This window comes from Hyla sarda, chromosome 2 (assembly GCF_029499605.1).
Source record: "Hyla sarda isolate aHylSar1 chromosome 2, aHylSar1.hap1, whole genome shotgun sequence".
Lineage (NCBI taxonomy): Eukaryota > Metazoa > Chordata > Amphibia > Anura > Hylidae > Hyla > Hyla sarda.
In genome coordinates, this window is record NC_079190.1 from 111,824,049 (window position 1) to 112,112,406 (window position 288,358).

Sequence of the window (288,358 nt, forward strand, 5' to 3'; positions counted from 1 at the left end):
ATATATATATACACAATCCACAATATTTATTTTTATTATTATAATTTTTATTTTCAATATTTTCATTTTTATTTTTATTATAATTTTATTTACTTTCATTTATTTATTTTTATTTGTATTTATTTCCATATTCACATACATTATTATTATTATTCCTATTTTTAACATGTGACCATCTAAATTCGTGACTATCACCACCAACCACAATTTACAACACACAATAAACTACCACTGAATATGCCTCCGTATTTATTATTCACTATTTATTTTATTAATGCGGAGATCACAAAATAAATTGATATCTATACCCCTCCATATTTTTCTACATAACCTTTTTATGCCTTCTATGCTATCCCTAATCCATGCCTTCCTTTCCATGTCTTTCCTCTGCCCTATCTGAGATGAATGTGACATCACCATTTAGAGACTATATAAAATGAAACCGTGACCTATAGACCAGACACTATATAGCTACTGAAGAAAATGTCCGTGACATTGAAACGCGTCTAGCTTGCCACAGCTTAAACGCTATTGCACAAAGACTATTACTATTGTCATCATTTGATTCATTTGACTTATCATCATTTTGAACTGCTGGATGCCCTTTATTTGGAGTCCACTGCAGCCCGCGCGCACATAGTGCCGCGTTCACACACGTGGAACGCTCTCTTTAATCCATCCTCACAGCCCCGGTTTACCTACGTGAGTCCCGGACATCTCATCCATAGGCCGGACGCCTGCCGTGCCAGCCCGGGACCCACGAACCACCGGAGAACCACTCACCCATTACACAGACGGGCTCACACGGGACGGAGTCGTCCCCAGCACAGGACGCAGTAGTGATAGCCGTACCAGCCGTGCCAGCCGAAGCAGTAACCTATCCTGCAGTGGGTGAGTGGTGCTGTGCACCGTAGATTATTATAAGCGATACACAATCAGTACGCTTCCAAGTTACCGTCATAATCGGCACTATATCACCAACGAACTATACCTATGAACTGCATCCACTTAATATAATTCTACGAACTATATCATATGGATCTAATACACCAAATGGACTAAGTGCAATTAGCGAGTGAGAATATTTCTACATATAGCATATCTATCCAAGCGATATTTTATTTATTTCTATTAATTTTATTAATGCTAGTGAATACTTTTTAACTTATACTTTTTAATTATTACTATATACTATACATATTATTGTTATTAAATAGTATTGCCGTTCACCCCACGCAAGGGCCCTGCTAAAGGTGACGACATACATCATTTGCTATAAATAAATTTTGCATCTTTTGCAATCTTTTCTATCTCTTTATTCTTCACTATAATTACTTTATTTCACCCTGTACCTGCAGTACTTTTGAGGACTGGTATCTATAAATAGATTTTATATTTATAACACGTACACTACATAGATTCGTAAATTAATTCTATTAAAAAATATTAATCCTTCCAGTACTTATTAGCTGCTGAATACTACAGAGGAAGTTCTTTTCTTTTTGGAACACAGAGCTCTCTGCTGACATTATAGTAATAATAATAAATCTTTATTGATATAGCACTCAAACCTAATTTAGATGTTGTCCTTAGTGGGATTTGAACCCACGACCCCAGTGCTGCAAGGTAACAGTGCTAACCACTGAGCCACCATGCTGCCCTTAGCATACATCTGCTATGCATCTGCTATGCACGGTTGCTAAAATGGACAGAGATGTCAGCAGAGAGCACTGTGGTCATGATATCATCAGAATTTCTTCTGTAGTATTCAGCAGCTAATAAGTACAGGAAGGATTAAGATTTTTTAATAGAAGTAATTTACAAATCTGTTTAACTTTCTGGCACCAGTTGATTTGAAAGAAAAAATGTTTTCACCGGAGTACCCCTTTAAAATTATGATATAAGATCAGATAGCAGTGTTTTCAAAACAGTGTTTCTCCAGCTGTTGCATAACTACAACTCTCAGCATGCCTGGACAGCTTGACATCTGGAGGCACCCTGGTTGGGAAACACAGGTGTGTAGGTAGGATCGCCACCTTTCTTATAAAAAAAATACCAGCCATGCTATTTAGCATAATTAATAATTTGACATCACAGGGCTGCGTTCCGTGAGTTTTGCTGTTTTCGTGGACTTCTGCACAGCGGTGGCAAATAAATTAGTGAGTGCAGGTGGCCCTCAATTAAAATTGGCCAAGGGCTGTCCGAGCATGCTGGGAGTTGTAGTTTTGCAACAGCTGGAGGCACTCTGGTTGTGAAACACTGACCTGAGCTATCCACTACTCTATAGTCCACTCTACTGGGAGTTGTAGTTTTGCAACAGCTGGAGGCAATCTGGTTGTGAAACACTGACCTGAGCTATCCACTACTATATAGTCCACCCTACTGGGAGTTGTAGTTTTGCAACAGTTGGATGCAATCTGGTTGGGAAACACTGACCTGAACTATATATACTATATAGTCCAACATGCTGGGAGTTTTAGTTGTGCAACAGCTGGAGGCGCCCCTGGTTGGGAAACACTGGCATATACTACTGTATAGTGATGAGCGGCAGTGGCGTCGCTAAGGGGGGGGGGCCAGAGGGGGCCATGCCCCCCCCCCCCCCCCCCCGCAATTTAAAATAAATAGGGATGTCCCGATACTAGTATCGGGGCCAGGGGCGGACTGACTAGCTGGGTAAAGGGCCCGCTGCAGCTGCAGGGATGAAGGTACCTCATGATGGCTCTGCCCCCAGCACTGGAGAGGACGGGGGCCAAGAGCTGACAGGCCTCCAGGGAAGAGCAGCTTCATGTGAGGTGAGTGATGTCCCGTGTCCTCCCTCTCTCCCCCCTGATCATCAGTATATCCTGGGGCTGGGTCACGTGTATAGTAGCAGTGCAGTGGGGTCACTTTCCTTCCTTCAGTGTCCACAGGTCACATTATCAGAACAATTTTTGGGAAAAATCGTGGCAAAATTGCGCATTTTTACCACGAGTTTTTGTAAATCACGGTAAAGCCTCGCAATTTTTGGCGCGATTTTTCCATAAATTGTTCTGGTAATGTGACCTGCTGGAGACCTGTGGACACTGGAGGAGGGAAAGTGACCCCTCTGGAAGGACAACATGTGAACACACTGCTAGTTTATCATTAACCCCTTAAGGGTACATTCACATGTACAGGATCAGCTGCATATTTTTGCTGCATATTTTGTGCAGCTGATTTTGCAACCCATTAGCTTCAATTGGTAGCAAAATCAGCTGCAGAAAATATACAGCAGATCCTGTACGTGTGTACGTACTCTAAGGGCTCATTCAGGGGTGGATCTCCAGCATATTTTACGCTGCGGATCCCCTGACAATGGACCCTACAGTGCTGCCTCTATCTGTGCCTGATCATAACAGCAATCCTCCGCTACGAGCAGACACGCTTTTATGTATATACTCGCACACATCATGGCCGCTCCTTCTGATTTCTGAGCTAGGCCGAGAGCAGCCGCGATGTGTGCGAGTATACACATCAAAGCGTGTCTGCTCGTAGCGGAGGATTGCTGTTTTGAGCAGGCACAGATGGAGGCAGCACTGTAGGGTCCATTGTCGGGGGATCCGCAGCATAAAATATGCTGGGGATCCATCCGTGTAAATGAGCCCTAAGGACACAAGACGTATGTGTACGCACAGTGCCTGCTCCCGCTGTGTTGTATAAATCATTAGCTAGAACACTCGGCTAATGCCAGACATCACCGATCAGGCTGATGTCCGACATTAACACTTTAGACGCTATCAAAGTTGATGGTAGTGTCCAAAAGTTTTAACCCCTTAAGGACTCAGCGTTTTTCCGTTTATGCACTTTTGTTTTTTCCTCCTCACCTTTTAAAAATCAGAACGCTTTCAATTTTGCACCTAAAAATCCATATGACGGCTTATTTTTTGCGCCACCAATTCTACTTTGTAGTGACATCAGTCATTTTACCCAAAAATCTATTGCAAAAACGGAAAAAAAAATCATTGTGCGACAAGAATATATGAAGATTTGAAATTAATTTTTTTTAAATGAAACATGTTCTGCACAGTGTGTCTGTATTTATTTATGATATATATATATATATATATATATATATATATGTGTATATATATATATATATGTACACATACATGTTTTAAAATTGTCCCCCCCACTTTTGTCACTGGCCCCCCCCCCCCTAAATATGAATGCTGTAGACGCCACTGATGAGCGGCATATGCCGTATTCGAATGCATGGTATTTCGTAGTCCAACATGCTGGGAGTTGTAGTTTGGAACAGCTGGAGGCACCTCTGGTTGAGGAACACTGACCTAAACTATATACTACTAAATAGTTCAACATGCTGGGAGTTGTAGTTTTGCAACAGCTGAAGGCACATCTGGTTGAGAAACACTGACCTAAACTATATACTACTATATAGTCCAACATGTTGGGAGTGATCTTGTATAACGATCAGGCGGGCAACTTTCTATTGGTTGCTGGGGAGGTTGCTAACCTCTGACAACTGTGTTTGCAGAACTCTTATTGGCTGACAGGCATCAGAAGGGCGTAGAAAATATTTGCGAATATTCTAATGGCGAATAGTCGCATTGCGAATATTCGCATTGCGAATATTTGCATAAACCAAATAATCACCTCAGGAATCAGGATCTCACCTCAGGGTCTCTAATGAAACAAGTATTGCATGTATCCATCGAAGGAGATCACTTCAATGTGCTCTGTGGTTAAAAAAAATAAAACGAATATTCGTATTCGCGAATTTGCGAATCTTCGCGACGAATATTTGAATTTCGAATATTCGTGAGCAACACTACCTGCTTTAAGTAGGAACCTTGCTTTAAGTAGGAACATGTTACAAGCGGCGGTCCCAGTAAGCCTGTTTCACAGAATCGTTCATGACAGCACCATCCATATTATCTCAAGATTTGTACATGTTAGGAAGATCATTAACCCCTTAAGGCTAAGTTTCCACTTGTTTTTTTTTCTGGCAGTTTTTGAAAAACTGCTACTGCAGTTTTTGAGCCAAAGCCAGAAATGTATTGAAAAGGAATAGGATATATAAAGGAAGGACTTATACTTCTCCTCCCTTATGGATCCACTTCTGACTTTGGCTCAAAAACTGCAGTGGCAGATATCCAAAAACTGCCAGAAAAAAAAACAAGTGGAAACTTAGCCTACGGCCCTTTTTTGCAATTCTGACCACTGTCACTTTATGCATTACTAACTCTTGTCACGATGCCGGCTGGCAGGTAGTGGACCCTCTGTGCCAGAGAGGGATTGGCGTGGACCGTGCTAGTGGACCGGTTCTAAGCCACTACTGGTTTTCACCAGAGCCCGCCGCAAAGCGGGATGGTCTTGCTGCGGCGGTAGTGACCAGGTCGTATCCACTAGCAACGGCTCACCTCTCTGGCTGCTGAAGATAGGCGCGGTACAAGGGAGTAGGCAGAAGCAAGGTCGGACGTAGCAGAAGGTCGGGGCAGGCAGCAAGGATCGTAGTCAGGGGCAACGGCAGAAGGTCTGGAAACACAGGCAAGGAACACACAAGGAACGCTTTCACTGGCACTAAGGCAACAAGATCCGGCAAGGGAGTGCAAGGGAAGTGAGGTAATATAGGGAAGTGCACAGGTGAAAACCCTAATTGGAACCACAGCGCCAATCAGCGGCGCAGTGGCCCTTTAAATCGCAGAGACCCGGCGCGCGCGCGCCCTAGGGAGCGGGGCCGCGCGCGCCGGGACAGAACAGACGGGGAGCGAGTCAGGTAGGGGAGCCGGGGTGCGCATCGCGAGCGGGCGCTACCCGCATCGCGAATCGCATCCGGGCTGGCAGCGGGATCGCAGCGCCCCGGGTCAGAGGACGTGACCGGAGCGCTGCAGCGGAGGGAGTGAAGCGAGCGCTCCGGGGAGGAGCGGGGACCCGGAGCGCTCGGCGTAACAGTACCCCCCCCCTTGGGTCTCCCCCTCTTCTTGGAGCCTGAGAACCTGAGGAGCAGACTTTTGTCAAGGATGTTGTCCTCAGGTTCCCAGGATCTCTCTTCAGGACCACAACCCTCCCAGTCTACTAAAAAAAAATTTTTCCCTCTGACCTTTTTGGCAGCCAAAATTTCCTTGACCGAGAAGACGTCCGAGGAGCCGGAAACAGGAGTGGGAGGAACAGATTTGGGAGAAAAACGGTTGAGGATGAGTGGTTTGAGAAGAGAGACGTGAAAGGCATTAGGGATACGAAGAGAAGGAGGAAGAAGAAGTTTATAAGAGACAGGATTAATTTGACACAAAATTTTGAAAGGACCAAGATAGCGTGGTCCCAACTTGTAGCTAGGGACACGGAAGCGGACATATTTAGCGGAGAGCCATACCTTGTCTCCAGGGGAAAAAACGGGGGGAGCTCTTCTTTTCTTATCCGCGAACCTCTTCATGCGTGAAGAAGCCTGTAAGAGAGAATTTTGGGTCTCTCTCCATATAATGGAAAGGTCACGAGAAATTTCATCCACAGCGGGCAGACCAGAGGGCAAGGGGGTAGGGAGGGGGGGAAGAGGGTGACGGCCGTACACCACGAAAAATGGGGATTTGGAGGAAGATTCAGAGACCCTGAAGTTATACGAGAATTCGGCCCATGGAAGGAGATCTGCCCAGTCATCCTGGCGGGAGGAAACAAAATGTCGCAAATAATCACCCAGGATCTGGTTAATTCTTTCTACTTGTCCATTGGACTGGGGATGATATGCAGAGGAAAAATTTAATTTAATCTTGAGTTGTTTACAGAGAGCCCTCCAGAATTTAGACACGAATTGGACCCCTCTATCCGAGACAATCTGCGTAGGCAACCCGTGAAGACGAAAAATGTGTACAAAAAATTGTTTAGCCAACTGAGGCGCAGAAGGAAGACCAGGAAGAGGGATGAAATGTGCCATTTTGGAGAATCGATCAACGACCACCCAAATAACGGTGTTGCCACGGGAAGGGGGTAAATCAGTAATAAAATCCATACCAATCAGAGACCAAGGCTGTTCGGGGACAGGCAGAGGATGAAGAAAACCAGCGGGCTTCTGGCGAGGAGTCTTATCCCGGGCACAGATAGTGCAGGCTCGCACAAAGTCCCCAACATCCGTCTCCAGAGTCGGCCACCAATAGAAGCGGGAGATGAGTTGCACAGATTTCTTGATGCCCGCATGACCTGCGAGATGGGAGGAGTGACCCCATTTGAGGATTCCGAGGCGTTGGCGTGGAGAAACAAAGGTCTTTCCTGGAGGAGTCTGCCTGATGGAGGCAGGAGAAGTGGAGATCAGGCAGTCAGGTGGAATGATGTGTTGCGGAGGGAGATCAACTTCTGAGGCATCCGAGGAACGAGAGAGAGCATCGGCCCTAATGTTCTTATCGGCAGGACGAAAGTGAATCTCAAAATTAAATCGGGCAAAGAACAGAGACCACCGGGCCTGGCGAGGATTCAGCCGTTGGGCAGACTGGAGGTAGGAGAGGTTCTTGTGGTCGGTGTAGATAATAACAGGAAATCTTGATCCCTCCAGCAGATGCCTCCATTCCTCAAGTGCTAATTTAATGGCTAGAAGCTCTCGATCCCCGATGGAGTAGTTCCTCTCCGCTGGAGAGAAGGTCCTAGAGAAAAAACCACAAGTGACAGCATGCCCGGAAGAATTTTTTTGTAGAAGAACAGCTCCAGCTCCCACTGAGGAGGCATCAACCTCCAATAGGAAGGGTTTGGAAGGGTCAGGTCTGGAGAGCACGGGAGCCGAAGAAAAGGCAGACTTGAGTCGTTTAAAGGAGTCTTCTGCTTGAGGAGGCCAGGACTTGGGATCAGCATTTTTTTTGGTTAAAGCCACGATAGGAGCCACAATGGTAGAAAAATGTGGAATAAATTGCCTGTAATAATTGGCGAACCCCAAAAAGCGTTGGATAGCACGGAGTCCGGAGGGGCGTGGCCAATCTAAGACGGCAGAGAGTTTGTCTGGATCCATCTGTAGTCCCTGGCCAGAGACCAAATATCCTAGAAAAGGAAGAGATTGGCATTCAAACAGACATTTCTCAATTTTGGCATAGAGTTGGTTGTCACGAAGTCTCTGAAGAACCATACGGACATGCTGGCGGTGTTCTTCTAGATTGGCAGAAAAAATTAGGATATCGTCCAGATATACAACAACACAGGAGTATAACAGATCACGAAAAATTTCATTGACAAAGTCTTGGAAGACGGCAGGGGCATTGCACAGTCCAAAGGGCATGACCAGATACTCAAAGTGTCCATCTCTGGTGTTAAATGCCGTTTTCCACTCGTCCCCCTCTCTGATGCGGATGAGGTTATAGGCGCCTCTTAAGTCCAATTTAGTGAAGATGTGGGCACCTTGGAGGCGATCAAAGAGTTCAGAGATGAGGGGTAAGGGGTAGCGGTTCTTAACCGTGATTTTATTAAGACCGCGGTAGTCAATGCAAGGACGTAGGGAGCCATCTTTTTTGGACACAAAGAAAAATCCGGCTCCGGCAGGAGAGGAGGATTTACGGATAAAGCCCTTTTTTAGATTCTCCTGGACGTATTCGGACATGGCAAGAGTCTCTGGGGCAGAGAGAGGATAAATTCTGCCCCGGGGTGGAGTAGTACCCGGGAGGAGGTCGATAGGGCAATCATAAGGCCTGTGAGGAGGTAGAGTCTCAGCTTGTTTTTTGCAGAAAACATCCGCGAAGTCCATATAGGCCTTAGGGAGACCGGTTACTGGAGGAACCACAGAGTTACGGCAAGGGTTACTGGGAACCGGTTTTAGACAGTTCTTGGAACAAGAGGACCCCCAACTCTTGATCTCCCCAGTGGACCAATCCAGGGTTGGGGAATGAAGTTGAAGCCAGGGAAGTCCAAGGAGAATCTCCGAGGTGCAATTGGGGAGGACCAAAAGTTCAATCCTCTCATGATGAGATCCGATGCTCATAAGAAGGGGCTCCGTGCGGAAACGTATGGTACAGTCCAATCTTTCATTATTTACACAATTGATGTAGAGGGGTCTGGCGAGACTGGTCACCGGGATGTTGAACCTGTTGACGAGAGAGGCCAAAATAAAATTTCCTGCAGATCCAGAGTCCAAGAAGGCCACTGTAGAGAAGGAGAAGGCAGAGGCAGACATCCGCACAGGCACAGTAAGACGTGGAGAAGCAGAGTAGACATCAAGGACTGTCTCACCTTTGTGCGGAGTCAGCGTACGTCTTTCCAGGCGGGGAGGACGGATAGGACAATCCCTCAGGAAGTGTTCGGTACTAGCACAGTACAGGCAGAGGTTCTCCATACGGCGTCGTGTCCTCTCTTGAGGTGTCAGGCGAGACCGGTCGACCTGCATAGCCTCCACGGCGGGAGGCACAGGAACAGATTGCAGGGGACCAGAGGAGAGAGGAGCCGAGGAGACGAAACGCCTCGTGCGAACAGAGTCCATATCTTGGCGGAGTTCCTGACGCCTTTCAGAAAAACGCATGTCAATGCGAGTGGCTAGGTGAATAAGTTCATGTAGATTAGCAGGAATTTCTCGTGCGGCCAGAACATCTTTAATGTTGCTGGATAGGCCTTTTTTGAAGGTCGCGCAGAGGGCCTCATTATTCCAGGACAATTCTGAAGCAAGTGTACGGAATTGTACGGCATACTCGCCAACGGAAGAATTACCCTGGACCAGGTTCAACAGGGCAGTCTCAGCAGAAGAGGCTCGGGCAGGTTCCTCAAAGACACTTCGGATTTCCGAGAAGAAGGAGTGTACAGAGGCAGTGACGGGGTCATTGCGGTCCCAGAGCGGTGTGGCCCATGACAGGGCTTTTCCGGACAGAAGACTGACTACGAAAGCCACCTTAGACCTTTCAGTGGGAAACAGGTCCGACATCATCTCCAGATGCAGGGAACATTGGGAAAGAAAGCCACGGCAAAACTTAGAGTCCCCATCAAATTTATCCGGCAAGGATAAGCGTATCCCAGGAGCGGCCACTCGCTGCGGAGGAGGTGCAGGAGCTGGCGGAGGAGATGACTGCTGAAGCTGTGGTAGCAACTGTTGTAGCATAACGGTCAGTTGAGACAGCTGTTGGCCTTGTTGCGCTATCTGTTGTGACTGCTGGGCGACCACCGTGGTGAGGTCAGCGACAACTGGCAGAGGAACTTCAGCGGGATCCATGGCCGGATCTACTGTCACGATGCCGGCTGGCAGGTAGTGGACCCTCTGTGCCAGAGAGGGATTGGCGTGGACCGTGCTAGTGGACCGGTTCTAAGCCACTACTGGTTTTCACCAGAGCCCGCCGCAAAGCGGGATGGTCTTGCTGCGGCGGTAGTGACCAGGTCGTATCCACTAGCAACGGCTCACCTCTCTGGCTGCTGAAGATAGGCGCGGTACAAGGGAGTAGGCAGAAGCAAGGTCGGACGTAGCAGAAGGTCGGGGCAGGCAGCAAGGATCGTAGTCAGGGGCAACGGCAGAAGGTCTGGAAACACAGGCAAGGAACACACAAGGAACGCTTTCACTGGCACTAAGGCAACAAGATCCGGCAAGGGAGTGCAAGGGAAGTGAGGTAATATAGGGAAGTGCACAGGTGAAAACCCTAATTGGAACCACTGCGCCAATCAGCGGCGCAGTGGCCCTTTAAATCGCAGAGACCCGGCGCGCGCGCGCCCTAGGGAGCGGGGCCGCGCGCGCCGGGACAGAACAGACGGGGAGCGAGTCAGGTAGGGGAGCCGGGGTGCGCATCGCGAGCGGGCGCTACCCGCATCGCGAATCGCATCCCGGCTGGCAGCGGGATCGCAGCGCCCCGGGTCAGAGGACGTGACCGGAGCGCTGCAGCGGAGGGAGTGAAGCGAGCGCTCCGGGGAGGAGCGGGGACCCGGAGCGCTCGGCGTAACAACTCTGAGATGCTTTTACCAATTATTCTGATTCTGACACTGTTTTTTCGTGACATATTCTATTTTATGTTAGTGGTAAATTTTTGTCGAAATTTGCATAATTTCTTAGTGAAAAATTCCAAAATTTGATGAAAAAATTGAAAATTTCGCATTTTTCTAACTTTGAAACTCTCTGCTTGTAAGAAAAATGGATATTCCAAATAAATTATATATTGATTCACAAATACAATATGTCTATTTTGTGTTGACATCATAAAGTTGATATGTTTTTACTTTTTGAAGACATTAGAGGGCTTCAAAGTATAGCAGCAATTTTCAAAATTTTCACAAAAATTTTTAAATCTGAATTTTTTAGGGACCAGTTAAGTTTGAAGTGGATTTGAGGTGCCTTTCTGTGAGAAATACCCCCAAAATTACCCCATTATAGAAACTACACCCCTCAAAGGATTCAAAAACGCATTCAGAAAGTTTGTTAACCCTTTAGGTGTTTCACAAGAATAGCAGCAAACTGGAGGAGAAAAATCTAAATCTGCATTTTTTTACACTAACATGTTCTTGTAGCCCCATTTTTTTTATTTTTATTAAAGTGCTATTAGGTGAAAAATCCCCCCAATATGTGTAGCCCAATTTCTCTCGAGTATGGAAATACCTCATATGTTGACATAAAGTGCTCTGTGGGCTCACAACATGACTCAAGAGGGAAAGAGCAACTGTGAAATAAAAAAAATAAAAATTTTTGCTGTCATGGTTTTTGGGGCCATATTGAATTTAGGAAGCCCCCATGGTGCCAGAACAGCAAAAAAAAAAAAAAAAAAAAGCACATGGCATACTATTTTAGAAACTACACCCCTCAAGGAATGTAATAAGGGGTATAATGAGCCTTAACACCTCACAGGTGTTTGACGTCTTTGCGTTGAAGTTGGACGTGAAAATGGAAAATTTGATTTTTAACACTAAAATAATGGTGTTATTCCAAATCTTTCTTTTTCACAAGGGGTAATTGGAGAAAATGGACCCCAACATTTGAAGCCCAATTTCTCCCGATTAAGAAAATGCCCCATATGTGGATGTTAAGTGTTCTACTGGCACACTACAGGTCTCAGAACAGAAGGAGTGTCATTAGTCTTTTTGAGAGAGAATTTTGCTGAAATGGTTTTTGGGGGGTATGTTGCATTTAGAAAGTCCCGAGTCCCCAGGGCTTTTTCCCCTGACTATGGAAATACATCCACATATGGGGTAACGTGTTGGGCGGGCGCACAACAAGGCTCAGAAGTCATAGAGGTCACTTTGTATTTGTGGCCTATGGCAGATCAGTAGCTGACGGTTACATACATTCAGAGGAAAATACAAAAAGGAAACACCCACAAGTGACAACATTACAGAAAGTACCCACCCTGAGGAATGGGTATAGGGGTAAAGAGGACATTTTAAATGCATGTGTGTTTCCTAAATTTATTTTCCAGGAATAGATGAAGGGTAGCTTTTGAAAATTGCAATTTTCAACCTATACTCTGCTTCATCTTTCTGGGAACAACTAACATGTGACTCCGAATTGTCGCCTGGAAATATGACAGAGCTCAGCGAGAACTCTTCACATTTGAGGCCGATGTTTGTTACGGACCTAACAGTGACATACATTCGGAGGAAAATACAAGAAAGGAACACCCACATGTGAGATTATTACAAACAGTACACCCCCTAGGGAAGGTGTATAGGGGTGAAGTGGAAATTTGGAACAGACGGGTGTTCCCTTCATTTATTTTCCAGGAATGGATGAAGTGTACTATGGGGAGGAATGAAAATTGCAATTTTAATACTGATATGCCAATTCCCAGAATGATGACCCAGACTATAGCCGAAAGTAAAAATGATGCTCGCCCCAAACCCTATGCTCTAAATCATCATTCTGGGAAGGGGATGTGTGTGGTCGTCCCTAACCTGTTACCTCAAATGTGCACCCCGCTCATGTGAGGAGAGAGCAGTGCACATTTGAGGCAACTGCAAACCCCCAATGCTGTTGACTCTGTGTCCCATGACCCTTTTTATCAGGGGTATTGGGATATAGGTTTTTTTTTTTTTGAGGGGGGGGTTGGTTTTAAAATTTGGTGGACAATGTACTCTGGACTGGTACATTGGAGTATAATTCAGGGGAATTAAAAACAGGGAAAAGGATAAAAAATGTAGTGCTCCATGGAAGTATGATACTCCCTGAAGCAGTTTTTAATGCAGAGGCCCAGATGATCGGGGCAAGTGTCGCACTGAGTGGTGGTGTCCTTCCGAATCCCCTTCCTGTGACACACTCTGCATTTTTTCTGGGATCGTTCCTTCTTTCCAGTGTGGGGGACCTCACCTGGAAAGTGTTTGCCGGGGATTATCCGGGGCACTGGAGTTCCAGAGGTGCTCTGACCCGCTCCTTGGCGGTCACCAAAGATGATGGCCTTTAGAACTACCTCTTGAAACTGCAGGAATGTCCCTGTGTTGCCAGCGTACTGGGAAAGTACAAAAGAGTTATACATGGCAACCTGTACCATGTAGACCGCAACTTTTTGTACCATACCCGTGTTTTCCACATGGCATCATATGGCTTGAGGACTAGATCAGAAAGATCAACTCCCCCCATATACTGATTGCAGTCCAGAATACAATCGGGCTTGAGGACTTGTCCCGCGGTACCTCGCACAGGGACAGGGGTGCTGCCGTTCCCATGAATTGTGGTAAGCATAAGGACATCCCTCTTGTACTTATACTTGACCAGCAACATGTTTTCATGGAAAAAGGCACGGGACTCACCCCGGGGGATAGGAGCGTGTAGGGGATGGGGAGGAAGGCCTCTTTGATTCTTCCGGACTGTTCCACAAGCGACCATGGATCTGGCGGCGAGGGATGTGAAGAGAGGGATACTAGTATAAAAGTTATCCACGTAAAGGTATTTAGCAATGTGTGCAAAAGGCCCCAAACGATTTTCCCGGTAACACCCAGAATGGGGGGGGGACATTCTGGGGGTTCAAAACGGGAATCTCGTCCCTCATACACTATAAACTTGCAAGTGTACCCTTCACGCCATACCGCGCTTGCTTGGTAGGGATGTATTGCCGGAAGCTGAGTCTCCCCTTAAAGCTGATGAGAAACTCATCAATAGCGACCTCCCGCCCCGGGACATAAGCCTTCCAAAATGAGGGGGACATGCCACATTATCAGCATAATGCAAACATTTCCGAATGGCCTCGAACCGGGGACGTGTCATGGCCATACTGTAAAGCGGGGTCTGGTAAAGGACGTCCCCACTCCAGTATTGCCGGACACTGGGTTTTTTAACTAGACCCATATGCAGCACGAGGCCCCAAAAGGGCCTCATTTCGGCAGCATTGGGTCTAGCTAAAAATGAGCCCAGGTTTGCGGCAACGAACTGTTGAGCGTACAGGTTCGTCTGGTCAACCATCAGATTGACAAAGTCGTCACTAAAAAAAACTGAAATAGTCCATTTCAGTGAACCCGAGAATGTCAATCTTGATTCCAGAGTCGCCAACAAACTTAGGAATCAAGGGCTCGTGGTCCGCTGGCTGAGTCCAGACAAGTTCGCCGGTACGGGGCACCAGTGAACTTGGCTGGGGGGCTTGACTAGTATGAGCGCCAGGGGGACTCATACTAGCATGGGGCACAGGGTCAGGAGAAGAGGAGGCTTGCGGCCTTACTTGGCGGCGTCTCTGCCGCCTTGGTGGCTCATCATCAGAACTAGATGATGAGGAGGACGAGGAAATAAGGAAGGTGGGGTCTTCCTCGTCCTCTGAGACGCTTTCAGAGTCGGAGGCAAGTATGGCATATGCCTCCTCCGCTGAAAGCGCCCTGCGGGCCATTTCCCTACTCTAATGGGGGGGGGGGGGGTGAAATGTATAAATGTGGGGGGGAAGCTTTATAGGTGTGTCTGCTGCATGTGGTGTGGTAATACCTCCCTAACCCTCCCTAACCTGACCTAACTAACCCGCCCTAAGAACAGAAATATAAAAATATAAAATAAAACTAAACTAAAAAAGAAACATAAAAAAAAAGACTTCTAGCGCAAAAAAACCTGCATAAAAAAAAGCGTTTACCTAATGAGTGGTGTGCACACTGATTAGCGCTTGGTGGCAGCAGAAGTCAGTGGGGGGTCCTGCCACTCAGCCCAGAACAGTGGCTGGTGGCAAGTACACATACCCCCCACACAAAATACCAGAAAAAAAATAATAATAAAATGCTTATTCCCCCCCCCCCTAAAAAAAAGCTGATCAGTGATAAATCACTGACAGCGGTGGGGCAGGCCGCACACACAGGTACAGGCCTGCTACTGGTGGCACGGACCACCTATAGGTGCCAAAAATAAAAAAAAAGCTGCTTTAACCTGAAAAAGCACCCGCACCACAAAAAAAAAAACGCTGATCAGTACTACGGGATTGATCAGAGGCGGGTGGGCTTTAGCTAACGTTGGCGGACCGCTCTTTTATAGCTAAGAGGGCTCGGCCTCACGTTTAGCAAAATAAAAAAAAAAAAGGGCAGCGCCCCCAAAAAATAGCTGGGGGCAGACCGCAGCAACCCTGTAGGGCCGGATCATGCAGTTAAAGGTGCTACGGACCCACGGACACGAAAAAATGTTATAACAATTTTTTTAACCCCTAACTGTTCCTACCTAATCTACTGCTTTCCCTAACTGCTTTCTGTGCCAAGGGGGCACTTTTTTGACCCAGATGACCCGGAACTGCAGCAGACCGCCGGTTAGTATTTACTGGCGATCTGCTGCGATTGCCAATGTGGGGGATCCTCAGGATCCCCCTTGGCACACTGCCGGGATGCCTGCTGAATGATTTCAGCAGGCATCCGGCTCCGATCCCCGCCTGGCGAGCGTCGGGGAACGGAATTGCAGCAAATCACCGGTCTGAACGATATCAGCAAGCATCCCGGTCCCTGCCCGGCGAGTGCCAGGGGCCGTAAGAGTGCAGGGCGTATAGGACTAGGAAACGGGGGCGTATGGATACGCCATGCGTCCTTAAGGGGTTAATAAGCAACGATTGCCTGCTGCAAGGAGCCTGTCAGCTGGGGATGCATGATCATTGCAGAGAGGAGCTGCAGGAAGAACATAGTGTGTGCTGGGTCCTCTCTTTGCTACACAGGTTGCTGGAGACAACAGTTACATATATAGCATCTGACATAAGTAAGTGCACCCCTCATATTTTTGTAAATATTTTTTTATCTTTTATGTGACAACAATGAAGAAATGACACTCTGCTACAATGTAAAGTAGTGAGTGCACAGCCTGTATGAGGCCCCTTTCACACTGCAGTTGTGACCCGGCAGGCAGCAGACGTCAAAAAAAGGAGGGGAGAATAGCGGGAGAAAACTTTGTGCTAGCAACATCTTTTTATCCTGCTACAAAAGCAACGGCATCAATGGACCCGTTGTGCCCCGTCACGATATTGGATGTTAAAGGCAAAAAAAAAATAAAGAGACTAACGGCCGTTTTCAGACAGGGAACAACAGTGTGAAAGTAGCCTTACAGTGTTTAATGTTTAAGTGATTTCTATCCCCTCCTTTTTCTTTGTTTTAACATGTGCTGCACTCTTCCCCACCCCCTCAGCCCAACCCTATATAAGCAGTAGTTAGCTGCACATGGGCCATTTCTTTCCTAGCTGCCTCCCAGTCTGACTGGGAGAGTATGGTAAGTGAGCTATTACATCCCTGTTCACACTGGTGTGGTGCCGTGTCTGCGGGGGGGTGCGGCCCATAGACTGGTTTGAGTGGCGTTGGGGCTGCTCTGCCAGTGGGTCGTTCCCCCCTGTGGGCATTGGCGTCGCGGCGGTGGTGGTCGCCGCCCGGTGCTGCACCATTTTATGCTAGGGATGTTAGGGACCCACTCTGGATAGGTGGCCTTGACGTGGCGAGTGGGCTTGTACTTTTTGATGAAAAATGTATACTAACAACCTGTTAGTTTTTGATATTATGCTGAGAAGCAATCAGATCATTATACAAGATTGTAGATGTGCACCATGTCTGTTTTTCTACCCGAATTTACAGTGTTTAATGCCTAAACCTTGGCGACAAGTGACTACACCCCTAAATGGAAATGTCCAAAGAGTCAATACTTTTGTGTGGCCACCATTATTCTCTAACTCTGCCTTAAGCCTCTTTGATATGGTGTTCACCTCTTTGCCGTGTTCTTCACAGGTTCCCTCTCCTTCATCCTGTTCCACTCCTCCATGATGACATCATGACACCTTTTGAATGAGGATGTCCAATAGGGTTCAGGTCTGGAGACCTACAGTGCATAGTGAAAGTATTTGGCCCCCTTGAACTTTGACCTTTTGCCACATTTCAGGCTTTAACCCCTTAAGGACTCAGCCCATTTTGGCCTTAAGGACTCAGACAATTTAATTTTTACGTTTTCATTTTTTCCTCCTCGCCTTCTAAAAATCATAACTCTTTTATATTTTCATCCACAGACTAGTATGAGGGCTTGTTTTTTGCGCGACCAGTTGTCCTTTGTAATGACATCACTCATTATATCATAAAATGTATGGCGCAACCAAAAAACACTATTTTTGTGGGGAAATTAAAACGAAAAACGCAATTTTGCTAATTTTGGAAGGTTTTGTTTTCACGCCGTACAATTTATGGTAAAAATGAAGTGTGTTCTTTATTCTGAGGGTCAATACGATTAAAATGATACCCAATATTATATACTTTTATATTATTGTTGCGCTTAAAAAAAATCACAAACTTTTTAACCAAATTAGTACGTTTATAATCCCTTTATTTTGATGACCTATAACTTTTTTATTTTTCCGTATAAGCGGCGGTATGGGGGCTCATTTTTTGCGCCATGATCTGTACTTTTTTTTGATACCACATTTGCATATAAAAAACTTTTAATACATTTTTATAATTTTTTTTTTAATAAAATGTATTAAAAAAGTAGGAATTTTGGACTTTTTTAATTTTTTTTCGTTCACGCCGTTCACCGTACGGGATCATTAACATTTTATTTTAATAGTTCGGACATTTACGCACGCGGCGATACCAAATATGTCTATAAAAAAAATTTTTTACGCTTTTTGGGGGTAAAATAGGAAAAAACGGATGTTTTACTTTTTTATTGGGGGAGGGGATTTTTCACTTTTTTTTTTTACTTTTACTTTTACATTTTTTTACATTTTTTTTTACACTTGAATAGTCCCCATAGGGGACTATTCATAGCAATACCATGATTGCTAATACTGATCTGTTCTATGTATAGGACATAGAACAGATCAGTATTATCGGTCATCTCCTGCTCTGGTCTGCTCGATCACAGACCAGAGCAGGAGACGCCGGGAGCCGCACGGAGGAAGGTGAGGGGACCTCCGTGCGGCGTTATGAATGATCGGATCTCCGCAGCAGCGCTGCGGGCGATCCGATCGTTCATTTTAATCGCGAACTGCCGCAGATGCCGGGATCTGTATTGATCCCGGCACCTGAGGGGTTAATGGCGGACGCCCGCGAGATCGCGGGTGTCGGCCATTGCCGGCGGGTCCCTGGCTGCGATCAGCAGCCGGGATCAGCAGCGCATGACACGGGCATCGCTCCGATGCCCGCGGTTATGCTTAGGACGTAAATGTACGTCCTGGTGCGTTAAGTACCACCTCACCAGGACGTACATTTACGTCCTGCGTCCTTAAGGGGTTAAACATGAAGATATAAAACTGTCATTTTTTGTGAAGAATCAACAAGTGGGACACAATCATGAAGTGGAACGAAATTTATTGGATATTTCAAACTTTAAAAAAAAATAAAAAACTGAAAAATTGGGTGTGCAAAATTATTCAGCCCCCTTAAGTTAATACTTTGTAGCGCCACCTTTTGCTGCGATTACAGCTGTAAGTCGCTTGGGGTATGGCTCTATCAGTTTTGCACATCGAGAGACTGAAATTTTTGCCCATTTCTCCTTGCAAAACAGCTGGAGCTCAGTGAGGTTGGATGGAGAGCGTTTGTGAACAGCTGGAGCTCAGTGAGGTTGGATGGAGAGCGTTTGTGAACAGCAGTTTTCAGTTCTTTCCACAGATTCTCGATTGGATTCAGGTCTGGACTTTGACTTGGCCATTCTAACACCTGGATATGTTTATTTGTGAACCATTCCATTGTAGATTTTGCTTTATGTTTTGGATCATTGTCTTGTTGGAAGACAAATCTCCGTCCCAGTCGCAGGTCTTTTGCAGACTCCATCAGGTTTTCTTCCAGAATGGTCCTGTATTTGGCTCCATCCATCTTCCCATCAATTTTAACCATCTTCCCTGTCCCTGCTGAAGAAAAGCAGGCCCAAACCATGATGCTGCTACCACCATGTTTGACAGTGGGGATGGTGAGTTCAGGGTGCTGAGCTGTGTTGCTTTTATGCTAAACATAACGTTTTGCATTGTTGCCAAAAAGTTCGATTTTGGTTTCATCTGACCAGAGCACCTTCTTCCACATGTTTGATGTGTCTCCCAGATGGCTTGTGGCAAACTTTAACCCATTAAGGACCAAGGACGTACTCGTACGTCCTTGGTCCTGCTCCCGTGATATAACGCGGGGTTATCACGGCGGGCCCGGCGTCATAGTGAAGCCGGGACCCGCCGCGCCGATCGCACGCTATTAACCCTTTAGCCGCGCGCTCAGAGCTGAGCCGCGCGGCTAAAAGCGAAACCATGCCGGTTAACTCAGTGGGCTGTTCGGGATAGCGGCGGCGAAATCGCAGCATCCCGAACAGCTTACAGGACAGCGGGAGGGCCCCTACCTGCCTCCTCGCTGTCCGATCGCCGAATGACTGCTCAGTGCCTGAGATCCAGGCATGAGCAGTCATGCAGCAGAATCATCGATCACTAGTTTCCTATGAGAAATCAGTGATCAATGATAAAGATCAGTGTGTGCAGTGTTATAGGTCCCTATGGGAGCTATAACACTGCAAAAAAAAAAGTGAATGAATATCATTTAACCCCTCCCCTATTAAAAGTTTGAATCACCCCCCTTTTCCCATAAAAAAAAATAAAAAAAACTGTAAAGAAAAATAAAAACCTATATGGTATCGCCGCGTGCGGAAATGTCCGAATTATAAAAATATATAATTAATTAAACCGCTCGGTCAATGGCGTGCGCACAAAAAAAATTCCAAAGTCCAAAATAGTGCATTTTTGGGCACTTTTAATATCATTTAAAAATGAATAAAAAAAGAGATCAATAAGTCCTATCAAAGCAAAAATGGTACCGTTAAAAACTTCAGATCATGGCGCAAAAAATGAGCCCTCATACCGCCCCATACACGGAAAAATAAAAAAGTTATAGGGGTCAGAAGATGACAATTTTAAACGTATTAATTTTCCTGCATGTAGTTATGACTTTTTCCAGAAGTACGACAAAATCAAACCTATATAAGTAGGGGATCATTTTAATCGTATGGACCTACAGAATAAAGATAAGGTGTCATTTTTACCGAAAAATGTACTACGTAGAAACGGAAGCCCCCAAAAATTACAAAACGCCATTTTTTTCCAAATTTTGTCGCACAATGATTTTTTTTTCCGTTTCACCGTAGATTTTTGGGCAAAATGACTGATGTCATTACAAAGTAGAATTGGTGACGCAAAAAATAAGCCATAATATGGATTTTTAGGTGCAAAATTGAAAGAGATGATTTTTTTAAAGGCAAGGAGCATAAAACGAAAATGCAAAAACGGAAAAAAACCCGGTCCTTAAGGGGTTAAACAACACTTTTTAAGGATATCCTTAAGAAATGGCTTTCTTCTTGCCACTCTTCCATAAAGGCCAGATTTGTGCAGTATATGACTGATTGTTGTCCTATGGACAGAGTCTCCCACCTCAGCTGTACATCTCTGCAGTTCATCCAGAGTGATCATGGGCCTCTTGGCTGCATCTCTGATCAGTCTTCTCCTTGTATGAGCTGAAAGTTTAGAGGGACGTCCAAGTCTTTGTAGATTTGCAGTGGTCTGATACTCCTTCCATTTCAATATTATCGCTTGCACAGTGCTCCTTGGGATGTTTAAAGCTTGGGAAATCTTTTTGTATCCAAATCCGGCTTTAAACTTCTCCACAACAGTATCTTGGATCTGCCTGGTGTGTTCCTTGTTCTTCATGGTGCTCTCTGCGCTTTAAACGGATCTCTAAGACTATCACAGTGCAGGTGCATTTATACGGACACTTGATTACACACACAGGTGGATTCTATCATCATTAGTCATTTAGGTCAACATTGGATCATTCAGAGATCCTCATTGAACTTCTGGAGAGAGTTTGCTGCACTGAAAGTAAAAGGGGCTGAATAAGGCTGGGTCCACACTACGTTTTGTCCCATACGGGAGCGCATACGGCAGGAGGGAGCTAAAACCTCGCGCTCCCGTATGTGACCGTATGCGCTCCCGTATGCCATTCACTTCAATGAGCCGACCGGAGTGAAACGTTCGGTCGGCTCATTTTTGCACCGTATGCGCTTTTACAACCGGACCTAAAACCGTGGTTGACCACGGTTTTAGGTCCGGTTGTAAAAGCGCATACGGCGCAAAAATGAGCCGACCGGACCGAACGTTTCACTCCGGTCGGCTCATTGAAGTGAATGGCATACGGGAGCGCATACGGTCACATACGGGAGCGCGAGGTTTTAGCTCCCTCCTGCCGTATGCGCTCCCGTATGGGACAAAACGTAGTGTGGACCCAGCCTAATTTTGCACACCCAATTTTTCAGTTAATTTGTTAAAGTTTGAAATATCCAATTGATTGTGTCCCACTTGTTGATTCACAAAAAAATTGTTTATCTTTGTTTGAAGCCTGAAATGTGGCAAAAGGTCGAAAAGTTAAAGGGGGCCGAATACTTTCACTATGCACTGTACTTGACCAGTCCATCAGTTTTACCCTCAGCTTATTTAGCAAGTCAGTGGTCGTCTTGGAGGTGTTTGGGGTTGTTATGTTGGAATACTGCCCTGCTGCCCAATCTCCGAAAAGAAGGGATCTTACTCTGCATTAGTTTCTCACAGTACATGTTGACATTCATGATACCCGCAATGAACTGTAGCTCCCCAGTGCCAGCAACACTCATGCAGCCCAGACCATGACACTTCCACCACCATGCTTGACGTTTGGGAAGACACACTTCTCTTTGTACATATCACTTTGTACACTATTTGAACCCAATAATTTTCCCTTGGTCTCATTGGCCCACAGGACATAGTTTCAGTAACCCATGTCCTTAGTCTGCTTGTCTTCAGCAAACTGCAGACTTTCTTGTGCATCATTTTATGATGCTTTCTTCAGAGACAACAGCTATGTAAATGAATTTGATGCAGTGTGCGGTGTATGGTCTGAGCACTGGCAGGTAGACCCCACCACACCTCTTCATGCTCTGCAGGAATGCTTGCAGCATTTATACATATATTTCCCAAAGACTTCCTCTGGATATGATGCTGAGCATGTGCACTCCACCTCTTTGGTTGACCATGGCGAGGCTTGTTCTGAGTGAAGCCTGCCATGTGAAACTGCTGTATGGTGTTGCCCAGCTCAGTTTCAGTATCTTGACAATCTTCTTAGGGAATATATATATATTTATATTAAGAGCAATAACTTTTCTTCTATTCCTGGGAGAGTTCTTTACCATTAGGAGTCATATGTTTAACTTCCAGTGACCACTATTCGAGAACGATAACACCTAATGCAAGACCGCTGCTTCCCATTTACCTGAAACCTTGTAACACTACCAAGTTACATAACACCAGAAAGGGAGAATGGCTAATTGGTGTACTCAATTTTGTTACCAAGGTTAAAACATTAATTGCTGCATGTTGCATTATTTTGAGGAAACAGCAACATTAAAACACTTATTCAGGCTGTACACTCACTAGGGATCGACAGATATCGTTTTTTTTAGGGCCGATAATCGGTGGAGGTTAGGGCCGATAGCCGATCACTTATACCGATATTCCGGTATAAGTTATCGGCTATTTATCCCCCCGCGACACCGCTGCAGATCATTTATTTAATGCACTGCAGTGGCTTTTGAAGTGTCATAGGCCGCCGCAGCCACCCGCTTCTCTCCCCCTACCTGTCAGGGTGGTCCGGGCCATCCATCCTTCCTGTAGTGTCCGGCAGCATTCCGGGTGGAGGGTGAACCGGTCCGGGCTGTCCTTCTCCGGGGGTCCTCTTCTCCGCTTCGGCCTTGTAACGCAGCATAGACGCCGCTTCGCAGCGACGCACCTGACGTTGCTGCATCTATGCAGCGTACTAGTCCGGAGTGGAGGAGATGACACCCGGACCGGTTCACCCTGCACCCAGAATGCCACCGGACACTACAGGAAGGACGGATGGCCCGGACCACCCCCATTACGGGTACGTTTAATTTTTTTATTCACTCGGAGGGTGGGGGAGGGGCCCGACTGGTATAGCGGTATGGGCAAAAATCCATACCGTGGGAGGGGGAAAAAAAAAACGGTATCCGGTTCATACCGGTGTACAGCCTAGCACTACGGTGGGCGGTGCGACGTGGTGCGGTGGGTCGGTGCAGGGCACTATCGGCAAGGTAATTGCCGATACCGATAATGCCCAAAAATCGTGATTATCGGCCGATAATATCGGCCATACCGATAATCGGTCGATCCCTAACACTCACTACTTTACATTGTAGCTGTGCAACATGAAGATCTAATATTTACAAAAAAGGGGTATACTCACTAATGAGATTACCGTATATACATAGTGGTAATCACTTTGGGGGAGATTTATTAAAACATGACTAAAAGAAAAGTTCCTCATAGCAACCAGATTGCTTCTTTAAATTTTTTTTAAATGAATTTTTCAGAAATGAAAGCAGCATTCTATGGTTGCTAAGGGCAACTCAAACTTTTTCTATGGACAGTTTCCTATGTGAACATTGGCTGACCAAATAATCCAGCCAACCCATAAAGAAAATAGAGGACAACTATTTTAATAATTGCAGCATTAACTTCATGCCAAAACGGCTTTGACCTGTGAAGCCATGGACACTTCAGATTAGATGCTTTGGTATTGGCAACCAAGAGGTTAGTAGCAGATTCTCAGTCCTGTAAGTGAGGTTTCCCCAGACTTGGACCCCTTTCTATACTGCTCTCCATAGTCCAGTTCTGATGTTGACAGGGGTCAGCATGGTCACTGACAGGTCTGTAGGTTCACCACAGTATGTTGTGATGCACCTTTGGGGGCATTTAATAAAACCTGTGCAGAGGAAAAGTTGCCCATAGCAACCAGAGGTCTCGTTTTAAACAAGACCTCTACAAAATGAAATCAGCAATCTGATTGGTTGCTATGGGCAACTTTTCTGCTGCACAGGTTTTGATGAATCTTCCCCGTGTTCTGACATTTTGCCAACAGCCATTTTTAGCAATCTATAACCATGGTCACCCATGACCATACCACACATTCACCAGTTTTGTTTCCTTACTCCCTCTTACTACTGGGAACACCCAAGCCCTTCTGTTGTAGAGAGGCTCCGACAGTTATTAGAACAGTTGCTCCCTTGTGAAAATTATACTCTGATCAGCTGTTTTGGCAGTAAATATAATGGTCAACTAGTGGCAACGGATTTCAATTAAACACAATGAAAGATTACTGTAAAGAAAAAACAAACACCAAATCTGATAGAGCTCTTAAGAGACTTTATTAAAAACAGAAACGTAATTAAGTTTACAAATGAGTTATAAACTACAGTAAATTGTCACCTTTATACAAAAGAATGGTTTTAAAATGCTTCCCATATTACACCAGGATAAAAAAAAAAAAGAAAATTATAATCATACATTACATATAGTTCAATTATCTTCTAGCTTTAGTTATTGCCAGTGTTAAAGAGTTTTAGGCACGGTTTATACATTCCCAGAGGTTTTAGAAACGTTAATGGCTTGAAGAATACTGCCCCACAAAATAAATGTAAGCGGAGGAAGAAACTTTGGCCAGGTCAGAAGTGACATTATGTTACGTACTAAAATACAGGAAGCCAACACTATCTACAATCCCAGTCATCAGCTTATCTCATTAATAGATGCCAAGGTTAACCAACGCTTACATATAGAATACTCCTACCATTGCATCCACTCAGACAGGACATAAATTTAAAGGTCGATTCCACCCTCTTCGAATGGTGAGCCCATTCTTTGACACAGAATTCAATACACCAGCACATCATTGTAACGGAAAGTCATGGCTACTCAATAACACCAAAGTAGTAAATCTGACTTAAGTGGAGTCCTGATTTTGTCCATGGAAATCATGCTACATGCAGACATTACTGTCGACACTTTTGTAGACTTGTCTTTCACCATGTAGCTCTTATCTTTTGGACAATTTGACAGATCCAAAATTCTGGACTACAATTACTATATTGATGCTGCCGCAAATTTTCAAGTGTCCAAGCAACTTTAAGCAAGTCGTTCTAGTAATGTCTACAAACAGCATAAAACATAATACATAAGTATCAAAACAGCTATACAGTCACCTACAACTTACTAAACTCATTAGCATATTTAATTTGTTTAACATGTTGCTTCCCAATTCATAATCTTATGGTGTACGAGCTATTTATGACAAATGGCACCTGCCATCTACCTACAGAATTGTCTACGACATGCAAACTTACAATCCACTTACTAGCTTTTCATTTTAGAACATGGCTCCTTTGCCCTATTTTTTTTCCTGTAGAAAAAAAAACTTTGTATTATTACATTTTGGACAAGTGACAGGTTTTTTGTAGCCACGCCTCTTCATAAAATTTACTGATAGGTCTTAAGAAATAGACATTTAGCTAGGCACGACTTAACATTACAAAATTGAAATTACTTCTAAAAATCATTTTACGGGACGAGCAAAGAAAACATTTACGGACGTGGTGCAAGGGCCAAATGAAACTAAAAAAAAGGGGATAGGTGCAAAGATAAACCTGCTCTTGAAAATGTATAACCTGGAGACCAAGGAAAGTTCATTCGTTTTTCCTCAGCTAACTGCATGGTAAAGTTGAAACAAACTTGGAGCCTCTTCAAATAGAAAACAGTTATTTATTTACAACAAATCGTAATATAGAGGTCAAGTCACAGAATTAAAATAAAACTATTAGCAATTACATAGGTTTCACTGCTGAAAGACAGGTACAATGCATAAGACATGACAATAATGTGGGGGGCACTCTTCAAGAAGTTAAAAAAAAAAATCATTGAGTGTGATGTATATATGAGTGACAACGGCTGACAAAAATGCATAGCTTGTAACTAACTGATCGTATTCCTTATAAAGTTATCATTTATGGTCTAGCCACATAATGACACATTAAGGCACAGTCATTGTGAAAAAAAAACAAAAAACACAAAAACATCTTCATCACATGCAACAGGCATTCCTGATGCATCTAACGAACACAAACCTCATCGAACCTTAGATCAAACAACCTCCACTTCTACAGCGAGACGCAATGATTTCTTATCTGCCAAGAATAGTCTTTATACCACGACCTTATGAGATCGGTAAACCTCTAGCTAAATTTTAATTACAAGCAGAATAAGATGACCAGAAATACCCTGTGGAGGTAACTATTGTATAAAAATACATTTTCATTCCATATGTGTAGGCTGTGTATAATTTATATAAAAATATGTAGGTGGAAGCCCCCACCAAATACAATTTTGGAAGAAAAAAAAAAAAAGCCAGGCATATTTACACAAGTCATTTCTTTAAAAAAAAAAAAAAAAAAGCCTCTCCACTAACATTTGCAAAGGTATGAGAACATGAGCAGGGGGACACAAACGTACACTTATGTTCATCATGCCATTCAATGTCCAGAAGCAAAGATCACACTACATATATTCAGAGACACTGAAAGAAAGGATAATCCTGCAGCTGACAAATGGGTAAAGGGGACAAGACAAGTTCATTTACCTTATTGTATGCAACCGATAAAGAGCATGTGCATTAAGAGTGTGGAAATGTGAGTTCACTAGTCTGGGGCACTACTGTTCAGGGGATTTTACTGCTCCACAAGTTGTCTTCCATTCTAAATGGACCATTCAATGCCAGGAAAGCAAATAAAAGATGCAAAACAATCAGCACTTTAGCAGCTCCATTGTGTGTTTAGCCTCCAAATTGTTCATACATCACTACGTACACAAGTTTGGCTTCACTGTTTTGCATTGATTCTGATTTCAAGTTTCCAAGCAAGCAACACAGCCAAAGCACCCGAGTGACATTTACTTAGAGTACTTAGAGTGGTCTTCAACCTGCGGACCTCCAGATGTTTCAAAACTACAACTCCCAGCATGCCCGGACAGCCATCGGCTGTCCGGGCATGCTGGGAATTGTAGTTTTGAAACATCTGGAGGTCCGCAGGTTGAAGACCACTGCACTAGAGTGTAGGCCAGGTACAGACAATCCTGCAGTAACAGTTTGTGACCCACATGGATCGGTATTATTTCTCCTGCTCAATGGGAATGTGACAGCTAGAGACGAAAAGGATGTAAAGAGAAAATGTATACATAATCGCACAAAATGCCTAAAATTCAATAATGTAGAATGCAATCTATCCATATTACAGATTAGCAAAAAACAAAAGGTTCTAACAAGATAAGGCTATGCAGAGTGACCAGAGTAAATTTTGGTCTAAGCACTTGTTATAATTTTTTGGCATTTTATTTAATGTTTTAATATCCTATATATATATATATATGCGTCTTGTTAAAAATGTATTGCTTTGACAATAATTCTAAAGGTCCAATGTTTACACATGTACCTTAGGTTTTCCTCTGTTTTTGAAAATATAAGAAAATAGAAATATTTATTATATATATATATATATATTTATGATAAAAAAGGAAGAATAGATAAGTCCTGGCAAACATCTTCACAACCTTCACCCTAAGTCAGGGGCATTACAGTGGCTAACTGCTGGTACTTACACTCAAGCCTATAGGTGTACCTGGCACTCCTTCACTTACACAGAAGGCGGATATCAGCCTTTATAGCAATTCCACTCCATTTAAACACATATTGTTACCTTCTTTCCAAACAGGAAGCCCTGTAGTTAACTGTAATATAATGTTAATCAATGAGGATGTATGTATGGTGGGGGGGGGGGAAACAAAAACAAAAAATAAAACGAAAATTGCTACAGAGCATGAGTCTCCCCACATTGAGGTTGGGAAGATAAGTTGGCACAAACTTCCATGTCAGAGACATTTGACATATTCCACATATATGCTTTTGGACCCATCATTCTTTTATAGCCCTAACTCCAATACCAAAACAAATTTTTCCCAATTATTTACAGTCCTGTCTGGACAAGGCCCCTCAGTAGCCATTGCCACTGATGTTGATTGACTGCAAGTCTGCCACTTGCATGACATTTATGCCGCTGCTGGCGAGGCGGGCAATGCCTTCAGGCGATATTGCTTCCATGGCTACCATATTGGTGGTGATTAGGGTCTGGGGGGTGGGGGTGGAGGCAGCACTTCCATCTGACCCTGTTTCCATAGAAACAGTCGTCATGGCTACTGGTCCAGTCTGCCCCTTCTTGTTTTGATGTGTCTTTATGTGCTTGGACAGGTGATCACTTCTCATGAAGCGCTTCGGACACTCTGGACACACAAATTTCTTCTCACCTAGAAAGCACACAGAAGTATAAATTACATTACACTGTCAATACATTCTAAGAGATCAAGAGTGAGAAAAGGTTATTGGCCTATACAACAGCATGCTAAGTGTAAAGTTAAATGGGTACTCCAGTGGAAATCATCAACTGCTGCCAAAAAGTTAAACAGATTTGTTACTTTTATTTAAAAAAAAAATCTAATCCTTCCAGTATTTATCAGCTGCTGTATACTACAGAGGAAGTTTTTCTCTTTTGGAATTTTCTTTCTGTCTTACAACAGCGCTCTCTGCCGACACCTCTATCCATTTTAGGAACTGCCCAGAGCAGGAGCAAATCCCCATAGCAAACCTATCCTGCTCTGGACAATTCCTGACATGGACAGAAGTGTCAGCAGAGAGCACTGCGGTCAGACAGAAAGGAAATTCAAAAACAAAAGAACTTCCTGTGGAGCATACAGCAGCTCATAGGTACTGGAAGGATTAAGATTTCTAAATAGAAGTAATTTACAAATATGTTTAACTTTCTGAAGCCAGTTGATTTAAAAAACACACAAGATTTTGGACCCTAGATGAAAATATGGTATAAAAAGTGCCATTAGTTTAAGGGGTACTACAGTGGGGGAAAAAAAGTTCTATATACACACACACATACATATACATACATATACATATATACATATATATATATATATATATATATATATATATATATATATATATATATATATATATATATATTTATTAGGGATCAACCGATCAGTATGGCCGATAATCACGATTTTGGGCATTATCTATAGCCGGGTTAGTGCTTACAGGACACCGGGAGGGACCTTACCTGCCTCCTCGGTGTCTGCTCCGTGCCGGGATCCCCTGTATGGCCGGCGCTCTCCTTCCTCGTCATCACGTCGTCGCGCACGTGCATCGGCGTGCGTAACGACGTGATGGCGGCGACGGAGAGCGAGGATACCCGGCCGGCAGCAGAGACGTTCCGGAGCGACGGGGACACGGCGACAGCGATGGAGCGACAGCCAGGGCAGCGGTGACTGGTTCGGAGCGGCGGGGACACGTGAGTATTACCTCCTATGCAGTGGTCTTCAACCTGCGGACCTACAGATGTTGCAAAACTACAACTCCGGGCATGCTGGGAGTTGTAGTTTTGCAACATCTGGAGGTCCGCAGGTTGAAGACCACTATTGGGTTCAGAATCTTTTTTTAAGATTTTGCACCTATAAATTGGGTACGTCTTATACGCTGGTGCGTCCTAAAGGGCAAAAAATACGGTACTTTATAAAAAAAAAAAAAAAAAAAAAAAAAAAGTGTAAGGTCTGAATTTTTTTCCAACAATACAGCGCCCCACTTTTTACAACACATTACTCACCGGTGTGGGTACGTTTGTGTCTCTGTAGCTCATCACTCCGGGTAAAACGCTTTCCGCAGAACACCCAGGTGCAGACAAAAGGTCTTTCTCCTGTGTGCCAACGTAAATGAGCTCTCAGGTGAGACGTCTTTCCATAAACTTTTCCACAGCCTGGAATATGACAGATATGCTGCTTTTTCTTCCCTGGGTCACTTGAACTCCTGAGAATAATAAGATTGGTTTGAAAATGTTGAAATTTAAAACTAAGCCATTTTGTAGTGTAAAGAACCAGTGTGTTCAACTTCTTCCTTGTATCTTGTACTAATAAAATACTTATCAAGGTTGCAGACTTGAGTCATGGGAAAGGAGTTAATGGCATGTGGAATATATTTAAACTTACCCTCGTGAATTGTCAGGAAATTACCTATTAGAATAAAGTTTTTGGGGGAGATTCATCAAAACCTGCCCATAGCAACCAATCATATCGCTTCTTTTATTTTTAGAGGCCTTTTCAAAGATGAAAGAAGCGATCTGATCAGCAGCTTTTCCTCTGGACAGGTTTTGATAAATCTGCCCCTTTAGGTGTATAATGTTTCCCCCCAATTTATGTAATGTCCTCACAACAATTTGATGCTTCCTGTTTTAAAAAATAATTTTCAGCTTATGTTGTGCACACTGCGGGCAGGGACACCTGTCTTTTAATTATCACATTTACCACCTATTAGGACATGTTCCCACCTTGCTGAAACCAATTTTTATGATCTATTTAGTCTGTAATAAAGCTGAACAGTGATTAACAATTAGAAAAGCTGTGGCAACACTTTGGGGCCAATTCACAAATCTATTTGTGAACACCACCTATTACACACAGGGATAGTTTCAGCCACAATGCGAGTACATAAGCCTTATAATGTTTGACTGCAATAACATCAGATCTATCAGTGACAACAGGAGGATGCAGCTTGGTCCCTAATGCTCAAAAGGAAAAGTTGCCCAGTTGCCCATAGCAACCAATCAGATCGCTTCTTTCACTTTGCAGAGGCCTTGTTAAAAATGAAAGAAGCAAGCTGATTGGTTGCTATGGGCAACTTGTCCTCTGGACAGGTTTTGATAAATCTCCCCCAATATGTTTTCATAGAAGGGAGACAACCAAAAACGTTGCTTTAGGAAATGATGACTAATCTGTTCTTTAACTATTGATTTTATTGGACAAGATGAAAAAAAGGGCTCAAATGTACAACCTCTTTAACCCCTTAATGACTCATGATTTTTAGAAGGTGATGAGGAAAAAATTAGTGCAAAAACTGAAAATACCCTAACGCTTTCAATTTTGCACCTAAAAATCCACATCATGGCTTATTTTTTTGTGCCACCAATTCTACTTGGCTGTGACATTGGTCATTTTACCCAAAAATCCACGGCGAAACAAAATTTAAGAAAAAAAAAATGCAATTTTGTATCTTTTGGGAACTTCCGTTTATACGCAGTGCATTTTTCAGTAAAAGTTACACCTTTATTCTGTAGGTCCATACGGTTAAAATGATACCCTACTTATATAGGTTTGATTTTGTCGCACTTCTGGAAAAAACATAACTACATGCAGGAAAACGTATAAGTTTAAAAATTTTCTCTTCTGACCCCTATAACTTTTATTTTTCCGCATACAGGGCAGTATGAGGGCTAATTTTTTGGCGCCGTGATCTGAAGCTTTTATCGTTATCATTTTTGTTTTGGTTGGACTTTTTTGATCTCTTTTTTATTCCTTTTTTTATGGTATAAAAAGTGACCAAAAATACGCCATTTTGGACTTTGGAATTTTTGGACGTGTACGCCATAGACTGTGCAGTTTAATTAACGATATATTTTTATAGTTCGGACATTTAAGCACGCGGCGATACCACATATGTTTATTTTTATTTACAAAGTTGTTTTTTTTTATTGGGAAAATTCATTGCAGTGGTCCCGAACAGCTCCTAGTTAACCGGCAACTTTTACTTTCACTTTAGACGCAGAGATTAACTTTGATCGCCGTGTCTGAAGGGTTAATACCAGGCATCACCGCGATCGGTGATGTCCGGTATTAGCCACGGGTCTCGGCAGTTGATGGCCGCAGGGACCGACGCGATATGACGCGGGGTCAGTGTGTGACCCCGCATTCTATCGCGGGAGCCCGCTCAGGACGTATGCATACGTCATATAGCGGGAAGGGGTTAAAGGGGTATTCCAGGAATTGTATTTATTTGACTATGCTACAGGGGCTGTAAAGTTAGTGTAGTTCATAATATAGTGTCTGTACCTGTGTGTGATGGTTTTCTCACAATTCTTCTGTGACCTTCACCCCAATATTTATTTTTACCAGCATACTAAATTACTGCTGTCTCAGATTTTTCCCAGGTTGCAATGCGGCCGAGACCTGACTCACTAGTCAGCTGATGACAGGGAGCCTGTCTGCTTCAATGGGTAGAGCGATCGCTTGGTGGGAGAGAGATCAATCTGGAACTACTGCAACAGCTGTAGGCACCCTGATTGAAAACCACAGGTCTTTTTGAATGGATGCAGTTCATTTATGTTTCAATGGGTGGGGTGGCTGATGTGTGGGAGGGAGGAAAATGGAATTGTGGGATTTGTAGCCAAAAAAAGAAAAGTCAAACAGGAAATACCAGTTCACAAAAAGCTAGCCACAGTATTATGGTAATCTCAGAACATAGCCATTTAGCCCCAAGACAAGCGCAGATCCTTCCTAAGCATGTCAACCTGTCAATGGCAGTGTCTGCCAGGTACGTACTAAAATCACTTTATGGTGGATAACCCCATTAATATACTGTGTGTTATGATGGTATTAAAGAGTCTCTTTACAAGTCCTAGCACACTTTCATACCTTCCCTCGCTGTCTTTACAGTAAGGACAAGTACAAGCCTCCCTGCGCATTCTCCGTCCAGGTTGTGGTTGAGGATCTGGGCTTGTTTCACCCTCTTCCATGGCAGAATGATCCTCGTGTAACCCATCAGCTCCAGTAGCATGAATGCTTAGGTGGCCAGTTCCATCTCCTGTTTTGGAACAGACATAAAATCACTTACATTAAACTTAAATCGCTGGTACGTTTAGGTTAAATAAATAGCTGTTATACAGAGTCACACAGAGCCTTATATATCTGTTTGCGCTTCTATAACGAAGAAAATGCTTTTTATTCTCAGGTGAAAAAGTGTCAAAGAGGTGTTCACAATCTCCTGAGGGCTGAAACGCCTCATTCCCCTCCCATCCCTGCTTGATTGAGTTAGCTGAAGGCAGATCCCTGACACACATGAAATTGCCCAAAACTATTAAAATAGGTTTATAATCCTGCACGGTAAACAGCATGGTAAACAGCTCAAATGTATTGTAAGAATTATTTTTTTTTTTTTTAAAGTGATCAAAAAGTCCCATCAAAACAAGTGGTAATGATTAAAACCAAACATCCCAGTGCAAAAAAAGGAGCACTTATGCAGCCCCTCATATGTAAAATAATAAATAAAGAAGAGTTTTAAGCATAGCCACAATCAGTGATTAGATAAGGAGCGGAGCAGGTCAGGGGAGCCACCGCTGGAGGTAGGCAGTTAATAACATTGAAAGAAAATGGTTAAGTCCCGATTAAAATGAAAAAATAAAATAAAGAATGAACGGAAGAAATATTGCATTCACTATTTCTTCCATTACTATCTTCCGTCACAAAATAACATCAGTTATTAATAATGGACTATAACAGATTAAAACGGATAATGTAAAAATCCCATAGACTATAATGGGATTTTCTAACGGACGTTTAATGGCCGATTTTCAAGGTTTTTATAACGGAACATCAAACGGATATTTAAAATGGATGAATTTTATAGTGTGAAAGCAGCCTTAGTTTGGCACTGTCAAATTCAACCCATGAAAATTAAAGACCTTTTATAATGTGGTTATTTTATTTAAAATTTAAAAGGCGTATTCAGACCTTCAACATCTTATCCCCAGTCCAAATTATAGGAAAGAATGCCTGATCGCAGGGGTGGGTCCCACCGCTGGGACCCCCCCCCCACGATCTCTGTGCAGCCCCCAGCATTCTGTGACGGGCGATGCTACCGAGACGTGACCTCATGGCCACCTCCTCTCCATTCATGTCTATGAGAGGGGGTGCGACGGCCCTCATATGGGTCCGTAGATGGAAAAAAAAATAAATAAGGTTATGCCTAGTAAAAGATTGGAGAAAAAATTGAAATGCAAAAATGAAAACTGGATGTGTTTTCAAGACCAGAAATGGGCTGTCCCCTTAAGGGGTTAAGATACCAATAGCTGAGTTGTGATTGGTTCCTATGAGCAAATTACTTCAGTCTTTGACAGATGGAAAAAGATACTGGCCTGGTTTTCCAGCCAAGGGAATGCCGCTGAGCAGCCATTTGCTGTACACATGGAACATCAATGGAAGTAATAAAGAGAACCACAGCGGAAACCCGGTGCTCGAGAAACCGGCAGCAGAGGAGGAGAATGCTGGGTGTATGTATGTATGTATGTATGTATGTATATATGTATATATGTATATATGTATATATGTATATATGTGTATATATATATATATATATATATATATATATCTATATATATATCTATATATCTATATATATATCTATATATATATATCTCTATATATATCTATATATATATATCTATATATCCTTGATGTTTTTAATGCAGCCTGGGCCACATTATAAACTACTCCCCTGGATGAGCAACCGCTTTAATGGTATGTAAACGGAGGGATATGCTTAATATTTTTCGCAGTATCAAATATGTTGCGTTTCCACTTCAAAACCAGCAAAATGCTTTCCAAACCCTGAGGATTTTGCATCCCAATTATGTTAATACTGTAGTAGAAAAAAATCCAAAAAGTGCTACTGTGTCAAAGACATCACCCAGCATGCACCTTGTCTCAGCTTCTGAGGTGAAAAATCATCAATTAAAATATTAAACATACCCTCTTCAACCATGTGTTTATACTTCATGGCTAAAACCTATAGTTAGGCTTTGACATTGAAAGGTGGAGGAGACAAGTTTAACTTTTCAGGGGCCAGCATTTATCTAGCTGCATTAGTTACTTGTGTTCTTAACATTACTGTTTTCATTATACAATTACTACAAGTAAAGCCAAGTACAATGTTTAACACTTACCAGCTGCATTAGTTATTGTCAGAGGAACCCCTTGAAGTTGGTGAACTTGTATTCCAGAGGCTCCTAAGGCACCTAGGTTAATGGTCTGAAGGCCCGGCATTGATGAAAGTTGTGCAGCATTCACAGTCACTGTGCCAGCTTGCATGGAGTTGTTACCTGACTGGCCCAGAGAGACTCCTTGCATGGGTGCAAGAGTGATTGTCTGTTGAGGGTTTTGAACTTGTAGGTTTTGCAATTGTATAGTTTGCCAAGTAACTTGCCCATTGGGACCCACTGTAGGAGTACGGATAATAATTGGACCTGTGTTGGACATAGTTTGAAACTGAAGGTTTTGAAGGGCATCTTGTGAGATGGCTTGTGCACTGAAGGTTTGGCCAGAAAGTTGTGCAGCTTGTAAAGTCTGGATAGTCTGTCCACCTTGAACAATCTGTGGCTGAATGAGAATTTGTTGCTGCTGTTGTTGCTGCTGCGATTGGTCACCTTCTTTTTGCTGGCCCTGTTGCATGGTGCTGCTGGTCTGCTGAATGGAGTCAGTAACCAAGCTGAGCTGACCACTTGATCTCTGAGAACTCTGAACTTGGACATTGGTCCCTTGCGTGCTGCTTCCACTGCTACAATGCAAGAGATTCATACCGCTAGCAGTGGTGCTGGTGGTGAGACTATTAGCATTTGTAAAGTAGGCATTGGCCTGAGAGGTGACCAGCTGTGATGAACTAACACATGAAGTAACAGGCTGAGAGTTATCCTGATTGCTACTGCTCAGTGTGACCGACTGAGATGTGGGTGTCAGCGAAGCTGCATTCACAGGGAGAAGGGTAATGTTGCCATTAAGAGCAACAGGAACATTGGTCAAGTACTGGGTCTGCCCTGAAAGGACATTATTGGCTAGACCCATCCCCTGAATAGGGACAGCTTGCTGAAGAAGGTTGGGCATGGTAAGTATGTTTCCCCCACCAGCCCGATTGGTAGTAATTATTTGCTGATTGGTAGTAGGGATGATCTGCAGCTGTCCAGAGGCATCCTGCTGGACACTGACCTGAGGGGCAGTGGTAAACTGCAGCTGCTGTCCGTCCACAGTCTGGAACTGTGGTATAACTTGATACTGAATATTAGGCATTACGCTCTGAAGACTGGCCAGCACCTGCTGATTTTGCACGTTTGGAGATGCCGCTACCACAAATTGTCCAGGAGCTATTGGACGGTTCTTTGAAGAGTTATCTCCTCCGGCTTGGTCCTTGGATGCAGAAGATGTAGATATTATCTGCCAGCCATTGGCTGTTTGTGCTATTTGGGCAGTGCTCAAATCCAGTTCTGTTGCACCCTGCTGTTGGCCCGCACAATTTCCATTTTCAGGAGGCTCAATTCTACTACATGTAGCAGCCAATAGAGCCAACGGAGACGGCTGGGAGTCCTAATAAAAATGAAATAAGTAATGTAAAACATAGGGTCACCACATTACACAGCAGAAAGCATTTACAATGGATGGGTATAGAGGATAATTACAGCAGAATCGAGGTGGGATTATATGGGTAAATGCCTACTGCAGGCTATACTAACATTTTAGTGACCCAACAACAACATGTCAGACATCAACACAAAGGAACCCAAAACTTATGAACCACTCAAAGGTGTAGCATGATGTAGCAATCATTATAGGTATAAATTGCACATATAGGTAGTAGGGATCGAGCGATTATCGGTTTGGCAGATATTATCGGCCGCTATTCACGATTTTGGAAGTTATCGGTATCTGCAATTACCTTGCCGATAACACGGGCGCTTTAAATCAATGAACTGCAGCGGCTTTTGCGGTGCCAGAGACCGCCGCCATCCCCTTCTCTCCCCGCCTGTCCTGGGGTCCAGCGTCCAACCACCGCCACCCGCTTCTCTTCCCCCTGACAGTCCCGAGTCCAACCACCGCCGCTGTCCCATTGCCTCCCCCATCCCCAGTGTTTTAACCCCTTTACGACAATGGATGTAAATGTACGTCACGATGACGTGGTACTTAACGCACCATGACGAACATTTACTCTCCGACATGACCGCGAGCACCAGACAGGTGCTCGCGTCATGCGCGGCAGGTCCCGGCTGTTATCGCGCGGATGTCCGCCATTAATCCCTCCGATGCTGTAATGAATACAGATCACGGCATCTGCAGCATTGCGGTAGTGTGAGTGGATGATCGGATGGCCCGCAGCGATCCGATCATCCAGCATGGCGGCCAGAGGTCTCCTCACCTTGCTCCGGCCGTCTCCCGGGGTCTTCTGCTCTGGTCTGAGATGGAGCAGACAAGAGCAGAAGATGACCGATCATACTGAGCAGTGCTGTGTCCTATACATAGCACTGCTTAGTATTAGCAATCAAAGGATTGCTATAGATAGTTCCCTATGGGGACTATTAAAGTGTAAAAATGAAAGTAAAATAAGTAAAAATAAAATAAAAAAAATAGTAAAAAATTAAGTTAAAAATCCCCTCCCCCGATAAAAATTTAAAAAGTCCTTTTATCCCATTTTACCCGCATAAAGTGTAAAAAAAAAATAATTAATACACATATTTGGTATCGCCGCGTGCGTAAATGTCCAAGCTATTAAAATAAAATGTTATTTATCCCGTACGGTGAACGGCGTGAATGTAAAAAATAAATAAAAAGTGCAAAATTCCTTTGTCACATTTTATTAAATAAAAAAAAAAATATATAAAAAAAAATTTATAAATAAGTTTCATGAACACAAATCTGGTATCAATAAAAAGTACAGATCATGGCGCAAAAAATGATCCCTCATACCGCCGCTTATACGGAAAAATGAAAAAGTTATAGGTCGTCAAAATAGAAGGATATTAAACATACTAATTTGGTTAAAAAGTTAGCAATTTTTTTTTTTAAGCGCAACAATAATAGAAAAGTATATAATCATTTTAAATCGCATTGAACCACAGAATAAAGAACACATGTAATTTTTACCGTAAATTGTACGGCGTGAAAACCAAAGTTTGCAAAATTGCGGTTTTCTATTTAATTTCCCCACACAAATAGTATTTTTTTGGTTGCGCCATACATTGTATGGTAAAATGAGTGATGTCATCACGCAGGACAACTGGTCACGCAAAAAACAAGCCCTCATACTAGTCTGTGGATGAAAATATAAAAGAGTTATGATTTTTAGAAGACTAGGAAAAAAAAATGCAAAAATAAAATTGGCCTGGTCCTTAAGGTCAAAATGGGCTGTGTCCTTAAGTGGTTAATTACCTGTTCCCTGGGTATGCACTACTTCTGGCTCCTGCAGCGTCCTGAGCTGTTGCTGCGCAATGATGAGTAAAGTCCTCAACGCGACGTCACCATCAGTGCGCACAGTGACAGCTCAGGACCCCCCTGGAGCCAGAAGTAGCGCGGACCCCAGGAACTGGTAATTATAACACCAGGGATGGGGGAGGCAATGGGGCAGTGGTCTTTGGACTCAGGACCGGCAGGGGAGAGAAGGGGTATACATCGGTTACTGGCAGAAAAGTATGCATGCATCCCTGAACCACTCCATTCAATGAACTGAACAGTCCACTGGTGACTAAATTCTGTCCATTTCCAAAATTATACTGTAATTTTGGCGGAATAAAAGGAATGGCCTCTGGCACTACGGAGTCCCATAAAATAACAGTATGATAATATTTGACCTAATATATTAACTAGTTTTACACATTCTATCCACTTAGAACTCCGGCAAAACTAAACTTATCCCCTTATCCACAGGATAAGTAGCTGATCGCGGGGGTCCCAGAGCTTGGACCTGCGTGATCTTCAGGACAGGACCCCAGCTCTTGCAGAGTAGCACATGTGGTCTGCTGGTAGACTGCACGCCCACCGCTGATTTTGACGACCATTCCAGAGCGATGATTATTCCTGAGTGCTGTACTCGGGTCTTTTTGGCACTCCCATAGAAATGTATGGAGCATGTGCTCCTGACCGAGCATCGGGTCCTGTCCCTATGAACGCAGGGGAGGCTCAGACACAACCCCCCCCCCCCCGATCAGCTACTCATCCCCTATCCTGTGGATAAGTTAATTTTTAACAGATATCTCCTTTAACTGAATGGGCACTGCTCGGGTGCAGTGGTAAAAAAACTGCACACCTTTGCCATTAGCTGATGTACACCATAAACAGAGCACTTAAGTGATAAAGCCTAAATAATATGTAAAGCTGTATGGTTTGCCCACAGCAGCCAATCACAGATCACCTTTCATATTTTAACCCTTTAAAAGGACCAAGCCCATTTTGACCATAAGGACCAGGCAAATTTTATTTGTGTTAAAGTAGTTTTTCCTCCTCGCCTTCTAAAATCCATAACTCTTATATTTCCATCTACAGACCCATATAAGGGCTTGTTTTTTTTTGCGTGACCAACTGTACTTTGTAATGACACCTCATTTTACCATAAAATGTACAGCGAACACAAAAATTTTTAATGGAGGAAATTAGGGGTGACAATCGGCAAAAATTTTTAATGGAGGAAATTAGGGGTGTGAATCGCGATACCAGTGTGGCGATTCGATATATCCCGATATATCGCGATACCGTCTAGGTGACGATACATCGCGATATATCCCGATTCTGTTTAAAAAACAATGTCTTTTACGCTTTTATTAAAACTATTTTATTTTATTTATTTTTTTGTACACTTTATTAGTCTTTTAGGAATCATTAGATTCCTCAGACAGATGAATAGAGTTCTATTGAACGCCATTTATCTGCGATCCATTGATAGAGCCTGGTCCAGCCAGGCTCTATCAATGACAGAGCCACGGAGAGCCTACACATCTCCCTTTAGACGCCGCTGTCAGCTTTGACAGCGGCGATCTAAAGGGTTAATAGCCAGCCGCGGCGATCGCCGCATGCTGGCTATTAGCGGCGGCCCCCTGCTACTAAGAACAGCCGGGGGCTGCAGAGTATGGAGCAGGCACGAGTCGAAGCCCGCTCCATACATCCAGAGCGCCGCCGCCGCCGTGTCAGATCCGGCTGACAAAATGTGCAACTTGTATCTCCTGATGCCCGGGACATGCTTTCTGTGCATCAGGAGATACAAATTCCACATCACTAAAGCGATTTTTCACTTGCCGATACTGAATCGATTCAAAATATTTTTGAATCGATTCAGTATCGGCAAGTGAAAAACCGCGATAATCGCGGGAATCGATTTTTTCTTACATCCCTAGAGGAAATGCAAATGCAAACCGCAATTTAGCAAGTTTGAGGGTTTTGTTTTCACACTGTACACTTTACGGTAAAAAGGACATGTTTTCTTTAATGTGTGGGTCAATTCAAATGATACCCATGGCTACATACTTTATTATTCTACTGGTTAAAAAAAGAAAATTCAAACTTTGTACAAGATAAGCAGGTTTAAAATTTTTGCGCCGCGAGCAGTATTTTTTTTATAGCTACCACATTGGCGTATATGAAACTTTTAAATCACTTAATTTTTTTGGAATTAAATGCAACAAAAATAAAAAAAACAATCAATTTGACTTATTTTTAGTCTTACGCCGTTTATCATACGGGATCATAAACATTATATTTTGATATTTCGGACATTTATGCACGCAGTGATACCAATTAGGTTTATAAATTTTTATTTTAAAGCTTTTGAGGGGGTAAAGTGAGAGAAAAGGGACAATTACCTTTTTTATTGAGGGAGGGGATTTTTCCATTTTTTTTCTTAAATACACTTATGTCTATTTATCTATAGCAATCAGTTGATTGCTAATACTGTTCAGTGCTATGCATAGGACACAGCACTGATCACCATTATCGGCGATCTTCTGCTCTGGTCTGCCCGATCTCAGACCAGAGCAGAAGACCCCAGGAGATGGCCAAATGCAGGGTCGCCATTTTAGATCCCCGCGGCAGCCATGATTACGGCATCTGAGGGGTTATTGGCGGACATCAGCGCAATCGTGCAGCGCATTGGAGCAATGCTCGTGGTGACGTAAAGGACGTAAATGTACGTCCTGGTGCACGAAGTGCCTCCGCACCAGGACATACATTTACGTCTGCGGTCGTTAAGGGGTTAAATGAGCTCTGGGAACAAGAAAGCCGAGTTGTAATTGGTTATGAGCAAATCAGTTTTTGTCTACAATAGATTAAAAGATCTAGGCCATGAAAGGAGAACTCCAGAATGGAAAAGTTGTCCTCCATACTGCCGGCAGTAAAAAAAATTAAAAATTTATGGATACATACCTTCCTTCGCTCCCCCGGTAACCCACTCCGGTCTCTGTCGCGATCCTCTTCCTGGTTGCCGGCGAGCACCTGCTACCGGGACCAAAAACATCAGCCTATCACCGGCCGAGTCAGGATTCCACTGCGGCCGGTGATTGACTGATTGCAGTATGACACGTCGACCACCGGCAACGAAGAAGAGGATCGTGGCAGAGACCGGAGTGGGTTACCGAAGGAAGGTATGGATTTTATTTTTTTTTTACTGCCGGCAGTATGGAGGGCAATATTTCTATTCTGGAGTTCTCCTTTAAAAGTAGCAGTGTCAAACAATCATTACAACTAGAGATGAGCGAACTTACAGTAAATTCGATTCGTCACAAACTTCTCGGCTCTACTGTGCTGAATCCTTTCAGGCCATCATGAACAGCAAACAGGTGTATCATCCCTCTTCAGTATTTTTGTGTATTTAAGGCTACATTCACACCTTGTTTTCAGCCTACAGTTGAAGGATCTGGCTGGGGGAGGGGATAACCGGGCCCTCCCTTACCCCAGTGTTGAAATCCATTTACTTTAATGAGTCAATGTAAGTCAAACGATGACTCCGGTCGGCTAATTTTTTACCCATATGTGGTTTCCTGACCGGACCTAAAACCGTAGTATACTACACTTTTAGGTCCAGTTACAAAACCGGATATGGGTCAAATACGATCCGACCGGAGTAACTGTTTGACTACGGTCGGCTCAGAGTAAATTGATTTCAGCACCGGTCTGGATGGGGTACGGGAGCACTCCGTTTTCCCCTCCCTCAGCCGGATCCGGCAACCATAGGCTGAAAACGAGGTGTGAATGCCGCTTTAATTTACAAGTTACAATCTATATTATTAAATCTTGTAGTATTCATTTAGGCCAATGAGTCAGAGGTTTCTGTTGTGTAGAGATCACTTCTCGGCACCCCTATTATCACAGAAAGGATTACAATGAAAGGTAACACTGGATGATTGTCACAGCTCATCTCCTCCCACCTCCCTACAAAAGTGACCTATGCACATGGCACAGGGCATGCCCACAACTCTCATAAGTCAATAAATGTTCTCTAGACTACAAGTTCTTAAATAAATAGGAGACAGCAAGAGTCCTGCCTACCCACACACAGATACCAAGCAGGCTGTCACTGATTGTGGGGGGATAGAAAGGGCTTGTGCACACCAGTACGGAGCCCCATCCTGTTTGGGGTAGTATCTGATATAGTTTGCCTTTTTTTGGCTCTGAACAGACTTTTTTCACAATGCACACCACTGGGTCTCACCGGATCCTATTGATGGAAAGGGCTCTGTCAGGTGTCCAGTACTTCACAGGAGTTGAGCAGAAGGACGAAGCCCAAAAAAGAAAAAAATTATAAAAATGTTTTTATTGTTTCCTCTGCTAAACTCCTGTCCTTTAAAAAGTACCTGTCACCAAATAAACTGTTCTCAACTCAGGCCATGCTCCCTAACTACTCCCAAAACCCCTCCAGCCCTTAGAAAAAATGTCAGAGCTTTAAAAAGCTGTGTATCTTACCTCTCTTCTTGCTCACCATTTCCCAGCAGGAGAAAGTAGGCGTTTCCCAGCAGGCATGACATCACTGAAGCCTGCTGGGGTCAACTTCCGCCCTGGTTGCAGTGCTGTGATGAATCAAAGACACAGGCTCTGCGCATGTTTCAGTCTGTGCAGCATTCAGTGAGGCTCTCCTGCAGATTTCAGTCTGTGCAGCTTTCTGTGAGAATCTGAAGCTTTCACTTTCTGTGCAGCTGTAAATCCAGCTAAGTGTATAGCAGTGTTTCCTCACCAGGGTGCCTCCAGGTGTTGCAAAACTACAAATTCCAGCACAGCCAAGTTCTTCAATATCTGGAGACACCCTGGTTGGGTAACACTGGTGTATAGAGAAGCACTTCCTGAGTTTGGACTCCTGACAGGCCAGGAGGAGACCAAACTCACTATTAATTGTGGCAGGGTACAGAACAGAGCAACCAAGTGGCTGTTTTTTCTATTACATTTTAAACATATTTATGTTAATAATTTTAAAAGCAAGTGAATGGGAAAGTGTATGCTAATTACACAAGGAACTCTATATTAAGGGTTTTATTTGGTGACAGGTACTCCTTAAGTTTTAACTTAGCCTAAGCAAGACTCCTATACTAAATCCCATTTACCTGTATCTATAAAGCCTTTCACATGCACATAATCAAGGCACTTGTGAGCTTCCATTTTACTACATATATACAAATAAGCCTGTTGATTTTTTGTTTTCTCATTTAATATGCTTGTACCAGCTTACTGTATTCTAAATACTTTAGTGGGCAGTCTGATTTTAACTGTTATGAAGTGTTTACAGTTCTATGGTAGTTATTCATTAGTGATCATACACTGCACATGCAGGCTTACTGGAAAGGTAAAAGCAATTGCTAGAAGATGAGTAACATACAGAAATAAAAACATTTGGCCTAGGTGTCATAGGTATGGACCTTTGTTTTTCAAAGCTAATCACAATCATCATTGTAGTGTAAGTGAAGCATTTTTCTACACTTTTTTTGCATATCATGCGTATTTCCAAAATCAGTGGATTGTAACTCAAAATCAGCAGAAATGTGAAAACCAAAAAGGCATAAAAAAGAGGACACTTGGGCCAAAATAGCACCAAATAGAAAAAAAAAATTATATTATATAGACACACGCATTTATTTGAAGACACTGAACTTGGTGACCAAGGTAGACAAAGTATAAAAAGGTTTTCAGGCAAGCCCTTAGCCACTCCCGGTCCAGTACCACTGCCCAGAAGTGCCCCAATTATATGTCCCTCCGCTTGCAGTAGAGTTCCATAGTTTTCAATAGCATTCTGCTGCTCTGGTCATAATGTGGAATCGCCACAGCAGAATTCTACTAGCTGAAAGTGCATCCGCTCAAAGAATGAACATGTTAATTTTTGGGGACAAATTCCACTGGGACTGCATTGCCAGCTATGGAGCTTACAATGTCTGTGCGGTCAGCCAGCTGAATTTTTGTGTAGGAGAGCCCTTAGACAAGCTGATTATTGCCCGAGAACACTTCTAGCAATGTTTGCTCCCAATAATTGCAGCACCATTGACAAAACCAGTCACATAATAAAACCACTGTAAAATGTTCTGCTGCAGTTTGCACAACCTCACCATTTTTTTTTTTGCAGAGATTCTGGAAAGTCATGGTAACGGGAAGAATTGGGGATGACCATAAGAGTAAAGCGTGGCACGAATGATCCAGGGAGCGCTCCAGTCAGGACAGTGACTAATCCAAGCTAAATTAACAAACCGTGATCTACAAGACTGGCGATCATTTTGTGCACTTGTTGGCCTGTCTAAAAGGGTCCTCAGCTCATTGCTCTCCAGTCAATCACTGGCCTCAGTACTCACCAGCAGTAACAAAAGAGCCCACTGACTAGCTGCAGCATCTCATGTGATGCCACTGGGGCACTTCTGCCAGGCAGTTCAGAGTGGCAGTCCTGAATAAGGAAACATACAATAGGCAAAGTATTTTTATTTTTTGCTCCCACTGTGTGCCCTTAATTTTGTCAAAGAACGGGCAGCAGAAAACTCCTTTAGAGTAGGGTCACATGTAGCATATACTCAACATATTTCACACTGCAAAATCTGCTATACAGCAAGAACTACGCTGCATATTCTTCTAAAAGCAGACACACAGGGCTACCCTGGCAGACCTGTGTGAGCAGTGAGGTAAGGTGGCGTAGCCCTGTGTGTGTCTGCCCTTAGAATATGCGGCGTATTCTGCGCAATGTGAAATGCGCCACGTATGACCCCATATAGTCACACATACAGTATACTGTGCATATTTCATAACTAGGATTTGAATATGCAGATTTGAAGCAGTGTTCAGTCAGTTTACATCAAAATCTGCAGCTTCAAATTCAGTGCAAATATGTGCAGGATACTGTATGTGTGAATAGACCCTTAAAGGGGTTATCCCGCAATGTAGTTATCCCCTACAATGTTTAGGAGATAAGCAAATTAATGGGGGTTCAATAGATGGGCTCCCCACCAATCCAGAGAACAGGGAGAAAATTACCCCGCCCCCCCCCACGGAATCTACTAAGTGTGCCTCGCATGACCATTGCTCCATTTCTTCTCTAAGGAACTTCTGAACAATCCAGGGTACAACAATAGTCAGCAGCATGTTTGGTCCAGGAAGACCTGTCAATTTCATCTCCATAGTCGTAAAAAAAAAAAAATATATATATATATATATAAAAAAAAATCTGACCCCCCCCCCCGATGAGCTGAAATCAAGTATAGGGTCACACAACGTATACGCAGTATTTCACTGTGCAGCGGGAAATATATGGTGTTTTCGTCTGTTAGCTGACACATAGGGCTTATGCTAGGTAGCCCTATGTGTTTAGTGAAGTTAGGAGGAGGGGACGTGCAGCCAAGTATTGGCGTATGGCCCCCGTCTCAATACCTCTCTAAACGCACACAGCTGCAGCACATTTCCCGCCACACAGTGGATTTTGAGATGCGTGAAATATGATATATAATATATATATATATATATATATATATATATATATATATATATATATATACACACACACAGTGGTCCCTCAACATTCGATGGTAATTTGTTCCAAACGACCCATCGTCTGTCGAATCCATCGTATGTTGAGGGATCCGTGCAATGTAAAGTATAGGAAGCTGTACTCACCTGTCCCCGCCGCTCCGGACCCGTCACCGCTCCCGATGCTGTCCAACGCTACTGCGCCGGTGCGGCGAGCGTAGTGACATAACGACGCCGGAAAGCGAGGCCCGGACCATGGAGAAGATGCAGAAGACGCCGGAGGATCGCGAAGTGGACCCGGAGCAGCGGGGATAGGTAAGCGAACCTGCCCGGGATGCTTAAACTGCTATCCGACAGGATAGCAGTTAATGCGATGGCCCCGACATATAAAAGCATTGTATGTCGATTTTATCATATGTCGGGGCCATCACATGCTGGGGGGTTACTGTATATAGTAAAATAATGGATAAGCAGCACTACCAAGCTAAACAGCAATGAAGTCGGGTGCAAGCGTCCAGTTGATCCCGGTCACGGATCCCAGGTACACAAAAGGAAAATATGGTCGCAGCACTCCAAAAATGGTGAAAAAAAAAATATATGTGGCTTTATTCCATACAAAAAAAAAAAAAAGACAGCAGCAACGTTTCGGCTGCCTGTGCAGCTTTTTGTATGTAATAAAGCCACATTTTTTTTTCCACCATTTTTGGTGTTGCGACCATATTTTCCATATATAGACCTGACCCTAATTGTGGGATAACCCCCTTAATACTGGGTTTACATGCCTCAATTCCACTGCCATTGAGCAACTGGGATGTGTAATGGCTGCCTCAAGTTTATTCAAAAGCCATTTGACACAAATTAATACCCTTGAAAAAATATAAGCTCCGATGGCCATAAAATATTTAAATCTTAATCTACAGTGACAGCAAGATGTGTGCAGGCATAAGCAGAACAGGACGCAGAGCAAGGGTTAATACAAAAGAAGAGACGAGAACATGCTCTAGAACCTGTTCTAGATAGAACGTTCAGCATTAGAAGCTTCCGTGGTAGGTCACATGACTGCGCACATATAACCGCTCATTCACAACATTCATCAAGGATTAACAGCTCACGTTTCACTGGGTCGGGGCTTATAATGGCCAGGTGAGTCACGGAGCGACGTCACCAGATACATCCTATAGAAACCATTGCCAAACAGCGCTCCTCAACCAGTGCCGCAACGGCCATGCTACATAACATTACTGTCCGCCAAGCAGTGCGCCTCCAGCTGTTGCAAAACTACAACTCCCAGCCTGCCCGGACAGCCGAAGGCTGTCCGGGCAGGCTGGGAGTTGTAGTTTTGCAACAGCTGGAGGCACGCTGCTTGGGCGAGACTAAGTTACAGCATCCCATATTAACCCATTCACTGCCAACATGAGCAAAAACCATCCCCCACCCCAGTGTGCCAGCATGTAAACAATCCAGCATGTCAGGAGGATCACAGAACAGGAGGGACAGGGCAAGGAGGATGGGTTTCTGGAGCCTGCCCCATGTGGGTGGGTTGGCAGCCAAATGGTGGGAGAGCCAGGCAGCAGGGCCGAGACTACTCCCCGCACCCTCCTCCCGGCCGTGTGTGTGAATGAGGGGGGAAGGGCTGCCCGGCGGGCTGGGGTGGGCGCACCTACCTGCCCCTTCTGGACAAATCCGCCTCCTCCTCCTCCTCCCGCCCGGCTCTCGGACTTTCCTGCGTTGATGTCGTCGGTGTTGGGCTCCTGATCTGCAGGGCAGAGATATGGAGTCAGTGCTCATTCTGTAGTGCGCACAGTGACACAACAACATGGCGGGCACGACGGGGAAGCGCCACTTCCGGGACAGGGCAGCGGCGGAGGCCTAGAGGGACACACAGGGGAACTAGGGGGCATAGATGAGGTACAGCGGACAGGTCAGGGAGCGGGGTCACCACAGGGGAGGGGGGGTAACCTCTAGACTCCTACCCCACCCACCTGGGGGGACAGCGAAAAGGGCGGGAGAGGTGGAGAGACAGGAGGGAGGGGATCCTCGCCACCACCTCCGATTGTGGGGCAAGTAAAAAAAGGGGCGAGGTAGCACAGGGACAACGAGTGAGGGCGGATATCACTGCGCATACAACCCCCATGTCTGCCCCGGTAACCCCGGCCTCACCCTTCGCTCTGGACCGGCCTACCTGTCCTAAGCGCTAACCCCTCCGCTCCGCTGACCCCTCCTCTTAAGTATCTTCCCTTAATAACACCCCTCGGCCGGCCCCGGTATAATCCGCCATTTCTTACCGCTCATCTTGTCCGGGGGGCGCAGGCACTTCACACAAACCTCCTCTGACGATAGCAACCTAACCTGCCTGCCGCGCGGCCGAGACGGAGAGCAGGCGTGGCCACGGGCGGAGATGGACAGCCTGCCTGACCACTCCCGCAGAGGGGCGGCTCCACCCGCCCAATGGGGTGGCGCGGTGGGCGGGACAAAGCGCGAGAGTGACAGGAGGAGAGGGCCAATGACAGGACGCGCCGCCCTCCTCCGCCACGGAATGACGGATTTGGAAGGGGGGAGGGTAGAGAAGGAATGTGGCATGGGCGGGAAGGAGGGCGTCGCCTCTCTTCCTCTTCTGCAGAGTTCCCCTCCAAAAATTAACTGACACGTCTGGCGACCAATGAGGAGGCGACATAGGAGCGCGGCCTGGGTGGCGGGAGCCAATAAGAGAAGGAGGGAATAGCGGCGATGTAGTAAACGGGGGCTACAGTAGGTGGGTGGACGTGTACAGGTTTAGGCGCCATTCCAGGGCAATACAAAGTTTTCACTATATGTAAAGTAGAGTATGGTGCTCTCCATGGATTTTGGCTGTCAGGGCATGCTGGAAGTTGACGTTTTGTAACATCTGGAGGGCCACAGTTTGAGACCACTGCAATACAGTCATCTGGTCCCTCTGCCTGGCTTTTGACTATATGGGGACCTTAAGTTAGGCTGGGTTCACACTACGTTTTCTCCCATATGGGAGCGCATACGGCAGGGGGGAGCTAAAAGCTTGCGTGCCCGTATGTCATTCATTTCAATGAGCCGGCCGGAGTGAAACGTTTGGTCGGCTCATTTTTGCGCTGTATGTGCTTTTTCCCTGGACCTAAAACTGGTCAATCACGGTTTTAGGACCGTTTGTAAAAGCGCATACGGTGCAAAAATGAGCCGACCGAACGTTTCACTCCGGCCGGCTCATTGAAATGAATGACGTACGGGAGCGCATACGAAGGCATATGGGAGCGCGAGGTTTTAGCTCTCCCTGCCGTATAGGAGAAAACGTAGTGTGAACCCAGCCTTAGACATAGGTTGATGGTTAAACAGTTGCAGTCACAGCCATACACATTTTAGTCCCTTATTTAAACTGGCCATACGTGAACAACTATACTGGGGCATTATTAATCCTGTATACTCATGTGTGGTGATTGAGTAGTTGGGTTTTCACTTCATTTGGAATACCTTTTTCATAGGTCTTATTTCAGGTAGTCTTGATGTCAGTTGTAGTTGTTGGTCCCTTTAAAGTAGTATCCAGCAAGATGACAATTACTCTGAACCCATCTCTAGCCTGTTTGCAGCTACTGGAGATGGTTGGGAAGATGAAAAGCGCTAAATCAGCTTATGCAATGTGCGTAACTTCTATTGCCATTAACAGGAGATGCACATATAGTAAACTACACTTTACGTAAATCCTGGCGTCCAGTAAACAGTATGGCTCCGGTGCTATGCTATTTGCGCATCTCTCATAGAAGTTATGAGAACCAAAAAACTACCCCAATAGGTAACTGATCGCACGCTACTTACAAGAGCATAACAAAAGGAAAGAAATGTGTTGTAGAGATCAAACAATACTTTATTGAATACACAAAATGCATTAAAAACCCATGGAAGGGATTAGAGAAAATACAATGAACATTATGATAATGGCCGCAATGGACCAGACTGAAAAAATGGTGGCTATCAATAATATAATATACAGGAATGTATGTAAACAAATCCTTATTGTTGGGACTAAGCCCATATACAGGGATATAACATGATAACAAAGGTTACTCTGATGCTAAATAGATTATAGCAAAATGTAAAACAACATATAAAAGACCACAGTGGGACAGAGTATACCTGGGTAACCAACACCTAACCCAACGTTTCACTACTGCTTCATCCGGGACGCCAGTAGTGAAACGTTGGGTTAGGTGTTGGTTACCCAGGTATACTCTGTCCCACTGTGGTCTTTTATATGTTGTTTTGCATTTTGCTATAATCTATTTAGCATCAGAGTAACCTTTTTTTTTATCATGTTATATCCCTGTATACGGGCTTAGTCCTAACAATAAGGATTTGTTTACATACATTCCTGTATTTTATATTTATTGGTAGCCACCATTTTTTCAGTCTGGTCCATTGCGGCCATTATCATAATGTTCATTGTATTTTCTCTAATCCCTTTCATGGGTTTTTAATGCATTTTGTGTATTCAATAAAGTATTGTTTGATCTCTACAACGCATTTCTTTCCTTTTGTTATGCTCTCATAGAAGTTACACAAATTGCTGTCAAATTGCTGTCTTGATTTTTTTTTTTTTCCAGCTTCGGGACCATCTTCAGAAACAGACTGGAGATGGCTGGGGAGCAGTGGACAAACCCCTTTAAAGGGGTACTCCGGTGCTTAGACATCTTATCCCCTATCCAAAGGATAGGGGATAAGATGCCTGATCGCTGGAGTCCCGCCGCTGGGGACCCCCGGGATCATGCACGCGGCACCCCGTTTGTAATCAGTCCCCGGAGCGTGTTCGCGCCGGGACTGATTACTGGCGACTACAGGGCGGGCGGCGTTTGACGTCACGCCTCCGCCCCTTTAAAATTGATCAAGGTAGCTGCAAAGGTAAAAATAAAGGGTATTCAATTGCCTGACCCCCTGTTGCTGCTGTTTCCGCTTCTGGGTCTCTACTCACCATTTCCTGTTGACCTTTTGATACACAGGAAATGCAGTTGCTGAGTGGGCATTTCTTGTGTGTTGAGACATTAATAGAGGTGAGCAGCAGGGAACAGGGCAGGTGAGTATCCCTTATTTTGTCTTTTCAAGCTTCTGAGGTTTCTGAGTAATAACTCTTTTGCTTACCATGAACCCATGAGGGGCTGATAATTCTAACTGAAGTAAAACCTAATTATTAATTGAATAAATACCAACGCTGTTTTGGGTCTTTTTTTCAATAAATGATTTTATTATAACACTTGCTATTATGTTAGTAAAAGACAAGGGGGGAGATTTATCAAAATCTGTCCAGAGGAAAAGTTGCTGAGTTGTCCATAGCAACCAATCAGATCGCTTCTTTCATTTTGCAGAGGCCTTGTTAAAAAATGAAAGAAGCGATCTGATTGGTTGCTATGGGCACCTGGTCGACTTTTCCTCTGGACAGGTTTTCATAACTCCACCCCCCCACCCCAAAATATCGGTCCAATAGGTGAGTGATGATTGAATTGCTTCAAATGAATGTCACTGGCAAAGGTAAAAAAGAGGAAATATAAGACTATTAACACTCAAAGAATGATAGAGAGCACATATCTTATAACAAAGGTTACATACCCATCAGACGGCAGAAAATGTGTGTCTGCTGCTGTCGGGATAATGCTTGTGCAGATGTAGATGAACAAGGGACACACACTCTCATTAACGCCCAGCCTAAACCCTTGGACCTAGAAAGCTGAATTTTTTTACACGTGTTGTTTTTAAGACATAGATGAGGAATAAGAAAGGATTTTTCGAAATTCAACCTTTAACCTCTTCAGGACATAGGGCGTATGGATACGCCCTGCATTTCCAGTCCTTAAGGACCGAGGGCGTATCCATATGCCCGTGGGAATTCCGGTCCCCACCGCTAGCCGGTTGGGGACCGGAGCCGAATGCCTGCTGAAATCGTTCAGCAGGAGTCCCGGCATATCGCCCAGGGGGGTCATTATGCCCCCCCCCCATGTCGGCAATGGCCGCAGATCGCTGGACAATTCAGTCGAGCGATCTGCGGCGATTCCGGGTCAATCGGGTCTCCAGTGACCTGGAATTACTGGCTGATCGGGGCCGTCTCTGACGGCCCCAAACAGCCAGAGCCTGCAGGGGTGAGGTGGCACTGGTGCCACCTCACGATCGCCCTGATTCGTCGGCCGGATTACTGGCCGACCAATCAGGGCGCCTGCTGTGGGTGTCACTCCCGCACCTGCTCCGCCCCTCTTCCGGAGGACGTGAGCGGGTGCGGGACGTGCACCCCGGGTGCTGGGGACCCCGATCCCCGGCGTCAATGTTGCGACGTGGATCGTTGGAGGTGAGTGACAGCCTCCTGCTGTTGCTTAGCAACAGCTCCCAGCATGCAAAAAGGGCATGCTGGGAGCTGTAGTTATGCAACAGCAGGAGGCAGACCACCACAACTTCCAGCATTCCCTCATGGGCATGCTGGGACTTATGGTTTTGCAACAGCTGGAGGCACATTTTTTCTATGGAAAAGTGTACCTTCAGCTGTTGTATAACTACAACTCCCAGCTTGCACAAACAGCTAAAGTGCATGCTGGGAGTTGTAGTGGTGCATCTGCTGGTTGCATAACTACAACTCCCAGCATGCCCGTTGGCTGTTGGTGACTGCTGAGAGTTGTAGTTTTGCAACAGCTGAAGGCGCACTGGTTGTGAAACTTAGAGTTTTTTTTTTTTTACCTAACTCAGTGTTTCACGACCGGTGTGCCTCCAGCTGTTGCAAACTCCAACTCTCAGCAGTCAATGTACACCATGCACCGTACATGCTGGGAGTTGTAGTTTTGCAACAGCTGGAGGCACACTGGTTGTGAAACACTGAGTTAGGTCACAAACTCAGTGATACATAACCAGTGTGCCTACAGCTGTTGCAAAACTAAAACTCTCAGCATGTACAGTCTGTCAGCGCATGCTGGGAGTTGTAGTTTTGCAACAGCTGGATGTCCCCCCCCATGTGAATGTACAGGGTACACTCACATGGGCGGAGGATTACAGTAAGTATCTGGCTGCAAGTTTGAGCTGCGGCAAATTTTCTGCCGCAGCTCATACTGCCAGCGAGAAACTACTGTGAACCCCCTGCCCGTGCGACTGTACCCTAAAAACACTACACTACACTACACTAACAAAAAATAAAAAGTAAAAACCACTACATATACACATACCCCTACACAGCCCCCCTCCCCTCCCCAATAAAAATGAAAGCGTCTGGTACACCACTGTTTCCAAAACGGCTGTACTCGGGAGAAATTGTGTTACAAATTTTGGGGGGTATTTTCTGCTTTTACCCTTTTTAAAAATGTAAAATTTTTGGGAAAACAAGCATTTTAGGTAAAATTTTTTTTATTTTTTTTACATATGCAAAAGTCGTGAAACACCTGTGGGGTATAAAGGTTCACTTAACCCCTTGTTACGTTCCTTGAGGGGTCTAGTTTCCAAAATGGTATGCCATGTGTTTTTTTTTTTTTGCTGTCCTGGCACCATAGGGGCTTTCTAAATACGGCATGCCCCCAGAGCAAAATTTGCTTTCAAAAAGCCAAATGTGACTCCTTCTCTTCCAAGACCTGTAGTGCGCCAGCAGAGCACTTTTCACCCCCATATGGGGTGTTTTCTGAATCGGAAGAAATTGGGCTTCAAATTTTTAGGGGTATTTTCTGCTAATACCCTTTTTAAAAATGTAAAATTTTTGGGAAAACAAGCATTTTAGGTAAAAATTATTATTATTTTTTTACATTTGCAAAAGTCGTGAAACACCTGTGGGGTATTAAGACTCACTTTATCCCATGTTACATTCCCCGTGGGGTCTAGTTTCCAAAATGGTATGCCATGTGTTTTTTTTTTTTGCTGTTCTGGCACCATAGGGGCTTCCTAAATGCAACATGCCCCCCAAAAACCATTTCAGAAAAACGTACTCTCCAAAATCCCCTCGTCGCTCCTTCCATTCTGAGCCCTCTACTGCGCCCGCCGAACACTTTACATAGACATATGAGGTATGTGCTTACTCGAGAGAAATTGGGCTACAAATACAAGTAAACATTTTCTCCTTTTACCCCTTGTAAAAATTAAAAAATTGGGTCTACAAGAACATGTGAGTGTAAAAAATGAAGATTGTGAATTTTCTCCTTCACTTTGCTGCTATTCGTGTGAAACACCTAAAGGGTTAAAACGTTGACTGAATGTCATTTTGAATACTTTGGGGGGTGTAGTTTTTATAATGGGGTCATTTATGGGGTATTTCTAATATGAAGACCATTCAAATCCACTTCAAACCTGAACTGGTCCCTGAAAAATACCGAGTTGGAAAATTTTGTGAAAAATCGGAAAATTGCTGCTGAACTTTGAAGCCCTCTGGTGTCTTCCAAAAGTAAAAACACGTCAATTTTATGATGCAAACATAAAGTAGACATATTGTATATGTGAACCAAAAAAAAATGTATTCGTAATATCCATTTTCCTTACAAGCAGAAAGCTTCAAAGTTAGAAAAATGCTAAATTTTCAAATTTTTCATCAAATTTACGAATTTTTCACCAAGAAATGATGCAAGTATCGACAAAAATTTACCACTATGTTAAAGTAGAATATGTTACGAAAAAACAGTCTCAGAATCAGAATGATAACTATAAACATTAATAACTCTGGAATGCTTTAAGTGACAGCGGTCAGATGTGCAAAAAACGCTCCGGTCCTTAAGGCCAAAATTGGCTCCGTCCTGAAGGGGTTAAGGGGGTTGAAAGTTTGTATGGAAGTCCGTCATTTTTGAAGCTAGAAGCATGAAACTTTGTTTCTAGGCTAACAATTAGAGATAAAGAAACAGGTGTTTTAACGTTTTCTAAAATTCCACCCCTGAAGGGGTGTAACAGGGGTTAAAAGTTTGTATGAATTAACCCCTTGCCGCAGAATGCCGGGTATACCCAGCGCTGCGGCACAGGAGGGTTATGAAGCGAGCTCAAGAGCTGAGCTCGCATCATACCCGCACGGTCCCAGCTGCTATCAGCAGCCAGGACCCGTGGCTAATGCCGGATATCGCTGTTCCGGGGTTGTTTGGATGCCCGTAGACTTTACCCAGAGCAGCCTCATTACTATAGGATCGTAAAAAGTAGATGTATGTTACCCCAGATTGAATGCGAGCGAAGCCACGGGCAAAAGCTAGTCCTACAATAAATAGAGATAAATATACAGTGGTGTCTCAATTGGGTTATAGAGCTATGCAGGTAGGCATTTTGCACACAGCTCAATTCTAAGGTGCGTACCTTTTGCTTTTATTGTAGGATTTAACCCTTGTTCATCTACATCTGCATAAGCATTATCCCGACTAGGGACAGCAGCAGACACACATTTTCTGCCGTCTGATGGGTAGGTAACCACACTATGTTACAACATATGTGCTCTCTATCATTCTTTGTGTTAATAGTCTTATACATACCATATTTCCTCTTTTTTTTAACCTTTGACAGTGACATTCCTTTGAAGCAATTAAATCATCACCCACCTATTGGACTGATATTGTCTTTTACTAACATAATAGCCAGTGTTTTATCAATAAATTAATTTCTTTTCTTTATGGTTTACAGGGATCCATAAAAATACCTGCAGTACTTTTGGGCATTAAATATCCAATACAAACTTAATTATTGTATTGTAAAAAGTTCTGTACTCTTCTTTCATCCCTTTTACATGGGGCTATCAATGCCTGAACAAACATTTTTAAGCCACCCCGACAACTCTTAAAGGGGTACTCTGCCCCTAGACATCTTATCCCCTATCCAAAGGATAGGGAATAAGATGTCAGATCGCCGGGGTCCCGCTGCTGGGGACCCCCAGAACCGCTGGAGGTCCTCACGCTAAGTCCATCCCGACCACAGTGCTCTCTGCTGACACCTCTGTCCATTTTAGGAACTGTCCAGAGCAGGAGAGGTTTTCTATGGGGATTTTACTCCTACTCTGGACAGTTCCTAAAATGGACAGAGGTGTCTGCAGAGAGCACTGTGGTCAGACAGAAAAAAATTCAAAAAGAAAGTTCCTCTGAAACATACAGCAGCTGATAAGTACTGGAAGGGGTACAATTTTTAAATAGAAGTAATTTATAAATCTGGTTAACTTTCTGGCACCAGTTGATTAAAAAAAAATGTTTTCCAGTGGAGTACTCCCTTAACCCTACCCTTAATAACAATGGCCTTAGAGGGTGACTGTTGCTTCTTTTTAATCTTTACAGTATGACTGGGAAGGCAAAATTAAGACCTTAGGTTTGTTTAGGAGGTTGTAGCACAAAGGAAGTATGAAAAAAAAAAACCTTTATTGTATTGTTCTTTTCAGTATTACTATATGTCCTTATGTAGGTACAGAATATGAACAAACACAGCCAGAAGCTGTTTTTCACAGTCACATGAAGTTGGTTAACACATCATTGCAGTGACAACAGTACTATTTATAGGTTAGTATATTCCAATTTTTCCACTGTCATGTGCCACATGAAAGTGGTCTTTAAACATAGAGATAAATATGCATATTAATTTCTTTCGAGATGGCAAAGGTTGCTGGAATTTGAATATATATGACTGGAATAAAGCCTAATATGAAACATAATTGTTCTGTAATACAATAATTACAAAACATCTTTAACATGCTGCTGCACATTTTCCATTTAGGTCCTCACTTCCGCATTCCTTGTTTGCAGCTGTCAATGACTTCTGGTAAAAGAACCTTGCTGTAGTAGACAGCTGTGGTCACTGATGTTTGGCTGTAAGAGTATTTTCTACACATTGCTCATTGCAATGTTGCTGGGTTCAGTTGTGTTCCAGTAGTGGACATCAGAGAATCTTCATAATGGTAGAGAAAACCTGAAATGGTTATTGTCATTGCAATTACTTCTACTCTGTGTGATAGCCTAGGTTATTTCTAACATATTTGTAAATCACTTAAAGGGGGACATCTCTGTCCATTTTAAGAACTGTCCAGAGTAGGAGAAAATCCCCATAGCAAACATATGCTGCCTTGGTCAGTTCCTAAAATGGACAGAGATGTCAGCAGAGAGCACTGTGCTCGTGATTCAGCAGAGAGCACTGTGTTCCAAAAAGAAAAGAATTTCCTCTGTAGTATTTAGCAGCTAATAAGTACTGGAAGGATTAAGATTTTTTAATAGAAGTAATTTACAAATAAGTTTAACTTTCTAGCACCAGTTGATTTAAAAAAGAAAAGTTTTCCACCGTAGTACCCCTTTAAAAGAGTAGTCTAGTGAAATAGAACTTATCCCCTATCCAAGAGGATAGGGGATAAATTATAGATCGCGGGGGGTCCATGCGCTGGGACCCCCCGCTCTCTCCTGCACTAGGCCCCGGAAGTTTGCCAGAAGCTGACATCCGTCCCCTGCAGGAACCCGCGGCCGGCAAAGCCCCCTCCATGTATCTCTATGCACTCGGACCCCCACGCGATCTATAACTTATCCCCTATTCTTGGATAGGGGATAAGTTATTTTTCACCAGACAACTCCTTTAATTTACCAAAAATGACTCGATTCCCCAAAAGATAAGCCTAGATGTATGTGCTAGGGGTCTAACTTTCCAGCAATCCACTGGTCGCTGCCTGTTGTGAGGCTCAGTCCATCTCTAGTAATAAAAAAAAACCAAGATGGAACACAGAAAATGGGGTTGGGGCTTAGCTAGTGCTATGTGCAGGAGAGAACGATAGAGAGAGATGTGGTCTGTGTACCTGCAATCTGTGAGCCTGTCTGCCTCCATCAGAGGATCCACAGTGCCAGAAAGATGAATGAATGGTCTCTGGTCCCACTTCCTGAAATGAAAAAAAAAGGAAAAGCTGAGCATCATGGAGGGGGCTTTTAAGGGGCTCAATAACAGCAGTGAGAGCGATAAAATCATCTTGTCACCACTCTAAAGGGTAAATGTTTCCAAACGATGAAGGTTTGTAGAAGTCTTTTGAAAGTACAGGTACATTTTAAAGGAAAACTGACAGCTGGTTCTCCTGCACAAAACCTAATAAACAGGGTTATAGTTTGGGTAACTGGATTAAAATGATGTATTACTTAGGCTGGGTTCACACTACGTTTTCTCCCATACGGGAGCGCATACGGCAGGGGGGAGCTAAAACCTCGCGCTCCCGTATGCCTTCGTATGCGCTCCCGTGTGTCATTCATTTCAATGAACCGGCCGGAGTGAAACGTTCGGTCCGGTCGGCTCATTTTTGTACCATCATGTTGAAACCATCATATGTCGAGTACATATGCCTATGTAAAAATGGTAATTGGTTCTGGGGCCTTGGAACCATTGTATGTTGAATACATATCTCTATGGGAAACTGCCAATTGGTTCTGGGATGACCATTGTATGTGGAGTGTATGGGGAGTGTTTAACAAACCAGGGTGCCTCCAGCTGTTGCACAACTACAACTCCCAGCATGCATGTACAGCCATTGACTGTCTGGGCATGCTGAGAGTTATAGTTTTGCAACAGCTGGAGGCACACTGATAGGGAAACATTGATGTATGGGGTGTATAGTGTGTATATGTATTGTATGTGATGTGACATCGCATACAGTACTGTACAGTTCTTTAAATACCTTCAGGGGGGACAGAATGTCCTGCATTACGATCCTGCCGACTACAGCTCTATAGGAAAGGAAGGGGAGGGCAGCCAGCAGCTCATTGGATGCCTGCAGCAAGATGCTGCAGGCTATTGGCTATGGCTGCACTGGAGGGCGGGGCTTACACGGAGCTCACAGTGGAAGCCTGCGTGAGTTAGTAGGACAGCATGTGAGTAACAGGAGGCAGAACGGGGCACATTATACAACTATCTGTCAGTTGCTGAAGTTGTCAGCGCTGTCAGATAGCTGTTTGTATGATGGCCCCGACACACAGCAGCATCATATGTCGATGCTGCCTTCAACATGAGAGGCCATCATATATTGAAATGATCATATGTCGAGGCCATCATAAGTCGAGGGGTCACTGTATGTTAATTAACCCCCTTTGTGCAATAGTGGTGGGAGCTGATGTTCTGAGCTTCCCTGCCTCCATCCTATCTGTAAACCATGGATCATTTTATTTCGCTTCACCCTCACTAAAACCCTATGTATTGGGTTTAGTGCGGGTGAACCAGCTGTCAGATTCCCTTTAAGGGTAAATAGAGCTCTGTAACTCTGAAATTCACATTTTTTGCTTGAAGCTGACCTAAGTCATGCACTGTTTTCATAATTGTAAAACAATAGGAAGGTAATGGTGCTCTTTGTCTTATAATATATGGCATATAAGTCAGCTAGAGGTTTATTGTTTTAATTGTAATGGTAGAATAGTATAAAAATGCTACAGATATCTGGGCATAACACAGGGCTCTTGTGTATGCCTAGTGCAGCTGGATAGAAGCATAAATAATTAACAATAACTGCTTTGTAAAAACTGTGCATGTATAAAAACAGTAAGTAAATGCAGTAAAATGCAAAGAATAAATAACCACTGGCTACAATAAGAACTAGTACGACCATTGCAGTACTGCTATAAAATTTGTATCAAGTGATCCTGTAAGGATATAAAGTACAAATCCTGCAAATATAGCAATCCTGATTAGGGGTACGGTCACGTGCCGTATTTTGCTGCGTATTTGCCACTCCATATTTTCCTACCTATTGAAGTCAATGGGTAGCAAAATCAGCTTCAGTAAATAAGGCACGTGTGACTCTACCCTAGGTCAATATGTCCTGTAAATAAATGCTCATGCAGATCCTGAGAGTTAGGTGCACCTTTAGATTCTTGCAACGTGGAACAAATCTTCCTGAAAGAATAACACACAGTAGAGACCTGCAATAAGGCTGTTTTCTTAAAGGGTTACTCCGGGGAACTAAACCCATAGCCCATCCTTTCCCTTTCATCAACCTATTTAATTATCTAAATATCATTCATTATCTATATATAGCAGTTTCTCCTCTTTGGTTGTCACTTACATGCTTGAAGTGAGGGAATGTCATCATCCAGACATCCACTCTGTCTGTGTCCAAATCCCTCTCTGAAAGCAGCCCCCACACTCCTGAGAGACACAGACCATGTGGTTTCTGCCCCTAATTAGTTATTCTCTCTTTGGTGCTGAGAACTGGGAGATGTGCAGCCTCAGCCAATCAGACAGTGAATCTCTCTCTGCTGCTCAGAGAAGGAGGGTGGGGACTGGCAGAGCAGAGCTGCAATGATTGCTGAGAGATGCAGGCAAGGGGAGAGAAGGATGGCAAAGAAAATCAAGCAGACATAGAAGACAGCAGAGACCATAGGAGCCATGCATATTAGGCAGGTTGTTTTACAGGGAACATATCCAGGAAGTGGATATGAGGTGCAAATCGCAGCAGGTCATTCTGCTGAGACCCGCTGTGATCCGCATTTATTAAGTTAACAAGCCGGCAGCACACAAGGCAACACTGCGCTCCCCACTGGCTCCAGGCTCCTGTATACATCTCTCACAATTCATAATCGCCGCCGCGATTATGAAATTATGACAGTTTACCCTGTGCACAATGGGTGGGTGCACAATGACAGATTTCGGGGGTCCCCAGCGGCAGAACCCCTTTGATCAGACATTTCATCCCCTATCCTTTGGATAGGGGATAAGATGTATTAGGGCCAGAGTACCCCTTGAACTTTTGGACCAGAACCCCATGATATCGGTGGCACCATTATTAAAAAAAATTCGGTCACTCCACGGAATACCCTTTTAGGGTAGGGTCACATGGAATGGATCCGCATTGTATTTTATGCTGCGGATCCGTCGATGATGGACCCTACAGTGGGCCTCCAGTTGTGCCTGCGGATTGCCGCTATGAGCAGATACACAGTGTTCGAGTGGCCATGCACAGCTGGAGGCACACTGTAGGGTCCGTCATCGGCGTATCCATTCTGTGTGACTATATCCTAAACCTGAGGTGTAGAGGAGCTTTAGTGTGGAGTCGGATAAGGGTAATGTGTAATTAACCGTTTGGTGACGCCAGGGCATGGTTGACCTACACACCACCGTAGGTAGACCAGCTTCTTCTGTGCCAGGCCCGGGGCAAATAATCACTTTGACACAAGGTTACGGATAACTGCATTGCTTTACTGAGGTTGGAAAGATGGTACAATCCGTTACAGCTCAGTTTAGCGTGAAGGAGATGCAGGGTGAACTTTGGGAAGCTTATCGGCTTGCTGGGACTTATAGTTGATTGTGCTGTGTATGACTGATTTGACTTGTATGCAGCCCATGCTAGACTTAACTGACTTGAGCGTGACTAATTTGGTGGACTTGACTTATATTAAATTCCCCAGATTTAGTGCTTACCGCAAGGCTTTGACTTTCACCTGGGTAGTGGCTGTGTATTGCATCTGGAGGACCTTACTAATCCAAAACAAGTTCAACATTGTACTAAGTATTTATTGCTGTATAGCCTAGACCAGGGGTCTCGAACTCCCGGCCCACGGGCCATTTGCAGCCCGCAGAACGAAAGTTTGTGGCCCACACCAGGTATTTGTAATTTGTATTGCCCGACGGCCGGTGTAGTGAAGAAAACTGTGCCTTGAAGCTGTTCGGGACACAGAACGCTTCAAGACACAGTTTTCTTCACTACACCCGAAGGCTTTACTTACCCCGCCCTCCTCCGCGTCTCCGGTTGGTTGGCCCGAGCCTGAAGAGGGATGTCGCGCATGTGACGTCCCTCCGTAGTCCTGCCGCACAGGAGGACGTCAGTGACGTCACTCGTCAGGCCGCCGCCGAAGAGAAGAAGCGCAGCGCAGGACAGGTAAGGTTGTCTATGTGTGTGTGCATGTGTGTCTGTGTGAGCATGTGTGTGTCTGTGTGTGAGCATGTGTGTGTCTGTGTCGGGGGGGGGGAAACGACAATGCTACCTAATGTGGGGAACCTGCTACTACCTAATGTGGGGAACCTGCTACTACCTAATGTGGGGAACCTGCTACCACCTAATGTGGGGAACCTGCTACCACCTAATGTGGGGAACTTGCTACTACCTAATGTGGGGAGCCTGCTACTACCTAATGTGGGGAGCCTGCTACTACCTAATGTGGGGAGCCTGCTACCACCTAATGTGGGGAACTTGCTACCACCTAATGTGGGGAACCTGCTACTACCTAATGTGGGGAGCCTGCTACTACCTAATGTGGGGAGCCTGCTACTACCTAATGTGGGGAGCCTGCTACTACCTATTGTGGGGAGCCTGCTACTACCTATTGTGGGGAGCCTGCTACTACCTAATGTGGGGAGCCTGCTACCACCTAATGTGGGGAACCTGCTACCACCTAATGTGGGGAACCTGCTACTACCTAATGTGGGGAGCCTGCTACTACCTAATGTGGGGAGCCTGCTACTACCTAATGTGGGGAGCCTGCTACTACCTATTGTGGGGAGCCTGCTACTACCTATTGTGGGGAGCCTGCTACTACCTAATGTGGGGAGCCTGCTACTACCTAATGTGGGGAGCCTGCTACTACCTAATGTGGGGAGCCTGCTACTACCTAATGTGGGGAGCCTGCTACTACCTAATGTGGGGAGCCTGCTACTACCTAATGTGGGGAGCCTGCTACTACCTAATGTGGGGAGCCTGCTACTACCTAATGTGGGGAGCCTGCTACTACCTAATGTGGGGAGCCTGCTTCTACCTAATGTGGGGAACCTGCTACTAACTATGTGGGGAACCCCCAGAAGTAGCACCCCCTCATCCGTCAGCTCATGCTATTACCACACGGGGTAGGGGGAATGGGGGGATTGCTGGTGGATGATGGTGGTGCTACTGCTGGTGGGGGGTGTTGCTAGTGGATGAGAGCGCATGATGGGGGCATTATATGTAAGGGGCGCATGCGGCCCAGTCTCACCCAGCTGCTACCTCCAGTGGCCCCGGATAATTTGAGTTTGAGACCCCTGGCCTAGACAAAGGCCAAAGCAAGACTAAGACTGAGAGAGTGTGCTGGAGGAAGCAAAGGGATGTAACCCTCCCAACTGCACCATGTTGTCATAGTGACCATAAAGTGTATATAGAGAGTTTCTGTTCTAGTTGATCTAACATTTAACATTGAAGTACTACTCTTAAAGAAGCAATAACCCCAACATATACTGTGTATTTAAACCTTTGTCAGGAATTGCTATCTAGTGTGAGGGCACTTACATGCATGAGGCTGGTACAACCCCACAAGTAATACATAGATGAGGCAAGCTGTCAGTCATTTTGTGTGCAATCTGACCTCAACATAGATAATTCTGCAACTGTGTTATGGTTCAAGTACAAGTTTCCTATTATGTGTTGTGTAAGCACTAAGCTTATGTACCACTAGTAGTGACTGTCACTACTAAGCTTTACATGCTTCTTTGTGAAAAGAAATAAATATTGTACCTACAGCAGCTGTGACATTAGAGTATAGCTCTCAATAGAACAGCCATAGTGATTTCATTGTACACTTGCTATCAAGAATCATAGACCTCTGTGATGAATATTAGTAAGTTTCCAGTCAGCACTTGGCTGACCTAGCATTTCCTAAAGAAAAGAAACATCTCCCTCCCTCCTTTCCTTGCTGTGTAATATCCTGCTGAATGCAACAAGTAAGGAAAAATACAGTCTTATCTTTTATGCCTACTACATACGTAAATGACCAAATACATATAGATCATTGCCCTGTACCTGTTGTGTACAATGTTTGGGTACACCCATTTTGTCTGTGGTTACTTACAGCCACGCCACCCCTACTTTTACCATGTAGCTGGGCTTTCCCCATGCTTAGCCTCTGGATGACTCATAAAAAAAAAACTAAAACTCCACCCTGTAAGTAACTAATCTCACTGAGCAGCCCTCCCCCTCAGCAAGTGAGAAGTTGTATATCTGCAGCTATTATAGGGCTCAGTACATGAATGCAGGTTATTTCTGTATGAACCGTCCTTTCCAGTAATTATTCACACACTCTCAAGAGTCATAAATTTACTGTGATAATAGAATACTCTTTGAAACCAGCAGAGGTCTATTTACATAGTTAGTACGGTTGAAAAAAGACATAAGTCCATCAAGTCTAACCAGGGAATTGAAGGGTAGGGGTGTGGTGGGATATTGGGGAAGGAATGGGATTTTATATTTCTTCATAAGCATTAATGTTATTTTGTTCCAGGAATGTATCTAACCCTGTTTTAAAGCTGTTAATTTTTCCTGCTGTGACCAGTTCCTGAGGTAGACTGTTCCATAAGTTCACCGTTCTGATGGTAAAGAAGGCATGTCGCCCCTTGAGACTAAACCTTTTCTTCTCCAGACAGAGGGAGTGCCCCCTCGTCCTTTGGGGGGTTTAACCTGGAACAGTTTTTCTCCATATTTTTTGTATGGGCCATTTATATACTTATATACGTTTATCATATCCCCCCTTCAACGTCTCTTCTCAAGACTAAACAATTGTAACTCCTTTAATCGCTCCTCATAGCTAAGATGTTCCATGCCCCATATTAGTTTAGTCGCGCGTCTCTGCACCCTTTCCAGCTCCACAGTGTCCCTTTTATGGACTGGTGTCCAAAACTGAACAGCATATTCCAGGTGAGACCAATGCTTTATAAAGGGGGAGTATTATGTCCCTGTTCCTTGAGTCCATGCCTCTTTTGATACATGACAATATCCTGCCGGCTTTGGAAGCAGCAGCCTGACATTGCATGCTATTCTGTAGTCTGTGATCTACAAGTACACCCAGATCCTTCTCTACCAGTGACTCTGCCAGTTTAATCCCCCCTAAGACATACGATGCATGCAGGTTATTAGTACCCAGATGCATAACTTTACATTTATCCACATTGAACCTCATTTGCCAAGTGGATGCCCAGACACTTAGTCTATCCAAGTCATCTTGTAGCCTATACACATCCTCTATAGACTGTACCGTGCTACAAAGCTTGGTGTCATCTGCAAAGATAGAAACAGAGCTGTTAATACCATCCTCTATATCATTGATAAATAAATTAAACAACAGCGGGCCCAGTACTGAACCTTGGGGTACACCACTAATTACCGGGGACCAACCAGAGTACGAATCATTGACCACCACTCTCTGGGTACGATCCATGAGCCACTGTTCAATCCAGTTACAAACTAAAGTTTCCAAACCCAAAGACCTTAACTTACCTGTCAGACGTCTATGAGGGACAGTATCAAACGCTTTAGCAAAATCCAGAAACACTATATCCACAGCCATTCCTCTGTCAAGGCTTCTACTCACCTCTTCATAAAAGCAAATTAGATTGGTTTGACAACTGCTATCCTTAGTAAACCCATGCTGGTTATCACTTATAATACAATTATCCCCTATGTATTCCTGTATGTAATCCCTTATAAGTCCTTCAAACAATTTACCCACAATGCATGTTAAATTTACCGGTCTATAGTTTCCTGGGGAAGACCTAGAGCCCTTTTTGAAGATTGGCACCACATTCGCCTTGCGCCGGTCCCTTGGCACAATACCAGACACCAGTGAATCTCTAAATATCATGAACAGGGGTACAGATATTACTGAACTTAGTTCTCTAAGAACTCTTGGGTGCAATCCACCTGGCCCTGGAGATTTGCTTAAATTTATATTACTTAACTTACCTTGTACCATCTCTACGTTAAGCCAGTTCAGTACATTACATGATGTGTTACCAGCACTGACCTGGCCAATGTCAGCTCCTTCTTCCTTAGTATATACAGAACTAAAGAACCCATTCGGTAGCTCTGCTTTCTCTTTATCGCCTGTGATAACCTCCCCATTATCATTATTAAGGGGTCCTACATGCTCTGTGATTGTTTTTTTTGCATTTATATATCTAAAAAAAGATATGCTTTCTTTGGCCACCTGTCTCTCATTTTGAATTACATTTTTACAGATTTTATTAAGCTCCTTGTACTGTTTAAATGTTATAGCTGACCCATCAGAATTGTATTTTTTGAAAGCTATTTTGTTGTTGTTTATTGCTCTTTTAACATCATTTGTCAGCCATGTAGGATTTTGTTTTAATCGTTTATATGGTATATATTTAGCTGTATAGTTATTTAGAGTTGATTTAAAGATGTCCCATTTACCTTCTGTATCAGTATTTGAGAACACCTCCCCCCAGTCTATGTCCTGTAGTGCAGATCTCAGCCCAGGGAAGTTTGCCTTTTTAAAGTTAAATGTTTTTGCCTTCCCCACCTGTCTTTGTTTTCTACATTTTAAATCAAAATATTGTTGTCGCTATTACCAAGGTTTTCCCGCACAGTTACGTTACCAACCAGCTCTGTGTTGTTGGAAATGATCAGATCCAACAAGGCATCACTTCTTGTTGGGTCGTCCACAAACTGGCCCATAAAATTATCCTGCAATAAATTTAGGAATTGTCGCCCCTTTGAAGTTTTAGCCAACCTGGACCCCAATCTATATCTGGATAGTTAAAATCTCCCATTATTACCACCGTACCTGCCCGGGCGGCCCTCTCTATTTGTTTATGCAGCCGACCTTCTATCTCTTCAGTGATATTAGGGGGTCTGTAGATTACACCAAATATTTTTTCAGTATTTCCCTCCTTTTGTAATTCTACCCACAGTGATTCCACCTCCTCAGAATCATCACACACTATGGCATCGTTCACACTGACTTTCATACCACTTCTTACATACAGACAGACTCCGCCACCTTTCTGTTCATTCTATCTTTGCAAAACAATGTAAACCCCTGCAGATTGACAGCCCAGTCATGTGAGGAGTCCAGCCATGTCTCAGTGACCCCAACTATATCAATATGTTCCTCCAGTATCAAGGCCTCAAGCTCCCCAATTTTATTTGCTAGGCTTCTGGCATTTGTACATACACTTTACATTTCCATCCTTTTTGTTATTGGGGTTAATGGGATTCAAGGGTGTAAGTTTTTTTTCCTATGAAGCCTATTCCTATTAACTATTCTAACCCCTCCCTCTGCTCCACCCCCAGGTACATTTATAATTCCCACCTCTCTATCTACACTATCTTCCCCCTCTTTGCTGTAGGTTCCCTCCCCCCCAAGTCCCTAGTTTAAACACTCCTCCACCCTTCTAGCCATCTTCGCTCCAAGCACAGCTGCACCCTCCCCATTGAGGTGCAGCCCGTCCCTACGGTAGAGCCGGTAACCGACAGCGAAGTCAGCCCAGTTCTCCATGAACCCAAACCCTTCCTTCCTACACCAGCTTCTGAGCCACTTGTTTACCTCCAATATCTCCCGCTGCCTCTCTGGTGTGGCTCGTGGTACTGGCAGTATTTCAGAAAATACTACCTTGGAGGTCCTTGCCTTAAACTTGCGGCCTAAGTCCCTGAAATAATTTTTAAGGACACTCCACCTACCTCTTACTTTGTCATTGGTGCCAATATCTACCATGACTGCTGGGTCCTCTCCAGCCCTGCCCAGCAACCTGTCAACCCGATCCGCGATGTGCCGAACTCGAGCGCCAGGCAGACAACACACTGTTCGGCAATCCCGATCTTTGTGACAGATCGCCCTGTCTGTCCCCCTAATAATTGAGTCCCCCACCACTAGTACCTGTCTGGCCTGCCCTGCACTCCTCCCTCCTTCCTTACTGGAGCAGACACCCCCTGGTGGTCAGAGGCAGAGTCCTGCTGCAGTTCTGCTAGCTCTGTACTGGCATCCCCCTCATCTGCCAAACGGGCAAACTTGTTGGGGTGTGCAAGTTCAGGACTAGCCTCCCTGACACTTTTTCCCCTACCCCGCTTTCTAACTGTAACCCAGCTAGCTGCCTGACTGTCCTGCACCTCTTTCCCACTATCCAGGAGACTCCTCTCTGGGTTGTCAATGCATCTCAGTGTTGCCAGTTGCTCCTCTAGATCCAGGATCTGGGCTTCCAAATGAACAACTCGCTCACATTTCTCACAACAGTATGCACCCTCGAAATGCTGCTCAAGGATTGCATACATCGCGCAGGATGTACACCGGACTGCATTTTCCAACATAGAGGCCGTCTAGTTATGGGGATTTCACAAATGTATAGGCAAAAACAGTCAAAATTACACTTCAAATTTTTTGTAGACCTTTTGGGTTAGAAATTAACACTCACAGCGATCTCAACCTCCTGCTTTCAAACTCCTGTTTTTAAAACTCCTCTTTCAAGCACACTCTTACACAGCAACACTCAGAAAGAGCAAGCTCAGTAAAGAGTCCCAAGCTAAGATTTATACACCTGTGCCCACTCTACTCCTCCCCCTAGAGATGGAACAAAGAAAAAGAGAAAAAAAAAAAAAGCAGAAAAAGGGTGTTTAAACTCTAACAGTTATTCCACTATGTGTAAGAGAAAAAGACTTACCCAAAATAAAATATGAATGTGGACAATAGGCAGTCACACCCACTCCACAGATTCACTCTGCACAACAGATATTCACTGTTTCTTTAACCTTAAGGACCAGGCCATTTTACACCTTAGGACCAGAGCGTTTTTTGCGCATCTGACCACTGTCACTTTAAACATTAATAACTCTGGAATGCTTTTAGTTATCAATCTGATTCCGAGATAGTTTTTTCGTGACATATTCTACTTTAACATAGTGGTAAAATTTTGTGGTAACTTGCATCCTTTCTTGGTGAAAAATCCCAAAATTTGATGAAAAATTTGAAAATTTTGCATTTTTCTAACTTTGAAGCTCTCTGCTTGTAAGGAAAATGGATATTCAAAATATTTTTTTATTTTATTCACATTTCCAATATGTCTACTTTATGTTTGCATCATAAAATTGATGAGTTTTTACTTTTGGAAGACACCAGAGGGCTTCAAAGTTCAGCAGCAATTTTCCAATTTTTCACAAAATTTTGAACCTCGCTTTTTTTCAGAGACCAATTCAGGTTTGAAGTGGATTTGAAGGGTCTTCCCATTAGAAATACCCCACAAATTACCCCATTATAAAAACTACACCCCCCAAAGTATTCAAAATGACAATCAGTAAGTGTTTTAACCCTTTAGGTGTTTCACAGGAATAGCAGCAAAGTGAAGGAGAAAATTCACAATCTTAATTTTTTACACTCGCATGTTCTTGTAAACCCAATTTTTGAATTTTTACAAGGGGTAAAAGGAGAAAATGTATACTTATATTTGTAGCCCAATTTCTCTCGAGTAAGCACATACCTCATATGTCTATGTAAAGTGTTCGGCGGGCTCAGAAGCGAAGGAGCGACAAGGGGATTTTGGAGAGTACGTTTTTCAGAAATGGTTTTTGGGGGGCATGTTGCATTTAGGAAGCCCCTATGGTGCCAGAACAGCAAAAATAACCCACATGGCATACCATTTTGGAAACTAGACCCCTTGGGGAACATAACAAGGAATAAAGTGAGCCTTAATACCCCACAGGTGTTTCACGACTTTTGCATATGTAAAAAAAATATTTTTTTTTCCACTAAAATGTGTGTTTCCCCCCAAATTTCACATTTTTGCAAGGGTTAATAGCAGAAAATACCCCCCAAAATTTGTAACCCCATCTCTTCTGAGTATGGAGGTACCCCATAAGTTGGCATGAAGTGCATTACGGGCAAACTACAATGCTCCGAAGAGAAGGAGTGATATTTGACTTTTTCAGAGCAAATTTTGCTCGGGGGGCATGTCGCATTTAGGAAGCCCCTATGGTGCCAGAACAGCAAAAAAAAAACACATGGCATACCATTTTGGAAACTAGACCCCTTGAGGAACGTAACAAGGAATAAAGTGAGCCTTAATACCCCACACGGGTTTCACGACTTTTGCATATGTAAAAAAATATATATTTTTTTTTCACTAAAATGTGTTTCCCCCCAAATTTCACATTTTTGCAAGGGTTAATAGCAGAAAATATCCCCCAAAATTTGTAACCCCATCTCTTCTGAGTATGGAGGTACCCCATAAGTGGACCTGAAGTGCACTACGTGCGAACTACAATGCTCAGAAGAGGAGGAGCACCATTGAGCTTTTGGAAAGAGAATTCGTTTGGAATGGTAGTCAGGGGCCATGTGCATTTACAAAGCCCCCTGTGGTGCCAGAACAGTGGACCCCCCCCACATGTGACCCCATTTTGGAAACTACACCCCTCACAGAATTTAATAAGTGGTGCAGTGAGCATTTACACCCCACTGGCGTTTGACAGATCTTTGGGACAGTGGGCTGTGCAAATGGAAAATTACATTTTTCATTTTCACGGATCACTGTTCCAAAAATCTGTCAGAAACCTGTGGGGCGTAAATGCTCACTGCGCCCCTTATTACATTACATGAGGGGTGTAGTTTCCAAAATGGGGTCACATATGGGGGGGGTCCATTGTTCTGGTACCATGGGGGCTTTGTAAACACAAGTGGCCTTCAATTCTGGACAAATTTTCTCTTCAAAATCCCAATGGCGCTCCTTCTCTTCGGAGCATTGTAGTGCACCCATAGAGCACTTTACATCCACATATGGGGTATGCGCTTACTCAGAAGAAATTGGGTTACAAATTTTGGGGGGCTTTTTTTTATTTTCCCTTGTGAAAATGAAAAATTTAGGGTGACATCAGCATTTTAGTGAAAAAATATATTTTTTTTCACTTTCCCATCCAACTTTAATGAAAATTTGTCAAACACCTGTGGGGTGTTCAGGCTCACTATACCCCTTTTTACGTTCCGTGAGGGGTGTTGTTTCCAAAATGGGGTCACATGTCTGTATTTATTGTTTTGTGTTTATGTCAGAACCACTGTAAAATCAGCCACCCCTGTGCAAATCACCAATTTAGGCCTCAAATGTACATGGTGCGCTCTCACTCCTGAGCCTTGTTGTGCGTCCGCAGAGCATTTTACGCCCACATATGGGGTATTTCTGTACTCAGGAGAAATTGCGTTACAAATTTTGGGGGTCTTTTTTTCCTTTTACCTCCCGTGAAAATAAAAAGTAAAGGACAACACCAGCATGTTAGTGTAAAAAAAAATTTTTTTTTACACTAACAGGCTGGTGTAGACCCCAACTTTTCTTTTTCATAAGGGGTAAAAGGAAAAAAAAGCCCCTAAAATTAGTAACGCAATTTCTCCCGAGTACGGAGATACCACATATGTGGCACTAAACTGTTTTCTTGAAATACGACAGGGCTCCGAAGTGAGAGAGCGCCATGCGCATTTGAGGACTAAATTAGGGATTGCACAGGGGTGGACATAGGGGTATTCTACGCCAGTGATTCCCAAACAGGGTGCCTCCAGCTGTTGCTAAACTCCCAGCATGCCTGGACAGTCAGTGGCTGTCCGGAAATGCTGGGAGTTGTTGTTTTGCAACAGCTGGAGGCTCTGTTTTGGAAACACTGCCGTACAATAAGTTTTTTATTTTTTATTAGGGGGACAGTGTAAGGGGGTGTATATGTTGTGTTTTACTCTTTATTATGTGTAAGTGTAGTGTAGTGTTTTTAGGGTACATTCACACTGGCGGGTTTACAGTGAATTTACCGCTAGGAGTTTGCGCTGCGGTGAAAAATTTGCCACAGCCCAAACTTGAAGCAGAAAACTTACTGTAAACCCGCCAGTGTGAATGTACCCTGTACGTTCACATGGGGGGGCAAACCTCCAGCTGTTTCAAAACTACAACTCCTAGCATGTACTGACAGACCGTGCATTCTGGGAGTTGTACTTTTGCAACAGCTGGAGGCACACTGGTTGGAAAACCTTCAGTTAGGTTCTGTTACCTAACTCAGTATTTTCCAACCAGTGTGCCCCCAGCTGTTGCAAAACTTCAACTCCCAGCATGTACTGATCGCCGAAAGGCATGCTGGGAGATGTAGTTATGCAACAGCTGGAGGGATCGCAACTACAACTCCCAGCATGCATAGACAGCTGTTTGCTGTTTAGGCTTGCTTGGAGTTGCAGTTTTGCAACATCTGTAGAGCTATAGTTTAGAGACCACTGCATAACTGCAAAACTACAATTCCCAGCATGCCCAGACAGCAAACTGCTGTCTGGGCATGCTGGGAGTTGTAGTTTTGCAAGATCTGGAGGTGCACAGTATAGAGATCACTTTGCAGTGGTCTCAAACTGTAGACCTCCAGCTGTTGCAAAACTGCAACTCCCAGCAAGCCTAAACAGCTCTCTGGGCATTCTGGAAGTTGTAGTTTTGCAACATCTGGAGGGTTACAGTTTAGAGACCACTATAGTGGTCTCAGACTGTAGCCCTCCAGATGTTGCTAAGTAACTCACCGGCTTCCGTTGGATCCAGGGAGTTGCGTCGCGGTCCTCTTCTTCCGCCGATCGTCCCCCGCCGCCGCCGCTGATCGTCGCCGCTGCCGTCGCCGATGTGTAAGTGGATCTTCGGCGCCGGTCCCTGTCGGTTTCCCCGTTCTGCCCCGCCTATTGTGGGTGGGCAGGACGGGGAAACCGAAAGTAAACCCCTCCGCCCCCGATCTGCTATTGGTGGTCGCGTCTAGACCACCAATAGCAGAGATAGGAGGGGTGGCAACTCTGCCACCTCACTCCTATCGCTACAGGGGGATCGTGGGTGTCTAGGACACCCGCGATCCCCCTTCTATTCCGGGTCACCGGGTCACCATAGACCCGTATGACCCGGAATCGGCGCAAATCGCAAGTGTGAATTCACTTGCGATTTGCGCCGATCACCGACATGGGGGGGTCTAATGACCCCCCTGGGCATTTGCGCGGGGTGCCTGCTGATAGATATCAGCAGTCACCCCGGCGCGATCCCTGCCCGGCGCACGGCGAGGACCGAAATTCCCACGGGCGTACAGGTACGCCCTTGGTCCTTAAGTACCAGGGAGCAAAGGCGTACCTGTACGCCCTTGGTCCTTAAGGGGTTAAAACTCCTCTTTCAAGCCCCCTCTTACACAGCAACACTCAGAAAGAGCAAGCCATCTAGGAAAACTATTTTACATAATGAAAGGAGTACTCACCCATTGTGCTGTGTTGCAGGAGTAGGAAACTTTAATTCATGGAATGTCCATAAATCACAGGTGAGAATGTGGACGGAGTCAGAAAAAACAGGCTACATGTTTCACGCAATTAAGCACTTTTTTAAGCCGATACCGTGGAGCTGCAGCTTTTATTCACTTTATCTACATGTCAAATAAAATTGATATGTACTGTTCAGTACTATATAATCTCAAACAGCAAAAAGTCACAGCGGTCGGCACTACCACCTGGTGCGATACAAATCTTGAGGAGTATCTCTCTTAAGCAGACAACCTCTAGCAGGTATACATCATTCGGTGCGTTACTCCACAAGACAGTGTAGAAGAGAAGTTCGCACTCACCAAGTACATGGAAAAGCCGAAGTTTATTCAAGACAAGACATAAGGTGCAAAGTGCATATACACAGATGTGGACGCTGCTCCAGCAAATGAGTGACAGCTGTTGCGCATGCGCTAGGCACGCTTCTTCAGACTCTCCCGTCTCACACCTATGTCGCCAATTAAGAACCATACCTGGGTGACGTAGGTCGGAAGGGGTGTATACTTAGCTAGAACGCAAAGTGCAAGTTAAACCCAACGTATAAGAGATAAAAACAAAACTTTATGCACCTGGAGCGGAGCCGGTGCCCGATGCCTGCTGAAATCGTTCAGCAGGCATTGCGGCATATCGCCCAGGGGGGTCATGATGACCCCCCATGTCGGTGATGGCCGCAGATCGCTGTACAATTCAGCCCAGCGATCTGCGGCGGATTCCGGGTGAATCGGGTCTCCAGTGACCCGGTCTCTGACGGCCCCGAACAGCCATAGCCAGCAGGGGAGAGGTGGCACTGGTGCCACCTCACGATCGCCCTGATTCGTCGGCCGGTTTATCGGCCGACCAATCAGGGCACCTGCTGCGGGTGTCACTCCCGCAATCCGCTCCGCCCCTCTTCCGGAGGTGGACCCCGGCAGCTGGGGACCCCGATCCCCGGCGTCCCTGTTGGGGCCCCAGGAGCGGCGGCGGTGGCGGGGGACTGACCTGCAGCGTGGATCAGCAGTTGGAGATGAGTGACAGCCTCCTGCTGTTGCTTAGCAACAGCTCCCAGCATGCAAAAAGGGCATGCTGGGAGCTGTAGTTATGCAACAGCAGGAGGCAGACCACCACAACTCCCAGCATTCCCTTATGGGCATGCTGGGACTTATAGTTTTGCAACAGCTGGAGGCACATTTTTTCTATGGAAAAGTGTACCTTCAGCTGTTGTAAAACTACAACTCCCAGCTTGCACAAACAGCTACAGTGCATGCTGGGGGTTGTAGTGGTGCATCTGCTGGTTGCATAACTACAACTTCCAGCATGCCCGTTGCCTGTCGGTGACTGCTGAGAGTTGTAGTTTTGCAACAGCTGAAGGCCCACTGGTTGTGAAACACAGAGTTTTTTTTTTTACTTAACTCAGTGTTTCACGACCTGTGTGCCTCCAGCTGTTGCAAACTACAACTCCCAGCATGCACCGGACATGCTGGGAGTTGTAGTTTTGCAACAGCTGGAGGCACACTGGTTGTGAAACACTGAGAATAAGTAGCAAACCAGTGTGTCTCCAGCTGTTGCATAACTACAATCCCCAGCATTCCCAGCCAAAGTAGTATGCCTCCAGCTGTTGCAAAACTGAAACTCCCAGCATGCACTGATAGACCGTACATGCTGGGAGTTGTAGTTTAGCAACAGCTGGATGTCCCCCCCCCCAATGTGAATGTACAGGGTACACTCACATGGGCGGAGGATTACAGTAAGTATCCGGCTGCAAGTTTGAGCTGCGAGCGAGAAACTACTATGAACCCCCGCCCGTGTGACTGTACCATAAAAACACTACACTACACTAACACACAATAACAGAAAAAGTAAAAAACACTACATATACACATAGCCCTACACAGCCCCCTCCCCAATAAAAATGAAAAACGTCTGGTACGCCACTGTTTCCACAAACGAAGCCTCCAGCTGTTGCAAAACAACTACTCCCAGTATTGCCAGACAGCCACTGACTGTCCAGGCATGCTGGGAGTTTTACAACAGCTGGAGCCACCCTGTTTGGGAATCACTGGCGTAGAATACCCCTATGCAAGTCCCTAATTTAGGCCTCAAATGCGCATGGCGCTCTCACTTCCGAGCCCTGTCGTATTTCAAGGTAACAGTTTAGGGTCACATATGGGGTATCACTGTACTCGGGAGAAATTGTGTTACAAATTTGGGGGGTATTTTCTGCTTTAACCCTTTTTAAAAATTTTAAATTTTTGGGAAACCAAGCATTTTAGGTAAAAAATTTTTTTTTTACATATGCAAAAGTCGTGAAACACCTGTGGGGTATTAAGGTTCACTTTACCCCTTGTTACGTTCCCCGAGCGGTCTAGTTTCCAAAACAGTATGCCATGTGTTTTTTTTTTTTGCTGTTCTGGCACCATAGGGGCTTCCTAAATGCGGCATGCCCTCAGAGCAAAATTTGCTTTCAAAAAGCCAAATGTGACTCCTTCTCTTCTGAGACCTGTAGTGCGCCAGCAGAGCACTTTTCACCCCCATATGGGGTGTTTTCTGAATCGGGAGAAATTGGGCTTCAAATTTTTTTAAGTTATTTTCTGCTATTACCCTTTTTTTTTATTTAAAATTTTTGGGAAACCAAGCATTTTAGGTAAAAATGTTTTTTATTTTTTTTACATATGCAAAAGTCGTGAATCACCTGTGGGGTATTAAGGTTCACTTTACCCCTTGTTATGTTCCCAAGGGGTCTAGTTTGCAAAATGGTATGCCATGTGTTTTTTTTTTTTTTTTTGCTTTTCTGGCACCATAGGGGCTTCCTAAAGGTGACATGCCCTCCAAAAACCATTTGTCGCTACTTCCTTTCTAAGCCCTCTACTGCGCCCGCCAAACAATTAACATAGACATATGAGGTATGTGCTTACTCGAGAGAAATTGGGTTTCAAATACCAGTAAAAATTTTCTCCTTTTTACCCCCTGCAAAATTTCAAAAATTGGGTCTACAAGAACATGCGAGTGTAAAAAATGAAGATTTTGAATTTTCTCCTTCACTTTGCTGCTATTCCTGTGAAACACTTAAAGGGTTAAAACACTTACTGAATGTCATTTTGAATACTTTGGGGGGTGCAGTTTTTATAATGGGGTCATTCGTGGGGTATTTCTAATATGAAGACCCTTCAAATCGACTTCAAAACTGAACTGGTCACTGAAAAATTGTGAGTTTGAAAATTTTGTGAAAAATTTTAAAATTGCTGCTGAACTTTGAAGCCCTCTGGTGTCTTCCAAAAGTAAAAACTCATACATTTTATGATGCAAACATAAAGTAGACATATTGTACTTGTAAATAAAAATAACATTTATTTGGAATATCAATTTTTCTTACAAGCAGAGAGCTTCAAAGCTAGAAAAATGCAAAATTTTCAATTTTTTCATCAAATTTGGGAATTTTTCACCAAGAAAGGATGCAATTTACCACAAAAAATTACCACTATGTTAAAGTAGAATATGTCACGAAAAAACATTCTCGGAATCAGAATGATATGTAAAAGCATCCCAGAGTTATTAATGTTTAAAGTGACAGTGGTCAGATGTTCAAAAAACGCTCTGGTCCTAAGGTGTAAAATGTCTGGGTCCTTAAGAGGTTAAGACCAAATTGCCTTGGTTCGTTTTGATTATCCTGTCCGGAGTAGAACCTTTCGTCTATACATTCCTTCTACCGGGTTAACTCTTTCTATACCGAAAAAGGTTAGATCACAGTATTCATTATTATGGCAATCCTTCATATGCTGGATAAATCTAGGTGCTCCTTTCAACTATTAAGTCTTTGAAAGGAGTACCTAGATTTATCCAGCATATGAAGGATTGCCATAATAATGAATACTGTGATCTCACTTTTTTTCGGTATAGAAAGAGTTAACCCGGTAGAAGGAATGGATAGACGAAAAGGTCCTATTCCGGACAGAAGCAAAATGGATAATCAAAATGAACCAAAGCAATTTGAGTTTAAACAAAAGGTTAAATTACAGTATTTTTGCATAAAGTTTTGTTTTTATCTTGTATAAGTTGGTTTTAACTTGCACTTTGCGTTCTAGCTAAGTATACACCCTTTCTGACCTATGTCACCCAGGTATGGTTCTAAATGGGCGACATAGGTGTGAGAAGGGAAGGTCTGAAGAAGTGTGCCTAGCGCATGCGCAACAGCTGTCACCCATTTGCTGGAGCAGCGTCAACGTCCGTGTGTATGCACCTTGCACCTTATGTCTTGTCTTGAATAAACTTCGGCTTATTCCACATACCTGGTGAGTGCGAACTTCCCTTCTACACTCTGGACTATATAATATCATATTACTAATCAGTACTATCGGCAATCTTCTTGTATAGCCTGGATCTTCAGGCTGCTCAAGAAGCTCAGCGATCCTGCACGCCGCGGAGAGGTAAGAGGTCTCCTGCGACCATTTGAGCCTATCGTACCACTGGAACCTCTGGTTTTGCTATAGATTCTGTGATCAGCATTGATCACGGCATCTATAAGGTTAATGGCGGACATGAAGAAATGGAAGAAGTCCTGCATATGGAAAACTCAGCTTTATTGCAGATAAAAGCAGGTACATCACATCAGGGGAAACATCAAATGGACATCTGGATGTATTTCGGGTGGGTAAACCACCCTTTTTCACAGACTGTTCCAAACACTGAATGGCTTCCTTATAAAGGATTGATCCATAGGGTGGAAACTTCCTGTTCAGTAATAGACATGTGATGATTAAAACAACAATTAAAACAGTCACATGGAAAGCTCGACCTACATGTTACAAGGTCCAACAGTCAACTGTTTACAGTACATATCAGATCAGCGCAAATACACATTGTGCGATCATATGCGGTATAGAGTAGAATAGAGTAAATTAAGTTGAATGTGTGTTATCACTATGTGTCCAGGAATGTCTAGAAAAGTGTGAAATGCAAAGTAATATAGAGCTAGTGCAAATGAACTAGAATAGCATAAATACAAACAAAATATGCGTAATCACCCTGGGCAACAATAAATGTAACACTTACTAATTGATAAAAGCTGTACTCAAGTCCACATATGAACGTACAACATAGTAGTGAATGACAAAGTAAAATAACATGAACACAGTATAAATCACTAGTAATGGAACAATAATTCCTTTCTTAGATTGAGACCTGTGGGGGCATGGGTATTCAGCATAAACTGCCAATAGGATTCTCTATTCAATAATTTCCTGTGGGAATTACCTCCTCTCATGACCATGGTTACTTTTTCAATGGCATAGGCCCTAAACGCAATATGTGAACAGTGATGTACCTCTCTAAAATGAATGGAGGCTCCTGATCTGTTGCGTCTGAAACCTGTGCTGTCTATGTCATTGAGGTGCACCAAAATGCGTGTCTTGAATCACCTGCTTGCATTAATAGCGGACAACAGTGGGATCTCATTGACACTGAATTGTTTTCTAGGCATGCTCCGTGACCTGTATAGAGAGAGGTCTTTGTGCAGGCAGGGGAGCTGTGTCCATTGCCAATTGTCAATGGCCTGGCCCAATATGATTTATATTTGTACTGGTGTGACCTTTTACTGTTCTTTATTAGGCTTAGTGGAAGGGGTCGATCGGTTTGGCCGATACTATCGGCCGATATTCACGATTTTGGACATTATCGGTATCGGCAATTACCTTGCCGATAATCCGATAATGCCCCGCCCCCCGCAGCGCACAACAGCACATCCCCCACCGCAACCCCCCACCGCACCGCGCACCGCACCCCCCACCGCTCCGCCCCGGCCAGAGACCGCCGCCGCCGCTGCCCCATTGCTTCCCCCATCCCCGGTTTTATAATTACCTGTTCCCGGGGTCCCCGCTTCTTCTGGCTCCTGTGGCGGCCTGTGTTACGCTGTGCACTGCGCAATGATGAGTGACGTCCTCAATGCGACGTCACCGTCAGTGCGCACAGTGACAGCTCAGGACGCCGCAGGAGCCAGAAGTAGCGCGGGCTCCGGGAACAGGTAATTATAAAACCGGGGATGGGGGAGGCAATGGGGCAGCGGCGGTGGTTGGACTAAGGACTGGCAGGGGGAGAGAAGCGGGCGGCGGTGGTCTCTTGGCAGAGGATAGGTGGGGGGGGCAGCGGCGGTGGTAGGACTCAGGAGGACCCCAGGACAGGCAGGGGGAGAGAAGGGGATGGCGGCGGTCTCTGGCACCTGCTAAAGCCGCTGCAGTTCATTGATTTAAAGCGCCCGCTTTAAATCAATGATCAATGATCTGTAGTGGCGTCCCGTGGGGGGGGGAATTTGGGATTGGGGTGTGTGCTAAATAGCCGATAACTTATACCGGAATATCGGTATGAGTTATCGGCTATCGGCCTTAACCTCCACAGATTATCGGTATCGGCCCTAAAAAATTGATATCGGGCGATCCCTACTTACCCTGTTTCCCCAAAAATACACCCTACCCTGAAAATAAGCCCTAGCTCGATTATCGGGGTGGGCTGCAATATAAGCCCTACCCCAAAAATAAGACCTAGGGCCAGGGGTACTCAACTGGCGGACTGCGACTGCCAGTAATGCGATGCGGACCCCCCCCCCCCCCCCTTTGGCTGGTCTCTTGGCAAGTTAAATGAGCCGGGGCAGGGACGCTGTCGCTTTAAAACATCTGCGCGTATGCATGCCCCACGTCCCTCCCTGCCCCGGCTGCTACCGGTAAGCAGTAGAAGGAGATCCCGCCTCCAAGAGCTGCACTTTCAGTTGTGGACGCTATGAAGGTGGGGAAGTACTGGTTTATTATGGCAGAGCGGTGGGGGGCAATGTAGGAGTGTGAAGGATGATGGGGGAAGGGGAGGATGGGGGGCTGTAGCAGTGTGGAGGATGGGGGGGCTGCAGGAGTGTGGAGGATGGAGGGCTGTGGGAGGATGGGGGGCTGTATAGCAGTGTGGTTGATGGGGGGCTGTGGGAGGATGGGGGCTGTGGCAGTGTGGAAGATGGGGGGGGGGGTGAGGCATCCTCCACACTGCTACAGCCCCCCATCCCCCACAGCCCCCATCCTCCACACTCCTGCAGCCCCCATAAATAAATAAGCCCTACCCTAAAAATAAGCCCTAGTGTGTTTTTTGTGACTGAAATTAATATAAGACCCGGTCTTATTTTCGGAGAAACACGGTAGTGGCCAGAATCATAATTGCAAGATTTTAGAATTATTTTAAATTAAATTTTAAATTATTTAAATTAATATATATATATATATATATATATATATATATATAAACTTTAAAGGGGTACTCTGGTGGAACAAAAACATTTTTCATATCAACTGGCTCCAGAAAGTTAAGCAGATTTGTAAATTACTTCTATTCAAAAATCGTAATCCTTCCAGTACTTATCAGCTATGATATGCTCCAGAGGAAGTTTGGTTGTTCTTTTCTGTATGACCACAGTGCTCTCTGCTGACACCTCTGTCTGTCTCAGGAACTGTCCAGAGTAGGAGCAAATCCCCATAGCAAACCTCTCCTGCTCTGGGCAGTTCCTGATACGGACAGAGGTGTCAGCAGAGAGCACTGTGGTCAGACTGAAAAGAACTCAACTTTCCCTGCAGCAAACAGCAGCTGATAAGTGCTGGAAGGCTTAAGTTTTTTTAAATAGAATTAAATAACAGATCTGTTTACATTTCTGGCACCAGTTGATTTGGGGGGAAATTTTTTTTTTTCATCAGAGTACCACTTTAATTAAACAATAGGTAATTCACTTTATTGGGAATCAGTCACTTCAAAGGCAATGTCCTAAAAGTCAGGTGGGGGTCCTACCTCTGGGACCTACACTGAAGGGGATTACTGGAAAAAGTTAAGTGTGCTTACATGGTCTTTACAGTACAAATGGTCTTTACAGTACAATTACTAAAAAGACAGCAAAGGACCCTTTTGCAAGAACAGTATGGGCACCTTGCTCTCCAGTAGCACATAACCCTCTTACGTATGTCTAACTAGTATGCCAATTATTTTGACCCATTGGACACTATGAAGCTGCAGTGGCAATGGGCCCCTACTGCAAACCTTAAACTGTAGTTTGTAGCCAATCCCACAACTGTTCTATCTTCATAAGACTAGAGTAGACAGTTATTTTGTAGGATGTTTGCATTATTACAAGTATGAACTGTAGTTGTGAATTCAGGAAGCCTATTATTTTTGGGTGCTGGTAATGTGTAGGAGCACCAAATTTATTAAATGGTCGCAAAAAGCCGCAGTTCACAAAACCCTTTCATATCATGTGTATTGCCAAAATCAGTGGATTGCAACTCAAAATCAGCAGAAATGTGTAAACCAAAAGGTGCAAATAAACCCTGCTTGCGCCTTTTGTAGACACTAAAAACAGTCATAAGACAATGATAAATGTCGGCCAGTGACTCATTGAATTCAATTCCCCAGTGATCAAAAATTAATTCTATTTGCTGGGTAAGCAAAACAATGGAGAAAATATTACTTCCCTAAACCTAAACTTCAGTGCCATGTGACATTTTCAGCTATGTTCCAGCAATTTTTAACACTTTAATCAACATCAGGGAAGGACACTGACAACAAAGGGCCCATAAGCAAGGCCCCTTCTCAAACAATCAAAAACTACACAAAGATATAGGTCCAGCTTTATCAAATAAGTAGCATAAAAGATAATGGCAACCCAAACAATGAGATTCTTTTGTACTCACCATAAAATCTTTTTCTCATAGCCTTCATTGGGGGACACAGATACTCTTGCCACTAGGAGGCACTGACACTAGGAAAAAATAAGTTGGCTCCTCCATGGCAGTATATACCCACCCACTGGAAGTGAGGTAATCAGTTGTGTCACAAAGCAGTAGGAGAAGCCAACAAATAAATATGTCTGAAGGACCCTAGAAAAGAATCCCGGAAAGAAAAAAACAAGAACCGGAAAAGAGGATCCGGACCAAAAATGAAGAAATGGGTGGGTGCCGTGTCCCCCAATGAAGGCTATGAGAAAGAATTTACGGTGAGTACAAAAAAAAATCTCCTTTTCTCGGTCGCTCTTCATTGGGGGACATCAATACTATTGGGCCGTACACAAGCAGTCCCCTAGGGTGGGAATAGCAACCACTACAGAAGGGGAGACAGTTCGGAAACTGACGAGACCCTGGGCCAAGAGACAACAGAGACCCAGAAACTGAGTGTCCGGAAGTTCCCACCGTCCATGGAGATGGACTAGGATGCCAAAGAAGGGACCATCCGTTGTAGAGACTCAAACCTATGGTCCACATAGAGAGACAAGAAGGGCTGCCAGGAAGCCCAACGTCCGTAACCATCCTGGAAAGAGATAGAAAACAGACTTCCAGAAACACAGAACCGGACAGAGGGCCAGCCCGGCTGGAAAACATAAATAGAAGGGGCCCGACAATGGAACCCCAGCCTAGAGAACCAACTGATTCAACCTCTGGAAAAAAAAGAAAGAGACAGAAACCGGCTCTAGAAAGGCACGATGCAGAAGATCGATGACCGAAATTAAAAAGATGCAGAGTCCAAAACCAAAGTCCCAGGGGAAAGCTGCGAACACCTGGGCGGAAGTCTGACACAATGGGCGGAGTCTGACACAATGCCAGAACAGTGGTAAAAAAAAACATGACGAGGAAAGCATGTCCACGCAGATGACGAATTGGCCCGACTGGCGTAATCTGGCAGACCAGAATGCCCACCATCCCAGAGATACATGGACCCTGAAAAAGGAGACGGACGGTAACAAATGGCCAAAAAAGGAGCGGAATGCCCTGAGAAGGAGCATCCCAGAATACCGGAGCGGCTGACATGGCAACGGAGGTTCTAGAGTTTCCTAGAAGACTTACACCTGTAGGGTGAGCAGAACCAGTCACTGCGAAGCGCTCAGGGAGAATACGTCTATGTCTGGGCAAGAAAAAGATGCGGTACAGAGACCGCCCCAAAAACGGGATCGCAGAGAAGTCTGGGCAGGAGTGCTACCATTCCCGAGATCGCAACCATCACTATGGCCCTAAGAACCAGAAGGTCCAACCTAGACAATAAGGCCAACCACAGCAGCAGCCTAGGAGGTTGCCCAGTACAAGGAGACTTCCCAGTACTCGCACAAGCCAGTGAAGAGGGAATGGGTACGGAAAAAAAACAGCCTTGAACCCCAGTGTTCCGAGTGGACCAGAGTATTCCGAAGCAACATCCCGTCAGGACGGGAACAGAGAGGAAAACAAAGGGAACCCAGTTGGGACTTAGGATCTGGGTACATGAAGGTTACTCCAGAAGACTGTTGTGTCTGTCAAAGGGAAGGATGAACACACCCCTCCAAGGAGATTGCACCAAGGAAGGAGAGCAATAGCAGGGCCCAAACCACAGACGGTGGCTAGACTTGCTGACGCTGAGCCCTTCATGACTGCATAAACTCCACAAACAGAGGAGAGTGCCTTGGCTGCATGAGCAGCAGGAGAGAACCAAAAAACAGGGAGAGCCAGGCTGCAATAGTGGGCAGTAAGCACACAGGGATAGCTGATACAGAGCTCTTCTAAATGCTCTCAGCAAAAACAAGGACCCAGCCAGGTACCCCACCTATGTAGGGGGAAAGAGGGAGATTACTCCATGTCGGCAGTAGTGCTCAGCGAAACAGTCCCCCAGTGGAGTGGAAAACAAGGGGTGGTGAGAGGAAACTCAGGTACTGACCATGCTGAGCTTCCTGATCCCCATATCTCCTGCAGGAGGAGATAGCCAAGTACGAAAGGTACTGTAGGAACAGGGCACGAAGCCCTGTGGCAACGGGTCAAACCATGTAGAGGAAACCATGCTGGTCATTGTTGCCTCTCAATGTATTAAGTCCAGTCCATGTCCCCAGAGGGTCACTTCTGTGGAAACCTCACACTAGAGGTGGGGATCTGAAACTCCAGCTGCAGATGCAGCAGACGTGAGTGGAGAAGAAAACCATGCAGACGACAGTCTGGCTTACAGGTATATGAACCATTGCACACGCAGGGTCATTCCTCCAGAAACCCTGTAGTTATGGGGTACGGGGAAAAAAGGAGCCGTGGGCGTGGCTACATAACATGGGTGACCGGCGGTGGAGGAAACCACTGCAGATAGGTTTCTTAATGCCCTCCCGGGAAGTAAAGGCCACGTGGTGGACTTTGGCATAGGGCAGGGAAGTAGGCCCAAGCATGGAGGAGGGGAACACCTCGGAAGGGCCCCTCAGTTTCCGCTAGAATTGCAATGGCACCAATTGAGGCACCCCTAGGGAGGGACTGGAATCGACTGTGGACAAGGCAAACATGACTTGGCAACAGTCAGTAGGGGAAAAAGACATAACGTGTATCCCCAGGGTAATTTAAGGGAATATGCATTCTTGGTAATGACCCGCCAGAGCAGGTTGCATAAGTCCTGTCTGAAGGGCTGATATTGAGAGACTGCAGGGATGCAGGCCAGAAAGTTGCCACCATAGGAAGCTCATTGGTAAGCATAAAACCAAGATCTGAGATTCAGTAAATGGCCACCAGGGGGGACGTGTGTAACACCTGATTTGATTTTTTTATTTATTTATCTTTTTAAACAAATGGCTGTATAGTAAGGAGAGGGACAAACAGTGCCAAGGAGGAACCACTGACCCCACCCCTCAATGTCACAATGCAGGAGAGGAGAAGGAGGGCAGAGCTATGCTGATTCCCCCATGCCATAATGACGGCCGGCCGGGGAGGGAAGAGACCTATAACCCCCAGTTCCTGCGCTGTAGGTGCAGAAGATGGAGTTATGCTCCGAGTCCCCAGCACACATGGGCGCCAGCATTTGGAAAGGCGACGGCTGCGGGCGCTGAAACAAGGCAGCTGTGACAGCGCGGAGCGAGTCCCCGTTCATCTGATCTCTAGAGTCCCACACAGAGTCTGGGAAGAAGGGGGGCGAAGCTACATACCGTCATTATTGCTCCTGCCGGCGAAATGCGCCGGAGGAGTACAGAAAACCTGGAGAGGAGAGGAGAAAGAGTCTCTAGCCGCAGAAAGTGCAGGGAGCTGGCAGCTGACCTGAACAGAAGTGGCCGCTGTAACTCCCGAACTCTGAGCCTACGGGCAGGAGAAGAATATAATAGCTGTATCCTGACTCACCGATATCGGGACCTTAGCCCCCAAAATTGTCCCATTGCCGACCGAGTCCACAGAGTAGCAGAGGTAAGAGAGACCCAGGGAGATAATTAACCCCTTAAGTCCCGCCATAGTGCTGCCAGAAGTTCAGTAAGTGAATCACCGCACAAAAGAGGGCACATACCTACCGAGCTCTTGGCTATACTCACCTGCATCAGGCCAGGCTACCATAGCGAGGCGAGCAGGGGTAGTGGGGGACCCGGACCCAAGGTACACCTCCAGGCTCTGGCCGTTGGCGAGAAGGGGTTAACGGTCCATACTCTATGCACCTGTCCCCCTTTGTCGCATGTGGGAGATCAGGTAGTGCCATGCTCCTGTCGCCCAATTTAGAAAAATAACAAAAGGAAAAATAACCTAACTATATGTACTTAAAGAGTACCTATCACCATCTAAACTTTCTCTAATCCCCCTCCCCATCTGTCCCTGACTCTGACAAAGTCTATCCCTGCATTTATTTTGCTTTAAAATCCCCTAAAAATACCTTTTTTCTATGCTCTTTGGTAGTTCAGTTGTAAGCACAGAGCGGGGAGGTTGTCATAGCAACAGCAAGTCCAGAGAGCAGTGCATATATAATTAGCCATGTGGAAAATGGATAGAGGGGAGAGGAACATGAAAAAGAGAAGAGGGAATGTATCCTCTCTGTTCGCTCCCTGCTTGTGTACAGTTCAGTGCGCTCTCCCTCCTGCCTGCCTGTCTGACAGGCTGGGAGCTGCACTTAGCTGATTTCAGACGCACTCACTGAGTCCGAAATGCTTGCTGACAGGATTGCGAGGGAGACCCATAGTGGAGACGTTTTTAAAGTAAAAATAACATGAAATGAGGATTTTCTTTTTAAATAAAAGCAATTAAAAAGTTGTTAAGTAGGGCTTTATCTTTAATATATAAAAAGTTTGTTTCAGGAGAGGTACACTTTAACTAGAAAATAATAAAACAAGAGACCAGGTCTGAGGAGCTCCCAGACCTGTGTCTTGCCTCCTACTGGCACTAGATTAAACGGATTACCTCACTTCCAGTGGGCAGGTATATCCTGCCAGGGAGGAGCCGACTTTTTTTTCTTTCTAGTGTCAGTGCCTCCTAGTGACAAAAGCATATACCCAATAGTATCGTGTCCCCCAATGAAGAGCAACCGAGAAATGGCCTAATCCAGCATTTAGATCATAGCAGAAAGGAAAACAACAAACATCTAGCCCATGCATAGGGCCCTTCTTCACTTCTTGAACCCTAGCTAACCTTCCAGGGCAGAAAATACCTTACTGAGGTCCCCTCTCACTTTGGTTTACTTGAAGTCCATTCTGGATGCCAGTCTTCTTGGGACAGACCACATGTCTGTCTCTAACTGGTCTTCAGTTCACTGGCTATGCAGGTCTCATACAGCCTTCCTTGCTGTAAGCTGACCCTCTTACAGGTTTTTGGCTGCTCTACAGTGCCCTCTAGCTTCACACTATTATAACACATTACAAAGACATATAAACAAATTTGTCAAATAAATTGGCCCAGATTTACTATAGTTGTAGTTTTTTTCCCCTGTTTTTTTTTTATACATCCATAAAGAGTGATGCATTGTGCTCCAGTGTTTTTATAATGCAAAACACTGCACAGTAATTATTTCCTCTACACAACTATTTCAATAATAAATCTGTAGAGTTTGCAGCAAAGTGGACAATCCCATTTTATCCGGTTCAGAAAGGCAGAGAGGTTGCATGATAAAGCATATCACAAAATAATCTTTAACAATGATAATGAGAGGCCATTTGTATGGACATTAGAGAAATGGAAGGAAACAAGATTTGTGTGAAGAAATGTTTCATATGAATGCATAATGAGTTGCAAAATGAGTGTGATTTAGAGATTCAATGCAAAGACCACAAAAGCTTACACATTCTTTGATATATACTAAAAGAGAACAATTTGGATAAAAAGAAAGTCACCTCATCAAGTGGCTTGCGAATCATGGCTTAAAGGGGTTATCCAGGAAAAAACTTTTTTATATATATATATATATATATATATATCAACTGGCTCCAGAAAGTTAAACAGATTTGTAAATTACTTCTATTAAAAAATCTTAATCCTTTCAGTACTTATGAGCTTCTGAAGTTAAGGTTGTTCTTTACTGTCTAAGTCCTCTCTGATGACACGTGTCTTTGGAAACGCCCAGTTTAGAAGCAAATCCCCATAGCAAACCTCTTCTAAACTGGGCATTTCCCGAGACAGGTGTCATCAGAGAGCACTTAGACAGAAAAGAACAACCTTAACTTCAGAAGCTCATAAGTACTGAAAGGATTCTGATTTTTTTTTATAGAAGTAATTTACAAATCTGTTTAACTTTCTGGCACCAGTTGATATATATAAAAAAGTTTTTTCCTGGAATACCCCTTTAAATTCTTTAGCCATTTAAGGACTCATCCCATTTTGGTCTTAAAGGAGTATTCCACTGTCCAGTGTTCCGGCTGCGTTCGGAACTAAATTTATTTTTACATTTTCATTTTTTACTTCTTGCCTTCTAAAAATCATAACTCTTTTATATTTTCATCCATAGACGAGTTTGAGGGCTTGTTTTTTGCGTGACCAGTTGTCCTTTGTAATGACATCACAGTTTTTACCATAAAATGTATGGTGCAACAAAAAAAATACTATTTGTGTGCCAAATTTGAAAAGAAAACCGCAGTTTAGCAAATTTTAAAATCCCTCTATTTTGCCAACCTATAACTTTTTTATTTTTCAGTAAAAGCGGCAGTATGAGGGCTCTTTATGCGTTGTGATCTGTACTTTTTAGTGATACCACATTTGCATTTATAAAACTTTTTATACACTTTTATAAATTTTTATTGCAATATGATGTGACAAAAAATTTTAGACTCCTTTTTTTTTTTTTTTTACGCCGTTCCACCTTACGGGATCATTAACATTATATTTTGATAGTTCGGACATTTAAGGGTTAACTCGGACAAAAAAATTAAATAAAAATTACCAGATATGTTTATGAATTTTTTTTTACACTTTTTTGGGAGTAAAATGGGAAAAGGGACAATTTACATTTTTATTGGGGGAGGGGATTTTTCACCTTTTATTTTTTTTAACTTTTTTTCAAATTTTTTTTAACACTTTTTATGTCCCCATAGGGGACTATTTATAGCAATCATTTGATTGCTAATACTGTTCAGTGCTATGCATAGGGCATAGCACTGTTCAGTATTATCGGCGATCTTCTGCTCTGGTCTGCTCAATCTCGGACCAGAGCTGAAGACCCCTGGAGACGGACGAAGGCAGGTGAAAAGACCTCAGTCAGACATTCCAGATGATTGTATCCCTGCAGCAACGCCGCGGGCGATCTGATCATCCATTTTACCGACTGCACTACCACAGATGCCATGATCTGTATTGATGACGGCATCTGAGGGGTTAATGGCGGACATCAGCACGATCACTCATGTCCGCCATTACCGGCGAGTCCCTGGCTACTGATAGCAGCCGGGACCTGCCATGCATGACGCGAGCACCACTCTAGTGCTCGCGGTCATGTACACTACATAATTGTACATCCTGGTGCGTTAAGTACCATTGCACCAGGACGTACATTTACGTCCTGCGTCGTTAAGGGGTTAATTCTTAAAGGGGTTATCCACCATAACGTAATTTTAGTACTTATCTGCCAGACAGTAATGGACATGCTTAGAAAGGATCCGTGCTTATCTTGGGGCTAAATGGCTATGTTGTGAGTCTACTATAATGCTGCTTTTTTCTTTTAGTGAAATGACTATTTTCTGTTGGAGTTTCCTCCTCCTACTACTCTAAATGGGCAGCCAGTAGATGCAATGGTATTTTATGACAATAACACAACAAGGTAGTAACAGCAGTCAGAGCGATCATTATCTTACTAAACAAATGAAGGGTTCTCCAGGAGTTAGAAATACATCTTATTAGTTTTAGCACTGCCAAAGCACAGATCTTGAGGAACGCATTGTTTTACGATGTGCATGTAGGGCTGGGCAAGTATGCCTGATGCCATTTTGCCTGGGCCAAGATATTTAGATACAGGGCTAGGGTAGCAAACTGCACTTATGCCCTGGATGATGGAAAGCCCATAATAACAATTTTATGATGCGGACGTTTGTGGTAGTCCCTGAAAATGTGGGCACAGTGTCAATTTTCCTTGTACAGAAGCTCTGTACCTCAACTTTTCATATAAAAGATAAATCAGACATTACATTCAGCATCAGATGTATATTCCTGATACAAATATAATCACATTCAGAATAAATGATACAACATCTATACTATATGGCACAAAGTCTGTGACACATTGTTGTTGTGTCTACAGGGAGTAATTTACAATAGTTGCCTTTGACTGTAAGTAGTTAGGTTGGATTCAGCATATTTTTCACAATTTAGTGGGATATTTGTGGTTCTTCATGTTTGGCCAAGTCAAGACCTAACACCACTGGTTGGTTTCTCCCTGGCGCCATTCATCACACCAAGGGCTCAAATACTATCAGCACTTACTTCTGGACAAAGTTAGATCATGGTTGTGGGAAGACTGTGCAGTCATATAATCTCTCAATGACTCAGTGCTAAATCACAAGAAATGTCTTCAGAAAATAGTATTAAGATATGTATTTAATGTCGTGTAGAATACAATGTATACAATATTTATACTGTATGCAAACCATATTCACAGTATTGGGGTTTAAAGAACAAACATTTTTTATCATTCAGGCCTGCTGCTCTGCCTCTTAAAGGGGTTATCCTGGAATAAAAAAAAACACAGCTACTTTCTTTCAAAAACAGCTCCATGTCTGTCTCCAGGTTGGGTGTGGTTTAACAACTTGGATCCATTCACTTCAATGGAACTGAGCTGCAGAACCACACCCAACCTGAAGACAGATGGGGAGCTATTTTTAAAAGAAAGTAGCTGTGTTTTTCTATTCCTGGATAACCCCTTTAATTTACATAGCATTACTTTGCAGAAACTATGGGGGGAGATTTATCAAACCGTTTACATATGTGCTATAATTTTGTGTCTATTGACTTTTGTACCCATAAACATGTATCTGCCAAGAAGCTCATTTGCCTGTAATGATCATGGCATTTAGATGATTAGACAGAGGGAGAGGTTTTCCACTGCCCCCCATCTACACCCCCAATGTAGTTGTGGGGGTGCTAAGGAGTTGTCTTGGTGACCAGGGGCCTAATGCAGTCCTCAGATCGATTGCATGACAGATTTTAAATGAAAAGTAATATTAATTTAATATGCTGAGTACACCACAGCATTATGAGAGTGATCAGAAGTCATCTAGTGGGGCATAGGGCATTACTGTCTTACATAAATAAATGTTCAGACATGCCAAAAGTTTTAATTGGTCTGGATCTCAGCACTCCCCCATCAATTTCTAAGGTATTGGTGTAACTGTACCAACCCATGTAAAAAGTTTTTACTGATGACCACAAATGCACACCAGTGCTATCGGACCCGCCGATCCCGTCCTGGCTTCACCACTCACATCCAAGGAAAAAGATGTCCGGCACAAGTCGTGCAGATAAAACTTGCTTTATTGACACTTTGAAAGCGCCAGTGGTGTTTAAATACTTACTGCACCCCTTGTTAAATTCCGTGAGGGGCACAGTTTCTGAAATGGGGTCACATGTGGGGGGTTCCACTGTTCTGGCACCATCGGGGCTTTGTAAATGCACATGGCCACTGACTTCAATTCCAGCCAAATTCTCTCTCCCAGAGCCAAATTCTGCTCCTTCTCTTCTGAGCATTGTAGTGCGCCCCCAGAGCACTTTGCATCCACATACGGGGTATTTTCATGGGGTTACAAATTTTAGGGGCATTTTCTTCTATTACCCCTTGGGAAAATGAAAAATTAAGGGTAACACTAGCATTTTAAAGAAAAAAAAATAAATTTTCATTTTTACGTCGCACTTTAAGGAAAATTCGTCAAACACCTGTGGGGTGTTAAGGCTCATTGTAACGCTTGTTACATTTTTTTTTATTTTTTTTTTTATTTTTTTGCTGTTCTGGCACCATGTGGACTTCTTAAATGCGACATGTCCCCCAAAAACCATTTCAGCAAAATTCACTCTCCAAAAGCCAAATTTTGCTCCTTCTCTTCTGAGCATTGTAGTGCGCCCACAGAACACTTTATTTCTACATATGGGGTATTTCCATACAATTGGGGTTACATATTTTGGGGGGCATTTTGTCCGATCACCCCTTGTGAAAATGAATAATTTGGGGGGAAAAACTGCATTTTAGAGAAAATTTTTTTTTTTCATTTTTACATCCCACTTTAACAAAATTTCATCAAACACTTGTTCAGTGTTAAAGGACATCTGCAGCGTAATTAACACTTAGCCCCTATCCACAGTTTGATCACGGGGGGTCCGACCGCTGGGACCCCCTGTGATGTTCTGTACGGGGCCGCGGCTCTCCCGTGCAGGGGGCGTGCCAGCCGCAGCATGACGTTGCGGCTGGCACGCCTCCTCCATACATCTCTATGGGAGAGGTGGGGAGGCGGGGAGACCAGTTACCCATAGCAACCAATCATACAAAAGAGAACAGTGTGCACGCCCCTGGATGGAACCTGATGGATGAGATAGTGGAGAGCCCAATCAAAAAGCACTCACCTGTGTGAGCTGTGCGAGTAAAAAACCATTAGACAGGAAAATGGATAAAACTTTTAAGATTTTTTTTCTGGCATTTAGTTTTTGAGAAATCCTCTGTTTTTTTTCTTCTCAGCTGTTTTTCATCCATTATTTGGCTACAGCAAATGCTAATATGCAATGTAAATGACCTAAAAAATGTACAGAATTTTTTTTCAAAATAAAACATTTTTATAGACAAAAATGTCCCAAAACAACTCCCTTTTACATAATTGTATGTCTGTAATAATTGTCGAAGTAAAATGAAACTACACATGAACTGACATCTTTCCTATTGAGTTATTTGCAGTTCAGTGGGAAATATTGACACCCCCTGAGGAAGCTCTTGTGGTGAAACAGCGTTGTGGGTCAGATACTACTTGTGTTGTAAGTATAACATTGTGTTCTTGGGTGGTATTTAGCACATTGCTTTTGGCTGGTAACTTGCCTTTTGGCACATGTTGTATTTAGCTTAGCGCATTCATTACCACTCATCATAATATATTTTCATACATGTTGTAGTCTGTAACTAATTGTATAAGTTGCATATACATTTTTCAATATAAACTTATAAACTTTAATGTATGCATTTCATATTTTGTACTAAATAATAAAGAGATGTGTATTTTTTTATTTTCTTTAGGTAGAGTTTTTTGGGGGTGTACACATTACAGAAGTAAAATTAAATTACATGTGCACAGAAGTAAAATTAAACCACATGTGAACTGATGTTTTAATGGAATTTTTTCAAATGTAAAGTAGAATCTTTTTTGTGAACATAGCATTAAAGATTTCCATCGTTTTGGTTTCTTTAACCCCTTAACGACAATGGACGTAAATGTACGTCATGGTGACGTGGTACTTAGCGCACCATGACGTAGATTTACGCGCCGACATGATCGCGAGCACCGGAGCCCGGCAGGTCCCGGCTGATATCAGCAGCCAGGGACCCGCCGTAATGGCGGACATCCGCGATTGCGCGGATGTCCGCCATTAACCCCTCCGATGCCGTGATCAATACAGATCACGGCATCTGCGGCATTGCGGTAGTTTGAATGGACGATCGGATCGCCCGCAGCACTGCCGCGGGGATCCGATCATCCAGCATGGCGGCCGGAGGTCCGCTCACCTGGCTCCGGCCATCTCCCGGGGTCTTCTGCTCTGGTCTGAGATCGAGCAGACCAGAGCAGAAGATCACCGATAATACTGAGCAGTGCTGTGTCCTATACATAGCACTGAACAGTATTAGCAATCAACTTATTGCAATGAATAGTCCCTTATGGGGACATAAAAAGTGTAAAAAAAAAAGTTACAAAATTTGAAAAATCCCTTCCCCCAATAAAAAGTAAAACGTCCGTTTTTCCCCATTTTACTCCCAAAAAGCTTAAAAAAAATAATTAATACACATATTTGGTATCGCCGCGTGCGTAAAAGTCTTAACTATTAAAATATATATTGTTAATTATTCCGTATCGGGAACGGCGTAAACGTAATTTTTTTTTTAAAAAGTCCAAAATTGCTGCTTTTTTTGTCACATTTTATTAAAAAAAAATTTATAAAAAATTTTTAAAAAGTAAAATCTAAGCAAAAGTGCTACTGATAAAAAAATGAGCCCTCATATCGCCCTATATACGGAAAAATTAGAAAGTTATAGGTGGTCAAAGTAGGGCAATTTCAAACATACTAATTTTGTTAAAATGGTTTGAGATTTTTTTTTAAGCGGTACAATTATAGAAAAGCATATAACATGGCTATCATTTTAATCGTATTGACCCACAGAATAAAGAAAACAAGTAATTTTTACTGGAAAGTGTACAGCGTGAAAACAAAACTTTCCAAAATTTGCTAAATTGCGGTTTTCTTTTCAATTTTCCCACATAAATAATATTTGTTTGATTGCGCTGTACATTTTATGGTAAAATAAGTGATGTAATTGCAAAGTACAATTGGTGACGCAAAAAACAAGCCCTCATATGGGTCTGTGGATGGAAATATAAGAGAGTTATGATTTTTAGAAGGCGAGGAGGAAAAAACTAAAATGCAAAAATAAAATTGGTCTGGTCCTTAAAGGAGTACTCCGGTGCGCACTTTTTTCCTTTTATCCTGTCCGGGCTGCAAAACAAAAGAAAACACACTTTCTATTACCTGCCAACGAGTCCCCGGAGCTCCGGTACAGGTGTTCAGTCCCCGGGCTGTATTCTTCTTACTTCCTGTTAGCCCAACACGTCACACGGAGCTTCTGCCTATCACTGGCTGAGGCGGGACGTCGCTGCGGCCGGTGATAGGCTGAAGCTCCGTGTGACGTGCCGGGCTAACAGGAAGTAAGAAGAATACATCCCGGGGACCGAACACCTGTACCGCAGTGTACCGAAGCTCCGGGGGCTCGTTGGCAGGTAAGAGAAAGTGTGTTTTCTTTTATTTTGCAGCCCGGACAGGATAAAAGGAAAAAAGTGCGCGCCGGACTACTCCTTTAAGGCCAAAATGGGCTTGGTCCTTAAGGGGTTAAAAAAATTATTTGCCAGCTTCAGTGTGAATTGCTCAGTACTGCATCCTGACTGCTGCAGAACAGCTTAGTACACCAGCAGCGGCAGTCATCTTTTTGAAAAGGATGAGGGTGTTCCACATCATTCGATCAATGGTGAACAGGAATGGGGTAAGTCTTATGACACAAGTTTTCTTGATCTACAGCTAACATTATTAAAATATTTTAGGTTTTAAGTTTAACCCCTTAAGGACGCAGCCTTTTTTTTTGCAAATCTGACCACTGTCACTTTAAGCATTAATAACTTTGGGATGCTTTTACTTTTCATTCTGATTCCGAGATAGTTTTTTCGTGACATATTCTACTTTATGATAGTGGTAAATTTTCGTCGATACTTGCATCATTTCTTGGTGAAAAATTTCCAAATTTTATAAAAATTTTCAAAATGTTGCATTTTTTTAACTTTGAAACTCTCTGCTTATAAAGAAAATGGACATCCCATATAAATTCTATATTAATTCACATACACAATGGGGGACATTTATCAATGTTTGCTTATGTATTCCTTTTCTTAGTTTTTTTTTTTTCTTACAATTTTTTTGCTTATGTGCGACTTATTTATCAACTACTTTCAGCCGGTTGAAAAATTTCTTTCATGTAAGCAATTTTTCTTTTTTTGCTTTTGTAGTGGCTTTTTCTGCTCCATGTCTGAGCTGGAGTAAATTTTAGTAGGTTTTTTCATGTAATGCGACTTTTTTGCGACTTTCGCTCTTGATAAATCTCTGACCACTGCAAGTCAAAAATCACTTTTTGCTTTGGTAAACAAGATTTTAATTTTTTGCTTAGGACACTGCACAATCAAAAAGTCGCAGAAAAAAAGAGAGTAGTCGCAAGTGCGACTTTTTTGCGACAATTTTAAGCAAAAAAAAAAAAAACACTAAATGCTTTGATAAACGTCCCCAATATGTCTACTTTATGTTTCCATCATAAAGTTGACATGTTTTTACTTTTGGAAGACATCAGAGGGCTTCAAAATATAGCAGCAATTTTCCAATTTTTTCACAAAATTTTCAATATCGGAATTTTTCAGGAACCAGTTCAGTTTTCAACTGGATTTGAGGGGCCTTCTTATTAGAAATACCCCATAAATGACCCCATTATAAAAACTGCACCCCTCAAAGTATTCAAAATGACATTCAGTAAGTGTGTTAACCCTTTAGGTGTTTCACAGGAATAGCAGCAAATTGAAGGAGAAAATTCAAAGTCTTCATTTTTTACACTTGCATGTTCTTTTAGACCCAGTTTTTTTTTTTTTTTTTACCAGGGTTAAAAGGAGAGAAATCACCCTAAAATTTGTAACCCAATTTCTCTTGAGTAAGGAAATATCTCATATGTGTATGTAAAGTGCTCTGTGGGTGCACTAGGGGGCTCAGAAGGGAAGGAGCGACAGTAGGATTTTGGAGAGTGAGTTTTTCTGAAATTACGTTCCTTGAGGGGTGTAGTTTCCAAAAAAGTATGCCATGTGTTGTTTTTTTTTTTGCTGTTCTGGCACCATAGGGGCTCCCTAAATGTGACATGCCCCCCGCATGTCACATTTAAGAAGCCCCTATGGTGCCAGAACAGCAAAAAAAAAACCACATGGCATACTTCTTTGGAAACTACACCCCTCAAGGAACGTAACAAGGGGTACAGTGAGCCTTAACACCCAACAGGTGTTTGACGACTTTTCGTTAAATTCGGATGTGGAAATGAAAAAAAATGTTTTCACTAAAATGCAGTTTTTTCCCCAAATTTTACATTTTTACAAGGGGTAATAGTAGAAAATGCCCTCCAAAATTTGTAACCCCATTTCTTCTGAGTATGGAAATACCCCACATGTGTGTACGTCAAGTGCTCTGCTGGTGCACTACAATGCTCAGAAAGGAAGGAGCGCCATTGAGCTTTTGGAGAGAGAATTTGGTTGGAATAGAAGTCGGGGGCCATGTGCGTTTACAAAGCCCCCCCCCGTGGTGCCAGAACTGTGGACCCCCCCCACATGTGACCCCATTTTGGAAACTACACCCCTCACAGAATTTAATACATTTTTCACTTTCACAGACCTCTGTTCCAAAAATCTGTCAGAAACCTGTGGGGTGTAAATGCTCACTGCACCCCTTATTACATTACATGAGGGGTGTTGTTTCCAAAATGGGCCACACGTTGGTATTTATTTTTTTGCGTTTATGTCAGAACCGCTGTAAAATCAGCCACCACTGTGCAAATCACCAATTTAGGCCTCAAATGTACATAGTTCCGTACTCAGGAGAAATTGCGTTACAAATTTTGGGGGTCTTTTTACCTCTTGAGAAAATAAAAAGTATGGGGCAACACCAGCATGTTAGTGTAAAATGTTTTATATTTGTACACTAACAGGCTGGTGTAGACCCCAACTTTTCCTTTTCATAAGGGGTAAAAGGAGAAAAAGCCCCCTAAAATTTGTAACGCAATTGCTCCCGAGTACGGAAATACCCCATATGTGGCCCTAAACTGTTTCCTTGAAATACGACAGGGCTTCGAAGTGAGAGAGCGCCATGCGCATCTGAGGATTAAATTAGGGATTGCATAAGGGTGGACATAGGGTTATTCTTCGCCAGTGATTCCCAAACAGGGTGCCTCCAGCTGTTGCTAAACTCAGTCAGTGGCTGTCCGGAGTTGTTCTTTTGGAACAGTTGGATGCTCCGTTTTGTAAACACTGCCGTATGATACGTTTTTCATTTTTATTGGGGGGGGGGACACAGTGTAAGGGGGTGTATATGTAGTGTTTTACCCTTTATTTTGTGTTATTGTAGTGTAGTATAGTGTTTTTAGGGTACATTCACACAGGCGGAGGTTTACGGTGAGTCTCCCGCTAGGAGTTTGCGCTGCGGCGGAAAATTTGCCGCAGCTCAAACTTGAAGCAGGAAACTCACTGTAAACCCGCCCGTGTGAATGTACCCTGTACATTCACATGGGGGGGGGGCAAACCTCCAGCTGTTTCAAAACTACAACTCCCAGCATGCACTGACAGACCGTGAATGCTGGGAGTTGTACTTTTGCAACAGCTGGAGGCACACTGGTTGGAAAACCTTCAGTTAGGTTCAGTTACCTAACTCAGTATTTTACAACCAGTGTTCCTCCAGCTGTTGCAAAACTACAACCCCCAGCATGTACTGATCGCTGAAAGGCATGCTGGGAGATGTAGTTATACAACAGTTTGAGGTACGCAACTACAACTCCCAGCATGGCGATACAGCCGTTTGCTGTTCATGCATGCTGGGAGTTGTAGTTTTAGAGGGCCAAGATTTAGAGGGCCATGGTTTAGAGATCACTCCACAGTGATCTCCAAACTGTAGCCCTCCATCTGTTGCAAAACTACAAATCCCAGCATGCCCAAACAGCAAACAGCTGTCTGGTCATGCTGGGAGTTGTAGTTTTGCAACATCTGGAGGGCTATAGTTTAGAGACCACTGTATCTCCAAACTGTGGCCCTCCAGATGTTGGAAAACTACAAATCCCAGCATGCCCAGACAGCAAACTGCTGTGTGGGCATGCTGGGATTTGTAGTTTTTCAAGATCTAGAGGGCCACAGTTTAGAGATCACTGCACAGTGATCTCCAAACTGTAGCCCTCCATCTGTTGCAAAACTACAAATCCCAGCATGCCCAAACAGCAAACAGCTGTCTGGGCATGCTGGGAGTTGTAGTTTTGCAACATCTGGAGGGCTACAGTTTAGAGACCACTGTATAGTGGTCTCCAAACTGTAGCCCTCCAGATGTTGCTAGGCAACTTACCGGCTTCCATAGTCTGCAGGATTGCCACACCAGGAAGAGGATCGCCGATCGCCGCCGGTCACACTACAGTTCCCCCATTCTGCCCTGTCCACTGTGGGTGGGCAGAACAGGGGAACCAAACTTTATCCCCCCTGCTCCCGATCTGCTATTGGTCAGTTGCTTTTGACTGACCAATAGCAGGGATAGGAGGGGTGGCACCCTTGCCACCTCACTCCCACACCCCCGTCTTGGACATCCCTGATCCCCCTTATTTTCCGGGTCACTGGAGACCCGTATGACCCAAAATCGCTGCAGATCGCCGGTCTGAATTGAACGGCGATTTGCGGACCCACCTCGGCAATGTGCTGGGATGCCCGCTGAATGATTTCAGCTGGCATCCTGGTCCGGTCCCCGACCGGCTAGCGGTGCGGACCGGAATTCCCATGGCGTACCTGTACGCCCTATGTCCTTTAGGACTCAGGATGTAGGGCGCATGCGCCCTGCGTCCTGAATTTGTTTCTAAAAATGAAATTCAGATTTACAGCTACGCAAAAAAATCGTAACACTGCCACTTGTAGCACATGCTACAGACTAGTAATGTGATTTTGGAAGTGTAGTAAAATTTACGTTTAGTGACTTTCACTAAGCAAATAAATGGTAACACTGCCACCTGGTGGCCACAATATGTATATTGCTTGCTATCACTGCTGGCAAGTGCAGGTTTTCAGGGACTTGCCTTACATTTTTGTGGAAAAAGGAATTTGCCTTGAGAATGTCTAATGATCATGTGACCACATCAACCAATCACTATTAATAGTCATGTGTTCACAAGCAACATGTTAGTGAACTACATTGTTAGCTGCTTCATAAAAGGTAATGTTTAAAATTACTGTTATGAGGACAATCCATTTAATATTTATAACATGATATAAGTGGGCTCTATTAGAATGACACTGCTCAAAAAAATAAAGGGAACACTAAGATAACATCCTAGATCTGAATGAATGAACTAATCGTATGAAATACTTTCGTCTTTACATAGTTGAATGTGCTGACAACAAAATCACACAAATTATCAATGGAAATCAAATTTATCAACCCATGTAGGTCTGGATATGGAGTCACACTCAAAATCAAAGTGGAAAACCACACTACAGGCTGATCCAACTTTATGTAATGTCCTTAAACCAAGTCACAATGAGGCTCAGAAGTGTGTGTGTCCTCCCTACAACGCCTGGACATGCTCCTGATGAGGTGGTCAACTTCTGGACAGTCTGTGGTACAACGTGGCGTTGGTGAATGGAGAGAGACATGATGTCCCAGATGTGCTCAATCGGATTCAGGTCTGGGGAACGGGCGGGCCAGTCCATAGCATCAATGTCTTCCTCTTGCAGGAACTGCTGACACACTCCAGCCACATGAGGTCTAGCATTGTCTTGCATTAGGAGGAACCCAGGGCCAACCGCACGGGTATAGGGTCTCACAAGGGGTCTGAGGATTTCATCTCGGTACCTAATGGCAGTCAGGTTACCTCTGGCAAGCACATGGAGGGCTGTGCGGCCTTGAGCTGTGTAAGGGGCCCCAAAATTTCTGATGGCAGCCCTGCCTAAATGTGCCAAAATGTTTCATCATATCTAGTTTTTAGTCAGCAAGTAATACGTACTAACATTACAAACTCTTTATTAAGGATCATTCCTGTTAGTCCCATATGCAAGCTCATTTAACTGCGTGATAGCACATAGCCCATTTGCTTGTTAAATTTAGGGCATGCAATACAGTTGTGGTTTGCTGTTTGTATTTTTGCTGTATCCGACATCTAAGTCCAATATAGCAGTGTGGCTTTGGCTACTCATGGAAGCCATATACAGATTAAAATCAATGGCCGTGTAAATGATGACAGGTGTGGTCTGATTGGACATTGTATTTTGCCACAAGAGGGTGTAAGAGTGCTTCCCCTGCTACTCTAAGGCTAAGTTTCCACTTGTTTTTGGAAATCTGCCACTGCAGTTTTTGAGCCAAAATCAGAAGTGGATCCATAAGGGAGGAGAAGTGTAAGTCCTTCCTTTATATCTCCTATTCCTTTTGAATACATTTCTGGCTTTGGCTCAAAAACGGCAGTGGCAGTATTCCAAAAACTGCAAGAAAAAAACCAAGTGGAAACTTCGCCTAAAAGAAGCCTCTTAAAGGCCACCTTTGGGTGATGTGCCTCTTAGAGATCATTGACTGCTAAACATGTCTCTACAATGCAATGAAAGAAATATTGCGCAGTTGACAGCATTAATGAGACCAGCTAGGGTCTGCAGAATTCTAAGCTTAAGTTCAGACATCGGAATGTCCACACAGAAAACCTCAGTGCAGACATTACAGAGACTTTGGGCGCTAGCATAATATGCTGACACTAGGACTGCCATCTCATAGACAGCTGTACATTTCGTGCAGAGTACGCAGAAAGAATGAACAGGCTCATTGTATCTGCAGACACGGAAATCAGAAGTTCTGTGACCGAAACAACTGCCACAGAAATTCCGCCGTGTGCACACGCAGCAGAATCCCATTGAATTCAACGTAACTCTTCTGCAGTGGAATCTACGTGCAGAATTCCAAACTGAATTCTGCACAGAAATGAACATAGCCTAATGGTACCTGTATGCCTCTATAGCAAACTGTATATCGTCTTGTATCTAGCCCAGAGGAGGCCTAACAGGGTACTAGAGCATAATTTCAATTGTACAGTTGTATAGTTTTTTAGGGAAAAACTTGTAAAATTTATTGGCACCATTTTGGGACACGTATGACTTTAAAATGGCTTTATTTCCCAATAGATTAACAATACACCGCAATTCTGGTGCTATTTTTTTTTCTTTATATATATTTTCTTTTTTTTTACAGTATTCACCATTGGGGATAAACAATTATGTAATTTCATAGTTTGGGTTGCTACGGACATTGCAATACCACTTGTGTAGACTTTTTTATGTTTTATGTAAAAGGGATTTTGTAATAGGAAATGTAATAAAAAATAAATAAAAAAAACATCCCCCCCCCATACAAAAAAATTTGACTTTGACAAGTTATCTCCTGATCGCAGTGTAATACACTGCATTTTGTAGTGCAGTGTATTATGCCTGACAGCATCACGCAATATACTCAGCCATGCTGGTGATATGGCCTGGAGGCCTTCATTATGCCCCTGGCTGTCACACTGGATTTACAGGCACATCTGAAGCTGCCTGTGAAGCAGTGTTAGGCTACTTTCACAGTGCCGTTGCTCCCCGTCAAGAACAGCTGTCAAACTCTCTTTTTGACGGGCGGGGGACACAAACGTGCAACAGCGGGTCCCGATGGACCTCATTATAGTCAATGGGGGTCTGTCAGGCGCTGCTGTTTTTCAGCGGGAGTAGCGGGAGAAAAAGACGGCGCAAGCGTCAACGGTAGTGTGAAAGTAGCCTTAGAGATATAGGCTAAATCCCTGCTAGCAGGCATAAATTGTAGTAACAATGGCATGCAAGGCAACCATGCCAACTTTGCCTGAAACTGTGCCCACTCTTTGTCAAGCCCCGCCCACCTTTAGGGAGCAAAGCAATTCTGCAGGAAGTCACTAAATTTTTGAAGTCACTAAAATCCAAACGATTAAGGGATAAGCTTAAATGGCTTTGTAGGGGGATTTTCCTTTTATAGATTGCCTATTATGTATTCATAATGTCTCCACACACACTTGAGAATAGTGACACATTTGTTCTGATATATATAGATACATCTATAGATATACATCTTATTATATTTTTTGGGCTATTTTTAGTGTTGCGGTTTAATTACAGTTTTATAGTTTATAAATACAGTAAAATCTTCCTTAGCGGACAATTTTTAATTTCCCTGCAGAGTCCCATAAGACTTAATGTATTTGCACCCTCTGAATAGGAGACACTCCCAATAGCGGATGCGGAAACACCCAATAGGGGACAAAACACTCCCAATAGGCTTATGTGCCGGCCCTACCTTGTACACAGGGCAGCCGTCAGAGGGGTACAGCCAATACCCCAGTAAGGGGCCCTGCCCCCCCCCCAGCTGCACCCACCCTGCAGCAGCCCCAGCACAGAAGCAAAAAAACGCTGTTTAAACTGGCCTGCTTCAGTACGTCTGGCTACATCATTTGCCCCCCCTCCCGCCCTGATCCTCCCATGCCACTTTATACCTTCTGTGCCAAATCATCCCTCCCTTTATTACCCCCTGTGCCACATTTCCCCTTAACCCCCCATGCTATTTAATTCCCTCTTTATTACTCTTTGTGCAAATTCATCACCTTCTCTTTACCACCCCTGTGCTATTTCTTCCCCTCTTTATCCCCTGTGCCATTTCGTCCCCCTTTAACCCCCCTGTGCCACTTTACTCCCCCTGTGCCAAATCCACCCCCCCCCTCCCCACACCCCTTGTGCCACATCAATTTTCCCCTGTCCTTCTCCCCCTGCTGTTCTTCTTACCTGGCCAGCAGGCTCGGGTGAAGGGGCTCTCAGCAGGTTTAACGTTCTCCTGATGTCCTCTGCACTGCACTCACTGAGAGGCTGTGAGCACTGATGATTGAAGCTCCTAACATCACTTGTCAGTGCCCACAGCCACTACTGGTTCTCTCAGTAAGTGCAGTGCAAGGGATCTCAGGAGAACATCAAGCCCGCTGAGAGCCCCTGCACCTGAGCCTGCTGGTCAGGCAAGAAGAACAAAAGGGGGAGGAGGGAAGTGGAAAAATGATGTGACACAAGGGGTGGGGGGGGGGAATTATTCGACATAGGGGGAATAAAGTGATACAAGGTAATGAAGGGGGAAAAAATGGCACAGGGGGGATCAAGTGGAAATTTTGTGGCACAGGGTGTTAAGGGGAATGATTTGGCACAGGGGGAATAAAGTGGGACAAGGTATAAAGGGGGTGGGTGAAATGGTACTGGGAGATTCTACTGTAATATTGCTTTTTATCATGTTTTATAAGTAATTGCACTCTGGAGTGAGAACAGCACAGTATTCTGTCATTAACCAGCCTGATGTGGTCCCTCCTAAATCCAACAACACTGATTTTATTCTTATTTTCTTACCAGCTTTGTTCAACACAAGCAACTTAACCAACCAGTGAAATTTATCTTCACATCCAAACCCACACATTCAGTTCCCCTACACTCTCCTCCCATCAAAATGTTCCACAATGCATTTACATAAATTTTTGCTTTGTAGACAAATACATATTTTCTTGGCCCGGCTCCATCCCCAACCTCTACCCCACAAACCTCTGTATGGGATTAATGGATTCCTTTGGTGGTGGAAGAGAGAATGACTTCACAGCAAGATCATTTGTCCAATCTTTGTTATATGATAAAATGCTTAACCCCTCCAAGGCAGGAAGTTATTTAATAGTAGCTGCAGAATAGGATCTTCAAAATGATTTACAGAGCTTATAGAAATACAGAGATGTTTCAGTTTCCTATAAAATTGCTTAGTGTTAGACTAAGATGAATCTGTTACATTAAAAAACAGATATTGATCAGTAGGTTCTCAATGACATTATTACATATAGGTCCACCATTTGGTAGAAATAAAACAAAAGGAAGTTTATTCAATTTGTAACATCATTAAAGGGGTTATCCAGGAAAAAACTTTTTTATATATATCAACTGGCTCCAGAAAGTTAAACAGATTTGTAAATTATGTATATTAAAAAATCTTAATCCTTTCAGTACTTATGAGCTGCTGAAGTTGAGTTGTTCTTTTCTGTTTAAGTGCTCTCTGATGACACCTGTCTTGGGAACTGTCCAGAGTAGAAGCAAATCCCCATAGAAAACCTCTTCTACTCTGTGCAGTTCCCGAGACAAGCAGAGATGTTAGCAGAGGGCACTGTTGCCAGACAGAAAAGAACAACTCAACTTCAGCTGATAATTATTGGAAGGATTAAGATTTTTTTATGAAAGTAATTTACAAATCTGTTTAACTTTCTGGAGCCAATTGATCTTAAAAAAAAAGTTTTTCATGGAATATCCCTTAACGTTTTCTATTAACCCCTTAAAGGGGTACTCCACTGGAAAAAACTTTTTTTTATTTTTATTAACTGGTGCCAGAAAGTTAAACAGATTTGTAAGTTACTTCTATTTAAACATCTTAATCCTTCCAGTACTTATCATCTGCTGTATGCTCCACATGAAGTTCATTTCTTTTTAAATTTCCTTTCTGTCTGACTTTCTGTCTGTCGGCAGACTGCTCTCTGCCGACACCTATGTCCATTTTAGGAACTGTCCAGAGTAAAAGAAAATCCCTATAGCAAACCTACCCTGCTCTGGACAGTCAGCAGAGAGCACTGTGGTCAGACAGAAAGGAAATTCAAAAAGAAAAGAATTTCCTCTGTAGTATACAGCATCTGATAAGTACTGGAAGGATCAAGATTTTTAAATAGAAGTAATTTACAAATCCAAAGTGGGAGTGGTTATGGATTCAAGTTGGATGGATTCAAATACGCTCCAGCCGGGGCGGCGTGGTGTTCGCACGATGTGCGGCCGTTCTCACCAGCTAGCTAATCCTTGGCGTCTGACGTCAGAGGTCAGCTGATGGCAGGTCAGCTGACCTGATACGGGAAGCTGGTGAGCACTGAATAACGTTGGATGCAGGTAAGTAATTGCAGATATTGCGGAATAGCTTCAACAGGTTTTAGCAACAATGTTCTTGAGATGGAGGGTTTCAAACCGGCTTTGGCTGATCAATAGCAAAGTAGATCCGTTAATGATAGTGAATGTTTGGATGAAAAAGTCTCTCCCAATGCAGTAGTCCAATAATCGCTGTAAAACCGCAGCTGTAGTGTGAACTGGAGCTGGATGTAAGAGGCTGAATCTCTGTCACCAAACGCGTTTCGGGGTTAAAAAAGCATTAGTTGTACCCCTTCTTCAGTGGTATACCACCATTTTAGAGGGTTGATAATATCTATCCTTCTCTATTCTGTAGTGTATTCTGAAGTGTATTGCTGAACCTTTATATGTATTTTACACTGTGATTTTTATTATTGCGCTACCGTAGGGCCCTGCGGAACACGCATCTATTCTATTTTTATTTTTATATTAAACAAGCTATTAGCGATATGGTTGTCTTTTGCTCTTTCTGATACCAGACATCTACCACTTAATCTTTTTTGATATTGAGCTGAGGACTAATAACCTTTATTCACTAATTTACAAATCTGTTTAACTTTCTGGCACCATGTGATAATTTTTTTTTCCAGTGCAGTACCCCTTTAACCCCTTAAGGACTCAGCGTTTTTCAGTTTTTGCATTTTCGTTTTTTTCCTCCTCACCTTTTAAAAATCCATATGATGGCTTCAACTTTGTAATGATATCAGTCATTTTACCCAAAAATCTACGGCAAAACAAAAAATTAATCATTGTGCGACAAAATTGAAAAAAACTAAACGCAATTTTGTAACTTTTGGGGGCTTCCATTTCTATGCAGTGCATTTTTTGGTAAAAATGACACCTTCTCTATTCTGTAGGTGCATAGGATTAAAATGATACCCTACTTATATAGGTTTGATTTTGTTTTACTGCTGAAAAAAAACATAACTACATGCAGGAAAATTTATATGTTTAAAAATGTCCTCTTCTGACCCCTATAACTTTTTTTATTTTTCCGCATATGGGCATGTTTGAGGGCTAATTTTTTGTGTCGTGATCAGAAGTTTTTATCGGTACCATTTTTGTTTTGATCAGACTTTTTGAGCGCTTTTTATACATTTTTTTATGGTATAAAAAGTGACCAAAAATACACAATTTTGGACTTTGGATTTTTTTAATGTGTACACCATTGACCGTGCGGTTTAATTAATGATATATTTTTATAGTTCGGACATTTACTCAAGTGGCGATACCACATATGTTTATATTTATTTACATAGTTTTTTTTATGGTAAAAGGGGAGTGATTCAGACTTTTATTTAGGGAAGGGGTTAAATCACATTTATTAACACTTTATTTTTTGCAATGTTTTAACACTTTATATTCACTTTTTTTTTTTTTGCAATGTTATAGCCCCCATAGGGTACTATAACATTGCACACACTGATTTCCTACACTGATCACTGCCATGCAATAGCAGAGCATTGATCAGTGTTATCGCCGCTCGAGCAGTCATTTGGCAATCGGACAGCGAGGAGGCAGGTAGGGACCCTCCTGGTGTCCAAAACAGCTGATCGGGACACCGCGGTTTCACTGCTGTGGTCCCAATCAGCCCGACTGAGCTGCAGGGAAGATTTCACTTCAGACGCTGCAATCAACTTTGATTGTCGCATCTGAAGGGTTAATACCGGGCATCACCGCAATCCAGGCCTGGAGCAATACCGGGCATCACCACGATCCAGGCCTGGAGCAATAGAACACTGATCAGACAGCAAGGAGGAAAGTATGCACCCTCCCGCTGTCCTCTCAGCTGTTCAGGATGCCGCCATTTCACCACGACGGTCCCAAACAGCCTACTGAGCTAACCGGCAACTGTTTACTCACGTTTTAGACGCAGCAATCAACATTGATCACGACGATGTCCGGTATTAGCCACGTTTCCTGGTTGCTGATGGCAACCGGGACCCACCAGGTATGACGTATGCTCCTTGCAGCACCTCCACAAGGTAAATTAGGTTTTACACATTGCCCAGTCAAATCAATGGAGCAAAATACACTTTTTGTAACTTCTTACCACTCTGGCCAAAAGAGAAAGATCCTGACCATAACCCTCTATAAAATTTTTACTTTTGCTTACCTGTAATTTCCATTTCCTAAAATCCATAGGCAGCACACAATGGGTTAATCATTTTTACCCTTACTTTTTAATAGAAGAAATCTTAATAAGCAATTAATGAAATTGAACCTGTCAGCTATAGATCATGCTCAGAGTGTCAAGAGGCTGTACTAAGCCACAGCATGCTTACTAGGGATCGACCGATTATCGGTATGGCCGATATTATCGGCCGATAATCACGATTTTGGGCACTATCGGTATCGGCAATAACCTTGCCGATAAGCCGATAATGCCCCCCGCACCGCCCCCACCACACCGCGACCCCCCCCCCCCGACCCGCCGCACCACGACCGCCCCCCCCGACCCACCGCGTCGCACCCCCACCATAGTGCTGGGCAGTATACCGGTATGGATTTTTGCCCATACCGTTATACCGGTCGGGCCCCTCCCCCACCCTCCGAGTCAATAAAAAAGAAAAAAGAAACTTACCCGTAATGGGGGTGGTCCGGGCCATCCATCCATCCATCCTTCCTGTAGTGTCCGGTGCCATTCTGGGTGGAGGGTGCACCGGTCCGGGCTGTCCTTCACCGGGGGTCCTCTTCTCCACTCCGGGCAGGCTCCGGCCTAGTACGCTGCATAGACGTCGCTACGCCGTGACGTCTGGTGCGTCGCTGCGCACGGGCGTCACTGCGCAGCGGCGTCTATGCAGCGTACTAGGCCGGAGCCTGCCCGGAGTGGAGGAGATGACCGCCGGAGAAGAAGGACAGCCCGGACCGGTTCACCTTCCACCCGGAATGGCACCGGACACTACAGGAAGGATGGATGGATGGCCCGGACCACCCTGACAGGTAGGGGAGAGAAGCGGGTGGTGGCGGCCTATGGCACCGCAAAAGCCACTGCAGTGCATTGATTTAAAGCGCCCGCTTTAAATCAATGACCTGCAGCGGTGTCGAGGGGGGATAAATAGCCGATAACTTATACCGGAATATCGGCCCTAACCTCCACCGATTATCGGTATCGGCCCTAAAAAAACTATATCGGTCGATCCCTAATGCTTACCTCCTCAATCCCTCCCCCCCGCTATGATAGATTGTGTACAGATCATGTTTCACTACGTCTATCATTTAAGACAGGGAGGAGTGGCAGAGGGAGGAGGCATGCACGCTGTGGCTCAGCACAGCCTCTTTGAAACTTAAAGGGGTACTCCAGTGGAAAACTTTTTTTTATTAAATCAACTGGTGCCAGAAAGTTAAACAGATGTGTAAATTACTTCTATTAAAAAAATCTTAATTCTTCCAGTACTTATTAGCTCCTGAATACTACAGAGGAAATTATTTTCTTTTTGGAACACAGAGCTCTCTGCTGACATCTCTGTCCATTTTAGGAACTATCCAGAACAGCATATGTTTGCTATGGGGATTTTCTCCTACTGTGGACAGTTCATAAAATGGACAGAGATGTCAGCAGAGAGCACTGTGCTCATGACCTTAGCAGAGAGCTCTGTGTTCCAAAAAGAAAAGAATTTCCTCTCTAGTATTCAGCAGCTAAAAAGTACTGGAAGGATTAAGATTTTTTTAATAGAAGTAATTTACAAATCTGTTTAACTTTCTGGGAGCAGTTGATAAAAAAAAAAGTTTTCCACCGGAGTACCCCTTTAAAGGGGTACTCCGCCCCTAGACATCTAGGCATCAGATCGCCGCAGTCCCGCTGCTGGGAACCCCCGGGATCCCCGCTGCGGCACCCCGCTATCATTACAGCACAGAGCGAGTTCGCTCTGCACGTAATGATGGGCAATACAGGGGCCGGAGCATCGTTACGTCACGGCTCCGCCCCTCGTGACGTCACACTCGGCCCCTTTCAATACAAGTCTATGTGAGGGGGCGTGGCAATCGTCACGCCCCCTCCCATAGACTTGCATTAAGGGGACAGGCTGTGATATCACGAGGGGCGGAGCCATGATGTCACGCTGCTCCGTCCCCCTGTATCGCCCATCATTACGCACAGAGCGAACTCGCTCTGTGCTGTAATGATAGCGGGGTGCCGCAGCGGGGATCCCGGGGGTCCCCAGCAGCGGGACTGCGGCGATCTGACATCTTATCCCCTATCCTTTGGATAAGATGTCTAGGGGTGGAGTACCCCTTTAAGCTCTGAGTATGATCCTGATCTGACACAATGGCCCTCATTTACTATTGCAAACCCGACCTGTATTGTTGGGTTGTGCGGCAAAATGTGGCTAAGTGTGCCACAAACTGTGTCTGCGGCAGATTTTTGGGTGCGTTGCACTAAAATAGACCTACAGACCCGAAAAGGTGTGTGGTCAACAGAAAAGGAGCATGGTTTCACATCCCAACTGATTTAGAATGAATGGCTAGAAATTTCCACTAAGAAGAAGCTGGTCAGAATACTTTCTCAACTTGTAAATCTGTGAATACCAATAGTAAAGAAAATCGAATCCTGCAAGTCGGAAACAACATTTCACACTAGTAAAATCCCAACACTCTTAGTAAATGAGGCCCATTATCTTGAATTTTTGACCAATGAGAAGTTAGGTTTTAAAAGGCAGGCAATGGTGTAGAACAATGTATTTGTTTTACAAGATAGAATGGGGAAGGATGGGTCTGCTGCAGGAAAACTTTGCACTAAAATCAATAATCGTGTTTGCAGAATTTTTGCTTAGTAATGCTCAAATCTAGAAAACGTAATTCCCTACATCTGTCCTCTGTTATCTAGGTAGAGTCAAAAGGCTCTTTTTCACAGAACAATTATTGGTTGAATAAGCATTCTAAGTTTGTTCCTAAAACCAGCCTGTGGAAATGGGGCAGTGATCAGCCAAAAATGAGCAAACACTTCTTCATCAGCTGATTGCACCTTAATGCAGCCTATAAGACAATCATTATGAGCCGCACATCGCCATGTGTAAACAGTAAATATTTGGCCAATAATGATGAATTAAAAAGGCTAGTGATCATTAGTGTGGCTCGGCACCAGTTATCTGCATCCTGTCGGCTTGGATAAAAGGTAGTAAAGATCCCCTGAAGCCTTTTCTTACAGTTTCAAGGCTTCAATAAGGGAAAGAAAGCAAGCAAGGCCTTTAGCTAGGTGGATAAGAAAGTGACCCAGTACAGAATAACGTTTTCCTCTGTATTCCTGCCCATCCTGTGTGGCAGATGTTGCCTCAATGTCCGTCTTGGGCCCACTCTCCTCAGAACTCTATATTATAATCTGTTATGCAATGGTTAAGCTATTGGTATTTTCTATTTACTTGTCACTTTAAACCTTAAACCTATTAAGAACCTTGTTGTTAGGGGAGTATGCAGAGGTGAACCATGTGACTTATCTGCCCAATGGGAATGCTCAAAACCTTCTCCATATATAGTGTAACCAGAGTTCAGTTCTGCAGTGATCTAGCTGAGGTACAGTTAGGAGAAGTGTGATGTCTGTCTGTGAGGTGATTCTGAAGGAGGCCTTAGGCCTAGTCCAGCAACCACACATCTACTACCAGTTAACCCCAGTACCCAGGTGAAAGTCAAAGCCTTGCGGTAACACTAAAGTCCGGGGATCAATTCAAGTCAAGTTAGTCAAGTCCAAGTAACTTAAAGGGGTAGTCCAGTGGTGAAAAACTTATAAGGGGATAAGTTTGAGATCGCGGGGGGTCCGACCGCTGGGGCCCCCTGCGATCTCTCTGTACGGGACCCCGGCTCTCGGCCCAGATAGCGGGTGTCGACCCCCGCACGAAGCGGCGGCCGACACGCCCCCTCAATACATCTCAATGGCAGAGCCGGAGATTGCCGAAGGCAGCGCTTCGGCTCTGCCATAGACTTGTATTGAGGGGGCGTGTCGGCCACCTCGTGCGGAGGTCGACACGCCCCCTTCCCGCGGGTTGTTGGGGCTCCGTACAGGAGATCGCAGGGGGCCCCAGCGGTCGGACCCCCCGCGATCTGCAACTTATCCCCTATCCTTAGGATAGGGGATAAGTTGCTCACCACTGAGTCACCACTGGACTACTCCTTTAAGTCTAGTGTGGGTTGCATACAAGTCAAGACAGTCATATACAGCACAATCAACTATAATTCCCAGCAAGCCGATAAGCTTCCCAAAGTTCACCCTGCATCTCCTTCATGCAAATCTGAGCTGTAACAAATTGTACCATCTTTCCAACCTCAGCAAAGCAAGGCAGTTATCCGTAACCTTGTGTCAGAGTGATTATTTGCCCCATGCCTGGCACATGAGAAGCTGGTCTACCTCGGGTGGTGTATAGGTCAACCACGCCTTGGCATCACGAAAAGGTTAATTCACACATTACCCTTATCCGACACCACAACTTTTGGCATCACGAACAGGATACAGGTGTGTGCCTTATGCAAAGAAAACCCCCAGTCTGGACTGTGTCCATATTGTAGAAAAACGCACGTCCATGCAACAAAAATTGCGCCAGTTTTGTACGGGACTTTGTGAAAGCATTTATGCAAAGAGGCACTTGTGAACTAGAGGGGGAGGAGAAAAGTTTATTGCCTGCCACTGTGAAAGTACCAAGTCTGTGGTTTATCACCCTCCATCATATGTGCATAGTGTGTAGTGTGTGGGAATTGTGCTGCGTACAGTGTAGTACAGTTCCGTCTTACCCAGGAGGGTTTAATCGTCTCCTGCGATTCCCGCACTCACCAGCGGCTGTAGCTCTGCCCCCACCAGTCTCCAGCTAATACAACTTTCTTGATAGGGTGGCCTATAAGCATGCATTTTCGAAACTCAACAATTTCACTTGCTTCATGATGTCTTCCTCCCAAGCTTCCCTACTATTATACAAATAATACATGAGTTCCAACTCTTTTTTACCTGCACTTTTACTAACACATTATGCTCTTTAAAAGGGCATGTTTTCTTTTGCTCCATTCTTTCATGCCGTGGCTGGAGAACCAAAAGCAAAAGCATGTGGCATGTAGAGGGTGTCTCTTGTATTGCAAATATAACATATTGTCACTACTTACAGTGTCTACTTGTTCTTAAATGGTGTTTTAATATCAAACTAAAAAAAAGCAATACCTTACTAATTGTTAGGATTCGGCAGGCTGGATGTGGATCCTCTGTGTCAGCGAGGGATTGGCGTGAACCGTGTCGGTGGACCGGTTCTAGGTTGCTAATTGTATTCACCAGAGCCCGCCGCAAAGCGGGATGGTCTTGCTGCGGCGGTAGCAACCAGGTCGTATCCACCGGCAACCGCTCAACTTCGCTGACTGCTGAGAAGGCGTGGGACAGGAGGACTAGACAGAGGCAAGGTCAGACGTAGCAGAAGGTCGGGGCAGGCGGCAAGGTTCGTAGTCAATGGAGATAGCAAGAGGTCAGGAACATTGGTAAGGCAAACACTGTAAACGCTTTCTCTAGGCACAAGGGCAACAAGATCCGGCAAGGAAGGGAAGGGGAAGTGAGGTTATATAGACAGGTGCACAGGTGGAAGCTAATCAGACTGATTCGGCCAGGCACCAATCATTGGTGCACTGGCCCTTTAAATCTTAGAGAGCTGGCGCGCGCGCGCCCTAAGGAGCGGAGCCGCGCGCGCCAGGACGTGACAGCCGGGGACCGAGACAGGTGAGTGACTTGAAATGCGTTTCTCGAGCGGGCGCGTCCCGCTATGCGAATCGCATCCCCGCCGGCAGTGTCAGTGCTGCGCTCCCGGTCAGCGGCAGAGAGAGGAACGCCGCGAGCGCTCCGGGGAGGAGCAGGGACCCGGAGCGCTCGGCGTAACACTAATCTCCTGCTGCTGTTCCAATGCTGCCAGGCTTCCTGCTGCTTTTCACTTCCTGGTCCTGTCTTGACATAAGAAAATATTTTCTCAGCCAACCATTAGTCACAGGGGTGACCCAGCTCAGCCAGTGATTGCCTGAGCAGACATATTGTTGTGTCGACAAGGAAGGAGATCAGTGGAACCCCAGCATGTTCAGAACAGCCGTAAAGGGGGGCCAATGAGGTCCAAACATACCCATTGACTGGCTGCATTAGTTTTGGCACTGAACTGTTACACTAAGACTAACCTAATATGTTTCAGTGTAGCTGTCATACGAAATAAATAAAAAAAATTGCTATCCTGTAGTTAAAGGAGTAGTCCAGTGGTGAACAACTTATCCCCTATCCTAAGGATAGGGGATAAGTTGCAGATTGCGGGGGATCCGACCGCTGGGGCCCCCCGAGATCTCCTGTACGGGGCCCCGACAGCCCGCGGGAAGGGGGCGTGTCGACCTCGCACGAAGCGGCGGCCGACACGCCCCCTCAATACAACTCTATGGCAGAGCTGGAGCGCTGCCTTCGGCAATCTGCCATAGTGCGGTGGTCGACACCCGCTATCTGGCCGGAGAGCCTGGCCCCCGTACAGTGGGATCGCAGGGGGCCCCAGTGGTCGGACCCCCCGCGATCTCAAACTTATCCCCTATCCTTAGGATAGGGGATACGTTTTTCACCACTGGACTACCCCTTTAAGGCCAAAATTTTAATTTTGTTTGGAATAAATATGTAAGTGGCTAAAAAGAAGGGGAACTAAAAGAAATATGAAAAAGATCTTATATATTTATTTCTCTACAATATTAAACCTATGAGACCTAACTAAAGAATAGCAATTCTTCTTTGTTTATATATCTTCTCACACCTTACCTACTGCAAGTACTTTGTTTGGTCTCACCATTTGTTTACGAATTGTGTTGAGCTATCTACCTTTTATTTATTTTTTTTTACATATTTATTATCTTTTGAATAGCTGTCATACTGCCACTTATTGGCCCAGTCTTGTGACCTACCTGTATTGCTGCATGGTGTCCCACACTCCTTACACAGAATGAAAACAAATTAAGAGTTTTGATTAATGGGGCCACTTTTTTTTTTTTTTTTAGGAGGGAAGAGGCAGTATAAAGGCAAACTAGTGTAAGGTTAAAAGGAAAAAGTTACAAATGTGTAGTTCTCTTGTTCTACCCTCGATCAGCATTTTCGTCAAAACAATGCAAGTTTACTGGAGAAAGAAATGGTTCATGTACTATTTTTTATTCTTTGCTATACTCCGGTAAACGACCAGATCCCCAACGGACACCATTCATGTCAGTGAGATCTATTGAGACCTGGTGGAGTCAGTTGTGCTCCGACCTGTTTTGGCGCAAAAACAAAACAAAAAAAAACTGAGCCGAACGGGCCCAGCATGGGACAGAGCACAACGGCAATGTGAACCATAACATCCCAAAATCTTTTTTTATTCCTAAAATATGATATATGTTTTGGAAACACATTTTGTCTTGTATAATTATTTTTATATTTACTGGGATCTTGATCAGGGTTTACCGTCAAACTCTGCAAGTTTAGAGAAGAAAGTACGCAGTCTTTGTATGCTGTCCTCAAACATATCACTGGCAAATATTTGCCTATTTTGGACAATTTTATTTCTATTAATTCCATCCAACATTTTCTTTTCCCCCGATCTGGCGGAGCAGCTCAGTGCAGCCGGGACACAACGTGTCATTTCAAAGATGTTCATAGACTCTGGAATTTCTTGCTCAGTGTAACTGTTTGTCCAGTAGGAGGTAACATTCCCCTGGATCACGAGAGAAAATATTTCTCCTCTGATCTACAAAATAAGTGAAATAAACGCATTCTGTTATTATCTGGGAATATCATGCACCCTTATCCAGAATTTGACATAGACATACACAGTATTTTTTATTTCTAGTCACAACAAGTGTGTGTGTGTACGGAATGGGCGGAAAGGAAAGTCTAAATTTTGCAAACAAAATATTTGCTACTGTTGAACCCACAGAAATGGTGTGAAAACAGGTTCAGTATGTAGAAACTACATCACTAAAGTCATGAAAAACTGGAGTTGTGGCAACCTGTGTTCTATCTATGGTGCTGCAGAAACAGAATGATGAAAATAGCTGCAGTAGGAAAGCAGAAGGTTTTTTTTTTTTCTCTGTGGCTACTATGCAACTTAAAGTGTACATCCAGGCGTATATGCTTACATTTTCTTGCAGCAGGCCAAGCCAGAGACTTATGCAAGATTATGGCCATTCAATTTACAGATTTTGCAAAAGTCCCATGCAAGTCTATGGGACATCCGCCAAATCCATAGATTGGACATCCATATTTTGGGCTCTGATGGCTCGGGGGGGTGGTGCAAAAATATTAGCATATGTCCATCTAACTGAGCCATCAGTGAATTGTAGGCTAATAGAGCAACATATTACCATGGCTGTATATGCAATTCTCTTAAAATGAGATAGACTTTATGTATTTTCCATTTAAATGGGCACTGTCAGATCCAAAAACTTTTTATATGTTGTTACTGTGGTGAAAATTAAAGACCTTTTGTACAGTCATGGCCGTAAATGTTGGCACCCCTGAAATTTTTCAAGAAAATGAAGTATTTATCACAGAAAAGGATTGCAGTTACAATATTGGAACTAAACCAAAAAAGGGAGGAAAAAAAGCAAATTGGACATAATGTCACACCAAACTCCAAAAATGGGCTGGACAAAATTATTGGCAACCTTTCAAAATTTTGAAAAATAAGATTGTTTCAAGCATGTGATGCTCATTTAAACTCACCTGGGGCAAATAACAGGTGTGGGAAATATAAAAATCACACCTGAAAGCAGATACAAAGGAGAGAAGTTCACTTAGTCTTTGCATTGTGTGTGTCTGTGTGTGTGCCACACTAAGCATTGACAACAGAAAGAGGAGAAGAGAACTGTCTGAGGACTTGTAACCTTGAGATTGTTGATATTTTTCCACAATTTTGGTTCTAAAGTCCATCTCCAGAGATCTAGATTTGTCATTATCAAGAAGTTTGCACCCCATGGCACTGTAGCTAATCTCCCTGGGCGTGGACAGAAGAGAAAAATTGATGAAAGGTGTCAACGCAGGATAGTCCGGATGGTGGATAAGCAGCCCCAAACAAGTTCCAAAGATAGTCCACGCTGACACTAATGCTCCCTGAGCCTGCAGGACAGCTTGACTATCTGTCGACATTTTAATGAAATGAAACCCAGGAGGACCCCACTGCTGACACAGAGACATAAAAAACCAAGACTATATTTTGCCAAAATGAACCTGAGTAAGCCAAAATTCTTCTGGGAAAACGTTTTATGGACAGATGAGACCAAGATAGAGCTTTTTGGTAAAGCACATCATTCTACTGTTTACCAAAAACAGAATGAGGCCTGCAAAGAAAAAAACACAGTACAGTGAAATATGGTGGAGGTTCAATGATGTTTTGGGGTTGTTTTGCTGTCTCTGGCACTGGGTGCCTTGAATGTGTGCAAGGCATCATGAAATCTGAGGATTACCAACAGATTTTGGGTCGCACTGTACAGCCCAGTGTCAGAAAGCTTGGATTGCGTCCGAGACCTGGATGGCAACAAAGCGCTGGAGAGTTCTGAAGTGTCCAGCAATGAGTCCAGATCTAAATCCCATTGAACACTTGTGGAGAGATCTTTAAATTGCTGTTAGATTGCTCTGTAAGATTAACATGCCCGGGAACCGTAAGTCATAGTGCTGGCGGACATGTTGTTTCCAGTATTGAAACAGAGAGTGATCTATCTGTATATGCAGACAATGTGCAAACTTCAAAAGAGCCAACTTTAAGGGATATATATTTAGCAATTACGGGTTTATCCACCCAGATTGGACATGTACAGCAAGATATTTCTGTGATACGTAATGACATTAAAAATATCTATACTAGAGTGACTGTGGCGGAGCAACACATTACTAATGTAGAAACTAAACTGGCTGAATGTGATAAGGCAATTGTTAAATCTACGCATGATATTAAATTTGCTTCAATGAAAATTGATGATATAGAAAATCGCCTGCGTAGAAATAACATTCGCTTCATAGGCTTCCCAGAAAAAGTAGAAGAAGCAATGTGGCGGAATTTATTGAGACCTGGCTTATAGCCCAGTTTGGCCGAGAATCACTGTCTGCTATATTTGCAGTGGAGCATGCCCATCGGCTTCCTTCCAGACCATTACCTCCAGGACTCCCTCCCCGCTCTATAATTGCAAAACTAGTAAACTTCCGGGATAAAGAGAACATATTACGGAAGGCTAGAGATTGCGCCAATTTACATTATAATGGAACACGCATTTCTTTATATCCAGACTTTTCGGGAGAAGGCCCAAAGTTAAGATTGAAGTTTAGCGATATCAAGAAAAGACCGCTCTCTATCATTATCATATTCTATGATGTATCCGGCACGCTTGAGGGTGGTGGCTTTTGACAGCGCCCATTTTTTTGACAATCCAAAGGATGCTAGTGACTGGCTGGATAGTAATGAAGTTCGGTTAAAGCGAAATTCGTAAATAATAGCCTGAAAGGATAGAAAAGGAGAAAAGTTTTCATTATAATGATCAGGGGAGGGAGAAGTAGCTGGGGTGGCTCTGGTGAAATGGAATAAAATAAGTTTACGGGGTATTATATACTAAGGGTGTAGAGAAGTAATCTACTCTCATGGGGTACATTATATGGGCGGGTGCGAGACAGGGGGTGTGCTTCTTTTCATTAGTAGGGCTAGACAATTAGAAATTCCTCCATTACCTCGAATAGTAGAGGTCGGGTCTGGGTTGGGGATGATGCCAGGGGTTGTAATTATTATTATTATTTTTTTATTTTTTTGTTGCTGAAGAATGGCTGCACTAATTGTAAGCTGGAATATTCGGGGATAAATAAAGAGGGATGCTATTTTTAACTATTTTTTAAAGTCTCAAGCTGATGTGCTTTGCTTACAGGAGACGCATCTGACCCCTGACCGTCTTCATATCACCAAGAGACCGTGGATACAAGCTGCGTTTCACTCAACCTACTTGAATATTTCTAGAGGTGTGAGTATTTTTGTACATCACAGGCTTCCGTTTTGTCTTTTGCAGAGGTATGAGGACGGCCAGGGGCGTTACGTTATTATTGTTTGTACTATACACAACGTGAAAATGGTACTTGTAAATATTTATATCCCCCGCCATATTCTGCTAGTGTGCTGACTAAAGTGTTTTCGATTCTCTCTACACATTCCAATATCCCAATACTATTCATGGGAGACTTCAATAACGTGATAGATTGTCAGCTGGACAGGTGTATGATGCAGAATGACAGTAGTCTGCCTAAACTCTCCTCATTGGGTGTTCTTATTAAGGAAATAGGTATGTTGGATTTATGGAGATATAAATACCCAAGGGTTAGGCATTTTTCTTGCTGTTCTGCATCATACATGACTCTCTCAAGAATTGATCTAGCAATAGGTAATCACTCTATTTATACTTATTTATCAAAGATTTATTATGACGCACAGTCCATTTCGGACCATTCACCACTTTGCGCCCTTTTTGAGTTAAAAAAATTTAATAAGGGGCTCAATTTTTGGAAGCTTAGTCCTTCATGGTCTTTCATAATGGATAATGAAAACTCTATCCTAGAGCAGATTAAAGAATACTTCTTGCTTAATGACAATACTTCATCTAAACAAATAGTATGGGAAAGTATGAAGGCGTTTTTGAGAGGTATTTTGCTCAAGCGAGTGGCATGGGAAAAGCGAAATAGAATAGCCCAACTGAACACTTTACGGGATACAGTACGGCTTGCGGAAGCAGAATTTGTAGGGGACCCTCCTCAGAAAAGGGTTTAAACTTAAACAGAGCACAAAGATCCTTGAGGTCCTACCTTCTGCAAGAAGCCAATAATAGACTTCTTTCAAATAAACAGGAGTTTTATGCTGAGGGAGAATCGGCGGGGCATATGCTGGCTAAAGTCATTAAGGCACAAAACCCATCTTCTAATATTTCATCACTTAAAAATCAGAGGGGAGAGGTTATAGAGGATGAGGCTGGTATCATGGAGACAATGTTGCAATTCTATAGATCACTCTATTTATCTAAAACTAAGATGAGGTATATTGATATTAAAAACTTCCTGGGAGAAATATCTTTAATGAAACTATCTGCTAGTGAAAGGGAATACTTAGATTCCCCACTGAATATGGAGGAATTAGAACTAGCGATTAAAACATCCGCCACTAGTTGTTTCATGTCTAATAGACCGATCTGCAACACAGGTCCATATAGAAGGATATAGTCATATACAATGCGTGAAGCAAATAAAATATTTGGGTATTGAAGTAAACACTAATGTAAAGGATTTTGTGACTTTGAATGTAACTCCAGCATTAAATAATCTCAAATCCAAATGCAAAGCGTGGGGGAAACTCCCGCTAAGCCCTGTAGGCAGAATAAATTTAATAAAAATGATAGTCACCCCCCTAAATTCTATATCTATTACAAAACTCCCCTGTCTGGATACCAATGGCTCTGTTTAAGTGAATTGACTCCCAATTGCGGGAGCTGGTTTGGAGGGGCAGGAAAACCAAACTGAAACTACTGAATCTACAACGGTTAAAAAATGCGGGAGGCTTAGCATTATCAAACCCATGGGCCTTTTTCCTGGCTGCTCAATTCAAACACTTTGATTATTTAGATAGTTTAGATCCTGTTGGTAGATAGGGTCGGATGATATCCAGTATTGTTTCCGTTTCGAATATTTTAATGTCTGTGGAGAATGGGTTTGAAAGGAAAATTAAAGATCTTTACCCCACACTTTACCTAATGGATAAGACTTGGAGCACCGTCAAACGTATCTGCGGGATAGCAGGCATACACCAATACACCCCATTATGGGGTAATAACCAATTAAAAGGAGCTGAATAAATTGAAGGGGTTTGATAGCTGGAGGCAGGCGGGAGTAAGCTGGTTAGCAGATTTGTATGAGAACGGAGCTATTAAATCTTTTCAACAATGGATAAGGGACTTTCATCTACCCCAAAAGCTCCATTACCAATATATTCAACTATGGCACGCACTTCACGCTCAAAATAAACAAACCCCCTTGGATATTAAGACTGACTCTATTCTGGACACAATACTGGGTAAAAATGGATCAAAGGGGGTGACATCCAAAATATACCAGCGACTGATGTCACATAGTCGAGACGTATAGTGTACCGTCTTTTACCAAGTGGCAACTAATATCAGGTCTAGACCAGTTAGAGTGGAGGTCTGTATTAAGATCAGTAGTTCAACAATCACTAGGAGAAGGCCCCCGTCTATCTCAGCTATACATCCTATACAGATCATATCAGTCACCTTCCTTAATAGCTAAGTACGGCCCCGGGCTAGATTCTAGCTGCCCACGCTGCCACTATTGGGACGCGGATATTGAACATATGTTATGGGGGTGCCTAATTATACAGACCTAGTGGTGTATAATTTTGGAATTTATAGAGGAAAAGATCAAGGTCAGAGTACCAGCAGATTTACGGACTTGTGTCCTTGGGTATGTTGAAGACCTTGGTATTGATCAAAGTACTCAAGTAACTGTGAGTAGACTACTTTTTAATGCTAGGCTTCTTATTGCTAAAAACTGGAAAGAGACCAGGCCTCCGACCCTTGCAGAGAATAAAGCTAAAATGGAAAGAGTTATACTTTGGGACAAGGCGATATATAATAAGAGAGGTCGTAGTAATGTATTTTCTCAAATTTGGTCGGGTTGGCTAGGAAGAGTAGTACTTTGCTACAGTATGTAGGGGAAGAGGAGAAGAAAGGAGAAAATAATTATACTTCTTTATTTTTATTTTTATTTATTTTTAATATTTTCTTTTTCCTTTTTCTTTATATTTGTTTTTTTGTGGCATCGGTAAGGGGGGGTGATGGGTGGGTAGGGTAGGAATATATATAAATAGTATGCAGCGGCAATGAATGCAATTCTGACTGCTGTATAACATGTATTTTTGTTGAATGAAAATAAAAGATAAAAAAAAAAAAAAGATGTAATTTACAAATCTGTTTAACTTTCTGGCACCAGTTGATTTAAAAAAAAAAAAATGTTTTCCACCGGAGTACCCCTTTAATGCAAATCCACATGTTGATTATTTTGAAGTGCTGCCTTAAAACCTCAGCATTAGCAATTTAGCATATGTCTAGCTATATCTGTCCTCTCCTGGGCCTGGACATGATAGTACCATGACTGGGTTCCTGCCGTGAATGTCTTTCTTTCCAGAATACTTCCCTGGTGATGTCTTTACTGGCAGACATTTACAGGATTACGATTACAACATTAAGTTCTTGACTACCCTACATTGATCTTCTTACAGTCTTGTTGAGCAGGTCCCTGCTGTTCTTCTGAGTCTTCTGCCACCTGCCCTGAAGCACATTTATAGTTTCTGCTCTTCTCTACAGAATGCAAGCTTATGCTGTTGTCCTGGGTGCAATGAAAGACATACACTGCTTTAAAAAAATAAAGGGAACACTAAGATGACACATCTTAGATCTAAATGAATGAACTAATCGTATTAAATACTTTCGTCTTTACATAGTTGAATGTGCTGACAACAAAATCACACAAAAATTTTCAATGGAAATCAAATTTATCAACCCATGGAGGTCCGGATATGGAGTCACACTCAAAATCAAAGTGGAAAACCACCCTACAGGCTGATCCAACTTTGATGTAATGTCCTTAAAACACGTCAAAATTAGGCTCAGTAGTGTGTGTGTGTGGCCCCCATGTGCCGGATGACCTTCCTATAATGCCTGGGCATGCTCCTGATGATGTGGCGGATGGTCTTCAGAGGGATGTCCTCCCAGACCTGGACTAAAGCATCCACCAACTCCTGGACAGTCTGTGGTGCAACGTAGCATTGGTGGATGGAGCAAGACATGATGTCCTAGGTGGGCTCAATCAGATTAAGCTCTGGGGAATGGGCGGGCCAGTCCATAGCATCAATGCCTTCCTCTTGCAGGAACTGCTAAAACACAATCCAGCCACATGAGGTCTAGCATTGTCTTGCATTAGGAGGAACCCAGGGCCAACTGCACCAGCATATGGTCTCACAAGGGGTCTGAGGATCTCATCTCGGTACCTAATGACAGTCAGGCTACCTCTGGCAAGCACATGGAGGGCTGTGCGGCCATCCAAAGAAATGCCACCCACACCATTACTGACACACTGGCATGCCAGCCATGCTGGAGGATGTTGCAGGTAGCAGAATGTTCTCCATGGCGTCTCCAGACTCTTTCACGTCTGTCACATGTGCTCAGTGTGAACCTGCTTTCATCTGAGAAGAGCACAGGGCGCCAGTGGTGAATTTGCCAATCTTGGTGTTCTCTGGCAAATGCCAAACATCCTGTACGGTGTTAGGCTGTAAGCACAACCCCCACCTGTGGACGTCGGGCCCTCATACCACCCTCATGGAGTCTGTTTCTGACCGTTTGAGTGGACACATGCACATTTGTGGCTTGCTGGAGGTTATTTTGCAGGACTCTGGCAGTGCTCCTCTTGCTCAAAGGCAGAGGTAGCGGTCCTGCTGCTGGGTTGTTGCAATCCTACGGCCTCCTCCATGTCTTCTGATGTACTGGCTTGTCTCCTGGTAGCGCCTCCATGCTCTGGACACTACGCTGACAGACACAGCAAACCTTCTTGCCACAGCTCGCATTGATGTGCCATTCTGGATGAGCTGCACTACCTGAGCCACTTGTGTGGGTTGTAGACTCCGTCTCATGCTACCACTACAGTGAAAGCACTGTCAGCATTCAAAAGTGACCAAAACATCAGCCAGGAAGCACAAGAACTGAGAAGTGGTCTGTGGTCACCACCTGCAGAACCACTCCTTTATTAGGGGTGTCTTGCTAATTTCCTATTATTTCCACCTGTTGTCTGTTCCATTTGCACAGCAGCATGTTAAATTGATTGTCAATCAGTGTTGCTTCCTGAGTGGACAGTGTGATTTCAAAGAAGTGTGATTGACTTGGAGTTACATTGTGTTGTTTAAGTGTTCCCTTTACAATGATCCACTGACCAAGCTGCAGAACTGGCCAAACAGGTATAAAATTGTCATTGATCTAACAGCCTTTCCTCTGAATAGTCTGCATAAATTGTGTTTTTGTACTTAGATTCCACAGTAGGTTAAAAAATAAAAAATAAATTAATAACTAAAAAAAAAGATTCCAGGAGGCCCAAAATATTATGTCCAGATACTTCTTTTGGCCTCCATCTGGCATTGGAAGGCACAATGTGATATGGGTAGGCCCCTTTAAGGCTCTGTTTGCATTGGCTTTGTGGCTTCTTTTTATAAACCCCATTGACTTATAAAAGGGTACAACGGGTTTAATTAGTGCTATTCTTCCTTCCAGAACAACATGTGCTCCCAACAGAACTTCCAACACAAGAACAAAGCTTAATGCTTAGTTTTTTTTCTCCGCTCAACTCCTGTAAAATACGGGACACCTGACAGACCCCATTCAAGTCAATCAGGGATCCACCGGGACCTGGTAGTGTCCATTGTGAAAAGAGTCTGGATCCCAACTGGTATAGAGCCCAGTGACAATGTGAGCGAGCCCTTATCAACTGATTGCATATTGCTAGGGACCGGCTGCAGTTCCATGCACAACCGGATGTCTAGGCACATCACTGTGGAGAGACTAAGAAGAGGACACAGTGTTATGCAAGTAATTTGTCATCCTCATTATAACAATTGGTGTAGGTCTTAGAGTTCAGACCCCCACCAATCATAAAGTGATGGCTTATCCTAAGAAAGTATGTGCAGAGATAAAACTTTAATAAATGAATATTATCATGTGTGTATATAGGTATATTTTTATATTTTTTTGCATTGCACTCTTTTGAAGAAACACCACAACAATGCCACGAAGTTGCAAAATAACATGTGCACGGGTAGGTATTGCTGCAAAGTGGTGTAGAGATAAAACTGTGTAATAGTGACCTGTGCAGTACGCAGGATCTGTCCAAAGAATATAATACCCTTTTTATAGGACTAACAGTACTTTGTAATGGCAAGCTTTCAAGAGTCCTCCCTTTATCAAGTCAAAAGCATTTCTGAGCTCTTAAAGGGTTACTCCGCTCCCCAGCATGCGGAACATTGAGTTCCAAATGCTGTGTGCGGGTTTCCATGTTCACGTCCGCCCCCTCGTGACGTCACGGCCTGCCCCCTCAATGAAAGTCTATGGGAAGGGAGCGCGACGGACTTAACGGCCCCCTCCCATAGACTTGCAACGAGGGGGCGGGCGTGAACACCAAAGCCTGCACACAGCGTTCGGAACTCAATGTTCTGGACACTGGGTAGCGGAGTAACCCTTTAAGCAGAAAACACACAAATATGCAGAAATCTCACAAACATGAAGGGGTTAAAAAAACAGATGTGGAGAATTCACACTAAGTTGGACTATAAATTGTCCAGCTATAGGACTATACATAGATAAGGATAAGTAGGAGGGGACTAATACAGCTACTCCAAACTACTGTCCAATGTCATACCAAGACTGTTTCCTTTGAGGTATGGATGGCTGAGAGACAATAATCCGGCACTTGCAGGACTAGGGTAAATAGCGACGGTAGGAGGGATAACGCTGAAGGCTGGAAGCGGGTGTGGATATGGGTGGTGCCAATCACAACAAGTATGCAATATAGAGAAAAGAATCCAAAAGAGACTGCACTCACCATCCACAATGCTTTATTCAGGTGCGTGTAGGCATACAGCAGCAGAGGCAGGATGGACTAGAGACTTCCCACAACGTTGATAACGTTGTAAATTTGACCGATTTCTCCCTCTCTCAGGACTGTATTTCCCTATTATCCAAAGAACTGAATTTTGGACTAAGTGAGACTTTTGATTTCACCAAGTTTAAAGTTAATTTATTAAAGGGAACTCGCAAAATGAATCTTCATAAGATTTTCCAGAAGAGCAGCCATCCACATGGGTTCAAACCACATAAGGAAGGAGAAGTTCCTGCTACGATAGGTCCCTTAGGTTTCTCACCCATTCTAAATGCCACCCCCAAGAGTTAGAGGCCCTCAATACATTATGCCATTTAGCAGATGAAGAACCTTCTGTCCCTCTGGACTCTACAATAGAAGTTTTGCCATTCAGAGGTGGGAATCCCTCTACGTACTCCCCCCCCCCCCTGTCCTGGTGGGCAGTTCTATTGACCTGTTCGCCAGGGCAGTGGAACGTGACGTTAGAGCATTGGTGTACCCCCAACAAAAGAGCAACCTGTCTGTAGGAGAAAAGAGGGCACTAAAACGGACAACCTCTAGACCCAACCTCGGAATTGTTAAAGCGGACAAGGGTGGTAGCACTGTTGTGATGCATTCCACAATGTATGAAAGTGACACCAAGACCTATAAAAAACTTAAGTCATACCCTACTACTAAAACCATGAGCTAACTACGATCCTTCCTCAGAATCAAATGTGAATCAGGCATCATATCACAGAACAGTGCAGAAAAACTCCTCCCAAAGAGCCCTTTACATGCTAAGTGGTACCTGTTACCTAAGGTTCACAAGTCGCGGGGATCGGCTCTGGAACTGAGTACCTTTCTCAATATATTGAATGGCTCCTTAAACCTCTTCTCAGATTCACATCACTCATGTTAAAGATACTGGTGACCTTTTGACCCATCTCCAACATTTTGATTGTCAGGAAACATATCTCACTTCTATAGACGTAAAGAGCCTGTAAACCCGCATCCCTCATGATACGGGTGTACAGGCTATCCGTGAGTTCCTTCATTAAACTGACAAAACTGACAAACTGACTGAGTTCCTTGATTTCATATGTGAATCACTTCTCTTCATCCTCTCCCACAATGAATTCAAGGATGGCGAGGACTGGTATAGACAGGAGACAGGGACTGCAATAGGCACCCCGGTCTCCTGTACTTATGCAAACCTGTTCCTCGCCATCCTTGAAAGCCATTATGTATTTTCTACAACAAATGCTTTAGTTAGGAATATAAATCTTATATGTTGATATGTTTATATGATATGTTGACGACATATTGGTCATATGGGAGGGTTCTGAGTCCATGTTTAACGATTTTGTTGCTCACCTTAATGCCACCAACAAAGAAAATATGTTTTTTACATCTGTATTTGGGGGTCTTGAAATAGATTTTCTAGACGTCAAACTTAAAGTCGTGGAGTCCATACTAACTACACAGGGGTATTGTAAAAGTATTGCCCGTAACTCTCTACTTCATTTTCATAGTTCCCATCCCTTACATGTAAAACGGAGTATTCCCTTTTCACAGTTTCTGTGATTAAGAAAAGTGAATAGTGAAGATTCAGTATTCCTAGAACAGTCTTCTGACCTAAAACACCGTCTATTGGAATGTCAATATCCCCAAAAAAGGATTGAGGAAGGATTTCTAAAAGCTTCTGTAGCAAGACGTGCAGATTTGTTAAAACTTTTAAACAACAACAAAAAACATGGTCTCAAATGGCTGGAGGTGCTCAACCCCAAATGCAGTTGTGCATTTATACTGGGGGAGCAGATCCTGCCCTTGTAGTCCGTTGCTAGGGGCGATCCCCAGCATAAAAATGCATACAATGGAGGATGCCTGCAGTGGACTACAAGTGCCTCAATAGAATCCTACACCAGATAAACGGTGTGGATGTGTAACAGTTAGAATAATACAATACAAAAATTTCGGTGCACTACTGTGGTAGATGTATACAATGACATTGGCTATCCCTCAACACTGATGTTAAAATTGAGACATTCGCCTGTGTATCCTTATATGAAGGACACACCAAAGCCCGCACACCAACGCCAAGGTTTCTCAAATGGCACGGAACCTAACGCTAACCTACCTGTGCGTGAAAAGCAAAAACCAGGGGCCAGTGGGCAATTACAGCAGCACTAGGCCGACATGCAGCCTGCTCCCAGTTACCTCCAGCGTGACTGAGCACACATACAATGGGAGGAGGGAGAGAGGCTACAAGCCCCACCCAAGTTGGCTAATATAGGTGCATGGCCTCACAGGTGCAGCCTTAATGCTGCCTGGAAAATGTTCAAGGCGCATTAACATATGGAGTTTACACACCTCCAAGTATACATTTTTAAACAACAACAAAAAACGTGGTCTCAAATGGCTGGAGGTGCTCTACCCCAAATGCAGTTGTGCATTTATACTGGGGGAGCAGATCCTGCCCTTATAGTCCGTTGTTAGGCGCGATCCCCAGCATAATAATGCATACAATGGAGGATGCCTGCAGTGGACTACAAGTGCCACAATAGAATCCTTCAACTTGGGTGGGGCTTGTAGCCTCTCTCCCTCCTCCCATTGTATGTGTGCTCAGTCACGCTGGAGGTAACTGGGAGCAGGCTGCATGTCGGCCTAGTGCTGCTGCCACTGGCCCCTGGTTTTTGCTTTTCACGCACAGGTAGGTTAGCGTTAGGTCCCGTGCCATTTGAGAAACCTTGGCGTTGGTGTGCGGGCTCTGGTGTGTACTTCATATAAGGATACACAGGCGAATGTCTCAATTTTGACATCAGTGTTGAGGGATTAGCCAATGTCATTGTTTACATCTACCACAGTAGTGCACCTAAATTTCTGTATTGTATTATTGTAATTGTTACACAGTCACACCGTTTATCTGGTGTAGGATTCTATTGTGGCACTTGTAGTCCACTGCAGGCATCCTCCATAGTATGCATTTTTATGCTGGGGATCGCCCCTAGCAACGGACTACAAGGGCAGGATCTGCTCCCCCAGTATAAATGCACAACTGCATTTGGGGTTGAGCACCTCCAGCCATTTGAGACCACATTTTTTGTTGTTGTTTAAAAATGTATACTTGGAGGTGTGTAAACTCCATATGTTAATGCGCCTTGAACATTTTCCAGGCAGCATTAAGGTTGCACCTGTGGGGCCATGCACCTATATCAGCCAACATGGGTGGGGCTTGTAGCCTTTCTCCCTCCTCCCATTGTATGTGTGCTCAGTCACGCTGGAGGTAACTGGGAGCAGGCTGCATGTCGGCCTAGTGCTGCTGTAATTGCCCACTGGCCCCTGGTTTTTGCTTTTCACGCACAGGTAGGTTAGCGTTAGGTCCCGTGCCATTTGAGAAACCTTGGCATTGGTGTGCGGGCTCTGGTGTGTCCTTTATATAAGGATACACTGGCGAATGTCTCAATTTTAACATCAGTGTTGAGGGATAGCCAATGTCATTGTATACATCTACCACAGTAGTGCACCGAAATTTCTGTATTAGATTTGTTAAAACCGAAGGACCATTGCAACCAAAAACCGAAGAGATTCATATTTTCACTTGCAAACTCAAATATGAATGAGACAGTAGCCAGAGCAAAAAGGAACAACTGGTACATTATTGAAGCTGATCCCGATTTAAAGGAGATCACTCTCAATTCCCTTCTAATCACATATCCCAAAAATAGGACTGTTGGCGATAAGTTCAAAAGTCCTGTTGAAGCCGATAGAGGAAAACCAGGGTGCAAATGGCTTACTGACTTGAGTCTCACCGGCAATCGTCCTTGTGGTACTTTTTCCTTTTGCTTTAAAGGGGTACTCCAGTGCTTAGACATCTTATCCCCTATCCAAAGGATAGGGGATAAGATGCCTGATCGAGGGAGTCCCGTCGCTGGATAGGGGATAGGGGATAAGATGTCTAAGCACCGGAGAACCCCTTTAACCATACAGCATTAGATTCATTCAAATTGGGGAGTAATTTCTTTTCAGTGAGGGATCTGATAACATGTCGGACATCCTTTGTCGTTTACGTGATGCTGTGCCCTTGTGGCTTCTTTTATGTTGGGCAAACCCATCCGGCCTTTACATGTCCGTTTTTGTGAGCACAACCGGTTCTGGCGCTCCCCGCTTGGTTGATCACATGAAAGAGGTACACAACAGTAATGCCATGCTCATGAAATTTGCCAGCCTCGAAAAAGTAAAACAACCTCCCAGAGGTGGCGATCGGCACTCCTGTCTGCTTAGAAGAGAGGCGTATTGGATTCTAGAGCTTGATTCCACTGGACTATTAGGGCTTAATGACTGTAATGAATTAGCCCTGTTTCTTTAATTTTCTTATCTATGGCACACCAGCTTTTTTAGTCCATTATGCGCCTCTTCCTATAAGCATGCTTCATTGTTATGAATTATGTTTGTTACACTTTGCTGTTTTTCCCATCCGTCTGTAAACACCTGTTTGTTTATATCACATTGTTGGTTGCAGTCACATGATATCACATGACATGACTCATTGCATGTGATGACATCCGCCACCCACCGCCTTTTTAAGACGCCGCGGCGATAGCACGTTGCACTCCGGCTTGAAGAAGCGCAAGACCCCTAGAAACACCTTGTCCCGGTGTGCCCCCGCCTCTGCTGCCGTATGCCTACACGCACCTGAATAAAGCATTGTGGATGGTGAGTGCTGTCTCTTTTGGATTCTTTTATTTAAACTGTTTCCTTTGAGGCTGCGGCACATACACATAATCTTAGGACCTATGCATGATTATTATGTCCACCACTGTACCTTTAGGGGTTGGATAAAATAACTTGCACATTCCTAGTTTTACATAGTCAAGTTGAACTCTTTTTGCCAGTCACATAGCTTATATCACTGTTGTTAAATTTTGTTACTTGTGCTCTTTTAAAAAAAAAAACTTCAATATTAAATCTGTAGGGTTTATCAGGCTAAGCAATCTCTTTGTTGGATTGTTTGTGATTTTTCTTGCACCAAAATTGTGTCAGCTTTAAAGGGGTACTCTGCTCCTAGACATCATGTTCCCTATCAAAAAGATATATTTTTTATAGGGGATAAGATGTCTAGGGGCAGTGTACCCCTTTAAAGGGGTACTCCGGTGAAAACCTTTTTTCTTTTAAATCAACTGGTGGCAGAAAGTTAAACATATTTGTAAATTATTAATTTCGGGTAGAATACAGACATAGCGCACATCTACAATCTTGTATAATGATCTGATTGCTTCTCAGCATAATATCAAAAACTAACAGGTTGTTAGTATACATTTTTGATCAAAAAGTACAAGCCCACTCGCCACGTCAAGGCCACCTATTCAGAGTGGGTCCCTAACATCCCTAGCATAAAATGGCGTAGCACCGGGCGGCGACCACCACCGCCGCGACACAGGTGCCCACGGGGGGGGGGGGGGGAGTGACCCACTGGCAGAGCGGCCCCAATGCCACTCAAACCAGTCAATGGGCCGCACCCGCCCGCAGACACAGCGCCACGGCAGCAACGGACGCCGCCCTGCGCCCGGTGCTACGCCATTTTATGCTAGGGATGTTAGGGACCCACTCTGAATAGGTGGCCTTGACGTGGCGAGTGGGCTTGTACTTTTTGATCAAAAATGTATACTAACAACCTGTTAGTTTTTGATATTATGCTGAGAAGCAATCAGATCATTATACAAGATTGTAGATGTGTGCTATGTCTGTATTCTACTCGAAATTCATACTGTGATTTCTATCCTTTCCTCTTTTTTTTTTTTTGAACATGTGCTGCACTCTTCCCCACCCCATCAGCCCAACCCTATATAGGTGGTAATTAGCCACACTAGGGCCATTTCACTCCTGGCAGCCTCCCAGTCTGACTGGGAGAGCAGGGTAAATGAGCCATTACACCTTGTTCACACTGGTGTGGTGCAGGGCGGCGTCCGTTGCTGCCGTGGCGCTGTGTCTGCGGGCGGGTGCGGCCCATAGACTGGTTTGAGTGGCATTGGGGCCGCTCTGCCAGTGGGTCGCTCCCCCCCCCCGTGGCCACCTGTGTCGCGGCGGTGGTGGTCGCCGCCCGGTGCTACGCCATTTTATGCTAGGGATGTTAGGGACCCACTCTGAATAGGTGGCCTTGACGTGGCGAGTGGGCATGTACTTTTTGATCAAAAATGTATACTAACAACCTGTTAGTTTTTGATATTATGCTGAGAAGCAATCAGATCATTATGCAAGATTGTAGATGTGGGCTATGTCTGTATTCTACTCGAAATTCATATTTGTAAATTACTTCTATTAAAAAATCTTAATCCTTCCAGTACTTATTAGCTGCTGAATGCTACAGTGGAAACTCCTTTCTTTTTGGAACACTGATGACATCACGAGCACAGTGCTCTCTGCTGACATCTCTGTCCATTTTAGCAACCATGCATAGCAGATGTATGCGAAGGGCAGCATGGTGGCTCAGTGGTTAGCACTGCTGCCTTGCAGTGCTGTGGACTTGGGTTCAAATCCCACTAAGGACAATAATAAATGAAGTGTTATTATTATTATTATAATAATGTCAGCAAAGAGAACTGTGCTCGTGATGTCATCAGAGAGGATTCCTAAAAGAAAAGAATTTCCTCTATAGTATTCAGCAGCTAATAAGTACAGGAAGGATTAAGATTTTTAAACAGAAGTAATTTACAAATATGTTTAACTTTCTGAAACCAGTTAATTTAAAAGAAAAAAGGTTTTCACCGGAGTACCCCCTTAAAGCTGACACTAAACTGTCCAGATTGTAATAGTAATTCTGGGCCATCGTCTGAACATTTTTTTTTATTTTGTGAGATATTCTGCCAGTTTTTGTTGGAAAAAATATATATTCTCATTGTTGCACAATAAAATAAGCTAGTACCCTTAATGGGGGAATAACAATTTTTAAAAGACTGTTGTTAAATAGAGAAAATCAGTTAAACCTCTCTGCATATTTCTATAGAAATGATTGGTGTTCACAGTCTGGATATAGCAATAATCACTACATAATATTTTACACCATGTCATTGTGCCTTTAAGACATTTTGGTGGCACATTGCCCATATACCCCCTTGTTCATTGCCTAGGTATGCTGCTCATTCAGGATCTGTCTATCCTGGTCATTGGCACCCTATCCTGCCTTAGGGCAGCCGCCGTCAGGCTAATTAGAGGCCTGGATTTGGCCGGCGGGTGGCTGGGAGGAAGCCTGATGTTCCCACTGACCAGAGAGAATCGTCTCGTGTAATTATCTCATTTCCAGGCCCATGTACTATAAATAACAAAGCTCAGAGAGGTGGCTGTATTTAAAGTCAGTTTTTTATGATGTCTTCTGGTGTGTGGTCGAAACGAGGAGGAAGGAGGGAGAGAGATGGATGCAGACGGCTAAGATTCTGCACCTACAGGGAACATTCTAAGCTACAGCCAAGAGCATCCTTAACTCTCACACTACCTCATAACTATGATATTTTATGTGACATCATAGATGCAGCCCCCAAGAAAAAAAAGCATACTAGATATTTCAGGTGTACATTTTATGACATATTGGAACCACTGTAACTTTTGCAACTGTAACCTGGATTATATTTTACCTTTTTTCTCAGTTCCTGTGGTTTGGCACCATTTAATGTTGCTTGTCTTTGGAAATCTGCATTATGATTTCATTATAGAAGCTGTTTATTGAGTGAATAAAGAGCTCTTTTTATCTTTAGATCTCCAGGATAATTGCAGTACATGCCAGGGTGCTCAGGTGGCTCTACACTTAGCTAATACAGAGCTATGGCCATTTATGTGAGTGAAGCCATGTAATCCGACATTTTTCCTGCAGCTTGCTACGTCATCCTTAAGCAACATTATCTGTTTGCAGAGGGTCTGGACCTATGGCAGCTGTCATAGTAAATGGGCTATTAAATGCAATATTACTTTCCTTTCTTTCACACTGAGAGGCGGGATATTGGTGGTGCCACACTTGAGGAATCACGAGCCCTTGTACCACACTAACAGGTGTACCTGAAGTTTTTGTTTACACCAAAACTCTATACAGCATTCTTAGAAAATCATTTTGATAGAAAATGCCTTTGTGAGACAGTCACTCTTTCATAGATATCTCTTTGAGATCCATTTGCATTTTATAACATCAACCATTTTTTAAGAGGGCGAGACCCACCATCACCACATACAATGCCTTCAAGACTGTAGGGAGAGTGTGACTCAAAATGCAGTTTAAAGGTCAATGTCCATGGTTGCTTACAACCTAAATGGAATATAGGAGACGATGTGGGTACAAGCATTGGGACAAATGGTAGTAGAAAGTACATTGTAGCCATATAAGGGGACCAAAGGATATGCAAACAGAAGCAGATATCTCCCCTCTTAAAGCCTGACCACAGCACTCAGAACTCAATGTAATTGCAGGCTCCTCTCCCAGGCGTCCCTGAGCCACATGAGTAAAGCCGGCACCAGGGTTACAGCTTGGAGAAGGGGGGTAGGCACACTTGAATTATCTTGTGGGTTGGTTCCCCCTTCTTACGGAGCCATCATATGGTTTTCATTGAGTCTGTGGTCAGGAGGCTCATTAAAGTAGTGGTGAGGCACAGAGCATGCCATAGGGATAGAGGCTTATAAGGGGTTAATAAGCCCTCCCTCTCTTACATGCTCCTGCTTCCTACATTGGCCTCTGTCTTTATTAATGGAAGAGTAGACAGAAGGACAACCAAGGACAGCCATCAGTCAATATATAGCTCTGTGTGCCGGCCTGCCCACAAAAACATATCTTCTGTGGATTAAAATGTAGACAATGTGGAGTACGCGGTTCGTAACATTGCTATTTACATATCCCTTCTCAACTATATACCAGTTGCTTAATAACTTGGGTGAGGAACTCATGGGCAAAACTTAGGGTGGGGAAAGGGATACTGGGGCATGTACTTCAGGTGCTTTGTTCCAGTTGCATTACCCACAAGCCTTTTCCAGGGTGAAATAAGCCTAGCCATGAAGCTATGAGAAAAGTGCATAGTTGTCAAAGTACATATGTTATGTCAGCATGCACAAGGAATGATAACCATGTACTTTTATCAGTACAGTTAATATAGCATCCATGATAATTCGTTTTAAGAAGTATATCTGGACCTAAGTCCCTTTTACATGGGCTGACTATAGGGAAAATTAGAGTTTCTCCATAACTGGTCCAGCGATCAGTCGACTAACAAGCAAACACTACATTTTAAGGGACTGTCTGGGACTATTATTTTAGGAACACCTCATTAGGAATCAGAGAAATGTTAAATGTAATGGCTCTAATTTGTTAGTAATGGCATCTTTAGAACCAATGAATTTGTAGAGGGAGGTTGGTAAAAATGCATTAAAAGGTGCACACTTCGTGTAAATGTGTTGTGTCTGGAGTTCACTATTTGAATTTATTTTTACACATGTAGCACAATAAGCAGCCTTACATTTACACCACCATACATGGCAGATTCATTGCATATTTCTCTGTATGTAGTAGCAGGAAAGTGGATGAGATTCCACTCCAAAAACCTCCACAACCCACACTGGGGGGGGGGGGGGGGGGGGGGGAATATATACAAAATCAATGTGGCCATTGAGCTGTGGTGCAAATTTTAAATCAGCAGCATGTCAAATCAGTTTGCATGTCCTTTCTTCCCAGAAATCCCTGTGGAGTGCTAATGGCCTATGAATCTTTGCACACTGTTATGGTGTTCTCCTCAAGGAGAAATCTTACCCCATTAACCCACTGACTTTAAAGGGGTACTCCACTAGTCAGTGTTCAGAACATTTAGTTCCGAACACTGTGCGTGCACTGTGGGGGTCAGCCATGCCCCCTCATGACATCAATCCCTGCCTCCTCAATGCAAGTCTATGAGAGGGGATGTGACAGCCACCACGTAGACTTGCATTGAGGGGGCGGGGCTTGACATCACTAGGGGGGGGTCGACCCCGAAGTGCGTGCACTGCTTTCGGAACTATATGTTCCAAATGCTGTCCAGTGGAGTACCCCTTTAACTGGTAAGTTAAAATCTGTAAAAAATCCACAGGTTTTGCAGATTTTGCTGTGAATATGCTGCAGGTACACAGTGAGATCTGCAACTACAGAATTAAATGCAATACCTTTTTTTTATCTTATTGGTATAATCATCCCCAAAATGAGAGAACTCCTTCCAGTTGTTTTCTTTAGAAAAAAAAAATACTTAAAAAATGTAACTCACATTTTGTATGTTGTTTTAAACATGCATTTTTTGTGCCATTTTTAATTTTGTTACATGTGTTTTTCTCTGGCAATTTTGAATACCTATAGTAAAGCCTATGTGGAAAAAAAAAATGCCATAGTCAGAGGAAACCAAAAACAGTCCAGCTGTGTCCCTTTAACCCTTTGGGGACAGAGGGTTTTTCTGTTTTTGCACTTTTGTTTTTTCCTCCTTACCTTTTAAAAATCATAACCCTCTCAATTTTGCACCTAAAAATCCATATGATGGCTTATTTTTTGTGCCACCAATTCTACTTTGTAACGACATCAGTCATTTAACCAAAAAATCATTATGCGACAAAATTGAAGAAAAAACGCAATTTTGTAATTTTTGGGGGGCTTCCGTTTCTACGCAGTACATTTTCCGGTAAAAATGACACCTTCCCTTTATTCTGTAGGTCCATACGATTAAAATGATACCCTAGTTATATAGGTTTGATTTTGTCCTAGTTCTGGAAAAAATCATAACTACATGCAGTAAAATTTATATGTTTAAAAGTCATCTTCTGACCCCTATAACTTTTTTATTTTTCCGCATATGGGGCGGTATGAGGGCTAATTTTTGCGCAGTGATCTGAAGTTTTTAGCGGTACCATTTCTGTATTGATCGGACTTTTTGATTGCTTTTTATTCATTTTTTCATGATATAAAAAGTAACCAAAAAAACGCTATTTTGTACTTTGGAATTTATTTGCGCGTACGCCATTGACCGTGCGGTTTAATTAGCAATATATTTTTATAATTCGGATATTTCTGCACGCGGCGATATCACGTATGTTTATTTTATTTACACAGTTTTTTTAAATGGGAAAATGGGGTGATTTAAACTTTTATAAGGGAAAGGGTTAAATGATCTTTATTAACTTTTTTTTTCACAATGTTATAGCTCCCACACAGATCTTTTACATTGATCAATGATTTCTCATAGGAAACTATTGATCAATGATTCTGCCGCTTGACTGCTCATGTCTGGATCTCAGGCACTGAGCAGTCATTCGGCGATCAGTCAGCGACAAGGAAGGTAGGGGACCCTCCTGCTGTCCTTCAGCTGTTTGGGATGGCATGATTTCACCGCGGCGATCCCAAGGGCCAAAGCAGCCCACTTTATTAACAAAACCAATTAAAACATTGTAACCATAACAATTCTTATGAACATCATACGTAAACCAGAGCAAGAACTACTTTTGAGTATCACTAGAGCAGGAGAAGAACCCGAAGGCACCGTTACATGAACCTTGGGGGTCTTCACTTGCTCCTAGACTTAGCTCACCTTCCCAGGAACACCATTTGTGAAGCCCAAAAACCTTCTTAGTTCCCATGTCCACATAGACCGCTCCCAGCCCACCTCCGCACTCTATTCCAAGTAATTCGTCATGCTGTCCACTGGTGCCTCCAGATCCCCATCCTGACCCCCGCTGCGACAGTCAAACAATAACTTTCCTGCGGGCCACGCACTGACTGGAGTCCCTCCCCTTAACCCCGGCCTTTTAACCATTGCCTAACTTCTCCCTTTCCTCACCTAAAATCCTGCCAACCGTTAACCCTTTCCCATAACTGCATAATCCCCCTGTCATGTGCCCCTCCAGTTCTGTTCTATCCCCTCCAGGGCTTCCTTTTATGCTGCCCGAACCCACATGCTTCCTAGGTAGAGTTATATACGATTCACTATGAAATACTTTGCTGTTTCAGAGGAATCATTGTTATAACACAGGCATGGAACGGGGCTCTAAGTCATTAGGTTGGTCCTAGCAGTTTCTCCCTAGATTGCCAATCCTGAATGATTTCCTCCTCTTTGGGTATATGTTCAACGAACATGAAACTTGTGACAGATTCCCTATAGGAAGCACCGGGGTTGTAATAAATGTTTTACACTGTTCATGTGCCACATCAACATACAGTAAATCTTAGGTGTATTTCAAGATTAACCCTTCTCGAATTCATGATGTAGATTGATGTCATGGGTCAGATGAGGGAATGTGTGGCGCTATCAGTAGCCAACACCAGCTGATCATTCAGATTCTGGTCATTTAAGTGTTTAAATGCCACGATCAATAGCGATCACTGCATTTAGACCGTTTTTGTAATGCATTCCTGGTGTCTAGTGGTCCGATCGGCACCCCCGTGATTTAATCTAGGCCTTGGTGCCTGTTGTGATTTGGCTCTTGAGACAGCCAATAAAGCACCTATCTTGTAGATCAATGTAATGCATATACTTTACAAAGATCCAAGGATTGCTTATAAAAGGCCCCTTTGGTCACAGAAAAATATTTAATAAAAATTTGTCAAAAAGCCCAATTTACTGCACAGTAAAAAAAAAGTTACAAAGCAGACATTTTTTAAGGTGTAAAATAGACCACAATGTGGATGCTAGTTAAAGAATTTAGTAATTTTTTTATGTGGATTTATTGCAGATATTCCCCACATACTTCATTGGGGGGCATAAAAAAATCTCTGGTGTTGCAAGGGTGGTTTTTTAAATACACCGAGATTTTTTCTTTCCTTTGCATAATAAATATTGAATGCAGATTTTGGTGCCACAATGCTGTGGTTGTACAATGATACACAGTAATGCAGTTTTTGTTTCTTTTAAATTACCCATAAAAAATTAAATCCTTTCATGGGCTTACATAATTTTTCATACATTTATTTGTAATTTTATTTTTATTTTTTAGATTTGCTGTATACTCAGAATGCTAAACACATTTTACATTATTCAAATGTATGAAATTTCTGTGGTGTGTGAACATACCTTTATATTTATGAATTTCCCCTTCCAAATAAGACAATCTGACAAATGGAAAGCAATAGGATCAGTGAAGCAGTGGTGATTAGGACATGTGATGGGGACTGTCCTAATGTTATGTAGGGATAAGTATTCAAAGAGATTCAGGACTGGAAATCATATTATAAAACTACATTTTCCTCGATAATTTATGATTTTTTTTTTAATGCAGAATGACAGATGAAAGAGAAGAAAGGAAGGAAGGAGAAATAATTAGGGATTGTTTACTTTAGGGTTTCTCTGATTGCAGGAACATTTTATACAGAATAGCTGAAGGGTAATTCTATCAATCCAACTGAAGGATTGTTCTGGAATAAAAGCTTGGCAATGCATGGGTTAAATCCTAGTCCTGCTACCACATAAGAGAATAAGTATGAACTGCCTCCTCAACACATATAAAGACTGTGGCTTTAGTTATGTGACTGTGAATATATTAAAGGCAGTATTGCCCACCACGGTCTCCAGCTGCAGCGTGCTGCATTCCAGTGGTGGAAGCCTCCAACAGGTTTATACAAGTATTACCCTCAATCGCCACTAGGTGTCTGCAAATCTGCAGTAGCCTGCAACTGCTGAACTGTTATACGCCATTTAGGGTAGATTCACACATAGCGTTCTTTTTTTCTCTTAAGACGCAGTTGTTTTGCAACATATTTCCTGCTGCTAAATGTAAGCATCAGTGACTGAAATTTAAAGCACACTAAAACAATGTTTTTTAAAACCTTGACATTTTATTTAATACATGTTCTAGGTTAGGTGATTTCTTTTCTAGTATTTTTCTGTAGGCTTCATTATAAAATGGTGGAAAAAGTCCACAAAAATAGCTACATGTTAAGGAAGCTTTACTGTATACATCCAGCAACCTTGGAACTAGGTTAGCATTTTATTATAATTATTGTGGTATGTTTCCAAATAGCGTGTTTTAGTACATACATTTCTCGGTTGTGTTTTTTCTATTGCATACAAGCAAATGGGTAAATGGATATAATATGGCCTTAAAATATGTGTATGTAAAAAGCCTTCATATTCATGGCAAAATGCCCCTGCTATTTATAAACTTGCATGGTTTTGTTAGAGTAACCCTTCAGTGTCACAACAAGGTGATTTTTGTGCTCTTGTTTCTGTTTTTCAGCCCCTGAGAGCCCTTCTTCAGGTTCACAGCTATTTTCTACTCTCTGCTATGCCATGATAAAGTGCTGGAGAAAGTACACTATACTAAACAATTTGTTAGGCTGATGATATGCACAGTACACTACTATAGAGTTACACTGAGCATGGAGCTGCTAGGGGGTGATTACACTGTAGCACTGCAAACATACAGCAGTTGGAACACTGTATTTACACAAAGAACAGCTGTCCCGTGCATTATATGTGGTGATAGATAAGAGTCAAACCTTGATTTACTACTGAAGAACCTTCAGCATGCAGCCCAGGTTTTTCCATCTCTCTCCCTATCTCCTGCACATAGAACATCTTAAAACCCTGCCCCCTACTTTCTGTAATTTGTCCTGAGCTAACTTTACTAGAGACATTATTCCCCTGTAAATAAGCAGTGGACCGAAGATTGCAGAAGTGTAACACATAGTGACCAAGAGCTTTTTTTCTTGGGATAAGTACAACTTTTTTATGAAGTGATTTAAACTATGCAATGAATTACGTTAATGCGTACCCGCCATATCCAACAATTTTTTTTAATATATCACTCAGTACCTAATCCTGACCATGTACATCTAATTTTTATGTGTCTAGCACCTTTATTTATTTTTTTATTACACTTTTAGTTTAGCTCACTAGTCTGAATTCCTCTCAAATGGAGGGTGCGTGGCCTCACTGTGCAGGTCTCCGCCCCCTCCCTCAGTATGCTGTCTGCTCACATCTCCCCTAGCATTAGCAAAACTACAAGTCCCAGCTTATCACTCATTGACAGTAGCGGGACACAAGCTGACAGTGGGAGGATTATTCCTCCAGGTGAGAACTGCACTCACAGCTGTCAATCAAGGAAATGTGTCCATGACAAAGGTGATGATGCAAGGACACAGCAGGACTAGTATGTGTCCAAGCAGGCAGGGGGGACAGTTGTTTGACTGGCTTTTCAGTATGAAATACTGAAAATGTTCTAATGAAATCAATTGCAAAACCTATTGGTCTTACATGTTTTACAACATATCAATAGTTTTTGTATCTGACAGTGCCCATTTAAGGTAATTTGTTAGTGACCATTTAAGTCAATAGAGAAAATCCAAAAAAAAAATAATCTGCAGTGTTTCTACCATGCTGTTGATATGAAATCCACATGTGGTCAATTCCTCACATAGATTTTGTGCAGATTTATTCTGCAGTTTGAGTATTTTTATTGTCATCTATTTAGCGGCTACTGTAATGTGCAGCAAATATGCAATGTGTGGACCTAACAAATGGCTATAGCCACACGTAGAGGAGAATCCTCAGCATTTTCACATCGAAATCTACAGCAGAAATGTTTGCAAATTTCCTGCTATGCTTCAGACTGGATTATGTTAATTAATTCATAAGAAAAGAAAAAAACTGTTGTTTTGAAAGTTTTCACTTGCAGATTTTACTGCAAATCTCCAGTTTCCACAACAAAATTTATAAAGCATTACAGATTTAGTTTTTTTCTCTCATTGGAATCAATGAAAAAAATATGTAATAAAATATTATTTTGTAGCACAAAAAAGGAAATTTAAAATTTGTCATGCCAATTTCCGCATTGATTTTCTGCAGTACAAGGATAAGATTTTTTTTTTTTTACATATTATCCACGTGGAAAATTCACAGGAAGTAAGCCACTTGTGACTCTACCCAAATATGGCCACACACTGTGAAAATTCTGCAAATGAAAATGTTAAATCTATGCATTTAAACAATTTGCAACTAACTAAATCCACAACATTGGTGGTTTTATTATGGATTTTTACTTTCTAGTCAAGGCTGACTGTCCTGACTTTCAATGCAGTCAATACATGGAATAAAGTCACATGTATTAAATATATATGCTCAGTGTGAACTACAGTACAACTTACCCTTAAAAACAATGGGACATGCTTTGTACTTGACTTTTGGCATGTAATATGGCCTAATAATAAGAATCCCCATTTAATTAATAATAGGAATCCCATGCATCTCATTTTACCTCCAAGCACCTTATTTCAACCCCATTTTATCCATTGTTCTGTTCTTCTTACACCTGACAACAGACCCTGGTAGGTGGATTTTTTACATGTGTTGGAGAACTACAAGTCCAAGCTTGCCCTGGCTGCTGCAGACCTTCAAGACCTGCACAGATCTGTAGTTCTCCTTACAGCTGTGAAGCACCACTTCTTTAGGGTGCATTACACAAGGCAGTTATTGGCAGAATATAATTATTTTTTTGTGCTTATTTTTCTTTATTCTTCATGTATTCCTTTTTTAGGTTGATATTTCAGGACTTTGGAACCAATTAATACCGTAGTTTTCGTTAGAGTTATGCACTTAAGATGCAATAACTGTCCAATAACATCCGGAACCGATTAATATAGTATATTGAGCGACCACTGTACTAAAACACACTTTTGGGAAAAATCCCTGAAAATGGGATGTGTTTGTGGCTTCATTTAACCCCTGGAGAACACAGGTCATGCATGTACATCCTGCACCCACTACAGGACTTTGAAGTGATAAGCAGCCAGGACTCACTTCTAATGCCAGGTAATGGCAATAACGCAGTTGCCTGGCATGTACCCTTTAGATGCCACAATCTAAGTCAATAATGGTCTAAAAATGGCTAAAACAAAGTCTAAAATGGCAAAAATAGATGTATGGGTTGGTTGTTACCTCCGGCAGCTGAGACGATCACTGGAGGTCCTTTACCATGCTCCATGTCATCGGATCAATGCTCTAAATGTACAGGGAGCCTGTATAAGTGGAGAGCTGATAACACTGATTAATGCTATGCTATGGCACAGCATTGTTCAGTGTTTGCAGTTGAAAATTTTCATGTAATAGTTCCCTATGAGGACTAAAAAATATTTTAAAAAGGTAATACTGTTTACTTTAAAAAAGGTTAATAAATGTGAATAAGCCCTTCCCCTAATCAAAGTTTAAATCATTACACTTCTATTATTTTTCAAATAAAATAATGTAAAAAAATCTTATTTGGTATTGCCTTGTGCAGAAGTGTCGGAACTTGAAACTATAACCTTAACCCCTTCCCGCAGAATGTCATATATAAACGCCGGGTTGTGCAGTGCGTTCGCGCATCCCGGCGTTTATAAATGACATTCAGTTAACCCGGCGATGCGCAGCATCGCACGGGTTAACTGGCAGAAGTCCCGCTGTTTCCAGCAGGGGACAACTTCTGCTTCACCCCCAGGACCATCAATTGATGGTCCTGGTCAGCGATCACTGTGATTGGTCCCTGTGGACCAATCACAGTGATCTGGGGTGAAAGTTCAGATCCCCCGCACTGCCCGCCCCTGGAAATCGGGCAGAACGGGGGACGAAGGCTGCAGGGGCTCGCGGGGACCTGCGGCACACGGGGGGAACACGTGGGGACCGGCGGACTTACCTGGAGCAGCGGCGGGACCGGCCACGTGGACGAGCAGCGACGGGTAAGTATGTGGTCCTCAGAGGCAGCAGTGAAGATCTTCACTGCTGCTTCTAGGAGTCTGAAAACTACAACTCCCAGCATGCCTAGACAGCCTTTGGCTGTCTGGGCATGCTGGGAGTTGTAGTTTTGCAACATCTGGAGGGCCTCAGTTTGGAGACCATTGTTTAATGGTCTCCAATCTGTGCTCTTCCAGCTGTTGCAAAACTACAACTCCCAGCATGCACTGACTGTCCAGGCATGCTGGGAGTTTTAGTTCAGCAACATATGGCCCTTCAGATGTTGCCGAACTACAACTCCCAGCATGCCCTTCAGCTGTCTGGGCATGCTGGGAGTTGTAGTTTTGCAACAACTGGAGACACACTGGTTGGGAAACATTGTCTGTTTCTAACTCAGTGTTCCCTAACCTGTGTGCCTCCAGCTGTTGCAAAACTATGACTCCCAGCATGCACTAACAGACCATGCATGCTGGGAGTTGTGGTTTTGCAACAGCTGATGCAAGCCCCCCCCCCCCCCCGCCCCGCCACCCCCGTGAATGTACAGGGTACATTCACATGGGCGAGGCTTTTACAGTGGGTTTCTCGCATCTTGAGATGCAGCAAATTTTGCGCTGGGAAACTCGCTGTAATCCCCCGCCCATGTGACTGTACCCTAAAAACACTACACTACACTAACACAAAATAAAATAAAAAGTAAAAAACACTACATATACACATACCCTTACACAGCCCCCCTCCCCCAATAAGAACGTCCGGTACACCACTGTTTCCAAAGCAGAGCCTCCAGCTGTTGAAAAACAACAACTCCCAGTATTGTCGGACAGCCGTTGACTGTCCAGGCATGCTGGGAGTTTTGCAACAGCTGGAGGCACCCTGTTTGGGAATCACTGGCGTAGAATACCCCTATGTCCACCCCTATGCAAATCCCAAATTTAGGCCTCAAATGCACATGGCGCTCTCACTTTGGAGCCCTGTCGTATTTCAGGGCAACAGTTTAGGGCAACATATGGGGTATCGCTGTACTCGGGAGAAATTGCGTTACAAGGTTTGGGGGGCTTTTTCTTCTTTAACCCTTCATGAAAAGGAAATGTTGGGGTCTACACCAGAATGTTAGTGTAAAAATTTTTTATTTTTTACACTAACATGCTGATGTTGCCCTATACTTTACATTTTACAAGAGGTAAAAGGGAAAAAAGCCCCCCAAAATTTGTAACGCAATTTCTCCCGACTACAGAGATAGCCCATATGTGAGCGCAAAGTCCTCTGGGGGCGCACAACAAGGCCCAGAAGGGAGAGTGCGCCATGTACATTTGAGGTGATTTGCACAGGGGTGGCTGATTGTTACAGCGGTTTTGACAAACGCAAAAAAAAAAAAACCCCACATGTGACCCCATTTCGGAAACGACACCCCTCACGGAATGTAATGAGGGGTGCAGTGAGAATTTACCCCCCACAGGTGTCTGACGGATCTTTGGAACAGTGGTCCATGAAAATGAAAACTTGTACAGCCCACTGTTCCAAAGATCTGTCAGACACCAGTGGGGGGCAAATGCTCACTGTACCCCTTGTTACGTTCCTCAAGGGGTCTAGTTTCCAAAATGGTATGCCATGTGTGTTTTTTTTTGCTGTTCTGGCACCTTAGGGGCTTCCTAAATGCGACATGCCCCCCGAGCAAAATTTGCTCTCAAAAAGCCAAATATGACTCCTTCTCTTCTGAGCATTGTAGTTCACCCATAGTGCACTTCAGGTCAACTTATGGGGTACCTCCATACTCAGAAGAGATGGGGTTACAAATTTTGGGGGGTATTTTCTGCTATTAACCCTTGCAAAAAGGTGAAATTAGGGGGGAAACACACATTTTAGTGGAAATTATTTTTTTTTTTTTTACATATGCAAAAGTCATGAAACACCTGTGGGGTAATAAGGCTCACTTTATTCCTTATTACATTCCTCAAGGGGTCTAGTTTCCAAAATGGTATGCCATGTGGGTATTTTTTGCTGTTCTGGCACCATAGGGGCTTCCTAAATGCGACATGCCCCCCGAGCAAAATTTGCTCTCAAAAAGCCAAATATGACTCCTTCTCTTCTGAGCATTGTAGTTCACCCATAGTGCACTTCAGGTCAACTTATGGGGTACCTCCATACTCAGAAGAGAAGGGGTTACAAATATTGGGGGGTATTTCCTGCTATTGACCCTTGGAAAAATGTGAAATTTGGGGGGAAACACACATTTTAGTGAAAAAAAATATTTTTTTTTTACATATGCAAAAGTCGTGAAACACCTGTGGGGTATTAAGGCTCACTTTATTCCTTGTTACGTATCTCAAGGGGTCTAGTTTCCAAAATGGTATGCCATGTGAGGGTTTTTTGCTGTTCTGGCACCATAAGGGCTTCCTAAATGCAACATGCCCCCAAAAACCATTTCAGAAAAACGTACTCTCCTAAATCCCCTTGTCGCTCTTTCCCTTCTGAGCCCTCTACTGCGCCCGCCGAACACTTTACATAGACATATGAGGTATGTGCTTACTCGAGAGAAATTGGGCTACAAATATAAGTATACATTTTCTCCTTTTACCCCTTGTAAAAATTTAAAAATTGGGTCTACAAGAACATGCGAGTGTAAAAAATGAAGATTTTCTCCTTCACTTTGCTTCTATTCCTGTGAAACACCTAAAGGGTTAAAATGATGACTGAATGTCATTTTGAATACTTTGGGGGGTGCAGTTTTTATAATGGGGTCTTTTGTGGGGTATTTCTAATAAGAAGACCCTTCAAATCCACTTCAAACCTGAACTGGTCCCTGAAAAATTGTGAGTTTGAAAATTTTGTGAAAAATTGGAAAATTGCTGCTGAACTATGAAGCCCTCTGGTCTCTTCCAAAAGTAAAAACTTGTCAATTTTATGATGCAGACATAAAGTAGACATATTGTATATGTGAATAAAAAAAATTTTTATTTGTAATATACATTTTCCTTACAAGCAGAGAGCTTCAAAGTTAGAAAAATGCAAAATTTTCAAATTTTTCATCAAATTTTAGGATTTTTCACAAGGAAAGGATGCAAGTTACCACAAAAATTTACCACCATGTTAAAGTAGAATATGTCACGAAAAAACAATCTCAGAATCAGAATGATAACTAAAAGCATTCCAGAGTTATTAATGTTTAAAGTGACAGTGGTCAGATGTGCAAAAAACGCTCTGGTCCTTAAGGCCAAAATGGGCTTGGTCCTGAAGGGGTTAAGGAAACCACACGGTGAATGGTGTAAACATAAAAAAAAATACCAAAGTCTAGGATTGCTGTTTTTTGATTACTTCGTATACTAGAAAAAAAATAGCTAAATAGCTATCGAAAGGTCACATTAATTCATAAACGGTTTTCTTCCAAATAGTTATAATTTTTTTAAAGTAGTGAAATAATACAAAATCTATATAAATTGGGTATCATTATAAACTTATGGATCTACAGAGTAAAAATAACATAATTTTATCCATAAAGTGTACTGTGTAGAAACAAAGCTCCCAGAAGTAGCAAAATTGCATGTTTTTATTTCAAGTTTTATACAAATATTTTTTGGGGGCCTTGCTGTAGATTTTGTAATAAAAATGAGTGATGCCATTACAAAGTACAATTGGTCCTGCATAAAAAGGCCTTTACATGGGAAGAGTTATGGCTATTAGAAGGCTAGGAGGAAAAAATGAAAAATGCATCTTTAAGGGGTTAAAATGAAAAAAAAAAAACTGTGAAAAAAGTATGTGTGAAGGAGGCCAAAAATGACACTCTGGGCTGATCTGATTGGAAATCTTCTGACCGTCAATTTCAAGCATAAGCTATGTTTGGAAGGAGTAGTCTAAACAGTGCTGATACTTTATCCTAGATGTCAGCACAGTCTGCCCCCAGTGATAAGTAGTAGTACCCAGTTACAGATACCTTTCTCTGTGACAACCACTTTGTCCGAATGGGCTTGCAAGATTTTACTGTGCGCTATGGCTGATGTCAGTCCCATAACCCTTTGTTTGCTTGTATTTGGATACGTTTTATAACCAATCTATGTGATTATTCAAGAACAAAACAACAGTGGAAAGAGGAAGGAGTAGGACAAAATAGGAAACATTCAAAGTGACCTTAAAGAGTGACAGCAATCTCAAAAGTTATGGAGCAGGATGGAAAGGTTTATTGAGTTGTATCCAGATAAAGAAATGGGTGGGTGGAGTATAGAAGACAGACACTGAGGCACCAGGGTCAGAACCATTTCATATCTGGGGTGCCTTCCAGGTTTTGGGGTCTGTGGTCAGAGCTGCGTGGCCGGTTATGCTTTCAGGGAGACCTCAGGGTCTGAGTCAGACTGTAAATAGACAAGAACACACAAGGGGAGACAAGAGGGCAGTACCATAGCTTGTATACTGTTACAGGACACTGACACGGTACAAATATACAGAAGAACGGGCGCTCGCATTCTTATAAAGGACTTCTGTCATGTTAAAGAAGTAAGGTTCACATACTAAAAAGAACCTAAATACTTCTTACAAGTCAACACTATAGCAGAATAAAGTTAATACCCTACACCTAAGCTGCTTATAGACCACAAGTTGTTCAGCTGTCAGTTATCCCCTCTATTTCCTATCAGTTGACACCAATGTGTTTGTAGTTACTATGCAGTAGAGAAGAGGAATGGTTATTAGACCCTTTAAGCACAAGATATGCAAGTTCATTCCTTTTTTTGCATTATTCTTTTTGTTGATTTTATCATACAAATAAATACAACAAACATAATTACCCCAAATAAGAAAGAAAGGAAAGAGAGAGAGAAAATAAAAATGCAGCAAAAAAGACATTGGCATTGACTGGCACATCCAGCTAAAAAACTGCAATCTCTGACATCAGTTGAAAGCTTCCTTTACCCAGGCCAATTATTAGCTAAATTACCATATTTTTCACACTATAAGACGCAGCTGACCATAAGACGCATCTAGGTTTTACAGGAGGAGAACAAGAAAAAAAATATTCTGAACCAAACCGGTACTAAAATATTTAATAAACTATAACAGAATAATTATTCAACCATGTTATTCGACCCCCCTTGTGGCCAGCAGGACCCCCTTGTGGCTAGCAGGACCCCCCTTGTAAACAGCAGGACCGCACTTGTAGTTGCTTACTTATCGCCACTCCACAACCCCGTACTTATTACTACCGCTGCCCTGTTCTGCCGTCCGCATAATGGAGTCTATGGAGGAGCATGTGACACACACACGTCACTAATCTTCCTTCGTAGCATTACGCTGGGCGCAGGTGAGGAGGTGGAGTGACGTGTGTGTCACATGCTCCTCCATAAGACTCCATTATGCAGAAGGGAGAACGGGACAGCGGCAGTAAAGGGGATGGCAGAACAGGGCAGTAGCGTGAATCAGAGAACGGGGCAGCGGAGCACTTCGCCGTTCAGACCCAGGAGCAGGTAAGCTTCAGCAGCCTCCACTCTGCAGCCTTCCCTCCTCCATCCTGCTGGGTGCAATATGTCCTCCTCCATGCCGCAAGCCAGGTTCTGCTCTCCGCCCCTGCACTTCGGCACACACATTCGCTCCATAAGACGCACAGACATTTCCTCCCCACTTTTGGGGGAGAAAAAGTGCATCTTATGGAGCGAAAAATACGGTAATTTTTAAAGTAATGCTGGTTTTCAGTATTTTTCAGGGTAAAATAAAAAAAGAAAAACAGCAATCAGCTGACTAAAGCCAGCTGATCCGATTTTTTTTATGCAAGCCTATGCATTTTTTTGGGAGGGGGGGGTTAATACAGAACCCGAAAGAATCAGAGACAGTGGGGGATCAGGGGTATGTTTATTGTGTTTAGTCTTACACCATGGGGAATAGAAGGGCTATAGTACAGAAAGATCATCAAAATGAGGGTTATTTTGGTTAGAAAAAAGATAGCTTAGGGGCGACCTAATAACTAGAGTATCTCACGTAAGTGAGTACACAGCTCACATTTTTGTCAATATTTTATTATATCTTTTCATGTGACAACACAAAAAAAATTACACTCAGCCACAATGTAAAGTAGTTAGTGCCCAGCCTGTATTACAGTGTTTAAAGGGGTACTCCGGTGGAATTTTTTTTATTTTATTTTTTTCAAATCAACTGGTGCCAGAAAGTTAAACAGATTTGTAAATTACTTCTATTAAAATAACTTAAAGGGGTACTCCACTGGCCAGGGTTCAGAAGTAAAAGTTTTGAATGCTGTTTTCATGCTGCCGGGGTCAGCCTTGCCCCCTCATGACATCATGGGCACGCCCCCTCAATTCAAGTCTATGAGGCGCGACGGCCATCATGGCCCCTCCCATAGACTTGCATTGAGGGGGCGTGGTCATGTCATGAGGGGCAAGGCTGACCCCGGCAGCGTGAAAACAGCATTCGAAAAATTTACTTCTGAATGCTGGCCAGTGGAGTACCCCTTTAATCCTTCCAGTACTTATCAGCTTCTGTATACTATAGAGGAAGTTGAGTAGTTATTTTCTGCCTGACCACAGTGCTCTCTGCTGACACCTCTGTCCATGTCAGGAACTGTCTGGAGTAGGAGAGGTTTGCGTTTTATGAAAAAAGCATGAAACAATTTATCTCCCATTTCTCCAATAATCCTATAAGCATTATTGAGCTGGAGGTTCCAGAACCTCTGGTCATTTCCAATTCCATAAAGCCCCTTAACACCTTTTTGAAATAACTATGCTACATATTTTATCCCCTTTCTTTCTCAAAATGTCATATCCAACCTTAATAAATTCCTTAAAACTAATATTATACTGTATACAGTATTTGCCCCCTCAAAACTAACCAGAATTCCACACAATCTCTTTGTTTCAATACAGACTTTTTTTTATATATAATTTAATAAACGTGAATCTGTGGTCCCCTTTGTACCCCTTACACACTGCCTCCAATAACTTGCAGACATTATGAAATATGCCATCTTGTTTCTCAATTTTAAAACTAATCCAATTTTAGGACTAATCCCTGTGTCCACCTTTTATTGTTTTTAAGTATCATCGTTAAAAAATAAGATTTCAATCTGGTATGGTTAAATGTAAACATTTTATGTATACTATTTTCTTGCCCCAAATAACTTCGCTTAACCCCGCCTCTAAACCTTTGAACCAACTATCCATAATTTATATAGGGGCTGCGTATAGAAAGAAAAAAACCTGGTGAAGAATAATCATTTAAATCATTGCCACCTGATCTGCTAAGGACAACCAGATATCTACCATATTTTTCGCCGTATAAGACGCACTTTTTCTTGGGGGGAAAAAGTTGGTGCGTCTTATACGGCGAATACACCCCTATCTCGGCGGTCCCTGCGGCCATCAACTGCCGGGACCCGTGGCTAATACAGGACATCACTGATCGCGGTGATGCCCTGTATTAACCCTTCAGACGCGGCGATCAAAGCTGACCGCCGCGTCTGAAGGGAAAGTGACACTAACCCGGCTGTTCAGTCGGGCTGTTCGGGACCGACGCGATTTCACCGCGGCAGTCCCGAACACCCCGACTGAATAGCCGGGTTAGTGCTTACAGGACACCGGGGGGGACCTTACCTGCCTCCTCGGTGTCTTCTCCGTTCAGGGATCCCCTGTATGCCGGCGCTCTCCTTCCTCGTCGTTGCGTACGTGCGTCGGCGTGCGTAACGACGTGGTGACGGCGACGGAGAGTGAGGATACCCAGCCGGCAGCAGAGACGTTCCGGAGCGACGGGGACACGGCGACAGCGATGGAGCGACATCCAGGGCAGCAGTTACAGGTCCGGAGCGGTGGGGACACGTGAGTATTACCTCCTATGCAGTGGTCTTCAATCTGCGGACCTCCAGATGTTGCAAAACTACAACTCCCAGCATGCCCGGACAGCCGTTGGCTGTCCGGGCATGCTAGGAGTTGTAGATTTGCAACATCTGGAGGTCCGCAGGTTGAAGACCACTATTGGGTTCAAAATCTTTATTTTTTTAGATTTTGCCCCTAAAAACTGGGTGCGTCTTATACGCCGGTGCGTCCTATAGGACGAAAAATATGGTATCCTTTTTATATATTGTAAAATAACAGTTTAAGATTAAAATAATGGGATTGATCGACTTCAGAGCCTACATCAGCCCTAAATATTCTAGGGCCTCCTCCTTCTGCATCACTCTCACTCCCTCAGTGCCTGGAATTTATGAACCTACAACCAGAAGGTAGGATATCTTCCAATTAACTTTCAATTCTTAGAGCCTACTATATTCCTCCACTATTTCTACCACCTTTTGGAGCATGTTGACTGAATCCTTCAAAAAACGAGTTTTAGAATTTTGTAATAATTTCCTCCTTACCCAAAACCTTTAATCTCTTTAGCTTTACATATGTCAGTACCAAGTGGTTCAGTGCGTAAGACAAATGACAACAGCAATAAGGGACACCCTTGTCGCATCCCTCTGGTTAGAGAGAAAACATTCGACAACTTCTTTTTAATGATGATCCTAAATATTCTGAAGGCTGGGGAGTGGAGTGCCCCTTTAATAGAAAATAAATATCTGACGCGATTTAAAACCTATGGCGGAGATTTATCAAAACCTGTGCAAAGGGAAAGTTGCCCCTTAGCGAATAGCAACCAATCAGATTGCTTCTTTCACTTTGCAGAGGCCTTGTTAAAAATGATTTGATAAATCTCCTCCTAAGGCCTCACGCACATTAGCATGTTTGAATTCATATACTCCCTGACTTGTATGAGCCATAATATGCCACCCCAAACTTTTACTTTATCCTTTGAAAGCCTTCAACTTCATGCTGAGGTATGCCAGGTTTGTTTCCACTTCATTAACATAAAAATGATGCTATACAATGATGCTATTCTGCAATACTCTTAACCCCTTAAGGACACATGACGTACTGGAATGTCATGTGTCCACTCCCGATCTATAACGCGGGGCTACGGCGTGGCCCCGCGTCATAGCGGGTCGGGCCCGGCCTCTAACAACGGGCGGGACCCGTGGCTAATAGCGCGCTGCATTGATAGCTGTGCCGCGTGCTATTAACCCTTTAGACGTGGCGTTCAAAGTTGAACGCCGCGTCTAAAGTGAAACTGAAAGCATGCCGGTTAGCTCAGTGGGCTGTTCGGGATAGCCGCGGCGAAATCGCGGCATCCCGAATAGCTTACAGGACAGCGGGAGGGTCCCTACCTGCCTCCTCGCTGTCCGATCGCCGAATAACTGCTCAGCGCCAGAGATCCAGGCATGAGCAGTCAAGCGGCAGAATCATCGATTACTGGTTTCCTATGAGAAACCAGTGATCAATGATAAAGATCAGTGTGTGCAGTGTTATAGGTCCCTATGGGAGCTATAACACTGCAAAAAAAAGTGAATAAATATCATTTAACCCCTTCCCTATTAAAAGTTTGAATCACCCCCCTTTTCCCATAAAAAAAAAAAAAAACACAGTGTAAATAAAAATAAACATATATGGTATCGCCGCGTGCGGAAATGTCCGAATTATAAAAATATATCGTTAATTAAACCGCACGGTCATTGGCGTGCGCACAAAAAAATTCCAAAGTCCAAAATTGTGCATTTTTGGTCACTTTTTATATCATGAAAAAATGAATAAAAAGCGATCAATAAGTCCTATCAATGCAAAAAATGGTACCACTAAAAACTTCAGATCACGGCGCAAAAAATGAGCCCTCATACCGCCCCATACACGGAAAAAAATAAAAGTATTTTAAACGTATTAATTTTCCTGATTTAACTACACAAATCTATTGATAAATCTGGTCTTATACACTCCAGTCTTTTGACAGGATGTGCTGCATAGTTTGCGACACATTTAACAATCTGTGTGCAACATTTTGTTAAATATATTGCAGAATAAAAAGAAGAAAGGAAAATACAGTGACAGGTAGAAATAAATGACAAACGTGTCCCAAAGTGTCTTTGGCTGCAGGCTTTAGGGGCCTTTCTTCTTCAAGGCCATAGTTAAGTGCTAAGAAGCTACATAGGGCCCCTAGTCTTCAGGTTGGGAATTTCTGAAGTGGTATGGACACTATTAAGGTTACTGTAAGGAGGCAGACTCTATTGTATGTTCCCGCTATATAAATACAGATGTACGCAAGCCTTAAACTGAAGCTATGTTTACTATACAAAACCACAAACACCATAAAGTACTAAAGCCACAACAAAACATAAGATTAGTGTGATTATATTGATAGTAGCCAGACAGGCACTTTTCTAGGAACCATTGAAGTGGTATATCAAGCTACAAATGAGGCTACAGAGAGGGGCATTTTGGATTTAAAAGGGGATAGAGTACTTAAGATCCAAAAAGGATCAGCACCAAAGAACAAAAAAATCACCTCTCAATCAACTCCATTATGTACTGACAGCCAGCCCTTTGGGGTGGGAAGGAGATAGTTTAAAAAAGGAAATAAGGTCATCCCTGACGTTTCCACGGATATAACAGCAGTTCTGGTAACACCTTATGAAATTACAGAAAATGTACCTGCAACAAACACAATGCAAATGTAATCAAAATATTTTCTTACTCTATTTCCTTAGCTATCACCACCTCATTTGGAATCTCTCTATTACCGTATATACTTGAGTATAAGCCGACCCGAATATAAGCCGAGGCCCCTAATTTCACCCCAAAATCCCAGGAAAAAAAAAAAAAAAATAAAAAAAAAAAAAAAAAAAAAAAAAAAAAGTTATTGACTCGAGTATAAGCCTAGGGTGGGAAATACATCATCCCCCCCTGTCATCATCCAGACCCTCATCATCATCACCCTGTCATCATCCCCCTTTCATCATCCCCTTGTCATCATCCCACACCCCCCCTTCATCATCCCCCTGTCATCATCCCCACCCCCCTTCATCATCCCCTTGTCATCATCCCCACCCCCCTTCATCATCCCCTTGTCATCATCCCCACCTCCCCTTCATCATCCCCTTGTCATCATCCCCACCCCCCTTCATCATCCCCTTGTCATCATCCTCTTGTGAACTATCCGCCCTCAGTGGTCTTCAACCTGCGGACCTCCAGAGGTTTCAAAACTTTAACTCCCAGCAAGTTGGGCTTGCTGGGAGTTGTAGTTTTGAAACCTCTGGAAGTCCGCAGGTTGAAGACCTTTGCGGCCTTCGACATCATCCAGCCCCCTCTCACCCCCTTTAGTTCTGTACAGTACTCGCCTCTGCTCGGCGCTGGTCCGATGCTGCAGGACTGTCCGGTGGGGAGGTCGTCCGGTGGGATAGTGGTTCCGGGCTGCTATCTTCACTGGGGGCGCCTCTTCTCTGCGCTTCGGGCCCGGAATAGAGGCGTTGCCTTGACGATGACGCAGAAGGACGTTGGTAATGAACGTACCTCTGCGTCGTCGTCAATGCAACGTGACTATTCTGGGGCCGGACCCAAAGTGCGGAGAAGAGGCCCCCCGGTGAAGATAGCAGCCCGGAACCACTATCCCACCGGACCACCTCCTCTCTCCGGACAGTCCTGCAGCACCGGACCAGCGCCGAGCGGAGGAGAGTACTGTACAGAACTAAAGGGGGTGAGAGGGGGCTGGATGATGTCGAAGGCCGCAGTGGTCTTCAACCTGCGGACCTCCAGAGGTTTCAAAACTACAACTCCCAGCAAGCCCGGACAGCCGATGGCTGCCCGGGCTTGCTGGGAGTTGTAGTTTTGAAACCTCTGGAGGTCCGCAGGTTGAAGACCACTGAGGGTGGAGAGTTCACTCGAGTATAAGCCGAGGGGGGTGTTTTCAGCACGAAAAATCGTGCTGAAAAACTCGGCTTATACTCGAGTATATATGTTTCTGTGGCATCTCAATGTACATAGATGCTTTTCTCATGCAGGCATTCAAGAACCCTTCCATGATATTGTTATTGCAGTGTCCCGGTACCCATTTTCCAGTTACAGTATATTAGTTGTCGTGTGACTGAGAAAACCCTTTTTGAACTGTCCAAATCTGTGTAAGGGGTACAGGGAGTTCACCTGTATAACTGTTTTATTTATTTATTTACACTGAGGTTTAAAGGGTAACATTTTTGTATATCCTTTATCAGATCAGTGATTCTTTGTTCACCTGAAATGCTCCCTAGCTAGTTTCTATGCAGAGACTTTCAGAAAGGCTGTGGAAAGAAATATCTGCCTGTATTTTCCAGTTGGACATTCCGCACAGTTTCACCCATATGGTCTAGCTCTGCTCCTCCTAGGCAGACATACACATAGTCTAGAACAGTGTTTTGCAACCAATGTGCCTCTAGCTATTGCAGAACTACAACTTACAGAATGCCCAGGCCTATCCTGCCTTGTATCCTGTAGTTTTCACCCATAAGGTAGCCTCCAGTCCACACTGTGAGAGAGTATTGTTTTCCCTGTATCTCTCTGCATACACTAATCTCTTTGTGAACCAATGGTCAGTGTGGCTCAACATGTCACACAAGTTCTTTAGCATAATGTGCAAAACTGTGAGTAAAGTACAAGTATCTGCACTACAGTACGCCAACCTGTGTTAGGCCCTAATACCTAATTGAACTAGGTAGCAAAACAGGGTACTCCAGCTCCTTTATGAAGGCTTCATATTAAAATGCCATCATGGAAAAACAACACAGATGTGAAAAGTGCAGTAAAAACCTCATGTCAACGCGTTTCAAACCCTAAGGGTTCTTATTCATGGCTCAAATGCCACTGCCATGCCAGACACTTATATACTGATACTAGAGCTTGCCAAACTTGAACTTGGCCCCTCACTCCAGAAGAACAGGTTCTCATGGGGGAGGGGAATCAAATCAAACAGGTGGCTATTACGATGGGTGTTGACTCGTGGACCTGGGAATATGGAAATCCAGTCTGAACAGAGTCATATAGCATCATTGCGGTAAGTATACAAAATGAACAAACTATATACAAGATGCTAGAAAGGTGAACGTACAAAATAAACACATTATATACATAATGCAAAAGCCAATATACACACAATAAAGGAGCTCTAATAAATTATAAATCACTTCTTTAATTCATACACGCTGGGTAGCGCATATCGAGGCACAAAATCCAAGACGCCTCTCTCAGAAAAAGTGCTTGTGACCAATCCCCTCCTCTCCAGGGCGGGGGGGGGGGGGGGGGGGAGAGACACATGTTTAATGCCTACTATATCAATTCTGGGAGGCATCAACAATATGCACTTCCTTGATATGTCTAGTCAGACCAGAAACAGAACGGAAGGACACAAACATATTGTCTGAATGATGCAAATGTTCATAGAGCCGTCTTTTTAGTTTTCGGGTAATGCACCCCACATATTGAATATTGCACACTCTTCAAGTTGCAAGATAAACTACATAAGTGGTATCACAATTAATGAAGGATTTTATTGGAAAACTCTTTCCATTGACTGAAGATTTAAACGTACCAGTTTTTATCATTCGTGTACATAGATTGCACCTTGTGGCAGGGTTAGGGTCAGTGCATGAGAGATTGACAGATTGAGTTGATGGCTTATTGCAGCCTTTGGTAGTCCGCACAGCAGGCTATGTGCGTGACACCAAATCCTCATTGGCTGCAGTTGACAAAATGTCTTGGGACTCTGACTACTCGTGGATATCATGCCATGTAACCACTTTGTATGAGCAAGCCATCTATGCAGTTGGCCATCATCTTAAGAAATATAGCAATTTTGATTGTATCTTAAGTGAATTTAATTATTATTAATTTAATTATTTAATAATTTGTTTTTAGATTTGATGAGTATTATTATTTACAGGTTACCGGTTGCCCAATGGGCTCCAAATTTTCACCTAGTCTCGCTAATCTATACATGTCGTTCTGGGAGGAGTGTCATCTATATGCGGCCATTAATCCATTCAGGTCCAAGATTGAATGGTTATATAGATGACCTCCTCCTAGTGTGGTCAGGCTCTCATGATGAAGCACATGATTGGAGTGGGGTGGCAGCGCAATCAATTTTTTGGACGTACATCTGTCAGGCAATAATCAGCTCCATAAGATTGATACATGTTTATTTAGAAAACCAACATCTGGCAACAGTATTTTGTGCGCTGACTTCTGTCACCCAGTTCAAGTGACACGTAATCTTCCTGTTGGCAAGTATATAAGAGCTAAGAGGGCCTCATCAAATAGTGAGATGTACAGAATAACCAGTTCACATATTGATAAGAGGTTGCATAATAGAGGTTATTCCAACTCAGTTCTCAAAAGGGCTAGAAATATTGCCTATTCTAGGGATTGTAACTCTCTGTTAAATGACCATGCTTCAAAGAATGCTGACAACAGATTTTCTAAAGTGACATTTTCCACTGCATATAGTCTTGAATTTACACAGATTGAAGGGTTACTCCACTGCTCAGTGTTTGGAACAAACTGTTCCGAACGCTGGAGCCGGTGCACTTCCGTAGATTGTGATTTGCCATATGTGACAGACTGACTCCGCCAAAAGTGACTTCTCCTTCCGGATGACAAGCCCCAGCATATCACAGGCAATATCCCCAGGCAGAACTAGAGATTATTGCATCCTTGTACCCAAAGAACCAGGCAACACCAGTCTTCAGGTATAAAATCAGAACCCTTCATTGTGGGACAAGTGTCTTCTTTTATAGAAAGGACATCACAGGGGGAAGGGTCAGTAAAGACAATACAGGTGACAGTGAGTCTGGGAGATAATCCAATAAAGGTGATTAGCTCTCCCTATCCAGTGTCTTGAGTGCAAAAGGTGGAGGTGTGCAGAAGTTGGACTGTGTGCAAAAAGGAGAAGCATGTGTAGAATTAATGCATTGTACAAAAGGTGAACCGTGTGCAAAAAGTGGACCGTGTGCAAAATGTGAACCATGTGCAAAAGGTGTATTGTGCACAGAAAGTGGACCGTGTGCAGAAAGTGTATGAAAACAGTAAATAAAAGTATTTTAACTCTGAGCTTTAAGTCACTGGACAACATCAACTGTGAGGATCCGTCACAGTGCTCCCCCTAATAAAACGGCAGACCCGGTGCGATCCCAACGGATCCACTTGGGGATGTCTGGGCTTCAACCACCGGACACAGTTGTCCTGGTCCTCCTCTTAGTTGGGGTGTGCGACCACAATGTAATCCAATACCAGCAAACCCTGCATGAAGCTTACTGGGGCTCCCCTCAAAAAATGTTTCTGCTTTCCCCCCCCTCCCCAGCCAGGGGAGGGGGAAGGCCTGGCCCGTAGTCTGTGGGAAGGAGGCTAGCTTCCAAGCCCCTCCCAAGCAACATTTCCCAAAGGAAAACTCCATCTGTCACAAGTTGAAGGGGCAGGGGGCTGACTGCTTCCTCACTCGGTTGCAATATCTGCCACTGAGGAGCCGCACCGACTGTGCCAGCCCCTGTGTCACGATGCCGGCTGGCAGGTAGTGGATCCTCTGTGCCAGAGAGGGATTGGCGAGGACCGCGCTAGTGGACCGGTTCTAAGCCCCTACAGGTTTTCACCAGAGCCCGCCGCAAAGCGGGATGGTCTTGCTGCGGCGGTAGTGACCAGGTCGTATCCACTAGCAACGGCTCACCTCTCTGACTGCTGAAGATAGGCGAGGTACAAGGGAGTAGGCAGAAGCAAGGTCGGACGTAGCAGAAGGTCGGGGGCAGGCGGCAAGGTTCGTAGTCAGGGTGGATAGCAGAAGTTCTGGTACACAGGCTTTAAACACACAAAACGCTTTCACTAGGCACAAGGGCAACAAGATCCGGCAAGGGAGTGCAAGGGAGGAGCTCAGATATAGCCAGGGAGCAGGTGGGAGCCAATTAAGCTAATTGGACCAGGCACCAATCATTGGTGCACTGGCCCTTTAAGTCTCAGGGAGCTGGCGCGCGCGCGCCCTAGAGAGCGGAGCCGCGCGCGCCAGCACATGACAGCAGGAGACGGGAACGGGTAAGTGACCTGGGATGCGATTCGCGAGCGGGCGCGTCCCGCTGTGCGAATCGCATCCCCGACGGCCATGACAGGGCAGCGCTCCCGGTCAGCGGGACCGACCGGGGCGCTGCGGAGAGAGAGACGCCGTACGCGCTCTGGGGAGGAGCGGGGACCCGGAGCGCTAGGCGTAACAGTACCCCCCCCCCTTAGGTCTCCCCTTCTCTTTGTCCGGTAACTGCCTCCCCTGGGATGAGGACACCGGGAAAGGATGGAGGGATTCCTCAACGGCAGGCAGAACAGCAGGAGTAGGAATGGGGAGGGAGGGCAGAGGGCGAGGCCTGGCACGGGGCAGTGTGACACCAGGACGAGGGCCATGAGGGGACACAGAGGCTTGCCTGATGGGACTGGGAGGGGGGGAGAGGTATTTCCTGTGGCAGGCAGAGTCCCTAACGACCTTAGGGGGACCGGTTACAGGAGGAACCACAGGGTCACGGCAGGGAGTACTGGGAACCGGTTTAAGGCAGTCCTTGGAACAAGAGGGACCCCAACTCTTGATCTCCCCAGTGGACCAATCCAGGGTTGGGGAATGGTGTTGAAGCCAGGGTAGTCCAAGGAGAATTTCGGAAGTGCAATTAGGAAGGACAAAAAATTCAATTTCCTCGTGATGAGGTCCGATGCACATTAGGAGGGGCTCCGTGCGGTAACGCACGGTGCAATCCAACCTGGCTCCGTTGACCGCGGAAATGTGGAGTGGCTTGACAAGACGGGTCACCGGTATGCGGAATTTATTCACTAAGGACTCCCGAATAAAATTCCCAGAGGCACCAGAGTCCAGGCAGGCCACGGCTGAGAGGGAAGAGCTAGCTGAAGTAGAAATCCGAACAGGCACCGTGAGACGTGGAGAAGCCGACTTAGCATCAAGAGACGCCACACCCACGAGAGCTGGGTGCGAGCGTGCGTTTCCCAGACGTGGAGGACGGATTGGGCAATCCACCAAAAAATGTTCAGTACTGGCACAGTACAGACAAAGATTCTCTTCCTTACGGCGATTCCTCTCTTCCAGGGTCAGGCGAGACCGATCCACTTGCATGGCCTCCTCGGCGGGAGGCCTAGGCGCAGATTGCAATGGAGACTGTGGGAGAGGTGTCCAGAGATCTAAGTCTTTTTCCTGGCGGAGCTCTTGATGCCTCTCAGAAAAACGCATGTCAATGCGAGTGGCAAGATGAATGAGTTCATGCAGGTTAGCAGGAGTTTCTCGTGCGGCCAGAACATCTTTAATGTTGCTGGATAGGCCTTTTTTAAAGGTCGCGCAGAGGGCCTCATTATTCCAGGATAGTTCTAAAGCAAGAGTACGGAATTGTATGGCGTACTCGCCAACGGAAGAATTACCCTGGACCAGGTTCAGCAGGGCAGTCTCAGCAGAAGAGGCTCGGGCAGGTTCCTCAAAGACACTTCGAATTTCCGAGAAGAAGGAGTGTACAGAGGCAGTGACGGGGTCATTGCGGTCCCAGAGCGGTGTGGCCCATGACAGGGCTTTTCCAGACAGAAGGCTGACTACGAAAGCCACCTTAGACCTTTCAGTAGGAAACTGGTCCGACATCATCTCCAAGTGCAGGGAACATTGTGAAAGAAAGCCACGGCAAAACTTAGAGTCCCCATTAAATTTGTCCGGCAAGGACAGGCGGAGGCTAGGAGTGGCCACTCGCTGCGGAAGGGGTGCAGGAGCTGGTGGAGGAGATGGTTGTTGCTGCTGTAGTTGAGACTGAACTTGCTGTAGCTGTGACTGTTGCTGCTGTAGCTGCGACTGGAGTTGCTGTGTCATGGTGGTCAAGTACGACAGCTGGTGCTCTTGACGGGCTTGCTGGGCGACCACCGTGGTGAGGTCGGCGACAACTGGCAGAGGAACTTCAGCGGGATCCATGGCCGGATCTACTGTCACGATGCCGGCTGGCAGGTAGTGGATCCTCTGTGCCAGAGAGGGATTGGCGAGGACCGCGCTAGTGGACCGGTTCTAAGCCACTACAGGTTTTCACCAGAGCCCGCCGCAAAGCGGGATGGTCTTGCTGCGGCGGTAGTGACCAGGTCGTATCCACTAGCAACGGCTCACCTCTCTGACTGCTGAAGATAGGCGAGGTACAAGGGAGTAGGCAGAAGCAAGGTCGGACGTAGCAGAAGGTCGGGGGCAGGCGGCAAGGTTCGTAGTCAGGGTGGATAGCAGAAGTTCTGGTACACAGGCTTTAAACACACAAAACGCTTTCACTAGGCACAAGGGCAACAAGATCCGGCAAGGGAGTGCAAGGGAGGAGCTCAGATATAGCCAGGGAGCAGGTGGGAGCCAATTAAGCTAATTGGACCAGGCACCAATCATTGGTGCACTGGCCCTTTAAGTCTCAGGGAGCTGGCGCGCGCGCGCCCTAGAGAGCGGAGCCGCGCGCGCCAGCACATGACAGCAGGAGACGGGAACGGGTAAGTGACCTGGGATGCGATTCGCGAGCGGGCGCGTCCCGCTGTGCGAATCGCATCCCCGACGGCCATGACAGGGCAGCGCTCCCGGTCAGCGGGACCGACCGGGGCGCTGCGGAGAGAGAGACGCCGTACGCGCTCCGGGGAGGAGCGGGGACCCGGAGCGCTAGGCGTAACACCCTGAAGTTGGACTGTGTGCAAAAAGGAGAAGTATGTGTAGAATTTATGCATTGTACAAAAGGTGAACCGTGTGCAAAATGTGAACCATGTGCAAAAGGTGTATTGTGTAAAGGAGGTGGACAGTGTGCAAAAGGTCGACAGTGTGCAAAAGGTAGACCCTGTGCAAAAAGGTGTATTGTGCACAGAAAGTGGACCGTGTGCAGAAAGTGTATGAAAACAGTAAATAAAAGTATTTTAACTCTGAGCTTTAAGTCACTGGACAACATCAACTGAGGGGTACAAATAGTGATGTCCTAAAGTCCATCCAAGTAGGTAGGTAGGGTGACTCTACGATCCGTCACACCATAGATTGTGATGGAGTGACTCAGCAGTTTTCCCTGCTCGAGCGCTCCGCCTCCACACTCTATAGGCTGACACTCGCACACCCCCCCCCAACCATTGGTTACTGCGGGGGCTGGGGGTGTGCGAGTGTCACGTGACATATTTAATCATCAGGCATCGCAGCTCACGGCAGTCTCACTTGGGCTATCACAGGGAGAGGATCTCCCCCTGTGATAGCCCGAAGCTGCACGGAGCTCTCATGGCCTTTGTGGCCCGATTCCGAGAGCGGTATCGGGCCACAGAAGCTAATACTTTTACTGTTTTATTGTCACCCGCCAGCGCGCTCGTTCGCCACCGCTATCGGGATCCCTATGCCCGATAGCGGCGTTATCCCCTGTTATTCCCCTGTTAACTCTCAGGGAACGGGGAACAGAAAGTAGAGCAGCGGGCGCAGCTAAAGTAGTACTGCACATGCCCAGCACTATGCAAATAGCGTAGGTAGGTAGCGTAGCCGCAGATTAGTGTAGGTTGTAATTTAGCATAGTTTAGTATTAAAAGTGAAAGGGGGTTAGGCACCACAACTCCCAGCATGGGAGTTGTAGTTTAGGACAACAACTCCTAGCATGCCCATACAGCTAAAGGCTGCCAGGGCATGCTGGGAGTTGTAGTTTAGCTTAGAATAGACAGCAAAAGGACTACAACTCCCAGCATGCCCAGACAGCTAAAGGCTGCCCAGGCATGCTGGGAGTTGTAGTTTAGGACTACAACTCCCAGCATTCCCAGATAGCTAAAGGCTGCCCAGGCATACTGGGAGTTGTAGTTTAGCTTAGATTAGACAGCAAAGGGACCACAACTCCCAGCATTCCCAGACAGCTGAAGGCTTCCCGGGCATCCTGGGAGTTGTAGTGCAGTGATGGGACCACAAATCCCAGCATGCCCAGACAGCTGAAGGCTGCCAGGGCATGCTGGGAGTTGTAGTTTATCTTAGATTAGACAGCAAAAGGACTACAACTCCCAGCATGCCCAGACAGCTAAAGGCTGCCCAGGCATGCTGGGATTTGTAGTTTAGCTGATGGGACCACAACTCCCAGCATGGCCAGACAGCTGAAGGCTGCGTGGTGATGCTGGGAGTTGTAGTGCAGTGAAGGCACCACAACTCCCAGCATGCCCAGGCAGCTGAAGGCTGCCCGGGCATGCTGGGAGTTGTAGTTTAGCTGATGGGACCACAACTCCCAGCATGCCCAGACAGCTGAAGGCTGCGTGGTGATGCTGGGAGTTGTAGTGCAGTGAAGGCACCAGAACTCCCAGCATGCCCAAACAGCTGAAGGCTGCCCGGGCATGCTGGGAGTTGTAGTTTAGCTGATGGGACCACAACTCCCAGCATGCCCAGACAGCTGAAGGCTGCGTGGTGATGCTGGGAGTTGTAGTTTAGCTGATGGGACCACAACTCCTAGCATGCCCAGACAGCTGAAGGCTGCGTGGTGATGCTGGGAGTTGTAGTGTAGTGAAGACACCACAACTCCCAGCATGACCAGACAGCTGAAGGCTGCCCGGGCATGCTGGGAGTTGTAGTTTAGCTGATGGGACCACAACTCCCAGCATGCCCAGACAGCTGAAGGCTGCATGGTGATGCTGGGAGTCGTAGTGCAGTGAAGGCACCACAACTCCCAGCATGCCCAGACAGCTGAAGGCTGCCCGGGCATGCTGAGAGTTGTAGTTTAGCTGATGGGACCACAACTCTCAGCATGCCCAGACAGCTGAAGGCTGTGTGGTGATGCTGGGTGTTGTAGTGCAGTGAAGGCACCACAACTCCCAGCATGCCCAGACAGCTGAAGGCTGCGTGGTGATGCTGGGTGTTGTAGTGCAGTGAAGGCACCACAACTCCCAGCATCACCACACAGCCTTCAGCTGTTTGAGCATGCTGGAAGTTGTGGTGCCTTCACTGCACTACAACTCCCAGCATCACCACGCAGCCTTCAGCTGTCTGGGCATGCTGGGAGTTGTGGTCCCATCAGCTAAACTACAACTCCCATTGAATAGCCTTCCTGCAGAAGTGGTAGCTGCACATACAGTGAAGGAGTTTAACCCCTTAAGGACCAGGCCATTTTATACCTTAAGGACCGGAGCGTTTTTTGCAATTCTGACCACTGTCACTTTAAACATTAATAACTCTGGAATGCTTTTAGTTATCATTCTGATTCCGAGATTGTTTTTTCGTGACATATTCTACTTTAACTTAGTGGTAAAATTTTATGGTAACTTGCATCCTTTCTTGGTGAAAAATCCCAAAATTTGATGAAAAAAATGAAAATTTTGCATTTTTCTAACTTTGAAGCTCTGCTTGTAAGGAAAATGGATATTCAAATTATATTTTTTTGGGGTTCACATATACAATATGTCTACTTTATGTTTGCATCATAAAATTTATGAGTTTTTACTTTTGGAAGACACCAGAGGGCTTCAAAGTTCAGTAGCAATTTTGAAATTTTTCACAAAATTTTCAAACTCACTATTTTTCAGGGACCAGTTCAGTTTTGAAGTGGATTTGAAGGGTCTTCATATTAGAAATACCCCATAAAAGACCCCATTATAAAAACTACACCCCCTAAAGTATTCAAAAAAACATTCAGTAAGTGTATTAACCCTTTAGGTGTTTCACAGGAATAGCAGCAAAGTGAAGGAGAAAATTCAAAATCTTCATTTTTTTACACTCGCATGTTCTTGTAGACCCAATTTTTGAATTTTTGCAAGGGATAAAAAGGAAAAAATTTTTACTTGTATTTGAAACCCAATTTCTCTCAAGTAAGCACATACCTCATATGTCTATGTTAATTGTTCGGCGGGCGCAGTAGAGGGCTCAGAAGGGAAGGAGCGACAAATGGTTTTTGGGGGGCATGCCGCATTTAGGAAGCCCCTATGGTGTCAGGACAGCAAAAAAAAACACATGGCATACCATTTTGGAAACTAGACCCCTCAGGGAACGTAACAAGGGGTAAAGTGAACCTTAATACCCTACAGGTGATTCACGACTTTTGCATATGTAAAAAAAATATATATATTTTTTACCTAAAATGCTTGGTTTCCCAAAAATTTTACATTTTTAAAAAGGGTAATAGCAGAAAATACCCCCCAAAATTTGAAGCCCAATTTCTCCCGATACAGAAAACACCTCGCATGGGGATGAAAAGTGCTCTGCTGGTGCACTACAGGTCTCAGAAGAGAAGGAGTAACATTTGGCTTTTTGAAAGCAAATTTTGCTCTGGGGGCATGCCGCATTTAGGAAGCCCCTATGGTGCCAGAACAGCAAAAAAAAAACACATGGCATACCATTTTGGAAACTAGACCCCTCGGGGAACGTAACAAGGGGTAATTTGAACCTTAATACCCTACAGGTGTTTCACGACTTTTGCATATGTAAAAAAAAAAAAAATTTTTTACCTAAAATGCTTGTTTTCCCAAAATGTTTACATTTTTAAAAAGGGTAATAGCGGAAAATACCCCCCAAAATTTGAAGCCCAATTTCTCCCGATTCAGAAAACACCCCATATGGGGGTGAAAAGTGCTCTGCTGGCGCACTACAGGTCTCAGAAGAGAAGGAGTAACATTTGGCTTTTTGAAAGCAAATTTTGCTCTGGGGGCATGCCGCATTTAGGAAGCCCCTATGGTGCCAGAACAGCAAAAAAAAAACACATGGCATACCATTTTGGAAACTAGACCCCTCGGGGAACGTAACAAGGGGTAATGTGAACCCTAATACCCTACAGGTGTTTCACGACTTTTGCATATGTAAAAAAATATATATTTTTTTTACCTAAAATGCTTGGTTTCCCAAAATTTTTACAATTTTAAAAAGGGTAATAGCAGAAAATACCCCCCAAAATTTGAAGCCCAATTTCTCCCGATTCAGAAAACACCCCATATGGGTGTGAAAAGTGCTCTGCTGGCGCACTACAGGTCTCAGAAGAGAAGGAGTCACATTTGGCTTTTTGAAAGCGAATTTTGCTCTGGGGGCATGCCGCATTTAGGAAGCCCCTATGGTGCCAGGACAGCAAAAAAAAAACACATGGCATACCATTTTGGAAACTAGACCCCTCGGGGAACGTAACAAGGGGTAATTTGAACCTTAATACCCTACAGGTGTTTCACGACTTTTGCATATGTAAAAAAATATATATTTTTTTTACCTAAAATGCTTGTTTTCCCAAAAATTTTACATTTTTTAAAAGGGTAATAGCAGAAAATACCCCCCAAAATTTGAAGCCCAATTTCTCCCGAGTACGGCGATACCCCATATGTGACCCTAAACTGTTGCCTTGAAATACGACAGGGCTCCAAAGTGAGAGCGCCATGCGCATTTGAGGCCTAAATTAGGGACTTGCATAGGGGTGGACATAGGGGTATTCTACGCCAGTGATTCCCAAACAGGGTGCCTCCAGCTGTTGTAAAACTCCCAGCATGCCTGGACAGTCAACGGCTATCTGGCAATACTGGGAGTAGTTGTTTTGCAACAGCTGGAGGCTCCGTTTTGGAAACAGTGGCGTACCAGACGTTTTTCATTTTTATTGGGGAGGGGAGGGGGGTTGTATAGGGGTATGTGTATATGTAGTGTTTTTTACTTTTTATTTTATTTTGTGTTAGTGTAGTGTAGTGTTTTTAGGGTACAGTCGCACGGGCGGGGGTTCACAGTAGTTTCTCGCTGGCAGTTTGAGCTACGGCAGAAAATTTGACGCAGCTCAAACTTGCAGCCGGATACTTACTGTAATCCTCCGCCCATGTGAGTGTACCCTGTACGTTCACGTTGGGGGGGGGGGACGGGGGAAATCCAGCTGTTGCAAAACTACAACTCCCAGCATGTACGGTCTATCAGTGCATGCTGGGAGTTGTAGTTTTGCAACCGCTGGAGGCTCCGTTTTGGAAACAGTGGGGTACCAGACGTTTTTCATTTTTATTAGGGAGGGGAGGGGGGCTGTGTAGGGGTATGTGTATATGTAGTGTTTTTTACTTTTTATTTTATTGTGTGTTAGTGTAGTGTAGTGTTTTTAGGGTACAGTCACACGGGCGGGGGGTTCACAGTAGTTTCTCGCTGGCAGTTTGAGCTGCGGCAGAAATTTTGCCGCACCTCAAACTTGCAGCCGGATACTTACTGTAATCCTCCGCCCATGTGAGTGTACCCTGTACGTTCACATTGGGGGGGGGGGGACATCCAGCTGTTGCAAAACTACAACTCCCAGCATGTACGGTCTATCAGTGCATGCTGGGAGTTGTAGTTTTGCAACAGCTGGAGGCACACTGGTTGTGAAACACCGAGTTTGGTAACAAACTCAGTGTTTTTCAACCAGTGTGCCTTCAGCTGTTGCAAAAGCTACAACCCCCAGCATGTACGGACAGCGGAAGGGCATGCTGGGTGTTGTAGTTATGCAACAGCTGGAGGCATACTACTTTGGCTGGGGATGCTGGGGATTGTAGTTATGCAACAGCTGGAGATACACTGGTTTGCTACTTAACTCAGTGTGCCTTCAGCTGTTGCAAAACTACAACTCTCAGCAGTCACCGACAGCCAACGGGCATGCTGGGAGTTGTAGTTATGCAACCACCAGATGCACCACTACAACTCCCAGCATGCACTTTAGCTGATTGTGCAAGCTGGGAGTTGTAGTTACACAACAGCTGAAGGTACACTTTTCCATAGAAAGAATGTGCCTCCAGCTGTTGCGAAACTACAAGTCCCAGCATGCCCATAAGGGCATGCTGGGAGTTGTGGTGGTCTGCCTCCTGCTGTTGCATAACTACAGCTCCCAGCATGCAAAAAGGGCATGCTGGGAGCTGTAGTTATGCAACAGCAGGAGCAGGAGGCTGTCACTCACCTCCAACGATCCTCGCTGCACCAGGTCAGTCCCTCGTCGTCTCCGCCGCTGCTCCTGGGGCCCCGATCCCAACAGGGGCGCCGGGGATCAGGGTCCCCAGCACCCGGGGTGCACGTCCCGCACCCGCTCACGTCCTCCGGAAGAGGGGCGGAGCGGGTTGCGGGAGTGACACCCGCAGCAGGTGCCCTGATTGGTCGGCCGGTAATCCGGCCGACGAATCAGGGCGATCGTGAGGTGGCACCAGTGCCACCTCACCCCTGCTGGCTCTGGCTGTTCGGGGCCGTCTCTGACGGCCCCGATCAGCCAATAATTCCGGGTCACCGGGTCACTGGAGACCCGATTGACCCGGAATCCGCCGCAGATCGCTGGACTGAATTGTCCAGCGATCTGCGGCCATCGCCGACATGGGGGGTCATAATGACCCCCCTGGGCGTTATGCCCCGATGCCTGCTGAATGATTTCAGCAGGCATCGGGGACCGGCTCCGCTCCAGATGGTTGCGGGGGGCCGGTAAAACACATGACGTTCTCATACGTCATGTGTCCTTAAGGACTCGGAAATGGAGACGTATGAGAACGTCATGTGTCCTTAAGGGGTTAAGCATGGATGGAATAAGCATAAGACTATCCTTCATATAAAATTGAGATGGGCATAAGGCTATCCTTCATATAAGATAGAGATAGGCATAAGGCTATCCTTCATATAAAATAGAGATGGGCATAAGGCTATCCTTCATATAAAATAGAGATGGGCATAAGGCTATCCTTCATATAAAATAGAGATGGGCATAAGGCTACCCTTCATATAAAATAGAGATGGGCATAAGGCTATCCTTCATATAAAATAGAGATGGGCATAAGGCTATCCTTCATATAAAATAGAGATGGGCATAAGGCTACCCTTCATATAAGATAGAGATAGGCATAAGGCTATCCTTCATATAAAATAGAGATGGGCATAAGGCTATCCTTCATATAAGATAGAGATAGGCATAAGGCTATCCTTCATATAAAATAGAGATGGGCACAAGGCTATCCTTCATATAAAATAGAGATGGGCATAAGGCTACCCTTCATATAAGATAGAGATAGGCATAATGCTGTCCTTCATATTGATAGTATTCAGAATATTGGACAGACTAGATGGGATTGGTTCTTATCTACCGACACATTCTATGTTTCTATGTGTTGTTGGGCTTACATGGGACTGTCAATTTAGCAGAACCAACCTGTCTTGTGACATTGTCATCTACATCCCTAAGGGACTACTACTCCCAGCTAGCCAGCACTACTAATTCCTACTATCCCCTTGAGTACCACATTTTTACATATTTGTCAAACACAACTACAAGCCGAGAAAGGTCAGAAAAAGCTATTGACATCTATAAGAAAGGGCTGTGATCAAGCTCTTATTCGCATTTAGAGATCAATATGAGGCGCTGAGTTCATCACCTATAGTCAAAGGTGGATAATTTGTTAGGTGCCTCCAGCTTTATAATAGAGGTTTTACCTTTTTATTGTTCTTCAGCATTCTAATGATAATAAGAGAACTATTGACCCTGTCACCAGTGTACAGAACAACCTAGGACGTCCTCTGTATAAAACAGCCTCTGTGCTCTGTGGTCATTGTGAAAAATGTAATAACTCTGGACTGATTTTAATATAAATGACAATATAGTGAAATGTTTAATGTAGAAAATATATAGTGAAATGTTTAATGTAGAAAATATATAGTGAAATGTTTAACCCCTTAAGGACGCAGCCCTTTTTCACCTTAAGGACTGAGCTTAAGGACTGAGCTTAAGGACTGAGCCCTTTTTCACAATTCTGACCACCGTCACTTTACGAATTAATAACTCAAACGCTTTTACCGAATATTCTGATTCTGAGATTTGTTTTTTCGTGACATATTCTACTTTATTTTGGTGGTAAATTTTCGGCGTTACTTGCATCCTTTTTTGGTGAAAAATCCCCAAATTTGTAAGGAAAATGGATATTCACAATAATTTTTTTTTATTCACAAATACAATATGTCCACTTTATGTTGACATCATAAAATGGACATATTTTAGTTTTTTTTAAAAATTAGAGGGCTTCAAAAATTTCAAGAAAATTGCAAACTCTGAAGGGACAGATGTTACAGAACTACAACTCCCAGCATGCCTGGGCAGTCTAGGCATGCTGAGAGTTGTAGTTTTGCAACATCTGGAGGGCTACCGTTTGGGCACCACTGTAAGGCTGGGTTCACACTACGTTTTGTCCCATACGGGAGCGCATACGGCAGGAGGGAGCTAAAACCTCGCGCTCCCGTATGTGACCGTATGCGCTCCCGTATGTCATTCACTTCAATGAGCCGACCGGAGTGAAACGTTCGGTCCGGTCGGCTCATTTTTGCGCCGTATGCGCTTTTACAACCGGACCTAAAACCGGGAGTTGCAGTTTGGCCTTCCTAGTGGTTGCCATAGTAAAGATCACTTTACTTTCACTTTCAATCCCCCCCCCCCTCCCCCCCCCCAACATGGTTTCCCTACCTGAGCCAGGATCCAGCAGTCTCCAGCGATGATCGGGGGTCCCCAGGCATCTTCTCCTCCAGGTACCGGCCTCCATCTTCTCCCCACGTTCCCCTCGACATCCAGGGGTGGGCAGAACATGGGGGGGGGGGGGGGGGAATCAGTTCTGACCAACGGAAGGGGATGGGAGGAGATCGCAGCACTGCGACCTCGCTCCTATCCCTATTTTCTGGGTGATCGGGTCACCAGAGACCCGATCAGCCCGGAATAGCAGAAAATCGCATGGCTGAATTGACATGCGATTTTCTGCAATCGCCGACATGGGGGGCGATGTGCCTCGGCGATGTGTCCCGAGATGCCTGTTGAACAATTTCAGCAGGCATTCCGGTCCGGTCCCCAACTGGCTAGCGGCCAGGACCGGAATTCCCACGGGCGTATGCATACGCCCCACGTCCTTAAGGACTCGGGATGCAGGGCGTATGCATACGCCCGACGTCCTTAAAAGGTTAAGGGGGAATTCCGGCCTTACCTTTTTTGGTGGTTTCTGGTTGGTTTGTGCCTGGTTTATGGTATTGCGGTTTTGCTGTTTTTCCTGGGCTTTTAATTTTATGTGTGCACTTACTTTATTATGGTGGCGGAAGTGTTGTAGTCCCAGTAGTTTGGCGGTGGTGGCGACCATGTTGTTCTCGTCATCCCGCGGCCATGTTGCGTTCGTGACGTGTTGTTTGTTCGCCTCGGAGTCGGCTTCGGGACGCGCCCATCTCATGAATATTCATTGTGTCTTTGTGAGTGACTCCTCCCAGGGTATTGGCCTTCCCTGTTTTGAGCTTTGGATTGGTTGAAGTGTTGTCCAATCCCTGTTTTAGTTACTGCCACGTGATGTGTGTTTGTTTCCATCCTGTTTTTTTGGATTGGCTGGCAGTGTGGGGTTTGGTTGCATTACATTTTTTTTTTCTAACATCTGGTTTGCGCATGTGCATTTTCCCCTTCGAAGCTGCCGGTGATGTAAAGTGTTTTCCAGCATAATATAGACAAATTCCGAAAATACGGTGATAACAAAGAACTTACCATTTTGCGTGAGGTAAAAACGTCGCAGGAAGAGAAACAGCTGCACGACACCCAGCTGCGGACCAAAACCAACTACGTGAAGAAGGGGTGTGGCCAATCGGAAGCTAAGGCAACGTCATTGGCCAGTGCAGCAAACATGCAAGAACTAACATGCTAGGCTACACCGAAGGTCCTCCAGGCTAGGCAACCAATGAGAAGAGGCAGGGGCGGATGCAGGGGGGGGGGACTAACCTATTACGTCACAGAAAAGGGGAAAGGGGAGGAGACATTAGAAAAGAGCAGCCCACAAAAGTTTCAACAAAACTTTAATGATAAAAAAAAGAAGACCATGGACCATGCTAAAGCTCATGGGATATGAAGTACCACAAGGCAAAATGACAGGAAGTCATGGCGAAAATCAAACGAGCGTGAAACGCAAACCACAGACCATGAGAGCACCAAACAGCGCAGCGGACGCAACATACATTAGAAGTCAGGTAAGCATGCTGTACAGTTTAAAAAGTAAAATAAAAATGAGATTAACGCTGGAGTACCCCTTTAAACAATAGGTTATTTTCCAACTAAAGATTAATCTTAAAGGTTTGAACCAATGTCACAGAGCAATGGCACATCATTAGGATATGCTAAATCTTTATGATAGATGGTGGTTCAACTTCTGCCTTTGTCACCAAACTTACAGTACACATGCAGGCACATTATAGCATGCACGTATATAGGGAGGTACATCTAAGGTGTATGAGCTTCTTTACATAGAATGCAAGTGTGGTGGCCCAGTACAGGAGTTGCACCCCTGTACCCTAGCTGCCCTGTTCGGCAGACTCCATAGTGACCCCTGTTCCCCTTGTTCCTGTGCTTCTATGCCTATATAATGCTGTGTGTTGTATATAAAATGTGTTTTAGCTCTAAGAACAGTTGGCATGTGATTAACCTGTTGTCATGTGATTGTAACCCAGTGAGGTATGAGTGACCATGTGACCTAAGGGTGACTTATGGGACTCCTCCTAGTCTCCCCCATGTAAGCCCTGGGTGGAGAAATCTCTGTCTCTTATGCTCTTGTATGCTGAGTTGCAGTAAGGTCAAGTCCTGCTAGAGAGTGTCTGGAGTCCAGAGGAGGCCTGAAGTCAGTCAAGCAGCCACGGATTCTCAAGTCCATTGCCCCACAGGTCAAGTCAAAGCCTAGTAAGCTACAGAAGGGATGAAGTCAGTCATAGTCTGTCATAGTCAAGTCAGTCCAACTCATCCTGTCTCAAGTCAGCGTGGCCTGCATCCAAATCGTCCAATTCCACTATAAGTCCCAGCAAGATCTGTGGTCTCTGAAGTCACTGGTCACCTCATTGGGCCTAGCCAAGCTGTATAGACTGTTACATCTGTCTGACGCAGTAAAGCTGCCGTTGATCCGTAACTTGGTGTTGGAGTCATTATTTGCCCCCGTGCTTAGCCCAGGATCCAGCCGTATTCCTATAGGTGGTGTAGAGGATAAATCACGCCCTGGCATCACAAACACAAGGGCCATCTGCCCCTAGGGTAATTCCATCTGCCCTGCTTCACACCCTCGCCACACAAGGTTCTGGCAAGGATTAAGAAGCTGTCAGATCCCCCCTATCCCCCTCGATCTGTGTGTTATCCCCTATAGATCTCCTGTAGATAAGGGATAACTTAATGAGATGGAAAAACTCTTCTACCAACGTAGTCAAAATACTAAAACACATTAAAGGTGGGCAATACATTTTTTTTTACATAACATAAATGTTTACTAAAGTCTTAGTACTGTATACAGATGGCGGTTGCTGGACACTATGCAGTGTCAGGTCTCTTCACTTTTGGGATAATTAGTGTTTTCATTGCAATATTGATAAGCCTACTCACCCAAATATACAGTTACATGTAGATCCTAATTCCAATGAAGCAGTCAAAACATAGTGGCACTTTTATGAAAGAGTACGGCACTGCATAGGCCTATGTTTAAAGGTAAATACATCTCAGTAATGACAGACTATGCTTAAGTACTTTCCCACAAAACCAGTCTGCTTTAGAGAAGGGATATCCGTAACATCAAATACTCCAGGAATAGGAAAATGAATTGCCAAATTCCTACAATGGGGAATGCAGTTATTTATTGTTATGAGTACGCTCATGGGATAGGAAGCATATTGACTGTTGTTGATATTCGGGTTGACAAATTGGGACTATCGATTCTACTTTAGCAATGATGAGAAGAATAGTGGAACAGATAATACCGCATAAAAAAATAAAAAATCATATTAGGATGCTCAGTAGTTAGCACTGTTGCCTTGCAGCGCTGGGGTCCTGGATTCAAATCTTACCAGGGCAAAAATTGCATATGAAAAAATTGGTATGTTCTCTTCACTTTTACGTGGGAATTATGTGAGTAGGGTATGTTCACACGTACGCAGATTTGATGCACAGGATTTTCTGCTGCAGAATTCAATGTAAACTAAATGACTGAGCACAGCTTCTAATCTGCAGTTACAAATCCTGCGCATCAAATCTGCACAGGATCCTGTACGTGTGAACGTACCCTAAAGGAGTTTTCTGAATATAAAAAAAAAAAAAATTGCCAACAGGAGAGCAGTTGTGATTCTGCCCCCCCCCCCCCCCCTCCCTTTCTAGAAATGCTGTGGTGATGTCCCATATATTGTACATAAGGTGCTTATTGTAATTACTGGCCTCAGAGGTTTCTTCCTGCTTGTCTAGCTGTAAATGACTGCTAAGGTAAGTGATTGACTGTTAATGTAACTACTCAGCTCTATTCTATCCCAAAAAATTACTCTTTATTCCAATAGTTAAGTGTAAAAATGTAACAAAAAACATAGCAGGGGGAGAGAAAGAACAAAAGAAGAAATCATAGGTTCTGACAGTTGTTTCCCGCCCATAATGCACTTCGTCCAATGAGACTTCTGGGGCCAGTAATTGGCTGCAGTGTCATGTACAATGAGGCTAATCCACTGGCTACCACCAAAAAGTGACATGACACTTACTTTTTTTTTCCACACATGAATTTGTAGTCTGTCTTGGAGAAATCCATGCAGTATATACTGTGACAGATTCCCATTGAAAAGAATGAAATCCTTAGGGCCACCAATCTGATATTGGTGGCCCTAAGGATTAGCTGGCAGTATTCTTGTCAGAAACCCCCTTTATGGAGTGATAGGGGTGGTTTCCCACTACAGAATGGTTGTTCCATGCTCGGAAATATTCCTGTGGAGAGTCCAAGGGCTAGGACTGTGTCGTAGACATTGCCGGTCCCTATAGACAGCAATGGAGAAAGGCAATGTCACCAACTGCAGTTCTGTAGTTTGCACTGGGCAGCGGAATCCCATTGACATGTGCACTGGAATTTCCAAGTGGAATTTTAAAGCCCATCAATTGCACATTAAATGAGAACTCCAGCCACAATGAACTTATCCTCTATGCCCAGGATAGGGGATAAGTAGCTGATCGCGGGGGTCTGACTGCTGGGACCCCCCGCGATCTTGGGAACAGGACCCTGGCACATGCTCCATTCAGTTGTATGGGAGCTCGGATGATGCCGAGTGCTGTACTCAGGTCTTTTCAATACTCCCATAAAAATTAATAGAGCACGTGCGGTCTGCAACATGCGCTCCTCACTGAGAGCCTGATACTGTCCTGGCGATAGCGGGGGGGGGGGGGGGGCTCCCCGCAATCAGCTACTTATCCCCTGTCCTGTAAAATGGGATAAAGTCAATGTGGCTGGAGTTATCCTTTAACTACAATATGTATACACAAGGCATACACGAGAGTCTCCATATTTTTGTTTAATAAGGGTATGGCCACACGTAGGAGAAGTACTGAACTTTTCATGTAGCAGAAAGTCATCAGCATTTCTGAACTATACAGTGTGGAATTTGATGCAGATTTTCTGCTGCAGATAGTGGTATAGATTGCACAAATATATTTTAAAAAAAGTGTTAACATGCATTTGTACACAAAATCTGCAACACTGCAGATTCTTTGCAATTTTTCACTCCTTTAGTAAAGCTGCTACTATAAATACTGCAGAAAATTCCATCTAGAAAATCCACAGCAAGTTTGCCATGTGTGGCCATAGCATAGCAGGGAATGATGCAGTATAAAGGCAAAAAGTTCTGCATTACTTTTTTAAGCATTGTAGGACAGAGGGGCCAAGCTAAAATAATGCATATATAATGTAACAAAAATGACATTTATTGTACATGTAAAGTCATAAGCAGCAGGGTTAGCACAGCAGAGTGACCTAAACATTAAATGTTTTTTGAATTTTCAAAAGAAGAATAGAATCATACTATGGTGTGCTATTATTCAGCAGTTTATTATTTTTATTATTAAAATGTAAAGTAGTAAAACTTTTTTTTTTTTTACTGGAGATGGTTCTGTTTATTGAGTTTGTTATCACTACATTATATGTCATGATAAAATGTAAATTGCTTTTTATAAAATAGTTTGTTCCTATATGTTTTTTTTATATCTTTCAGTGCAGACATTGCACAGCTTGGCCAAAAAACAGTTAAACAACCCCTTACTCTCTAAGAAGACGCTGAAGGAGACCAAATGCCCTTCCAGCCCTTGAACTTTCTGCCCCCGCACCTCCCTGTCTCTAGTGCCAGCCACATCAAACATTGCCACGCAGATACCCAGCATCTACTCCAACTAAATTCTCTGCCTGATCCCACATGTGACCCTCCCTGTCCCTATATAAAGCTCTTCTAAAAATAAGAGGCCCCCTCCTCATCACCACACTGAAAACCCACACACCTCTCTTCCTCCGCCCCCAAACCCTCAGAGGCTGGGGTGGTCCCCACAGCTCCAGATATTTGGGGAATGTAATATTTGGAGTTTCCGTGGCTTTGCTTTGTATGAAGAAGGGAGGAGGTGCTGGGGGAAACCTGTGGCTTATCATTTTATTTTTTCATATTTCATACAAGACGATGGAATATTGAGAAGTTTTAGAAAGATTATGTCTAAATGGCTAAGCGCTTCATATCCTGTAAAAAGTATATAGGTAATGCAGCGCTTAGAACACAAAAAGCAAGAATATTGTAAAAGCGAACTATTGTGCATGATAATATAACTATAATACTCAGGAAAAGAAAAAAAGATATACAGTCATGGCCGTAAATGTTGGCACCCCTGAAATTTGAAGTATTTCTCACAGAAAAGGATTGCAGCAACACATGTTTTGCTCTACACATGTTTATTCCCTTTGTGTGTATTGGAACTAAACCAAAATAAGGGAGGGAAAAAAAGCAAATTGGACATAATGTCACACCAAACTCCAAAAATGGGCTGGACAAAATTATTGACACCATTTTAAAATAGATAAATAACATTGTTTCAAGCTTGTGATGCTCCTTTAAACTCACCTGGGGCAAGTAACAGGTGTGGGCAATATAAAAATCCCACCTGAAATCAGATAAAAAGGAGAGAAGTTCACTTAGTCTTTGCATTGTGTGTCTGTGTGTGCCACACTAAGCATGGACAACAGAAAGAGGAGAAGAGAACTGTCTGAGGACTTGAGAATCAAAATTGTGGAAAAATATCAACAATCTCAAGGTTACAAGTCCATCTCCAGAGATCTAGATTTGCCTTTGTCCACAGTGCGCAACATTATCAAGTAGTTTGCAACCCATGGCACTGTAGCTAAACTCCCTGGGCGTGGACGGAAGAGAAAAATTGATTAAAGGTGTCAACGCAGGATAGTCCGCATGGTGGATAAGCATCACCAAACAGCAGCCCAGTGTCAGAAAGCTGGGTTTGCGTCCTAGATCTTGGGTCTTCCATACGTCAAAAAGCACCCAGAAATGGATGGCAACAAAGCGCTGAGTTCTGAAGTGGCCAGCAATGAGTCCAGATCTAAATCCCATTGAACACCTGTGGAGAGATCTTAAAATTGCTGTTGGGAAAAGGCGCCTTCCAATAAGAGAGACCTGGAACAGTTTTCAAAGGAAGAGTGGTCCAACATTCCGGCTGAGATTGTGTTACTACAATCCTTTTCTGTGAGAAATTCTTAATTTTCTTGAAAAATTTCAGGGGTGCCAACATTTACGGCCATGATTGTATGTGCTGACCATGCAGGACTGGTGCAAGGATTTTTGTCTACACAAGCGAAGGTGCAATTTGGTGCAATCCCCCAACCCCCTCACCTCAATCACTGACACATCGTGGCAATGCAGATTATTGTGCATACCCACCCCCCCCCCCACCCGCTGGCCTGTAAATGTAAGGATAGGGTATAAGATGTCAGATCGCCGGGATCCCGCTGCTGGGGACCCCGGGGATCGCTGCTGCAGCACCCCGCTATCATTACTGTGCAGAGCGGTAATGACGGGCAATGCAGGGGCCGGAGCATCGTGACATCACGGCTCCGCCCCTCGTGATGTCACGGCCCGCCCCCGTCAATACAAGTCTATGGGAGGGGGCGTGGCGGTCTAACGGCGATCTAACATCTTATCCCCTATTCTTTGGCCCCCCCCTCCCCCGCCCCCCCAAATTTCCTGTTTATTGACTGGGAGGGAGCACTGGGAATATGTAACTTCTCTTAAAGGGGAAATCCGCCCCTGGGCAGCTTATCTTCTATCCCCTAAATAAAATAATGTAATTAAAAAAAAATCATATGTGGTACCGTGCGTTCATAAATGTCCGCATGGTCGATGGCGCACACGTAAAAAAAATACCAAAGTCTCTCAATGGGAGGATGATTTCCAAATTACTTTATCTTTACCGCAATGGCATGAATGCTGTGCGCAGTTGAGTAGAGGTAGTTGGCAGACCTCCCTAACAGAAACTGCTCTAAAAATACTTCATAGGACCTATTATGTTCCCTCCAGGTTGCACGCCATTTACCCATCTGTCTCCCATCTGTGCTTTAGAGGATGTCAGGACACAGGTGATATGTTGCATATATGGTGGTCTTGCCAGTATGTTGCCGCATTTTGGCACCGGGTTGGGGACCTGATTTTCTCTGTCTTACATGTCTCCTGCCCACTAAATCCGGCTATTTACCTGTTGGGCCATAGACCTCAGGCCTTACCTGGTGACAAATTTAGATTATTACAATTTATTCTTCTGGCGGCGAGAATTCATATTGCTTCCAAATCGAAGACGTCTGTGCTGTCCCTGTCAATGGTCATAACGAAATTAATGATATTATGTTATCAGAACGTTTGAATGCTATCAGAGGGGATGAGATCTTGCTCTTTAACAAAGTATGGGATCCCTGGATAAACTCCCCTCACGGTATGGATGTCTCTTACTATATCTCATTGTTATGGGTCATATACGTATGATTTTCCTCTGATGTTACCCTCTCACCATCGCCTGTTTGTTTCCCTCCACTTCTGGAAATGTTGACCTTTCTGATTGTGTGCTCCGAACTACTATGTAATGAGCTTATATGTACCTGACCCCTCCGCCCCCCCTTCCCTCCCCTTCCTGGCCCCTCCCCCCTGCCCCCTTTGGATTTTGGTTTACGTTGACCTTTATAGGGCATTGATCCTTTGTTATTGCCCTAGTTATGTTACTTTGAAAATGCTATACTATATGATGTGCAACATTCTTAAGTTTCAATAAATTTACTCCGTTTGATACTAAAAAATACCAAAGTCAAACTTCATATATCATAACAATATTAATAAAAAGCTATCAGAAGTCCCATGAAGAAAAAATGGTAACAATAAAAAGTACAGACCACGGTGCAAAAAATTAGCCCTCATATAGCCCCGTATGTGGAAAAATAAAAAAATTATAGGCTCAGAAGATGACAATTTTAAATATACAAATTTTGGTGCATGTAGTTATAATTTTTTTAAAGTAGTAAATAAAATAAAATCTACATAAATTGGGAATCCCTGTAACCATATGGACCTAGAGAATAAAGATCAGGTGTCATTTTCCCCAAAAAGTACACTGTGTAGAAACGGAAGCCCTAAAAAATAGAATTTTTTTCTTCATTTTACTCCACAAATAATTTATTTTTTGTTTTGTGATGTCATAACAAAGTACAATTGGTGACTCAAAAAACAAGCCCTTATATGTAGGTGCAAAATTGGACACGTTATGATTTTTAGACGGTGAGGAGGAAAAACGAAAGTGCAAAAACGAAAATAGTTTTGAGTCCTAAAGGTGAAAATGGGCTGAGTCCTTAAGGGGTTAATGTTGTATTTTAATGGTTTAGACATTTATGCATGTGCCGAAAGCATATGTTTATTTTTGTTTACATTATTTTATTTCAAAATGGGTAATAAGGGGGGAGGGGGGATTTAGGGTAGGGTCACACTACACGGATCCGCAGCATATTTTACTCTGCAGATTCGCTGGTTACCCGACTGTTAGTGTGCCTTCAGCTGTTCACCCCTGCTCGCAGTGGCAATCCGCCGCTCCGAGCAGTCACATAGGACGAATCACTGTGCCAGTCACCGCAGTGTGACATTTCGGCTGCTCTGCGATGTTTGTGAACAGCAACTCGCAGGCCCCTGTGTGACAGCTTGGAGCGGTGGATTGCCGCTGTGAGCAGAGGGGAACAGCTGGAGGCACACTATTGGTCAGGTCACTGGTGGATCCGCAGCGTAAAAAACGTTGCGGATCCGTGCCTCATGACCCTACCCTTAAACTTTTATTAGGGGAGGGGCTTATTCAAATTTTTTATCTTTTTAAAAAACAATTTTTTACAATTTTTAGGGCAGTGTTTTCCATACTGGTTGTCTCCAGTTGTTGCAATACTACAACTCCCAGCATGCCCAGACAACCAAAGGCATGTAGTTTTGCAACAGGTGTAGACACATTGGGGAATATTACTTGCAATCTCGTGACTGCAGACTCTGGTAAGTGCTGTGCCATAGGAGCCTATAGCACAGCACTGATCAGTGTTATTGGTGCTCCATTACTACAGCCTGCTGAGGCTTCCTGTATTATTGGAGTGCCGATCAGACGAGCCAGAGGCAGGTAGGGAACCTCCGCCCGTCCTCTTAGCTGATCGGGACCCTGCAGGTTTTACAGCGGGTGTCCCAATCAGCTCCACTGAGCTACCGGCATGTTTAATGTGCTTTAAACATTTTAGATGCTGCAATAAACTTTGATAGCGGTGTCTAAAGAGTTGATGAAGATCTGCCAGCAGCCAATTTACTCGCTAAAAAGCTGAGGAACCCGAACAGCCACCCTGAACCTGGTCTGCGAATGTAAAAGAGTGGCAATGCCTACAGTATATGCATGGCCGCTCACAAGGGGCATATACAAACTTTTCTCAGTTCGTGAGGTTAAAATAAATAAGTAAATAACAAAAATAAGCATATTAGCCACATACCAAGACCATCTATTATCACTGCAGTGACTAAATAATACCATTATGCTGTTAGTAATTAAAAACTAATTTATACAGCCCAATATCACCAATAATACATTGCCCATATAGTGGGGGATCCCAACTCTATACAAGCTTTGCAGACCATACAAGCATTTACAGCGCAGTTACATGGTTCACAGGTGACATCTACTTGGAGTTATATTTCCTTTGTTTTTTTATTTCTAAATGTCTCAGTCCGCAATGACCTTTCCCAATCATAACACATCTCTGAACAATCTGCTAAACAAATACTTTTCCAGGATATTCTCTACCTTTTCCTGATCTTTAGTGTACCAAATAATACCCCCCTTGGTGGTACGAGTTTTAAGAAAGTCCCCAATTTCCCATTAGGTAGATCTTAGGTGGGTCATCCCCCCATTAGGTAGATGTCCCCAGTAGGTAGGTAATTTCCCCCCATTAAGTAGATGCCCCCAGTTGGTAGATACTCCCTTTCCATTAGATACCCCCAATTAGTAGATCATTTCCCCTATTAGCTAGATGCCCCTGGTAGGTAGATGATTTCACCCCTTTTCGAAAGATGTCTCTAATAGGTACGTAATCTCCCCTCCCCATAAGGTTGATGCCCCCAGTTAGTAGATAATCCCTCCCTATTCGGTTGATGTCCCTAGTAGGTAGCTACAGTATATACTCGAGTATAAGTCGAGTTTTTCAGCACGATTTTTCGTGCTGAAAACACCCCCCTCGGCTTATACTCGAGTGAACTCTCCACCCTCAGTGGTCTTCAACCTGCGGACCTCCATAGTGATAGTAGTTCCAGGCTGCTATCTTCACCGGGGAGGCCTCTTCTCCGCGCTTCGGGCCCGGCCCCAGAATAGTCTCGTTGCCTTGACGACGACTTACGTTCATTACCATCGTCCTTCTGCGTCATCGTCAAGGCAACGCCTCTATTCCGGGCCCGAAGCGCTGAGAAGAGGCCTCCCCGGTGAAGATAGCTCGGAACCACTATCCCACCGGAAGACCTCCTCACCGGACAGTCCTGCAGCACCGGACCAGCGCCGAGCGGAGGTGAGTACTGTACAGAACTAAAGGGGGTGAGAGGGGGCTGGATGATGTCGAAGGCCGCAGTGGTCTTCAACCTGCGGACCTCCAGAGGTTTCAAAACTACAACTCCCAGCAAGCCCGGACAGCGATGGCTGCCCGGGCTTGCTGGGAGTTGTAGTTTTGAAACCTCTGGAGGTCCGCAGGTTGAAGACCACTGAGGGCGGATAGTTCACAAGAGGATGATGACAAGAGGATGATGACAAGGGGATGATTAAGGGGGGTGGGGATGATGACAAGGGGATGATGAAAGGGGGATGATGACAGGGTGATGATGATGAGGGTCTGGATGATGACAGGGGGGGATGATGTATTTCCCACCCTAGGCTTATACTCGAGTCAATAACTTTTCCTGGGATTTTGGGGTGAAATTAGGGGCCTCGGCTTATATTCGGGTCGGCTTATACTCGAGTATATACGGTAATTGTCCCTAATTAGGTAGATTCCCCCAGTAGTTATGTAATTGCCATGCATTACGTAGATACCATAGTTGGTAAATATTTCCTCCCCATCAAAAATGGTGACATGTACAAAGGTATCCTCCTCCTGTAACGCTCCATGTACTGCAATACAAACTGTTCCAGCGTGGCTGGGCCCTAACTGCAATCTTTACCTATGTACTGTGGGTCAGCTAAAATGAAACAGGGACATGGGCCCATATTTATGAATCAGCCTGAAACCCTAATTGTCTGGTGTTGCCCAGAGCAACCAATCACAGCTCAACGTTCACTTTACAAGAGCTCATTAAGATATGAAAGTTGAGCTGTGATTGGTTGCTATTGGAAAAACATATAATTAGTGTTTCAGGCTGATTAATAAATTTTCCACATGATTTTTGCTGCAGCCTATGATAGTTAAAGAAATGCATTTGAAGACACGTTAAAGAACTGGATTATGATAAGCTATCTTTTGGGGAAATTTGTTTTTTTCACTATTTATGAATGACGCGCATCATTATATACAGATAATGGACAAAATAAAACATCCGTATTTTTACTTCGTAAGTTGAACTCCAAATCCTGACACATCAGTCATCAGTGGTAACAGTTCTTTTTTCAGTCATGTAGCTTATGTTGATGTTGATAAACTTTATTTCATGTGTTCTTCTAAAACTCTGGTAATTTGTTTTAGGGGCATGACATGTCGGACCAGACAGAGTCCCAAATGGGAATGATTACTGGTGCGCACCTGTGTCTGTGACCTAAGTTGCATCCTCAGACAAAAGTAGCTGTTGTCGAAAGTTAAACTTTGACATAAGGGACAGAAAAGCACTTTGTTGAATTGTAGCCAAAAAAAACTAAACTCAACTTTACATAGATGAATGCAAGTTTAAAGGGGTATTCCAGGCAAAAACATCTTATCCCCTATTCATAGGATAGGGTATAAGATGTCTGATTGCGGGGGGCCAGCTGCTGGGACCCTCAACGATCTCCCTGCAGCACCCGCATTCTATGTGTGGTGTCCCGGTACCGTATTGCATCCAGTACTTAATGTAGAGGTCCCCAAAGTCAGAGTAACTATGTTCAGGTAGGGTTCCTCAGGTGGGACAGCCCCTAGTCGCTTCTCCTTAAGTCTAACTTTAATGTTAATAAATGTATATATTAATAATTATATCTGTATTGTATAGAAATGTATAGTACTTACCTTGTTCGGCGTCGCAGGATCTTCGGTCATGTGACCAAGCTAGTAACCTCTGTTATGTTGCAGGACCTTAGGAGGTCCTTGGGTCACGTCTTACCCAGAAATCTCTGTAAAGGGGATTGACATCCGTTTGGACCAATTAGCGTTAGTCCAGCCCCTGCCCATATAAGGGAGCTGCGTCCAATTATCACTCTCTTGGGTTGCTGCTCTCGTGGATGCCAGACTAACAGGACGGTGTGCTACGCAACTTTCAAAGACACTCTAGGCCTCAAAACCTACGGCCTCAGCAGAACCAAAAATCGTGAGTCTTACTCTAATTCCTGCTAATACTAGCCTGACTACTGGACCGCAACTAATTCCCCTAAATCCAGTGGAACAGCGTAATATACTAGAGACTCTTAAAGCTAAAGTCCCAACCATTATCAATCTCCAAAAGGAAGCTGTATTGATGAAAGACTGTTATGTTAATGAAGTGTACAGAAAATCCTCAGTAAAGTTAACGCTGTTTGCAGAAGCTTTCCGGTTGTGGACAATCCATTATTACTCTCTACTTAAACTCAGTATCATCTACCTCCCTATCGTTCCTGGGAAGGGCGGCGGTAGGAAAAGCTTTATTGAGGAGCCCTCACCCTGGTGTCACGAATAGCAAGGGTTAACAAGCACCCTTTAATACCAGCACAGCTACACTCCCCATAACCTACATCCCCCAAGCTACCACATAGCTTTTTGGCGTCTTATGAACAGGATATGGGTGTGTGCCTACAGTTGTTGCCGCCAAGTAAAGTGTACTCCCCCTGTATAATAGACTGTCCCCATGTGCTACGGAGCACCATATAATTGTACGGAAGATTGCATATGGTGCAGAGAGCACACGTGAAAAGTAAGGGGGGAGACTACAATTTTATTGCTGAAGAAATGTGTAAAGTGAGATGCGAATGTATGCTATGATCCTCAGGTCCGGTCAGCACTGCAACAGTTAACTCGCTGCCGGAAAAGCGTGCGAAGAAGGCCCGCGCTGCGCCACGACCCGCCCCTGGGCGTGGCAATCAAGTGAGTGTATCACAGCTGAAAGGGAACTTAGAGACGCGGTTGTTGTTTCCGGGAGGACAGGAAGTCGGGGCAGCCATTTTGGCGAAGCCCAGTATAAAGGAAACCCTGCACAGCGACCTCTTCAGTCTGCACAAAGGAGAGCCGGAAGGTACAGACATGGCGGAGAGCAGCGTTCCACGTGGATGGCACCGGAACAAAGGAAAGTTGCAGCGGTCGCAGCCCAACTATTCCACGATCTTGCCGACCGTTTGCAGCGGTTGTCATTGGATGAAGAGGGGGCCTGCAATCTTCCCCCTTTGCCCGATGATGACAACGACTGGCAGGATACCCCTCCGGGGGACACCGCAGGGACACCTGAAACTCCATCACCGGTGAGATTGTCCCCTCACCACCGCACCCGGGGCTCATGGGCTGAGATCCCGACAGAGGAATCCTCGGCAAGCACACCACCTGAAGCTGCCTTCTCTTCCTCTAGCAGCCCTGAACCAGAGGTACCCTTATCTGCCCTGCAAAATGCACTACCGTGCTCACCAAAATTACCCCAATGGGTCTTTGGGGATGAACCTGTCTTTATCCAATATGTGCATGATGTGCTTCAACCCCTGCCTGGGAAACCTCTTCCATCGGTTCCTAAGGCACAACAAGAAAGGGCACGCCAGGAGGCCGAAATAGCCGACCAGATGCAACAATTAAAGGCCCGACACAGAGAACTTTATGCTCCTAAACATGTAAATCTGGAGGAGAGGATCCGCTATCAGGAGAACACCAAAGAAATGGAGGCACTCTTTATCCGCAGATGGGATCATCCCCGAGAAGGGGAGAAGCCCTTGGAACATCGCAGAGCAACAGTGGCCAAGTTCGACAAGGTCAGAGGTTATGGTACCCTCATTGATTGCCACACTGGCTATACCATTCTCGTAAACCGGCAAGCTGTACAGAGGTCATATCTACACAAGAAGTTCCATTCCCTGGAGGTGGGTGAGATAGTTTTATACACCCCTGTCCGGGGCCTGCGAGGAGAGTGGGGGGGCCGCAGTCACCAGGCCAGCAGCTCCAACCCAGTTATCCTTCAAGTATTTTCATTCAAATGATTTGGAAGCGGACCCCTTCCAGCTGAGGCCGAAATGGCCTGCTCCTGATTCCTCCACCAACGTACCCGACGAGGAGGAGCCTCTACAACAGCAACCAATTCCTACTGTCTACAGCAAAGCACCCTGGCCTACTCCTGTCCAGGAGGTTTGGCCTCGACCACGGGTGTCAACAGAAGTACCTGGGCCTACTCCCGACAAGGAGCTTTGGTCTGCCCCCCAGGTACCAACAAATGTGCTGCGGCCGATACCTGATGAGGAGGTGGGGCTGAACCAACCAGCACCAACGGTTAACCTCAACCCTTCTGTGTCCCATTCTACCCTGACCAATGTGGTGTGGGAGAGCCACATTAACTCTTTGCCTGCTCGTGATCTTGAGAGGGGTAGAGGCTCTAGGCGGGGAGCAGGACGAAATCGCCAGAGTTTCTTCTAAGCTGACACTCATTCTGCTTTGAGTATTCTTTTGTTTTTGTCTTCACAGACTGTTTGCAACAAGTTCAAGAAATGTGCCTAGCAGGACTATGCTAAGACTGTTCAAATTGTAACGTAACCGTCAAGCTTTTGTGCCTGGTCTTTAGACCAAGAGACTCCTAGAAGTAGGAGATTCGTAAGTGTGTGCCCGGCTGATAGCTGCAGCCGAGAAAGTTTAGACTCTTAGTGCAGGTGGACTGCTGATGCTTGCACGCACGTTTACATGTATATACCTCAATCGTAACGTGACATTCTTCGTGAAAGTTGCACTTATCAGGTGATTACACCTGAACCCTGTTGGAGTGCTTAATAAATATTCATACTAGAATAACTGTAAATGGTTATTGTATACATGTACATGCAAAATGTATATAATAGGTGTTGTAGTAGTAGCTAATAGGTGTCTTCCTCGGCTGAGGAATAACAGTGTTGTCACCCATCACCAACACCTTCTCAAAGGTCCACTCAAGGGAAACTACCCCTAAGATATCAAGACTGACCTTCCACATAGTACTAAACACATAGTACCTCAAAACAATCACTTAAGTGAGGTGAGTTCACTTAAATTTAGTACACCACACAAACATAAATTTATCTCACACTAAAGTAAATGCCTTGGGAATTGTAGCTAATGTCATTTTTCCAATTCCTGCCACTGTCATGTACACTAATTCTCTGTTCTTATACGTGTGCGAGATGTTCTGCCTGGCCAGTAGATACTCTTTGTTACGCCGAGCGCTCCGGGTCCCCGCTCCTCCCCGGAGCGCTCGCTTCACTCTCCCCGCGGCAGCGCTCCGGTCACGTCCTCTGACCCGGGGCGCTGCGATTCCGCTGCCAGCCGGGATGCGATTCGCGATGCGGGTAGCGCCCGCTCGCGATGCGCACCCCGGCTCCCCTACCTGACTCGCTCTCCGTCTGTTCTGTCCCGGCGCGCGCGGCCCCGCTCCCTAGGGCGCGCGCGCGCCGGGTCTCTGCGATTTAAAGGGCCACTGCGCCGCTGATTGGCGCAGTGGTTCCAATTAGTGTTTACACCTGTGCACTTCCCTATATCACCTCACTTCCCCTTCACTCCCTCGCCGGATCTTGTTGCCTTAGTGCCAGTGAAAGCGTTCCTTGTGTGTTCCTTGCCTGTGTTTCCAGACCTTCTGCCGTTGCCCCTGACTACGATCCTTGCTGCCTGCCCCGACCTTCTGCTACGTCCGACCTTGCTTCTGTCTACTCCCTTGTACCGCGCCTATCTTCAGCAGCCAGAGAGGTGAGCCGTTGCTAGTGGATACGACCTGGTCACTACCGCCGCAGCAAGACCATCCCGCTTTGCGGCGGGCTCTGGTGAAAACCAGTAGTGGCTTAGAACCGGTCCACTAGCACGGTCCACGCCAATCCCTCTCTGGCACAGAGGATCCACTACCTGCCAGCCGGCATCGTGACAGTAGATCCGGCCATGGATCCCGCTGAAGTTCCTCTGCCAGTTGTCGTTGACCTCACCACGGTGGTCGCCCAGCAGTCACAACAGATAGCGCAACAAGGCCAACAGCTGTCTCAACTGACCGTTATGCTACAACAGTTACTACCACAGCTTCAGCAGTCATCTCCTCCGCCAGCTCCTGCACCTCCTCCGCAGCGAGTGGCCGCTCCTGGGATACGCTTATCCTTGCCGGATAAATTTGATGGGGACTCTAAGTTTTGCCGTGGCTTTCTTTCCCAATGTTCCCTGCATCTGGAGATGATGTCGGACCTGTTTCCCACTGAAAGGTCTAAGGTGGCTTTCGTAGTCAGCCTTCTGTCCGGAAAAGCCCTGTCATGGGCCACACCGCTCTGGGACCGCAATGACCCCGTCACTGCCTCTGTACACTCCTTCTTCTCGGAAATCCGAAGTGTCTTTGAGGAACCTGCCCGAGCCTCTTCTGCTGAGACTGCCCTGTTGAACCTGGTCCAGGGTAATTCTTCCGTTGGCGAGTATGCCGTACAATTCCGTACTCTTGCTTCAGAATTGTCCTGGAATAATGAGGCCCTCTGCGCGACCTTCAAAAAAGGCCTATCCAGCAACATTAAAGATGTTCTGGCCGCACGAGAAATTCCTGCTAATCTACATGAACTTATTCACCTAGCCACTCGCATTGACATGCGTTTTTCCGAAAGGCGTCAGGAACTCCGCCAAGATATGGACTCTGTTCGCACGAGGCGTTTCTTCTCCTCGGCTCCTCTCTCCTCTGGTCCCCTGCAATCTGTTCCTGTGCCTCCCGCCGTGGAGGCTATGCAGGTCGACCGGTCTCGCCTGACACCTCAAGAGAGGACACGACGCCGTATGGAGAACCTCTGCCTGTACTGTGCTAGTACCGAACACTTCCTGAGAGATTGTCCTATCCGTCCTCCCCGCCTGGAAAGACGTACGCTGACTCCGCACAAAGGTGAGACAGTCCTTGATGTCTACTCAGCTTCTCCACGTCTTACTGTGCCTGTGCGGATGTCTGCCTCTGCCTTCTCCTTCTCTACAGTGGCCTTCTTGGATTCTGGATCTGCAGGAAATTTTATTTTGGCCTCTCTCGTCAACAGGTTCAACATCCCGGTGACCAGTCTCGCCAGACCCCTCTACATCAATTGTGTAAATAATGAAAGATTGGACTGTACCATACGTTTCCGCACGGAGCCCCTTGTTATGAGCATCGGATCTCATCATGAGAGGATTGAACTTTTGGTCCTCCCCAATTGCACCTCGGAAATTCTCCTTGGACTTCCCTGGCTTCAACTTCATTCCCCTACCCTGGATTGGTCCACTGGGGAGATCAAGAGTTGGGGGTCCTCTTGTTCCAAGAACTGTCTAAAACCGGTTCCCAGTAACCCTTGCCGTAACTCTGTGGTTCCTCCAGTAACCGGTCTCCCTAAGGCCTATATGGACTTCGCGGATGTTTTCTGCAAAAAACAAGCTGAGACTCTACCTCCTCACAGGCCTTATGATTGCCCTATCGACCTCCTCCCGGGCACTACTCCACCCCGGGGCAGAATTTATCCTCTCTCTGCCCCAGAGACTCTTGCCATGTCCGAATACGTCCAGGAGAATCTAAAAAAGGGCTTTATCCGTAAATCCTCCTCTCCTGCCGGAGCCGGATTTTTCTTTGTGTCCAAAAAGGATGGCTCCCTACGTCCTTGCATTGACTACCGCGGTCTTAATAAAATCACGGTTAAGAACCGCTACCCCTTACCCCTCATCTCTGAACTCTTTGATCGCCTCCAAGGTGCCCACATCTTCACTAAATTGGACTTAAGAGGCGCCTATAACCTCATCCGCATCAGAGAGGGGGACGAGTGGAAAACGGCATTTAACACCAGAGATGGACACTTTGAGTATCTGGTCATGCCCTTTGGACTGTGCAACGCCCCTGCCGTCTTCCAAGACTTTGTCAATGAAATTTTTCGTGATCTGTTATACTCCTGTGTTGTTGTATATCTGGACGATATCCTAATTTTTTCTGCCAATCTAGAAGAACACCGCCAGCATGTCCGTATGGTTCTTCAGAGACTTCGTGACAACCAACTCTATGCCAAAATTGAGAAATGTCTGTTTGAATGCCAATCTCTTCCTTTTCTAGGATATTTGGTCTCTGGCCAGGGACTACAGATGGATCCAGACAAACTCTCTGCCGTCTTAGATTGGCCACGCCCCTCCGGACTCCGTGCTATCCAACGCTTTTTGGGGTTCGCCAATTATTACAGGCAATTTATTCCACATTTTTCTACCATTGTGGCTCCTATCGTGGCTTTAACCAAAAAAAATGCTGATCCCAAGTCCTGGCCTCCTCAAGCAGAAGACGCCTTTAAACGACTCAAGTCTGCCTTTTCTTCGGCTCCCGTCCTCTCCAGACCTGACCCTTCCAAACCCTTCCTATTGGAGGTTGATGCCTCCTCAGTGGGAGCTGGAGCTGTTCTTCTACAAAAAAATTCTTCCGGGCATGCTGTCACTTGTGGTTTTTTCTCTAGGACCTTCTCTCCAGCGGAGAGGAACTACTCCATCGGGGATCGAGAGCTTCTAGCCATTAAATTAGCACTTGAGGAATGGAGACATCTGCTGGAGGGATCAAGTTCTCCTGTTATTATCTACACCGACCACAAGAACCTCTCCTACCTCCAGTCTGCCCAACGGCTGAATCCTCGCCAGGCCCGGTGGTCTCTGTTCTTTGCCCGATTTAATTTTGAGACTCACTTTCGTCCTGCCGATAAGAACATTAGGGCCGATGCTCTCTCTCGTTCCTCGGATGCCTCAGAAGTTGAACTCTCTCCGCAACACATCATTCCACCTGACTGCCTGATCTCCACTTCTCCTGCCTCCATCAGGCAGACTCCTCCAGGAAAGACCTTTGTTTCTCCTCGCCAACGCCTCGGAATCCTCAAATGGGGTCACTCCTCCCATCTCGCAGGTCATGCGGGTATCAAGAAATCTGTGCAACTCATCTCCCGCTTCTATTGGTGGCCGACTCTGGAGACGGATGTTGTGGACTTTGTGCGTGCCTGCACTATCTGTGCCCGGGATAAGACTCCTCGCCAGAAGCCCGCTGGTTTTCTTCATCCTCTGCCTGTCCCCGAACAGCCTTGGTCTCTGATTGGTATGGATTTTATTACTGATTTACCCCCTTCCCGTGGCAACACTGTTATTTGGGTGGTCGTTGATCGATTCTCCAAAATGGCACATTTCATCCCTCTTCCTGGTCTTCCTTCTGCACCTCAGTTGGCTAAACAATTTTTTGTACACATTTTTCGTCTTCACGGATTGCCTACGCAGATTGTCTCGGATAGAGGCGTCCAATTCGTGTCTAAATTCTGGAGGGCTCTCTGTAAACAACTCAAGATTAAATTAAATTTTTCTTCTGCATATCATCCCCAGTCCAATGGACAAGTAGAAAGGATTAACCAGATCTTGGGTGATTATTTGCGACATTTTGTTTCCTCCCGCCAGGATGACTGGGCAGATCTCCTCCCATGGGCCGAATTCTCGTATAACTTCAGGGTCTCTGAGTCTTCCTCCAAATCCCCATTTTTCGTGGTGTACGGCCGTCACCCTCTTCCCCCCCTCCCTACTCCCTTGCCCTCTGGTCTGCCCGCTGTGGATGAAATTTCTCGTGACCTTTCCATCATATGGAGAGAGACCCAAAATTCTCTCTTACAGGCTTCATCACGCATGAAGAAGTTCGCGGATAAGAAAAGAAGAGCTCCCCCCGTTTTTTCCCCTGGAGACAAGGTATGGCTCTCCGCTAAATATGTCCGCTTCCGTGTCCCTAGCTACAAGTTGGGACCACGCTATCTTGGTCCTTTCAAAATTTTGTGTCAAATTAATCCTGTCTCTTATAAACTTCTTCTTCCTCCCTCTCTTCGTATCCCTAATGCCTTTCACGTCTCTCTTCTCAAACCACTCATCCTCAACCGTTTTTCTCCCAAGTCTGTTCCTCCCACTCCTGTTTCCGGCTCCTCGGACATCTTCTCGGTCAAAGAAATTTTAGCTGCCAAAAAGGTCAGAGGGAAAAATTTTTTTTTTAGTGGACTGGGAGGGTTGTGGTCCTGAAGAGAGATCCTGGGAACCTGAGGACAACATCCTAGACAAAAGTCTGCTCCTCAGGTTCTCAGGCTCTAAGAAGAGGGGGAGACCCAAGGGGGGGGGGTACTGTTACGCCGAGCGCTCCGGGTCCCCGCTCCTCCCCGGAGCGCTCGCTTCACTCTCCCCGCGGCAGCGCTCCGGTCACGTCCTCTGACCCGGGGCGCTGCGATTCCGCTGCCAGCCGGGATGCGATTCGCGATGCGGGTAGCGCCCGCTCGCGATGCGCACCCCGGCTCCCCTACCTGACTCGCTCTCCGTCTGTTCTGTCCCGGCGCGCGCGGCCCCGCTCCCTAGGGCGCGCGCGCGCGCCGGGTCTCTGCGATTTAAAGGGCCACTGCGCCGCTGATTGGCGCAGTGGTTCCAATTAGTGTTTACACCTGTGCACTTCCCTATATCACCTCACTTCCCCTTCACTCCCTCGCCGGATCTTGTTGCCTTAGTGCCAGTGAAAGCGTTCCTTGTGTGTTCCTTGCCTGTGTTTCCAGACCTTCTGCCGTTGCCCCTGACTACGATCCTTGCTGCCTGCCCCGACCTTCTGCTACGTCCGACCTTGCTTCTGTCTACTCCCTTGTACCGCGCCTATCTTCAGCAGCCAGAGAGGTGAGCCGTTGCTAGTGGATACGACCTGGTCACTACCGCCGCAGCAAGACCATCCCGCTTTGCGGCGGGCTCTGGTGAAAACCAGTAGTGGCTTAGAACCGGTCCACTAGCACGGTCCACGCCAATCCCTCTCTGGCACAGAGGATCCACTACCTGCCAGCCGGCATCGTGACACTCTTGCTAGCTTAAAAATAATACACGTAATTAAAGGTAGCCTAAGTAAGGTTTATCTGTTGTGTTCTAGGGGTAAGAGCGTGCAGCCAATAGACCCTAGTAGCCAGCTTTATTGGTAGAAAGCCTCGGGCAAGCCAATATACTTCCTGTGTACTAAACAGGTAGCTAATTTGGCACAAATGTATAGTGAGATTTCAATTGTCTAGTGAACCTAAATAAAATTGTATAGTGGGATTTCAATTGTCTAGTGAGCTAGAGAAAGAAAAATGCTAAGTAGGATGTATCTCATGTGACTAATATCATCCTGTTACTAAATTCATGAACTAACCAACCTTGTTCGTGAGTTTACCCAAACCAATGTATGTACACCAAAAGTAAATGTTAAGTAGGTTTATAGGTTGTACCCAACCTTCACTTCGTCCCTCTGTCTTAGGGGACTGGCGTCGATGCCGACTTATCTTAAGTAAGGGAGTGTGTGGTGTCCCGTTACCGTATTGCATCCAGTACTTAGTGTAGAGGTCCCCAAAGCCAGAGTAACTACGTTTAGGTAGGGTTCCTCAGGTGGGACAGCCCCTAGTCACCTCTCCTTAAGTCTAACTTTCATGTTAATAAATGTATATATTAATAATTATATCTATATTGTATAGAAATGTGTAGTACTTACCTTGTTCGGCATCGCAGGACCTTCGATCATGGGACCAAGCTAGTAACCTCTATGGCATGTTGCAGGACCTTAGGAGGTCCTTGAGTCACGTGTTACCCAGAAATCTCTGTAAAGGTGATTGACATCCGTTTGGACCAATTAGTGTTAGTCCAGCCCCTGCCCATATAAGGAAGCTGCGTCCAATTATCACTCTTTTGGGTTGCTGCTCTCGTGGACTAACAGGACGGTGTGACACGCTAGGCCTCAAAACCTATGGCCTCAGCAGAACCAAAAATCGTGAGTCTTACTCTAATTCCTGCTAATACTAGCCTGACTACTGGACTGCAACTAATTCCCCTAAATCCAGTGGAACAGCGCAATATACTAGAGACTCTTAAAGCTAAAGTCCCAACCATTGTCAATCTCCAAAAGGAAGCTGTATTGATGAGAGACTGTTATGTTAATGAAGTGTACAGAAAATCTTCAGTAAAGTTAACGCTGTTTGCAGAAGCTTTCCGGTTGTGGACAATCCATTATTACTCTCTACTTAAACTCAGTATCATCTACCTCCCTATTGTTCCTGGGAAGGGCGGCGGTAGGAAAAGCTTTATTGAGGAGCCCTCACCCTGGCGTCACGAATAGCAAGGGTTTACAAGCACCCTTTAATACCAGCACAGCTACACTCCCCATACCCTACACCCCCCAAGCTACCACATATGCGGGTGCTTTATCTTCAGTTTCGGAAACCTCCGGGTTTCCGGGACTAGGGACGTGACGTCACGCCACGCCCCCTCCATTTATGCCTATGGGAGGGGGCATGACGGCCGTCACGCCCCCTCCCATAGACATGAATGGAGGGGGCGTGGGGTGACGTCACGTCCCCAGTCCCGGAAACCCGGAGGTTTCCAAAACTGGAGACGCAGCTCCGGCATAGAATGTGGGTGCTGCAGGGAGATCGCGGGGGTTCCCAGCAGTGGGCCCCCCCCCGAGATCAGACATGTTATCCCCTATCCTTTGGATAGGGGATAAGATGTTTTTGCCTGGAATACCCCTTTAAGGGCATTCATTTTTTATACAATACTACAAAGTGCTTTCCTGCGTCAAGTTGAAACATACGACCACAGCTACTTCTGTCTGCAGATGCTTTGCTATACTGAGATGTGATCAAGGAAACTGAACTTTGACATACACATCAATTCAGCAGCTCTGGTCACAGACGCCCCTATGTGTCACATACGCCCCTACGTGGCACGCACCAACAATAAATTTATCTTTGGAACTCCGTCAGATCTGACATAATACAACCCTACAACAAATAAAAAAGTTTTTAGAAGAACACAAGTAATTACGTTTATCAACAGCAATATAAGCTACATCACTGCGAAAATGGGAGATATTACTAGTGATAGCAGGTGTGTCAGGAAGAGTTCAACTTGACAGGGGTGTAAAAACATTGGTGTTTTAGGTATTTTGTCCAGCCTCTGTAGGTAGACAGGTTTATTAATGCCCTAGTGATAGCTGGAAAACTATTTATTGATTCTACTATGACAATATAGTTGTCACTTGGCTTCCCCATGTCATGTGAATGGGCTATGATGGTCTTCAATGATTGCATGTGTGGCAGCTGCAGCTATGTTATCTGGGTCTTCATGTGCCATGTCCACTGTCTCTTCTGAGACACTTATAACGTTGTGGCATCGTAAACAAGCAATATAAAACAATTACATTTCCTTCAGAATTTCTGTGAAGTTTTACCTGTTACACATGAGTTTCTGACATGGAGTCTCAGAGGCAGGACACAGTGCACTAATAGCTAATCCTCTGCTTCTTTCCCATCATCTTATCTTTTGTGTGTGTCCTTTTCCTTTCTGTCCTTCCCCTCAGGCCAGTTTTGCCTATTTCTCTATCTAATTTGGGGCAGTTCAGGGACACACCTTAGTGATCAATAAATGATAAGCTGTGTGACCAATTGGACATTGTCTCAGTAGAAAAAGCTCTGGGAAGAACACTCAATTACACTTTTTTTTATCAGTTTTGTTTTGAAGTTAGGAAGTAATCCCCTCCAAGATGCTAGCTCATTAACAGACGGAAATCGCCAGAAGTAGTGTGAGTGAACACAGCTTTTTCATGTGGTATACACAAGCACAGAAAGAACGAACAGGCATTTATATACTCTGTATACTAGATGAGTCAGTTTTGAATACTCAAAATCTTGTCAACTCCCATTATTTTTGCCAGTGGAAGAAAGTGTGGAACCTGTGTCAGCCGTTCCATCACTTTTGATAAGAATAGAACATCATGCAGATATCCATTATATTCTTTTAGAACCCAAAGAACCTTGGTTTTAGGAACCTTCAAGAGCCTTTGGTATCAGAAGCCACAACTTAAATGTTACCCCAGTCAAACCTTTTACCAGATGTCTCTCTAAAGGTGGCCAGAAATTTTCAGTAACTGTCAGCTGTTGTTGTTGTCCGACAGTTATTTCTCCTGTCCTCTCTATATACATATATGTTTGGCATGGCCAAATATACCTCTATGGGAATGGAAGGGGTAAGCCACTGCCAGACAGCTCAGGTGGTGGCTTATCTCTCCCAGAACAATAGGATTGGGCAGTAAAATCCAACACACCAGAGAGTCAGGAGGCGCCCCTCTACTTTGTACAGTCGTTCTAACCCACTAAAGTGGTAGACATTTATTTAATCCCAGGAAACTGTAGAGCACAGCTCCACTCCAGCCAATTCCACACACCTGTTCCACGGACCCGCCGGCACCGCCCCAGCTTCAATGCAGCAGAATTCAAACAAGGAAAATGTCCAGCACTCGTGGATGAAGTAAAATTTTCTTCCTTTATTAATACAAATTCCAGGACAATACATGTGCAAAACAGTAAATCTCTGACACGTTTCGCACACTTGTGTGCTTAGTCATATGACAAGTGCATGAAACGCATCAGAGATTTTCTGTTTTGTACTATCCTGAAATTTATTTTAATAAAGCAAGAAGATTTAACTTCATCCATGAGTGCTGGACATTTTCCTTGTTTTTAAGGGCTGTCAGCAAGATGAGATTGGTTGGGTGGAATGGATTTTTCCTGTCCAACTGTAATGCTTTCAGAAGATAAGTAGGTCCATTGTATCCGTCAGCTGCTTATTTCATGGACTCTTCTGAAATAACATAAATGTTACTGCTGAGAGCATCATGGTTCATAGCTGATGATCAAACAAGGTATATAGGTGCCAATGTACATAGTTGTTATGAATTTTACATTAGATTTTGAGCCAGTGGACCCTCCAATGTCTCTGTTAAAGGGGTACTCCGGCGCTAAGACATCTTATCCCCTATCCAAAGAATAGGGGATAAGATGCCTGATCGCGGGGGTCCCCCCACTGGGAACCCCTGTGATCTTTCACGCAGCACCCCGTTACCATCAGCCCCCGGAGTATTTTCACTCTGATTGTAACGGGGTGTTGCGTGAAAGAGCACGGGGATCCTCAGCTGCGGGACCCCTGCGATCTATCCTTTGGATAGGGGATAAGATGTCTTAGCACCAAAGTACCCCTTTAAGTGATATTTTGGATGTATCTGTTGAATCTTACTGTAAATCTTTCTGGTGTTTTATTAAAGGTGAATTTTTTTTAGAGGTGTTGATTCTAATTTCATTGCCAGCTATTACTTAAAATAAGGGTCTCTACATATTTTATGGCAAAAAAAAAATGTATATAAAAAAAAAACAAAAACAAAACAAGAACATTTAACATTTTCTATAGTGTTGAATCACACGATCCTTATGTTTTACTTTTGTTGCGTCTCTCATTTTGCAGACAAGATGGGAGTTTTCTAGCAGAACTAGAGCCTGGTGTGCAGCTGTGATACTTACTCTGTGTGAGTAGATACAGTACAGTGTCCCCTCTATAGGTAGCCAGCTTTTACACGTGAAGCTACCAGAGTGAAAGAGATCACTTGTGAGTTCAGGAGATGACTTCATATGCTACCGAGATTTATATGTATACACAAAAAAAATTAACAAGTCACTTTTGAGCAGCGTATTCTCAGGGAACAGTGACATCAGTATTTGGCAAGTTTGCTGATAGAAATCCGAGTATGACAAATATTAACCACATTCAATAATTGTTGAGAGGATTTTAGTAGTCATTAGTTGAATAAATTTGTTAACAAAAAGCAAAGCTTTTGCTTAAAGGGGTACTCCACTGGAAAACATATTTTTTTTTTTAAATCAACTGGTGCCAGAAAGTTAAACAGATTTGTAAATTACTTCTATTAAAAAATCTTAAAGGGGTTCTCCGGTGCTTACACATCTTATGGGGATAAGATGCCTGATCGCGGGAGTCCCGCCGCTGGGGACCCCCGTGATCTTGCACGCGGCACCCCGTTTGTAATCAGTCCCCGGAGCGTGTTCGCTCCGGGTCTGATTACGGGCGACCACCGGGCCGGCGGCATGTGACGTCACGCCTCTGCCCCTGTGTGACGTCACGCTCCGCCCCTCATGACAGCTATCCCGCCCCCTCCCGTAGGCTTGCATTGAGGGGTGGAGCGTGACGTCACACGGGGGGGGAGGCGTGACATCCCACGCCGCCGGCCCGGTGGTCGCCCGTAATCAGACCCGGAGCGAACACGCTCTGGGGACTGATTACAAACGGGGTGCCGCATGCAAGATCATGGGGGTCCCCAGCGGCGCGACCCCCGTGATCAGGCATCTTATCCCCTATCCTTTGGATAGGGGAAAAGATGTGTAAGCACCGGAGTACCCCTTTAACCCTTCCAGTACTTATCAGCTGCTATATGCTCCACATGAAGTCCTTCTTTTTCTTTTCTTTTTTGTCTCACCACCATGCTCTCTGCTGACACCTCTGTCCATGTTGGGAACTGTCCTAGTAGGAGCAAATCCTCATAGCAAACCTATTCTGCTCTGGACAGTTCCTGACATGGATAGAGGTGTCAGCAGAGAGCACTGTGATCAGACAGAAAATAAATTCCTGTGGAGCATACAGCAGCTGATAAGTACTGAAAGGATTAAGATTTTTAAATAAAAGTAATTTACAAATCTGTTTAACTTTCTGGCACCAGTTAATTAACCCCTTGGGGACAGAGCCCATTATAACCCTAAGGACAGGAGCATTTTTTGCAAATCTGACCTCTATCACTTTATGCATTAATAACTCTGGAATGCTTTTACTTATAAATTTGATTCCGAGATTGTTTTTTTGTGACACATTCTACTTTATGTTAGTGATAAATTTACGTTGATACTTGCATCATTTCTTGGTGAAAAATTCAAAAATTTCAGGAAAAATTTTGCATATTTCTAACTTTGAAACACTCTGCTTGTAAGGAAAAGGGACATGTCAAATAAATTACATGTTTATTCACATATACAATATGTCTACCTTATGTTTGCATCATAAAGTTGACATGTTTTTACATTTTGCAGACATCAGAGGGCTTCAAAGTATAGCAGAAATTTTCAAATTTTTCCCCCAAATTTTAAAGTGTAGAAGTGAATTTGAGGGTCTTTATGTTGGAAATCCCCTAAAATGGACCCCATTATGAAAACTGCACCCCTCAAAGTATTCAAAATGACATTCAAAAAGTTTGTTAACCCTTTAGTTGTTTCACAGGAATAACTACAAAATGGAGGAGGAAAATCAAAATCTCAATTTTTTTATACTAAAATGTTAATGTAGCACCATGTTTTTCATTTTTACAAGGGGAAAAAGGTAAAAAGGCCCCCAAAACTTGTAATTCATTTTCTCTTCAGTAAGGAAATACCTCATATGTGGATGTAAAGTGCTCTGTGGGTGCACTAGAGGGCTCAGAAGGGAAGGAGAGACAATGGCATTTTGGAGAGCGAATTTTGCTGAAATTGTTTTTGGGCGGCATGTCCCATTTAGGAAGCCTCCATGATGCCAGAACAGTAAAAAAAAAAAACACATGGCATACAATTTTGGAAACTACACCACTCAAGGAACGTAACAAGAGGTACAGTGAGTGTTAACACCCCACAGGTGATTGACAAACTTTCATTCGTGGGACGTGAAAATGAAAAATTAGATTTTTAACACTAAAATGCTGGTGTTGCCCCAAACTTTTCATTTACACAAGGAGTAATAGGAGAAAAAGGCCCCCAAAATTTGTAACCCCATTTCTCTCGAGTAAGGAAATACCTCATGTGGATGTAAAGTGCTCTATGGGTGCACTAGAGGGCTCAGAAGGGAAGGAGCGACATTGGGGTTTTGGAGAGAAAATTACTGGTATGCTGAAATGGTTTTTGGGGGGCATGATGCATTTAGGAAGCCCCATGATGCCAGAATAGTAAAAAACAAAAACAAAAACACATGGCATACTATTTTGGAAACTACACCCCTCAAGGAACGTAACAAAGGGTACAGTGAGCCTTAACACCCCACAGGCGATTGACGAACTTTCGTTAAATTGGGATATAAAAAAAAAAAATTTAAATAAAATGCTGGTGTTACCCCAAATGTTTCATTTTCACAAGGGGTAAGAGGAGAAAAAGGCCCCAAATTTTTTTAACCCCATTTCTTTTGAGTAAGGAAATACCCCATGTGTGGATTTAAAGTGCTCTGCGGGTGAACTACAATGCTCAGAAGAGAAGGAGCGCCATTGAGCTTTTGGAGACAGAATTTGGTTGGAATGGAAGTCGGGGGCCATGTGCGTTTACAAAGCCCCCCATGGTGCCAGAATAGTGGACCCCCCTACATGTGACCCCATTTTGGGAAACTACACCCCTCACACAATTTAATAAGGGGTGCAGTGAGCATTTACACCCCACTGGCATTTGACAGATCTTTGGAACAGTAGGCTGTGCAAATGAAAAATAAAATTTTTCATTTTTACGGACGACTGTTCAAAAAGATCTGTCAGACACCTGTGAGTTTGTAGTTTCCAAAATGGGGTCACATGTGGATTTTGTAGTTTCCAAAATGGGGTCACATGTGGATTTTTTTTTTGCGTTTATGTCAGAACTGTTGTAATGATCAGCCACCTCTGTGAAAATCACCAATTTAGGCCTCAAATGTATATGGCGCTCTCTCACTCCTGAGCCATTTTGTGCGCCCACAGAGCATTTTACGTCCACATGTGGGGTATTTCCGTACTCGGAAGAAAGTGCGTTATTTTTTTACACTAACATGCTGGTGTGTAGCCCCCAACTTTACCTTTTCATGAGGGGTAAGAGGAGAAAAATCCCCCCAAAATTTGTTACACAATTTCTCCTGAGTACGGAAATATGTGGTATTGTTTTGCCAGCTCTGATCCTTTGCAGGCATGGAGTGGGGTCTATAATAAATACAGTTAATGATGCCCTGAAAGCCAAAGGGGGCTCCTCTCCTTCTTTGTCCTACCAGGCGGTCAGAAAACCAGATATGGCCTAAGTGGGGGTACTGCCCAGCCCGGAACAAACAGCGTGATAAAATATCGGCGTATTTCCTCCATTTCAGAAGTGGCTAACCAAAATGAAGTCCCACAAATAAAGAATTTGGGGGGGGGGGGGGGAAGCTAATTGCTATTTTTTTTTCACTGACTTTGAAATAATTCTAGCCACACAATAACGTCTCAACATACTCACTTTGTCCCTAGGTGAATACTTTAGGGGGTGTAATTTCGAAAATGGGGTCACTTCTGGGGGTGCAGTATTGTTCTGAAAGATAGAATGTTTTGCAAGATGAAGTGCTGCCTATAATTTGTATAATGATATCCTGAAAGCCAAATGGTGCTCCCCTTCTTTTGGGTCCCACCATGTGGCCATGCAAACTAATATGGCCTAAGTGGGGTATCACCGAACATGGAATGAACAGGGTAATAAAATATGGGGCGCATTTCTACTTTTCAGTACAAAAAATATGTCCCACAAATGATGCATTTGTGGGGAAAAAAAAACCATAAAATTTTTCCACTGATTTTGTAACCATTCCAGCCACACAAAAAGGACTCAAAGTACAGACTTTTGGTCTAGGTAAATACTTTAGGGGGTGGAGTTTCCAAAATGGGGTCACTTGTGGGGGTTCTGTATGGTTCTGGCAGCTAAAACCCTTTGCAGGCATGAAGTGCGGCCTATAAACCGTTCAGCCTAAAATGATGCCCTGAAAGCCAAATGGGCTGCTCTCGTTCTGGGTCCTGCCACACGGCCAAGGAACCAAATATGGCCTAAGCAGGGGTATTTCCAAACACGGGCCGAGCAGCTTAATAAATTATAGGGTGAATTTCTTTCAATATCAGAAGCAATGTACACAAAATATGTCCCACAAATGATGCATTTGTGAAAAAAAGCTAATTTCGAATTTTTAACACTGATTTTGTAACGGTGTTAAAATACTCACTGTACCCCCTAGTGAATACCTTGAGGGGTCTAGTTTTTAAAATGGGGTCATTTGGGGATGGTTCCTATGTTCTACCAAAATAAAGTAGACATCATAAACTATTTGCTCAGTAAGGGTGCGTTCCCAGGGTGCGCAAAATTTATGGCAGCAGCGGGAAATACGCTGCGTATTCCTTGCTCACTATACACACAGGGCTTTCCGGCGGCAGCTCTATGTGTGCAGTGAGTTTTGGAGGCGGAGCCCCGTGTCACAGACACGCCGTAACACGGCCCTGCCTCTAAAACTCACTACACACATAGGGCGGTCGCCGGAAAGCCCTGTGTGTATAGTGAGCAAGGAATACGCAGCGTATTTCCCGCTGCTGCCATAAATTTTGCGCAGTGTCAAATACGCTGCGTATACACCCTGTGGGAACGCACCCTAAGTATAAATTTATGCAATCTATTAGGGTTAAAATAGCAAAAAATCTTTATTTCTTTTTTAAATGTCATTATTTTTTGCATTGTACATGAAGTACAACTTGTGACAAAAAAAACTATGTCAGAATTATCGTGATTGGCAAAACGTTACCAGAGTTATTCTGTAATAAAGTAAGACATCCCCGATTTGAAAAAACAGGCTTGGTCTCTAAGGGGCGTACAGGCTTAATTGTCTTGGTCCTTAAGGGGTTAAAATACATAGTTACTGACATAAAGCTTGGGAAGACAAAGAACCACACAGAGGCATCACTTGAAAAGGATCTCTGATGCTTAAAATTTTGGAATGCATAGAGAACCCATACTAGGGCTCCAAAGTACACATTTGCACTGGAGTGCATCAAATTTGGTAATATTCCACCAAAATGTAATACCTTAGATGCTATCATATCATTTTCTTATCCAAACACTGGATGAATACACAATGTAAGGAGGGTACATTCACAGATACAGGATCTGCTACAGATTTGACGCTGTGATTAATCTTTTAGGTACAGACATACGAAGGAAAAAGACAGGCGTCCTGCACTCACCGCATAGGCTCTGGTTATTCGGCTCCTATCTCGTGCTGTTCCTCCGGACCGGCTAACAATGTGGCGTGGGGCACTCAGAGGCCTCTGAGCTCCCACGCCACCTTGTCAGCCGGTCCAGAGGTACAGTCCAAGATGGGAGGCGAATAACCAGAGCCTATGCGGTGAGTTCAGGACGCCTGTCTTTTTCCTTCGTATGTCTATTATTGATTGCTACTGTCGCATTGTCCTATTACCTCCGCGCCTGCATTGACCTGTTACCTGCCATGCCGCTGCATGAGGCATCTCGAGGAGCTGTGCATTGGAGGTATTGGAGCCACTTGTTTTTTCTTGTTAGAATCTTTTAGTTACATTGATATCTGCAGCATAAAATCTGCAGCAGATCCTGTAAATGTGAATGTACTTAATGTAGTTAAAAACAACAAAAGTAAAAACCAAAACAAAAAGAAGCTTATCCATGTAACAACAAAGAACGAATCATTACTTTGCCATAGTTCATCAAGGTTTAACCTGTAAGACCCCAGGCAGTTCCTCACACCTGTGAGTATCTGTTTTGCTGCGGGGCTGCAGTGCAGGAAGAAAGGGGCACAAACAATAAAAAGAAGATCCCAGCATGACAACAAGAGCACACACCTTGTCCTTGTGTCCACTACCTGTCACACAGCCTCATTCATCACTGTCGTCAGAATGGCTGCTAGGTAACCAATGTAACAAGCTTAATGTGGGGAAGCTGACAAACAAACATCATGATTCCATAAGGGTGCTGAGGGCAAATCACATGACAACTATACATAGTATGCGGGCGAGCAAGGTTCCACATTTACCAAGGAATGCCTCCAGTTAGGCAAGGTTCACAACGGATTTTGCATCCTGTTGAGATGACCAATTTTTTTTTTATATCTTTAAAATAATGCGTCGATTTTTTTTTTTAAACAAGAAACAAGAAAACTTTCTACTTTCATAGAGAAAAAAGCAATAAAAATGATGCCAGTGCTACTACTGCATTGTGTGCAGCGTTTTATCGACAGCTGCATGCTGAGCTACTTTGTCTAGGATTTTTGCCGGAATCTGCAATAGAGTCTTCGAACCCTTTACATGGACATGAAGAGGCCCTAAAGCTCTGTTCACACTGCGTAAAAAAATAGGCGTATTTTTGTGGATGGTTTTTCAGCTATATTTGGAAAGTCCAGCCTTTATTTTTTGCTCATTACAGTGACAAAAATGTGCCCTTATTTATACTCAGTGTAAACATGGTCTCAGAGGTGTTAAAGGGGTACTCTACCCCTAGACACCTTATCCCCTATCCAAAGGATAGGGGATAAGATGTCTGATCGCGGGGGTCCCGCCACTGGGGACCTCGGCAATATACATGCGGCACCCACCTGTTTCTGCTCTGGAAGCACTGGAGGGTCTGGGTCCCGACCACCGGAACGGAAGTCTGTGACGTCCCGACTCTGTCCGTCCCCTCAATGCAAGTCAAATGGGAGGGGGCGTGTCTTGCATTAGGAGGAACCCAGGGCCAACCACACCAGCATATGGTCTCACAAGGGGTCTGAGAATGTCATCTCGGTACCTAATGGCAGTCAGGCTACCTCTGGCAAGCACATGGATGGCTGTGCGGCCCCTCAAAGAAATACCACCCCACACCATTACTGACCCACCACCAAACTGGTCATGCTGGAGGATGTTGCAGGCAGCAGAACATTCTTCACGGCGTCTCCAGACTCTGTCACGTCTGTCACATGTGCTCAGTGTGAACCTGCTTTCATCTGTGAAGAGCACAGGGCACCAGTGGCAAATTTGCCATTCTTGGTGTTCTCTGGCAAATGCCAAACATCCTGCATGGTGTTGGGCTGTAAGCACAACCCCCTCCTGTTGACGTCGGGATCTCATACCACCCTTATGGAGTCTGTTTCTGACCGTTTGAGTGGACACATGCACATTTGTGGCCTGCTGGAGGTAATTTTGCAGGGCTCTGGCAGTGCTTCTCCTGCTCCCCCTTGCACAAAGGCGGAGGTAGCGGTCCTGCTGCTGGGTGGTTGCCCTTCTACAGCCTCCTCCACTTCTGATGTACTGGCCTGTCTCTTGGTAGCGCCTCCATGCTCTGGACACTACGCTGACAGACACAGCAAACCTTCTTGCCACAGCTCGCATTGATGTGCCATCCTGGATGAGCTGCACTACCTGAGCCACTTGTGAAGGTTGTATACTCTGTCTCATGCTACCACTAGAGTGAAAGCACTGCCAGCATTCAAAAGTGACCAAAACATCAGCAGGGAAGCATAGGAACTGAGAAGTGGTCTGTGGTCACCACCTGCAGAACCACTCCTTTATTGGGGGTGTCTTGCTAATTGCCTATAATTTCCACCTGTTGTCTGTTGCACAACATCATGTGAAATTGATGTCAATCAGTGTTGCTTCCTGAGTGGACAGTGTGATTTCACAGAAGTGTGATTGACTTGGAGTTACATTGTGTTGTTTAAGGGTTCCCTTTATTTTTTTGAGCAGTGTATAGAGGAAGCACGGAACCCTGATTTTAGTCAATTTTACATGGGTCTTTGCCTTCATATGCGAAATACACATCCGCAATATATCTGTGAGATAGATCATTCAGTATCTGTATTGTATGTATTTACAATTCTGCTTAGTATATTCTAGATGACATATGAATGCATCCATATACTTCAGTAGACAGTGTAAACTTACAAGAAGGATAGAATTAGCGCGCAATGAGCATTTTAAATGCATATGTACAGTTTATGATGTGACCATATGAAACCATCACAGAATACCATTGAATACGATTGCAGACATGACACAGGTTCAGTGTTCTCTTGTAAAATTAGATTATGTAAACTGAGGAAAGTGTTAAAATCTGTACTTAACTACTAAAAAGCAACCATGGGCTATTTCACACGAGCTGCATTTCTGGGTCTTTATTACAACTGCATGTGCTGATTCTAAGCTGGATCTAATGGGATCGTTTTAATAGGGATCTATGAGACTGTCACTTCGGGCCATTAGACATGCTGTCATGCTCGGACTTGTGACTGTAACATGGGTGCAGAAAATATGATCGTGTTATGATAATATGATCGTAAGTCACATACACGACTGATCTAAAAAAAAATCGGTATTTTGCAGCACTTTGTATGGATACACAAACTGCACTAAGATGCAATTTTTTCCCGAGTTTGCGATACTTCTGTCATATAGTACTGTATATTTTCAGGTTCAGGTGCACTTTCCAGGTGATACACATGTGGACAAAATTCTTGGTACCCTTCTGTTAAAGGGGTTCTCCACTGCCCTGTCTTCCGGAGCTCCGCTCGCAGCGTCCTGAAGTTTATTACTCTGGACGCTGTGTGAGGGCTTCCGTGTTCGAGGCCGCCCCCTCATGACATCACGCCCGCACCCACGTGACTTCCCCACGCCCGTCCCCCTCAACGAAAGTCTATGGGAAGGGGGCGTGACAGCGGTCGTGCCCCCTTCCCATAGACTTTTGTTGAGGGTGCGGGCGTGACGTCATGAGGGGGTGGCCTCGAACACGGAAGCCCTCACACAGCGTCCAGAGTAATAAACTTCCGAACACTGCGAGCGGAGCTCCGGAAGACAGGGCAGTGGAGAACCCCTTTAAAGACAAAAACCCAAAATGCTCCCTGACATATCTTAAAACTGACAAGAGTAATAATGAATAAAAATTTACAGAGAAATAACTGATGAATATCAGACATTTCTTTTGGATTGTGGTTCATCAGAATCATGTTGAAAAACAAAATAATGAAGCTGGACAAAAATAATGGTACCTGAAGCTCATATTTTGTTTTACAATCTTTTGAGGCAGAACACCAAAAAGGGAAAAACACCTTACACTAGGGTAAGTGACTGTGCATGAGATTGAGAACACTGATAGGAAGAGATTAAGGCGCCCCCTGAGGAAGCATTTTAGAAAAGCGAAACGATCGTTGGGGTCAGGTGGGTATGGTCTGGCATCCTGTATTATGTTGTTATCTCTGTATGATTTACCCATGGCAGGCTTTGGACATATTCATTAGTATTTGAGGCTCAAGTGTTTCTGCCTGATGCCCTATACCCTTACTCCTTGTCTTTCAGTAACTGACCATGATAACATAAATGCTGCTATTTAGCCAGTCTCTATACCCACTGTTGTTCAGCTGTATCTGGTGCCTTTTTGTGCTCTATTTTCTATTTGATGTCTTCATAAATTAAATAAAGTTTTGAATCTTTTGAGACAGTCACTATGATCAAATGATTTCTGTAGTTCTCAGGCTACGTTCACACGGTGGAATTTCCTTGCGGAATTCCACCAGAAAATGTCACTGAAATTTACTGCACACGTTCAATGGGATGCCGATGTCCCATTCCGATGCGTTCCGCAGAAACATAAGGCCAATCTTATCATTTTGCTGAGTTTCGGGCAGAATCCCATTAAACTCGATGGGGCTTGAATTTTGGCAGAATTCTGTGTTGAGAACACAGAATTCCTCCGAAATTTTGCTGCAATTCTGTTCAGCAAGCTTTGCTGGATGGAATTTGTGCAGAATTAAAGGGCTACTCCGCTGCCCTGCTTCGGAAGCTCCGCTCCCCAGCGTCCGGAAGTTTATTGCTTCCGTGTTCAGGGCCGCCCCTCGTGATGTCACGCCCGCCCCCTCAACGAAAGCCTATGGGAAGGGAAGTGGCCCCCTCAACGAAAGCCTTCCCATAGGCTTTCGTTGAGGGGGCGGGCGTGACATCACGAGGGGGCGGGCGTGATGTCACAAGGGGCGGTCCTGAACACGGAAGCCTGCACGCAGCATTCGGAACAATAAACTTCCGGACGCTGGGGAGCGGAGCTTCCGAAGCAGGGCAGCGGAGTACCCCTTTAAGGAAATTGCGCAGTGTGAACATAGCCTCAATGAGACTTCTGCACTTGTCTCCAGGTATTTTGGTCCACTCTATATAAGCAAACTTCCCCAGCTGTCTCAGGTTCGAAGGGCACCTTCTCCAGACTACATGTCCTTTAGAATATTCCAATGGTTCTTAGCCATTCTTAAATGTTTTTAGCTGTGTGTTTTGGGTCATTATCCTGTTGAAAGCCCCATGACCTGCCACTGAGACCAAGGTTTCTGACACTGGGCAGCATATTTTTCCCCGAAATGCGTTGACAGTCTTGAAATTTCATTGTTTCATGTACAGATCCCTGATACCTTGTTCCAGATGCAGCAAAGCAAGCCCAAAATATAACCGAGAGTCCTCCATGCTTCACAGTAGGTACAGTGTTTTTTTCTTTGTATGCTTCATTTTTGCCTCTGTGAGTATAGAGCTGATGGGACTTCAGTTTTGTCTCCCCTTTCCAGAGAACAAGACACAAAGTTTCTAGAAATGTCGTGCAGTTGCCCAAAGCCCATACAGTGGTCCCTCACATACGATCAGTTCCAAATGAACCATCGTTTGCTGAAACCATCGTATGTTGAGGGATCCGTGCAATGTAAAGTATAGGACAGTGGTCTCCAACCTGCGGACCTCCAGATGTTGCAAAACTACAACTCCCAGCATGCCCGGACAGCCAACGGCTGTCCGGGCATGCTGGGAGTTGTAGTTTTGCAACATTTGGAGGTCCGCAGGTTGAAGACCACTGGTATTGGAGGTTATACTCACGTGTCCCCGCAGCTCCAGACCGTCACCGCTGCCCTGGATGTCGCCCTCCATCGCTGTCGCCACGTCCCCAGGGTGTCCCTGACGCTCCGGGAAGGTCTCTGCTGCCTGGGAACGTCACTCTCCGTCGCCACCATCATGTCGCTACACATGCCGCTCCTATTGGATGACGGGACGGCGTGCACGGCGACGCGATGGAGAGCGTCGGCGATGCAGGGGATCCCGAGGAGTACGCTACGGAGCCCTGAGGACAGGTGAGAGATCATCAGTGGACCACACGGGGCACCGTAAATAGCTGAAGCAGTCTGCGCTGCAGGATAGCCGTTTATGCGATGGCCCGACATACAAAAGCATCGTATGTTGATGCTTCCTTCAACATGCGATGGCCTCTGAGAGGCCATCGTATGTTGAAATTATCGTAGGTCGGGGGGTCACTGTATTTTAAAAAAATTGGAAAAATTCAAGAACTGATCTGATTGGTTTGATTGGTTTCTATGGCAACTGCACCATTTTCCTCTACACAGGTTTTGATAAATCTCCTCTACTTTCTGCTGGACTTCGGGGTGAAATTGTGGGGGAGATTTATCAAAACCTGTGTAGATGAAGAGTGGTGCAGTTCCCTATAGCAACCAATCAGATCGCTTCTTTTATTTTCAAAAGGGCCTCTGAAAACTAAAAGAAGCAATCTGATTGGTTGCTGTAGGGAACTGCGCCACTCTTCATCTACACAGGTTTTGATAACGCCCCATGAGTACGTGACATATGATTCCCTGTACTTTATCATAGATCATAGACCGTATAGGCCCTGTATGGCACTTTACAAAGAATTCTATTTTTCAGCATAAGAATTCCGAGAATACATTACATTACTATGAATCAGTAATGTTTGCTACCTGCATGTCCATTCATGATGCTCCATAATGTTAGCGGGGACATGGTCTTTATAAAAACCTTTGACAATGTGTCTCCCCCAGACAGAATGTAGGCACATAAATTGACCTACTCCCAGTACATGTACATTCCCACAAATAAATAATGCTCCTCATTACAGGTAGGACCTTAAATTCACTTTATATTGTCCAGAATGCCATGGGGCAGATTCCCACCTGGAATTCTACTGCCGAGTCCAATTATCCTCTCTTGTTCTCCACTTTATTAGTTTTCTTTTCAAACTTCAAAGACTCTTTCTAAACTATTTAGCCCCCTGCTGTTTCTTGGGGATGACTCCCATGCTTGACAAACAAGCTCCTCAAAAAGACCCATCACCCTTGTTACCTTTGCTGAAGCCAACGACCAGGGCCTGGGGAATGTGGTGTACAGAACTCCATAGAGAACCAGGCACATTTCTCTATTCTGTTTAATTCATATGTATCAAAGCGAATGGCGAAAAATGTCCTGGCTGTTTCCATCACATTATTGCTCCTAATCGTATGTGATCGCAGGTACCAAGCGTCAAATAGCTATACACTCCGGCCAGAATACACCACACAGCCATGGTGAGATACATGAGAATAAAATAATATGGAGCCTTCATTTTAATTTCCTGCCAAAGACTTCTTATTCACTGCAAAAAAAGGTTTAGACACAAAACCTGTAAAGAGGCATACAGAGATCCCTGCCGCCCCATACTACTTATTCTATCTGCCACTATGTAGTACCTCAAAACAACACTGGATTACAGAGAAACTCTACCCTAGAAGAAATGCTTCTACATGACGGTTCTCCTGTAATAGGGCATACAATGGAGCATGCCATAAACTATATGAAGCATAAGGGGTACAGTAGCGTCACATACAGTGGATAGAAAAAGTCTATACACCCTTCTAAAATGCCAGGTTCTTATCATGTTAAAGAATGAGACAACGATAAATCATGTCAGAACTTTTTTTTTTTTTTTTTTTTACCTTTAACCCCCTTTAAGGGGTATTCCGGTGCTATAACATCTTATCCCCTATCTAAAGGGGGGTCCCGCCACTGGCGATCTTACACCCCGTTATAATCAGTCCCCGGAGCGGCCCCGTGTGACATCATGCTCCGCCCCCTCAATGCAAGCCTATGGGAGGGGGCGTGGCAGCTGCCACGCCCCCTCCCATAGGCTTGCATTGAGGGGGCGGAGCGTGACATCGCACGCGGGTGGGGCCGTGACATTACAATGCTCCGTCCACGTGATTGCCAGTAATCAGACCCGGAGCAAACATGCTCCGGGGACTGATTATAACGGGGTGCTGCGTGTAAGATCACGGGGTTCCCCAGCGGCGGGACCCTCACGATCAGGCATCTTATCCCCTATCCTTTGGATAGGGGATAAGATGTTTTAGCACCGGAGTACCCCTTTAAGGACCTACAGACCTATATGAGGGCTTGTTTTTTGCGCCACCAATTTTACTTTGTAATTAAATCAATGATTTCACCACAAAATCTACAGCGAAACAAAAAAAATTTATAATTGTGGGGTAAATTTTTTTTTTAAAGCCATTTTGTAACTTTTGGGGGCTTCCGCTTCCAAGCAGAGCACATTCTGTTAAAATTGACACCTTATCTTTATTCTGTAGGTCCATATGATTAAAATTATACACAATTTACCATATTTTGCGGCGTATAACACGCACTTTTTAGGCAAAATTTTTTAGCCTAAAGTCTATGTGCGTGTTATACGCCGATACACCCCCAGGAAAGGCAGGGGGAGAGAGGCCGTCGCTTCTCTCCCTCTGCCTTTCCTGGGGTCTAGAGCCCTGCTGCCGGCCCTTCTCTCCCCCTGGCTATCGGCGCCGCTGCCCGGGGGAGAGAAGGGGCAGCGGCACCCATTGCCGGCGCCGCTGCCCCGTTGCCTCCCCCCATCCCCGGTGGCATAATTACCTGGGTCGGGTCCGCGCTGCTGCAGGCCTCCGGCGTGCGTCCCCTGCGTTGTTGCTATGCACGCCGCGGCGCACAGACGTCATGCGCCGCGCCTTGCAGCGCATAGCAACGACGCAGGGGACGCACGCCGGAGGCCAGCAGCAGAGCGGACCCGACCCAGGTAATTATGCCACCGGGGATGGGGGGAGGCAACGGGGCAGCGGCGCCGGCAATGGGTGCCGCTGCCCCTTCTCTCCCCCTGGCTGTCGGCGCCGCTTCTCTCCCCCTGGCTATCGGCGCCAGCAATGGGGCGCCGGCACTGATAGTCAGGGGGACAGAACGGGCAGCGGCGCCGATAGCCAGGGGGAGAGAAGGGCCGGCAGCAGGGCTCTAGACCCCAGGAAAGGCAGGGGGAGAGAAGCGGGCAGCGACGGCCTCTCTCCCCCTGCCTTTCCTGGGGGTGTATCGGGGTATACACGCGAACACACGCACCCTCATTTTACCATGGATATTTGGGTAAAAAACTTTTTTTACCCAAATAACCTTGGTAAAATGAGGGTGCGTGTTATAGGCCGGTGCGTGGTATACCCCGATAAATACGGTATATAGGTTTGATTTTGTTTTACTTCTTTTAAAAAAATTATAACTTTTTGTAGGAAAATTTATACGTTTAAAATTGTCCTCTTCTGACCCCTATAACTTTTTTTTATTTTTCCATATACAGGGATGTGTGAGGGCTCATTTTTTGTGCTGTGATCTGTAGTTTTTATCAGTAACATTTTTTGATGGGACTTTTTCATCACTTTTTATACAATTTCTATCGGTTAACAAAGTGAAAAAATAAGCAATTCTGGACTTTTGTATTTTTTTTATGTTTACTCCATTGTCCATGTGGTTTAATTAACATTATATTTTTTATAGTTCGGACATTTATGCACACAGTGATACCATATATTTTTATGTTATTATTATTAATTTTTTTTTTTTTTTTTAATGGGGAAAAGGGGTTTATTGAGGAAGGGGTTAATTCACATTTATTAAGATTTTTTTACACTATTTTTCAGTCCCCATAAGAGACTATTACATGCAATCATTAGATTGCATACACTGAACAATGCTATGCCATAGCATAGCATTGATCAGTGTTATCAGTGCTCGATTGCTCAAGCCTGCCAGGGGAGCTTTGGAGAACCGATCGGATGGCAAGGCATGGCGGGTAAATAAACCATTTTACCTTTGAAGTCTTGTGCGCTGCTTTTATCCTGGGCTGTTCCTTGGAGGGATCCGTCTGAGTGCTTCGGATGGCAAGGAGGCAGGTAAGGGCCTTCTTGCCGTCCTCTCAGCTGCTGGGGACATTGCAATTTCACCGTGATGGTCCCTATCAGCTCCAATGAGCTGCTGGGAGTGTTTTTTTACTTTTTATTGTAGATGCCACAATCAACTTTGATCTGGGCGTCTTAGGGGTTAATTCCTGGGAATAACCGGATTGGTGTTGTCCAGCATTAGACACAGGTCTCGGCAAAACCACCCCTCTATGACACGCGATCAGCTCAACAACTCAATATACCACAAAACATAATAATTATTAAATGGGGAAATATGGTGCAACATAGACATTACTAAGAACTGGACATCCCTCCAAAATTGATAAAAAGAAATTAAAGGGGTACTCTGGTGGAAAGCAATTTTTTTCATATCAATTGGCTCCACAAAGTTAAACAGATTTGTAAATTGCTTCTATTAAAAATGTTAATCCTTCCAGTACTTATCAGCTGCTGTATGCTCTAGAGGAAGTTGAGGTGTTCTTTTCTGTCTGAACACAATGCTCTCTGCTGACACCTCTGTCCATGTCAGGAACTGTCCAGAGTACAAGCAAATCCCCATAGCAAACCTTTCCCACTCTGGACAGTTCAAGATGCACTGCCTGCACACACAGAGTTACGGCAGAGCAAACTCCCTGCTGTTGCTGCCGTAGCTCTGTGTGTCCACTTGTGACCGCCGGCGGGAAATCCACAGTCATGAGCGGACACACAGAGCTACAGCAGCAGCAAGGAGCTTACTCTGCCTTAACTCTGTGTGTACCCTTAAAGGGGTACTACACCCCTAGACATCTTAAGATGTCTAATCGGGGGGTCCCACTGCTGGGGACCCCCGCGATCTCAGCTGCAGCACCCCGTCGTCATCACTGCACAGAGCGAACTCGCTCTGTGCGTAATGACGGGGGATACAGGGGCCGTAACATTGTGATGTCACGGCTCTGACCTCTTGTGATGTCACGGCCTCAATACAAGTCTATGGGAGGGGGCGTGATGGCCGCCATGCCCCCTCCTATAGACTTGTATTAAGGTGGCGGAGCCGTGACGTCACAATGTTCCGGTAAAACATAATGTCTTACTAAGCCATGCAAATTTGTATCTGGGCCATGCCCCATTATTGAGTGAGGCACAAATGTAGTGCAAGGAATGTACAGGGTGGGCCATTTATATGGATACACCTTAATAAAATGGGAATGGTTGGTGATATTAACTTCCTGTTTTTTGCACATTAGTATATGTGAGGGGGGGGGGGACTTTTCAAGATGGGTGGTGACCATGGTGGCCATTTTGAAGTCGGCCATTTGGAATCCAACTTTAGTTTTTTCAATAGGAAGAGGGTCATGTGACACATAAAACTTATTGGGAATTTCACAAGAAAAACAATGATGTGCTTAGTTTTAACGTAACTTTAATTTTTCATGACTTATTTACAAGTTTCTGACCACTTATAAAATCTGTTCAATGTGCTGCCCATTGTGTTGGATTGTCAATGCAACCCTCTTCTCCGAATCTTCACACACTGATAGCAACACCGCAGGAGAAATGCTAGTACAGGCTTCCAGTATCCGTAGTTTCAGGTGCTGCACATCTCGTATCTTCACAGCATAGACAATTGCCTTCAGATGACCCCAAAGATAAAAGTCTAAGGGGGTCAGATTGGGAGACCTTGGGGGCCATTCAACTGGGAATGCTCGGACCTGGCACGTTCCCTGAGTTTTTCCAGCAAGATGGTGCACCACCACATGGGTGTCAGGTCCGAGCATTCCTAGATGAACAGTTTCCTGGAAAGTGGATTGGTTGTCGTGGGCCATTTGAATTGCCCCCAAGGTCTCCCGATCTGACCCTCTTAGGCTTTTATCTTTGGGGTCATCTAAAGGCAATTGTCTATGCTGTGAAGATACGAGATGTGCAGCACCTGAAACTATGGATACTGGAAGCCTGTGCTAGCATTTCTCCTGCAGTGTTGCTATCCGTGTGTGAAGATTCGGAGAAGAAGGTTGCATTGACAATCCAACACAATGGGCAGCACATTGAACACATTTTATAAGAGGTCAGAAACTTGTAAATAACTCATGAAAGAATAAAGTTACGTTAAAACAAAGTACATCATTGTTTTTCTTGTGAAATTCCCAATAAGTTTGATGTGTCACATGACCTTCTTCCTATTGAAAAAAACAAAGTTGGATTCAAAATGGCAAACTTCAAAATGGCTGCCATGGTCACCACCCATCTTGAAAAGTCCCCCCCCCCCCCTCACATATACTAATGTGCCACAAACAGGAAGTTAATATCACCAACCATTCCCATTTTATTAAGATGTATCCATACAAATGGCCCACCCTGTACATCAGTTTTTGTGTAAATTGGAATAGTTTTCTGGTGCAGATTCTGCACATTTTCTGCTGTGTAAAGATTTAGAAAAAACTGCCTCTTTGAGGTGTAGTTTGACACCACCACACTATTCAACAACGTATTAAATGTGTACAATACCATTAAGGATGGCGCACCCTTTTCTCAAGGACCCCACAGTATAGCTGACTCAATTGTATCCATACACTTGGCTTAATTCATGTTGTCTCAGAGAATGCACTCACACTACAGAATGTCTGCCTGGAAAAAAATTCCAGTTGGAAATAGTGATGAGCAGCATTGCCTATATTTGAATTTGCGATATTTCGCGAATATATAGACGAATATTCGACTTATATTCGTGAATTTTGCGTAATTGTTATATTTGCATCTTCACGTATTCGAGGAAGAAAACAGTGAGGGGGTGGGCAACTTTACTATTGGTTGCTATGGATGTTGTTGATAACCTCTAAAAAGTGTATTTGCATTATTCTAATTGTCCCACAAGTGAAAAGAAGGAATATGCGAATATTCGCATATGTGGAAAAAAGTGAATATTTGTACATTTTGAATATATAGCGAATATATTCGCAATATTCCTGGATTAGCAAATTTGCGATATTCGCGATAAAAATTTGAAATGCGAATATTCGCGACCAACACTAGTTAGAAACTTTGTGCACAGCCAACTGATTCAGTGCGTGGACATGTGCTGTCACCACTGACGGCAATGCAGATTAAGGTGGATTACAGAATTTGAATTTCAGCAACATTTTTTTTATTGAAAACAATGGGAGGCTACTGCATCAGAATTTCCATGCAGAATTTCTCCACTCAGAAATTCGTCTATTCACATCTGCACCAATTCCGCTTCCGTATTCATTGGGTGGTTTCTGGCTTGTGCGGAATTGGTGCAGAATCTGCATGCGGAAATTCAGAAGTTTGATTAGGAGTGCAGAATCCCATAGAAGGCTATTGGGCTTTAATTTGAGGCGGAATCCGCATGCGGAAATTCTGTTGTGTGAATAAACCTCTGGCCCTCATTCATGGCATTTCCCCATTTCCATGGGGAATATTGGAAAAGAAATGTCAGGAAACGGTACATGCGCAGTGAAGACCAGTTAGGAGCAGCAAAGAGAGGCAGAGCTGGAGGGAGAGGGGATGAATATTCATAAGCGGCGCTGATGTCAGTGCCAGTTAAGCTGCAGAAACCCCGCCCGTGCCAGTTACAGCAACATTTACAGATATAATAAAACTAAGATTGCGGGCAAACGGCCAGACGGATCCGGTCAAGGTAGGGATCATAGGAATCAGCGTCCCCCGAACTATCCATCGGTACCTGTGGTTAGTGCGGGAGCAAACATGCAAGAGTTTTCCTTTAACCCCTTAAGGAAGCCATTTTTGCATTTTTCATTTTTTCCTCCTTACATTTAAAAAATCATAACGCTTTCAATTTTGCACCTACAAATCCATATGATGGCTTATTTTTTGTGCCACCAATTCTACTTTGTAATGACTTCAGTCATTTTACCCAAAAATCTACGGTGAAACGGAAAAGAAAATCATTGTGAGACAAAATTGAAAAACACACCATTTGTAACTTTTGGGGGCTTCCATTTCTACGCAGTACATTTTCCGGTAAAAATGACACCTTATCATTATTCTGTAGGTCCATACGATTAAAATGATACCCTACTTATATAGGTTTGATTTTGTCGCACTTCTGGAAAAAATCATAACTACATGCAGGAAAATTTATATGTTTAAAATTGTCATCTTCTGACCCCTATAACTTTTTTATTTTTCCGTGTATGGGGCGGTATGAGGGCGCCGTGATCTGAAGTTTTTAGCGGTACCATTTTTGCATTCATAGGACTTATTGATCAAAAATTTTCATTTTTTGGCGCGTACACCATTGACCGTGCAGCTTATTTAACAATATATTTTTATAATTCGGACATTTCCGCATGTGGCGATACCACATATGTTTATTTTTATGTACACAGTTTGTTTTTTTTATGGGAAAAGGGGGGTGATTCAAACTTTTATTAGGGGAGGTTTTAAATGATCTTTATTCACTTTTTTTTCCCTTTTTTTTTTTTTTGCAATGTTATAGCTCCCATAGGGACCTATAACACTGCACACACTGATCTTTTACATTGATCATTGGTTTCTCATAGGAAACCATTGATCAATGATTCTGCCGCTTGATTGCTCATGCCTGGATCTCAGGCACTGAGCAGTCATTCGGCAATCGGACACCAAGAGGCAGGTAAGGGACCCTCCTGCTGTCTCACAGCTTTTCGGGATGCCGCGATTTCACCACGGACATCACGAACAGCCCCCTGAGCTAACCAGCAATGATTTACTTTTACTTTAGATGCAGTGTTCAACTTTGAATGTCGCATCTAAAGGGTTAATAGCGTGGCACTGCGATCAGTGCCACGCACTATTAGCCACATCATGCCGGGCCCGACCTGCCATGGAGCGGGGCCACGCCGTGGCCACGCGTTATAGAACGGGAGCGGACTCATGACGTACCGGTACCGGTTAATCCATCCAGTACTTATCACCTGCCGTATGCTCCACAGGAAGTTGTATTTCTTTATGGAGTTCTCTCCAGTCTGACCACAGTGCTCTCTGCTGACACCTCTCTCAATATCAGGAAGTGTCCAGAGCAGGAGAGGTTTGCTGTGGGGATTTGCTTGTACTCTAGACAGTTCCTGATATTGACCGAGGTGTCAGCAGAGAGCACTGTGGTCAGACAGAAAAAGAACTCCAGAAACAAACACAACTTCCTCTGCAGCATACTGATAAGTACTGTTGGATTAACATTTTTAAACAGAAGAAATTACAAGTTTGTTTAACTTTCTGGCACCAGTTGATTTGAAATTTATTTTTAATTTTTTCCCACTGGAGTACCCCTTTAAGATCAGTTGCAGAAAAACTGCAGCATGTGAAGATCAAGCATTACTGTCATGAGAAAAAGCTTTGAAGTCATGCAGAAATGTCAAAAGTTTTATTAAGTGATGCGACCACCATAGATTGCTAGATATAGCCGGGTGAAGCACAAGGCAGTGCCATTCCCAGCAAGTGGGCACCCACACCACTCATTGTGACTGGCATGCCTGTTGTCAGTTGCCTCAATTAGGTGTCCCATTATGTCAGAGTGCTGTGTTCTGCAGGCGGCCATTTACCTGCACTACATATAGGTATGACACTGTATCCCTTGGAATGTGACAAGCAGAGCACTTGGGGCATATACTGTATAACATGTATATACTGTATATACAGTGGTCCCTCAAGTTACAATATTAATTGGCTCCAGGACGACCATTGTATGTTGAAACCATTGTATGTTGAGACCATAACTCTATGGAAACCTTGTAATTGGTTCTGAAGCCACCAAAATGTCATCCAAAAATAGGAAAAAGTGAGGATTAAAGAAAAATAAGTAGATAACTAATATAGATAAAGCAAATCCTTACATATAAAAGTAAGAAAGATCTGCAGGGAGCTGTAAATCACTGTCTATGTCAGTGTTTCCCAAGCAGGGAGCCTCCTGCTGTTGCAAAACTACAACTCCCAGCATGCCCGGACAGCCAAAAGCTGTCCGGGCATGCTGGGAGTTGTAGTTTTACAACAGCTGGAGGCACCCTGCTTGGTAAACACGGGTCTATGTAGAGGACAGGAGCTTCTTTGGGGTCCTGTACAGTACACGCAATGTCCTAAAAAGTAACATGGAGCCGCCCTCACCTGGTGTCCAAAGGAGCAGCTAACCCTGGTACAGGTAAAGTGTACAGAACATGTAATACCTCCCTGTACTGTAGGGGGCGCTACCAGACACCATTCAGTGCATGCACTTCAGTAATACAGGTGTTTTACCAGTGAATACCCATTGTGGTTGGTCAGATTTTCCAGCCACTGACATCTTTCACAGATCTGGACTGTCTGTAGCATTGTATGCCGAGTCTGGTTTCAACTTACAATGGTTCAGAAAAGACCATCGTATGTTGAAACTATTGTACGTTGAGGCCATTGTAAGTTGAGGGATCACTGTACTAGAGTTGGGTCAGCAGACATTCGTGCAGTGCTTCCTCCAGTATACCAGCATCAGACACACAGCAGACATCCCCATATACCTATATACCCCCTAGCTCCAAATGGGATAATAACCTTACACCAACTAGACACACACCCTACCCCCTTACTGGTTTCATGGGGGAGGGGCTTTTAATAAACACAAATGGGCAGGAGAGGTGCAGCCCAATAAGCCTTGGGGCAGTGGGTGGATCAGAAGCTCCTCTCTGGAGTCAGGACCACAAGATCTCCATACAGCAGAGCTACAGGAGCTGCCACACTTGGTGCACAAGAAGGGGAATGGCATCACCTATGTTAGAGGTAACTACCAGCCCAGCATCTCCCTGGCACTCAGTGCCCAGCATTATAGGCTTGTAGCTGCCACCGATCACTCTTAATTTAGTTTCTTTTGGGATGAGTTTTGCCTTGTGGCACACAATAGTGACCAGATATGCAACTTTGTATGTGTCAGGATGAGTTTCTTTGGATATACAGGTAACCTCAGTATATGTCATATAAGCAATGCTGCATGTAGGCTGTGTTCACACATTCAGCTTTCTAATTGCAATTAAAAAAAGCCTGGAATGGATCATCATTGGAGGATATGTACAAAGGAGAAAAAGAACAATGAAGCTCTTCTTTTCAAATCTATTTCTGGCTTTACATTTAATGATTTTGCAATTAAAAACCTGAATGTGTGAACACAGCCTATCACACAGCAGATAGGTTCAATCTACTTTAACATTATAGTAAATGACGGTGGTGTTCCTATTTTTGGACTATAAACCATTTTATGTTGGTTCACAGAAATTGTGTAAGTATACTGTATACATGATCAATGTGCCATATTTTATATATGCCATATATATATATATATACTAGTTTTGTTGCAGAAATTTCTTCCGCTGATCCTTTCTGATCATATTCTGTTCCTAAGATCATCTAACCGGAATATTCCCTGACTGCGACCAATATTTACATTGTTGATTGGAAAGAAGAATAGTTATTTAGTTGCAGATAATGCAGTGTATCTATGTTCCACTAGTGGTCTTCAACTTGCGGACCTCCAGATGTTGCAAAACTACAACTCCCAGCATGCCCGGACAGCCGTTGGCTGTCCGGGCATGCTGGGAGTTGTAGTTTTGCAAACATCTGTAGGTCCGCAGGTTGAAGACCACTGTACTAGAGGGTTATGTTATCATTTATATAAACTGTTAACCACATAGAATTTGTTACAATGTTGCAAACCCTATTAACAATTCGTTAGTCAATCTTTAAGCCAATAGACTATCACACACATACTTTTTGGTAATATGTGCATAGAGTATGATATTGCAACACACGTATGTATATATAATTTTTGGCACACATTTCTTAATGTTTTGTACCACTGATGTGTACAATGATCACACCATATTTACTACCACATCTTAATTCATGCCAGTATATCGTCATTGGTTGTCTCCCATTACTTATACGCACCAGGCATTTGCCTGCAGGATGTTAAAGGGGTTATCCAGGAAAAAAAAAATGTGTGTGTATGTATTTGCATATATATATATATATATATATATATATATATATATATATATATATATATATATATATATATATATGTGTGTGTATATAAAATCAACTGGCTCCAGAAAGTTAAACAGATTTGTAAATTACTTCTATAAAAAAAATCTTCATCCTTCCAATGATTATCAGCTGCTGAAGTGGAGTTGTTCTTTTCTGTCTGGCCATAGTGCTCTCTGCTGACATCTCTGCTTGTCTCGGGAACTGCACAGGAGTAGAATAATTTTGCTATGGGGATTTGCTTCTACTTTGGACAGTTCCCGAGGCACGTGTCATCAGAGAGCACTTAGACAGAAAAGAACAACTCAACCTCGGCAGCTAAAAAGTACTGAAAGGATTAAGATTTTTTAATAGAAGTAATTTACAAATCTGTTTAACTTTTTTTTAGCCAGTTGAGATATATATAATAAAAAAAAAAATATATATATATATATATATATATATATATATATATATATATATATATATATATATATATATATAATTAGCGCTTACAATTATGGGGTACAAACAAAGACAAGTATCAGACATAAAATTACACAATAACTATTCAAACAAGAGGTGTGGGGATATATTGAGGATATGTTGGGGATATGTTGAGGCCAATTAGAGACTGTTGTAGGCCTGTCACAGAATCCTGTGCTGGGAGTTGTAGTTTTGCAACATCTGGAGGTCCGCAAGTTGAAGACCACTAATGGAACATAGATACACTGCATTACCTGCAACTAAATGACTATTCTTCTTTCCAATCAACAATGTAAATATTGGTCGCAGTCAGGGAATATTCCGGTTAGATGATCTTAGGAATATATATATATCAAGTTTTTTTTCCTGGAATACCCCTTTAAGAATTACGGAAAGTCTTTGACAGACTCTAGCTGCAGTAGGGTTAATGTATCAAAGAACTCACCATCTGAGAATCCTGTCTCTCCTCTCAACCAGAAATGAGGACTCAGTTTGCGGATTTAACCAGAATGGGAGTTTGGGTCCGGAAACAACAAAGTTTATTTTATTTTTTTTTTCTCCCCAAATCCTCCAAGGGGAATATATATTCCTAACTGTGGTTAGGAGCATTTTCAAAGGGAAGCACAACGAAGAAGCCAGTTTAACCCGAATGTTCCCAGGGATGAGCAGTGCTGAATTAAGCACTCTCATTTCTAATTTCAGCATGCCACAATGACAGATACTTGCCAGGACTTCTGTTAGAAACTTCTCACCACAATTCGGAGCCATTTGTTTATTTTCTATTGCTTCCTTAGCTCTGAATTAATTCTTCTATCCTTTCAGTAGTGATGTGCTCTATTAAATCATCACAGCTACAGAAGGTAATCTAACAACGAGATGAAGACGCAGTAGAGCGTCCTAGGGTTCTTTAGGCGTTCTATACATTGTATAGACAAATATTGATTCGGTACAACTGACAGCTGTAGTTCTAATGTAGAAAAAGGCTTTGTTTAGACCAGGATTTGTGGCGCTGATTAGGACACAGGACTCACAGGATCGGGATAACATCCATCAGAATTTATTACCAATAATGCAACGCGTTTCGCTGCGCATGCGCAGCGACACGCGTTGCATTATTGGTAATAAATTCTGATGGATGTTATCCCGATCCTGTGAGTCCTGTGTCCTAATCAGCGCTACAAATCCTGGTCTAAACAAAGCCTTTTTATACATTACTCTACTGTTATCCAGGAAGGCTGCAGATGGACCTTATCTAACTACACACCTTTTCCATTGTGGTGCATGTTGTTACGCAACCTCATCTGGTAAGCGGTATTGAATCTCCTTATCTTCCTACCCTTACCACTAGAGATGAGCGAATTTACAGTAAATTCGATTCGTCACGAACTTCTCGGCTCGGCAGTTGATGACTTATCCTGCATAAATTAGTTCAGCTTTCAGGTGCTCCGGTGGGCTGGAAAAGGTGGATACGGTCCTAGGAAAGAGTCTCCTAGGACTGTATCCACCTTTTCCAGCCCCCCCCCCAGAGCACCTGATAGCTGAACTCATTTATGCAGGAGAAGTCATCAACTGCCGAGCCGAGAGGTTCGTGACGAATCGAATTTACTATAAGTTCGCTCATCTCTACTTACCACATAAGTTACTCCACAAGGAGCGCCTTTGCTTTCTTCTCTTTCAGTTGTAGTTCTAGGCTATAGACAACATAATAGCTAAGCCTTATTGTTATGAGAAAAACCCATTTATTGGGGACATCAAGGCTTTCTCGTCATGCCAATGAGGACCAATATCCTTACCAATATCCTTAGCCAGGAGACCACCTTAGGAGGAGAAAGTTTTAGCAAAATGTACACTAAGGCTATATTCACACATTAAAACTGTCTGAGACAAAAATTGTCTCCTAGCAACCACTCATAAACTCTGCTTTTATTTTACCAGAGCGATTTGCGAAATCAAAGCTGAGAACTATTGGTTGCTATGGGTACATCAGACAGACAGTTTTGATAAAAATCTGCCCCACAGGTATTGTAGAGTATTGTGAGGCTTCAAATGACCATTTTACACCTACAAATTTTTTTTTTTTTTATGCTCACTTTCTTTTTTATTTATAAGGGATAAGCTTGACAGTTTACATGTAGTGTGTGGTGCTTATTTTGGATGTAATACGGCTGATTTACATCCCAAAAATAAGCACTTTGGGGGAGATTCATCAAAACCAGTGTAGAGGAAGAGTGGTGCAGTTGCCCATAGCAACCAGTCAGATTGCTTCTTTCATTTTTAACAAGGCCTTTGAAAAATGAAAGAAGCGATCTGATTGGTTGCTATGGGCAACTGGGCAACCTTTACTCTGCACAGGTATTGATAAATATCCCATTTTGTCCATGTGCTTTTGACACTTTTTGTACATAAATGCTTTAAAGGGGTAGTCCAATGGTGAAAAACTTATCCCCTATCCTAAGGATAGGGGATAAGTTTGAGATCGCGGGGGGTCCGACCGCTGGGGCCCCCTGCGATCTCTCTGTACGGGGCCCTGGCTCTTGGCCCAGATACGGGTGTCGACCCCTGCACGAAGCGGCGGCCGACACGCCCCCTCAATACATCTCTATGGCAGAGCCGGAGATTGCCGAAGGCAGCGCTTCGGCTCTGCCATAGAGTTGTATTGAGGGGGCGTGTCGGCCGCCGCCTCGTGCGGAGGTCGACACGCCCCCTTCCCGCGGGCTGTCGGGGCTCCATGCAGGAGATCGCAGGGGGCCCCAGCTGTCGGACCCCCCGCGATCTGCAACTTATCCCATATCCTTAGGATAGGGGATAAGTTGCTCACCCCTGAGTCGCCACTGGACTACTCCTTTAAAACACTTGAAAATTGCAAGAAAATACCTTATTTTTCTAAAATGTCCATAAATATGCCAAATATGTATAACGAAAAAAAAAAAAACTTACACAAAACACCAAAAAAAGGAAACAAAAAAATATGTCTAAAAATTTGAGGCTCATTTTGCGTATAAAACAAGCGTACAAAATACTGTGTGAACATCACCAAATCCTGGCTACAGTTAGCACCATAGACAAATGGTCTAATACCAAATTGTATTTGATGTTTCCTATCATATCACAATCGTCAGTCCTATTGGTTCTTAAAACATTTATTTATTTATTTTTAAACATCTTGTTGATAAATGGAATTAAGATTTCTTGGTTCACATTACATTCAGGCCACAGGTTCTGCATTTACATTGCTTTTGCTGAATACACCGCCACATTGGCTAAATAAGAGGAAGATCTAATTATTCTTTAACTCTTTACTTACATCACCCACTTTTAAACCCAACGTAGTCAGGATTCTGATTCTTACTGGTTCTGTGATCTGTGTTTTTACCAACTGGATCGGCAGATACGGTAAGGACTGGCCAAATCACTGTACCTATTAGTGTCCTCTTGGCATATACTTTTGACCCGTCTGTATTGAAAAGCCTAGTTGACTATCCTTTTTTTAATATAATTATCCACCAGGCAAACATGTACCATAAATTGTAGATTTTTCTAAAAGGGGTATGCACAGGATAGGGGATAACAAGCTGATTAATTGGGCTTCAACCACTGCGACCCTCACTGATCCTGAGAATAAAGGAAAACTGAACCCAAAATAAGGGCAGCACTCACCAATCAGGATATGTGGATGGGGGTAACTTTTTAAGTCTGGAATACCCCTTTTAACCCCTTAAGGACTCAGCCCATTTTGGCCTTAAGGACTCAGACAATTTAATTTTTACGTTTTCATTTTTTCCTCCTCGCCTTCTAAAAATCATAACTCTTTTATATTTTCATCCACAGACTAGTATGAGGGCTTGTTTTTTGCGCGACCAGTTGTCCTTTGTAATGACATCACTCATTATATCATAAAATGTATGGCGCAACCAAAAAACACTATTTTTGTGGGGAAATTAAAACGAAAAACGCAATTTTGCTAATTTTGGAAGGTTTTGTTTTCACGCCGTACAATTTCTGGTAAAATTGACATGTGTTCTTTATTTTGAGGGTCAATACGATTAAAATGATACCCATTATTATATACTTTTATATTATTGTTGCGCTTAAAAAAAATCACAAACTTTTTAACCAAATTAGTACGTTTATAATCCCTTTATTTTGATGACCTATAACTTTTTTTTTTTTCCGTATAAGCGGCGGTATGGGGGCTCATTTTTTGCGCCATGATCTGTACTTTTTTTTGATACCACATTTGTATATAAAAAACTTTTAATACATTTTTTATAATTTTTTTTTTAATAAAATGTATTAAAAAAGTAGGAATTTTGGACTTTTTTAATTTTTTTTCGTTCACGCCGTTCACCGTACGGGATAATTAACATTTTATTTTAATAGTTCGGACATTTACGCACGCGGCGATACCAAATATGTCTATAAAAAATGTTTTTTTACGCTTTTTGGGGGTAAAATAGGAAAAAACGGACGTTTTACTTTTTTATTGGGGGAGGGGATTTTTCACTTTTTTTTTACTTTTACTTTTACATTTTTTTACATTTTTTTTTTTTACGCTTGAATAGTCCCCATAGGGGACTATTCATAGCAATACCATGATTGCTAATACTGATCTGTTCTATGTATAGGACATAGAACAGATCAGTATTATCGGTCATCTCCTGCTCTGGTCTGCTCGATCACAGACCAGAGCAGGAGACACCGGGAGCCGCACGGAGGAAGGTGAGGGGACCTCCGTGCGGCGTTATGAATGATCGGATCCCCGCAGCAGCGCTGCGGGCGATCCGATCGTTCATTTTAATCGCGAACTGCCGCAGATGCCGGGATCTGTATTAATCCCGGCACCTGAGGGGTTAATGGCGGACGCCCGCGAGATCGCGGGCGTCGGCCATTGCCGGCGGGTCCCTGGCTGCGATCAGCAGCCGGGATCAGCCGCGCATGACATGGGCATCGCTCCGATGCCCGCGGTTATGCTTAGGACGTAAATGTACATCCTGGTGCGTTAAGTACCACCTCACCAGGACGTACATTTACGTCCTGCGTCCTTAAGGGGTTAAAGAGTCATTTGGGGAGATTTATTAAAACCTGTCTAGAGAAAAAGAATGGCCACCATTTTCCTCTTTGTGTCATGACAAGAAGGGCTGTGATATGTATAAATAAGCATCAGGAACCCGACTGCTTGATAGACCCCTCCAGGTCTGTACAAGGGTGCAAAACAAAAATCTGTAGCCTCTCCTGCTGGCTGCAACCTCAAATGTACAGCAATGCCATACATATGCAATACATAAGCACTGGTCAATCAGACTACATTGATGTATTGTGTATACTTGGCATATTTTCAGAAGTTTATAAAAGATCCCAAAATGTAAGTTGCGAGAGTTTAGTTACTATGTTTATAGTAAAAAGTAAACATTTAGTCTATAACCTCTATGTTTTAGTCTTGTAATGTAAATTGCTGCAATGTAGGTATGCTTTCTTGGTACCTAAAGATATCTATTTATATATCTCCAATAACTATTTGTGTAGATTTCCAATACGGTGCTATACCATTAGTTACTGATTATACCTTGTCTGTATAAAAAGATTCTTTGAATTAGGCACAAGTGTTTCTGTTTCTAGCATCAAACCTAACTACACTGTAAGGGATCCCACACATAGGCGTATTATGGCTTCAAGTCCCGGTCTGACTGAAGGTCTTATGACATGAACTGGTAGCTGTCAATTCGGGTCATCAGACTAGCAGTTGGGGCGGGACTTGTGGCCGTAATATAGACACAAAAGTACAGCCTTAATACACCCATGTGTGGGGCCCCGAAACAAAAAAAAAAAACTAATGTGATTGAGAATTTCACTCCCGTGGTTCCAGAAAGCTTAGATATAGGCAGGCAGGGCCGACCTTAGGTGTTCAGGCGCCCTGTGCGAGCCAATCTTGTGCCCCCCCCCCCCCCCCCATTACCCCATAAACATACACAAAGAGGAAAAAAATATTTGTAACAAATTTTTTTTTTTAATTACAGGTAATTTTAAGTGCAAGTGCAAACAAGTACAATAATAAATAACTGGATTGACTGGTAACAATCATGTATATCAATGTATACATAAGTTATACATAAGTTTATGTATTGTAGAAACGAGCTATGCTGTCAGAACACTATATCTAACTATTTTACAACACTAAGCTTGCATAGACTCTCCCACATTTCTTCAACCAATGTTTTTGTTTGGCACCCTCTAGACAATTTGAAGCACACAATATGCCACCTTCATTCCCATCACCAAAACCCTTGGCCACCTGTTCAATAAAACACTTGCCTCCCCTTAATCAGTCCCCTGTCCCCCTTCACCAGTCCCCTGTCCACCTTCACCAGTCCCCTGTCCCCCTTAATCAGTCCCCTGCCCACCATATCAGTCTCCTGCCCCCTTCACCAGTCCCCTGCCCCCCTTAATCAGATGTAGACCCCCTTAATCAGGCCCTCCCCCTTCACCAGTCCCCCTTAAGCAGACTCAGACCCCCCATTCACCAGTCCCCTGTTCTTATTACTCAGTCCCCTGTCACTCATAATCAGACCAACTCCCCCTTCACCCCTTTAACAGACCCTCCCCCCTTCACCAGTCCCCCTTAATCAGACTCAGCCCCCCCCTTCCCCAGTCCACTTCTCTGTCCCCATTAATCAGACCCTCTCTCTTTATTCCATAATTAGACAGACCCTTCACATATCCTATGCCCTGTTTAAAAAATAAATTTAAAAAAGCACAAAATATAACAAGTATTTAGAATATCCAGGTACTTTTGAAGGCTGCTGCACTGCTCCCTGGAATCAGCTTGTAGAGCACCGGCCACCGCCTTTACACTGCACACAGGGATCCGTGGCTCTCTGTGAAGGAGCGCGCAGCTGCCCGCACCCCCAAGCTCCTCCTCCACGCTCCGTACCTTGCTTCCTCCTTCAAAGCAGCTGCAGCTCGCTTCTCCCCATCTTCGGCCGACCGGTTACACTGGGAGCTGTGTCGGCCGCCCGGCGCCCCTGTTGCTATGGCGCCCTGTGCGGCTGCACAGCTTGCACACCCCATAGGCCGGCCCTGTAGGCAGGTACTTGCCATGATTTTCATCATGGAGAGCTAGTGAGTCTACATGAGCACTGGCTACTTATTAGATTAAAACCTAGCACTTCTAAAAAGCTACAGTGTCAGATATGACTGCAAGTACACACATATGCATAGGTCCAGAAATCTGAGTTATGGGTAGCTGTGTGCCAGGGTTTTATATGGAAAAGCAAGTTGGTGAGCACCGGTTACTGTACTGTACTGTTCCCAGTGGACTTAATACCCTTCTCAAGCCACTACTTTTATCTAAGAGGGAAAAAAATAACCAGTAACCACAGATCTCAATAACTGCCTGGAAATTCTGGTAGAACAGAGTCCAACTACTCACTTTGGGAGCCACTGAAACTCCTCCGCCAAAAAAATGAACCTATTCTTTCTTTTGAACCTGTTCATTCTTTTGGCAGAATACCATGTGGAATACATTGCCATCTATAATGCTGCTCTCAGAATCTCCACCAATATTCCGTAGTGGGAATGCTTCCAAATACTCAGGGCCCCATTACACAGGCACAATATTTCTCTGTATAATAGGGCTTAGTGATCAGCCAATGAAGGGGAAAAAATGCTTGTTCTTTGGCTGGTCATCTTGTTTTGACCTGTCAAACTAAAATCATAGGCCATCGGCCAACAGCTGATGGCAGCAAATGGTGATAGCTTATGTGGCCCTTGGCATACAATGCTTTAGCTGTATAAAGGCTCTGTAAACAAGTGCTGCTCTGTAAGATTGGTGCTCATTTACAGTGCAAGGTTGAGCCGTGTTATAGGGCCCTAAGGGATCTCTTACATGGGCCAATAGCTGCCCAATAACAGCACCAATAGATTATGTACTAGTCAATTGGCGCTTGTTAAAAGGACTCTAGCTCTACATTAAAGGAGTTATCCAGTATAAAAAGAAACTTATCGCCTATCTGCAGGATAAGGGATCAGTGCCAGATCACGGGGAGTCCAACCGCTCGAACCCCCTGTGTGTCAACCTTGGCATGAATCTGTGGCCAGCACGCCCCCTCCAGGCATCTCTGAGTGTGAGCCAGAGATACAGCGTTCGTGTATCTCTGGCTCTCCCATAGAGATGCATAGAGGGTGCTGGTGGGTGCAGCTTTGTGCCATGGTCGACACACTTCATTCGTGCATATGGCCGGGGCACCAGGCCCATGGATCTGTGTTTACACAGTGCAGCAAATAAGCGGTACAGCATGCATTTTTCCAATGAATGACTGAAATTGCAGTAAGAAAAGGCTCTTTTTACTGCAATTATGCAAATTGTGGTATAATGTGCAATTTTGACAGTAATTTCAGTCATTTGCATCAAAAAAGTTTGCGGTAATTTTCTACAGTACAGCTAATTAACTGCAACGTGTGAACACAGCCCAAGGTTAGCAATATTAAGATACTTAATGAATATGTAACAGTAAGGCTAAGCTTCCAATTGTTTTTTTTTCTGGCAGTTTTTGGAATAATGCCACCGCAGTTTTGGAGCCAAAGTCAGAAGTGGATCCATAAGGGAGGAGAAGTATAAGTCCTTCCTTTATATGTCCTATTCCTTTTGAATACGCTTCTGACTTTGGCTCAAAAACTGCAGTGACAGATATCCAAATACTGCCAGAAAAAAAAACAAGTGGAAACTTAGCCTAAGCGCTATATGGGACTTTTATAAGACACAGCATGATTTAAAATAAGTGCATACCTGTATAGTTGTATAGGAGAGTGCCGCATATTAGCAATATAGAGGATCACAGGAACGGTGCATGGCCTCTAAATAGGGGCTGTGGATAAGAAAAAGAGAGTGCCGTATTGTACACTGTGTGGCTAATAAATGCTGATAGTATATATACATAAAAACTATATGCAATAAACGAAGGCTCTATATACCTGTCTGTAATATTGGCATTTGCGCAAGTGGCTGAATAAAATGCAAATCCCGAGTTGTTCTCAGGTGGAGAGATTGCTGAGAAAACAAAGTCTTATGTTATATAGGCCACTGTAGCCAATGCTAGTTTCCTGTTCCTTTATAGGTATATTTGTACCTGCAGTGTCCTGTACGGTAGTTATTCAGATGCTGCTAAGTCCAAGGAAAAGTCTGTGTTTAATGTTGTGAGAGAAGACGAGAGTCTCAACCGTGACTTTCTCGGTTCGCGGTTAGTCTGATGGTGTTTGACTTTAAGTAGTGACGTCACTACGGTGGCTGTAGAGGTCCTTGTGGAGTGGGAAACTAGTATTGGCTACAGTGGCCTATATAACATATAAGACTTAGTTTTTCATAGCAATCTCTTCACCTGAGAACCGCTCGGGATTTGCATTTTATTCAGCCACTTGCAAAATGCAGATATTACAGACAGGTATATAGAGCCTTCTTTTATTGCATATAGTTTTTATGTATATATACTACCAGCATTTATTAGCCACACAGTGTACAATACTGCACTTTCTTTTTCTTATCCATAGCCACTATTTAGAGGCCATGCACCATTCCTGTGATCCTCTATATTGCTAATACGCGGCACTCTCCTATACAACTATACAGGTATGCACTTATTTTAAATCACGCTATTTCATACTGTTACATATTCATTAAGTACTTCTTATAGTTGTGTGATGCCTGATGAAGCAGATAATCTATGAAACGCCTTGCATGATGGGTGATTAAAGTTGATTTTACCCTCCGAGTGTGTCCAGCACCTCCTGATGTCCGCCACCTCCTTGGAGGCTCCTTGTTTCTTTGTGCATCTTTTCGAAGGTGGACCGGCTGCCGGCATACTTACACACAAGCCCTTTTCCATTGTTACACTTGGTGAGTGTAACATTCTGGGTGAGCATTGTAATTACCTCTGTTCACCCTGGTTTTTAGTGGTAATGCGCTAGGTAGCGCCCTCTCTATTCCTTTGCTATTTCATATAAAAGTCGCATATAGCGCTTACTGTTACATATTCATTAAGTACGTCTTATAGTTGTGTATGACATATGGGAATTCATACCCTCAGTATAGCAGCTTGGTTGGACACATCCACTTTTAGCGCTATTGTTATATTGTATATTTAATATCAAGATACTAAATTGCAACTAATGATAAAGAATGTGGTTGCATTGTGACCCGTAAGTTAATGTTACCGTAACACTACAGTCAGCAGAAACTACAACCTACTGGACGTGTCTTCTGATTAGTAAAATGGCTGCACCCAAAGGATTGTAAAGAATTGCACACCGTGCCCTTGATGGTTAATAGGGCCCCATGTTCAGGTTGTGTGGATATTTTTAAATTCACACTTTGAGACTAAGGAGGGGATAGATTTGGGTGGGATCATAAAATATTAAAAATAAATTGTATAAACCCAGCAGGAACATGCCTCAAATTCTGTGGATAATGAGCAGCCTCAGACGCTGGCTTAGCAAATATTAACCAGAGCTTTGAGGTCTATAAAGGCCAGAATTTGTAGCAGAGATTATTTGTGGAAGCCCTATATATAAGGTGGTATTATTCTACTTGTAAACACCTTGTAATGTAACCTGATAGGACAGTTAGATGTTCTTCTACCAGGCTTTCCCGCTGAAGGCATCCTCACACTTGTGTGTTTATATGAAAGCTTACCCTGTGGTGTCGGGGTATGTAGTTTTATTCATAGATTTAAACCAAGTTTGTAACTTTTGCTTGAACCCACAAATAACTGCTTATAGGTGTTTTTCCTACAGTTTTATGCTAGATTATGTAACATTTAGCACTTTTTGTACTAGTACTGTCCTAAAGGGATACTAAAACTAGTGCTTGTCAAAGAAAACATAATGGAAATATCCACAGGGGACCCTTACAGTGAAATATAAGTTCTGGCTGTTATAGTTATGAATCTGGGAAGGTAAAAACAAAAAATTAATCTACCTATCCTAACATGTTTAAATTACAAACTGTAATAGTTGGAATTCTGCTTCCGCATGGAATACAGGCCAATTTTGCTGTGTATTTGTGGTGAGATCCAAGCGGAATTTTCCTGCCACGTGTGGACTTAAAGGGGTATTCCTGGCAAAAACATTTTATCTACTGTCCAAAGGATAGGGGATAAGATGTCTGATCGCGAGGGGCCCGCTGCTGAGACCCCCCGTGATCTCCCTGCAGCACCCGCATTCTAAGCGGGTGCTGAATCTCCAGTTTCGCAAACCTCCGGGTTTCCGGGACTGGGGACATGACGTCACGCCCCCTCCAGTCATGTCTATGGGAGGGGGCGTGATGGCCGTCACGCCCCCTCCCATAGACCTGAATGGAGGGGGCGTGGTGTGACATCACGTCCCCAGTCCCGGAAACATGGAGGTTTCCGAAACTGGTGATTCAGCTGGGAGATCGCGGGGGGGGGGGGGGGGGGGGATCTCAGCAGACATCTTATCCCCTATCCCTTGGATAGGGGATAAAATGTTTTTGCCCGAATACCCCTTTAAAGTAACATGACCCGCTAAATGACTATTGTTCAGGTGCTGACCTGTACTTTTGTTTTTACCATTTTCTATTACTAGCAACTCTTGGCAGCATTGATGCCGAGTTGTCCTTGTTTGTGCCATTCTGTAAGCAGGAAAGATGGCTGATAATTAAAGGGGTTGTTTAGTGAACTACAAGTTATCCCCTATCCACAGGACATCGTAATTCCCGATTCCCCATGGCATATGCTTAAGATAGTACTTGCTTCATTCATTGCTGTACAAGGATATCTTTAGAGCTCTCGTAAAGAACTGAGGCCCAGATCTGGACCCCCACGATTATACACTTATCCTTGTGGATAGGCGTTGAGTTGTCTTTCACCATACAACCCCTTTAATATGGTGGCCATTCAAACTCCCAAATATTTCTCTTCCACCATTCTCTAGAACCTTGATATCTAGTTATGCAATAATATGGAAATAAGGAATGTATTGTTAAATGAACATAAGAGATATGCCATTCAGATTTCTATACTATCTGGATGACAACTGCCGTGGATGTTTCAGCAGTGTCCATACTGGTTGTTAGCTCTGCCTGCTAATATACCCACACAATATTTGAATTAAACCGAAGACAATATCTTTACATAAAAACTGCTCCATGACTTGATTTACAATATACATACAATTCATTCCGAAAGTCTTCAGACAGCTTTTTGCAAATTAATTTTTCCATGGACATAAGTAATCAGACTTTTTGCTATGACAATTGAAACTTCTCTCTGGGACCTCCCCTTTCTCTTGATCATATTTGAGCTGTTTTATCACCTTCATTAATGTCCACCCCTGGTAAATTTTAGTTGACTGGACATTATTTGGAAAGACACCGTCTATATAAGGATATAAGCTCTCACAGCTGACAGTGCACATTAGAGCAAAGACCAAGCCATGAGGAGGAAAGTGCTGCCTGTAGAGCTCAGAGACAGGATTGTGTGTGGAGGCACAGATCTTTAAAAAAAAAAAAAAAAAAAAAAAGATTGGCCCCATAATTCTTAGTTTGGTACAACCAGGACTCTTGCTTGAGCTGGCCGACCCACCAAACTAAGTAATTGGGGGAAAATAATCTATATACCACGAAGACTGGAGGCTGTAATTCCTGAAAAAGTGGCTTGAACTATATACTGAGTAAAAGGCCTGAATACATATGTAAATGCAATATTTTAGTTTTCCTTTTTCAAAATATAAGAAAAGATTTCTAAAAATTATTTTTCAGATATTTTTTTTTTTTTTTAGTATTGTTAGGAATATTCATTTACTTGTATTCTCTATTAAACTGCTGTAAGCATAGAAACTGAATGTAAAACAGTTTTGGCACTCTCTTATTTGGATAATCAAAATAGTCCCCATGCAATTTATAGACCATTGGTTTTGCAGCATAAATTGTGGGAAATTGAACAAGTAGTAGCAGTAGTGTAGCAACAAGTGTTGAGCCAGGTTTTGGCCACCCCTGAGACATTTTGTATTTATGTAAACAGAGGCACTCTTGTGTGTCTTGTAACCATACAAATATACATGGGCTTACCCTTTGGCAGAGGCCACTAGACACAAGTGCAAATATAGCGATGCTGACTGCACAGAGACATTACAGCTCCAAATAATATGCAGAGAAAATTCAGCTAGATACAATTTCATATATAACAGAAGCAAAGATGTGATATTCGGCACTGCTATAATAGGCTCAGCCGGACATTCGGGTATGACGCTAATACGGAGAAACATTAGTAAAGATGTGGCGGTGCGCTGATACTTGGCAAAAGTTCAAATCTTCAGAAGCAATGGAGGAATAGAAATGATCGGCAACTCACCAGTCTTCTCTTTAGAAAAGATTCCTTTATTCACTCATACTCACAGCATGAAATGCAATTGGGGAGAGGGATCGGTGCAGGGGGGGTAAAAGTAGTAGGCAACAGAATCTGTTTCACTCGTTACACGAGCTTCATCCGGCCATGAAATGGCCGGATGAAGCTCGTGTAACGAGTGAAACAGATTCTGTTGCCTACTAGTTTTACCCCCCCCTTGCACCGATCCCTCTCCCTAATTGCATTTCATGCTGTGAGTATGAGTGAATAAAGGAATCTTTTCTAAAGAGAAGACTGGTGAGTTGCCGATCATTTCTATTCCTTCATTGCTTCTGACAATTTCATATGTTTACAAAAAAAACAAAAAAAACTTTATTGACCAATAAACTAAGAAGAATGAAACATTTTATAAAATAAAAACTGAGAGAACTAAGCAATGTATTACATGAGATATGTTGTCATAGGAAAATATGGATCTATTAACAGTGCTTCAGAAAAATGTAGTTCATTACATGATTACAGCAAAGTCTTCAATGGCCCATGGGTAGGGTTTCTGTGGCCCATAGGGGGCACTCCTATAGACATCCGGTTCCTGTAGGTTTCTTTGAGCTCAATCATAACTGACAACTGAGGAGTTTGAGGAGATCAGAGATGGCAGAAGGTACAGGATAGGTACTAGTCACAATAGCCCAGCAACCAATGGAGAATTTGACATATCTTTGTATAGATTGGCCGTAGAAACATATGCTGAACTGTGTGAGGCATCAGGTGGACATGAGATTCTCTCAATCTGCTCATTCATATAGTTCATTCTCTACATCAATCAAGACTGTACAGACATACATGGGGCAAGTTATGTTATTGGTATGTCAGTGGATAGTAAACCCTTGTTGGCAGGGCCCTCTCAGCTTCCGTACAAGTCTATCACTCATAAAGATCACATTAATTGTATGTATTATATTTGATACTTGCTGTTTTTATTGTCCAATTGTTATGTAGTTAAAGGAGTACTCCGGTTGCTATGGGCAAATCAGACAGTTTTTGTCCTTTGGCAGGTTTAATAAATCTGGGCCCTGGGCACATGGAATGCCTACAGCTCTGTAATACAGCTTTGTTGATTATCTGAAGGTATACAGTACTACCATGCAGTGGTGTAGTCTGATTAGAGCCAGAGGGGTGGTTGCCTTGGGTCAAAATTCCAAAGGCAGGCTGTGCATGTATTATAAAGGAGGAAAATGCAAAATGGGTCACATGAGTGCTAATGGCTACGTACTTCCTTCTCCTGCTTATGCAACTGCCCAGCAAATGTAAAGTAAGCAGTGATGCATATACTGTATGCATTGCCACTCACTACTATACAGAAGCTGGAAATCCAGCTAGAAAAAAAGAGGTCCTGCTCCGGTACATAAATTTGATGGTGAGCAAAACAGATAGCATAAAGTGCCACGAGACCAGTAGCATGCCACCAATCAGTTTGGATGCCAGTTCATGTGTGTAACCAGTCTGAGTTCAGTGCTCTAACCCTCTGCTTATTTGAATTAACCACATATTGATATTTTAGATAAGTTTAGATTCTTTCAGCCTTTGCTTTTCTCTACCTGCTATATTTTTAAGTAAAGTAATCATTTCACCTTCTGTTTTAGGAAGAAGCCCGGTATGTTTCTAGCCCCTTAGCAATGCTAACTGCTGCCTGCAACAAGTTTGGAGGGTCAAGCCCTATTAGGGATCCTACACCATCTTCAAAAGGTGCAGGAAAGAAGTCCTACAGTCCAAGTAATGACTTTAGTGCCACAAAACTGATGGGAGATGGATATTCTTCTACGTATTTGGGAGGAAGTAATCTAATGACACCATGTGGGACACCTCCTGCTCCTTCAAGTTATGCAAGTGATTATGGATCCTTTTCACATTCTTTTTCCACTTCCTCAGGATGTCAAGAACCGAAAAGTCTATCAACAGCAGATTGTGTTCCAGGGGTGTACACATCTCTAGATGTAGGACATCCATATAGTTCTTGGTATAAAACTGGAATTCATCACCCAACAATCTCTGGCTCACCACCAGGCACAGGAGGATCATGGTGGGATATGCATCCAAATAGTAATTGGCTGGGCAACCAATCACAAACAGAAGGGCTGACTGCATCCATGCAATCTGTGACAAGTCCCACCGGCATGAGCAACCAGTATAGCTCTGAATATACCACTCTGACACCTGCATCCTATTCTCCTGTGGGATTTCCATCTATATCCCCTTCATCAAGTCCTTCACCATCTGCTCACCTACTCTCATCATCTCAACACTCCTTGGGTCCTGACATGTATAAGCCAAAACTTCTGACATCTAACCCCTTGCTTGAGGCACCAGGGCCATTAAAGCCCCAAAGAACATCATCCTATGGGAATACTGGACGTCCATCTTGTGACTGTCCAAACTGCCAGGAACTTGAAAGGTTAGGAGCTTCTGCAGCAAGTCTGAAGAGAAAGCCCATGCATAGCTGCCATATTCCAGGCTGTGGTAAAGTGTATGGTAAAGCATCACATCTAAAGGCTCACCTTCGATGGCACACAGGAGAAAGGCCATTTGTCTGCAACTGGCTGTTCTGTGGTAAAAGATTTACACGAAGTGATGAGCTTGAGCGCCATGTACGCACCCACACACGTGAGAAGAAATTCACATGCCCTCTCTGTGCTAAAAGATTCACACGCAGTGATCACCTGAGTAAGCACCAGCGCAGTCATGTTGAGCAGAATAGCACAAAGGAAGTTACCATTCAAGGAGATGGTGTAGGAGCAGCCATAGAGGCCTCTGGAGAGGACGGAGCAGGAGCAACTGAGACATCCCCTGTTGGTGGTAACCAGGATAGGGCATCTAGTAGTCCAGGTCAGGGTGGTTTACTAGAAATATGAAGAGAATGGCTAAATTCGCTCTTAAGGAGCCATCTGGTGCTTTAAAAAACTCCCAAATGCTGCTGTTGCAGTACCGTGCAATCTGCTCCACCATGGTGAAGAGCAACTAAAAACTGCAATGGCGCCCAGCAACCTGTCACTGAGTCTATCCTGTGGCACAGGAGCTAAGTGACCACCAATTTATTTAATGGTGTCTTACAAGTAGGACAATATAATAAACCAAATAAATGCCTTTCCCTGTTTAAAGGAACTCTGAACTGCAGGTGTAAGACAAAATCTGACAATCTCATTTCAATATTCAGACTGTTTTTATTATTCATCTCTCTTTTCTACAGTTATTTGCAAAGTTATTGTCTACCTCTTGTGATCATGAACATCGCATTGAGGCCCGTCAGACATACAGTTATTGGACACACATTGGTCCCATGATTATTGGTGTAATCAATAGAATTTATATGTTCCAGCATGTTACTTAGAAAGTATACACAAAACAACTGATCAACTCTCAACCTAGATATTTATGTCATGAGTTCAAGACGCTTACAAGTTTGTGGGCAATATTTGTACCCAAGTCTAGTCTCAGTAATGTCACATGGTGACAAATATATTATTTGTTCCACATGGCACGCTTATGTTTGCAAATGCATACTGGATTCTTCCTTAACATCCTGTGTTAAAAGAGAACTTTGGGCATTACTTGTAGTGTCATATACCTGATCATGGCCCAAGGGCAACACACATGGATTGTCTCATAGGTGATCTTTGGCTCAATTTGTCATGCACCATTCCTTCTGGTCCTGCTCCAAGCAGAACACAGTGTATCAGTTTTGCACCAAAGTTTCTAGATACAAAACTGAAATGGGTTAAAAAGAAAAGAAGTTAAACAGAAAGGAGGAAGACTCACCAGAAGACAAATGTTTATGAATGACAATATTGTTTCTTCCCAGTGGCCTTTTGTAGCCAGTATCTCTTTTTTTTATACTGCACTATTATGACCTTTTAAAGGGGTACTCCACTGGCCAGCTGTGTTCACGCTGCAGGGGTTGACCACACCCCATGTGATGTCATGGCCACACACACCCTCCATGCAAGTCTATGGGAGGGGGCGTGACGGCAGTCACGCCCCCTCCCATAGACTTGCATGGAGGGGGTGTGACCATGATGTCACAAGGGGCGTGGCCAACCCCCTCAGCACGAACATAGCGTTTGGAACATTTAGTTCCAAGCGTTGGCCAGTGGAGTACCCTTTTAAAATCAGATTGTTCACAATAGATAGTGCAACACTTCCTGTATAACGATTTTCAGGGAACTTGGTCTGTAACTACAGCGGCAGCTGTTATTGTGCCTATACAATATTTTGTGCATATATATTTGTTAATATATTAATTGTTACTATCAAAAATGCACTAATATCTTCTGTTGGTGCTGTTACATAATTTCTTTCATTGTCACTGGCATGACGGATGTCAAGCAAAAGTAACGTTGACAACTGGTGTTCTACGACTATGATAGCTACACAAGCGCACAATACAATTCCGCTAAGCATAGTAAAACTTGAGTGGGCATGGCTATTGACTTCCCATTAAGTCAGTGGGAAACGGTATTAAATAGATCAATGATGACCCTTCATTCTGTGATAGGTGGATGTCCCAGCTCATAGGCCTCCACAGATGTAATACTGTCATGTCTGTGATATAGTCCTGGTATAAATGGTCTATGGTGTTAAAACTGTTTCACTACTTTGTACTGAGTTTATATGTAGAGCTTAGTCCTCAACCCACACACATTGGTGATAACTTAATTATTGACAACTAACAAGTTCATAATTTCAATAGGTGTTCATCGTTATTCTATGGACTACTAAGTGTATCAGATGTGCCAAAGTCTTTCTGTCTTCCAGTAGCTATTGAATTCACCCAACTTGAAATAGCTCAAGCCAAGTTTCCCTGTTAGTGTCATTACCTGTATCAGGTCTGTTGGCCAATATGGCAATCCATACAAGTTCTGTAGCATTACTTCAACCATATTGTGCATGATGAGTGCTGGGCATCTCCTCCTTCCATGCTGATGACTGACTGTAGACTCATGATGTAGTCATCTTTTATCACATCTCCGCTTATATTTATCATGCAAAATAAAGCCAAGCATGCTCCAATGTAGTCACAGCCACCAGATTACCAATAAAACCTCAACCTACTGATATATTGTCAACATTTGCATATTTCAGTCCAGTTACTATGATATGTTAAAGAAGTTTTAACAAAATTAGAAGAACATAGCTACGTTCTTCCATAAACAGCACCACACATTTCTACAGATTCTGTGTGGTATTACAGCTTGGCCTCATCCAGTCCAATGGAACTGAGCTGCAATACGTTAATAAGAAAGCAGCCATGTTTTTCATTTCATGGACAGTCCATTTAATTACTTTAAATTCCTATGAACTCTCTAAGACAGTGTAGCCTTGGGAAACAAATGCAATATATTGTATTGGTATATTGTATTAGTAATAACTTAATTTAATGTTAATATAATGTTCTTTTTAAATTAAGTGTATTTGTAAATATGTTATTTCAACTCATGTGCATTTTGTATTCCATTAACCCTGTACCATGAAGCTAAAGACATTCCGATGTGAATGGTGGTATTCTCCGCTGCCATCACCATTTGATGCTTCTCTTGACCATAAATGATTCTTATGCTATGGAAATGCACTTTGTGAAATCTTTTAGGTTTGCACTCAGTATTGTTGGCTCACCCATGCCAGAGTTGCCTTCAATGTACAGTACATTGTAGACATTTTAATGGGTAAAAGCCTTTTTTATAACCATATTACTCATTTATCCAAAGCCAAGGAATAACAACCTTTTGTAGTACATGTACATAAGATGTATCTGCAATTGTCCAGTTGTATGTTCATTTGGAACAAACTCTAATGGCTTCTGAATTTTATTTATTTGATTTTTTTTCTGCTTCAATAAAATAAAGAAAAAAAATTGTGATCTTGTAGTTCTTCTACAAAAATCTAGTGGAAACGATTGTCTCTGAACTAGCACCATTTTATACTCCACAGCCACCATCACATATATAAACTACATATGGGCCAATGGGCATGACCCCTGGACTCTCAAGTACAGTGAACTGAAAATTGTAAAATAAAGGGCAATATTAAGAACTTTATGCAGCCTTCCAACCGTCTTAAAATGTCCACTTCCCTCAGCTCACTAGTTGCCTGCTTGCTGGTATTAGGGTATGTTCACATTGAGTAATTTTATTGGAATCTCTGCTCTCAGAATTTCGCGAGTGGAAATTCCATCTGGCTGCGGCCTCTGAAATCGTTCAATGGTAGGACTGCTCGGCCCCTGCGCCGTCACCGTTGACGGCAATGCAGTGCTCGCGGAATGCTGCTCAAAGAATGAACAGGTTGATTCTTTGTGCGGATTAATTTCAGCGGCGGCTGCACAATTCAGCGTGAGGAAATTCTGCTCAAATTACTTAGTGTGAACATACCCTTAAAGAGGTACTCAGGGTAGGAGATAAGTGTCCGCCCCGTGCACAGAGCTGTGTCGATCACCGCATGAAGTGGTGGTCCACACGTCCCTCCATGCATCTCTATGGGAGAGCCGGAGATACACAAGCTCTGTATCTCTGGCTATTTCATAAATATGCATGGTGGGGGGCCTGTATGTGCCCCTCTGTGCATGGACCCTCCACAATTAGACACTTACCCCCTATCCTCTGGATAGGGAATAAGTTGTTTAGTACCAGTGTGCACCTTTTAAAGCTTGCTGCACATATAAAAGAGCTGTGAGCTAAAAAAAAATCATGGACATGCACTCATGGCTCATCCTTATACAGTTATTTAATTCAGTAGAAAAAATAAAAAATAAAAATCTGCTTTTGCAAGACATTTAAAATTTCCACACACCTCCATCCATTTCACTGACATTCGCAGAAACCTCTCTGTGATCACTGTACATGTTTACCAATTACAGTCATAACAATAAACCTAAGAGAACAAATACCTTTTTTAATGCATATTGAATTTTTAAAAGAAATTATTTTGATTAACAATCTTCCACCATTTTGTCCTCTGACTTTGTAGACCAAAGTGCCTCCATGCTAAGAGATCATGAACAATGCTCCCGTTACTTTGTCCCCTACTTTCTCCTATCCTGATGAATGTACACTATAAAGAAAGTGGGGAGGGATGGAATGGTGCATGACTGCAGGATTAGATATGGAAGGTTTGGTGTGTAGTCTATAGCCATGGACACACATAGGTCTGCGTAGGTGCTATAGACATAAAATGGTGGAATACTTCTCAACAAGACATTTTACAAAGTTGTTTTTCCATCTTTGATACATTGAAGAATATGGGTGTCATAATCATTAAGGTTAAAGGGAGAGCAAGTTGTTTAATTTGGCCCAAATTGGGCCAAATCTTTTAGTGATTAAAGTAAAATTTGTCTGCAAAAACAAAAGAATCCTAGGAATTCATATAGATGAACATTCTGGGCTTTTCTCCTTTGACCTACATACCAGTGAAAACTGGCAGTGTATTCAACAGACGTTGGTCATCCTTGCACATCTCCAGATACTACTATATATATGCCAGTAAGAAGGAAAAATCACAAATTTACATTATTTGAAAACATTTTCACAATGTTCCAACAAAAGTTGTGGAACTGTTATATAGATGTTGACCCTTATTTAACAACACAGAGCAATTCTCACCAGCAGGTGACCCTAGGTACTTTGTTTTGTTCACCTGAGACAAGGATTCTTCTCAGATCAAGCATACCTGTACTTTTAAAGCCTGACTGGTGAAAAAGTGATTTATAGTAGGGTCACACGTAACGGGTCTGCATGTGCAGTGTACTCGGACATCGCGGCTGCTCGGTGATGTCTGAGTGGACTCGACGACTCACAGGTCCCCTGTGGGCATTGCTTCTGCGAGCATGCAGGGGGCGGAGCGAGGCAGGGGAATGGGGGTGGCAACAGCCTGGAGGCACAAAATGGGTCGGGTCACTGGCTGATCTGGAGAATAATATGTTGTGGATCCATTATGTGTGACCCTACCCTTAGTGCTCGCACTGCTGTTATGTTCTTGCGAACACCCTCCATCGATCATAACTCTTTCTCATTCTCTCCATTTCACTAAAGTGCTGCTGTTTGCCAACAAAACACACACAGGGACTACATCTTCCTTTTCTGGCCAATCACAAGATACCACCTACTCTCTGCAGAGGAGGGCATACTAATAACTGGGCTGCTGAGCCTCAGCATATGGGGATTGGTAGGTATTCCTTTGTGTGTGAAAGAAAACAAAAAAAGATATGCCCTGGATAGGGGAAAGTCTAATTTTGTCCCTATCTTACTGATTAAAATCATCTCTATAACTTATAAATACCATGCATTATATATCTTGCATGCGATTCTGAGTTGCTTCCTGAGGGTAAGTCCAGATGTAAATTCACAATCCAGGCTAAAGTGTTGAGATTCTCCCAGCATTCCTTGGTGGCTCAGGGTCTACATTGAGATTCATACGGTGGTTTGCCTTCTAGAATGTGTGATCATTACACCAGGCACCATATAGTAATCTGATGTAGGGGAAACTAACTGTTCCACTACATTAAGGCTGGGTTACCACTTGGCAGCTTTGTGAAAACTGCCACTGCAGTTTTTGAGCCAAAGCCAAAGTAGAACCATGAGGAGGGAAAATTTGCAGTGGCAATTTAAAAAAAAAAGAAAAAAAAAAAAAAAAAACACTTCCAGGTGGAAACCTAGCCTAAAGTATGTTCACACTGTGGAATTTCTGTGCGGAATTCCGCCGGATATTCTGCTGTAATTTAAATGGGCACTGTCAGATTCAGAAACTTTGTACATCTTGGCAACACATTAACATTTCTAATGTACCTCATAATTTTATTTCCTTTTTATAGAAATCATGGCTTATAAAATCATGGCTTTGTCCAAGCTGAAGCACAGACATGGACAAAGTCCAGTACATGAGGGTGGGCTAGCACTCCTCTGTGCTCTCTCCTGTCTGATACAAAACAAACTAGTCTACCCCAGGGTACCCCACTACTCTGTGATCTCTCCTGTCTGATATTACTCCTCTGTGCCCTCTCCTGTCTGATAGTGCTCCTCTGTGCTCTCTCCTGTCTGATAGCACTCCTCTGTGCTCTCTCCTGTCTGATAGCACTCCTCTGTGCTCTCTGCTGTCTGATACAAAACAAACTAGTCTACCCCAGGGTACCCCACTACTCTGTGATCTCTCCTGTCTGATAATACTCCTCTGTGCTCTCTCCTGTCTGATAGTACTTCTCTGTGCTCTCTCCTGCCTGATATTACTCCTCTGTGCTCTCTCCTGTCTGATAGTACTTCTCTGTGCTCTCTCCTGTCTGATAGTACTCCTCTGTGCTCTCTCCTGTCTGATAGTACTCCTCTGTGCCTCTCCTCTGTCTGATACTACTCCTCTGTGCTCCCTGCTGTCTGATAGCACTCCTGTGCTCCCTGCTGTCTGATAGCACTCCTCTGTGCTCCCTGCTGTCTGATAGCACTCCTCTGTGCTCTCTCTTGTCTGATAGCATTCCTCTGTGCTCTCTCCTGTCTGATACCACACCTCTGTGCTCTCTTCTATGTGATAGTACTCCTCTGTGCTCTCTCCTGTCTGATAGCACTCCTCTGTGCTCTCTTCTATGTGATAGTACTCCTCTATGCTCTCTCCTGTCTGATAGCACTCCCCTGTGCTCTCTCCTGTCTTATAGTACTCCTCTGTGCTCTCTGCTTGCACTCCTGTGCTCTCTCCTGTCTGATAGTACTCCTCTGTGCTCTCTGCTGTCTGATAGTACTCCTCTGTGCTCTCTGCTGTCTGGTAGTACTCCTCTGTGCTCTCTCCTGTCTGGTAGTACTCCTCTGTGCTCTCTCCTGTCTGGTAGTACTCCTCTGTGCTCTCTCCTGTCTGGTAGCACTCCTCTGTGCTCTCTCCTGTCTGATAGCACTCCTCTGTGCTCTCTCCTGTCTGATAGTACTCCTCTGTGCTCTCTGCTGTCTGATAGCACTCCTCTGTGCTCTCTCTTGTCTGATAGCACTCCTCTGTGCTCACTCCTGTCTGATAGCACTCCTCTGTGCTCTCTTCTATGTGATAGTACTCCTCTGTGCTCTCTCCTGTCTGATAGCACTCCCCTGTGCTCTCTCCTGTCTGGTAGTACTCCTCTGTGCTCTCTGCTCGCACATCTCTGTGCTCTCTCCTGTCTGGTAGTACTCCTCTGTGCTCTCTCCTGTCTGATAGCACTCCTCTGTGCTCTCTCCTGTCTGGTAGTACTCCTCTGTGCTCTCTCCTGTCTGATAGCACTCCTCTGTGCTCTCTTCTGTCTGATAGCACTCCTCTGTGCTCTCTTCTGTCTGATAGTACTCCTCTGTGCTCTCTCCTGTCTTATAGTACTCCTCTGTGCTCTCTGCTCGCACTCCTCTGTGCTCTCTCCTGTCTGATAGTACTCCTCTGTGCTCTCTCCTGTCTGGTAGCACTCCTCTGTGCTCTCTGCTGTCTGGTAGCACTCCTCTGTGCTCTCTGCTATCTGATAGTACTCCTCTGTGCTCTCTCCTGTCTGATAGTACTCCTCTGCTCTCTCCTGTCTGGTAGTACTCCTCTGTGCTCTCTCTTGTGTGATAGTACTCCTCTGTGCTCTCTCCTGTGTGATAGTACTCCCCTGTGCTCTCTCCTGTCTGAAAGACAATTCAAACAATTCAGTCTTGTACGACAGTTTGATAAATTCTGCATAATTGGATGTCGTATAAAGGAGAAAAGTTCAAGCTTGAAAAAAAAGGCCTATAAAAGTCTAAAATGATGAAATTTTAATGCCGCCTTTTGGAAAGGTGCAATCTGACCGTGTGGCCCTCAGAACAAAGAGACAAAGATTGTGCACCTCTGCACTACATTATTGGAGTTAAAAGGGTATTCCGGTGCAAAACAATTTTTTTTTTTTACTGGTGCCAGAAAGCTAAACAGATTTGTAAATTACTTCTAATTAAAATTCTTAATCCTTCCAGTACTTATCAGCTGCTGTATGCTCCACAGGGATGAAGTTCTTTTCTTTTTTAATTTCTTTTCAGTCTGACCACAGTGCTTTCTGCTGACACCTCTGTCCATATAAGGAACTGTCCAGAGCAGGATAGGTTTGCTATGGGGATTTTCTCCTGCTCTGGACAGTTCCTGACATGGACAGAGGTGTCAGCAGAGAGCACTGTGGTCAGACTGAAAAGAAATTAAAAAAAAGAAAAGAACTTCCTGTGTAGCATACAGCAGCTGAAAAGTACTGGAAGGATTACGATTTTCTGGCACCTGGGGACTGTTTCCAATTATGACCAATATACTATGTATACCTCACATATACAATAACTTGAAATTGGGGTTCAGAGCAAAATCTGTAACAGGACCCCAGCCATCTTGTGCTACCTAATATACTGGTGTTTCTTGTTGCAAAGAGGCATTTGGCCCCAAAATACACAGGGACCCACATGTGAAACTACCTCTGCGCACACTACAACTTCATCCCTGTATATAGTCTAATAAATTAATTCACAAAGTTTGTAAATACATAAGTTGAAAACAATAACATTGCTATAAAACAATAACATTGATAGCAAAGAATATTGGAAGGAATGTATTTAGAAAAGTGATATTTTTGTGCAAGCTTAATTTTGCGCCTCCAGCGGCCAGGTAGATATACTATAATTTCTGTCTCAAATTGCTGTAAATTGCAGCTGTATAAATTTTTATGGGACACGGACAGCCGCAGATGCCACAAATTTATTTAAAGGCCTGCGCCTCTTTCTAAATTTATAGCCACTTAATCCAGTGGCTCACTGGCTTCAGACCAACATCTAAAATGCGTGTCTTTAGTGAATCTACTCATTGACTCTGGGATAAGAGAACAAATTAATGTTTATGGACAACTTTAAGGGGGTTGCTTGTATGGCATATCCATTCTGCAATGGCAGAAATAGGCCAAATATATTAAGAGGCTTGTATTTATGGCTAAATAGTTCTTCCCAATTGGATTCCAGGCCTATCTTTTTTATCTCTTTACTCTCTTTTAGCACCAACACATAAGCCTTTTTATTAATATGTAAATAAGGCTTGCCTACCCACCTTTGGTTGACAGCTGGCATGAAGGAAGGGAATAAGAGGAGATAGGCTGGCTAACCCTGGACTCTTGTCATGCTAGGGAACGCCCCCTGGGCACTTGAGCTTTATTTGCATACTGACAAAAAGGCGCTTAAAAAGATTATGGAGATGAAAAAAGTTTTCTCTGAAATCATGATGAAAAGCCCTTTCCAAGCATTGGCTTATTAGCTGCTGACAGGTTAACTTTATCTCATAATTTTGAGCCAAACGATTGTAAGATTTCTTGTCTCTTAATTGCAATAAAATAAGATTATTTTTGTGGACTTCTGTATACTGAACAGTGGTCTCGTTTTTTATGGTTCTACATCTTTGGAGGTCTTGGCAGATCCTGTCCTTACACTTGTGTGGAGAAAAAGCCACATGTGCTTTGAATGTTCATATGACCATTTACGTGAATATCATTTACATGGACTCAAGAGTCAGTAGATAAGCTGTGATCAGTGAATGAGGCCCAAAGACAGAAAGGCGACTCTCCACCTGGCAGCATGCCCCCTTTCTTTTGCAGCTGGTCCTGATTTGGGGATTTCTAATTGCAGCTGTTGACATTTTTGGTGGTGTGTCAGAGGCTAATCCATTCACTGATGTAGAGTGTGGCCATCCTTTGCCTTCTGGAGTTAAAATAGAAAAACCACAGGACTCCCAGCCCTGTGCAGCCTCCATTTGGGGTTTGGACTGTGATGTGCTGGAGGATAACACTGTTCCTTATTAAAAGAAGCAGCCGCAGAGCTCTGGTGACCACTTTTTAATACAAGCTGAAATGTTTTTGGTGCTGTCTGATCACATGAAACCTTGAACCTATATGATAACAGTGACTGATAAGAGAATGTAATCCATTGTCGTTGTGGTTGTTATCAAATAAAAATCAGATGTCCGGCCACTGTATGGAGCCTATGAAAGAAGCCAAAGGGGAAGACATAAAAAAAATCCTGTCCAGGGGAATTTCTGCCATTTGTAGTGTTGCTTCAAGCAAATGAAAAACAATAACTGGTAAACTGATGCAAAATGAGTGAATAAGAAAAAGAGCTTTGCACTTGAAATCTAGTTATGCGGCCAGCGTCTTGGTAATAATAGTCATCCCATTACACCAACACATATGGGGAATTCATGAATGTGTGCACCTGGTACAGATCGACATAAAGTTCAAAAAGCATTTACATAAATTCCAAGTTTTTGGTGATCTGTGCCACACTTGCCAGGTGGGCAGAGCTTGGTGCAGAGGGGTTTGGTTTTAAACAAAGGGGGTCCTCATGCGCCAAATTTACTATAATTTACAACTGTTAGCAGATCTAAAGCAGATCTATTGTCTTGGATGAATTTCTTAGCAGGAACAGGCGGTGATAGACTGAATTCTTAGCAGGAGCTGGCATCATCTCAAGACGTCCTAGACTACTCTCCTTTGACAAGTGGCCTGAATCAGCATAGAGGCTACACCCACACTGAATTCCTTCCCTTTCTCTCAGTAGAGAGGCTGGACTGTAGCAAGCTCCTCCCTCCCCTCTGGAAGGTTCTTGTGTGTGTTAAGCCTGGTACAAAACAGTTATAACAGTAAAAGAGTGTAAAACTCAATAAAAAAAGTTAGTATAAAACAGCACAAACATCTCAGACACATCTTTAATAAGGCAAATAACAGACGACTCCTAACCTTATGATATTAATGATATTGGGCCATACATTTTTTGGTTACATACTTGCCATAAGCAATTTATGGTAGTGTGTTCTGAGGGGTAAATGCCCTTAAAGGGGAAGTGTCTGCTAAATTTTTTTATATAACAAAGCTATACATGTCTTGTCTTGTGCAAGTGTACCTAAAAGACAATAGGCCTCCAGCCATATTTTTGTTCTATCATTTACAGTATGAGCTGTGCAGTATACACAATGGTCTAGATTTATCAATCTGCAGATAAAAATGTACACACATTCAATAGCAATAGGTTGCTCTTGTTAAAATGTATTAAAATGTATTGTTAGGCATATAACAAGTCCATAACAGGTAAATGGTGCTATCGTTCACCATCCATACAAGCTTAGATGTACCTGGATTGCATGCCATCGTACCCCATGTATTTCTCGAATATGATCATAAAGAAAAATCTTATGTGACCGGAAAGAAATCATGCAAATAAATTAGAAATCTGCAAGAAGACCTGAATGTTGTGGTCGTGAGAAATTCACTGTGAATACATATTCATTTATACATATACATGCTCGCCACATGCAATTAGGGTGGCAGCTGAGTTTATGAAAAGAGTTATTTTGGGTAGAAACTTTAGGGAGTGCGTGACAGGCAGGGTTATAAAGTGGCAGGAGACTCATTAGGTGTCATAGACTCAGGCACATGGGAAGTCGCCACTGGGTTATGATAGACCTGTTGTTGCCCAGGCACCATGACAGCTGGGGATAAGCGGTCCATGAGAGATGTGACTTAGGAACCCATAAACTGTGAAAGCCAAGTGAGTGTTCCTTCTGCTCTGATTGAGAGAGACTGTCATGTTGGCCTAATGTTTACTACAGCAGATACGACTGGTGCCCAAAGGAAGTAAACACTACACTATAGGATATTGTTTGGGCAACATTCAAGCTTGTGCATCTCGATTAGGAAGACCTAATGCCTGCTTGCTGTTGTGACATTCTTCAGTAAAGACAAAAAAAAAACAAAAAAAAAAAACACAACCATTGCTTAAAGCAAAATGTCATGTGATTGATACATTTTATAATTCTCCCAGTTCAGTCCTCCCAGCATTGTAAACCACCCCCTGCCTTTATTTTTATAATTTTTTTAGTTTTCTACCTTGATATTGTTCTGCATCTTCTGCTGAGTCTCACTGTGCTTCACAGACTGGGAAGGGGCATTCCCCAGCAGGTGCGACATCATCTTAAGCCCTGATGGGGAAAACTTCCTCCCTCACTGTGCTACACACAGCCGAGAGCAGTTCAGTGGGAGATGGCTATGATTGTCTGAGGCCGCACCCCCCCCCCCCCAGCTCTTAACACTGAACTCGTCAATGTGTCAGCTGTGCCCAGAAGCTTGCAAAAGGAGCTGAAATATTCAGCACAATATTTAACACGATTCACCGAAGGCATCTTGACTCAACAGTCTAGTTTAGCTCAAAGGGAAAGGGAGCTGTAATATTTAGCTCTATACACTGTGCTGAGCTGAGGTCCCTGCTGCATTTCCTGACTTTTGTCCACCAGGCTGCTGCAGGTGACAAGTACCATTTAACAACACAGCACCCCCTGAAAGCTGCATTACAAACACCTTTTCAGGAGGGTATATTTCCCTGCCTCCAGTGGCGTAGCTATAGAGGTTGCAAAGGTCGCCATCGTCACCGGGCCCATGACCCCCCTGCCACTATACTATAGCCGCACTTCGGGCCCTCAGGCAAAGCCAGAGATCCTGGGCCTGAAGGGGAGGCTTGTCGCCGCAGATGCTGTGGCAGCGGCGTTGCCAGGACCAGGCCCGGCGCTAGCCTCAAACCCCCTCCTCCCCTCCCCCGCTGAGGTCCCGGGCCTGTAGGGGAGGCTTGTGGCAGATGCTGTGGCAGCGGCGCTGCCAGTAGCAGGCGCGGCGCTAGCCTCAACACCCCACCCCCCCCTTCTACCACAACTCCTAAGCACACCTAATGTTGCCGAGACGTACACCCCCCTCCTCCCCTCACCGTTTGCAGACACGCTCCTAATGCCTGCAGCAACGGCCTACGAGTGAGCGCAGGGGAGGGACTGGATCACAAGCACCAGCCTCCTCGCAGAACATCATGGCGGCCGTAGGTGAGTGAGGAGAGGTTAATTTAATTTTGGGTCTGGAGGAGTGGCGGGGGCTTCATTTGGGGTCCGGTGGAGCGGTGGGGGTGGCCAGGTGGTCGGGTTGCCGGGGCTTAATTTTGGGTCCGGGGAGGGGGGGAGGTAGGGGTCGGTGTGGATGTCGGGTCCGGAGGGGAGGGGGGACTGGGGGGGTACGTGTTGATTTCGGGTCCGGAGGCAGAGTGTGTATGTATGATGTGTGTATGATGTGTGTATGTACTGTATGTATGGTGTATGTATGATGTGTGTATGTACTGTGTGTATGGTGTATGTATGATGTGTGTATGTACTGTATGTATGGTGTATGTATGATGTGTATGTACTGTATGTATGGTGTATGTATGATGTGTGTGTATGTACTGTATGTATGGTGTATGTATGATGTGTGTATGTATGATGTGTGTGTATGTATGGTGTATGTATGATGTGTGTATGTACTGTATGTATGGTGTATGTATGATGTCTGTGTATGTACTGTGTGTATGTACTGTATGTATGGTGTATGTATGATGTGTGTGTATGTACTGTATGTATGGTGTATGTATGATGTGTGTATGCATGGTGTATGTATGATGTGTGTGTATGTACTGTATGTATGGTGTATGTATGATGTGTGTGCATGTACTGTATGTATGGTGTATGTATGATGTGTGTATGTACTGTATGTATGGTGTATGTATGATGTGTGTGTATGTACTGTATGTATGGTGTATGTATGATGTGTGTGTATGTACTGTATGTATGGTGTATGTATGATGTGTGTATGTACTGTATGTATGGTGTATGTATGGTGTATGTATGATGTGTGTGTATGTACTGTATGTATGGTGTATGTATGATGTGTGTGTATGTACTGTATGTATGGTGTATGTATGATGTGTGTGTATGTACTATATGTATGGTGTATGTATGATATGTGTATATGTACTGTATGTATGGTGTATGTATGATGTGTGTATGGTGTATGAATTATGTGTGTAAGCAACATGTTAGTATGTATGATGTGTGGAGATGTATTATGCGGGGGGATCTGGAGGTGTATATGATGTGTTTATGTATGATGTGTGTATGTATGATGTGTATCTATGATGTGTGTGTATGTATGTATGTATTTATTATGCATGTGGGGGTGGTGGCGTGTGTATGTATGATGCGTGTGTATGTACTGTATGTATGATGTATGAATGATGCGTGTATATACTGTATGTATGAATGATATGTGTGTATGTACTGTATGTAAGATGTATGAATGATGTGTGTGTATGTACTGTATATATGATGTATGAATGATGTGTGTATGTACTGTATATATGATGTATGAATGATGTGTGTATGTACTGTATGTATTATGTATGAATGATGTGTGTGTATGAATGGTGTGTGTATGAATGATATATGTGTGTAAGCAAAATGTATGTATGATGTGTGGAGATGTATTATGCTGGGAGATCTGGAGGCGGCACGTGTATGTGTTTATGTATAATGTATGTGTGTGTATGATGTGAGTGTACATGTATGTATTATGCATGTGTGTGTGTTGGAGGGGCGGGGGGTGGCGGATGGTCTAGGGAGGGGGGAAGAGGAGCATGTAGGAGGACTTATGGGTCTGGGAGGAAATGGGGGGTTGGAACAGAGGAGCTAGGAGGAGGACAGAGGGGTCTGGAGGAGGACAGGTGTGATTCAGCTAAACTGAGAAGAAACAGTATGGTACAGTATTAGTATTATTATTATGGAGGGATTATTATATTTGGAAGGTAGTGTTTGGCAGGGTTATATGGTACAGCGTATAACATGGTTATTTTTGAGGGTTTATATTCAGGGGCACAGTGTGTGGAAGTATTATATTCAGGGGTACAGTGGGTGGCAGTATTATGTTCATTGGCACCGTGTGGCAATGTTATATTAAGAGGGTACAGTGTGTGGTAGTATTATATTCAGAGCGTACATTGTGTGGCAGGATTATATTCAGGGGTACAGTGTGTGGCAGGATTGTATTCAAAGGGTACAGTATGTGGCAGTATTATATTCAGAGAGCACAGTAGGTGGCAGGATTATATTCAGGGGTAACAGTAGGTGGCAATATTTTATTCACGGGGAGCAGGAGGTGGCAATTTTATATTCAGGGGGAACAGTAGGTGGCAATATTATATTCAGGGGTACAGTGAGTGGCAGTATTATATGCAGGAGGTACAGTGTATGGTAGTTTTATATTCAGGGGATACAGTGTGTGGCAGTATTATATTCAGGGGAACAGTGTGTGGCAGTATTATATTCAGGGGGTACAGTAGGTGGCAGTATTATATTCAGGGGGTACAGTAGATGGCAGTATTATATTCAGGGGGTGCAGTGGGTGGCAGTATTATATTCAAGGGGTACAGTGGATGGTAGTTTTATATTCAGGGGATAAAGTGTGTGGCAGTATTATATTCAGGGGGTGCAGTGGATGGCAGTATTATATTCAAGGGGTACAGTGGATGGTAGTTTTATATTCAGGGGGTACAGTGTGTGGCAGTATTATATGCAGGAGGTACAGTATTTAGCAGAATAATAATGATTCATATCTTCAAACAGAGGATGAGGATCTACTGACAAAGTGAGGAGTTAATGATGTCCGGGTGTCAGACTCTGCAGAGAAGATGGAGCTGGAAGGAGTCCTGACGTCTGGACCAGATGAAGAAGAAAAGAAAAGACAACAGAGAAGACGTCACTCAGGTCACTAATATCACTGTGTATTCTCCTGACTGTCCCATCAGAGCTGTAATCACTTGTTAGTTCTGCAGTGATGATAGGTGACGATGTAGCCTAATCTGTGGCTCTCCAGCTATTGCAAAGCTACAACTCCTTAATGCCTTAGGCTCTCCAGACATGATGGGAGTTATAGCTTTTCAACAGCTGGAGAGCAACTGGAACCAAGGTGATAGGTGGGGTCCCAACAGTTGGACCCCCACTAGAAAAATGGGCTACTTATTCTAAAATGCCTGGGCATATGTTTTGTCTGTCCGGCCTTGCCTGTTAGTCACTTATATAGTTGTGTATTCTCCTGACTGTGTCTCATCAGTGCTGTAGTCACTGATATCTTTGAGTAAGGGGTCGGCCGGGATTGGAGAAGCGGGTTGTCAGGTGATAGGGGGGTCCTGGGCAAATTTTTGCACCGGGGCCCTGTGGTTTCTAGCTACGCCCCTGCCTGCCTCCACTCTATGACTCCAGGCAGCATGCACAGGTTTATTTCCTATTTTATGCTTCTATATATCCTTTCGTGTTGTCATGATATTCTTTCAAGAATGTAAGAACTGGAGAATTCCCAGTTACACACACAACCAAGTATACTGCACAATATATATACATATATATATATATATATATATATATATATATATATATATATATATATATATAGTGAATTCAGGTAGAAGAAACAGACATGGTCGCACATCTACATATTGTAATTTGATCTAATTGCTTATTAGCATAAATTCAAAAACTAACAGGTTGTTAGTATACATTTTGATCAAAAGGTACAAGCCTACTCGCCACCTCAAGGCCAAATAATTAGAGTGGGTCCCCAACGTCCCTAGCATAAAATGGCGTAGCACTGGGCGGCGACCACCACCGCCGTGACACCAGTGCCCACAGGGGGAACGACCCACTGGCAGAGCGGCCCCAATGCCACTCAAACCAGTCCATGGGTTGCACCTCCCCACAGACATGGCGCCACAGCAGCAACGGACGCCGCACAGCACCACACCAGTGTGAACAGGGTGTAAAAGCTCACCTACCATGCACTCCCAGTCAGACTGGGAGGCTGCTAGGAGAGAAAAGGCCATTGAGTAGCTAACTACTACTTATATAGGGTTGGGCTGAGGGGGTGGGGCAGAGTGCAGACACTCAGCCCAGCTGTTTGAGTGGCATTGGGGCCGCTCTGCCAGTGGGTCGTTCCCCCTGTGGGCACTGGTGTCGCGGCGTTGGTGGTCGCCGCCCAGTGCTACGCCATTTTATGCTAGGGACATTAGGGACCCACTCTAATTAGGTGGCCTTGACGTGGCGAGTGGGCTTGTACCTTTTGATCAAAATGTATACTAACAACCTGTTAGTTTTTGAATTTATGCTGAGAAGCAATTACATAGTTACATAGTTAGTATGGTTGAAAAAAGACATACGTCCATCAAGTCCAACCAGGGAATTGAAGGGAAGGGTGTAAGGGGATAAGGGAAAGGGATGAAGTTTTATAATTCTGCATAAGCATTAATGTTATTTTGTTCCAGGAATGTATCTAAGGGTGGGTTCACACTACGTTTTCTCCCATACGGGAGCGCATACGGCAGGGGGGAGCTAAAACCTCGCGCTCCCGTATGCCTTCGTATGCGCTCCCGTATGTCATTCATTTCAATGAGCCGGCCGGAGTGAAACGTTCGGTCCGGTCGGCTCATTTTTGCGCCGTATGCGCTTTTACAACCGGACCTAAAACTGTGGTCAACGGGAGCGCGAGGTTTTAGCTCCCCCCTGCCGTATGCGCTCCCGTATGGGAGAAAACGTAGTGTGAACCCAGCCTAACCCTGTTTTAAAGCTTTTAATTGTTCCTGCTGTGACCAGTTCCTGAGGTAGACCGTTCCATAAATTCACAGTCCTCACGGTAAAGAAGGCGTGTCGCCCCTTTAGACTAAACCTTTTCTTCTCCAGACGGAGGGAGTGCCCCCTCGTCCTTTGGGGGGTTTAACCTGGAACAGTTTTTCTCCATATTTTTTGTATGGGCCATTTATATACTTATATACGTTTATCATATCCCCCCTTAAACGTCTCTTCTCAAGACTAAACAATTGTAACTCCTTTAATCGCTCCTCATAGCTAAGATGTTCCATGCCCCATATTAGTTTAGTCGCGCGTCTCTGCACCCTTTCCAACTCCGCAGTGTCCCTTTTATGAACAGGCGACCAAAACTGAACAGCATATTCCAGGTGAGGCCGTACCAATGCTTTATAAAGGGGGAGTATTATGTCCCTGTCCCTTGAGTCCATGCCTCTTTTTATACATGACAATATCCTGCCGGCTTTGGAAGCAGCAGCCTGACATTGCATGCTATTCTGTAGTCTGTGATCTACAAGTACACCCAGATCCTTCTCTACCAGTGACTCTGCCAGTTTAATCCCCCCTAAGACATACGATGCATGCATGTTCTTAGTACCCAGATGCATAACTTTACATTTATCCACATTGAACCTCATTTGCCAAGTGGATGCCCAGACACTAAGTCTATCCAAGTCATCTTGTAACTTATACACATCCTCTATAGACTGTACCGTGCTACAAAGCTTGGTGTCATCTGCAAAGATAGAAACAGAGCTGTTAATACCATCCTCTATATCATTGATAAATAAATTAAACAGCAGCGGGCCCAGTACTGAACCTTGGGGTACACCACTAATAACCGGGGACCAATCAGAGTACGAATCATTGACCACCACTCTCTGGGTACGATCCATGAGCCAGTGTTCAATCCAGTTACAAACTAAAATTTCCAAACCCAAAGACCTTAACTTACCTGTCAGACGTCTGTGAGGGACAGTATCAAACGCTTTGGCAAAATCCAGAAACACTATATCCACAGCCATTCCTCTGTCAAGGCTTCTACTCACCTCTTCATAAAAGCAAATTAGATTGGTTTGACAACTTCTATCCTTAGTAAACCCATGCTGGCTATCACTTATAATACTATTATCCCCTATGTATTCCTGTATGTAATCCCTTATAAGTCCTTCAAACAATTTACCCACAATGCACGTTAGACTTACCGGTCTATAATTGCCTGGCGAAGAACTAGAGCCCTTCTTGAAGATTGGTACCACATTCGCCTTGTGCCGGTCCCTTGGCACAATACCAGACACCAGAGAATCTCTAAATATCATGAACAAGGGTACAGATATTACTGAACTTACCTCTCTAAGAACTCTTGGGTGTAGTTCATCCGGCCCTGGAGATTTGCTTACATTTATATCACTTAACTTACCTTGTACCATCTCTACATTAAGCCAGTTTAGTACATTATATGATGTGTTACCAGCACTGATCTGGCCATTGTCAGCTCCTTTTTCCCTAGTATATACAGAACTAAAGAACCCATTCAGTAGCTCCGCCTTCTCTTGATCGCCCGTGACAACCTCCCCATTATCATTATTAAGGGGTCCTACATGCTCTGTCCTTGGTTTTTTTGTAGTTATATATCTAAAAAAAAATATTTAGGATTAGTTTTGCTTTCTTTGGCCACCTGTCTCTCGTTTTGAATTTTTGCTGTTTTTATTACATTTTTACAGATTTTATTAAGCTCTTTGTACTGTTTAAATGTTATAGCTGACCCATCAGATTTGAATTTTTTGAAGGCTATTTTTTTGTTGTTTATTGCTCTTTTAACATCATTTGTCAGCCATGTAGGATTTAGTTTTAATTGTTTATATTTGTTCCCCTTTGGTATATATTTAGCTGTATAGTTATTTAGAGTTGATTTAAAGATGTCCCATTTACCTTCTGTATCAGTATTTGACAACACCTCCCCCCAGTCTATGTCCTGTAGTGCAGCTCTCAGCCCAGGGAAATTTGCCTTTTTAAAGTTATATGTTTTTGCTTTCCCCGTCTGTCTTTGTTTTCTACATTTTAATTCAAAAGTAACTATATTGTGGTCGCTATTACCAAGGTTTTCCCGCACAGTTACATTACCAACCAGCTCTGCGTTGTTGGAAATGATCAGATCCAACAAGGCATCACTTCTTGTTGGGTCCTCCACAAACTGGCCCATAAAATTATCCTGCAATAAATTTAGGAATTGTCGCCCCTTTGTAGTTTTAGCCAACCCCGGACCCCAATCTATATCTGGATAGTTAAAATCTCCCATTATTACCACTGTACCTGCCCGGGCGGCCCTCTCTATTTGTTTATGCAGCCGACCTTCTATCTCTTCAGTGATATTAGGGGGTCTGTAGATTACACCAAATACAATTTTTTTCAGTATTTCCCTCCTTTTGTAATTCTACCCACAATAATTCCACATCCTCAGAATCATCACACACTATGGCATCGTTCACACTGACTTTCATACCACTTCTTACATACAGACAGACTCCACAACCTTTTCTGTTCATTCTATCCTTGCGAAACAATGTAAACCCCTGCAGATTAACAGCCCAGTCATGCGAGGAGTCCAGCCATGTCTCAGTGACCCCAACTATATCAATATGTTCCTCCAGTATCAAGGCCTCAAGCTCCCCCATTTTATTTGCTAGGCTTCTGGCATTTGTGAACATACACTTTACATTTCCATTAAGTTTTACACATATAGTCTCACTAATGGGATTTTCAGAGTTATTGGGGTTAATGTTATTATTTGAGTTATAAGGGCTAATTGTACTATTTAAGTTATTGGGGCTAATGTTATTATTTGAGTTATTGGGTCTAACGTTATTATTTAAGTTATTGGGGCTAATGGGATTTTTTGCGTTATTGGGTCTAACGTTGTTATTTAAGTTATTGGGGCTAACGGTATTTTTTGAGTTAATGGGGCTTATTGTAGTTATTGAGTTATTGGGGCTAATGGAATTTTTTGAATTATTGGGATTACAATTTTTCGGGCTACATTTATTTTTATGGCTGGTTTGTAACCCATGGATCTCCTTATCCACTGCTCTTAACCTCCCTCCACAGGACTCCTATCCACCCACCATTATGTCCTGACCCCTCTCTAACCTATCCATCCCACTGTCTGCTTTCTTTGCTTTATTATCCTCCCCCCACTCACCTAGTTTAAATACTCAGCCACCCCTTCCAGGATTCTCTCCCCCAGCACAGCAGACCCCCTTCCATTCAGGTGCAAATTATCCGTAGAATAGAGTTTGTACCCCAATGAAAAGTCAGCCCAGTGCTCTAAAAACCCAAACCCTTCCCCCTCACACCACGACTTAAGCCATGCATTTAACTCCCTAAGCTCCCGCTGTCTTTCCTGCGATGCGCATGGCACAGGAAGTATTCCAGAGAACACAACCTTAGAGGTCCTTCCCTTCAGCTTGGCACCTAGTTCCTTGTAATTATTCTTCAAGGACCTCCACCTACCATGTATTCTGTCGTTGGTTCCCACATGGACCACGACAGCTGGGTCATCCCCAGCCCCCCCTAGTAATTTGTCCACCCTTTCCACCACATGCCGAACCCTGGCACCAGGGAGACAGCAAACCATTCGGTTGAGGTGGTCTTGGCGACAAATTATTCTATCCGTCTTCCTGATTATAGAATCCCCTACCACAACTAACTGTCTTGGCCTACCTACGTTACCATCCCCCACACTACTAGTTGAGCTGTTCCCTCGGCTGTTAGGGAGACCAGTATCCACTAGGGTTGCCATCTCTGATACTGAGGCCCTCGCATCATTGCTCAACTTGGCAATTTTACTTGGGAGATCAGAAGCAGAAGTGACCTTCCTTTTCCTTGCCCCCTTTCCAGTCCCTCTAACTACATTAACCCAGCTCCCTACTTGTGCCTCCTGGCTAGTTTCTCCAACCTCCATACCCCACTAACTGCTTTCTCTGTAAGATTGTCAATCGCCCTCAATGTTGCATTTTGCTCCTCTAGATCTCTAATACGAGCTTCCAGGTGGGCAACATGCTCACATTTGTCACAGCGGTATTCACCCTGAAGCTGCTGCTCCAGAGATGTATACATATGGCACAATGTGCACTGAAGAAAACCTCCAATCCTGCTGTCCATATCCTTGGTGACAAACAGCTGTTATTAACTATTAAGAAAAACTACTTTTATCAAGGGAGTGTAATACTTACAGTTACAGTGGGTCCTGCTTACAACTCCTGCTTATAAAACTTCTCAGATGTAACACTTAATAATACAACACTTTAGAATACAGACCCAGCTTCAGTTAGACTCAGTCAGAGCAGGGCTCACAGAGTTTCCCAGTTAGTTTTATACACCTGAGAGCAGTTAATCAATTAACCCCTCCCCCAGGTGTGCTACAGACAGGAGGGAAGAAAAAAAAATGCAAGGGCTATGCAACTGCTGGAGACACTCTGTTTGGAAAACAATGATCCACAGTATACTCAGCACATGAACTTCTGCTTATAAAACTTCTCAGATGTAACACTAAATAATACAACACTTTAGAATACAGACCCAGCTTCAGTTAGACTCAGTCAGAGCAGGGCTCACAGAGTTTCCCAGTTAGTTTTATACACCTGAGAGCAGTTAATCAATTAACCCCTCCCCCAGGTGTGCTACAGACAGTAGGGAAAAAAAATGCAAGGGCTATGCAACCGCTGGAGACGCCCTGTTTGGAAAACAATGATCCACAGTATACTCAGCACATGAACTTCTGCTTATAAAACTTCTCAGATGTAACACTTAATAATACAACACTTTAGAATACAAACCCAGCTTCAGTTAGACTCAGTCAGAGCAGGGCTCACAGAGTTTCCCAGTTAGTTTTATACACCTGAGAGCCGTTAATCAATTAACCCCTCCCCCAGGTGTGCTACAGACAGGAGGGAAGAAAAAAAAATGCAAGGGCTATGCAACTGCTGAAGACACCCTGTTTGGAAAACAATGATCCACAGTATACTCAGCACATGAACTTCTGCTTATAAAACTTCTCAGATGTAACACTTAATAATACAACACTTTAGAATACAAACCACAGCTTCAGCTAGACTCAGTCAGAGCAGGGCTCACAGAGTTTCCCAGTTAGTTTTATACACCTGAGAGCAGTTAATCAATTAACCCCTCCCCCAGGTGTGCTACAGACAGGAGGGAAAAAAGAAAAAAAAATACAAGGGCTATGCAACTGCTGGAGACACCCTGTTTGGAAAACAATGATCCACAGTATGCTCAGCACAGGAACTTCTGCTTATAAAACTTCTCAAATGTAACATTTAATAATACAACACTTTAGAATACAAACCACAGCTTCAGTTAGACTCAGTCAGAGCAATTAGATCAAATTACAATATGTAGATGTGCGACCATGTATGTTTCTTCTACCTGAATTCATATATATATATATATATATATATATATATATATATATATATATTGTGATGACTCGCTCTTGCAAATAGGTGCGGTTGCAGTATAGAGGCAAGGAAACAGTACTTTTCAAATCAAAGTTCAGTGTTTTATTCACACTTGGCACACAGCAAACTGTCTTTCAATGCAGAACCAAGGAAAACGTAACAAAAGTCCACCTGTATTCCTTAGGTGTTTGTTCACACCTGGGTCCATGCGATGCGGCATCAAGCAAGTCTTTTCCAGGCCTCCAGGCAGACTGTTCACCAGCTTTCAACCTTGGAGCAAATGCAGTGAAGAACTCCACATACAGCTCTCTCTGCCAGTGTGAGCTGCAACTAGCAAGTCCCCCTCAGCTGGTGAAACAGGTTGCCTATAAGGCAAACAAAAGGTGGCCTGGATTGTGGGGAATGGTTCCCACCCTGCACTTGGTCATTCCGAGTAAGAGCCGTCCCGGATTGGCCTTCCAGCCATACTACGGCCACAGTGTCAGACTGCATTGCAGCACAGACACTGAATAAATACCGGCTCATACTTCACCAAAGTCAGGAACCTTGGTGATACATAACCCCCATCCACCACGATGCCTTTCACCTTCTCACATACCCCCCCCCCCCCCTTTGTTCAAACCTGAGGGGGTGAACACTTGTGCAACAGTGGACTCATGATAGAGCATCGGAGTTGCCTAGCAAATGATCCGCTCTGTGTTCCACCTTGAACTTGAAATTCTGTAATGACAGAAACCACCTGATGACCCTGGCATTTTTGTCCTTGGCCTGGCACAGCCACTTAAGGGGGGAATGATCCATCATGAGACAAAACTTCCTGCCCAACAGATAATTAGTGTTGCTCGCGAATATTCGCAATACGAATTTTATTCGCGAATATTGCATTTGCATATGCGAATTTCCATTTATGCTTATTTTTGTATATGCTAATTTTCGTTTATGAAAATATTCGAATATGCGCATTTTCGCATATGCGAAAATAAAACGAGAATATTACGAATATGCGAATATTCGCGAATATATGACGAATATTCGTCCATATATTCGCGAATATTCGCGAATTCGAATATGGCCTATGCCACTCAACACTACAGATAATAGCAGAGAGACTCAAGTGCCCACTTAATGGCCAGGCACTCTCTCTCCACTATACTATACCTGTTCTCGGCCAGTATCAATTTGCAGCTGAGAAAGACAACAGGATGCTCTTCCCCGTTCACTTCCTGGGAGAGTACAGCACCGAGACCTACCTCAGAGGCATCGATCTGTACCACAAATTTGCTTTTGAAGTCGGGTGTCACCAACACCGGAGACCCACATAGGGCTGACATCAAAGCGGAAAGCACCTGCTCTGCCTGTTCGTTCCAACCGATCATGACGGACTTGCATCCCTTCAGGAGGTCTGTTAAGGGCGCAGCCACCATAGCAAAATGGGGGATGAATCTCATATAGTAACCCACCATTCCTAGGAATGACTTCACCTGTCAGGTAGTGACAGGTCGGGGCCAATTTCGGATGGCCTCTATTTTGTTTATCTGGGGTTTGACAACTCCACGCCCAATGACGTACCCCAGGTATTTGGTCTCTTCCAATCCTATGTCACATTTTTTGGGGTTAGCAGTTAACCCCGCCTTCCTAAGGGAGTCTACCACTGCCTGTACTTTAGCAAGGTGACTTTCCCAGTCTGTACTGTGGATGATGATATCATCCAGATAAGCTGAGGCATACTGACGATGTGGCCGCAGTACAATATCCATTAGCCTTTGAAATGTAGCAGGAGCACCATGTAAACCAAAGGGTAACACCTTGTACTGAAACAAACTTTCTGGTGTGACAAAGGCTGTTTTCTCTTTGGCAGCATCCGTCAAGGGCACCTACCAGTACCCTTTGGTGAGGTCCAAAACAGAAAAATACCGAACCTGTCATAGCCTTTCAATAAGCTTGTCAACTCGGGGCATGGGATATGCATCAAACTTGGACACCTCATTAAGTTTGCGGAAATCGTTACAGAACCTCAACGTACCATCTGGCTTGGGTATTAAGACTATCGGACTGGCCCACTCACTCTTTGATTCCTCAATGACATCCAGTTTTAACATCTGCTGTACTCCTTCCGAGATGGCTTGTTGCCACGACTCAGGTGCGCGGTATGGTTTCAACCGTATTTTTACCTGGGGTTTAGTGCCAATGTCATGGTGGATGATAGAAGTACGTCCAGGAAGGTCTGAGAACACATCAGTGTTCCTGCTGACGAACTCCCTGGCCTCCTGAGTCTGTGCAGAGGAAAGGCTGTCAGCAATTTTCACTGTGGCAACTGCTTCCCTCGCACCAGACTGAGGGTCGGGAAACTCCACCCCTAACAAACCTGGCCGGGGGCTGTCATCCACACTAGTTTCCCTATCTTTCCAAGGTTTCAACAAGTTTACATGGTACACTTGCTCTGGCTTCCTTCGCCCGGGCTGGTGTACCCTGTACGTCACCTCCACTAACTTTTTGATCACTTCGTAGTGACCCTGCCACCTAGCCAGAAATTTACTGTTGAACGTTGGTACCAGAACCTGATCTCCCGGGTTAAAATACCGAACCCCTGCCTGGTGATTATAAACTCTGCTTTGAGCTCGCGGAGCTGCCTCCATATGTTCCCTAACTAAGGGCAACACTGTTTTTCGATCCGTTCCTGCAAAAGTGACATACTCAACTACACTTTTGTGTGGCGTGGGCTGTTGTTCCCACACCTCTTTTGCTATGTTTAACTGCTGCCATATAGCAGTTTAAAGGGCAAGAACCCAGTAGAAGCCTGGGGCACTTCTCGCACTGCGAACATGAGATAGGGCAGCAAATGATCCCAATTTTTTCCATCTCTAACCACCAACCGATTTAACATATTTTTTAATGTTTGGTTAAACCTTTCTACCAGGCCGTCCGTCTGCGGGTGATACACGGAGGTCCGTAGCTGTTTTACCTGCAGTAACTTACTGAGCTCTTTCATTACCTTTGACATAAACAGGGTGCCCTGGTCAGTCAATACCTCTTTAGGTAAGCCCACTCGGGAAAACAACTCCATTAACTCCTTAGCTATAAGTTTGGCCGAGGTATGTAGCAGAGGTAGCGCCTTGGGATACCGAGTCGCATAGTCCAGGACTACCAGGATGTGTTGGTGCCCCCTGGTGGATTTTGGCAATGGGCCGACCAGGTCCATAGCGATCCGTTCAAATGAGACCTCGATAATCAGGAGAGGGACCAGGGGCAACGGCCACCTCATGAGTCCAGCAGCCAGTTGCCATTGACAAAGTCACCAAGGCGTTTGGATAGTCTTTTAAGTCTTTGTGTATACACAATACTACAGCCTGTCGTCCCGTGTACTCCATGGGTACCACCAGGTTAGACCTCATTAAAGTCACCATGCTACCTGAATCAATCAGGGCCACCACAATAGTATTTCCCACCCTGACCTGGCAGAGATGATCAGAGTCCGCTGCCCTGGGAACATCTGTGGCACACAGTCTCTGGGCATACAAGGACGGGCAGAGTGCGTAGTTGGTGTCCATAAGTTCCTCCCGCTGGGGACAATTAGCTCTAACATGTCCCGGTTGTTGACACCCCCAACACAGCAACGGGGCGGGGCCTTTGGGAAACACCTCCCGGGATCTTTTAGGGCTTTCTAGCCGCCTGGGAAAGGGTGGGGACCTCCTGGGTTTTACCGCCCCCTCTCGCAGTTTCATGGTGGCCTCGAACTTCTCCACCAGGTCCACCATCCCAAGGGCGTTGTCAGGGGTTACCTGGCCAATCCAGCTTTGGAGGGAATGTGGCAAATCCTTCCAAAATACATCGGCCAATAGACGGTCAAGCATAGCATGGTGACTTAGCACCTCTGGCTGCAGCCATTTTTCAGGCGGTGCAACAGGTCGTAATACTGTGGCCTGGCTGGCTCAACTGGCTTGTATTCCCACTGATGAACCTGCTGGGCCCGGACCAACACATTCACCCCCAGTCTTGCTTAGATCTCACCTTTGACAACCTCGTAGTCAACAGCCTGGTCGTCGGGTAAGTCAAAGTAGGCCTGCTGGGGTCCCGATGACAGGAACGGAGCGATGACCTCGGCCCACTGTTCTCGGGGCAACTTCTCCCTCGTGGCCACTTTCTCGAAGACTGCCAGGTAGGTCTCGACGTCATCCGAGGGGGTCATCTTGGGGATCTTCAACCGTACAGCTTTCCGGGCGTCAGGGGTGTTCCGGGTCGTCACTGCCACTTGTAGCGCCATTACATACTGCAGTAACAGCTGGTTGGTCTCCTGCTTGTGCTTGTTGGCCTTCATGAGTCCTTTTATAACAGCCTCCATTTTGGCAACACTACGGTCACTGGAACACTGCTTTGCCTTGTCTCACTGGAGAAAACACTCCCGCCGTACTGACAGTCACTTGTTGGCAGGTTCGTTGCCCCGAGCAACAACTCCAACAGGTTCTCCCAGGCTTGGTCCTTGCCAACAGCGTGCTGCAACTCAATCGCTGACCTCACTGTGTTGCCCGCATCCTCCACCAAATGTGATGAATCCTTCTTGCAAATAGGTGCGGTTGCAGTATAGAGGCAAGGAAACAGTACTTTTCAAATCAAAGTTCAGTGTTTTATTCATACTTGGCACACATCAAATAGTCTTTAAATGCAGAACCAAGGAAAACATAACAAAAGTCCACCTGTGTTCCTTAGGTGTTTGTTCACACCTGGGTCTATGGCATGCGGCATCAAGCAAGTTTTTTCCAGGCCTCCAGGCAGACTGTTCACCAGCTTCCAACCTTGGAGCAAACACAGGGAAGAACTCCACATACAGCTCTCTCTGCCAGTGTGAGCTGCAACTAGCAAATCACCCTCAGCTGGTGAAGCAGGTTGCCTTTAAAGGGGTACTCCGGTGGCCAATGTGTTTTCAGTTTCTACTTACCCTTGCAGGTGAGTTTTCTTTTTATCTCTGGTCTCGTGCTTGCTCTTTGTTTGTCTTTCTTTTCCTTTCTTTGTACAAGTGTGTCCATGTAGTGTAGCATCTATTTCCGTTTTGCCTTTATTTTAGAAACTACAGCTCCCAGCATGCCTTGTAGCCTGTCTCCTCTTTCAGTGCCCTGCCCAACTTGTTTTGCGTTGCCGCCCAGCCCTGTTTGTTGCTGGCTTTTTTTTTTTCTTTCTTTCCCCTTTAGAAATTAGTGCTCATTAGTATACTCATCCCACCCTCACTGTCAGCTTCTCACCCCACAGTCCCCACATCAGGGAATGAATGGTCAGCGGGGGGAAGTGATCATATGTGATCCGTGGGCGCTGCTCTGCTTCTCCCCCCCCCCCCCCCCCCAAAAGCAATGTCCCCAGGTTAACTGTGAGCCATTCATCCGCAGCGCGCTGTCCCCACATCAGGGAACTAATCATATGTGACCCGAGGGCGCTGCTCTGCTTCCTGACCCCCCCAATCGATGTCCCCGCATAGGATAACTGTGAGCCACAGCAGCTCCTTACATGACAGTGCGCTCAGCCTATCACCGGCAGAGGCGGGACATCGCTGCGGCTGGTGATACATTGATGGCTCTGTGACAGCATGAGGATCGCAGCAGAGGACCGTGAAGCTGTTACCATAGCAATGGGAGAACGTAGGAAGGTGAGTCAAAGTTTATTTTGTTTATTTTTGCAGCCCGGGCACAGGAATATGTCAAATTAATTAGTACAGATGTCCTTAAACTGTGAGCCGCAGCAGCGCTGTACATTCTCCCCATGTTGGGGAATTAATGATTTGTGAGTGCGGGAGCAAGGCTCCTGATCAGAGAACAGAAGCTGATCAGAAGCCCTGCGCCTGCGCTCACAATTCATTCACTCCCCGACATGGGGAGAATGTACAGCGCTGCTGTGGCTCACAGGTTACCCTTGCATGGACATCGCTTGGGGCGGGGGGGGGGGGGGGGTCAGGAAGCAGAGCAGCACCCGTATGTCACATATGACTAGTTCCCTGATGTGGTGACAGCGTGCTGCGGCAGGCAATCCATTCATTCCCTGATGTAGGGAGAATGTACAGCACTGCTGCGGCTCAGTTAACCCTTGCGGGGACATCGCTTGGGAGGGGAGGGGGTCAGGAAGGAGAACAGCACCCACGGGTCACATATGATTATTTCCCTGATGTGGGGTCTGCGGGGTGAGAAGCAGGGGAATCATGATAGTGCTGCGGCTGACATGTTACTAATTCCCACGCCATGGAGACCGTGCACCCACAAGGGGAATCATGATAGCTGATTACCCCCACGGGCGCATGGTCCCCATGGCGGGGAAGGGGATACATGTCAGCCGCAGCGCTGGGACAGGGTATTCAGTACATTGTGAGCCGAGCGCAGGGCAGGCTGACAGCGAGAGGAGACATCCATCCTCCCGCAACAATTTAATGAATATTCATTACAGGGGTGTGGAAAAGGGGCGAAACCATTGCAGGAGAAAAAAAACAGCAATGCCTGCAGCACTGACGTCTTGTTCACAACAGTGAACAAACATGGCCGTGAGTGTGGACGACAGTCAAAAGCAACCAGAAAAACTACTGAACTTTCGCCACAGAAAAGAGGTCAGTAAAAAACATATATATGGACAGATGTGTAACATGTGAATTACAAAAGTGCTCAACTCCTTACAAACATGCTAGATAACGATAAAACTGTGGTACCAAAGTACCCCTTTAAGGCCAACAAAAGGCGGCCTGGATTGTGGGGAATGACCCCCACCCTGCACTTGGTCATTCCAGGTAAGAGCCGTCCCGGATTGGCCTTCCAGCCATACTACGGCCACAGTGTCAGACTGCATCGCAGCGCATACTATACATTTAATTCCTGTTTTATTTTTTTTAAATAAAGGTAATCCTGCAGCATTGGTTTCTTCTTCCATATTCCACGCTGAGTTGTATTTTTACTGCCTGGGTGGCTGGATGCCTCGGCTAACTAACTCACCTTATTCTTGGTTTTGTTCTTGTGCAAACTTGGCCTGCAGACAAGCTGGGAGTCTTTGGCAGGCATCCCCAAGGGCTGTGGTTGTTCTGAAGTTTACCACCGCGTGGCGCCATGAGCTGTACAATGCTCTGAGGGACTAGCCAAGCCACCTCCAGATGGGGAAGCTGGGATTCTGCTCATTCTGAAATCCATATGTAAACTTTGTGTTCACCAATCTGCAAGTTCTGGGGTATGGTTTGTAGCTTTCCTGGGAAATTTTGAATAAGGATATGGGAATTCTAATTCTTCGCACACAAGTGACATAACAGATAGACATATTCTTGTTATGAAGAAAAAAATTATCTGCTGCCCATTGGCAGGACCCAGCTGACAATCACAGCCAGGGTCCTGCCGCAGTTGCTGAGACTGGGATCGGGTTGGCAGCAGTAACCTTATAGATGCCGTGATCAGTCCTGATCACGGAATCTATGGGGTTGTCAGGTGGAGGGGTTGGTGTTGGTTGCCATGGCAGCAGGTTGCCATGGCAGCAGGAGGCCAGCTGATGGCCTCCTGGCTGCCTAGTACGGCAGCCTGTGAGGTCCAGCCATAGGCTGGATTGCACAGGCTGGATGTCAGTGTAGTACTGGCTGTTATACTGTGCTGCAGTACAGATGTACTGCAGCATAGCATAACCTGTGAAAAGTAAAAAAAAAAAAAAAAAGGTTTTTAAATAAATTAATAAAGTGTAAAAAAAATTAAATAAATACCCCTTTCCCAATAAAACCCTATAATCAGACATGAAATAAAAAACGCCCAAACCTATACATAATAGGTATTGCCACTTCTGTAATGACTTGTACAATAAAACGATAATGGTATTTATCCTGCACAGTGAATGCATAAAACAACAACAAGAAAGCAGAAAAAACACCGCAAATTTTGGTCCAAAATGTGGAATAAAAAAGATCAAAAGGTAGCATGAATCGCAAAAATTGTACCAATGAAAGTACAGCTTGTCCTGCAAAAAATAAGCCCCTACACAATGGAGCTGGACAAAAAAAAAAGGGTAAAAAAAGGATTTTGTTGAGAAAAGGAAAAAGAACATAAAAAAGCTATATAAATTGGGTATCGCCATAATGGTACTGCCCACAGAATAAAAATAACATAATTTTTAGCATACAGTGAATGGCATAAAATTTTCACAAAAAATGCTGCATGAATCAACAAAGATTTGCCAGTAATATAAAGTACAATATGTCACAAAAAAACTATCTCAGAATCGCATCGCTAAGTAAAAGATTGTCAGAGGACTTAACCCTTAAAGAGACACATGCTGGATTCCAAAAATTGGGCTTGGTCATTGTTACGCCTAGCGCTCCGGGTCCCCGCTCCTCCCCGGAGCGCTCACGGCGTCTCTTTCCCTGCAGCGCCCCGGTCAGCCCCGCTGACCGGGAGCGCTGCACTGTCATGGCCGTCGGGGATGCGATTCGCAAAGCGGGACGCGCCCGCTCGCGAATCGCATCCCAGGTCACTTACCCGTCCCGGTCCCCTGCTGTCATGTGCTGGCGCGCGCGGCTCCGCTCTCTAGGGCGCGCGCGCGCCAGCTCTCTGAGACTTAAAGGGCCAGTGCACCAATGATTGGTGCCTGGCCCAATTAGCTTAATTGGCTTCCACCTGCTCCCTGGCTATATCTAATCTCCTCCCTTGCACTCCCTTGCCGGATCTTGTTGCCTTGTGCCAGTGAAAGCGTTTAGTGTGTCCAAAGCCTGTGTACCTGAACTTCTGCTATCCATCCTGACTACGAACCTTGCCGCCTGCCCCCGACCTTCTGCTACGTCTGACCTTGCCTCTGCCTAGTCCTTCTGTCCCACGCCTTCTCAGCAGTCAGCGAGGTTGAGCCGTTGCTAGTGGATACGACCTGGTTGCTACTGCCGCAGCAAGACCATCCCGCTTTGCGGCGGGCTCTGGTGAAAACCAGTAGCCTCTTAGAACCGGTCCACTAGCACGGTCCACGCCAATCCCTCGCTGACACAGCGGATCCACAACCCGTAAGCCGAATCGTGACAGTCATTAACTTATAATTAAGGTAAAAATATAATGTAGATAATACAATTATATGTATATTTGTAATATACATTGGTTAAAAAACTATGTATATTTTTGTCCCTGCAGCTATTGCCTGTGTGTCTCTATGAGGAGTCAAAATACAGGAAGTGAGGGTGGACAAGCAGGGCTCTGTGTACTGAGGACAAGCAGGGCTCTGTGTACTGAGGACAAGCAGGGCTCTGTGTACTGAGGACAAGCAGGGCTCTGTGTACTGAGGACAAGCAGGGCTCTGTACACTGAGGACAAGCAGGGCTCTGTGTACTGAGGACAAGCAGGGCTCTGTGTACTGAGGACAAGCAGGGCTCTGTGTACTGAGGACAAGCAGGGCTCTGTGTACTGAGGACAAGCAGGGCTCTGTGTACTGAGGACAAGCAGGGCTCTGTACACTGAGGACAAGCAGGGCTCTGTGTACTGAGGACAAGCAGGGCTCTGTGCACTGAGAACAAGCAGGGCTCTGTGTACTGAGGACAAGCAGGGCTCTGTGTACTGAGGACAAGCAGGGCTCTGTGTACTGAGGACAAGCAGGGCTCTGTGTACTGAGGACAAGTAGGGCTCTGTGTACTGAGGACAAGCAGGGCTCTGTGTACTGAGGACAAGCAGGGCTCTGTACACTGAGGACAAGCAGGGCTCTGTGTACTGAGGAGCAGGGCTCTGTGCACTGAGGACAAGCAGGGCTCTGTGTACTGAGGACAAGCAGGGCTCTGTGCAGTGAGGACATGCAGGGCTCTGTGCAGTGAGGCTCTGTGACATGCTCCCGGCTCACACATGAGGATGATTGACAAGCCAGTAGCCTGCACAGAGCCCTGCTTGTCCTGTCCTCACTTCCTGTATTAGGACTCCTCACAGAGACATAAATAGCTGCATTAACAGCATTTTAACAGCATTTTTTCACCCAAAAATATACACATTTTAACCAATGTATATTACAAATACACATATAATGTTATTTTCTACATTATATAAAAAGTTTTTGTTGACGACAGGTACACTTTAAGGGGTTAAAATTAGGCATGTGAGGGAAATATTGTAGTACTCAGAGGTCAATCTGCTCCCTGAAATGATTTCACTCTACTGATAGAAAGCCACTTGTGTCTACCTGAAATTGCAGGTCAGACTGTATTGAATATCTGCAGATTTCATTTTCCTAAAGTGCATAACTGATAAATGATAGCTGTTGCTTTTTAAGGGTATGTTAACTAGTACTGGATCACGGATTTAATTCTACGTATTAGATGCTGTGGATATTTGCTGATATTCGCTATTTATTTATATTTATAGCACAGCAGCATATACAATACTGCTAATACCTCTAATAATATTTATAGTGGCAGTGCACCTTCTGGAATTAAACGACTCATGTCAAAGCATCACAAGGGTAGGGTCACATTTGTCATATTTTCTGCAGCTGATTTTGACTTCAATGGATAGGAAAATGCGCAACAACAAATACAGCAGGTGTTAAACTCCTCCTAAGGGTACACATGTACGTATTGTCTGCTGCAGATTTTGCTACCCATTGAAGTCAATGGCCAGTACGGTGTCCATTTTAGGACATCGTCAGTCGTCAGCCGTAACTCCGTCCTCCGTCAGGTGAAACGGCATCCCGCCTCCTCCCTTGGACCAATAGCCATCTGTTATCAGCCACAACTCTATCCTCCTTTATGTGAAACGGCATCCCGCCTCCTCCCTTTGACCAATAGCCGTCAGTTATCAGCCACAACTCTGTCCTCCTTCATGTGAAACGACGTCCCGCCTCCTCTCTCACACCAATCGCCGTCCTCATTCAGCCACAACTCCATCCTCCGTTATCCGAAACTCGGTCGTCCAAAACACCGTCATGCCTCAGACGATTCTCCCTCAGACGCAACTTCCTGCCACATAGCAGAGCCGACGCTGCACAGCATGTATAGCAGAATCGAAACTGTGAAACTTGCACGTGTACTACAGACACTACATATGCTACAGAGTCTGTATAGCAGAGCCGACATTGAATAGCGTGTACAGCTGAACCCGTTTAGCAGTGAGCCGACACTGACTCGGCTCTGCTACACGGCAGGAAAGTTTTTCGTCTGAGGGATGACGGAGATTCGAATGAGAGACTTTAGGATGACAAAGGAGGGAGGAGGGAGTTGCGGCTGACGCCTAACGGAGATTGGCCCGAGGGAGGAGGCGGGACGCCATTTCACCTGACGGAGGACGGAGTTACGTCTGACGACTGACGATGTCCTAAAATGGACACCGTAGGGCAGCAAAATCTGCTGCAGCAGATCTGCAGCAAAAATACACACATGTGAACGCAACTTAAAAGAGAAAATATAGTGAGAGAGGAAGACTAGGCACATAGGGATATATACTATAGCTAGCCGTAGTAGAAAAAGAAAGGACATAGCACTCATTGTCAGATGTGTTGGTACTTTGTTTGTGACGACAATCACGCTCCCTCCCATAGACTTGCATTGAGGAGGTGTGACCATGATGTCACAAGGGGAGTGGCCAGTGGAGTATCCGTGGAGTCTAGAGGATTCACAGCTTTGAAAATGGTTGGGCTTCATTTAAGGTATCTGGTAGTAAGCCCAAGGGTCTCGTGGTGAGGTGCTCTGTATTTGGGCTAGATAGCCTCTATACAAATACATGTGCTAAAGTTTGGCCTACAGCAGGTACATGCCATTTACTATTAAGGTACACTGTTTTTTAACATGTTCATGGTTGGAGGGTTATTTCTCGAAAAGGGGGCATGGCTAGAAACATTTTTTCCTAATAAATTCTACTGATGAAAAAGGCTAGTTTCTGGCATAATTTTTGGTGCAAGGTAAACAAAAAAAAGCAGTGCCCTCAATGTCACAAGTGATCAGCGTTTTACTGTTTCCTGTATATATCAATAGAGAATGTATAAAATTATGAATACTAATTTTTTACTCAAGAGAGCAAATCCTATCTCAAAAACAGCATTTATCATTAAAACACTTTAATAAGAACTTTTGTTCAGTCAGTGTTTTGTAGGGACATTGATCATCTCATCATCCTCATGCTTATAGCAACCAATCAGATTCCGGCTCCCATAGAGAGGGTTACCTAAGGCCCTTTGGAAAATACAAGCAAAAACCTGAAAGGCTGCGATGTGTAACGCCTCCACATTTCCTTCACACTAGCTTTCCTCAATGCTGTTGGCCACGTTACGGCAATAAGAAAATTTGGTTTAGGAAGTTGTCTACTCACTTTGTTTTATATCCAGAAATAATACATTCCTGTTCTTCTTAGTCATACGTTAAAACCTTGAAGAAGGTCACTTGAACTTGCTGGAGTCATGAGATTATTTGGGGCCTGGTGATCTAATATTGGCAGCTTTGGCGTGTGTGGTCTGGTTCACTTTCAGTCCATAGCTAGGAGGGCTACAAAAGTACTAACTAGTAGAGGGTTTCATTTGTTGCACCCATAGTAATTGTCACCCCACACACTGGTCTATGGTATCTATTATTATTATAATTATTGATTATTAACTATTAATATTATTTAAGTTGCTGTCTTTTTTGAACCCCAGTGATAAGTTCATCATAGGGAGTCCTTCTGACCTTTGAGATTTTATTGTAATTTATCGGGGAACCCTCTAGTGAGTGTTTAATTTTCCTGCAGCGTCACCACATAAAATAATACACAGTTCCGTTGAAAATAATGGGTTGCCTGTGTATTTCAAAGACATGTTGGGACCTTCAGAGGGAAAGCCACTCTTTGTAGCTGTCCTGAATAGTGTCATCTAGTGATTCCAGGAATTCCACAAGTTTTTTCAAATACCGTATATACTCGAGCATAAGCCGAGTTTTTCAGTATGATTTTTCGTGCTGAAAACGCCCCCCTCAGCTTATACTCGAGTGAACAAAAAAAAAATCGCGTCAGGCTTACCGTTGGGGGGCGGTCCGTCCATCTTTGCCCATCTATTCTGCAGGGACTGTCCACATTCCTGTGGGGAGGGTAATCCATCCAGGCCGTCCATCTTCACCGGAAGGCCCTCTTCTCTGCTCCGGGCCGGCCCCAGACTAGTGATGCTGCATTGACACCGCCATGCAGGGACGTCCGTGCGCAGCAGACATCCGTGACATCAGGGGCGTCCCTTTACTCGGACATCTGCTGCGCAGCGGCACCAATGCAGCGTCACTAGTCCGGCGCCAGTCCGGAGCTGAGAAGAGGGCCTCCCGGTGTAGATCGACACCAAGAGTGGGGGGTTTGTAGACAACAAGAGAGGGGGGTCAGTATGATGATAGGGGTGGTCGGGATGATGACAGGGGGGTCTGGATGATGACGGGGGATATTGACAGGGGGGTCTGGATGATGACAGGGAGTTGACAAAGGGTGATGATGATGGGGAATGATGACAGGGGGTCTGGATGATGGCGGGGGATGATGACAGGGGGTGATGATGACAGGGGGGGTCTGTATGATGACAGGGGAGGATAATGACAGGGTATAGGGGGGAATATGGATGATGACAGCGGAGGGATGATGTATTTCATCAGAACGTTCCAGAATTATTTCTCTATATTAAATATAAAATCTCCTTGCAGGGAACGAGTTAAGTTCTCCAAAGGCACAAAAATAGCTCTGTGTGGGGAAGCTGGTTTATAAAAATGAATCAGAGACAGAGGCAGAAGAAAATAAAACGAAATCTAAACTGGTTTTGGAAGTCATTGCAGACGCCTCCCTTGGTCAGAAAGGAATATGAAACCAGCGATAATGCAACATTAGAGGCTTACCGCAGGAAGGGGAAAAATGTATCTGAAATATACGGAAATGGCATGACACAAAAAAGGGGAATGAGAATTAGAAATGATCTCTAATTGGTATCCTAATGGGTTCATAGGTAAAATAGCAAATGGCTCAGGGTCAAACACATTGAATTAATTTGGGGTTTTACAATGTGATAAGCTTTCCAGGATATTTCCATGTCGGATGCGGTCTTTATAGACTATGGCCCTCTCCATCTAATCTTTCCTGGTATCGTGAAGTTAATCAGCTAATATATCACGAATATGGGAAACATTCATAAGTGGAGAAAATGATGAGAAGAAGACAGTAAAGTCAACTCTGCTACAAATTTGAGACTTTTCCTAAAATTCGCAGTCTACTATGGAATGAGGTATAGAAATATGCAGACATTAAAATATAGGTGCAACCCAAAATAGGGAAAAAATTGTAGAGGAAGAAGAAAAAAACACATATTAATGAAAAATGCTACTAAACTCCCATAGTCAAATAAAAAACCACAAGAAAAATGGAGCCGTTCAAAAAAAATATTACACAAAAATACTTAATTAAGGAAATACACTGAATCATAAAAATGAGGACTCACACCACAGATGGGGGACAAAAACAGCAAGGGTGACCCCCCAGAACCCAAAGGGAGCTAATAAAACAGGACATGCATAGCTATGGTAGCATAATACATTGTAATATACATATAAATGGAGTACAATAGTGTCCCACTAGGACTACAAAAGCTACGCAAGAGAAAGTTATAACAGACACATACTTACGCAATGCTCCACAAGGGCCTGGGAGGACACCGCCCCAACGCTGCATTTCGGGACCGAAGCCTTTCTCAAGGGGAATGAGGTATGAAGAGGATTCTACCCAAGGATTATTTTAAAATATTTAACTAATCTTTAACTAACAGTTAACAACACCCATTAATGTGTATCTGTAAAGATAAGCTGGACTCATATAGTACCGTGTTTCCCTGAAAATACACCCTACCCCGAAAATAAGCCCTAGCTGGATTATCGGGGTGGGCTGCAATATAAGCCCTACCCCTGAAAATAAGACCTAGACAATGCCCGGGCTGCAAATATTAAAAAACAAACTTTAACTTACCTTCATCCTCCGTTTCCCCGTTGCTAAGGAATCGGCGTCACTGTTCTCCACTGCTTTTGCTGCTTCCTGGTGTTGGGACGTCTCAGAGCCTTCAGCCTATCACCGGCCGCAGCGATGTCCATCGATTCCTGACCCGAGAGGTACAAACACAGGTCCTGAAGGAAGCTGTTAACAAACTAATCCCAGGAACCCTAAGCCAAGAGATTATAAAAACCTGTCAAATTATCTATCCTCTCCATGATGCCTATGTCAATAAAGTCAAGATGCTCACCCAATTGCCCGGGGGCCTGACCCAGGCCACTGTAGCAGCCACAGAGCTGAGGCCGGGTCTACAGGCCTCCACAGGCATACCTGTGGAGCTTGCCATGGCTCCACCATGCTTGTTCAAACTTAAAGATCCCTCAGCAATGGATCCCAAGTACCTACGTCAAAGTTCTTGTACAGATGCGCCCAGGCCTACTCCTAGTGGCGAGAAAGTTTGGCCTGATCATCGGGCACCAACTGGTGTACCCAAGCCTGCTACTGCTGTTGAGGAGGTGTGGCCTAATCAGCGGTTACCTAAAAAAATGTCACGGCCTACTCCAGCAGTTGCAGAGGTTTGGCCGGATCAGCAGGCACCAAGTGTTCTCCCCCCCATGGCACAAGCTGCTGCGGTGCAGGTGGTAGTCACTGTCAGTCCGAATATCACCCATTCCCGTTTGTCCCATGTTTCATGGAACACCCATGTGGACCCCATGCAAGAGGCCCAGTCTCACAACTCCAGGTTCATCTCACAACCTAGGGCCAGACCTGACCGGCAAGACTGGGAAAGAAAGTTGTCTAAGTAACTTTGTGTACAGAAAATGTTTTACCAGTCTTGGTCGCCAGACTAATTGACTGTAGTGCACAAGCACACCTTTGTTGTTTCAGGTTATAGCAACGTTCAAGTATTGTGCCTGAAAGACTTGTCAAGTTTCACTGCAACCAAGACTAGTAAGTATTGTGCCCGGCTTCGGCCGAGAGACTAATTGGTGAAGGAGATCTGATATTAGCTTTGCATAGGCAAGTAAGTCAGGAGGAGACCCTGACCTGCTCCTAGCAACAGACTCTTTTAATGTACAGGGACTAATGAGCAGTACATGGACGATAATGTAAATACCCATAGTAATATATTTTGTTCCATTAAAAAGGTTACGGAGGTACACTGAAATGTTTATGGTCCTGTATCATATTTGCTGAGGTCTAACAAAAAATGTATATAAGTTATTGTACACCAAAAGTCTCAGTGTACAGTCTTTCTCGGATGTATGGTTGTATGCAATGATTGTTGCAAAGCGGACCCCAGCGTAGGATTTCTCCAGTTTTCCAATCCAGGTGTGGGGCATGGAGCTGCAACCAAGGTAGACCAAGCAGAAGAGGGGAAGTACAGTGTGGGAGTACGTAGAAGGACAAGTTCTCTGTGTGAGACTCCGACCTGCATCAACAGGGGTTCTGTGCGGTATAGCACAATACAGTCCAGTTTTTCTCCATTAACTGTGGAGATGAACAACGGTTTTGGGAGGCGTAGAACTGGCAGGAGATACTTGTGCACTAGAGAGGCATCAATGAAGTTACCAGCGGAGCCAGAGTCCAGGAAGGCCAAAACTGAGAGGTTCACTTTAGAAGGAAGATGAAGCTGAACCTCATATTTAAGCGTGGAGAGGAGGAATTCACACCTAGGGAGGCCTCTCCTACAAACCCTAGGTGCGAGCGTTTCCCTGTGGCTGTGGACGTACAGGACAATCTTTGAGGAAATGATTGGCACTGGGCAATAGAGACACAGATTCTCAGCTCATCGGCGAACTCTTTCCTGCGGAGTCAGGCGAGATCGATCCACCTGCATAGCCTCCACTGCAGGAGACAAAGTAGAAGGTTGTGGTGGTTGCTGAAAGACTGGTGCCAAGCGAGGGAAGCGCCGAGGTGGTGCTGATTCTCTTTCCTGACGTTGTTCCTCACGTCTCTCAGAGAAACGGATATCAATCCGAGATGCCAGTTGTTTCAGTTCATTTAGATTAGAAGGCAATTCTTGGGCAGCGAGGACATCCTTTATCTGGCTAGATAATCCCCTCTTGAAAGTAGCGCAGAGAGCTTCATTATTCCAAGACAATTCCGAGGCCAGGGTCCGGAACTGGATGGCATACTCGCCCACAGAGGAGTTGCCCTGGGAGAGACTCAGTAAGGCAGTCTCAGCAGAGGAAGCTCAGGCAGGTTCTTCAAAGACTGTGCGAAATTCCATCAGAAATGCCTGGAGGTTAGCAGTGATGGCATCACTGCAATCCCATAGTGGAGTAGCCCTGGCCAAGGCCCTACCAGACAGGAGACTGATGACGACGGCCACCTTTGCTCGTTCTGTGGAGAACTGGTCCGCCATGAGTTCTATGTGCATAGAGCACTGAGTCACGAAACCCTGACAGGACTTGGGATCCCCCTCAAACTTCTCAGGAAGCGACAAACGGAGTTTCGATCCGGAGGAGACTGCAGCAGCCGGAGACTGTACTGGAGCTAGAGGAGGCTGAGGCTGTGGCGGGTTCTGCTTGGCAGATAGCAGCTGCTGCATCATGGCGGATAGCTGGTTTAGCTGCTGTGCCTGCTGGGCCAACTGCTGGGACTGAAGTGCCACGACAGATGCAAGATCCGAATCAGGCAGAGGAACCCAGTTGGATCCATGGCCGGATCTTGCTGTCACGCACCTGGATGCTGATGTCACGGAGCAGGTAGTGGATCCTCTAACCTGTGTGGCTGATGACTCGGACCGAATCAGGGAGCGGAGTCTAAGGTGCCGTTGGTCTTCACCAAAGCCCGCCGGAAAGCAGGATGGATTTGCTGCGGCAGACGACACCCAGGTCCCTACCCCCAAACAGCTCGACCACACAGGTTACTGGGCAAGCGTGGTACAAGAGGATGAGACAGAGGCGTAGTCAACGTAGCAGAAGGTCAAGGCAGGCGGCAAAGGTTCGTAGTCAAATAACGTAGCGGGAAGGTCTGGGTACACGGTTATGGCAAACAGGCTATAGGGAACGCTTTCTCTCAGGCAAATGGCACTGAGATCCGGCAGGGGTGTGTGGGACTAGCAGGAACTTATAATGTGGTGTTCAGGTGCAAGACTTAATATGGGCGCACTGGCCCTTTAAATTTCAGAGCTCCGCCGCACGCGCGCCCTAGTATAGAACTTAGTCCTGTTCTACACTTAGGCCCTGTCAGGTTGAGTCCCTCAGTGACCTGGGGGCTCTCCTGCAGTGTCTCCCCTGCTGTTAGTACAATGTTATTTATTGTAATAGGTATATAGTAAGTCTCCTAATGTATAGACAGTATAAAGGACCTTTGGAGGACTAATGTTATTGTCTAAAGGACCTTTGAGATGTCCCATGTTATGTTAATGTTACCCAGAGAGTCAACAGCTTAACACATGACCCCCAGCTTGACCTATGGGCTTTTGGCTTAGATTGCCTTTATAAGAGGGGCAGCCATTGCAATCTCTCTCTTTCTACTGGGGCACAGTCAAGACCAGATGTCTCAGTGCTTGTGTCCAGCTATCTGGAAGGCCTCAAATCTACTGTCCCTTCCACTAAGTCAAGTCTATGTCTGCTGTCGCTACCTACAGTCCAGTCAAGCCTAAAGTCAATGATCTAAAGTCCATTACAATTATAATTGGTTTCAGCAAGCTGCGATGTCCTTCTGTGTTCCTGGCCACCTCTCTGGAATTCTGGCCAAGCTGTAGAGACTATAACCACTGTCTGACCTCAGTAAAGCCTCCGTTAAACCATAACCTGGTCGTGGACTCTCATTTCACTGCCTAGCCATTGGGATAGCGGAGATATCGTTTGGGTGGTTCCCGATACCCAAAAACCACTCTGGTGTCACGAACATTAGAGGTTAATAACACCTTGCCCCTGGGGTTAATACCATCTGCCCCATCCACCTACACCACTACATCCCATGGTCCCGCCATTCACTGTGGCTCCCCACAAAAGCATTTATTGTGTCTTGCTTTACCATGTTCCTGACCTACCTGCTCTGTGACCTGACCTTGCTCCTGTGCCGCCAGCCTACAAGACCTATTGCTACATCCCTGTTCTCGCTACCATGCTGCCAGCCCTGACCTTTTGCTATCCTGACTACGAGTTGCAATTTTCCTCCTGTACCACGTTTTCTCCTCAGCAGCCTGTGTGGATGAGTCGTGTCAGCGGTAGCGACCTGGGTGCCGCCTGCCGCAGCAAGTCCATCCGTGGCTCTGGTGAAAACCAGTGGCACCTAAGACTCTGCTCCCTGACATGGCCCAAGCCATCATTCACACAGGATCAGCGGATCTACTACCTCCTTGCTGCTAACAGTATCCTCTCAATATAAACCTACCACATACTGTAGCCTGAGTCAATTAGAAGCTAATTTGCATATCAAGATAAAAGAAGATAACGGATGAACGGCGCAGCGGATCCGGGCATGGTATGCATCAAACTGATCAGCAAGCTTTTCCTTTAATTTACACCATACCTCTGAAATGCAAAACACTCTGTGCCCCTCACATATAGTAATAATGCCCAATCCTGTGCCGCACATATAAAATATAAACATTTCCGCTATCCTATGCACCCAACATAATAATGCCCCCTGTCATGTGCCCCTACATAATAATAATGCCCCCTGCCCTGTGCTCCCCCATATAATAATTATTCCCTGCCCTGTGCGCCTCACATTAGAATAATAATGCCCTGTCCTGTTCGCACCACATAATGATGCCCCATCCTGTGACCTTCACATAAATTGTCCCCTGTCATGTTCCCCTCACTTATAATGCCCCTTGTCCTGTGCCCCTCACATATAATGCCCCATCATGTGCCCTTCACATATGATGTTCTGTCATGTGCCCCTCACATATAATGCTCCCCATCATGAGCCTGAGCATATAATGCCCAAGTGCCCCTCTCATATAATGCTTTCTGTCATGTTCCCCTCACATAATCCCCCAGTGCCCCTCACATATAATGCCCCAGTGTCCCTCGCATATAATGCCCCAGTGCCCCCTCACATATAATGCCCCGTCATGTTCCCCACACATACAATGCCCCCTGTCATGTGCCCCTCACATATAATGCCCATGTGCCCCCTCACATATAATGCTCCTGTGCCCCCTCAAATATAATGCCCTGAATGTCACATCATCGCGCCAGCATTCCGGGGATCGTGTCCCTGCGTCTCACACGCTGCAAGCATGAAGTGCATACAGCGTGTGAGGGTATGTTCACACTACGGATTTAACGCTGAATTCCGGGCGCTGAATTGCGCGTCGGAATTTCACAGTGTGAACTCCTACCATTAGTATGAATGGGTCTTCAGCATACCCGTTCACGCTGCAGAATGTCAGTGGCGGACAATTCCACCGCTGAAATTGATCAGCTCAAAGAAAGAAGAAGTCTGCAAGCACTGCACAGCCGTCAATGGTGACGGCGCAGCGCAGCATGGCCCTACCGCTGAAGTATTTCAGCGGCGGACAGGATGGAACTTAAGGCTAGGTTCAGACTACGGAATCTCCGGGCAGAAAATGTCCGCCCGGAGGTTCCGAGTGCGGCCAGTTGGCGCTAGGACCGCGCGGACACTGCAGTCTCCAATAGACTGCAATGTGTTCCGTGAGTATTTCCCCGTGAAGAATGAGCAACACCATTCTTCAGGCGGAAATTTTAAAGCGGATTTTACGTTCACAAATTCCCATTCACTACACTATACATTTTAGCAAGCAGAATTTCTGCCTGCAATTTCAAAGCAGAATTGCAGACGGAAATTCGATAGTGTGAACCTAGCCTAAAGCAGAAGGCAGAACTACAACATCAGTGATCCATAAAGCGAGTATGGAAAGTTCTCCTCACTTTAATGACATTGAAGGAACACTTGAAAAGAGCTTTAATGTTAATAACATTATTTTATTTCCATGCAGACAGTATATAACAGCAATCATGGTACATGTTCACACCATCACATTGCCAAATCCGAACATGGCTTCCTTGCACCATCGTTCTCTTACCTTAAAGCAGAGTGGCATCACCCACAGACCTTGTATGCTCTTAAATGGGCACTGTCACCAGCATTATTTTTTGATATGTTGTAGTACTTATGTACTACAACATCTCTCTAATATACTTTTATTTTATTTTTCATTAAAAAGGTTTAATTTACATTTAAAAACCGGCCACTGAAAAAGGACTGATTTTGGAGTGGCAATCAGTCCTTTTTCAGTTAGGCTGCACTCGCTCCCTGCCTGTCAATCAGATAGGCGGGAGCGAGCACATTGGCTCCCCGGCCACTGGCTGGGAGGCCACTCCTCCCGCACATCGCCGCCGCCGCCTCGTAGCCACCGCTGTCCCTGCACGCCCGCTGCCGGACTCTTCAGTAACTTCAAGTGTAATGAGGGAACGGGCTATGCGGGGCGGGGAGGGGGAGGGGTGGTTGTGGCGGTTGGGAGTGAACAGGCTAGTGCCGTAGCGGGGGGGGGGAGAACGGGCTAGCAAAAAAAAAAATAGGATGGTGGGAGCTACCCTTTAAATGTTTGTTGGTACTGTGTACATGAATGATTGAATTGCACATAAATGAGCAAACTTTTCTGTATTTTGGCCCAGATTTATCAAACTGTGTGAGGGTGGGTTCACACCACGTTTTTCAAGTATGGTTGCTGTATATATTTTCATCATAGAAACCGTATGGAACCATATTGAAAACCATATACATAGACAAACAATTGAAAACCGTATGCACCCGGATACATTGGGTTGCGTATGATATGCTTGCAATACGTTTTTTTCCCCATACTCAAAACCCTGGTTTACCATGATTTTGTCTCCGGGTTAAAAACCGTATTGCAACTGCATACTTTTTTTTTTTTTTACATGGACGTCAATGGGAAACGCATATGTATACTGTTCCATATGGGAAACTGTGTACAGTTTTTACTTTGCACATGCGCATTTGCATCCTAAAGTTAACATTTAAAAAAAAATTATTTATTTTAAATAAAAATGTTGCCATACGGTTTTCTTTGGTTTTCTTTAAAAAAAAAAGATTGAAAACAGTATGGCAAAAACATGGTGTGAACCAGCTGAGAGAAAAAACGGAGTGATTTAGCCACAGCAACCAATCACAGTTCAGCTAATGAGCTCTGTAAAGTGAAAGCTGAGCTGTGATTGGTTGGTGTGGGAAAATCACTCAATTTTTTCTCTCGCACAGTTTGATAAATCTGGGCCTATGTCTTCTATAGCAAAGTGCACTTCACAGGAGACAAACTAAATTATACAACTTTTCTTGACATATTAGTAGATACAGACACATTACACTTCCAGTATGAAATATAGGGATTTTTATAGTAAATTGTTAACACTTATTTTTTATACCAATGCCTCTGATTCTGTAGCCTATTTATGAACATTACATAGGACTGTTCATAACTTCACAGCTGTCATCCATGTGTCACCTTTGTCAACAAAAACTGCTATAATATATATATATATATATATATATATATATATATATATATATATATATATATGTGACCACAAAGTGACTGCCAATATCCATTAATAAATACACTGAATGAACTATTCACCATATTTTGTGGTATTTTTAGGCTCTGTTCACACTTTCATTGCAGGTTTCTGTGAAGCTTTAGGTACATTTGATGGCAAGAATAGCACAGTCTCTATCATTTTTTGTTGCCATCAAATGCCAGAAGCTTTGATGGACCCATTAAATCAATAGGGAAACAATGGGGTCTTAGTAGCCACTGGCTCATCTCATGAACAAAGAGCATGATTGTAGTGTGAACAAGGCTTTGCTCAATTGTTGAATCCTAGGACATGACACTGACTCCTCTAATATATAAGCTTGGTACATATAGGGTTTTACTCTACTTCATGTGTTAAAAAAATAAGACAAAAACCATGAATACATAGGTAATAAACTGACAAGGAATCCACCAAACTGCACGGAGCTCATTTTCACAGAAATTTGTATAGGGGGTCACTTGGCAACCACACTTGTTTTATTGTTCAGCCTTGTCATCATGGAAGCAAAGGAAAGTCTGAAATACGCCATTTACATAGTCTGCCTAAGGCTGCTCAAACTGTTGTTATAGTACTGCTATCCAGTGCTATAGATACATGTGCAAACAATCTACTGTATATTGAGAAAGGCTCTGAGGCAAAGTACTAACAGAAAATGTGATACAACAAAACGTACTGGAAGAGCATGTGTGTATTTCTATAGTAACACAAAAGGAACAAATACTATTCAAAATGCTAGTTAAGGGAAAATTGAGTTTTCTTCACTCAATGGGATGAAGTAAGGGACTATCCTGACCACAGCAATCTACTCTTGGTTGAGAAAATACATATAGAAACTTTTGACCCCTATAACATTTTCAATTTTCCATATATAGGGTTGTATGAGGGCCCATTTTATGCGCCATGATCTGTAGTTTTTATCGGAACCATTTTTGTAAATTTTTTAGGAATTTTTGATCGGTTTTTATACATTTTTTTTAGGGTATACAAAGTGACCAAAAATATGCAACTTTGGACTTTGGTATTATGTTATGTTCGTGTGGTTTAATAAACATTATATTTTTATAGTTCAGACATTTACGCAGCGGGCGACACCACATATGTTTATTTTAATTATGTTTATAAATTTTATATATGGAATTTAGGAAAAGGGGGGTGATTTCAACTTTTAATATGGAATGGGTTAATGGGTGTTTTTTTAAACTTCTATTGAACTTTTTTTTACTCTTTATTAGGCCCCTTAGGGGACTTTTAGGAGGAATCATTAGATTCCTCATACAGATCAAAGTAGTTCCATAGAACTACATTGATCTGTGTGCTCTGCGCTTGATTCACTGATTCATAAAACCTTGTTCAGCCAGGCTTTATCAATCTCAGAGCTGGGACCAGGAGGAGGAGAGGTAGGCCCTCCGGCTACCTCAGAAGGGGATCCCCCCCCTCCACGCGCTCTCACACTGCAGGGGGGAGATACACCCCACTGGACCACCAGGGACTGTTCAAAGGTCCCTTAGTCGTTGCTGTAAGCTTTGACAGCGGTGATCTAAATGGTTAATAACTTACTGCGGCGATGTTGTCGTCTATTAATGGCAGTCCCCAGCTACAGGAATCAGCTGGGGGCCAGTTGGTATGGCGAGTTCTCAAGTTGGGAGCCTGCGCTATACACAGTTAACAGCACAAGGACGTGTATACACGTCCTTGGTCGTTAACAGGTTAAAATTAGTGGTACACCTTTTGGAAGCATTGAATACCAGAGGCGTATCAATTGCCATTACCCATCTGGGTTCGGGAAATTCCATAGGCGAGGATACCAAATATGTTAATTCTTTTTATTTACATGTTTTTTATTAGAAAAATTTGAAAAGGGGAGTGATATGAATCCTAATGACAGGGAGATTTAATTAAATATATTTCTGTCATTTTTTGTTACACTTTTTTTTTAAGCCCCTCAATCATTCAATTCCTCATACAGATCAATGCAGTGCTATTACACCACATTGGTTTATTAAATCCATTTAGCATTGGCAACAGCATTTAAAGAGTTAAAATAGCCGGCAACAGTGATTAATTTGTGCCAGACCGGGCACTAGTCTAGGGATCGTGTTCATACATCTTGTCTACTATCCTTTGGATAGGGGATAAAATGTCTAGAGGCGGAGTACCCCTTTAATGGTGCCATGACAAATATATACAGTGACCCCCCCGACCTACGATGGCCCCGACATACGATAATTTCAACATGCGATGGCCTCTCAGAAGCCATCGCACGTTGAAGGCAGCATCAACATACGATGCTTTTGTATGTCGGGGCCATCGCATAAACGGCTATCCGTCAGCGCTGACTGTTTCAGCTGCCACCTGATAGCCGTTTACGGGGCCCCGTGAGCTCCGGTGAGGTCACTCACCTGTCCTCGGGGCTCCGGCGCGTCCTCTTCGGGATCCTCTTCATCGTCGGCGCTCTCCATCGTCGTCATCACGTCGCTGCGCACGCCGTCCCATCATCCAATAGGAGCGGCGTACGTAGCGACGTGATGGTGGCGACAGAGAGAGTGGATGCCGGGGAAGCAGAGGTCTTGCCGGAGCGTCGGGGACATCCCAGGGACGCGGCAACAGCGATGGACGGCGACATCCCGGGCAGCGGTGACGAGCGGTGACGGTCCGGAGCGGCAGGGACAAGTGAGTGCAACTTCGTCTAACAGTGGTCTACAACCTGCGGACCTCCAGATGTTGCAAAACTACAACACCCAGCATGCCCGGACAGCCAACGGCTGTCCGGGCATGCTGGGTGTTGTAGTTTTGCAACATCTGGAGGTCCGCAGGTTGTAGACCACTGTCCTATACTTTACATTGCACAGATCCCTCAACTTACGATGGTTTCAACAACCGATGGTCCATTTGGAACGGATTACCATCGTATGTTGAGGGACCACTGTATTAGTCATGGGTCCTAAAGTGGTTTTTAACCCCTCCCCCCAGGACGTACACATACATCCTATCTGCGGATTAGTTCCTGTGAATGGATGTATGCATATGTCCTGCCAACCCCCTGTTCTGTGCGATCATGCTGGTCTCGGCAGTGTCAACCCCATAGATGCTGTGGTCACTACTGGGTCTCACAGGCTGCATGTCATTGTATATTGATAGTTATACTATACTATAACATAAAAATGCAAGAATTACTAATTTTGGACATCTCGTCTCATGGAAAGTGGAATACAAATGATTAAAAGGTAGCATGTGTCGTTAAAGTGGTACCAATAAAAAGAAAAGCTTGTCATGCAAAAAATAAGTAGTGGTTGTCCGCATATAGCAACACAAAAAAAGGGAAAAAATTATTTTGTTGTGAAAAGGAAAAAACGCATACAAAAAAACTGAAAAAATGTGTATTGACATAATCGTACCAGCTCACAGAGTAAAGATAATACCTTTATTACCCCCCACAGTGACTGCCATAAACGTTATGTAGAAAATGTAAAATTTAGAAAAAGTGGATTTTTCCAATTTGTCACAATATTTCACAAAAAAACGCTGCATATGTCAACAAAAATTTCCCACAAATATAAAGTACAATATGTCACAAAAAACGATCTCAGAATGGCTTTGCTCAGTAGAAGCATTGCAAAATTACTACCACTTAAAGCGATACATTCAATCATTAACGCCAAAATTAGCAGCATCATTAAAGGGTTGCACAAGGGACTGTTTTCACACCACCTTGGACTATTCTTTAGGTTCAATATATAAAATCTATACTGAAATTCTTTTTTATTCAAGGTTGTAATGCAGCAAAGCAGGTAACACCACAGGAGAGAATACATGCGGAATACATTCCCAATGTCCAATATATGATTGGAAGCCTTTCTTCTGCAAAACAACCTGTGCCTGTCAGGGTCACAGAGAAGAGAATTGTGGTGGTGGAAGACAACTGAAGCGTCAATCTGTGTGGTTCTCTTGAAGTTTGTGTGTGTATTTTAGTAGATACAGAAGCTGTGGGAGCCCCCCTTCCTACCCGGGGGGCGCGCCTCCTCTTACTCTCTTTCCTCCCAACAAGGGTTTTGTGGCTGGTCCTTCTGTCGCCAGTTAATTAAATTGTTTCCTCTGTGGTGAAGTAGCACATCCAGTGGACACGTTCTGTATATACAGCCAAGGTCTGCCAAATATTCTAGGACAGAAGCCTAAGGAAACCATTGGCGAACTGACAACATGTGCATATTTTTATCCTATAGATACAGATAAACACATAAACACACAAAGGTGATAATAAAATAACGTTTTCTACAGAACTTAGTTTTGTAGCATTTTGCATCGTGGACCATTGCTGGTCTTTACAAAGCAAAGATGAGAATGTGTGCAATAATAAGGAAATGTCAGACTAGACGTGGGTCAGGCAGAAAGAGTCCATCACAGAACACACACAGGGACACTGGCACATTGGTAATATTATTGCAAGATGCTAAGTGTTTGTTTATCCCCGACTGTAGTTTTCCTCTAGGTCAAAATAGCAATTGAGATTAAACTGAAAAATCAACATTAGGGTGCATTCACATGATATTTCAACTCTCCAGCAGACGGATCCAGCAGGAGAATTTCAAAACTACCCGCTCCCTTATCCTTGCTTGACCCATGCTGTAACCCATTCATCTCAATGAGTCAATTAGTGATTCTAGTCAACTCATTTTCTGATCATATCTGGTTTTTGTCCCGAACTGAAAACCATGGTCTGCTGCAGGTTTTGGGCCGGGTCAAAAGCTGGAAAATGAGCTGACCAGAGTAACTACCTGATCATTGAAATGAATAAGGTTTGGCACAGGGAACGGGTTAGCCCAAGTGATAGCAAATACAATAATATAACATAGCTATCAGTGACTGGCGACACTGGTGTTTCACATTTTTTGGTAATGCCGGTACTGTTTCTAAAACACAAAAAAAGTTACGTTTTAGTGTGGGCATTAATGATCCCTGATTAGAGATCTTGTGTTGTTTAAAGTTGGAAACTTATCTATTTCTTCAATGGGGTATTTTCTGTTATCATTATATATATCTTGATTCTTGACAGAGATCTGAGTGCTATTTTCCAAAACAGAGAATACATCGAACACAGAGAGTACAGATTGAATATATAATATTCTGCCTGTCAGCAGCCATCTCTAGAGGAAGCTCAAAGGGGTTTCCAGGGCAAACAGGATTGATAGTCTATCCTGAGGATTGGCCTGTTACGTTATGCCCTCCGGCCGCACACCCAGGCCATGAGCGCATGGTTCCCTTACCTGCTTTTGCCGGTGGGGCTGGGACTCGCATCACGGGACGCGCCTGCATGCGAGCCCCGGTCCGTCACTCTCTGGGTTTTTCTCCTGCCCCCACCTCTGCCTCGGCGCGTGTGTCCCAGTCCCCTAGGGCCCACGCGCACTGGAGCTTTAAGATTTAAAGGGCCAGTGCGCTCATTAGTGTAATTCACCTGGGGCTCATTGATAAATTCCTCCACCCTCCTCATTTCCCTGCCGGATCTTTGTTGCCTTGAGCCTGAGAGAAAGCATTATCTGTTATTGCTTTTCTGTGTATCTGATCCTTTGCTTCGTGACCTGACCTTGCTCCTTGCCGCCTGCCTACTGACCATTTGCTACATTCCTGACTATGCTACTGTGCCGCCTGCCCTGACCTTCTGCTATCCTGACTACGAGCTGTCTTATCCCTCCTGTGCCTTGCATCTCCTCAGCTGCCTGTGTGGTTGAACCGTGCCAGGGGTAGCGACCTGGGTGCCTGCCTGCCTGCTGCAGCAAGTTGGGCGGGCAGTGGTGAAAACCAGTGGCACCTTAGACTCCACTCCCTGGTAGGGTCCGAGTCACCTGCCACACAGGTCCAGCGGATCCACATCCGCCAGGGTTCCTGTCTTCTGAAACGTGAGTGTTACAAGGCCATTGTTTGCTGATTGTTTGAAAGCCAACACCTGGCATTAACAAGGCGCTGCCTTCACCACACAGTGGACAGGAGGGAATGCAGTTGTCTCCTTTTACTTTGTAGAGGTTGGGCCAAGTTACTGTAGCTCAGCTAAACCAGCAGTAACCATCTCTGGCCACTATGCATAGGACGGAGTCAACTGCTTTGGGACATGTTTGCTGTGTGGTTTGGGCACCATGGCTGTGCTTAACAGCTGATCGGTAGGGGTGCCAGGTTTTGGCACCACACTGATTAGTGATTGATGGGCTATACTGAAGACAGGCCATCAATTATATTTAGGATACATTCACACTGCACAATTTCCACGGAATTCCGCACGGTGAACATTACCATCAGTGTGAATGGGTCTTCCGTGAGACTCGTTCACACTGTAGAATTCCGCCGCTGAAATTATTGTGCACAAAGAAGGAACATGTTCATTCTTTGTGCGGAAGTCCGCGAGCACTGCATAGATGTCAATGGTGACAGCGCAGTGCCGTGTGGTCCTACCGCCGAAGTATTTTCAGTGGCGGCTGCCAGATGGTATTACCCACAATGCAACGTGTTTCACCTGATGAAGCAGTATTACCGCAAAACGCTTTGCATTGTGGGTAATAAATGTGCAATTCACATATGCGACTCCCAGATCCCTTTGTGATCCAGCCCAATTCTCCAGAGGTTTGTTAAGATATGTTTAAGGAAGGGGCATAGATAGAATTTATGGGGCCCTATAGCAAAAATCTGATACTGCCACGTTGTTGGCTAATGTAAGTTATAATGCTCCAGTGCAAGGAGGTTGTGGACTAGTATAAAGTTATATTGCGCTGTAGAGCAGGAAAGAGTCAAGGCTGTATAAATACTGTCTGTATAAATATCCAGACAGTATATACACAGACCGTATACACACAGGCCCAGATTTACGGCAGAAAAACTACGGTTTTAAATCCGGTCACAAAACCGGATACGGGGCAGAAATGAGCCGACCGAAGTCACTGTTTGACTCCTGTCGGCTCATTAAAGTGAATGGATTTCAGCGCCGGTCCGGCTGGGGTACGGGAGCACCCAGTTTTCCCCTCCCCAGCCGGATCCGGAAACCGTAGGCTGCAATCATGGTGTGAATGCAGCCTCAGAGAAAAAGTGGAGAGATTTCTCCACAGCAACTAATCACAGCTCAGCTTACGAGCTCTGGTAAAGTGAAAGCTGAGCTGTGATTGGTTGCTGTGGGAAAATTACTCCATTTTTTCTCTCACACAGTTTGATAAATCTGGGCCACAGTGTATATACACATGGA

At 44.2% G+C, this 288,358-nt stretch overlaps 3 protein-coding genes and 1 long non-coding RNA gene across 47 annotated transcripts in view; 2 read left to right on the forward strand and 2 right to left on the reverse strand.

The window, feature by feature from the left end:
- Positions 1-24,507: 24,507 nt before the first annotated feature.
- Positions 24,508-48,401, reverse strand: SP1 (Sp1 transcription factor). 2 transcript variants are annotated; one of them, XR_008888462.1, is made up of 7 exons: positions 48,107-48,401; positions 47,486-47,577; positions 35,036-36,446; positions 32,730-32,898; positions 29,873-30,072; positions 27,247-28,505; positions 24,508-27,136 (listed from the first exon to the last, which is right to left on the reverse strand). XR_008888462.1 is itself a non-coding variant. In XM_056555237.1 (6 exons), the coding sequence occupies exons 1-6, from the start codon at positions 48,399-48,401 to the stop codon at positions 28,195-28,197; spliced, it is 2,478 nt and encodes an 825-aa protein (XP_056411212.1). In that variant the 3' UTR covers positions 27,208-28,194. The 2 variants fall into 2 exon arrangements, 1 of the variants encoding a protein (XP_056411212.1); XM_056555237.1 differs by lacking the exon at positions 24,508-27,136 and having other exon boundaries at positions 27,208-28,505.
- SP7 (Sp7 transcription factor) lies at positions 46,720-236,657 on the forward strand. 39 transcript variants are annotated; one of them, XM_056555247.1, is made up of 9 exons: positions 48,452-48,573; positions 55,119-55,203; positions 56,187-56,281; positions 91,847-91,923; positions 106,330-106,444; positions 117,312-117,404; positions 128,618-128,811; positions 138,307-138,327; positions 234,360-236,657. In XM_056555247.1, the coding sequence occupies exons 7-9, from the start codon at positions 128,809-128,811 to the stop codon at positions 235,623-235,625; spliced, it is 1,290 nt and encodes a 429-aa protein (XP_056411222.1). In that variant the 5' UTR covers positions 48,452-48,573; positions 55,119-55,203; positions 56,187-56,281; positions 91,847-91,923; positions 106,330-106,444; positions 117,312-117,404; positions 128,618-128,808; the 3' UTR covers positions 235,626-236,657. The 39 variants fall into 39 exon arrangements, 36 of the variants coding, with proteins under 36 accessions (XP_056411234.1, XP_056411230.1, XP_056411220.1 ...); XM_056555259.1 differs by lacking the exons at positions 48,452-48,573; positions 55,119-55,203 and adding an exon at positions 46,720-46,964; XM_056555251.1 differs by lacking the exon at positions 117,312-117,404 and having other exon boundaries at positions 106,330-106,410.
- Positions 56,188-86,261, reverse strand: LOC130355299 (uncharacterized). 4 transcript variants are annotated; one of them, XR_008888468.1, is made up of 3 exons: positions 86,141-86,261; positions 57,556-57,636; positions 56,188-56,687 (listed from the first exon to the last, which is right to left on the reverse strand). It is a non-coding gene; the product is annotated as an uncharacterized LOC130355299 (long non-coding RNA). The 4 variants fall into 4 exon arrangements; XR_008888469.1 differs by having other exon boundaries at positions 86,162-86,236; XR_008888467.1 differs by lacking the exon at positions 86,141-86,261 and adding an exon at positions 73,748-73,781.
- Positions 236,658-251,309: 14,652 nt separating the features above from the next.
- AAAS (aladin WD repeat nucleoporin) overlaps positions 251,310-288,358 on the forward strand; it is a 103,523-nt gene continuing 66,474 nt past the window's right edge. Inside the window, exon 1 of one of the 2 annotated variants that reach the window (XM_056555239.1) lies at positions 251,310-251,328. The gene's annotated coding sequence lies outside the window, so the exon portion shown is untranslated. Of the gene's footprint in view, positions 251,329-274,527; positions 274,547-288,358 lie in introns of those variants that run through there. The other variant, XM_056555243.1, reaches the window with a different exon arrangement.

What these genes read in the sequence shown, in the direction of transcription:
- SP1 (XM_056555237.1), bottom strand. Translation starts at nt 48,401, where the DNA reads ATGCCACATTCCTTCTCTACCCTCCCCCCTTCCAAATCCGTCATTCCG. An exon ending in GACAATAACTAATGCAGCTG is followed by an intron (nt 32,899 to 35,035) that starts GTAAGTGTTAAA and finishes GTTCCAAAACAG; the next exon opens with GAGATGGAACTGGCCACCTA. An exon ending in ACACAAACGTACCCACACCG is followed by an intron (nt 28,506 to 29,872) that starts GTGAGTAATGTG and finishes TGTGCTTTCTAG; the next exon opens with GTGAGAAGAAATTTGTGTGT.
- SP7 (XM_056555244.1), top strand. Translation starts at nt 170,367, where the DNA reads ATGATAAAAAAAAGAAGACCATGGACCATGCTAAAGCTCATGGGATAT. An exon ending in CAACATACATTAGAAGTCAG is followed by an intron (nt 170,535 to 234,359) that starts GTAAGCATGCTG and finishes CTTCTGTTTTAG; the next exon opens with GAAGAAGCCCGGTATGTTTC.